At 38.9% G+C, this 239,862-nt stretch overlaps 5 protein-coding genes across 14 annotated transcripts; 2 read left to right on the top strand and 3 right to left on the bottom strand.

Annotated features, from left to right (window-relative positions):
- Positions 1-4,092: 4,092 nt before the first annotated feature.
- On the bottom strand, positions 4,093-42,530 carry QSER1 (glutamine and serine rich 1). 3 transcript variants are annotated; one of them, XM_061999721.1, is made up of 13 exons: positions 42,217-42,530; positions 27,864-27,973; positions 26,499-26,663; positions 19,500-23,186; positions 16,297-16,592; positions 14,802-14,918; positions 14,106-14,239; positions 11,969-12,180; positions 10,362-10,499; positions 8,991-9,088; positions 6,801-6,956; positions 5,580-5,675; positions 4,093-5,001 (listed from the first exon to the last, which is right to left on the bottom strand). In XM_061999721.1, the coding sequence occupies exons 1-13, from the start codon at positions 42,330-42,332 to the stop codon at positions 4,861-4,863; spliced, it is 5,466 nt and encodes a 1,821-aa protein (XP_061855705.1). In that variant the 5' UTR covers positions 42,333-42,530; the 3' UTR covers positions 4,093-4,860. The 3 variants fall into 3 exon arrangements, with proteins under 3 accessions (XP_061855705.1, XP_061855704.1, XP_061855706.1); XM_061999720.1 differs by lacking the exons at positions 26,499-26,663; positions 27,864-27,973; positions 42,217-42,530 and adding an exon at positions 25,249-25,273; XM_061999722.1 differs by lacking the exons at positions 4,093-5,001; positions 5,580-5,675; positions 6,801-6,956; positions 8,991-9,088; positions 10,362-10,499 and adding an exon at positions 11,121-11,360 and having other exon boundaries at positions 42,217-42,420.
- Positions 42,531-55,029: 12,499 nt separating this feature from the next.
- PRRG4 (proline rich and Gla domain 4) lies at positions 55,030-62,322 on the bottom strand. 2 transcript variants are annotated; one of them, XM_062000050.1, is made up of 7 exons: positions 62,283-62,320; positions 61,581-61,744; positions 61,354-61,466; positions 58,274-58,437; positions 57,152-57,200; positions 56,331-56,466; positions 55,030-55,575 (listed from the first exon to the last, which is right to left on the bottom strand). In XM_062000050.1, exons 3-7 carry the CDS (start codon positions 61,457-61,459, stop codon positions 55,365-55,367), a joined length of 666 nt encoding a protein of 221 aa, XP_061856034.1. In that variant the 5' UTR covers positions 61,460-61,466; positions 61,581-61,744; positions 62,283-62,320; the 3' UTR covers positions 55,030-55,364. The 2 variants fall into 2 exon arrangements, with proteins under 2 accessions (XP_061856034.1, XP_061856036.1); XM_062000052.1 differs by lacking the exon at positions 61,581-61,744 and having other exon boundaries at positions 62,283-62,322.
- CCDC73 (coiled-coil domain containing 73) lies at positions 62,016-132,101 on the top strand. Its single transcript, XM_061999633.1, has 20 exons — positions 62,016-62,227; positions 62,474-62,609; positions 79,637-79,783; positions 89,553-89,624; positions 92,574-92,645; positions 93,407-93,442; positions 94,711-94,785; positions 96,792-96,830; positions 103,276-103,411; positions 105,162-105,241; positions 110,906-111,034; positions 111,390-111,449; positions 112,916-113,020; positions 117,172-117,282; positions 119,315-119,446; positions 121,397-121,432; positions 122,731-122,899; positions 124,213-125,730; positions 128,639-128,772; positions 131,681-132,101. Exons 1-20 carry the CDS (start codon positions 62,016-62,018, stop codon positions 131,885-131,887), a joined length of 3,606 nt encoding a protein of 1,201 aa, XP_061855617.1. The 3' UTR covers positions 131,888-132,101.
- A 582-nt stretch (positions 132,102-132,683) lies between these two features.
- EIF3M (eukaryotic translation initiation factor 3 subunit M) lies at positions 132,684-148,590 on the bottom strand. Its single transcript, XM_061999724.1, has 11 exons — positions 148,485-148,590; positions 147,150-147,282; positions 145,413-145,551; positions 144,896-145,019; positions 144,263-144,357; positions 139,119-139,202; positions 137,693-137,792; positions 137,203-137,284; positions 133,992-134,135; positions 133,383-133,443; positions 132,684-132,955 (listed from the first exon to the last, which is right to left on the bottom strand). Exons 1-11 carry the CDS (start codon positions 148,524-148,526, stop codon positions 132,835-132,837), a joined length of 1,125 nt encoding a protein of 374 aa, XP_061855708.1. The 5' UTR covers positions 148,527-148,590; the 3' UTR covers positions 132,684-132,834.
- Positions 148,591-201,214: 52,624 nt separating this feature from the next.
- Positions 201,215-238,162, top strand: WT1 (WT1 transcription factor). Of its 7 annotated transcripts, none has more exons than XM_061999880.1 (9): positions 201,215-201,605; positions 205,793-205,915; positions 206,134-206,236; positions 212,398-212,475; positions 222,123-222,225; positions 223,540-223,690; positions 230,728-230,817; positions 232,411-232,503; positions 238,073-238,162. In XM_061999880.1, exons 1-9 carry the CDS (start codon positions 201,215-201,217, stop codon positions 238,096-238,098), a joined length of 1,158 nt encoding a protein of 385 aa, XP_061855864.1. In that variant the 3' UTR covers positions 238,099-238,162. The 7 variants fall into 7 exon arrangements, with proteins under 7 accessions (XP_061855864.1, XP_061855865.1, XP_061855862.1 ...); XM_061999881.1 differs by having other exon boundaries at positions 232,411-232,494; positions 238,073-238,139; XM_061999878.1 differs by lacking the exon at positions 238,073-238,162 and adding an exon at positions 236,632-236,753 and having other exon boundaries at positions 232,411-232,494.
- Positions 238,163-239,862: the final 1,700 nt, after the last annotated feature.

The raw sequence follows: 239,862 nt of genomic DNA, 5'->3' as shown, positions 1-239,862 counted from the left end.
TTTTGCTTGTCTAAGATACTTACCAACAATTTCCTGATAGCAGGAGGTGCTCTTTTAAAAAGCTGCATACATTTGTCTTTTTTTAAAAAATAAAACTTTCCTAAATTTAACCCTCTAACTGGAACATTAGTATCCAGAGCTTCAGCCTCCACACTGCAATGGGACATTCTCTATGCCTACCTGCTTCCCCAAGTGGTGTTTTTTTGAGAAAACAACCATCAACCCCATGGACAAATGTCTCAGTTTATCTTCATTTTGGTTTGGGAAGCAACTCTTGTACACAGGAACATTAAAAAAAAAAAAATTGCAGCCCTTCACATTCACCTTTTTCTGCAAGCAAGTGGCTCAGAGAAGGCCTAACATGTATCTTATGGCCAATACACACATCATGGGACTTCAGCTCTCTGTCCGTGGGAAAAATATTCTTAAGAATATCCAGAGTAGTTCACTGTAAGTGGGGAGGGGAAAAAAAAAAAATAGAAGATGAAAAATCCCCCTAGAAACCCTCTAAAGCACTATTTCTTCCCATAGGTATATGGAGATGATATTCCAGTTTAGCAAGAAAGAGAACAAGAGAGTATAGCTAAAAAACACCTTCAGTAGTCTCTCTCTTACTCCAGTTGTCTGACTCCTCACTTACCACATCGGTTTAAGACCTGGTAGGTACATTGTGAAAATTAATTCAGAACATTTAGAATGTATCCATAAATGTAAAAAACTAGATCAACCAGACATGCTCAATTCATGCAATATAATGAAAAAAAAAAAAAAGAACAAACCCAAATCCTAGAACTGTATTTCTTTACACTGAGTTCAAAAAGTGTAGTCTAAACTGCCATTTTTTCCCCCAACAATCTAGTTTTTCAAGACTTAGTATTTTAGTAATAAATGACTAAGCATTATAAGGTTTTTGTTTAAAAAGTGTTTTCACTTTAATGGGTTTAGTTAATAACATCATGAATGGTACAAAACTGTCCTTTTTCACATTTCCATAAATTGTATTACGGACCACCTGAAAATCTGGACTAAGAATGCATAAAGTGTCTCTTAATTAGCCCTAGCTTCATTTTTGCCATATGGAGAGGAGATATGCAGAAAAACATGCATTTGTTACCAATGACATGTTAACATTAGGTTAATCAATAAGATGGCAGAATGTGCACTGTGTAAAGCACAGGTATGCAATAGAGTAAGAGAGAACCATATACGAAATGGTTGATGACACACTGACATTTTGTGACCATAGTATTAGCTTTTCTGTTTTAAAATTGTTTTAAATAGTAGTAAATATTTAAATAATATTTAAAATATATTTCCCTATGGAAACCATTTACTTGGAAGACAGCCTGTAAGATCTGACTTTTTCAAAAGTAGTATTTCATTTTGACAATATATGAATACAATACATGCCATAGAATTTCAAAGACCCTAAAGTCCTCAACCATTTTTAGAAACAGTTTCTCCATCCAGTTTTCTCTCTTATTTTTTTTTGCTAGCAGAGCTTTGAAGTAGCACCTCAAAGAAAACTTGCCTTTAAGAGAAATAGTGTATTTCAATAAAAACAAACCCAATATAAATGAGGGTGCCATAATAAAGGAAAAAAATCCTGAAACCCAAATGATTCACCATGCAATTAGTTTAGGTTTTGTTTTGGTAATTCATAGTCTACAGAAGGTTTTGTTCCCTTCTAGTGCATCTTCTCTTGCAGTCTAATGAGTGCTCAAGTTCTACTGCTAGATGTTAAAGGATGATGACCTCACTGTTACTTCAAGGAAACAAAAAAATCGAGGTGAGTGGAGAATTAATTACCTAAAATGCAACAAAACAAAGTAAAATATTTGTGCAAAAAAGTAATTTGTACATTGACTATTTTCAAAGTTTGCTTCAGTATAAAAACCCTCCTCAATCCAACTAACAAAGCTTTGTTTTGATTTATGATCCTTCAACACACTTGAGAGTTCCATGTTTTCACTTGTTCTAATTTGGTAAATTAATACTCCAGCCACCATTTTTGAAGTCCAAGACAAAGATGGAAGCTCATTATATTGATCTTCAATAGCCTGGGTTAGTTACCAGAAAGGTTTTTCCTATATTTACAGGCCCAAGTGTTTAACCGACATCAGAAATAAAACAGCCAAAAATTAGCCAGGTCACCTTCTATGGCAGTGCAGAGCATCCTGGCCACTTTTGCTTGGTTTATTTGTTTTTTAAATGGTGGTTGTTACAATTACTTTCTTAAATACAGACAAGCTACTCCAAAAGCCTCTCATGTCTTTTTTTTTTAAATACGGACACGCTACTCCAAAGCTTCTACAGACAAGTAGGTTGATAAAACTACTCCTAGATTAAAAAACCTAGAGTATGTATACAGTAGCAGTATAGAATCATTTAGAAAGCAGAGACCCCTCTCAATTAGTTGCTTCATAGTCATCTTAGGAAGGGATGTGAGACACACAAAGTCTGGCCACTTCTTTACCATAGCATCATCCAGGAGCCAACTGGATTGTTCCCTCAGTCTGCATCCTGATGATTTTTAAAATACAGATTAGAAACTCTCAAACAATGTTGTGCATGTGACTAACATGACAACAGAACTCCGTCTGGACGAGTAAATAGCTCTCATGAACCTACACATGCTGCCAACCACCCCCACCAATAAGGGAATACACTAAGTAAATTTGGGAACTCCCACTACTGATTAAAGAGTATACCAGGCATGTTTCTACTTATCTCGAGTGTGCATATTTACACTACAATAATTTTAGTTGACAGCTATCAATGTTGGTATCTTTGCTGTTTGGTTTCACCACATACACTCTAGCTCCTATCAGATTCAATGCAGTATGACTGAAACAACAGCAACTCTTCAATCCTGTGGCTACCCTTCTTTTCACCATGAAAATGAATTAGCTTTGTGATTGTTTCAACAACCTGCATATTCCTCCTAAGCCAAAACAGAAACCCATCTTGCCCTCCTTGATTATAGTAGACACAGCAGTAGCACAACACAACTATTAACATGACAGTGCCCTCCCTTTTTAAAGCAAAACCTCGATGAAAAGGCTTTCAAAAAGGCAAGGACACTACCCAGTTCTGTTCATTGTAGTCTGCATATCAATTTTAAAAGAGAATTATTGCTTTTAAAAGATGAAAAGCTTTGGAAATATGGTAAAACATCCTACAAGGTTCTAAAACTAATCAGCTAAAATTCTGTACATACTTTAATAGTCAAACCTCTATTTGATTACTCAAGATCAAATAATTTCCTTTTCACATCTATTTATTAAACTCTTTATAATTCTACGGTCTAATGAATATTTAACAACTAAATACAACCAAAATTGATAATGGGGAAAAAAGGTCACATGGCAATGAATATTATTTCATTTGGCCAATGAATAGTGAACCCTGCTTTCTTGGCTGAAATTAAGGCACTAGGTGGCAATGAAAGGATAAAGGAATGATTTTTTTTTCCTACATTATCTGCAAAAAAACCAACATGACTATTTTTTAGGACGCCAGTAGAGTACAAATCTATTCTGAATGACTGAGTAAGGCATTCTGTTGGCAAATTTAAAGAAAATGTTCTCCTGATTAGAGCCTATTACATTCATTGTCTGAGTGTGACTAGTGGCACTACTGATAACAAAATGGAGGGAGCAAAAAAGCTACAAAGATCTCCAAAGACTTGAAAGGCACCAAAAAGAGAACAGCTCTGCAACTGCCAGTTCTACAAACAATTATGTAAGCTGTGTTTAACACTGCATATACTCTATTCAATCATCAGTTTTTGTTGGCGAAGATAAAGTATGGTAGCTCTTCATTTAAACTCTCAGTTAATCAAGTGCTAGTTTAGTAGGAAATTTATTTTCACATATCAGAAAATAATTGCAGTGTCTAACACAACTACATTTAAATCAAAACTAGTCTAATATGCATTACTCTGGTTAACACTGAAGCAAACCTGTATAAACAAGAGTTACCTCGAGATATATAGTTTACAATATGAAATCAACATATAAATGAATAGGATTTACTGAAAACAATGGAAAATGTATTACAAAGATACATGAAACAATTTTAACCACAATATTTTCTCTGTGAAAAATACAACTATTAGTGAGATAAAATGTACAATTGATTTTTTTTTTTCCAAAAGAAAAAAAACCCCACAGTATAAAGGAAAATATTTTTTTCTTCAAAAGAGGGAAAATAGTTAAGGTCTTTCATTACAATATAATTTGACACAAAAAGCAGTCATAGGATTGCACCAACTCCATGTTCAGTCACCTGAACATGACAATAGTAAAAGGAGTCCGTAAAGCATAATGACATTTCTGGATTTTATGATGGCAATATACGTATGCAGAAACTGATGTCACTCCAGCTCTGTTGACAAAATGTACAAAACTCTAAATTTGGTGGCCAGACACGTAAAAATCAGTTCACCTCAATGCTGAATTTTCTGTTGCTTAGTCCAGGATGAAAAATCTGAAGTATATTAAGTGTTACCTTCTTAGCAATAAAGAAAAAAGTATATGTAGTGCATGCTTTATCACTTGTCAAAAACATTTCTGAAAATAAAACTAAGTTATCCAATAGTTTACAAAATAGAAAATAATTCTTCAGGTTAAAAACATGGTTAGGTTTATGTTTAGTTCCATCTTCAAGGGACTGATTTCCTTGGCAGCATAATTTCTCCTTAGCAAGAGCCAAGGCATGAAGTTCCGTGAAGAGAAATAAAAAGGCTACAAACAAGAAAGCAGTCTGGCATTGTAAAGAAATCAGAGCCTCTCTCTGAGCTTTCTGTTCCATCATGTTAGTGCTGTAGAAGAATGTGAGATTTGGGATATATTTTTGTTATGCACATTTCTGCTGGACATGATTCAAAAGTTCACCAAACTTCTCAAAAAGATCCTCCACCCATTTTATATTTTTCATGCACAGCTGCACAATCTCTTCCTGTCCTAGATCTCCACTCTTCTTCTGAACAGAAGAAATCTATATAAAAGAGAGAGAAGGGAGATGTATACACATGTACCATGTTAGGCTGCCAGCACTTCACAAGTTTTGTTTTTATAATATTTTGCAGTTAAATATGAACCTACTTTGGAAGAAAAGATTAAAGCTTTAAAAACAAGGGAACAAAATGCATTTCTTAACAACTGAGACCTCAACTCTTGTATTTTTGCTACCTGGAATATTACCAGAAAGGATCTGTAGGAAAAAAAAAAATCAAAAGATTGGGCATTCTAAGACAAAAACTAGCTTGTAGATCTGAGACGTTACTGATAGAATTTGTGTTGTTTATTTTGGATAACAGTGAAGACAGCTTACCTGCCCCCGAGGGAAACAGAAACCATGTAAGCCTCATATCTGAATGTTCTGCTCAGCAGTGCCCATTAGGGGCAACATATGTGCTCAGCAGACCCTTTTCTTTGCCAGAAGAACTAATACTAAAATAGGAGGCCTCAATTAGTACTCATTTACCAAGAATAGAACAATTCTTCTAGTTGGACCATTCCCTCAATAATTTCTCTCAATAAAAGTTAAAGTATCTCAAAGAGAACAATACTTACCTCTTCTTTACATGTTAGATATATGTGATATTTGTAATGATGGAGTGAGTGATACAAAGAATACAGCTGTATTTTTTCTGGATCTACGGTAAATTCCTGAGAAAAGAACAGTTATTTTAAATAAATACATGACACAGATATAGTAATTTTCTTCTGTAAACAAACTGGTTTTCAACAATTCAGAAATGAAGTACTTAATTAAAATAATTGCTTGGACATATTTTGGTACACAGTAATTTATATTACATCACAGTTTCCATTTTCCCTACAAAGCCATTTTATCAAAGGCAGGTTTAAGAGTGCTTTCACTCCTGCCAAACTCACTGCAAGTCTACAACAGGCAAGATACTCCTTTTCTTCAGAACTACTGCAAGAATTACCAAAGCTTAACTATTTTTCTACCAGACTTTCTACATTACTTTCTAATTTAAAAGAGAGTTAAAAATCTAAGATACATAGCTTCATTCTGTCATTGGAAATGAGGATAGGAGCAATAAAGAACTACATATTTTAGAAGTGTTATCTAGTCTCAGTTTTTAGAGTATTCATTTTTGATTTATAAGTCACTGTATCATTTACATTTTGCAGCAAGTTTAAGTTATCATTACAAGCTACACAGTGATTTTACCACAATTGCAACAGCAAAGGCAAAATGCTGCTGCTTCAGCAACAGTCCAGGAGGCTGACTGCTACAGAGAAATAGGATCTGAAGTTCAGTCCTTGTTTTGGTGGTGACAGAAGCAGACTCTAGCAGAGCTCTGCTGTTTGGCATGCTACGGCAGGCAAGAAGCACAGCAACAGTGGAGCTCACCTCTCCCTTCCCACCCAACTACACCTACCACCTGCTGCCTGTATCAGGCAATCTGCATATTACTACATTTCAGCATCTTACAGTCTTGAGTAGTTGCTACAGAAGACTTCCTGTTAATTTAAACAGGAAATCCCATTTGGGTCTAAACACAGAATTTAATTATGAATTAGTTTATTATATTTTGTATCCCTACCAAATATAACTGTGTTTCATAGATAAGTTAAAACAATGATTTAACATACTGCTGTAAATGTTAAGTTTTTAACATTCACTTGTTAAAGCACCCCACTAACAAACTATGTTTTGATAAATATTCCCCAAAATCTAATACATGAAGTAGTATTTAAAGTAAATGTGGTTATCATATTAAAAGTCAGATGGTGGCAGCAATAAACCCTCTGAACACTCACCTGTGCTAATTTAGTAGCTGATTTAGAAGCCCTCAGTGTTTTCTTGTTGTAAGCTTTACCATTCATTTTGATCTTAGACACAGATGTTCCTCCTCCACTTTTTGTCTTAGAATCCCGAGTGACCACTGTCAGTTCAGGAAAGTTTTCCAAAGCATTCTTTAAACAGAGCACATAAAAGAAAAAAAAAAAAAAGAAAAAAGAAAAAAAAAGAATTAGGACAAATTCAAGAATGGTTGGCCACCTAGACTGCTGATAAACTGGCCATTTTTCTTGAAAAGTTAGAGTGCAGTCTCTTATAAAACGATTTAATCTTCCCCAAAGACCTGATAAAAGGTCTTCATCAGATCAAGCAACCATATGCACTTTGACCAACTATTCCTAACTACCATAAATTTTCTAGACATGAAGGTCCTTTTATTGTATCTTAGTTTATCACTTTCATTCTTTCATTAGAAACTAGAGGAAAAAAAAGGCTCCACTAGGCATTTTTTACCGTCTAAAATGCTTTCCATTCAATTTCTATCCAAGAATCTCTGAGTTACTTGGAAATGCCCAAGTACTTAATGCCTAGTCAGGCATAGGAAGTCTGTGAATTGTAGTAGACATTGAATGTCTAAATATCTTCATAGGTCTTGTCCCAGCTTTTGTACAATACAAATTATTGCATCTTATCCTATCTGTAAGGTGGAAAAGCACTGTGAAGTAGATGGCTGGTTCAAAAAAGCCCAAGTTTTTAAAGACATCAACTCATGGGAGTGAACTGCATTTCTTCTAGCTTCAGTTCTGTTATTTGCATGAATAAATTTGTACATAATTTTGTTGTACAAATACAGCATTACATTAGCAGTTGTTTTGAAACAGTTATAACTGTTATGTTATACAGTCTGGTTCTGAACAAAATATTTAGAGTTAAATGAATATACATCTTTGCATTATACTCCAGTAGAAGTGAAAAAAAAACAGGCATACAGAAAAATGAATCCATGCTGGAGCTTCAGGATCTAATTTGGACTATTGGGTTAAAATACAGAATTGACTACATTTTCGTATTTTCTTTTAACAAGCCGTACTAGAATTCAACAACCTCCCCTGCCCGTAATTTCTTAGCATCAGTCATTTTTCACTTCATACAAAAGTCCTTTCAGTAAAAAGCTAAAAAATCTACCGCAGAGATAGCTGCACAGTGGCAGCAGTAACCTTGGCCAGCTAACTTGTTCATACACAATATGCACTGCAATGCTTTCAAATTGGAACAACAACTTCAACAATTTTAAATTATCTAGTTTTTCTATTCACTCCAGTAGCTTTCCTGAAAGTTTTGAGTTTCAAGAGGCTTTGGTTAATAGGAATTCTCCAGAGGAAGGCAGAACAGTTTACATGGCCAGAGCACTGACCTAAACCAGACAATTCTGAGTTGGAATGAAGAGAATACTAGTAAACTCCACATCTTAAAAGAGCACATGGTAATTGTTTCCAAATTCAACTTACACATTTCAGATAAGTTGCTTCATTTATCCAGCTTTAATTAAAGCAATGCTAATATTTTATATTTTTGTTTATAAAAAACCCATAATCAAAAGGATGAGATAAACTGTTAGAATGTTACAGGCAAAACTACCAGACACTGACTGCTAATTTCAGTGTATGATTTGGTTTGTAATACAGTGCTAAAATATCCCATATTAACTGTATTCAGTGGGGAAAAGAAAACAAAACTCGTTCAATTCATCCATGGTTTTTGATACAGTTATAAACTATTGGTTTTCAACTACTCTGTCCATGTTCATTACTTTAAAGAAGTTCAGATGTCTGCTCCACAGCATAGCTACTTCATGTAAAAGTTTACTAAGATTTTCAGGCAATACAATCACTTAACCAAAGACGCTATAAGGACAGGAAACAGATTTGCTTTTGGCAAATTTGAGAAAGTGAAAAGAGAAAATGCTTAAGAATGAACCAGAACACATGGGGAGTAAAACTAGAACTTTACCTTTGCAGCATAGACTCCTCCATCACACAATGTTCTCCAAATGCCACATACAAGCACTGAATTTATAGCATCTCTTTCAAATCCATATTCACTTCTGTTACAAATTTGCCTTCTGGGTTTTAAGTTGTGCCTGCATGGTATGCATTCAATGACTTACTCGTAATATTACTTCAAAAATCCCAGAATTTAAAAGAGAATACCTTGAAAGTATGATCCAATCGTAATTTGGAAAGCAGCCTTTTCCTATTGTCATTCAGCATACCATCAATTTTTCTCATGTGGGGCAAAAGTAGCTCATCTGAAAGACATTAAAAAAATCTTAGTAGTTGATTATTAAGAGACACAGAGTAATGTGATTCCCATTCAATCTGTAGTTCAACTTCTTAACACAAAATGTGGAAGTTTGCACAAACTCATCTTAAATGTGACAAAACTCTCTTTTTTGGATCAGTCTGCTAAACTGGTCTAGATATTATGCAGTTTAATTGCCAACTGCAATCCTGCTCCTTCCTTGACTTCTTTGTTGAAAGGAAGAAAAATTAAGGTAGAGCAACACAGCACAAATCTTACAGATAACTTCAAACCATTTCCTAGATAAACCTCTTTCTGTGCAATACAGCTAGCAGTTTTATAAGACAAGTTTGTGTTTATGACATTCACCATTCCATAATACAGGAGATGACCCTGCTGGCATTTATAACAAAAGAAATTCAGAATATTGCTTATGGATAAAAGTTATCTGATAAACCACTGGAAATTGCACAATATGCCTTTGACATAGGCATGTGGCCATGAATGAAAATTTACAGTTTGGTATGAGATCTCTTATTTGTAAAGTCAATTTCTTTGCTTTTGGTGAGACTTACTGACATGCATTGATGCACAATCAGAGCAAACCAGGAAAGGTAGTCTAGAAAATAGTTTTTTTAAACACAGGTGAAAACAATATAGTATAAAGCAACACTTTGCAACTAAATAATATGAGAATTGATTACTCTTTTGGGACCTTTATTTTTACACTTGAGTGTTTTGCCAACTTTTGAAAAATAAAACAGTTTTGACTTTTATCTTGGAGTCCACTATGGTAGATAAGTCTGAACATTTTCTCCTCAAAGAAAAAGTGGAATACAGTTGTCTTTGATTGGAATTTTAGGATTTCAGAGTCTGAAAATTAGAACTTTTAAAAACAGCAAGAATAATGTAGTTATATTTATACAATTACTTCTTCATAAGAAAGTAAGCACATACTTGAGACACTGTAATTTGACGTAAGTGTTTGCTAAGACTTTAAAATACAGCATCAGCAGAAACAAAGCTCAGTTCTGACATTCATAGCACAAGTACATGGTAACAAAGCAGACAAAATACTATTTCCAAATTACTTTGATTATTCAAAAAAGACAGTGAAAAAATACACATATTCAGACACGTAATTTGTGTTCTTCAGATGTGGACACACAGCTACAAGTTTGGCAGTGTGGGGTTTGTTTGTTTGTTTTTAAATACATTTGCTTTACTGATTAACAACCTTAAAATCTAATAGAAATGTACAAATGTTAAACATACTGTACCATTGCTCTTTTCCAAGGCCTGCATTGTGTCTGGATCCAAGGCAATGCTAACAAGCAACTCCATGTAGCTCTTAAAAGTCTCTTTCATAGCTCTTGTGTTCAAAAAACGAGTAACAAGGGGAGCTGGAGGTGCAAGCTCTGAAAATTAATCAGAATATGATTATTTTGTTTCCTTCAATATCCTGTAAATATTTGTGGTTTTCAAAACTGAAGGCTTCTCTCTTAACACACAAGTGACCCCTACTGGTATCCCACAAGATTAAAACTAAATATAAACAAAGAATACTCAAACTACTTGGATGCCAAAACCAGGTACAAAAATTAGGTACAGGTATTGTTGTAGATGAACATCTAGAGACAAGGGATAATGCGTCAGTTAAGTGAAGTGGCCTACATGCAAGTTTAAAGCTATCTAACAGAAAAATGTTGGAATGTACTGATGTCCCTAAGGAGTCTGCATACCATCAGAGTCAAACCCACCTAACCCTCCAACTCAAAAAACATGTAAACCAAATTTTACCAGTAAAGCAATGTAGGCACATTTGTATATATTCCGAGGAAGCTTATTTTTTCCACAGACAGCAACTTTAAACGTGCATATGGAGTAGTCAACTAGTACTAGTAAGCATTCTGGAGCTTTTTAGAGGCTCCATGTAAGATACCGATATTTGGCAGTAATTTAGCTAGCAAGGCTGTTACTTCCTCAGATATCCACATTTCTACGAATGACTGTGATCAGCAGGTTACTTGAGATTTTTAAATGTGAGTAGTTGTATGTATTCATAGTTTGCTTGAAAATAAGTATTTCAAAGGTGCTGCCCTCAGCAGAAGCACTATTCCAGTACACCAACCCTAGCTTTAGCTACAGTTAAAAGTCACCGAGGCCAACATGCTCTGGAAATGCAGCAGTACAAATCATGGGCATTGCACAGCTTAACTTCATACATATATGATATAAACAACTGCAAAATGCATTTGGTATCTGCTACCACAGGTAATCTGTAAAAAAAAAAAAAAAAATGTACACTTCAAAAACTGCTTTCTGTTCTGGAGAATTACTGCAAGCATCACATCTTAATGTTCTAAGACATCAAGAATGTCTTAACAGCAAATCTGCTCAGCAGGCTGCATTTGAACAGCTGGCATTTTAAGAAGCAATGAAGCAGCCAAAACTCAACTGCTTTTTCTCCTTGGGTTTTGAAAAAACAGTAACATCTGAATGCTCCCCCCATTTGCCTGCAGACAGGCACTGCAGGAATGCTGTTTTAGATACAACATGGAGTTGCAATGGAAAATTAATGAAGAATTCTATTCTTGAGATGTATTTGAAAATCAAATCAGTTCCCCCTCCTACAGTTACACCCATCTTATAAAGCAAGTAGTAAAAGCATCTGATAAACTACATGTGAGAATTGAGTTGCCCGTATTTGCTCATACACAAGTAAGTTAATAGTTTGAAGAAATCCATTTTGCGTGGTACTATCAGACTTAAATTTTTTTTCTGAGGCTAGTAAAGAAAATTATGTGAGATGAGCAGTGTATTTTTGTAATATGATTTTCAGTTAAGTTCAAATAGGACTAGATGCTTACAATAGTATCTCACTCACCATCTTCATCACTCTGGGCTTCAGGTGAAGAATCAGACTGGGAAGACGAAAATTCTTCTTTCCACTTTTTCCTTTTCTTTGGCGGTGGTTCAGCCTTTACCTTTGGCTGTTTAGCTTTGGGTTTCACAGAAGAGACTTTAGTTGCTATTGGTTTTGGTGTTGGTGGATCAGGGGTTTTATTGTTGCTACTACTAGGTTTGCAATGAACAGTCCTGCAATAATGTGAAGATGATCTTTATGAAAACAATTACCACAGGAGCTTTGGCACTAATAAAAGTTTTATACTTAACCAGTATATATTCCTCACAGACTATTTTTACTTATTTCATTGTCACATGTAACTAGGAATTAGGTCATATACACTACTATATTTTTCCATATAATGCTTAAGAATTATTCTCAACTACTTATGATTAAATAATATTGCAAATTTGTTACTAGATAAACAGACATAGAAAATTTAATTTGCCCAATATTAGCAAAATTTATGAGCTATAATAGATTGGAGCTAATATTGATATTTTAATGAAAAAATCAGACTTGACCAACTTGAACAAATATTAATAATCAATGAGATTCATTGACAAAGTGAATTTGGGATACTGTATCCATACACAGATGAGAGAGAATATGATCCAGGAACATTGAGAATAATTCTAGTCACCTGTCAGAGATGAAGATTTAAAACCAAAATGTAGACTAGAATGATTAGAGGAATGGATGAGGAAGTTGAAAGATCTTGATTAATCCAGTTTAGTGAAACCAAGACAGAGATGAAATCTGACTGCTCTCCAGAAATACATCATACAGTAAAAACATGAGGGAAAGGCAGCAATAAAGGTCAAAAACGGTACTGAAAGAAGAGCATACAGATACAAGCTAATCATAATCATGTTTTGTTAAAAGACAGGATTGTTTCAGAACACTTAAGGAACAGGTTGTGGAACAGTTTTAAGTAGGTTATGATTATTTTATAAAATCGATTATCTGATGGCATTGGTTTGGGACCAAACTAGACTTAAAAACACAGTCATTTCTAGAATGAGGAGCACTGATTTTTTTCTTTACTATTTACTAATGTCTGATAATTTGCCTAAATTACAGTTCTTGAAGCTCCATAGAGAGAGAAAGCCTTCGGAGGCCATCGAAGTTACAAGAAGGTAAAATAAACTAAGCATTAAAGTGTGACAGTTTGTACAATACAGAATCTGCCATCTTTTCCAAAAGCACCATCAAAGGTCAACACAAAATGCAATAGCAAAACCCTTAAAAAAGTGAATTACAGTGAAAACCTTATCAGAAAGAAGGTGACATGAAATCTCAGAGAAAGCCAAAGTACCTGTGTGAGATAAACTTTTTTTCGTAACATTTTGCAGGATCAATAGGATATTTACTAGAACAATTGAAATCTGAGTACATCTGCCCTATATTCTTTACACAGCTCTCCAGAATGACAGATTTGTTTGGGTTTTAAACCACCATCATAGATAAATAAAAGTAATACTACTGGAATTACTGATTTTAATGCCTGGATAGATGTTACATGATATGACTCAAAGTGATAAGGCTTTTTAGGGTGAGGTGAGAGGGGTTGGGCAGGTGTAATAAGAAATGCAAAATACCCTCAGTGTGCAAGGACATACTAAAGAAGCAAAACCATGCTTGCAACAAACAATTTAAGCAATGAACTTTTGTTTTTAAATTAACTTTCCAGGATTGAGAATAAAGCAGAGTTTCTAGCACACTGAAACAGGATGGTCATTAAAACAGTCCAGTAAAACCTACTTAACCTAAGTCCACAGGACAGGAGAAAACAACACACACACACAAATGAAAAGCATTACATCTGTAAGCTTCTACCCTTATTTTGAGTAACATGGCAGAAGATGACAGAAGGAAATCACATGTGGAGCCCTAACATATCCAAAGTTAATGATTATAGCAATCCACAGATTCAAAGTGGCGAAGTCTTGATATGGCAGTAATTAATATCTCATTTTTTCAAGAAAAACACACAGTTCTCAGTTTCCAAAACAAATTCACATAAGCCCAAGTTATGAGTCTTGTGTATTAAAATAGATGCATTCTTAATGTGAAATCAATATAGCAACATGAAAAGGAAACTGAAATAAAATACCTTGCTGACTGTACAGGCTTGCTTCGTGGTCTTTTTGAACATACTCTGACATATTCCTTTTTGTTTGCATTTTCAATGAACTTCACATACACACGTTTGTATTTTGTTTTTGCATCCCCGAAATACCCAAGGTACTAAAAAAAGATAAATACACAAGTGTTTCTAAGCAAAATTATTCAGTTCAACAACTGAGAATTTAAATACTAAAGAAAAAAAGACAGTTTAAACCCACTTTGTTTACATACAAAGATGAGTCATTCTACAGCATTTGTAATCTCCCAAAAGTTCTCAAATGGATTTCCATGTAATACTTAAAGTATGAAAATATGGTGAGAGGTACTTTGGCCTTAATTTTCTCCCTTAATTTAATCATCCCTATGTGTTGCCTGGCAAATGGCTACCTGTTGAAACTCTATCCTATCTGTATCCTTCCCATTGTGGAAAGCAGTTGGTTTACAAGCCTGATTCCACTTACTTCAGACTGGTTGTGAAAACTTGTTCTGTTATGCAGAGTGAATGATACCAAATAGCCCAAGCTGGAAAGCAACAAATCAACCTGTGAAATTAAGAAATCTTTTTTTTTTGTCCCTCAAGGTTGCTTGCAGAGAACCTATGCAAGAATCACATTTTTGTTTCCTAGACATCCATTAGGAAAATCGTTCCCATAAGACTTCATAAGGAATTTTTAAGACTCACACTGTTAGTAGCAGCAAACTCTCTCTGTCCATCTCGCACTTCAGGAACAAACTTTTGCAATAAAGCCTTCTGTACTTTCCAAATAGCTGGAGGTTCTTTTCCTGTTTGTAATGCAACCTGTAAGAACATAAAATTATCTACTAAAAGTCATGCCTGTTTTTCTCCCAGAAGTGTGTTTGTGCACTGTATTTCTTGAGCAAGTTACAATCATAATGCTAAGTACTAATTTTACTTCTGCAGTGCTGAAGTACTATCCAATAGCTCTGCCGATGGTGTGATGTGGACTGTGCAACTAAGCTACAGAACTTTGGGTTCTAAAACAATATAATATTTTTCCGATCTTTCATTCTTTTGCTCTGTGAAATATTTTCTCAAACAAAAATGCAAGAATCACTACAAGTAGTAAAAAGTCTGCAGGTCCTTAGAGATTGTGTAGCAGAAGTCCAGGCACATTATAGCATGACATTTGCACTAACGTCAAGAGAGAGTTTGGTACAAATCAGTGAAACAGATTTTACACTTTCTGTTTAACTTAATAATTAAAAGAAAAAATAAAGAGTTTGAGTTGATTTTCTTCGTGTAGTTTGAGAAGTAAACTATGTTAAGAACAAATCTGAAATTCTTAGCTGTAATAACAATTCTCTATAACTCTTACATGTAATCTACTAACTCAAAAAGCTCTCTTTTTGGAAAAAAATCAAGAAGTGGTTCCTTTCTCATGTCTGTTTAAATAAATAAAGTAAATAACGTTTAAAGTTGAAAGTATAACATATCTTAATCAGTTTTATAAGTGACAATGGAATATTTAAAAATTGGTAACACATATATGACAAAGCTACGTTAATTCATTTAAAACTTAAGCTCAAGAGGATAAACACATAGATAAGCAATAAAAATATTAAAAATGAATGGTAGAATATTGCTGTCTGTGATAGCAACAAGAGGAAAGGTGGAGAACCGGTAAGACTAAAACAAAACAAGATAACACTCCCATGTGAAGAGCTGCACTGGTTGCTTATGGAAGCCATTTCTTACGGAAGAGCAAGCAGAATCTCTTCCACAAAAGAAGAAAAGACAATCCCAAGTCTTCTGCAAAAGTCCAAAAGTCTTTCCTCAACACTTTACACTTGAAAGTCAACTGCTATTTTAAGGGAGGGGAAAAATAAAAAGGTAGGGGGAGGAGAGTAAAAAGTCTGCCCAAAAATTATGGGCTTTAATATTAAAAAAGGTAATTCTAAGTTGTAACAGAGGTTACAGCACACAGAATTACTTTATTGTGTATGTAGCATAAAATGGGTCATGTACATAGGAACATATTCATAACCAGCACCAGAAAGGCACAGTTAAGACATCTTGGCATCTGCCAGAAAATATTAGAATAGAAAAAGAAACTCATCTGCAGCCTTTCCCTTTTTTGTAGGTTGTTGATACTAAATTCATATGCAGCAGTTCTTGTGATTTTTTTTTCTTTTTTCACAGTAAATATTTGTATTACCTTTAGTGTCTCTATATCTTCAATCTTCACTACAAATTCATCACGTTCTCTGTACATGCCCTCTCCTCCACTGTCCGTATTCTCCTCATCAGTACATCCTTCTATTGCAATAGTTGCCTGTATTTTTGCCAATTGGTCTGAAGTCACAGTGTCCTGTTGAGTTACTTTTAAGGGGTCAGCTGGATTCGTTTTCTCCTGCACGCTGATTACAGGAGCAGTTGTCTGTTGAGATTCTTGCCTTATTACAGCAGTAGCAGCAGTGGCAGCAGCAGTAACAGCTGCCACTTTTTCAGCTTCTGAAGGAAAAAAGTAAATCCAAATTTACGTAAATTATCAAGGATTAGCAAAGTAAAACAGGAACTAGATTTAATTTTTTTTCTACTGCAGTACATATTAAAAACAACTATTCTAGGAAAAAACACCTGTTCTAAGAGTTAAAATAGAAGCATCGTTTTAGCCACAACCTAACCTTGAAGAAAATCAAAGTATTGTAGCTAGCAGACCTCTGTATTAAACTCCTGCATCTGTTAGCATGTAGAAATAACAAAGATGAATGCTTTAGAAAACAATTTGATATGTTACAGGCATGATCAACAGGAAATACTGTTATACTTTGTGTGAATAAGAAAATACAACAGTAAAGGTTACAGCACTGAATCTTGTTTCCAATCTGCTGGTAAGTACATTCTTTTAAAATTGGTTTAAAGAAAGAGAAATATACGTGAAATATGTAAATAGCTGGTATATGACTTTTGGACATTTATTATTTATAACTCGTGATAGCATGACTCAAGTTCCAGGTTAAAACTTTGGCAATATCCTAATGAGTTTTAATATTAACAGAGGTGAGCAGTGAGAACTGATGAAACAAAACAAAGATGGAAAGAACATTCTTCTCCTCTACGCCAAAGAGCCAAAGAGAACTCCCACCTTTCAGAATTATTATTCTTTCCCACCTGAAAAAAATTAGAATCCTTTTTAGACAACATTTTATACTCTTATACATATCACTTTTAACACTGACTTGCTGATGTAAAAGAAAGAAAGTTACCTTAGCAATAGGATAATTACTAATGTCACTTAGGAAACTGGCTTCAAACTTAAGGCAACCATTGTACAGTTTTGTTACAATCACTGTTAATTGTTGACTTTTTCACTTGAAATAGAAAGAGGACAACATGACAGATATTTTTGTAAAAGTGATTAAAAACAAATTATTTAAATGTCAAATTCATGTGTCAATACACAAGCTGTACACCAGATATAGGAATATTTATTAAATTAAATCAGTAACATTGCTATCCAGAAGAATGTATTTCATGGCATATATCATATCATGTTATTGCAAAGACATACTTCTTTGTTCAGTGAAAAGCTTTGACAGCTTTAATTAGACAGAGCATTATTGGTTCCCCATGTACATTTACACATTCTTCAGAACAGCAGATAAAATGCACATATGCTACTTAATACTACGAGCAAAAGACTGTGTTTTAGTATTTGTCTTCCTATACTTATGTACAAAAACAGACAGAAGAGGGCATTACTAGAAAATCTCCAAAATGCTAGCAACCAAAAAAGAAGTTATTAAGCTTCTTGTATAATTTACAGTTTTGTATACAACAAAACAGGAAGGTGAATTCAAGAAATTCGTGGTATAAATACTACATCTTTATGATCAATAAGGACACTACAGTAACATTATAAAGGAAACCACTGCAAACAAAACACTAATGGAAATGCTCACCCAACAAAAAAACCCTTTGAAATATTTCTTTAGGAAGCTGTACACAGAACATGGCTTATTAAAATCAACAAGGTTCATCAAGAGGTTCACACTGTGGCACTGTGCACATTTTGCTTTCTGGGAAAAAAACCCCACTGCTTTCTTGTTTAAAATACATGTATCAACAGCAAGACACGTGAGGAACTTAATCTTCTGTAACAGTCTTTCCAAAAGGCATGAACTTCATTTAATATAAATATCCATATAAGAAAGCAGAAGAGTAAAGATGATGAAGTATTGTTTAGCATATTATTCTGCAACCTTTTCCTGGTTATTTTAGGTCTGAATATTACAATTTAAGTTCAACTGTGCAATGTGTTTTCCAGTAAATTATGTCACTTCCAGAGATAAGAAAAAAAATTCCTCTCTCCTTTAATCTAAAAAGAAAAAAGTCTTCACTCTGCCTGTAGGTTATGGATCCCGAAAGACAGTTTAAGAAATGTTTCATTTTTTCCCTGGGATTATTTTGGAAGTTAATGGTACTTCTCTTGCATTAGTACAGTTATGTAATTTGCTGAATAATTTTAATTGCTTACCAAAGAAAACAAACTTCACTGAAAAGGTTTATCTAGGCCAAAATATGCTGTATGTTGAAAACACTTCAAAACAAACCGGTATCAGTTAAAAGCTATGAATACCAGAGTATGGCAAACATGAACACAAGTAAAACTGACATGTGTGTGGAAAATTAACAACTACTGTGATGAGTTGTTGCTGCCTACTCCTCCCTGCCCAAAGCAACCCTTTCAAGATTTTGTTCTTTTGCTAGCAACGTATCACCACAGAGCTACAACACTCCTGATCAACATGGCTGAAATCCAAGCCAAATGACTCCCATCTTGGGCAAGACTAGCCAAACCGCTGCTCTGTTTGTTGACAAGTGAAAATTCTTATAAACATATTCTGTACAACTGTATCATCACAAAAAGTGCATGTGTACCTCTACCTAGGAAGAACGCAAGGTCTCCTGATGCTAATTATTAGTATGTTCTCACGATACAATTTTTTTAAGAATGGATTTAAATCCTCTAACATCACATTTTTTGAATTTTCAGGATAAAATCATGTTCAGCACTCTAAGCTAGAGAAGAAAAGCATAGACCTGTTATTCCAATTCTGAACTAAAGTAACTTTCTGGGATAAGAAGTGTCCTGTATAAGAAGCATGAAAAAGTTTACCTAAACATTTTCTAATTGGGGAAAACACTAGTTTAGTTCACAGTGAACAAAGGTTTTGAAAGGAATTCTTAAAATTGTCTATGATTAAAATTAAAAAAAAAAAATCAATCTGATTAAAATTTTTAAAAAATCAATCAAAACCTTTACATGAATAGAACTAAAATGATTTTTTTTTCCTCTGTCATGTACAGAAATTTCCGTCAACACGTGCTTGCTGTTACTTGTAGTAACTGTTTTACCTGATTTATTCTTTCTATCAGATGTGTCATCCAGGGCTGACAATGCAGTCGAGATGCTCTTCTGAAGATCAGGGTTACCCCCCACAGAATCATCTTCATCAGAAGAAAATGAAGGCAATGTTTCTAAATTTTTCTTAAGTTCTTCATCTACTTTTTTGGTTGGACTTTCTCCACTAACCTCAGCAGCTATAGGTGGTGGTGGTGGTTGAGGCCTTGCAGTGGGCTGTAGGCAAGGGGTGCGAACTATCTGGGTAACTGGCCTCCTAGTCCTGTTTGGCGTTCGTACAGCTGGAGCTGAAAACTGTTGCCGAGGCCCAGACTTTAGAAAGTCTAAAAAAGATGCGATAAAGCCTGTTTTGACTTCAGGCTGTTTTTCTTCAACTTCTTTAATTTTTTGCCTCATTCTTTCCTGATGCTGGTAAGTATCATAACAACTTTCAGAAACAGATGACAGACATGAATCGTTTCCTCTTGAATTTTGACGCTTACACTGTCCACTTCTTTTTGCCTGTTTCTGAATTGCACTGTCATCTTCTGCAGCATTTTTGTTTAGGCTTTTTCCTTTGCTTTTTTTCTTCTGAAGGTTCCCTTGAGTTAAATCTTGGCATTCCTCTTCAGTTCTACTAATAGTACCATCTCCACTTTGGGGCACAGTTAAAGGCTGCAATGGACCCTTTGACCGGTTACCTGCTACTGTACCATCATCACCACCCATATTAAAATCATTCTCTGAAACAGCACTTTCTTCACTTAGACTCTTACTGCTTGAAACAAATTCTGTGTCTCTTGCAATCAGTGTACCATCAGTAGAAGGATCATTATCTTCTTCACATTCATGACTAATGCTGGATTGTTTCTTAATGAGAACAGACTCTTGCTCTTCTTGACCGGGGCCAAGGGTGGGAGAAGTCATTCTTGTTGATACATTTTGATTAGATGAATCAATATGCTGTTGATCAAGGTTCACAGTTTTTGTCTGTATTGTTGACACCGGTGTAAGATTTATAGTAATTTGGCCTCCATTCAGAGAAATATTACTTACACCTGCTGGCTTTCCAACTACAGTAGGTGAGGCACTGAAACCAGAAGACACATGTCTTACATCCATTGATCTGAAGTGCGGTTTAGACTCTTCGCTATTTTCAACAGACCGGATTTCCTCTTCATTAGAAGCTGATTTGGCAAAGTCAGATGGTGTCACTCCACAGGCTGCTGCTGTTGCTGCTAAAATGTCATCTACATTGGATAACATATTTCTGTCATCACTGAGAAGCATAGATTCTGGGAAACATATTGAACTGAGAGAGACAAACTGATTTTTTGAATCATGTTGATTTGTCTGAGGAAAATGATCTTTTGTTGTCAAATGTTGCTGTAGTGGTTTTGAGGGCTCTGAAATGTCCATTTTCATTACTTCTGAATTCTGAGTATGCAGCTGTTGCTGAGAATGACCTCCATTACTTTGAATAATATGACCATCCATCTGAAGGAATGGATGTGTCACCTGTTGAGGACTCTGTATTCTTTGCACTTGAGGTGATGCCTTTGCTTGCCCTAAACTCGACTGCAGTATTGATTGATGCAGAATCTGCAAGTCACAGGCTGACTCTAGAAGTACCTGTGCACTGGGCAAACACAGCTGGTGACCGTGTCTTAAAGCATGAGGTTGAACCTGTGATGGTGTACTAATGACTTGGCCTTGCTGTTCTTGAGATTTACTGTCATGTACCTTATGCATAAGACAATGTTGCTGGTTTAGTTCTTTAGCACTCACAGTTACTTGTGTAGTTTGCATTAAATTAGTTGTCTTTTTTACATCATGGCTTAGGCTAGTGATGTGTCCAATATGTTGGGAAAGCTGTTCCACAGAATTGACCGTTCTCTCATCTTTTTTTGTTCCTTGAAGAGTAAGTCCAACAACTTGATCTTCAAGACGAGAGTTACTTCGGATTACACTTTGAGAGTATCTGTCATCTGCTTTTGAGACCCTATAGGATGCATCCTGAGCATTGATTTCCTCATCGGTTAGCCTTTGAGCGGAAGATTCAAGAGTAACTTGCTGCTGCAACGCCTGCATATCTTGCATTGATAATTCATCCTCTTGTTTTGACGAGGCATACAAATTAGAGTCAGACTTCCTTTTAACATATGACTTTGTTTCCAAGGAAGGCCTGCTGTTCTGCAGTGTCTGTGAATGAGCTGGGGATGCAAAAGGAGACTGTACAGATGGCAAAAACTTTTGAGACTGAGGAGAGGAGGCTTCTTGTGACTGAGAGTTCTGAGAAGAATGTAGAGAAATATAGCTCTGATTAGGACTTGAGGCTGGAAGAGTTTGTATCCGAGGAGAGGCATTGAAGGAAAGAGAAGGTGATGTTAATGTTAAAGATTGCCCTGAAGAATAGCTTTCTGAAGGACTAACAGCTGATAAAACTTGTGATTGAGATGAAAAACTAACTTGGGATTGGCTAACTGGAGATAAACCCTGAGAGTGACTAGAAGTGTAGCTCTGAGATTGGCTGACTGAAGAAAGTTCCCTTGTTTGCCCAGAGTAGTTCTCGTTAGGAACTGAAGTTAACACCTGTTCCTCTGAGGAGTAACTTAGAGTTTGACTATCAGAAGTAATAGTTTGCGATTGCCCAGAAAAAGTCAACGTTTTATACAATGAGGGCAGCTTTTCAACCTTGCTGGATGAGAAATCCTGTGAGTGACTGACAGGTGGCATGTTCTGAGCCTGCGATGAAACATAGTTTTGAGACTGGCTGACTGACAAGAGGCTTGGAAGCTGTGCTGTAGAATAGATCTGTGCTTGGCCTGTAATGACAGAACTCTGGTTTTGTGCAGTTTTGGCATAGCTTTGTGTCTGCACAGTGGGAGCTACACTTTGAGGTTTGGGGGTCTTCACTGACCTTGGAGGCTGCTTCGTGGTACAGTTTTTCACTTTTGCTGGGGAAGCAGATGGAAAACCAGGTGATGGAATTGCAGATGTGTACGACTGAGCGAGTTCCACTGTGACTTGAGAAGTCTTCTGCTGTAGTCCTCCATTACTCACCTGAGTAACATCTCCAACTGGGCTGCAGGATAATGCCAAGTGCCTAGATGTATCCTGAAAATTAACTCCACTTGTACTCGTTAAATAGCTGTGTAAGGAATGCTGGGAAACAGTCAGTTGAGCCTGAACAGATTGACTACTTGAAGGCCGCTGATGGTGTTTAATAACACTACATTCTCGCTGAAGTGCTCTGTCGATAGAAACAGTGGAACCAGTAAAGACAGATGTGCTATATGCCTGAGAAACCTGCTGAGCTCCTCCAAGGGTTGAAGGCAACAAACTAAATTGAGGTTGCAAAAGATGGGGTGCAGATTCTTGAGCAGAACGATATGTTGATGACTGAGGTGGTATACTGGTACTTAAAACAGAACTGCCCAGGCGCTCAAATGTCAAAGCAGTTGGAACAGTGCCCTGCGATGTTTTAATCTGTAATAACGGATCATGGGTAGTTACAAGACCATTAGATGTAGCACTGAAAGTAGTATCTTGAAGAGTAAGTGAAGGAGTAGTAGCAAAGTTTCTACCGCTGAAAGTGTTGGGATGCTGACATGCTGATAAAGCAGATGTTGGTGGAAATGTTCCAGAGGTTGGCAAAGCTCCAGTAACAAATAGTTCTGTGGCTGTTGAGGAATGCATACCTGGAAAAAAACAAAAACAAAACAAGAAGGGAAAAAGAGCATAAGGGAGCTTTACAAGTTACAACACTGCATTTCTGTAACTCATTTAACTAGTAAGATCTTAGAGCATTTACAAATATAAACTTCTTTAGATTCCCCACCCTTTTCAACAAAAACCTATAAAAGGAGGCACTTATTGGGTGTAATTTTCAAAGTGGAAATGCAGGTTTTGAAGAATTCCAAATTCTATACCTACAGTGAATTGCCGAGGGGAAAAAACTCACATCCTTAAGATGCAAACTGTAGATTAAAAAAAATGTACAAGATTAATTCTGCTTTGAAAATGAAGACTGTTTATTAGTTTTTACTTCAGTTTCAAAAGAAGTTTGTAGTAGAGGACAACTAACCAAAAGCCCTGGACACCTCTAATATAAAGTAAAAAGGCAAAAATACATCTTACCAACCATAATACATATACAGTTAAAGGAGCAATTCCATCTCCCTCATTTACTCTCACCAGTACTTTTATAACTCACTTTCTATTAAACATTTCAGAGCTTACAGTCTAATAGCTAAGGGCCTATACATTCCACAATGTATGTTTCTTAAAGGAGGGCTCTGACTTTCAATACAAGGAATAAACATTATTTTGTATGCTTTCTAAAGTGAGAGTCCAAAATATCCTCAGACAGTAACTATCTGCACAATGCAACAGCTACTATCTGACTGTAAGATATAACATTACTCATTTGCATCCAGACATTGGTATGACATTCTGGCTTAAATATGACTTCTTAACAGAATATTCTACTCCAACTGAAAGAAGAGTGTGAAATTCCCTTGCAAGCTTTGAGGTTTTACAGCAGTGACCCATATCGTTGAGTGCTTTTTCTCTCTGTAGTTGGTGAAATTTGCATATTATTTCCAAATTCCATCAACAAAAGCAAAGGCAGTAAATTTTTTCTCAGAGAGACTTAAACTTCTTGTAAAGGAATTTGTAAAAGAATCAGTCTTCACTGGGAAATTTACAAGGGTATGCAAAGCAGAAAAAAATTAAATCACTGCTGTAATTTGATCTTTTTCAGTTCTTCTTGGATACTTAAAACAGCTTTTAGCTTCAGGTCATTTAAGGATAAATTAAAAATCAGTAAATAAAGTTTGTGTTGAGACAAATACTTCAGTAAAAAACCCATCAATTTTCAGTTTAAAATATATTAAGTCCTTTTAAACTGATTGTAACTTAATCATACAACTGCTTTGGAAGTTTCAGATGAAGCTGCGAAAGAAAGTCTTTGTTTCTCCCTTTCAGTTCAAGACAAACTGATATGAAGAGATGTGATACTGAAAGAATGCCAAGGGATTTTTCATTAGTCAACAATAAGGCCTTTCTGAATAGGAATGCAAAAGCAGTGTTTTTATGTTGTTTTCTATTTTCCTATTCTAAAAAACTGCAACGTCACATACAACAAAAACTTTTACCTATCCCTACCACTGACAGAAAAGTAGGGGCCATCCAGAAGCAACAAAGAAGGGGAAGATTTTACACCTATTTTAACTGCACATGTTAATTTCTCACTTAACCTGTATTTTTCTCTTCTCTTCCATTAATTAAAGCCCTTCTTACAATGCAAGTAGTTTCTTAGACAAGAGCCAGTCACAGAAACACTATAATGGCAGAACTGCTGGGTTTTATTTTTGTTGAGGAGCAGACAAGAGGTATGGCAATGGTAGCAGTTTGTGTGTAAAGACATCCCCCAGTACCTTAAGAAGTCAGAAAACTTATAACACATCCCACATATCAAAGGGAGACTTGGTAGGAAAATATAACAAACACACTGTTCTTCTTTTCTCCCCAAAATCAGCAGTTGCAGAATTTGGAAAAAAAAATGAAGTAAAAAAACCTTTCTAAAGAAAGGTCACCTTCAAGGGCGAAGAGCATTTGTTTTCTCTCATTAAAAAAAAGTCTGTAGGAGACAAAGCTCTCAAAAGACACTTGGGAGGATTGAGGGATACAGAAAAGCAGCAAAAGTATTAAAGGACAACAGAAAGTTCAGAGAACTGGTAATATTGAAAATGGGCTTACTGATGAGTTCTTAGTAATGAGTACTGAGAAGTCTCTCAATCACTGGTACCAACATCAAACCCGACCCACATTCTTCATAATTCACTGTTAGGCAGGCTGCAATGGAGAAAATGCTAGGACGAAGAGAAAAAAAGATTTCTTCCCAGCTGACAATCTGATGTGAGGATGGGTCATCACAACTCTAAACACCACTGATTTATATTAAGACTTTTGGCAAACAGAGCGCATCTTCACTTGTGCTCTCATACATCTGCTTTTGTCCATAATGAACAAAAAGCTATATTCTCTTTTCTCAAGTTTTTGGAGTAGCTCATCATGGAATGCAGCTGCACGTTACACTTAACGGAACAAGTGCAAACTGTCCACAAAACGATTGTTCAACTCTTCCCTCTTCCTACCTTATGTACTCCTCTGTAAATCAGAACCAGTGATCGTACAGCTGCACTGAGACACAGATCAGCTTGCTGATAACAGTGAAAAATCATCCCACCAAAGGAAAAAAAAAAGCACCCAAACGTTTTCTGACACATCAGTGAATAGATCTGATTCATGCACAGCTGCATAATCACTACTTAAGATTAACCAGAACTTGAAGCTACCCACAGATGCAGTAGCAACATTTATCTTGGTGTGGCTGTCTATAGCAAGCTCAAAATATGCAAAGTTTCCTGTTCTGCACAGAAGGCTTGACAGATGGGGGACGTTTATAGAACGCAGTCAGTCTGCCAAAAAAGATGGTTTTTTTTTTTTTTAATTTGTAAATTAGATCACTTCTTTCCATGCAACATGCCCCTCAGACCTTCTTTTTGAGAACACCTTGCTCATTACTTCCATATACAAAAGTGCTAAATTATCCATGGACTTTAAGCAGTCATATCACACAAGAAAAACTATGACAGGAATAGAGTTTGAGAATGAGAGATCTGCTAGGGTGTATAAGTAGTCTATCTGAATATGCTTATGGCATTAGTGAGGCTAATTCCAAACAAAGACAGAACAAATTTGACTTGACAGAATAAAATCCTATACATTTAAATTCCTTCTAAACAACTAAGAGCGTCTGCTTATATAATTCTTCTCCTAATACAGTAGCTCTACTTACATGGTATCATTGATTTTGAGAACTTTAAGTACCGAGATGGAAGAGAGGTAAAAGACCTTTTCAGTTAATCATGACATTTTTGTTTCAAATTCTACGAAACACTCAATATAAACATCACAAAACTTTTATTTCAAGAGAGATTTTTCACCTGTCTGCCAGGAAGGAGCCCTGAATTGTGGTAAAAGGGTAGATCCTGAAGAGACTGCCTGAGCAGTACGAGACTCAATAGTAGAGAGAAAATTCATAACTGAAGAAGTTTCCTTAGTGTTACTTCCAGCACTGTGCACGCTGGTATCAAATATTCCTGAAAGACCTAGATGAGGGTGGAGGAAAGTGAAACAAAACAGACAATTCAGATAAACAAGAAGCTCAATCAAATAACAGAGATATTCAGAGTTCACTAAAAATAACCTATGAAACATTAGCAATATTATTGAAGTACATTGATTTTTCAGTGTTTAACTGTTTTACAGTGTTGAAACTGTAAACTGGATCTTGAGTGTACATTTTAAAATCTATTATAAAATGTATGTTAAATATGATGCTTATAAACAACACTTAGCTACAACGATAAAATTCTACCTTCATCTGAAGATTCACATCCATTGTTTAAACATCCAGAACTACTTTTAAAATGGGTCCAACTTTTTTGTATGAACCTCTTTCCCCTTTGGGCAACTCGTAACAGTTGGACTTCTGTATAGGAGGACTGGCACAAGAAAAGGGGTTGGTTGCATTCCCTATTGCTCACACATTTCAATGGCAGAGGGCTTAATGGAAAGCACCAGAGAGATCCAGAGTTTTGAGAACTAAGATTATGTCTGCACCTGAAACAATCCCTGCAGTTCTGGTCCTCTACTATCCTGACCAAGGACCTGGCCAAGAGACTGCAGATACCAGGTAGCCCATAAGCTCAAATATATTCCCTTAGAAACTGGTTGCAAACAAGTGTGAAGAGGTCTCCCTGACATGGAGATAGGGTATTATCAGGATCACAGACGGGCTGCAATGCAGCTTAACACAGCCTAACCTGATACTTCCTTTAAAGTGTATTTAGCTTTCCCTCAGCACTATGTTTTAGTTTGCACACCTAAATGCTAGCAACAGCGTGTTCCAACTTGCATTAGTTTTGCTATTTGCTTTAGTCTGAAAGAACTTGCATGATTTCTGCAGCTGTCTTTGAGGCATATCTAACGTTCAGTGCTTAAGTGTACCCAGAAAAGCTGTATTTTAAAAAGTAATTGCAGTTCCTTTAAGGATCAACAATAAGTTACTGGGCATAATCCCAATTTTATATTTTCCTTTCTACTTAGGACTTTTTTTGATAAGAGATAATAAATGATTGTTAAGTTTCTACTACAAACTCAGCTGTTCTAATACCACTTGCCACCACCTGCATGACAAATTCCCTCCAATTACAAAATTAATCAGCTTAAATCTAAATTATGTAACAGGTTTGTTTGTTTTTTTTCTTTAGCTATTTAAGCTGTAAACTCATGATGTGGACAATTACCAGTAGGATGGTGTGTAGTAGAGTATCCAGGAAGCTGATGAGAAGCTGTGTACGTCTGTCTGTGGAGATCTGTTTCCGAATGTGATGCATGTCCTCCTCCATAGCTTAAGCTAAGGCAGAAATCAAGCATTAGTAACAGAAATATACAGCTATAGAAGCAAAGTACAACAATGAAATCCCAACCACAAGCCAAAAAGATGCAGAAACAAAAGACAACCATGCCCAAGATCTGACTGATGTGGTTGTGCTAGGACATCACTAAATATGTTAGGCAGATCAAAAAAGTACTACAAAACCAAAGCCACAAAGGGGGAAAAAAATCCTGAACCTTGCAAAAATCAAAGTTGATCACAGGAAAGTCCACAAGGGATTAGGTCAGAAAACAGAGGTATTCCTAGTTCAACTGTAAGAAACACTGAACATTTTTTCTAACGATTTACTGATGTAAAGTCTGCAGAACAGATGACTACAAATACATGCCGACTTCAACATTTCACCTGATTCCATTAAAACTTACAGGACTACACTTAAAACAAAGAATGAAATTACGAAGCAGCTGCTGGAGCAATAGTTTTCTAAAGATTAAGTTAAATTTTATACAAGTCTGACAAAACTGACAGTGAGAACAGTTACAAGTGACAAATCTCAGTCTTCAGATCTCCTAGCATTAAATATAAGTTAATGATCCACAGCTTTTAACATTTTGAAATGAGCCATCTAAATTAACATGATGTTTTAATCAGCCTTATGGAAGCAAGTGGAAAATATACAGTGTCTGGGACCATGCAAAAACAATAATGCAGAGAATAAAGAAATGTGATCTAAACATCAAACAACATTAGAAACCTGCCAAAAGTGTTAATAACTTCCAACTTAAAAGGCAGAAAAGTGAGGGGGAAGCAAAACAAAATCCCAGAGATTTCAAGCTTCCACAGATTCAGCTCTGTATAGCACCTGTCAAATGGAAAAAATTGAAAGCCAGCATGACCGAGGAACCATTTATCTTCTTATTTTCTTGCCTTTTGGACGTTAAGTTTATAGGTAGCTGCTACTTAACCCTGGCAATTGTAAACAGATGCCAAAAAACGCCAAATGGCAAAATCCACAGCTCTTCCTGCTGACTGCTGTAAGGGAGACTTTATCCTCTTTCATCCCCTGGGATGAGGGGGCAGTCACTCTGAATATGGGAAAAACTGAACACTTGATGCCAGGAATCATGACATCATGGGAAACTTTTATAGAAGTCACCAAATAATACAAAAATTGGCAACACTATTGGATTTGCTTCATTCTCATTAAGAAGGCAAAAGGAAGCAGTGGAGATCTGATGAGCCTGCAAGAGCACTATGACGTCCACACATGAAGAACTAGCAAGAACTTGTCTGTAAGGGACACAACATTTTAGACTTCCAGATCAACTTCTGTGTCCAAGATGCACTAATAGGGAATATACTTTCCATTTCAGCTTGTTACAGCAACAGTCCTACAGTCATTGTGCTAGACTAAGCCTAAAAAATGCACTAAAATCCTTCAAAAAAACCCCACAAAACAGTGAATGTCAAATGCCTTTCTCAATCACACTGTCTAGCACCGTAACACCTTTGACAGCGATAATTACCATTTAGAGAAATGCCAAACTTCAGAGTCAGTACATTGATGTACTTATATGGTAGAGGATAAATCTTTGCGCAGTTCAACATTAGGTGTCAGCAACTGATTTCTATTACATGCTGATTGAAATCTAATGACTTGCATCACCACTATGGATAGTTGGCAAGCATGACTGTGTGATACTGTGAGTTATTTTATTTACAGCATTAAAAAATTTTAGTATTTCCAGACAAAAAAAGTACAAGTGTTTTACACATAAAACATTATGCATGTAATAAAGCCAATTTAAATGCAAATATTTTTACAAGACACATTTTAAGGTTAAGATGGTTTGGGCTTTTTGAACTTGCATAGCTAGAAAAGACATGAAACTTGGAACACGTGATGTTTGCTTCAGGTTTTTTTAAAATAAAGATGCATTACAAAAGAAAACAAATTTCTAAACTGAACCATGGTAGTGCACACAGCAAGAATCATCTTCCATAAAGAAGTATGTGATGCTGACTTTCCTTTCATACACATTTAAAAGGCAAAATATGAAGACAAACTACATGTATCGCTCATACAGCAGAACACTTTCCTTTTCCCGTTTCAGGTATTTTCAGGCTAAGAGGCATGTTTAGAGTTGTAGAGCTGCTGTCAAGCAGGCCTTCAACTTTACAGAAAAAAATCCTTCCAGGTGAGGCAAGACCCACAAAAAACTATGCTGAACACATCTAGTAATATTACACAATTCTTTACACTGTGACAGCAAAAGGTGATGAGCAAAAACTGGTTGAACTTGAACTATCTAAAACTGAAAAATGAGTTTGCTGTGATTTTTCTTTAAATTTGAAAATTCTGCTTATTTTGATTATTTGGTGAAGACTGTGATTAATTTCTCCTCTTTACTCCCTTGCAAGAAACACTTTTTTTTTTTGGTAAGGGGTAAGTACGTTATACCCAAAGACTACAAGACAGACTAACACACAAGCTTGTAGAACTCGTGAAGCAGAATGCCCTTGAGTGATAAACGGAACTTGTAAAAAAAACTTGGACAAAGATTTTGTAACAGAGGATGCTGGAATTAACATACAAAATAACCTCTAGATTTAGTATCTCAAAAACCTCGTTAACTAATAAAACCTCAAAATTCTAGTAATTGTAAGTATCATAATAACACTAAAAACATATGATGCCTTGTGTTTTTTTTAATACAAACTCCCACGTCATAATGCAACCACAACCTCAAAAACTAATCTGTCTTTCAGTAAAAAACATGTATTTGTTAGAATGGTTAATTGTTTATTATATAATTAGTAGTTGCTGGAATGTAGATTCTTATCAAAAAACCCTTGCATATATGCCTTGAGTTTACATATGCTAAACATAAGCACAGCAACCTGAAAGAAGACTACTGCCTCAGGGTGTCTTTTCCTGTAGCTTTTAAACAGATGAACTTACACAGTGTATAATTCACCATAAAAAATACATTAAGCATAGTAAATAGTATCATGGATATCTAACCTTTTGTACTCTGGTTTCAAAGTTAAAATTCAAGATGAGTTCTCAGATTCACATTATTTGGTACTCTGCTATTTGTTATCATTACTTGCTATATAGTGTTCCAAATACACTTCCTCCTTAACACTGATACATCACGGTGATTTCTCACTTCTACTAGCATAGTTAACTGCACAATGGAGTGATTACTGCTAGAAAGTAATACAAATTTAACATAAAAATTAGGGAAACAGTTCCTTCTGAAGCATCTTCCATTGAAAAGGTCCACCCAATTTTAGTATAATAGTTAAGTGTTCTTTTAGAGATGTCCCATAAAGAGTCAACATTGTTTGCCATTGCTGCTACTTAGAATAACATGCCAATGTAAAAGCAATGTTACAAGTAGATACAGTTAATACAGAAGTGGTTTTCATCTTCCATTTTAAAAAAGCAATGAGTCTAAAAAGTAGAATAAAGGATGGAGGGATTTGCCTAGAAAGAAAATTGCAACTTAAATGAGTTTCATACTGTTAACAACACCAAATCACTCCTGCCCAACACAGGCCAATGCACTTCTGCAAGTTTAATAGCAAGCCTGTACAGACAACAGAAAATGTTCCAGAAATTAACTCCAATGGAAAAACAAAGGAAATTAAACTTCTGCCCAGCACAGAAATTAACTTCAGTGCAAAATAGTTTTTAAAACAAGATGTGATTTTTCAGATATACTTAAAAAAAAAAAAAAGAAAAGAAAAAAGACAGAACAAAGTTGGTTCAAAGCTTATCAATCTTGACAGGGTTGGGAAAAATAGGAAACTAGGCTACTCCCTGTACCTAATTCCACTGGCCCCCTGATTAGATGTTACAAGACAAGACAATGCTTAACATTTGGAGATTCAACCAGCATTCACACAAAGAATACTGAACAATCTACAATGTTTATGTTATTCACAAGATAAAAGAAAAAACAAAGTCCAGCACTGAAAAATTAGAAGAAAAGCAGCTCTAATATTAATACATCTTTAAAAGTGTGTAAAGCATTCTTTTAGGAACAGCAACTTCAGTACTTGCCTAGTCTGTGGGTACATTATCACACATAAAAGAGATGTTGATTATTTGAAGTATTATGAACTATCTTATAGCACTATTCTATGATGTCTAGAAATATGGAAAATACAGAATCAGATACCAGTCCTACAGTACTTAAATAAGAGTAGTGTTTTATCAACAATCTCAACTGTCTGTTGGTTATGAAGGTTCTTTCCTTCAATGTAATTAGAAAACTACACATTCAAGGTAGAAGATATCAAAATTGTAACATACTAAAGGCAGTCACCCTTCACTATTTGAATTAAAGGTGAAGTTATAATGTTAATTTATCACTTAAATTCATATGCAAAGCCACCAAGAGCACGGCTGAGACAGTCAGGATGTGGACCAAAGACTGCCTGGGGTACTTGCAAGAGGAAACACTCATTACTTCCTTGCTTTCTAGGAGTTGAGATAGGAGCTTCTAAGAAATAGATTTGGAGGTTGAAAATTACATACAGTGAACTGCCTGCATGAGCAAAACATCATGCTGTTGCAGTGATTCTTTACCTGAATCCGTCACCTCTTAAAAAAGATTTTAAGGTAAAAGAAGTCCATCTCCACTTTGTTCCCACGTTAATATGACTGAGCTCTTTATGATTCATTATTTTAAAAAACAAAACCCCCAAAATTGCTTCAGGAGAGCCAAAATAGTCTTACTGGTCCTTCAGTACTTGACTGCAAGTGTTGGCTTGCCTGATTAAGTAACCTGTGGAGTTCTTAATAACAAAGACAATACAATTCTGTTTTCATAAAATCAGTTAAACTATGTCTTGAAACTATATAGGCGAAAACTAATATACAGATAGAAATGAGCTATGTATAAGCTTCAACCTCAGTTACTATGGATGGACTGGACAAACTATTTTATGGGTTTTTTTTAAGGTATACAATCTAAATTATCATTTTGATTAAGTTATCTGTGGTTGAAATGCAGTATATTTAAAGCTGTTTTGTTTTGGTTTTACAATCAGGATTGGCAAATATCATTACTATTTCTCTTCGCTCTGACAAAAATTCTCAGTGACCTACCCAAAGCAACTTTCTAGAAGAAATGTTGTGGCTTACAAAAATCAGATGCATTACAAAAGGCAAAAAAGGGTGAAGGTATTTTAAATTTCAAATTAAAATTGTAAATGTGAACTACTTCAAATTCCATTAATGAGAAAGTCCAAAGCTCCCAGGCCGCCAGCAGGAACCTAGAGGCTGGGGAGTACTCGGGGCTTTCAGGTTTCTCCTCACCTGCCCAGAAGCAAGGCTGCAGGACTGGGAGTGACTGCCTGGCTGCAGCGGCCTCACGCTACTGCAATCTATCCAGCCATTACATACAAACATCTCACAGTAAAAAAAATGCCAATTATACTTGGATCGGAAAATTGCACATAAAACTGACCATAAAGCACTGTATTAGTTAAGGTACAGCTTATCCACTTTGCTCCCCCATCCTTTTCTACCATAACAGGGCTACAGCCTGCCTAAACTATTCTTTAATAATGCCTGTTTCAAGCTCCTGATGCACTTTTTAAGATTTCGAGGTCTGGAGAGGTGCCTTCAGTGCTCCTGCTCTGAATACTGAAGTTAACTTTGCTGTCCTTACTAACTCAGCGTCATCATTCCTCACATCTAAACAGACTCTGATATGCCCACGTTCATAAACCCATTTCTACTATACTAAAGTGTCAAAAATTATTTTAAGCCATTTGTTTGTCAAGAAACATTTTGGGAATTCACATTTTCCCTGACAGCTTCTACTCTACTGCTCCCTGCAGAAAAATGAGTACTCATGATGGTCTGCATAGCTTACATCATGAGGCACTGGATTATTTTGTCACTGAATGCATTTATCCTCTCTCTTACCTCTTCTCTAAGAAAGAATTTTCTCTTTACCCAGCATGCAGATAATAAGTGTGATTGTTTAATTTTGGAGTACTTCTCTCCTACAGAGCTTTACTCACCATTTCAAAAGATTTTTGTAAAAGACAGTAATGGAAATCTCATACTTTTTCTCCAGTATGTGACATTATTCTGTTGTCAAAAGAGTACTTGGAGATATTCAAAATTCTTAAGGTCATCACAGTATTAATGGTTGAGCACACAACATAATCCTCTATTACAGCTGGCTGAGATACACACACAAAGATATCATTACTTTTAATAATAAAATTTTATTTCAAAATATTAAAATCGACAGAGCATTGTCTCAAGATGTGGCTCAGCTACATCAGTGTTTTATTAAAAATACAATTCATTTCCGCTACTGAAATGCGTCTCAACCCTTATCCTCTCACATTTATTACAGCATGGTATTTTGTGGCAAGCTTGAGTTTCACCCTTAGGGTACTATAGGAATGCTTGATATCCTGGTTCTTAATAAGCACTTCATTTTCCAATTATATGAAAAAGATGATGCTGAAGTTAAATATTCATCACAAAAGAGGTAAGAGGTGCAAATACATATGTCCTATCAACTAGTAGAGCCATCTTAGGCAACATCTCTTTCATTACCAAATCTTCAATCACTTTACAGTTTCATAACATGTGAAACATCTTCTCCTTTAATACAGGGAAACTAAGACACAAACACTAACCCGTTGAGATTTACAGCCCTCAAATTGAGTTTCAAAGACTCGGTTCTGAAACTAGTCAGTTTCTCAAGGTTCCCTAAGTTCAAGTTTCTAAGAGCTCAATACACAACACACTGAACCACTGTGAAGATCAGTGGCTTCATGGCTCACAGCTGCAGAACTTGCACAGAATTGAGGCATTTACTGCCTACACCTGAGACCACAAACCTTACAGATCTTGGTCACCTGTACAGCCTACAGTTCCAAGGCTGTTAAATAGGCTTTAAGCCTTCCAGCACACCTTCACATCCTGTACAGTGTTTCCCTGTCCCACAGCACACTGCAAGGGATAAGCAGCTCATATGAGATTCAGCAGATTCAATAAAGAGGCACTCCTATGACTAACACCACGTCTATTCCAACTTAGGAGGTGTGCAGAGGAAAGACCCAACATAACAACAACACACAGTTCATTGTGAAATGCATCAGCAAGAGTCCCTTACATTAAAGGAAATGTCACAGCATGTTACTATCTACTTGTGTAAGGAAAGTGAGCATAGTCCTTGAATTTAGCTCTTACATCTCCTCATCAGTGCTCTCTTCATCTTATAACAGATTTAAATCTACATTTCTAACCTTGCAAAGAGGACCCTGGCTACCATGTCATTAGTTGCTCTTTAGCTGAAAATAAAAAAAACTGAGATGCTTATGAACGCTTCAACTAGAGAACATGCACTGCTCAATACTGTAGAAAAATAGTTACAGGTACATGGCATTTATTTTGAGATGAGAAAATCTTTGCTACATAAAACATATGACCCCAGTATTGGTTTAAAATTTCACAACATTTGGGCAGATGTCTAAACAAAAATAAATATTAATAGAGATGAAAATGGTACACACAACCCAACTCAAACTATTCCTTTAATTGGTGAAAATCCTGTATTTTCTGTTAAAGAGCATGACAAAAGGGAGCTTTTTGGAGAGGAAAAGAAAATCTCAGCACTTTTCCAGAGCACTGAACATCGGTAACCTCCAGTTCCAACAACTGAAGGTGGTTAACAAATGGCTGTTGTTGAGTTAGTTTTCTAAGATTACTTTGTATAGCAAATGTTCACAATCAAGAGAGACTTACTAGAAATCCTATTCTTGGCAGACTCAGTAGAGAATAATGAAATGGGAGGAACATAGGAATTGAAGGATTATTCACTGTCTGGTACTGGAATTTTTTACACTAAGAAGAGAGAAAGTAAACAGGATGTGGTGTGAAACACTAAGTTGCCATATTTCTGAAAGAGATTTCCTGGTCAGAAAAAGGTGCAACATGGAACATGCAGCACACATGGGTACATTCAGCATGGTCACAAAATGCCAGCCTGATTGCGCACACACACGCGCGCAGTGGCCACTTGTGTGGTATCTTCAGAACAAGTTGCCAGGTGTCTTGAAATGTCAGACAAAGGTCTAGAACCCTCAAACTCTTCTCATACAGCACTGCCAGGTGAAATAGAGAACTATTACCAATGAAATCCAGAAGTTTGACAGCCTCAAGTATCATTCACATAGGGTTATTAAGGAATAAATGTAAGATAAGGGTGCATAAGGGTGCCTTCTTCCTGCTGTGTAACTGTCTACTCTTAGACAAGTCCCAAGCAAGCAACAGAGGTAGGCATGTAGAAGGAAGATGAAAAACAAGAAAAGCAATGCAGGCACACAGAAGCTTGTCTAAACATATGTAGGTTCTTGCTGAACTATTTTTTAATAAGAAACTTCAAGTATGCAAGGATTCAGAAATAAAAGCTCCTTGCCCCTATTTATGGTAACCTGTGGTCAGAGTTTCTGATGATGCTCAGATGCTTCTGATGTTCAGATTTATAAAACTAGGATATAATGCAAGAAGAGGTGTCAGAATAGCAGAAGTAAACAAAAAAAACCTTATGAAATCTGCTTGGTGAGACAAGTAAATCTGGTACTTAATAAAGAAAGACGTCCATCCAAATTATTTATTTTATTAAAATTCCTAAGGATCTTCCCATGCCACTTGCATGGTACAGCAAAGAATGCTGGAAAGTCTAAACTCTACATGCCGCTCAAAGTTATTTTTGTCACACTTAAGACTGTGAAGGAAGGTCTGAAGTGAGACTATCAATGTGCTGCCTTTTAACTGTGTTTTTGTTTAGTTTGTAGGGTTTTTTTAATGCATGGAATAGGCACACATCATACAAAATAAGCTTCTGACATGTGAATACTTTGACAAAATAGAAGAAAAATACACTTACACTATAAGAATTCTAGTATTGGTTAAAATTAATACAATCCAGTCATAGGTGGTTTTTCCTGACAGTAACAAAGATTTTATAAAAACAACCTCCTTCCTATGACAGCATGATGCTGGAATCAATTGCATCTCCAAGAAAACAAAAGGTGGGCAAAAGTACAGAAGAAACAAAAGGGAAAGGTCGGTCTCTGGTGGTAAGAGCTAAATGCCTATAATTAAGGTTAACAGGATGAAACCTAAAATAAACGTATGGGACTGAAAGACTTTTTACATAGGTCGAAGAATATAAACCTCCTTCTTTCAGAGCAACATACTCAGCAACCTGTGTTGAAGCTATTGGCTCCATGGGAAAGGGCTCCCATCTAAATATTTTAGGTGTTCTCAAGAGATGTCAAGCACTCAGCTAACACAGTAAGTGCTCCCGATAAAGAAGCAGATAATACAATTTGGCATGGATGCTCATCGAAGACAGCAACAATGCAAAGATGAGCCCATCTAAAAGCTGCCCAAGACCACAAGGCAGAGTCCCTGTAGTGGTCACACAGCTCACTCATTAAGCTCTGGTTCCATCTTTGGATTCCTGTCTGCCAGCATGAGTACACCAGTGCAGCTCTCCAACTCAAGAGAAAGCTATTCACCTTCTTAGTCAGGATAGTTTTCTCATGGATTAACAAATTAGACAGTTCCCTGTGCAGTTGCACAACCACCAGAGCCAATGCAAGGAAGGAGGAAGGGAGCCCCTTTCAGCAGCAGTGAGCCTGAGCAGTGAGTTCAGCCATCTCATATAACTGCATCTTCAGACAAAGTTTCAACTCATTCCTTCTGCACACTCCTCTATGTCACCATTTCTCACTGCAGCAAAGTGGTATAAAATGTTTTAAATGTTTCATTTGAAGTTGTGGTTAAGTCTCAGACAGGTAAGCAGCATGTCACTCCAAACAAGCCTATCTGTCTCATTTTGAAACTCTAGCAAAGATTTTACGAGCTGATCATACATGTGCATCTGTGAAAAGCTATGGGACATACAGCACAAATGTGTCCAGCCTCTGTTCAGTCCATCTTTGACCCTGTCACAGCTGCTGTTTCAGTGTGTACTAAATGTAGGTTAAAAAAAAGAATACAAAAAACAAAAAGAAAGAAAAGACCACCACAAAAAGTTTGCAAGTCCCTGTATAAGGTATCTGTGTCACACCATGGACAGCCTGTTTTTCATTTCTTATGTATAAATGTCTTCAACACAAACTGACAGAAAGTTTAGTAAAATTTCTAAGTGACCTACCTTTTTATATGTTTATTAAGTTTAGTTAATCCATCTGTGCCTTTTCTTTTAATAGCAAATGTTCTAAAAATATTCTGTTTATGAGCTTTACCCTTTTGACTTTTGAAATACCATGCCATAGAGAGCTTTTCATAGGAAATGTATTTAACAACAAATATTAGGTTTATCTCTTTAAACTATTTAATTTGATGATAGAAAGTGTTCCATACTTTTCTAAAACACACCATCTGCACTTCTAGCTAAACAAAAATCCATTACAATATAAAACTGAGCCTTAACTAAATCACAAGTATCTCAGATTTGTCACAATAAGCCTTAGTTTGACAGCTATGCAAAACAAATTAAAAAAATCATCATAACCACTTATCATAAATGTTTATAAATCCCACTTATGTAATTTTGAATATGAACTACCACCTTAACTGACTCAATCTTAGATGAGCTGTTATAAATACAGACTGCATTAATGAAATGTCAGTGTTACCTATTGTGAAGAATCCCCTGAATTAAATTATAGAAACCCCCATGTTTGAGTAAGGTAGAGACAAAGATATCAAGACATAAAGAAACATCAGAGACCATGGCAGTCAATATAAAATTTAAAACAACAACCAAGTAATTGTCATCAGCAGAAGACATCATGTAAAAAACCAAACAAAACCAGGGAAGTCCCTCCCACTAGTAAAAATCCTTGTCTGAATGAAACCCTACAAATACTCCCAAATCAGATAAATAATCAATGACCGCATCCTTTATCACCTATCTCCATTTCTCTTTCCAAGCAACTACAAATTATCACACATTCATTTGTTTTCTTAAGACCACATTTTCCTCAAGCAAGTAATAAATAAGCATAACATAAGCTATTCAGTACAGGACTAGCTTTAGACTGTGACACCAAAAGAGTTTTGGGACAGAAACAGGGTTTTAAAGCAGCTACAGAAAAAGGTCAGAAGTGGCAGCGTGCCCATACAATCATCAGAAATTCCTTCAAGATGCTGACAGCCCTTGTGAGGGGCAGGAATGCAGAGGACAGGAGCCTCCCCTTCGCTACAGGTCTGTTGTGGCTGGAGTCTCCAAGTAGACTCCTCAGCGGGAGTGATCTCTGTTCAGCTAACACAGCAACTCAAATGATTTCTATCAGATTCTATCCCCATTTCACTATCTTCCATGGGAAAAGTTGTGTCACAGCAGGCCTGGTAGTAACGTCCTTATAATACTCCACCACACATTTCCTTTCAGTTGATAAGAGCATTGCCAATACACAGACAAAACAGTGCCTGCAAGAAATAAGAAGCAGGATAAAAAACAGATGGCTAAAGTTAAGTGCAGAAAGACAGGAGCAACACTTGTAGGGAGGAGAAATCATTTTGATGAGCTGAGACTGTAAACATGGCTCTTCACATAAAGGGAGCACAGCTTGCCACAACACAGCCCACAACAGCAGAAATATGAAATGAAATTTGAATGAAATATTGTTACCTACATCACCTATAGGATGAATTATTTTCAAGAAAGTACCAGATGAACACTGCACACATTTTTTAATTTAACGAGCAGCTAATATAGCTTCAGCTATTTGGAGGACTACCTGTCAACCACAGTCAAAAAGAAAAATGTGATCTGCAACACAAGGTGAGGACAATGAGAGCACATTCTCTTACAATACATCTATACCTTCACAATTAGCTTCCAGGCTGGTACAAGCCTTGGTAGTGAAAAGCACAACTCTTGCATCCCACTTCCCCAGCAACTGGTTCCATGCATACAAAGACAAATGTTTTCAGTGACAGAGGAACCACAAACACCTATGCAAGCCCAGACTGTATTTAATATTGTGTCCAACAAGGTTAAAATCTTTTAGTCTTCCTGAAGACAGGGTATTTTAATTCTTACTAAAATCATGCGAACTCTTGCAGTACTTGAAGAACATAACTCTGAGCACAAAATATGATTTACAGTATTTTCCTTGCCCTTGCTAACATTAAAACTTTTTAAATTGTATGGAATTCCCAAAATATACAATTATTGTTGCATTAATATAGCAGATATTAGAAAGAGTAAAGCTATGCTTTGAAAGCAGGGGACTACTTTTACATATAGAAAATAATCATCAACCAGTTGAGTTTCTTCTAAAGTCCCAGAAGGACCCACTCTTGCTCCCACACCGCATATTCTTCAATGACCCGGAAAATCCAAACCTTCCTCATGGAATGGATGGCATGATCTTCAATAGATGGATGATAACTGGTGAAAGCAATGTAAAAAGGCTATGTCATTGACTTCCACTGAAGCCAACATGACGAAAAATAGTTCAACAATTCCAAAGAAAGATTAGAAAGAATGGTAGGAGACCTTACTTTGACATGTAGGCAACTATGCAGAGAACCTAGCAAGGCATAGCTTCATTGGGTCAAGGTTTCGGGCAAAAAAACCCAACATCCTTGCAATTCTCTGTGAAACTGTGAATTTACAGACTTGTACCGAGAGAGGTCCTAACATTAACCTAATTGCTTCTAAAATGCAGTGCCCACAATTCAGGAAGGGTGACAATAAATTGGAGGGGATCCAGGAGAAAATCGAGAGAATAGCTTAAAAAGTGAAACAACAACAAAAAAATCTGGTAAGGAACTTCAAAAGATTACTTATTTTTCTTAATAAAAAGTATATAAATAAATTAATACAAAATCATAAGAACCTGTACCCAGGAAAAGAGGAATTATAATGGCATTTTCAGCGTCAATGAGGCTATAGCAAGAACCAGTGGCTAGTAACTAAAGATAGTCCTCTTCAGATCAGAAACAAGAAATAAAACACAACTCAGCCACTTGTATACCAAGAATTTGCCTCATCAGAAAATCTTAACTGCACCATCTAAAAAATAAACTCTAGTTTCAAACACAGATTTGAGAGAAAAAAAAACTTTAAAAAGTCCTATGGCCTGCACTGTGAAGAGGTCATAGATGATTGCAAAAGTCCTTCTGACTTGATAATCTATTAATCTTATCAGACAGATCAAAATACATACCTGACCACTTTCAGGACCAAATGCAAAGTCATCTATAGGCACACTTATTTTGACGGTATATTTTTAGCCTGAGACTTTTACCTTTAAACGTTGTTGAGATTTGAACTGCAGATATATCAAGTTAGATACATAAAAGGAAAGCGGTAACAAAAATCTCATCACCTAGAAGCTACTCATTTTAGTTGGCAGACTTACACAATCAAAAAGCAACCCGAAGCCGATAAGATATTATCCTGTATTATTTTCGCACTTCCCGGAACTTTACAGAACTCTCCGTGGGACTGACTCGTTCCAGACAAGTTTGGGCTGAGAGGAGGCTCCGCACACCCGAAAGCAGCGCTTCAGAGGAAAGGACTTAACTCGCCTTAGCAGAGCGAAATAAAGGGCAAAAGGAGATGCTCGCAGGGCGCTGGACCCCTCGCCAGCCCAGGGGCCGCCGTCTGCCGGCGCGAGAGGAAGGCGGGCCGGTGCCCTAGCCCCGCCGCCCGGACTGCAGACAGCAGCATTGTTCCAGCGGGCAGTGCCGGTGCCCGCGGCACCGCGCACGAGGAGCGCTTCCCCCACCACTCCTGAGCCCCGCTTCCCTCCTGCAGCCGAGCAGGGACGCGTGAACTCTTGAACCCGCGCCGCAGCCCAACGCGAAGCCTCTGGGGCGGAGAGCAGCGGTGGCGACGCGCCCCGCGCGGGGAGACCGCCCGCCCCGCCGCCACAGAGGGCCGACGGCGCCCGGGGACGCCGGGGAGCTTGCTCCAGCCGCCCCTCCCCCCTCCGGCTCGGGGGCCGTGCCCCCAGACGCAGAGGCCCGGCGGGACGCGGCCCGTCCGCCAGCTCCCCCAGCGCCGCCCGGCCTCACCCGCCTCTCCGCGCCGCGCCGCTGGGCCCCGGTCGCCCCCGGCCGCGCCGCAGGAACGCTTTCCGCCACCTTGCCTCGCCCCGTCGGAGGAGACCCGCCGCCCGCGGGCCAGGCCCCGGCCCATACCCTGGCCTTTCCCGCAACAGCCGCCCCGGCGGACCCTCCTCACCTGGGCTTGAGGCTGCCAGCACCCCGCTCGTAGGCCCAGGAGGCGGCGGGCTGCGCGGCGGCCGGAGCCAGGGGGTCGGCGAAGCTGGGGGTCGTCGGATAGTTTCTGTCCATCATCGGGGCAGGGCGCGGGGCCGGGACGGCGGGGTTCCGCTGGGGCCCTGCACGCAGGGCGGCGGCGGGGACCGAGCGGGGCGGGTGGGAGCGGCCCCCCCTGCCTCATATGGGGCGGGCAGCGCCGCGGCCCCCTCCCCGGAGCGGGGCAGGCCGCCGCGTCCCGTCCCCACTGCCCTGCCTCCGCTCCCTTCCCCACCCGCTCAGCTGCGGGCGGCGGCGGGAGGGCGACTGAGGGGCGCTGCGCGCGGCGGCGGGGGCTGCGCGGCGGCCAGGCGGAGACCCATGTTGGGCTGCTCTTTCCCAGGATGCACCTCCCCCGCCAGCGCGCACTGGGGCTCACGGGCTCCGGCTCTGGCTCCGTGGCCGGGGGGCAGGGAGGCCGCGGCGGAGGGGGCCGCCGCCAGCAGCGCCGGCGGTGGGAGGAGGAAAAGGTCTGTGACTTGGGAACGGGCGGCCGCGGCCTGACAGGGAAGCGCGGTGACGGCTAGAGGGGAGTGTGGCGGGGGGCGGTAGCCGCCACCGGAGTGGGGGGGTGGGGGGGGCTGAAGGCGGGGACGGACGAGTGGTGAGGCGGGGAGGGGAAGGCCGGTTTCTTGGCGAGGCCGCGTCAAGTGAAGCGCTGGCGCTTTGTTGGAAGAGCCGGGGCGGGGCCATCTTGTTCCCGCTGAGGGGAAGCGGCGTCAACGGCGGGCACTGCCGCGGGCCGCGGCCTCCGGGGCGGCCGCTGCCCGACAAGATGGAGGCCGACAGCCGTGGCAGCCGCCCTGAAGCGGTGGGTTGCCTCACGGGGAGCTCATTGTAAAGCTATTCGTAGGGCGGCTCTCCCGCCCTGCCCCGCCGCGGGGGGAGGCGTCCGGGCGGGCACTGGCCGGTGATGCCGCTCCTTCACTCCCGCCCGCCTCCTCCCGCGGCGGGGCGCGCCGGTCCACCGCAGGGGAAAATTACACTGAGGGGAATATAAAATAAACACCCGTAGTGACAGGCGTGGGGGAAGGAGTTCGATAAGGCTGGGGCACCGGAAGAAGCTCATCTCTTGTTTTGTCCTTCCAAGCTCCTGCGGGCTGGTGGTCGGCAGCTTGGGTTGGTCATCGCAATGAGGATGCTTTACAGAGGTTAAATAATATAAAAGCACAGTCTTCTAACTTTCGTTTGTTTGTTTTCCTTTTTACAAGCAATAAGCCTCTTAAATATGTCATAGCTTTCTAAAAGACTTGAGTATTCACTGTCAATGTCATTGGGGGCCTAAAGCCTGAGTAGGTTAAAAGTTAACCAGCAAAAGGAACAGACAAAACTAATATTTTTTAGATCAGTCTAAACCACCTCGGGCTCAGAGACTAAATTCATGTATTTTTTGCTGTATGCTTAGTAAGACAAAGTATAAGGGAAACGGACACTAGGTCTGCAGAAGGTGGGAGCAAAGGGAACATCTGTGTTGTGCAGCAGAATGGTGGGTGAACTTTGTCATGCTTTCCCTCCAGATTGAAGATACACAGGCTGAGATTAACAGGAGGAATGTGCCTCAGAGGTAAAGATGAGGCATATGCAGCTTGAAAAGAGGATGGCTGAACCTGGAAGGCATTATTCAGAAGAGGAAGGTGTATGCTAATAAATAAGTCTTTTGAAGATTCAGCTTGTAGTACTTCGGGCAATATCAAACCACAGAGTAAAATGAATTTGGTACTGAAATGCAGAGTTTACAATCTTGACTGCAGCCAATCAGATTAGAAGCTTAAAAAAAAAAGTCAGTTTTAAAGGAGAAGGCAGGAAGGTGAGACACTTTAGAAGGAAGAGCTGAGGTTCTGCTTTTCCCATGCCCAGTTTCAAGAAGAAGTAAAATCAACTACAGGACAAAATGCAGCTTTGGATCAGGAGGTAAAGGTAACCGTGAAAGTCCTCACCACGGAGGAGGCCGTCTCCTGGCTTTGGCGGGGATAGGGTTAACTTTCCTCACGTGCCGCCAGGGGGCGTGGCCATGTGACGTCATGCTGAGGCTATCAGGGCAGCTGCCCGGGCGCGGCCGAGCGCGCGGGAACTGCAGTCGGAGCGTCGGGCAGTGACACCGGGCATCGCTCGCTCTCTGTACTCTTTGGCTGTCATTATAACTGCTCATTTAAAGTGGTAGTCTATTAAATTGTCTTTATTTCAACCCACAAAACTCTGCAGTTTCCCCTTGATTCTTCTCCCTATCCTGCTGAGATGGAGAGGAGTGAGTGACAGTGTGGTTTGGTTATTGTCAGCTGGGTTTAAACTACCAACACTGAAGGAAGTCACCAAGAGGCCAAGTCAGAGGGAGGAGGGAGAATAAGAGAAGCATACCAAAGCCAGAAACCTGCAGAGTGAGTTTTCTTTGTGTTTGTATAAGTTAGCACCTGTATTGCTTGCAGCTGGAAGGAGAACTTGTTGGGGAGTGGGAGACCTTTTGTCACTGGGAAAGGGGGAGAGGAACATGTACTGTTTTACATATGAAGGAGACCTGATGACAGAAAATTACTCTAGTTTTATGCAAATGTGAAGCACTTAGGCTGCTGATAGTATTTGAAAGTAGCATTTGTAGTGGAGAAAGATGTACAGTCTTTTATTTCCCTTTGGGATCTCTACTAATCTCCATTATAATATTACACTTAGAGTGCATTGTTTCCCTCAAGTGGGCTTGAGGGAAGTGCACTTCATGGACATAAATACACAAAATGTCTTTTCCACCTGGTTGTAGTGTTTGCTTCTCTAGAGCAAGTCAGTTCATGTGGAGCTACCTTAAAAGTTTCTTGCCACAAATGTGGAATGACATATAAATCAATTGTAAAATGACAAATGTTTATTTTTTCTCAAATAATGACAACATTATTTTCCTGTATTTTCATTACAGGATATTACTCTAAAGAGAAGTGTGGAGGGATGTGTGTTAATACTGTTAGATACACATGATACAGTCATCAGAAATCACAAGCAACAATCCAGATTTACAGGCAGGGAAACATACACAATTAATTTAGACCAATAAATTAACTACTTGTCAATATACCACAGACACAATGTTTCCCTGATAATTGTTGGAATAGGTCCTTTCTTGCAATTAAATAGCAAAGCTGATTGAAACAGAAATCATGACAGCTGTTCTCAAATTTATTTTCTATGGAAGTGGTCTAGAGTGAAACCTTAATTGCTAATGTCCACACCCACCAGATGAAGTCAGTTTATGCAGTGGTTTGCTTTTCCTGTATATGAGATAAATCCACTTGTCCTCATGCCAGCTGGTGAGGCTTCCACAGTCTTCTCATTAAACTGATCCCTGCTGGTTGTTGCCATCCTCTTGTCTAGGAAAGGCACGTTGAAATTTGTACATTTTGACTTCTAGTAACCAAAAATTATTTTGTTTCTCTGTTCTCTAAGATAACAAAAGAGTGTTTAGAATAAGTACTCCTACAGTATCCTGCTATCCATAATACTTAAAACTTTTTTTAAAATTGTCAATGATACAAAAAAATTCCTTGATAGATCCTGTTAATTACATATTATTTTAACGTGTAGATTAAAGATTATGTCTTAAGACTTGTATTTAGAAGTCATATTAGACATATTAATGGTTCTGAATATTGACAATATTTTGATTGTTGTGATAGTAAGGAGTTTTTGTTTGAAGTGCAGCTATTACTTGCTGTTTAGGAACTGAGCTTTGATGGGCTTTAACACCTTCCGAACTGTAGTTCATAACTGAGTGCCAGTGATTATATGTGTCTATCTCTCAAGTCAGGAATTTAGTATAATAAATATATTTTGCTGAAATGTATGCTAATATAATTTGTCACTCTGCAGAATATAGCACTGTAACATAATATGTGCAGCATATCAGCCTGGGGCTGTACTGAATTTTTGTGGCTCATTTCTTTCCCTAAATGAACAGTCTTCACTTGGAAAAATAACATAAGAAATTCCTTACAGTCAAAAATGTCATGTTGTGATTAGGAGACAGATTTAAGTGCTTAAGGTAACAATGTAATGGGAAGCCAAAGAGTGATTTTGAAAGCTACAGCGTGCACTGCATGTGTGCTGTGGTGTGGTGTGGCAGCAGGGCTGGGCTGCTTCAGCTGCTTGCCCACATCTGAAGGCAAAGGCCTTGCTCTCCCTTACTCCTTCCCTGTTCCGCTTTTCTGCTCCTAGTGATGTGCCTTGGCCGCAAGGTGAGCAGTGAATTCACTCCCCTGGCAAAAGAACATTTACTTTTTTTGCCAGAGGTAATTTTTCTGTAATTTTGGTATGCTGAATCAGCTTGCTTTGGGTCAAATGAGTGCTGTCTCAGGGAGAGGGGTGTTAATGTGCTGCCAGAAGCAGCTGGGAACGAAAGAAGATAACAGGAAAGAGCTGGGAACATATACTTTTGATGATGAATGTTGACTTGGCTTGTGGTATATTCAGTATAGAATTCTTAAGTCTAGGAGTGCTTGAGGATATACCTCTGCAGACAGTAATGAGCTTCTTTATCTATGCCCCTTCAGCCAGAATCAAGACAGCTCTGTTGCAGAACTATGTTAGCTAATATGCACTGCCCATTAGGAAACTTTCCTGTTTTCTTCCTTGTGTTTAAATAATTCAGTTACACAGTGCTGAATGGCAATATTGCTTTTTGAGGTCTAGTTTTATGTCTAAAGTGACCATATGCCAAATGAAATGCAGGATCAAGCTAACAGGTAGTTGGCATTTTTCTTATTTGATCATAATTAAAACCAATATTATCATCCACAAATCCAGGGCCAGAATGATGCTCCAGTTCATGCTTAGCACTGATTTATTTAGTAACTTCTTTGTTGCTTAGAGTGCTATTATTATTACCTATGTTAACAGAAAAATGTCAGCTAATGTTTGAGTGTGATTGAGTATTTTGTATGTTGTGTATGTACAAGACAAGCCAGGCAGAAGGCAATGTGGTATGTCACAGCTTTAACAGTCCCACAGATGCTAAGCACCAGGGTAGCACCACTAAGGGTCCTTATGCTTGCAGCATTGGGTGTTACTGAATGGGGTGATTCTTCAGAGGGCCAGCAGTTGCTCTGTGCTTTTGGCATCCACTTATGTGCAGGTACCACAAACCTGGCTCTACTCTTTTTCAGGTTCTCTCTACCCTTATATGCCCTCTTCTTCCACAGAGGGCGTTGCTTCTGTCCTTTGGCTTTGCATAACAGATGACGCCTGAGTTTGATCTTGTCTTCACTCTTCCCCCATGTTTAAATACCAAACTAATCTTTTTGTTTTCTTACGTTAAGGGGTTTTCAGCTATGTCTGTAAATTGTTGGTTTTGCAGCAAAATTCTTGATATGCTTCAAGGCAGTTTTTGATGGGCTGAAAAAAATTGTGGAAGAATAGTCAGATGCACATGCTGGATCAGCAGCTTCAGCTGTTGTTGGATGGAATAGAGTAGTTAAAGGCATGGCATGTGGTTAATGCTGCAAATATGAGATTACAGCTTTGCTGATGAAAGTGGACAAAAGGTATCGTATTTCAGTTCATAACAGTACTTTATTTTGGAACTATCATAGTGTTGTAGATAGTTCACCAATGTGCACAAACATCTTAGTGAGTTTTCTGTGGCTAACCATTTGTCAACAAAAGCTCTAGAAATGGTTTACAGTTAACCTTGTGCTGAGAGAATGAAAACTGTTTTGGAGACTTGAGGGCATTGTTTTTTAAAGACTTATGTTTCAAAGATAAAACATTCAAATAACTTGAACATGTCTAATCTGATGAGGCTCTAAGAAGTTCATGCCAAAGCTGAGCTGATTTAATAACAAATGCTGAAAAGAACACAAAATACAATTTCTGCAGTGTTTATCTCTGTCGAGCACTTGGTGGACCATTGACATCCGCTTACAGGTTGGGAATGCAGCATCTTCGTGCAGGCTTTGTACATGTGCCACATAGTTCAGATATTATGAAGTAATAACATGAGTCTTTTATTAATCACTGATATTTGTTGTTGTAATTGCGATTCTAACCAAAGCAGTTGCTTAAGAAATTAGATTTTACATTTATAAAAGAACACACTTGATCTTGGAGCCTTGCAGCAAATACTTTCTTCGCATTTCTTTACATAGACTACTCTGCATTTATTTGATAAAAAAACAGAAGTATATGTACAAAAAAATGAAGCAAAATATTTAGAATTCATTCTTTTGAACTAAAGTTCATCTACAAATCCATGGTAATTCTCCTGATGTTACAGGAGGTGACTGAGCTGGTAGAAAGCTCACTACAGCAATGAGATGGGTTTCGTTCACTTTCCCAGTCCTCCTGGTCACGTGGTTCACACCTTCCAAGGCACCAGTGCTGGCACTTGTGTGGATTCATGTTTTTGCTGGATAATTTACAAAGGGATTTAGTAAGTAACAGAATTGATATAAGGTAAGTAGGAAAAAGAACGCTTAAATGAAAATTTTTGCTTTTGAACAAACTCATAGTTTGAACAGGGAGTATTTTATTTTAACTCTTATTTCATGTTTTCCATAGACATTTCCATACATCCTATCCATGCTGGATATGTGACACTGAATATGTAAACATTCAGTATTTAATATTTAGTAGTTGTTGATGTTTAGAAAATTAACTGAAGCTGCTTAAACAACTTGAGCAATCATAGGTCTTTCTTATTTCCCAATCGAAGCAGGCACTGCATCAGAAATAAAAACCTGTCACAAGGCCTTTCTCAAAACTTTAGACTAAAATATTTTTTCTGATCCTTTGAAATCTGGCTGCTATACCTTTACAGAGTGGCTTCTAGAAGCTCCCAAATGTAAGGAGCAAGATGCCTGCATCTGATGGCCTCTTTTGTTTCAGCGTTTCTGTAGTCTAGGTGCTGCAGGAGGGAAAGGAGGCGCTAAAGAGCTTCTTATGTCTAGGAAGAGAAGTTAAGCTGCTTGAAGAGTGGTTTTGAGAGAGTGTGAGGGGACTAAATGCTTGGGAACCGTGTCCAGGAAAGTATGGGGAAAAAAAAAGCAAACAGGTGAGTGTGTGCAGTAGCAGATTATGAATAGACACAAAAAAAGGAATCAGAGAGGGGAAAAAAAATTCAATAGTGAATTACAGGTAGAACAATAAGACAATAAAGGAACAGAAGGAAGTAAAAAACAAAATGTAAAGCAAAACTAGTTAGTTAAATGTATTTTCAACATGGACAGAATTTACTGTAAAAAATAACCAAAATACATTTGATACTGTGCTGTTATTTTGCACATAAAAAATTAGTGTAGTTGCCATTGTGAAATTATGTAAAAGATAATGTATTTTATGGTAAAACAGAGGAATGGTGCCCACCTGGTGAAAAACTGGGGAGGTTGCTCCCACAGCAAACTGACAGCAAACTGTATTGCAGTTTAAACACTAATGGAATTACTATTGCTTTCCTTGTTAGAACATCGTAAGATCTGCTGTTCCCAGCTGGAGCTAGTCTTTTGCTGACACATTTCAGTATTTTGCCAAATTAGTCAGGGCAGTTTACAGTAAATTGTTTTTGATGTTTCAAAGTGAATGGGCTGGCTATTAAATGCACACAGAGATTAAAAGTTAGATGGGAAGTTTTATTGATCTGTGTTTTGGCTGGCATTTAAAAGTAAGTACTGTCAGAATGCTGTACATTTGCTTGACTTCCACATAATTTTCAGAATTGTTGAAATCCAGTAGATACAAACTCTTCCTTTTTTTTTTGTATCTGGGAACTGTATAGCTAAAGTCACAATATAGTAAACAAATGACATAGAAGACATTTTCCAAAGAACTGAGATCCTGTTTTCCCAGGACTTTTAAAATGAAGCATCTGTACCCCACCAGCCATAGTTCAAGTCTTAGTTCAGTTGACTGATTAAAATTGGGTGTTTGGATATAGGAGGAGATTCTGGTATTCTTTGGAGAGATTTAACATGCTAACTTAGCTCATATTGTGTGGCTGGGGGGAAAAAAAAAGCACAAATCTGACTATTGTTTCCCAGTGGGCAAAACAAAAGTGGCTTACTTTAGTGCTACAAAGAGATTCAACCAATCTAGCTGCCCTCATCTGTCCATCCTTCCTCTCTGCAAACGTCTATTCTTACTGCACAATGCATACGTCCATTTCAGATTAAAATCACCATCACCAAACCCAGAAGTTCTGCTTCACACCTTGTATTTGCATGCCTGTTCTGGCCCTCATTGAAGTGATCTTGCTTACTTCAGTAACCCAAAGAAAGTGGGTATTTTTTGGCCGCATCGTGTTAAATCTTCTGACCAAAAATCTGGTGAAAGTCAAGAAAGATGGAAGGGTAAATACTTGGTTAAGTTGGCTTATTTGTCTTGGCAGTCTTAAATCTTCATTGACTACAGTTCATGGTTCAGAACTTCAAAGGCTTCAGTGAACTAGAGCAGTGAAGTCTGAAGCATCTTTCCAGGGTATGAATTGCTGATGTTAAAACAAACTGTACCCCTTTTTCTCTGTTCATAGGTGCTGTATGGCATGAAGAATCATAAAATGGTTTGGAATGAGCAGAGACATTTTCAGTTAGATTTGGTTGCTCAGAGCCTCGTCTAACCTGACCTTAACTGTTTCCAGAGATGAGTTATCTATCACCTCTGAAAAAATGTTACTCCTTGTCCTGTCAAAACAAGTCTCATCTTTCTTACAAGCTCCCTTTGAATACTTTTAAGAAAGGTGCATGCTATTACCAACTTAATTAAAATACCAAAACCAAAAAAGAGGGTTGTCAAAGGTTTTTTTAATCATATGCTAAAATAGCATTTTCTCTTTTGCTATGATTAACCTGCATAAATGTTTATTTGGAGATTGTTTTACAAAATATTAGAGAATAGCACAGTTTAAAATATTGTTACAGTTCACCTAACAAAACCAGCACTTAACAGCAGAGTTACAATTAAAATATAACCAGTGCCAAGTGCATTCAGAAGACTCTTATCAGATGAGTAGAAGGAAGTATGTTAGTAAGTAACAAGACTTCACACTGTTCAGAAATGACTGGAAACAGTCTGAAGTTATGACCTGAATAAAAAGCAGTGTATTTGGGAAGATGTGCTTAGTATTTTTGAGAGAAAAGTACATCTAGGTTGTTGGCTGTAAAAATGAACATTTTTTATGTGATAGGAATTAACTGAAAGACATTTAGAGTATAGAAAAAGCAAAGTCCCAAGTGTTTGAAAGATGATTTTTAAACCTGAGGTTTCCTTCCTGTTGTCTATACCACATGGCACAACTGAAGATAATAGCAAGAAAACTCTTGTTGGCAGATGAGACTGTGGATAGAAGTTTGTTGTTTTGTTGTTTTCTTTTTTAAAAACCAAACTTTAAATGAAGCTGTATTGTTGATCAAAGTAATCAAACAGTGTTGCTAATAATCTACAGGTAATTAGTGCATCCTATCACAGCTGGTAATCAGTGGAAAGACAAGGAATTTTCCTATGCTTTCCAAATTCCAAATACACTTTATAACGGCATATCAGCCTCAACCAACATAAGTAGGCATGATTAATACAATAGAATACTCTAAATCAGGTTTGGCAACAACACTCTGGTAAATAATGTGGCAGAGCATTATACTTTTTTATTACCTGAATTGATCAGTTATTTCCTTTTTGGGTCCAATCCCAGTTCAGCTGAAGCCAGTAAAAAGCTCGCTATGGACTTTGACAGCAACAGAATCAAATGCTTTGTGGCTCACAAAGTGGTGAGGAAGTGCACTTCCATTTGGTACTTCGGTTTTGCACTTCTAGTGATTTCAGAAAAAAAAAACCCACAAAAAACCCCAAAACCTAAAAATACATAATGCTTATAATACTGTTCACCAGAGGATTTGATAAATAGTGGGCTTGCTTATTTCACTGATGTAAAAAACAGGTTAAGGATTTCTTTTTCTGTTAACAGAGACACGTCTTTCCTGGCTCTCAGTTATTTGCTTTAATAATCTGTCCTGATTTATAAGAAGTTGCATACTGTTACCTTGTGTGATGCTGAAAGGGCCAAGTTTTGGAAGATTGTTCCAGGAACACTCTTACTAGCCCTTGGAAGACAGTCCAGAAGTTGAAACACTGATGGTTAATATCCATAAAGAAATTGAATTAAACTTGTTGCTGCTTGGTTCCTCAAAATCTATTTCTTTCTCCTCTCACCTACGGACACTTTGATTTGCTGTTTTCTATATTCTAATAGCAACTGCATTTTCAAAGGAAACTGCATGTAAAATTTTGCAGCACTTCTGAATTCACAAGTCACCACAGTCTACCTCTTGCTGATTTTTTTTTTTCCCCCCTGCTAACCTAGATGAATAAATTCTAAAAAGAGGCAAGACCAAAGGTAAGAGTGTCTTGGGCCAGGAGACAATCTATAAAAGAAGAAACTCAACAGCTGCCAATCAAAGGATTTTTCTCCCTTTCCAAAGGAAAGATAAGTTTGCATTGTGATCAACAAAATTTTGAATTTTGCTCCTTATTTATATGTAACATGAATCCAATATTTGAATATCAGTCAGTGGACCTTTTGAGTATCAGCAGGGTCTAAAGTGCAGATTCCATAAGTAAATTTGAAGTGTTATACCCTACAGAAGGTGCCGTTTACTGCCCAAAGCACTATAGCAGTTATACCATCTTAAGTTTTTTATACCAGTTATACCATCTTAAGTTTTTTTAATTAATTAATTATGACAACAGCTTTGCATGCATTGCATAGAATAATTTGTAAGTGACTTGTAGGAGAGGTAGAAGAATCAAATTTCAAGTGATTAAATAGGTTTCTGTATCATTTCTGTAGTTTATTTAAAATGTGACTTTGCCAAATGCATTGATAACTATAGTAACATTAAAAAAATATCTGAAGTCTCACAAGCCTTGTGAAATCAGTTTGCTTGAAAGTGCTCCTGTCAGTCCCATTAAATTAGACATTTCTGAGTCCCAGGAAAAATGTAGAGAAAAGTGTGCTCTGTAACTCAGGATAGACATTAACAGATATTAAACTTGTTAGCTAAATGAAAAGGAAATACAGGAGAAAAGTTTTTGCAGACTTGTAATTGCATGGCTTCATTGTAACTGTGTTTTGGTTATCAGTGGTGGTCTTGCACAATCACTTCATTCTTACAGAACAGTAACCTCCAAGAACTTCAAAATGCTTTTACAAGTAGACCAGAAGTGAACTGAAGCTATCCTAACTGAAGCTATCCTAACTGAAGCTATCCTAACTGAAGCTATCCTAACTGAAGCTATCCTAACTGAAGCTATCCTAACTGAAGCTATCCTAACTGAAGCTATCCTAACTGAAGCTATCCTAATTGAAGCTATCCTAATAAGTGGATTCCCTCACCTGTCACTGAGAAAGAAGCTGCGAAGAGGTTTGTGACTTGTCAGAAGCCAAATCTGATGCTGAAGCTTTAGGAAGAACACAGTCCAACATCCACTGCTATCAGCTGGGTTGTATGTATTTTTCAGAATGTAAGACCTTGTGTGGCATTTCCAGTATACACTTTACATTCCAAGATTTGGAGCATGTTTGTCTTTGCAAAAGCATTTACAGGTTAAAAATCTCGTATCAATCCTAGCACTGTAGGTTCTAGCATGTTAAAAACCATAAAAACTCAGTGAAATGTTACATATAAATATGCAATCTTCATATTATAAAATGCATTTTAGGCACCAAATTAAAATACATTTGCTGCTGTTAGCACTGGTCAATCAGAAATGCATTTGTGGAATTAGTTCTTAAAAAATTTCATTGTGTTTTCCACTATAAAGCTACTGTAATAGAAGAAAACACCTGCCAAGTGGAGCCCTGGCGCAGGCTGCCCAGAGAGGGTGTGGAGCCTCCTCTGGAGATTTTCAGACCTGCCTGGACGTGTTCCTGTGTGACCTAATTGAGGTGAACATGTTTTAGCAGGTTGGACTAGATGATGTCCAGAGGTCCGTACTAGCACCCACCATTCTGTGATTCTGTGATGTTGCCTGTGAGACCCTCTAATATGGTTTCCTGTGGCTGTGGGAAGCCTTTTCCACTACAGTGCCATTTGACCAGGAGCTAAAGGGACAGTAGATGTGACTTGCTCAGCAAGATCTATAGACCAAATAAGGGTGGGGGTTGAACATGTAAGATTAAGGGTAATGTAAGAACATGTAAGAAATTGTGTTGGTAGAGCTAACCAGTAACTCCCTAAAGTTCTTGACTATTGCTGTGCTGTGATGTTTCATTCTGCTTTCAAGGTAGTGTAGTGCTACTGTGGGATAGTCTGACCTTTGCCTCCACAAGCTAAGTATCTTTTCAATATCTTTCAAACTGCAAGAGATACGTTATCTGTGAAAACCGGGTACCTTTTTAAACAAGTCTCTTGCGTAACATCCCATGACCCATAGTACTCTATAGTCACTTTAACCTGGTATTTAGTGCTAAACATCAAAAACATTTGATAAAGGTATAGTTGTCTGAATGGGTAATGTACTGTGCAACTAAGGGTTCCTTTTAATCCAACAGTATAATCACAAAAATACAACAAATTGAGAAATGCGTAAACCAAACCAGTGTGATCCAGAAGCAGTAATATATATGCTAGAAGGATCAAATAATGAATAATCTTAATTCAAATATAGAAAATTCACACAGCAATTAAGTGAATATAGCAAACAACAAAGTAGAATTCTTACAGTGGTTTAAAGTATTAAGTCACAAAAAAGTGTAAAAAAAAACCAACTAAAATACTTCTTTATGAAGAAAAAGAAAGATTAAACTATTAATGAGACATCAATAGTATGATGGCATTCCTCAAAGTGCATATAAAAGAGAGTGGCAATACAAGACTTACTCTTCATGCATTCCCTCCTCTTAGAGCAATAACCCTGTGCAAAGAACAGGTCTGCTGCCTTTCCAACAGCTCACGTCTTCCTGGATGTGCTCAAGATCTTTCACGTTTTTGTAAAGTGTCTTGCAATATGCAAGGTAGCATATACTTTTTTTAAAAAAGTATGCTATGTTTCAGTAATTCCTCTATCACCCCAGGAGGTTTTTTGACTAAGGGCAGTGTCACAATGTCACTAAGGAAGTGACATTGATTTTTTAAATGCCCTTGCCACCTCGGGGGGCCCTGGATAAGGAGGTGGTGGCACATGGTGTTGTCCATCTGAAATAACTGCTTGATCATAACTTGGCAGTCCTGAATCATCAGTTCTGAGAGGAAGTGGGTTTAAAGAAAATTCTTCATGCCTTCTGAAGATGCTAGAATGTCTTCTTACGTAGTCCGCATACCTAAACAAAGTGAACAGCATTATAAGTGGCAGCTTCTCTTTTAAAAGAAAGAATATGAAGTCTTAGTTGTGAAAAAAATAAAAAACACCAAACAAAAAGACAAAACAAACCCCCCAACAACAACTAAACAAAAAACTCACCTGAACAGCCAAAAAGCCACCACTTGCCTACAGTGACCAGAAGCCAAGTTTTCTCTCTCAACCCCAGAGTAAGAATAGCTCAGTGTTGTGAAATTTAGAGGGAAGAGGAAGCACAGAATCCTATTGTACTCTTTTCAAGTTTTGGATGAAGGACCAAGCAGGACTAGAGTAAAAGAAACATGTCCTCAAGCCTACTTCATTTCACATCTGAGGTAGATTACGTGCCACGAAGAGCACACACCCTATTTTAAGGAGCAAACAGAACACAGACTTTCCATTGCAGGCCTAAACCTATTAAAATTACTCCATCTTTTGATAGAATATTTAATATATAATATATATTATATTATATATAAAATATAAGAATATTTTAGAAGCAAGAACAAAAAAAACCCCAAAGGTTTGTCAGCAATGCAAGAGGTGTTTTACATTTTTGTGTTCTTAACTTTGGCATAAACTGCCAGTGCTCACCTAACCTCCCAGGATATTAAGAACTAGAACTCCTGCTGCATTCTGTGAGAATAGTTAGACCAAGCCACAGTGATTTTTAATTCCACTCTTAAGCAAGGGTTTGTTTCGATGTTTGTTCCTTTTTAAGCAAGTGAAATTCCTTACCCTGGTGGTTGCCTGGATTTGCACCTACTTTTGCAGCAGTAGAAGATAAGCAGTGCAATTATAACTAAGAGTACTCCAGCAGCAACTAGACTGATGAGAAGTCCTGTAACGTTAATCTTTTGTAGTGCCTCATCACCTGAAGATAAAACATTGGTTATTTTTATTACATGCTCTTTCCAACTACATGGTAGACATTGTAAAATACTAGTTTTGCTGTACTGTAAGGCTGTGCCTTTCCACAAATGTCTAGCTTACTCTGAGAAGCTGTAATATCTGCAACACAACCCAAGAGCATCATTCACATTCAGCTTAAAGCAAAAGTGAGTAGATATTCCCTTTTCCAAACATAAAACTGTTGAGATATCTGTCTTCTAATGCTTTCCAAATATTGCCTCATTGTGACCTTGATCAGGCTGCAGATCATTCCTCAGGTCATACTGAACGTTTTTAAAATAAAACACCTGGCTTAATGCTACTCTGGACCTAAATCAGACTTATAGTACTGCTAAAGAAATGAGTAGAAGTCACAGACAAAACCACAGAGAGCAGCCACAGGATTACTGCAAAGTTTAGAGATTCTGTAATAAACAGACAAGAAAATTACATTGGTTTTACCTACAGATTTATAGTGGATCCTGCTGTGAGAAAGATGCTTCAGTAAGTATGTTTTACTGTATCACATAACACAACATACTTGCACAGTTCACAGCGAATTTTAGTAAAAACATCAATTCCGATTTTGTAAAAAATGGTGTATTTTTAAGAATGTACTGTTATAACAAAATATTACAATATAACAAAAGAATATAAAGCTTACTTACCTATTCCAATTTTAGGGCCTTTAGTTGAATAGTCTTTCCAAAAATCCATCTATAAAAACACAAAGGATGAGATTTGTATGAGATAAATATTTGGCAGGCTTATTGACTTATTTTTTAACATGGTACTGTGGGCAAAGTTTAGTGACATAAATAGAAGCAATTCCTGGTGAAGGATTTGTACTTATCCTACTGTATTTTTCTCATACGTTCAAGTTTGCATAAAATTACAATTTTGCAAAGAAGAAAATGCCAAGTCGTGAAAGAGAAATGTGCATTTAACTGTCCAAATGGCACCTCATATTTCTGCCTGATTATAGTAGAAGTTAGCAAGTAAACAATGTTTACAATAATCTGTAGAAGATTAATCTATGGAAGAGCATTAATGAGGCAAAGTCAGATTCTTAAGTGTCACATTTGCATGAACAGTATCTGAATTCCTATCAGCTAGGAAAAACAATGGAATTAAGATAAAAATTTTTATGTTGCATGGCTGTTAAGCGTTAATGTGTTTAGCTACAGCTTCCACTTTTGCTACCCAGCAAAAGACTCCATCAGGACTCCAACTTAACACTTTTACTTTTTTCATAAGAAAATGCTAGCAATGGCAAACTAGCATTTCCACCTTTGGAATGGGAATGTATTGCTTGCTTGCTGCATGCAGCAAGAGACAGTCTTGAGACAATCATCATATTCCACTATCAGGTTGATATGTTTCTTATGGGGTTTTTTAGTTGGTTTGTTTTTTTAAATACCAGACTTCTTCCAAGCTGTATGTAGGTAATAATTTAGTAGATAATGCTTTAGGGATATTTGGCAATTGGTAAACTGCAGATTTGCTTCATACTCCTCTTCTAAAACACTCTGGCATGACACAAGGACATGACTAGCCAATTAATACACAGAGTACTTCTTAAGTTTCATTTATATGTTCACAGAATTTGATCCCTTATCTAAAGTCTTTAAACAATAGAGTAACAACCCCATCTAATTGGGGCCTCTACTTTCACAGTAAAACAAGCACTCATTGTAAATGCTGTTTTCAGCAGGGCTACAGTATTTAGATACAGTAAAGTTTTAGCCAATAACCTTCTTCAATATATTAAATTCAATTTGAATAGCTACCGTTTCATCAGGGTCTTCAAAAATTTCTCTTGCTTCTTCATAATTGCAGAGCTCCTCAAAACATTCTCTTTCCAAGTTATCTGCTGTGAATGCTTCAAAATCAAGTCTGTTATTTAGAAGATGTCGTCCAATGAATAAATTTGCCTCCTTTTCTGATGTGAACACTAATTAAAAAAATTGAGTTACATTAAAACAAGTTAGAAGAAAGCTAATTTGCTATTTTTTAAACATACAAATTTTAAATGAAAAAATTTGGTATTTTTAAGGAATGATTCATATACTGAACGAGCAAATTGAGACCACTTCTTTCTCTAGCATCTCTCAGTTACACACAGGAAAAAGAAAACATCAAAGTCTCCTGAAATGTGTTCTTCACTGCTAACTTCTCTAAATATGCAGTATAAAAGAAACATATTTTCCATTCTCATTAAGCATTTCAGCTATTCCTTATATGACCAAGAGAACTGGATTCTCATGACAGCTGTTGTTCCAAGTTTTGGTGTTATCCCTTCTGGGATATAGGCATCAGTTTTTAACTGGAGCTCTTAAGAACAAACTAATAGTCACATAAAGCAGAAATTCAGTCAGATCCAAACAGCAAGACACTGGAAGAAGGACACAAGCGAAAAGGGAAGGGAAAAGAAGTAAGAAAAACCCTCATCCTAAAGAATCCACAATATACATATATCAATACTCTGCTGTCTGTGAGTTCCAAAGTTTGTTTATGGAATTTGGATTTTAAATTGTGGCAGCAGAGTCTTATTAACTATACATTTATTCTCTTTTATTCACAGTCATGACACCGAGATTTATGTAAATGTTGGCACATTGCCAAGTTTGTTGTAAATTAGTCCATAATAGGAATTTTACTGACAACAGGCACTTCGAAGGACATTTATTTCATCTTTTGTGTTTATTGCAGGCTCCATGAGGCCTCACAGAGTAAGTTGTGAGGTGCAGTTCCAGAAGAGTTAATGAAATTATAGGTGGCTTTGGAATACAGGAATGCATTTTCTCACCAGGCATTTTCCATAGTCAAGTTTTAGCCTGCTCTTGCTACAGCTTCTTTAAAAAAAAAAAAAAACCAACCAAAAACATCTTTATATGACAGAACTCATTTTCTTCCTTGGTTTTTAGTGAAAGCCTAATTTGTATTCCAAGAAATTCAGACTATTTGATGAAGCAAAGTGACTAGACGATTATTTTTGCAAGTGTAATGCAGATGGCTAAAAAAGGAGATGAGATTCAGTATAAAGTTATTCAGCACAAATTAGCTCTGTGTTCTTCTTAGCTTGTTTGGCTCAATTATCACATCATTCATGAGTTTTTAACCTAATAGTTATTGTTAGGTATCTCAAAATAGTTGCTCTCTGAAAACTAAGAAAACTGCGTATTAGTTGTTTATGTCTTTAGTTTTATAGTAGATTGAGGGAATATTACAGTATATATTGAAGGAGACACTTGTATATGTACGGATTTGTGAAGGAAATACATAATTCTAGATTCTAAAGATTCTTCAATTCTAAAGTAGTTGCTTGAAAATCTAAAGTTAAAATATTTATGCTGTCTCTAAGGGTAACCAGGGAGAAAAAATCGCAACAAACCAAACACTAAGCCCACAAGTGGAAAGGGGAAAGAATTACATGGAAAAAAAAAAATCAATATCTTGGTTCAGTGCAAATCGCAGGAATAACTTCAGTCTTCTGAAACAGAGATCTTCAGTTTTGCTCAATAATTTCATTCCTTACTATGCAAGTAGTATTAGCCATACTTCTGGATTAGATAATGGATACATTTTATTTAATGTGGAATGCACAGGCAAACTGCCTGGAGCCTAGGACCCCTAATCCCGGTGATAGATGCTCCCTTTCTCTTTCAAAAAATCTTTATCCTTTTATCTGCTTTTTTTTTTAAACTTTCAGGACATAGTCAAAGTGCACCCGTCTCCACCTCCAATTTACCTGCAACACGGTAATGAAACAGATGGATTTGAATTTTCTCCTACACATGGAGGAACTAAATGCAGTTTTAGGATGTGTAGCATTTAATCAGAAATGTACCCACACAATGTACTGAATAAAGTTAACTGCTGGTAAAAAATACTGAAGTGGTAACCTCTCAATGCAGGTACCCCATACTCTTGGCAACTGTTCTAGTTGCCAAATTACTGGATAAAGATTTGGGCTTCTCTCATTCCAACTCTGTCTTTAAAGGAGGATCGATCTGGGCCTGTTGTCAGGAGAGGGTTCTATCTCACAGGAAAAAGGCAGCCAGGCAGCCTGACAATTTATGCCTCAAAGCAAGGTGGATTTTAATGAGTAACCTGTCTCAAGCATTTTTCTGCTAGCCATGTTTTCTGCTCAACATACTGCCCTGAAGGATCTTCCTGCTTAACGTGATGACTTTTTAAAGTCTGTTGTAAGGTTTCAGCATTCCTTATTCGCTACAGAGACTGGGCAGTTAAGTTACAAATTCCTTTTGGAAGCCTTGATGCTTAAATGTTAAGCATCACACATGTTAGCGTCCTAGTGCTTGAGACCTTATGGGGAACTTCATTTGTTTTTACCTCAGTTTCTCTTCACTTCCTTCCCTCCAAAGTGAAAAGCTGCAACAGCAGCACTTCTCTAAAAGGATCTGGTACTGAGAAAAAAATATCAATCTCAAAAAAAAAGGCAGATAAACCCTATCAAATACAAAGCAATTTTAGATGTACAAATAAAACTATAGTGCACTCAAATAGTACCAAAGCAGCACTATCTTAATATATAATTTAAACTTCTGAAATTTTGCTATTAGAGAATTCTGCTTATAGTGGTGATAATAATCCTAGAGACCTAGGGAAAGCTCAATCTGCACTTACTACTCGATCTGATAAATATGTCAACACCCAAGTCAATTATCAATCATTTCAGCAAAACACATTGAAATGTTTGAAAATTAAGCATAAAACAGCTCAATTGTTTTAATGAAGTAAAAACCCAACAACAAACCTAGAATTATTTACATACATTTCTAAGCAGAAGCAAAGTTAGATACAATATTATTTTGAAAAGCACAAAATCACATTAAAAGTACGTTACCGTCTTCCCGTTCAGCTTTCTTTAAGTTATTTAGTCTCCCTATGCAGTGAGGAAATGCAAACGTCATCACATGTAGTTGACACAGCAGTACCAAAATCACAGACATGGTGTATCTGTCAGATAGAAACTAAGGTGAGTTAAAAAAAAGTGACAATGCAATCTTCTGAAGCGTCAGTGGTGAACCGTGACTGAATCCTATAATAAAGTCATCCAAAGCAAGCACCTACATGCAGTTAATGGATCCCTAGGAGGTCCAAACTAGTCCTGCGTGTTTCTTGTAAAGTTTTCATTGCGTAACATCCACAGAGGTCACTGGGGCCACTGTCAGCCAGGCAGTACCTTCTCTCCGGGGGCAGCGGCTGAGCAGAGCAGGAGGCTGGTTAGCTGGCGACTTAACGGGGAAAGAACATACACAACGTGCTGCAGGTACGCTCTAAAAATTCAGACAGCCACAATTTTGCTGCAGGTACTACAAGCTCCTCGATGTAAACAGAGATAAACCATTTTGGCGGGAGAAAGCTGTTGCCAGTCTCCTCACGCCCAGCTCTCCAGGGGAGTTAGCGCTCTCCTGTCTAGTACAACTATTGAAAATAACGAGTGAAATAAGGTCATAGCTGTTGCAAGAGACGCGCAACACTTAAGGAAAACACGATCGCCGCCTGATGCGGAGATGCGCGGCCACCACCCGAGGGCACCGACGGTATCGAGGGAATAGCCACTCCGCGGCCCTGCCGAGAGCTCTCCCGGCAGCTGCCCGTGCTCCCACCGAGCCCGCGGCCGCTCGTAACCGAGTTAGACTGCTGCCCCTCGCCCCGGGACCGACCCCTGCTGTCGGAGCTGAGTCCAACCGGGCAGGTTCCAGGGAGACGCTGAGGTGCGTCCCAGGACAGCGGGGAGAAGGGGCGCCGCTTCCCGCCGCCCGGCCTTACCTGCTCGGCGAGGCTCCGGCGGTGACCTGAGGAGGGCGGCTGCTGTGGCGCTTCCTGAGAAGGGTGCGGCTGAGTCACACGGCAGTACCTCAGCGCTGCCCGGGATCCGCGCCCCCGCGGGCCCTGGCACGGGCCGCTTGGAGCCTCCCGGGGGCGGGGGGCGGAAACGTCTCTCGAGCCTGAGGGGAGAGGGGTCAGTTGGCAGCGCCGAGCCGGCCGGAGAGAAAGCTGAGGCAGCGGTGGCGTTGGGGCTCTCACGTGGTGCTGGCCTGGGCTTTGGTTCCAGAAACCTGTCTCCTCAGCTCACCCCCAGGATCTGAGGACAAGGTAGCGGTCCTTTCGCCTTCTGTCTGTGAATGCATTTTACACTTAATAAAAGGACTTCCCCCCCCCCCCCGTATTACTTACGATGCTGAAAACCTGATTTGGCTTTTTGTTCCCCAAAAATAAAACTCTTGGTGTCCACTGAACGGAAGCTGTGGAGCGGACTTGCCTCCCAATTAGTTACTTGTCCAACAGCAGAGTGTTTTCACCAAGCTTTTCTAGCCAGGCAGCTAACCATGGAGGGAAAAGGACCAGCTTAAGTTTTACACATGAGAAAATCTAACTTCAGTAGGTTTGTTGCTTTATTTTATTTTATTTGGGAAGACAAATCTTAATATCCACCTTAACCTTAAAGGCTGGAGAGTGGCAGACATGATTCTCTGAAATGCGTGAGGTCAGTCCACGCTAGTACACACCAGCTCTGGGGGCTTCCCTCACGGATTCCCAGTGCAGGGAAGCAGCCCGATAGGGAGGCCACTTAAGTTCAAGCACATTGATCTGTGGCTGTTTTGGCTTCTCCAAGAGAAAAGCAGTTGAGTGCTTTATGTTTTCTTACGAGTTTTTTTTTCCCAGCCCATGTGTGGTGCTTAGCAAGTGATACTTGATAAAGCCTTTTAAAAGGTGAAGTTGAGAATGCATTTAGTGTGCTGGTAACGTTTCATATGTGAAGAATTTTGAGATGGGTTGGGTTAAAAACTACGCGCTGAAGAAACTTGAGACACGGGACCTAAATGATTTTGCTGCAAGGTAAACCCAGGAACTGAGAGTGATTTTTGTCTGTGCTAGCATTTTTCCTGTAGTAACTGGATTGTATTATTTAAGTGCTGGAGTGACTTGTATTTATGGAAGCAGAAAAGAGTAGAATGAAGGTATTACATAACACTGGTGGAAGTGATCAGAAATTCCCCGGAGAAAAACAGAAACTTGTGATGTGTGAAATAAGAACTGTTGGGAGGAATGATAACTGTAGTTAAATATTTACTTTATGATGTCAACACACTTCAGTTAAGTGCTTAATGAATATGTAACTTATAAGCTGGAGTTGCTCTAATGTTTTTTAGGTGGTGGAGATCTCAATGGAAAATGTTGTGGTGTGTTGTGTACATGTTTATAATACAGTGGAATACTAAGACAACAATATTTCGTAAGAAATGAGTAATACAGATTATTATCTAGATAATACTAATGAGGCAAGTAAACTTTATTGCTACATGTTAGAAAACAGGGAAATCTGTCATTACTTTGTAAAGGATCTTAAAACTTTGTCTTGTGCACCTCTACTCAGCCCGTACACCAGGTTCCTACATTACTTCCTATGAGGGTGGTGTCAAGCAGTGAAATAGCTGCTGAGAACACCAATGCAAGGGTAGGAATGCACTAGAACTCTGGTGCAGTTAAGTAAAATACCTGCATATATATATGGAAACTTTTAATGTGTCTTTTTATGTGTCCTCATACACTGTTGCATGAGAAACCTCTGTTGTACGAGCAACAGGTAAACATCCCTTGTGTTATGCCACCATTGCATATTGTTAGAAAGGGAAAAAAATACAGAATTACTTATATATGCCATCTGGGGAATGGATGTAGATCCATTGTGCTCAGGGCAAGAGTGGCTTTGGGCCCCTTCCTGCCTACATCAGAAGAGGAGGCTCTGGGAGTGGACTGAGAAACAACCACTCCAAACTCTCTACTGGACTTCAGCCCTGTTCTGAAGGTGCAGTAGAACTCTTGGGAAAGGCATTCAGATCTTCAACACTCAACAACAGTTATTCAAATATTTTTTGCCTGTGTAGATCTTAGCAGAAAATTTGTAGGTGTCTTCTGTCTCTGTGTGCATAGATGCTTGTACATGTTTCTGTTTAAAGCAGCATTACAGCAGCAAGTGTAAAGGTAATGGTTTACATGCTTTAGGCTAATTATTACATAAAGGAGAATTAAAATTTTAGGGCTATCCTATAGGTCATGACACAAAATGCACTTGAATTCTAGTTTGTTATACAGATCACAGAAAAACAAATACAATAAATAAAAGGGTACAGCAAGTGTTTAGGATGAATAGAACATTTCCTGCGTATATGCTGTTTTCAGCATGGCAGAATATTGAGTAGCTTTTGAATGTTACTTTCATACTTGTGAAGTGATTTTTTTCAGGTAAAATAGCCTTGATTAGCAACCTTTGTGATGAAGAAGCTCAAAACCATCAGTAAAGATGGCTAATGGTGTCTCATTCAGGTTGTGTTATCAAGGATTTTCTTTTGATTGTTTGATACAGAGTCATGAAAAGTAACACCCTTTATCTCATCCAATATGCAAACATTTCCTGCCACAATTTGAGCATTAAATGTCTTGCAGTTACTGTTCATTTTCTCACATAGTATTTTTCATTTGCTATGATAAACTGTGGATAGAACTTTAAGCATTTGAATAATGAAAATTATACAAATGTATAATTAAGAATGACCCCTCTCATCTTGTGCTTTGGAACTATATGCATCTGGTTCTTTGTAATGGTTTATTTGATGTCCTGACTCATATACATTTGTCCTATATACAACATCATTCACAGTTCTCATGTTTGTTAGCAGAATTTCAGTCCAGGTATCTTGATTTAAAGGTAATGCTTTTTAATAACAGTAATCTAACATAATTTTGATTTTAATTACTGGGTGTTTTTTTTACAGTTAACATCAAAGGGCTATGACTATCACATTCAGCAATAAACACTTCAGTAAACAAATAAACCATATCAGAATCTTGGATTAACCTGTCCTGTTCCTCATAATATGTGCTGTAGGGAAGGGTTATTTTAGACCAGGTTAAGTATATTTGGAAAAGACAGTTACTTTTTTGGGTACCCTTTAGTGTCTTTTATGCTTTCCTATAGAAATGCCTGTTTTTTTAGCTGTATTACTAATAAAAAACCATGAGAAATTATATGACATTGTTTGCTAAACCATTGTCAATTAAATCTTTACTTGGAATAGATTGCTAGCGCAATAATCCTATAATAGAATTTTAAGTTTACTTTAAATGTGCTTAGGCTTCTGATACATGGATCCCTAGTTTTGGTTAAGGCTATCATTTTATCCCCTCAGGACATGATGGAGTATTTTAAGTCTTGATCATGAGATTCTTTGCAATTTAAGAGGTTTAATTTATATCTGATAGATGAACCTCTGGTGAGGTTATTGCTTGTCTCCTTCAGACAAGTGGCAGCATTTTTTTTTTTTCTCATTGAAAATAGAAGTAATACTGGCACAAATATCCTATAGCAGTATGGGGATGAAAAGCAAGAAACACATGTGGAAAAAGAATTGTGTTTTTAATAGCAAAATAACTAGAATTTAAGGACAGATTAATAGATCAATGTCAGTTTTAAAGTTTCAGAATGAAGTGGGATTTATTTTCCTAAAGATTTCTCTTAAAAAAACCCTACACCTAATTTAATATTTAGTTATTAACCACTAAGCTGTTAATGTTGAGATAATTTTTACTGCTGTTGAGATAATTTTTACTGCTCAGAAATAATGGTTGACACTTGTAATAGTACATAAATAACAAATGTAATTATACATCCAATTAACAAAGTTTGTTATTGTCAGCGTACTAATCTTCATGGGAAAGTTACTCAACTAAAAATGTGTACAGAGGGTCAGTAAAAGCTTTGCAGGGCTCAATGTCACATATAGTTGCCTCTTGGTATTTGAAAGGGAATGGAAATGTTACCTATGTTGATAGGGAAGCAAACACCCACTCAGACCTCAGGAGTGGGCCTGGTGCTCCCAGCTGGCAAATGTTGTCAGCTCCCACTGAAGGCACCGAGATAGCTGCTCGGCTAATAGGATTAAATTCTGCATTGTCACTTGCTCAAAATACTTTTAGATGGCAGCAAGTTTAAGAAGTCTGAACTTCTTTGTCATTGGCAAGACTAGTATGTTGTCAAACTTGTAGATACACGTCCTGACGTGACAATTCCAGGAAATGGCCTGTTGAAAACTGTCAGCATAAATTGGCTCATGTATAACAAAGTGCTCCTAAACATACATAAGGTAAAAAACAATGTCAAAACCTTGTAGCAGTATGATAAAAATCTGCTACTGGAGTTTCTTGATACAGTTTTATCTTGTTTTGGTGAACTACTTTATGACTAGTAAAATCATCCTGCTTTTGGTATTTAAGGTCACTAGACCTCAAGCTGTGGGGGAATCTCATCAATATGTATTTGAAGGGAGAATGTAAAGAAGAGGAAGCCAGACTTTATTCAGTGGTGCTCAGTGACAGGACAAGAGGCAACAGGTACAAACTAAAACACAGGAGGTTCCTCCTGGATGTAAGGAAACCAGTTTTTACAGAGGAACTGACTGACCACTGGCACAGGTTACCCAGAGAGCTTGTAAAGTCTCTATCCTCGATGATTTTCAACAGCCATCTGGACATAGTCCTGGACAATTGGCTGTAGATGGCCCAACCTAGGGGTTGAGTGGGAGTGGTAGACCAGATGACCAACCTCCAGAAGTTCCTTCCAACTTCAACCATCTTGAGATTCTGTGATACTGTCTGCTTCTAGCAGAGCAATAGCCCTAACGTTTCAACCTCATCTCAATGTTGAGATCTGGGATTAATATTTAGCTTCTTACTTATTTCTATTGCTTTATCTTTTTTTTTGTCTCAGGAACACATTTCTCTGTACAGTTGATACCTTGCTCACACTAGAGGGAGCTCTGTGGTGGCCTTTCAGTACACTGCAACAGCTCTGGTTTCATTTTTAATTCTGAATGTTTCTGCTGAGAATGTGTTATGAAAGTACAGAAGACAAAGCTATACAAATTGTGTCTTGAAAATGTTTCATTTTCGAACAAAATTGAGCTTTCTTTTATAGGTGAAGTAATGCAGCACCAAATTGACAGCTTTGGCTGTTTTAATTTTGCTCAGTTGCAGCAGGCTTCTGACATGTATAAATGCAATAGATATTGATGTTCTTGTTATGCTTGGCATTTATTTGGGTAGCTGTGAAGATATATTTTTAAACTATTTATTTGTTGCAGTGTTACAGTCAGTTTCTGTTCAATATCCATTTGGTTTACCCCCAGGGAACTTGTTTATGATAGTGGGATGGTAGCTTGAAGACCTAAGGTGAGAAAGAGATTTTAAAGTTTTCTTCAGTCATTTAATCGCTATTTAATGTATTTTCATTGGTGGGAGCTACTAAGGATCTCTGCTCAGTGCCATTTTAATTATGGGATGGATCACAGGTTTTCTTCCCTAAGGAAGAGGGCGATGGTTTCTTTGAGTATCTCACCACTTACTCACTTCCTCAGGTAGCTGAGATCTTGTCTGATATTTAATTTTTATCCAGACTTCCTTTTGTTCTGCTTCTTTAAGTTATTCTAATAGGAAGAGAACTGAAGTTTGGTTTTACTTCTCTATGCATTGCTGTTGAATTGTTTCTCAGTGCAAAATATGCAAGACATTTTCTTTAGTAGTCAAGACAGTTACAGATCTTACTAAATAGAGAATTTGGTGACTTTCACTTGGGAATTAGTGGTAAAAGTTTGAGTATCTGCATTGCATTTCAGAGATAATTGTGCTCTGATTTATTATATTTTTCTTTAAGAAAAATATAGTAACTCGTGAAAGGTGGTAGAAGTTGGCCATTTAAGTTTAAAAAATCTAGGAGATGAAAATAAAGAAAGTATTGATATTTTAGACATTTTAAAATAAAGTGTATATTGATAAAGTTTTGGTCATAATCACTTACTTGTGAAGGAGAGAAAGGACCTGTAAAATTGCATGAACTTTTAATTTCTCATCCATCTTTCAAAGACAATTATTTGTTTAATGCATTTGAGACACATGAGGAAAATTAAGTTGTAGGAGGCCCTGTTACGAATTTTCTTACTCTCTTGAACCTCTAGGCCAAAGTGCATGAAGGACTTGATATTTCTAAAGGACTGACAAATCTAATTTATACTATAAGCTCTTGGATTCCACAGTGATAATCCAGAGCTATGTCTGGCCAAAATGTGCTGTTTGCTAAGACATCAAGTCTTCATTTGAAGATACCAGGAGACGGAAAAGTAAAAATTGTCATTTCTAGATTATTTTTCAATGCTGAAAATACAAGTTCTCTAGAAAAACTGATATATTTTTTTAGTAAGAAAATTATTTTTAAAAGGTTATTACACTGTTTATGCAATAGAAGCCTAAATAAAAATACTTTTGGCATAAACTCACTTTGAGGTGGTTCAGTTTTCTTGAAAGAGTACTAAATAATGTAAACAAAAGAATGTAATGTTGCAGTGGTGGAAGTAAACCATATTAAAGAAATTTACAATACAGATATTGGCTGGAGGTTGACCTGCTGGAGAGCAACTCTGCAGAGAGGGACCTGGGAGTTCTGGTTGACAGCAAACTAAACATGAGTCAGCAACATGCCCTTGTGGCCAAGAAGGTCGATATCCTGAGGTGTATCAAGCAGAGTGTAGCCAGAAGGTCGAGGGAGGTTCTGCACCCCCTCTTCTCTGCCCTGGTGAGGCCTCATCTGAAGTCCTGTGTCCAGTTCTGGGCTCCCCAGTTCAAGAGGGAGAGGTAACTTCTGGAGAGAGTCCAGTGCAGGGCACCAGGATGATCAGGGGACTGAAGCATCTTCCTTATGAGGAAAGGCTGCGGGAACTGGGGCTGATCAGTCTGGAGGAGATTGAGGAGGGATCTCATTAATATTTACAAATGTCTAAATGGTGGATGTCAGGAGGTCGGAGCATCAGGTTTTTTTTGTTGTATCTAGTGACAGGACAGGGGGTAATGGGATCAAGCTGGAACACAGAAAGTTCAGTTTAAACATAAGAAAAAACTATTTCACTGTTCAGGTGAGGGAGCCCTGGCACAGACTGCCTGGGGAGGGTGTGAAGGATCCTTCTCTGGAGGTTTTCAAAATCTGCCTGGACGAGTTCCTGTGCAATCTGATCTAAGTGGATGTGCTTTAGCAGGGGGGTTGGACTAGATGTTCTCTAAAGGGCCCTACCATTCTGTGATTCTGTGATGTAAAAGCACTGAATGCCTAGGAAGTGAGTAAATTTGAGATTTGTAAATTCCTCTAAGTACCTATACACACACGAAGATACCTAGACACCTCAAGGTACTTTCAGTCATTCTTCAAATGAAGTGGATGATGATTTTAAAAACTATGGTTACTTGACAGAGAAATCAAAAAATGCTTTTTTGATGCATATACTTGTATGTATGAAAACACAGACACTTAGGTACATATTACAAGCTGCAAAAACATACAAAGTAGGAAGAAATGAAGACTAAGCAATATGCTGTTTAATACTAGAAAAATTATTTTATAAAAACTTTTCAGGTACTTTTCTATAGACAGCTTTATTACACTGGGTTTATATGATCCATTTTTTCAATATTTTCATAACATCAAAAAATGAAACACCCTCTCCCCCCACCATATGCTACCAAACTGCTTTGAAAATGTCTGTTTAGGATTAATTTAGGGAATTCTTTCAACCAAAAATATGTGTGTATATTTATCACTTTAATAAAGATATATTCAATTAATTTTGAAAACTAGAGTAGAAAATTAATTTCCCTCCCACAGTCTTAATGAAGAAATAAAGAAACTAATTTCCCATTGCTATTAGAGTGATAATCCACTCCTTTACATTTCAAGAACTTAATGTAACACATCCAGTCAGCAAAGAGTCTCTGATTCATCCCCTCCCTTCAATCTCTTACACCACCTTATTTTGTATAATACAATTCTGAAGAACAAAATTACAAGAGATTTAAGTATTTTTATGTCTTTCAGATGTAGTATTTGCTAATTTTAGGTATCATACTTTTGCAAATAAAAGAATCCATTGAATTTCATAGGACTTGCTGAAAATATTACTTTATAGAAACAGAATTTGATATGTTTTATCACTATGCCAGGTAATTATTGTCTTCTAATGCATCTTTACAGAAACATGCTTTTGTCTGCTGTCCTGCAAAAATCTGATACCTATTGATCATGTGTTAGACTGGATACCCAAAGAGAGGGAAGCACAGTCTGTCTGGTTTCTGCAGTCTCTGCTGTTCTGGAGTTTTGGGGATGCTGTGACATGGGGAGGAGACAGTGTCCTGGCACAAGGCTCCTTGTGGTCTCCTGCGGTTCCTGACCTCCTATGGGAGCTGTTCCAAACCCGGTGCTGCAGAGACATTCTTACACTAACCTACAGTAGGATGCACATATGTAGGATTAGGAAATTGTTCTACTGACAAGACAGGAACTGCTGTTTGCTAGTATTGACACTCTAATATGATGCTCTGGAAAAAAAGAAACTATTTTCTTATATTGTGCATCACTGAGTTATTTTCTTTGGTTTTGAAGCTTTAGCATAGGCATCTCAAAATATTTAATAGTAATGTTAGTGTCAATTGTGTTGAGGAATGGTTTGTAGAGGAAAAAATAGTACTTCTTGTAGGACATATTTGAAAGAGAGAAGGGGGAGGGGAAGGCAATCCAGCCTTTAGGCAAATGAGTTCCTTCTGGATGTAAAATAGATATTTCCAAGATGTTGGAAAGAAGTCAAATATCAGTAGTGTCAGAACTTGCTGACACAAGAAATTGTGTTTGCTCCTCCTGCTGCCGTGCCCCTAATCTTTTGGATTAGGTTTAGCTAAGAGAGCAATTTATTCTCCCTAATGAGACTGTCATATAAGAAACACTCCACAGCTCGACATGGTTCTGAATTATGCTTCCCTAGCAGATAGCCTTCTTTCATTGATAAAACTAAATTTCACAAATCTTTAGGTTTCTCACATGTGAATATGGTTTTCTAGAATACATTTCTCAGCGTGAATCTACTCAATGTTAATATTATATTATTTTGGATTTATCCCTTACTTGATAGTACCAAGGCTAATTATTTTCTTCTTTTACACTCGGTGTACTTATTTCACAACTATAATTACAAACAAGTAGCAACTACTGCATTGGAATGCTCCTGGCATACATCTGCTTTTTGCAGCAAGGGAGTGACACATTGCAAATGAGTACTGAAAACTACAGTTGCTGCTTGCTTTGTGCTGCCAGAGTACTTCTGCTGACAAGGAGGTTGATTGGAGTTCTCACGGCTTCTGATACCTTACTGCTTGCACAAACGTGTTTTTTGGAAACGATTTAATTTTTATTCCATGACTTTAGCTGTTATTGCAGTGCATCAAGTACGAGGACAGCATAGTTCATTAGGTTGTCGACTAGGTGGCAGCATGGGGTTTGAAACGAAGGTCAGCTGCTCGACTCAGTAACACCTAGATTTTTTCTGCACCTGTAAAATTTGGATAAACCTGATTCTATTAATCCCTTGAACAGTTAATGTCTCTATACTAGTAGGTAAAAGGACGCTGACTAAATCTTGAAAAATATTAGGACTGAAAGATTATGGAGAATTTAATCCCATAAAATACACTATATAATTAGTTTTGGTTACAGAAGGTTAAGTATCATGAAAATGTATTTCTGTGTCTGTTAGACCTACTATAACAATCTTAGATGATATGGAAATTTTAAATCCTCTGGTTTGGGAAAATGTCTAGGCTGACTAGTTTGTGAAAGATTATACATTTTCATCAAAAGAACTCAAATTACTGAAGGGAGACCTCTTGTAATGGGGGAAAATGGAGATCCCAAGCAATGTAGTACTTGGACAAGTAGCTCCAATCTCTTAAATGTCATCCAGAATTCAGCAGGTAGCTAATACAGCCTTTTGAGTTACTGACAAAACACACTTAAAAACTCCACTCTTCAAGTTATGTTTAGTAATGATGAGATTAATCTTTACTGGATTATAATCTAAAGATTTAATTGAAGCCATGCTGTGATAATTTCTGGGAACAGCTATTACCACATCAAAATCAAGTTTTTCAGATTGAATGAGGGGCTTTCATGTATGTTTGCTGGGTCATCAGTTTAGTCTTCTTAGGAATGTGATGTTCATCTTTCCTTCATTTTTTTGTTGTTATATGGTGAGGATATATATAGAACACTTAGTCACTACATTTAGATGGATTTGAATCAGCGATAAAGATGTGAACTATATCACCGTACTTTATAATGATTCACTTACCTGTACATCTTAACAGTAGTTTCATTAACATGTTGAATCAGAGTTGTAAATGTGGGGGAAAAAACCCAAAACAAATTAGGCAAATGAGAAGACCAAATAACCCAGACTCAATGCTTCTTGACCAAGAAAACCTTGAAATTCTAATAGCTGAGAGTTCTTTGTCATATGCTTTCCCCACATTTTATTAAAACCTGAAACTTTGAAAACCAACTATATGTCTCAGATTACTAGTATCTAATGACAATTTTGTCAGCAAAGATTCTAAGATGTGTTTTAAAGGCAATTGTTGTGCTTTATTATGGATTTATTATTTATTATTGGTATCCCTCCCGCAAAGGACATGATACTGTCCTGGGTTTTGACAAACTCTAGAACAACGGTACAACTTCCAGAATGAAAATCTTTACATTTATCTTGAGTTTAAACAAATTCCATCAAGTTTAGACCAGAAGCTTCTGACACCGTAGATAAGGGCAACTTGATGTGACTGGGACTATTTTGTCTTTGGAAAATAAGAAATAATAGCAGATTCACAAATCAGTTCCTCAGATAAAATGTGCTAAATTGTAGGACATCTATTATATGGATTAAATCAGTTATTTTAAGTCTTCAGCTCTTATAGCGGCAAAGAACAGTATTTGTTCTTTCTTTAGCAACAGGGTTTATATTATATTCATTGTCTCTTTCAGAATTTCTATTATCAGCTCTCTCGATAATTCTGTCCTGTTTTGTTAAAGTAAACTAGTAAAAGTTTAACATCTGACTTTAGGAAACAGCATGAAAAAGGGTAGATAGAGCTGCTTAATGAGAGAGTAGATACAGCAAAGTATTATTAATCTATCAGTAAAGGGACAAAAGAAAAAGTATTTTCCAGAAAAGTCTTGAAGAAGCAGCATGATTCCATCAGTTTCAAAGGTGTAATGTCACAACAGAGATTGCATGGTGATGGAAATGCTGTGATTGACTCTTGCATTATAAAAAGTGACATATAGTTCAAATATAATTTTAAAATCTTGTAATAGCAACATCAAGGAAAATTACTGTTCACTTTAATTTAGTAGAGGAAATTTATAACTGGATTTTTGTTTGTTATTGGTGAAACAATGACATAGAAGGACCCTTTGTCTGACTTGAAGCAGCCATTCTTACATTAAGTGTATGCTTATCAAACATTTTTAGGTAATGTATCGATATAAGAAGAGTCAGTGGAATTTTAGTATAAGTCAATATTTATTTAGAAAGAAATATAGTGTAAAATAGTCCTTTAAGTATTTTACATTGAGGATACTTCCTGATTTACTGTAGAATTCCAGTAAATCATAGTCTTTTGCATTCAAGAAACCACAAGTCAGCCTAGCCCCTCCTCTAAATGCTTTTTCATTTAAGATTATATGATTACAAAAAATATCAATACTCAATTTTTATTATCTTCTAGTTTTGAGCCTTTTTAATGAGTCCAGGTCTTGATACTATATTTTGAAGAAGAACATAATTATTTGTAAATGAAAACCACTACACTTATATATTAATCTTAGCTTTTAGAAAGAAATTGTCTTATAAGGTTGGCAGTACACTTTTGAAAACTGAAGTTTGTCATTTTCTAAAAATTTAGTAACTTCTAAAGTTTTATAAGACTCTGAAGGAAATACTTTTTTTTCAGTATGATGCTGTAATGATTTGTAGATCATCATGAGAACTGATGGCAATGAGTAGATAAAGTAATAATTTTAGCAAAACTGTGAAGGAGAATGAGTTGCATGGTGGATTCCCTTCTAGGAAAGAAATCGTTTGCTAGAGCATAGTATTTCATTCCCAGAACCTGCATTTATGAAGTGTGTTATTTGCTTTGTTTGATTTGTATATGTGAATGGAGCCATTCTCTACTAAAAATCAAAGCGATTTCCAGAAGATACACAACCGAGAAGTAGATAAAACAGAAAAATGAAACCAACACAACTCATTCAAGAGAATGTGTTACATCCTGTTATCCCCTGCATATTCCACTGTTGGCACTCTGAAAGGAGCTCTGTCACCTGAAATCATTATGGTAACTGCCAGCATAGCTTTTTCAAAGCTCAAGGAAGTTGCACCTTCTGGACCTGAGCAAATGAATTGTGGATGAGTAAAACTTGGGTGTGGATGAAATCTGATATACATGAAGGTAGCTTGTTTCTTAAAAGAATGGTATATATTCTTGTTGGAAAACATGGGGTGGAGGAGAAGGATTACAACTTCTATTGAAAATTAAAAATAACTTTTCTATCAATTGAAAAATGAACTGAGGCAAGATCAAGTGTAACTGCATGCAATATTTTTCAGCTTTTAAAAGTTTAAAAATAAATAACCCTACATACAGAAAATCTCAGAATCTTAAACTCAAAGAAGAAAAGACAAAAGGCAATTGTGACAGGGAGATTGCTGTCTTCAATTTTTTTTTTAAAATAAAAGTCACCCAAAGAACTTTAAGATGCTGTAACTTTTTTGATCCAGTAAAAGAGGTATTAAGCCACAAAAGCCTTTACATATGGATTCTTAACAAGGAGCTTATTGTAGATTTCTTGTCTTTTGTCTCTAATTAGGCAATGTACCAAGTTGACTTATAGTCCAGATTTTATGGCAATGTATGCCAGTAGGTTATCTGATCACAGAGGAATCCCACCTGGTTTATACAACCAAGGTGTGAGACAGACGTGATGGTTGGAATCTAGAAAATTATGAATACCAGCTTTTTTTTCCTATTGCGTTCTAGTGCTCTTCTGAGCATAATCGTGGAGTCTGGACTCTTAGGCTCGTTTGGTACAGCTGATTGCTTGTTTTCAAGTTCATAAACTTACATATAAGTTATAACTTTATAAACTTATAATAGAACTTTTTTTTTTTTTAAGATGTGGAGGGATTGGGCAGGTAAAGTTTCTCCACTAACATTTTCATTCCTGTATTTCACCAAGCACAGAACTTGATGCTGACACTTCAGTGTAATTTTTCTGGAAGTAGAATTTGCAAACACTTCAGATTATCTTAAGGGAGATACTTTGTCTGTTTCTTGTGTGTCTGTAAGTAGCTGTAAACAAACAAATGGCAATCAATAATTATTTATCAATTTATTATTTATCTGATTTGACTTACCTCGAAATGCCATAAGTTACCCTGTTCCTAAAAAGACACTCAGAATGCTGTGAAAATGTACCCAAAGGGGATTTTGTACAAAAATATTGTATAATTCTGCACACATGAAATATTCAGATGTGTTAGGCCAAATAGTAGGGCGAGTCTATTGTAAAATAATTTTTGAAAGATATTGCTATGAGTTGCAATTCTAGTGTTTGAATGTTTTAGTTAATATCAAAACCTACAGTTGTTATTGTGGTAAAAGGATAGTGTGAAATTGATGCTGTTATACTATAACAATAAGGACGTGACTCGTATTTTATGTACACATGCATTCAACTGTAGTGACAAATGGCTTCATGCTGTGTGATTAAATGCATATTAGCGTTTGCCCTAGGCATTTGATTATTACCATCTTTACTTCATTACATTACCACACTGTATGGCCATATAATTTATAAGATAATACCGACATCACTTTGTTGCTGATAGGAATTATTCTGTTTTATGGATGGTGTCCTTTAATTTTGCCTTTCATGGATTATAAAATTGGTTAATATCTGCTGAAGTGAATCACTGGAGAAGCAAATAAAGATGTTGGCCTCAGGTCACAGTGTCATTTGTGATACTGGCAAAATCTTACAGCCTCATTTATCCCTGTACATGATTGATAACACCATGGGTTAAATGGAGAAAGCTTTGCTTCCATTAAAGGATCATCATGAATGAAGACCTCCCACTTAAAAGTCAGGCATGATGAGAAGACAAGAGACTATCTACAGGTCAAATTAAATAACTTAAATAATTTAAGTGGAATGACAGTGTAATTTGTTCATTCTGTGTTATTACCCTGACCCCTATCAGGCTTATAGGCTAACTTACTTTCTAGTGTAGGGTATTTAAGATGTAATTTTTAATAAGTGCTTTTCAAAGATACAAAGCTCTTTATGACACTTAAAATTGTTTTAAAATGGATTTTTTAAATATGCTTTTTAAAAAGTAATTTTTGCCCTTATGTTTTTAAACATAAAGCAAGTAATAGGAAAACAAATGTGCTTCAAAACAGGAACTTCAATCATTTTAACTTTAACTTTTAGAATGTTATGTATGCTCTAGATTATTTTATTATTATTATTATTTTACAGATATTCTAACAAATACCAGTTGTTAAAGTAAAAATGCGTCTATTTGGGAATATCTTTGATTAGACAAGTTTATTTTTGTATTTTCTGTGTAAAAAATCATTTATTAGTTTCCATCTTTCCAGTACCTCTACAGTTGTATTAGTGTGTGATATCAAAAGTAGGCATTTTATCAGTATGGTGGATGTCTCAAAGTATTTTGTAACTTTATATTTTGTAGAGTTTTGTTTTAGTCAAGTGTAGTATGAGCTGTGTGGTAGATAATTAAGTTCTTTGATCTCTCTGTGGTTGCAGAGACCACAGAGGTGTCTTGCAATCAACATAAAGGAGGACGAGAGGGAGCATGTATAACATGTACTGTACCTCGCAGTTTTCAACAGCAGGCTGTGGAGCATTTTGTGTCAGTCTTGGAAAAAGCAGTCTGAGTACAAATTGCCCGTGAGAAAACAGTACTTTCACAATGAAGGGATGGGTGAAGACTCAATGAGCTTCACTCAGAAAAGCCTTTATCCTTACTCACTGCATTAGGGAGGCAAAGTCTTATTTGTCAAGTGCTCCTGCTGAGACCAGTGAGCTGAGAGAAAGCCCATGGATGCCTGAGGTCCATTTTCTTCCATCCCTTAGAGTATAGCATTGGTTTGAAAATATCCCCCTGAGAAAATAATTCTCAGATTGCTTCTGTGATGGTGAGGAAAATCTCAAGTGCCAGTATGTGTCAGTTAATACACATTCTTCTACTGGTTGACTTAAATAGAAATTATTTCATAACTGAAATGCACTTCTTCAAGTGCACCTACCTTTACAGGAGTTAGATCATGCTCTTTCTGTGTCAGTTTTTTCATAAGAACTCTTTATTTTTTTCCCTTAACACAAGCTATCGGGATTCTCCATTTGGTAACAGTACTATCTTGTAGAAATTGGTCACTATAGAACCTCCCAACTCTGAACCTGTAAAGTCAACCGACAACAATAGAATTAGAGCATTGTGTCTTAACATTATAGTTGCAAAATCTAACTCTTCAGATTAGAATGTAGCATTAATAAAAGTGAAATGAAATTACTCTGTGTATAATCTATTGTGCACAATATAATCATTTTATTAGTTGTTATTTTTATTGTTTTTTATTAGAAACTAATTTTTAATGTGCTTTTGTGAGGGTCTGACTTCATTGATTCTAAATTCTTTGGCTAAAAAAAGTAGAGTTTTTTTAGTCTTAATGCTTTACTTTAAAAATAAATACCCCCTGCAAAGAAAAAAAAATCCAAAGAAGACACCCCCCAACAAAAAAAACCCACAAAAATCCCAAACCCAAGCAAATCATGAACAATCTAGGCCTAAACTATGTCTAAAATGTGTAGAGATTATCTGCATGATACCTGACTCATATTGACTTGTTGACACAGATTCGTTGCCTGAAGTATTACGTGTTTGTAGGAGGTTCTTATTCAGTTTTATTTACCACCTCTTCAGAAGTCCTACAAACATACACATTCTGACACTGACAAAAGAACTTATATAAGTATTTCATATTGAACAATTCAGTATTAGTCATATATTTTAAAAATGGAAGATAAAAATGAGGTTGACTTTTCTGATTTTAGAAAAAACATTGTTTCGCTAACTTGGGGAACTTGTAGTGGGGCAACTAAGCTGGGAATAAATCTGTATCCATCACCAAGCAGCTTAAATTTGATTTATGTGAGAGTTTTATTTGGACAACAGCAGAAAAAGTGGTGAGCCCTGATTTGTAGTTGTTATGGCCCCATGACACAGACCAGGTCTCTGTTCTTAATGCAGAAATGGCCAGGTCAGTCGTAATTCCTGTGTTCTACTCCTATCTCTTTAATTCTTAGTCCAGAAACACAGATGAACTCTCTCTGGGAAGGGATAGCATTGTGTGTTCTAGTGGACTGGTAGAAATTCACTTGCAAGTATTAAAAAAAATATAACCTTGGAAGTACAGCTTAAATATATACAGTTGTTATCTTTTTGTAAGTCCAGTAGTCATAATTGTCTTTGATGTCACTAGCATATTTTGTTTATACAGAGACACGTTGAGTCTTTCCTTAGCATGACTTCTTGCTTGACAGTATTTGATGTAGCTACCCTACAGTGAATGTTTTGATACTTGATTATGTGGGAACAGAACCAGAAAATTTTTATGTTAAAATTCAGAAGCAGAAATGGTGGATATTACCTTGAGTTCATAATTTCAAGCCAGTCTGAGAGTCTGCTTTAAAATTGAGCCCGTCTTGTGATTTTTGAAATCTTGAAGATAAGTAGTTACTTTTTCATAGCCTGATGTGTTAGTTGTGGTACCTTTATGCCAGTGCAGTCAGTACCTCTGGAAAAAAGCCCAACCCTGTACTAGTATGTTTTTCATGCTTATCACAAGCTTTGCTTAAAGTTAAAAATAAGCCAAAAAAAAAAAAGGAAAACCAAATTAATATGGTGTGTTAATGATAAACCTGTTTGTTTTCTTTTAGAATATTACACAATAGTTTGAAATAAATTTTGTTAATTGCATAATGGCTATAAGTAGTAGTTCTACTCTTTGCAAAAATCGTTTTCTATATTTGCATATTTTACAGTTTGAATATTCTTGTCAAGAATAATAAATAAACTGGAGAGGAAATACACATTTTTATTTTGCAGAAGCAAGTTCAAAGGATGGATGAAGACTTTAAAACACCGGCACTTGACTCAACTCTTCAAAGTCCATCAGAGACATTACTTTCCATTCGACTGTTAGACTTTAAAACAAGTTTATTGGAGGCAATAGAAGAATTGCGTATAAGAAGGGTAAATGCATTTATCCTGTTTCTTACTGTTTCTGTGTTGTATTTCTGTACCCTTATATGCAGTTAGAAAATGCTGCATAAATGTGGTTAAACTTCATGATGTATTAGGTAATTCACCAATCAGAATTTTGTTTAAAAATATTTAGGCAGTGTTTGTATTTGTGCTGTCTACAGAGACATTTATACAAAAAACAGGGTTGCAAGGAAATGAATTTGGTTTTCCTGTAATAACGTACTAGATGATCGCTTGAGGTCCCTTCCAACTCTTAAGCTTCTGTGATTCTGCAGTTGATCACCAGGCTATTGGCAAAAACGATCTGCATTAAATTTTTGTGTTTTGTGGTAGTTTTTCTTTTTAAGAGCAGACTTTCATATGAAAGGGTAAGAAAGAGAATCCAAGTCATTGGTAAGTCCCTAAGTCTTTCTCACTTCATAGATTGATTTAGCCTTTGCCAGAAGAGCAGTGATTATTACTTATTTTTGCCTGATTCATTGTGCTTTTCAGAATTACCTAAGTGGGCAAAGAGCTTCTGTGATAACCAAATCTGCTTTATTTCACCATTTTAAAATTGCTAACCTATTAAGCTAGATCTCTGCAATAATAGCATATTGAGTTAGTGGGGTTGGAGATGTTTTGGTCTTTGAAATACGAGTTGAATTGCCTTGTGGTACGAAGGTAAAAGTGTTTCTGTGATGTTGAAGGCAGCTGTATTTTTCTGTGGTCACTTTTTCAGTTGTATGTATGTAAACATTTGTTTCTATTTCTCCTCTTTGTGTTTCTCAACCATTATATTTTGAAAGATATAAAGTATTCTCTTTCTGCATTTGATGAATTTGACCTGTTTAAAAGATGTGCATTATTACTTTTAAAATATTAGTATTCATTACATGTTTGATTTATACTCATTTTGATCTAAGTTAAATGCTATAATCCTCTCTCTAAAAAACATAAACAAAATAATGACTGCCATAAAAAAAAAAAAGCCCTGCATAATCCTACTTTCTTGGTGCAATATTGTTGAAATTCTCCAGGGTCTGATCTCTAGGGCTTTGTTGCAATGGTAGTGTTTAATCCAGTCTAGCTATTTTGTATTAAAAAGTAAAGACTAAAGAATTTAATTTTTACAGTAATAATTCGGGCATGCTTTTCCTTATGAGATCTGTTAGCTGGAGTCCATTTACATGTTTAAATTAACTTTACATTTTTAATGAGCTTGGTCAGAGCCTAAAATGTTTGTAGAATGCCATCAACTTTCATCTTTTGGGATTTTTTCAGATTGTCTGTTTCATGTCTGCTATACTATAAGAGTGACTGGGATTTTATAAAGGGTTGCCTCAAGAGGGTGAGCAATTGATGCTGATGTTAAGAGCCAATTCCATAGTTAAGATGTGACTCAGTTTCTGAAACATCTATTCCTTCCTTCACCCCAAAAAAAAAATCTATTTACCTGTTTGCAATTGGAAATTCAAATTTTAAAAAGTTAAGCTTTTTACACCTTAAAGCATCCCTGAATGTGTTTTTGATATTTGCTTTGCTTCAACAATTGATTCAAGTCTGCTTGCTTAGTGTGATTGAAATTTGGAGTATACAATATTAATATTTTGAACAAGCAAGGATTATAGAATAATATAGCTGTGCCTAGTGCCATTCATTTTTGACTTTTAAATAAACTCTCAATGGATGTTTTTGCTTGAAGAAAAAAAGCTAAACCAAAACAACAATATCCTGTCACAATTTTAGTTGTCAATCTCTTACAAATTCAAATAACATGAAGTTATTTTGTAAAATTATAATGAGCGATGAGAAAAAGATAGACCAAAATTCTGAGTTCTAACTCAGAATTGCAAAGCTTATCTTCACTATGGTAGTTTTTCCATGGACAGGACTGAAACACATTGGCTTAAACTGTATCAGCTGCTGCATAGGAAAGTGAAGTTAAAGTTCTGCTAGTTTCTTAGTACTTTTACTGCTTCCTTTCCAAGTTGCTTTTGAGGCTCACAGTAGACCGATAGCCTCACGGAGGTCGTATAGCCACTAAAGTGGATGTTACTCTCAATTCAGTCTTTGACCTGTGGCTTGACCTTAGACAAGATATTTTACCTCTGTTTGCTTCTGTTTTTCTTCCCATTGTTGGTCTTGCATATCACTTAGACAGGAGTTTTTTCAGGTCAGGAACTATCACGTGTTTTCAGTTTTTATTAAATCGCCTTGAGTGATTGTTGGTACTGCAGCATAAACTCAAATTAATATAAACAAATGTGCAGATGAAATTATCTGTGTGTTGCTAGACAGGGGAAAATTTAATGCAAGCAATATTAAAATATTTAGACAAAATCCATACTTGGTACCATAAGATACTATTTTAAAGTTAAAATTTTGTTTTTCTAAGTATGCATTGAGTTCCTTCAAAGCATCTGTTTCTCACTTTTCTTGGTTAAACATATAGCTGTAGTTAAACTCTCAAAATAACAATAATTTAGAGGAGTTGCTCATAATAAGTGATAGTTCTGCTATTTTACAAATGAAATCCCAATTAATGGTAGCTGTGCATATTTACTCTGGAGAATACATTGCTTAAATCATGATATTTGATACAGCTTCTCAGTTTCTTTTGCTCTTAATATGAATTGATTTAATATGAACACATATGTAATTAAAAGTTAAAAAAAATATTACTCTTTCTTCTCCCTTCAGAGGTTACTTCACGTTCCAATAGTTTGATTTTTTTTCCCAGGTTAGCTTTCCGACTCAAGCACCAAACAACCCAGTGATTCTTTTGTTGTGGATATCCCATTCACTTTATTCCAATGTCTATCAGGCTTGTTCTGCAATCAGATGAGTTCTTTTTGTTTAGCAGTAAGAGATGTTCCTTTTCTTAAGGGATAAATATAATCAATTTTGACAGTGTAAACTTGCAGCATAGTAGGTCAAATTGGAAGTCTGTAATACTTTCTGAAGTACAATGCATATAGGACAGCTGACATTAGGTTTAAGGATAATGTTTACAAGAAAGCAGATATATTGTGTGTTGAAATATTTTCTTTCTTGTCCTAGGTAGAAAAAAAGGTGCTTAGCCAGAATAGCATGTACCATGAGAAATAAAGGAAATTGTTTATTACTTCCATAGAAATGTATTCTAATATTCTAGGTATATGGATATTTTTAGTAGCAGATGAAGCAGTGTAGGTGTTGGTTAGCTTAACACAAAAAAGATAAATCTTAGTAATGATTTTTAAAACTTCACTAATGTTTTTTCTTTGGTGCAAAGGGTAGGTTTCAGTGACCTGTTTCCATATCTGAAAACAAGTACCTGTTAGGCTCTTTCTGCTGTCCACTGGAATGTCACAAAGTCTGCCTAGTACCAGAGATTCTGTCATTTGAGTCTTGAGTTTATCAGATTTCATACCTATCTGTTTTGTAAAAGCTGAAAAGATACGTTTTCCTCTTTTCTCCTTGGGCATTTATGATCCAGATATAACTTGGCAGTGCTAATCTTTTAACTAAAATATTTTTTAAAAAACATTTTATCCAGCTCTCAAATTTTGTTACATTTTTCACATTTTTTTGCCATATTTTTTGGTAATGTTTTTGTCAAATTATTGGTAAAATTTACCATTTTTACCGTAAAATACCCACCATGTTTTATTAAAGAACATCAGAGTTGCAAACAACATGGAGTTTACCCATGAAAGTATTTTCTGTGTTAAATATTTTATTATAGGATTCTTTAAATATTTCCTTCTAGAATCCTGGAACACCACATCCACTCCCACCCCCCAGATTTTTAAAATTGGGTCCATATTGACTTGTTGCTATTGATAGTTATCCTACTGTTTACTGACAAGCACAATATAAAACTTTTCCTTTACTCAAGCCAAAGGAGTATGTTGTCATAGCAGGTAGTATTAGAACTGGCAACCAGAAGCAAGAATGTCTGATTTGCCAAGGAATTTCCTACCTGTCCTGACAGCACAGGAATGTGGCATCTCAACACTTCTGGAATCCCTTCCATGTTGTGGATAGGAATATTCTTTAAAAACAAGTTGGCCCTACCATTCTGCCATTATTGACCTTAGCCTCCTTCCCTGCCCTTAAAGCTTTTTCCCCCTCTTTCTTTTCCCTGTTTTTCCTAGCATCTGTCCCTTTCTGTCTTCTGTCTTTTTTGATATTAATTAGACCATCTTTTTGTGCTTACCCACTTTCATGCAGGTGCCCAGTGAGCAGTCATTGAGAAAGCAGATAAGTAAATACCCTTGTAATTTCTAAAAGCGACAAATTCGGACTCATGTTTGTTGTCATGGTGCTGACATTATGACTCTGAACAGCTCACCTTGTGGTTTTTTTTCTGATTGCTGTTCTCAGAAACTGTAGCTCACCCTAGTGCTGCAGGAGCTGTACATACTCTTCGTTTCGTATAGATTTGAACAAGTTTATCTCAATTCCTCTTAGTTTGCCTTTGCTACGGCTTTGGGTTCTCTAATCCAGATTCTTCAGCACAGTGAACTATTTCCCTGTTTTCTTAGAGGAAGGACATTAAGTATCTTTACTCACCCTTAAGTACTTTCTCCCATTCCTAAAATGTACTTCTGCTTTCTGGCAACTCTCAAGGGGTTTGCATTGCACAGCATAGCACTGTATAGCACTGTTCCAGAATGGAAGGGTTGTACATAACTGTGCAGAGCTAACTCATCTATTAGTAGTGTTTCCCTGATAAAATGGGCAAGTGGAGTTCAGTATTGAGATGACAATTGAAAGCTGAGTATAAGGTTACTATTTGGAAATGTCATTTGAGTCCAAAAGGCAAACTGCTTTCTGAGATATTAAGTGAAGGAAGTTGTTGAAACTTTTTTGTGTGTTACCTAGAAGTCAGCAATCAGGACACTAATAGCACAGTATGTAGAGAAACAGAACAAAAAATCCTAAGAGATTTATGGCTAGATTTTTTGCATAAGTGTAAATTTTAGAGTACTTTTTAGCAAAGTGATGGAGACAAGGAAAGCTGAATATTTTAAAAAGAAAAAATATGTAAGCATGTGGATATAAAAGAATAAACAGTAATAAAGTTTATGGATCTTATGGCTGTGACATACACAATGTTGTTATTCAGTAAGTGTGTTAGCTTATTACTTCTGTGTTAACACATAATATGGCTTTTGATTAGAAACTGATTATTTGAACCTGGAAGAAGAGCATTTTAAGTATCAATGCAAACATTTAAATTAATAGATTTTGATGGAATTTATTTAAGTACAGAGCAATTGCAGGCTATGCAATGGAATCAAGGACAGAGCAACAAAGGATTTCCAAAGGAAAAAAAGGTGGTTGGTATACATTTCTGTTTCTTTGCTTCTGGAAAAGGAACTTTTAAAGTATAAATTCTGATTATGTGGTTACTAAAAGTTTTGTTTAATTGTGGTAACTATTAAGATCCAAAAATGTTATATCGGGAACTAAAGTTAGAATAAAGCTGTTATTTTCACTGCATTTAACATTTATCCTGGGAACAGAACATCAGAAGAATATCCATGTGGTCAACTAAAAGTTGTACTGGACTGTTTAGTTCATAAAGGGTATTCTAATGATGGTATGAAAGAATCAGAAACTGTAGTTTCTGTGAGTACTGTTTGATTGACCTGCCTGAGGAATTGGATGTGCAATTTTGTAGGAGGTATATTATGAGTTTGAAAAAGATAATAAAAGTACCTAGCAGCAGTTTTGTCTGCTTGGACATGAGCCAGCTGTACTCTCTTCCTAAATCTGTTCAGGGTCAAGAATCAAGGGGGCTTGACCAATGAACAGCCCATCTTGTAAAACTACAGCCTGAAGCAAACACTTTAAAGAAGGCTTGACACTTTCTAAAGGTTATAACGAGTAAATAAACCATCAAATTACTTCTCTTTTATTGTTATGGTAGTCTTTTTTATAAAAACACTTAAATCCATGTAGTCCTAAGGCATATAATAAAAAATGAACACTTTTAAGGTTTTGTGTTTGTTGGTACCTCATCAAAGTTATATACAATATTATTCTTCTAAGTATAACAAAAATGTTTTTGTCTTATAAAACATGTGGTGGAACTTAAAAAAAACCCACTCCACACAAGTTTTTAAAGCTTTCAATTCAAAATGGACGAACTATAAATATCCTTTGATAGAAGTAATGATGGATAAGGCTTGTAATTGTTAGCAATTTCACATGAGAACATTTTTATCGTGTAATTGTCATTCTCAGTTTAAGTATTTATGGTGCTTATTTTTTTTCAGCATTAGTTACATATATACACATTTTTGATAGCTTCCAGATTTTCCTTTATAATTTGGGAGCGAGTTGGAGGAGTGTTCTTCACTTAGAGCTTGGGATCTTGTCTTCTTTAGTATCTCAAGTAAAGGGCTCCCTTAAAATGGAATTTAATACTGTTTTTAAGCTTGTGTTATTTTGTTGATTTAGTTAAATGTAAAGTGTTTGATATGGATGTGGGAGTTAACAATTATGAATGTCTTTAAAATTTAACTTGTTTTTTAGAACAGCTGTAATATCTAAAACTAAGTATCTGCACAAAAATGAGTTTCTGTGAAAATTTTCAGTGTTCTCCTTAGGTTTTAAAATACGTGCACATTTTAATTGAAATGTGTATATATTAAAGTAGAGGTAGTCTGCCAGTTCCATTATTTATATAAAATTCCATCTTTTTTTATATACACCAATGCTTGGATTCATTTAGGTAGCAGTTGTGTTTCAGTAAATCCAGTCTATTTGAATTGAAGATTTCTTTGTCAAGAATTTCTGACACTAGTATCTGCTACATTGCTCCCTTGTAAAATACTGCGTTGTTTTCTCTGTATTTTGTGGTAAGTTTAATATGGATATATACTTGTTGGTCTCTAACTACCATTGAATTAGTGATACATTTGCCTTAGTGAGGTCAGAATCACAATGCATATGTTAAGCTTTTTGTATCTCTTCCTATTTTACCTTCATAGCTGTATTTCTTTTTTGATGCTGGTTCTAGTTTGAAGTTTGTCTTCTAAATGCTCTGAACTTGAGCTTTTGGCTTAGAACAAATACATCAAACTAGATGAGTTTACAAAGAAAAGGAGAGACAGTTATATGCCTAGAAGGTGAAGAAATGCAGTAATAACTGCAATTAGTTTCCATATTTTCAAAATTAGCAAGCATTTTATTAGAAAGCAGGCACTTCAGATATTCTGGGGGCAGTTTTACTGTCCATTATGTTGATCTAAGTCCATGCCACATCTCCTGTGGCAACATGTTATTGTTGCTTCTTTTCCACTGGTACAAATTCTTGGGTTCCCAAGGTCTCATCTATGGGTTAACAGGTCACCTCCTTCTCCCTACTTGTGCACTGAATCAAAATTTTGATTTTGTCTCTGAAATACTCTACTGTCAATGCCTACACAGGGGAGTGTTAGAAGTATGTAGTCAGCAGTTAGGGAAAAATATGACTTCTTTTACTTAAAAACACGACATCAAGAAAGGAATAATTTTGAGGCCTGCTTTAATTTTTTTATTAGAGATTTGTAAGTGACACTCTTTTGAGTTCTTACTGTTTCCCTGAACATCCTAGCCACTTTTGCAGTAGTCTAGGCTGTTGAGGTGTGAGTTTTCTCAGCCTTTTCTGGTGGGGTTACAACCTTGGTGGCTAAGTCAGGAGCAATATAGACATCATCCATCTGGATTTGTGGGGAGTATTTGACACTGTCTGGCATGACATCCTTGTCTCTAAACTGGAGAGAGGGCCAAGCATTGGAACATGTTGCCCAGAGAGGTTGTGGATGCCCTGTCCCTGGAAGTGTTCAAGGTCAGGTTGGATGGGACTTAGAGCAACTCAGTAGTGTTTAATTTCCCCCTGATATGGGGAAGTTGAACTCAAAAAAGCATAAAGGTGTACATAATATATCAAAATACAGCACTTCAGAGAACACAGTTCCAGTATTGGAAGTATTCTTTTACCCTCACACAATCAGTTTGGCCTGTATTAGAGCGTGTCCAATGCAAGACCTCAATAAATGTTATTAGTGCACCAGTTAAAGAGAAGTAAATTTTAATGTGGTCACTTTTTCAAGGTAATCATCAATGTGCAGAGACAGGGCAAGAAATGGTCCTTCTGAAGCTCAAAGCAGCAAACTAGTGTAGCTCTCTAGGTCTTTAAAGAATATTCATTGTTAGCTGTATGCAATTACACAACAGCAGTTTAATTGCTTATGATATGCATCAAAAGCTTAAATAGTTCTTGCAAGAAGTCATGGCTGATAGGGGAACTTGTTCTTCCTTTTTTTTAACATTGGATTACTAAAGGAAGGCCAGTGCTCATAAAGGTTTGACTCAAAAAGGAAGTTCCAGTTGATTCCAGTTAGGAAAATTTGACTTTAATACCAAATATTTCAGGAAAATTCCTGTACATTTTTAGCAACTGTAATTATCAGCAATTAAGTCTCATTATCACACTAGCAGTTTGATTCTTTACTATGTGCTTCTGTAAGAACATGAGATGTGACATACCTTCCTTTTACTAGTACGTCTTCTGGATTCTGAAGGAAACTTCAGACTTCAGTAGTGTTCTTCCCACTTTCTGATAGCTCATCAAAAATATGTGTTGATTATCCATGACTCCTGTTTAACCTCTTGCTTTCATCTGGTAAGTCAGGAGGCTTTTTGGCACAGAAGGGTATGATAAATATTTATTTATTTTTCTGTAATAACAGAGGTAGTTACTGAAACAAACAGTTCAGTTGTTCTGAGAGGTGTCAAGAAGAATAAAGATTCAAGTGCTTTGAGTTCAATAATTAAGATGTCTCAAAGGTCATTAACCATGATTGTCTGTGTCATAGAATCATTAAGGTTGGAAAAGACCTTTAAGATCATCAAGTCCAACCACTAGCCTAACACTGCCAGGCCCATCACTAAATTAAACCTTATCCCTCAACAACTCATCTATGCATCTTTTGAATATCTCCAGGGATGTGACTCCAGCACCTCCCTGGGCAGCCTGTTCCAATGCTTGATAACCCTCTTGTTGAAAAAGTTCTTCCTAATGTCTAATCTAGACCTCCCCTGGCGCAACTTGAACCCATTTCCTCATGTCCTATCATTCATTACTGGAGAGAAGAAACTGACCCTCACCTGACTACAACTCCCCTTCAGGTAGTTGTGAAAACTGATCATATCTCCTCTCAGCCTCCTCTTCTCTAGGCTAAACATTGCCAGCTCCCTCAACCACTCCTCATAAGACTTATTCTCCAGACCCTTCACCAGCATTGTTGACTGTGTCTGAACACACTTCAGTGCCTCAGTGTCATTTGCTAACTGTTCATTCATGAAACACTTGCTGCACCTCGTTGAATTTCGCTTCATGTCAATATTTTGACTCAATTTATTAGAACATTTAGTCATTTTTCAAGTGTGAAGTCAAGTCTGGTTTATTCCTTTTGAGTTTGATTTTGTTGTAAGATGCAGAATAGAATATGTATGAAGAGGGAACTGTTCCTGCTAATGTAGAAAGCTAAAATCCTAGCTCCTAATTCTGCTATGCATTTCCATATAAGTTATCTATTCTGAAAATTTTCTAACCAAAACAGCTGACTTCATCTGATATTTTAATGTAGCCAAAGAGCTTTTGTTTCCTTGTTTGTTGTGCAGTGTATAGGCATATATGGTTCTATATACTCGACTGTAAAGGAAGAGACAACTTATGTTGGTGTTTGTTTTGCAGGTACTGCCTTCTGTAAATTTGTTTGTTTTCTTTAACTAGGAAACAGAGATTAATTATGAAGATCAAATAAGTAAAATTGTTGTGGAGAAACAGGAACTTGAATGGCAGAAGGTAACTCTCATGGTTTTAATGTTTTAACTGCTGGGGTTTAATTTTTATGTAATAGCAATATAGATTGTGATTTGGTACAATTTCCCTTTTTAAGTCTATTGTAATTTTTCATAGTAGAGCATGATAGCCAATAGTCCAGTTATGAACTCCTGTAGCTTTTATATTATTTTGGATTGTACCTAACCTAGAAAACTGATTAACAAAAGGATACCATCATAAAATTTGGCATGGGTGTAAATCTTCAGTCAAAAGGGATGTAAATATTGAAGCAATAAGACACGTAACTTAACATGAGGCATGTTGACACATGACTGTGGGGGAAGCTACACGACAGCTTCTCTGTATTATGCTTGGCTTTGACAAGTGCAAGTACCAGTACAGTTGTACTGGTAAAACTTGACTTGCAATGTTTTGGAGGTGACAGTTTTTCCCAAAAAATATTTTAAACAGAAACTTACATTAGATATACCGTATGTGGTGGTTTGTCAGCTTTTAAACACTCAAAATGAAGTTTTTAGTAAAGTAAGTTGAACATTCTTCTTAGGATTAGGGCTCCTGAGGTTATGCTTTCATAGGAAATCCATTCCCTCTCTAATACAATCAAACCTATGACCCCTGTCACTAGGTCACAAGATAAAAGGCTTTACTCTGCATATTTTACGATCACAGAAAAACAATAATTTTAGCTCTATCCTTGATCTTGGGATATTTAACATCTTAGTAGTAAAGGAAGAGTATTTTATCTTGGAGTTCATCCTAACCATCTTAAATTAATAATCCTAACTATGTGCTTTCTTTTCCCCTGAAAGATATATATGTACACAAGGAAACAGGAAATATTTGATATCTGTAAAAGCAATAATACTTTCAGTTTGTAACCTTTCTTTGCTTTTCATAACCTAGCGTTATAGTTCTTAATAATCTAGGTTCAAAAGAGATTATTTCCATTCACTCTGAGACCTTAACAGCAGTTTAATTTACTGTTAATAAAAAGATGGGACATACAGGCAGCTAGGTAAACTCTTCTTTTCCCCTCACTTTGCATTTAACACTGAGAAACAGCAAACCTGATGTAAACAAGGAGCTGTAGATTTTAGAAACATCATTTGGGCACATATATAGAGCTCTGGAACTTCAAAGGAACAAGCTACTATGAATTTCCAATGCTGGAGATTCCAGTAAGATAAAAATGCTAAGTATGACATTTAAATTGAATTTGTGACCTGCTGGTTTCTGAATGCAGAATCATACTGACCTCAAGAGTAGTTCAGTAAGCAAGACAGCTTGCCCTGCCTTATCAAAGCTTCTATTAGACTTGTTTTTTTCTTTCAGAGATATCACTTTCAGTCAACATTTCTACTATTTGATATAGATTTTATTTTACCTTAAATTTAGCAAACCGGTTTAAAATAAAGACGTGACTTGAGCTCAGTTTCAGATTTAATATCACATTTTCAAATAAATCTTTTTCTACATTGTATTAATACTGTTGGTGCTCTTTGAAAAGCAGTAGGGAAAACAGAATAACTGAGAAATAACTGAGAAAATATGCTGTTAAATCTAATGAGTATACTCATTATACTTACTACAATATCAGTGACTTGCGATCACTGCAGTATTGTTACTGGTTCTCTAGTGTAATTGCTGTGCCCTTTGCCCACCAGAGAACTTGTGTCTTTGAACACAGTTCTAAGAGACAGCTTGAGGAAAACATCCCTCAAGACTTTTGTTTTCACGTTTTTCAGTATACCTTCATGTAGGAAGTATTGTTTTTTAGATGCAAATCAAAACTTTCTTTACCCATCTTAAAAAGAGCTAATAAGTATGTAAATGAATATAAAACACCTTACCTCCACAGATTCTTGTGTTTTATCAAAAGGCAACAGCTCTCACTCGTGGAACTTGAAAACAACACTCATTTGCTGCAGAAAGTACAATTTTGGAATCAGCTTTATCTGAAAAACTTGATTTCTTAGCTAGGGCAGGAGAGGAAATCTGACTTCTCGTTTGAAACAAATGATCAATTTATTTTCTCCAGTAATTCTTTTTAATAGTCTCAATTTATATTTATTTTTTGTGCAGTTGTTACTTAATCATTTCCTACTTCACATTGATATTTCTTAGCTGAACACTCATCTGTATTTTGAGATAACTGTTCAAAGACAGAGCCCCTTGATTACCTTTATCTAGTATTTTTTAGTCTCTAGAGCTTAAAACAATCTGATCTTACAAACATATCTTCTACATTACTTTGCCCTAATAAGGGGTGTGAGGAGTGCCCTGTTGTGTATAGGAACACAGTGCTTAAAGGTATTAAAGATTTCCAGCTTGCAGAGTGTATTTTAGTCTGTGAGATTATGATATGAAATAAGAACAAAATAAAAGTAAAAGTACATCTTTAACCCATTTTCTTGTTTTTACAGATGAGAGAAAAATCAGGCAAAAAGATGATAAAAATCTTAGACTATCACCTCATGCTTAGTGTTTTCAGCACACCTTCAGCTCTTTCTTGTAGTTTAATGACTAAAGTTAACTAAAAACAACAGATTATTATTTTTAGAGGGATTATATTTTTTAATTAAAAATTCTATTATAACCACCTGGAACTGTGTCAAGATGCTGTCTTAAGATGGCAGTGAGTGTTAGATCACTTCTACAAGTTGATAGCATGGGTAAGAGTTGCTTATAGAAGTCCTAGCAATCACAGATCTGAATTCTAGAGGTAAGAGTTTTTACCTGTTATGAATTAGAGATACTACTACCAAGAATGTGATTATCAGTTAACAGAAGTCCATTTTTAGTCTTCAGGTTTTGTTTTTAATCAGTCGTGTCTTTCTAAAAGTATTTAATAAGGATTATTTTTTTTTTGTCTTGAAATACTGTATGTATGTGTTACATACAGTAACAGTATAATCTTTAACACACAGTATTGATTCTTTGTGTGAGCAGGAAACTCTACAGCATCAGATGGATACATTGAACCAACAAAACAAAGAAGCTTTGTCAGCTTTTAAAAAACAGGTAGCAAAATAAGGTCTTTTAGCTCTGCCAATGAGGTTTTACAATGTGATGGCATAATAGCAAGTTATCAGTTGGTATAAAAGTAATTTTTTGTTGTGTATAAAATGAGAAAATATACAGCTCAATGACATTAGATCTTTTTTTTCTCAGACCAAGTATAATGCCTCAATTCAATGTTTTTTTTCCAGTAAGCTCCTCTTCCTGGGATTTTTGACCTTTTCTTTTTTTTTACCCAAATATTCCTAGAGAAGATGATGCTTCTTTTAATCTGTTTCTTACTGTGTTGGGTTTTTGTTTTCCCCTCCTCTCTAAGATGCCAGGTCCTCTGCAAGGTTAGATTCATAAACGTGCTAAAAGTTCTGCTACATTATTGATTTTGTTCATCTTTTAAAAGTGTTTTTCAGCCTTTCAAATTAGAGTTGATTTTTTCCCTCCATAATATATAATCAACAACGAATGCTTGAAGAAAACAGTCACAGGAACTGAAACTGTTATGCATGGTGGTGAAGAATTTATCACTAGTGCTGCTTCACAATCCTGTCACACTCTAAAGAAATTGACAACCAATTAGGTTTTTTCTTTCTTGAAAAGATAATTTGTGATTGACTCTATAGTTACTATAGTTAAAGAAAAAAAACCACCAGGCAGTATACTATGCAGGGTAATATAACTATATTGTTTTGTCAAGTTGCAAAATAAAGTTAATCCCATGTACTATATTGATCTATTCTTTCTTTTTTTTTGTGCCACTGACAATCAAGTTACAGGCAAAGATATTTGCCATAGAAGAAGAAAAGGTACTCTATTACAGTTATTTGTTGTTTGCCATCCAGTGAAACACATAAGCAAATGATAATGCCATATAACTTACCAAACATATTCTAGACATAAACTAAGTGTATTACAGTTAAATTATTATTCTTGCTACTACCTTTGCAGAGGAAATTTCTTTATAACAATTGTTACTTTGGGGTTTTTTTTATAGCCTATGGGACTTCATTTACTTGCAAAATGTCACTTCAAAATCTGTTTATACTAAAAATCAGTTGGGGAAAAAGTGTTCTTCGATAGTTCTATACTGAAGCTATACAAAATTTATTTTATTTTGGGAGTGATGAATTGTCATAAGCTTTTTCCATGTACTGGTAAAACGTATCAATTCTAACTAGTTTAGTAAAACCAAATTTTAATAGGACTTTTACTGATTTGCCTGAGCTGATTTCCTGAGGAACTTGACCTAAACTGAAATAAGACATACATAAGCCTGAATGGATGGGATTTCTCTTAAGTACATGAGCTTTTATACAAAGCTGAGTGCCTGCTTCCCCTGCTGAATAAAGGATTTGCATTTGGTACTTGAAGCCTGTTTCAAAAAGTGAAGTCAATGAACATTTGCATGTGAACTCTATTTGTTTCACTTCATTTTTTGCTGCAATTTGCATGATATGTACTTTTATTCATCAAGGGGATTTCAGGAAGTTGCAGAGCCAGCACATTTGATAAACAGCTAGAACAGGCAGGGGTGGCTGAATGGATATGTTCATTTTAGTTGATTTAATTCCACTGAAATTCTCTGTCTTTATTCACATGCATAAGTGTGTGTGTGTGTGAGAAATTCTCTGACTTTTCTCACATGCATAAGTGTGTGTGTGTGTATGTGGTGTGTGTGTGTCTGTGTGTCTCTGTGTCTGTTTGTGTAATTGCTAATAAGAAAAAAGATTTACCTGATAACTTTCTTTGTTATTTAGTATCTCTGTTCTAAACAAAAGAAACATATTAATTCTGCCTTTGTCAGATTTTTCTCTCCTAGAAGAGAAAATTTTAAAACTTAGTGACTAGTCATAAGTAGTGAAAATATACTATCATGTTTTACTTTTCTTTTTATAGCAGTATATGTATTTTAGTTTTATTTAATATTATTTGGCTGCTTTTTCACCTGTGTTCACCAATGATTTGCTCTGTTCTAATGGAGTAATGCATTCTTTTTTAACATTCTTGTTGATAAATTCATGTTGTAAATGCATTTATTATACTCAAATACTGAAATACACCTTTTGTTTGAAAGGGAAGATATCAGCTTGCTGTAGAAACAAAGGGAAAAGAAATTGATGGGCTGAAAGAAACATTAAAAGCATTACAGGTAATGCTTTTTTTTAAAAACTTTCCTTGGTATGCAAGTGGTTTGGTTTTAGTTTTTTTCACCAATAAGAAAATAGTTGTTTTTAAGAGCATCTTTAAGACCTTCTCATATAATCTTTCTAGTACATGTACACCTCAATGCTGATTTTTTTTCCTAGTCTTTTGTGTCAAGATGACTTTAAAATAGTCTTCCAGGTGAAGTTCTTTTCTTTCAGAAGAACTACAAACTCAATAAGAGTCTAAATAGTGTATGAAATGTGCTTTATTTTCATTTCATAGTCTTCCTCTTTCTGTTCTTGTCCTCTTACTTCTTACTTATCTGGAAACTCTGGTTTTGCACTCCTGAACAGAAGAAGGTATTCACACCATGCCTCCAACTAGTAGTGTGCTACCTGTGCTTTTTACTATTTTCCTTTGTTTGATTAGTTTTCACTCCTAGTCTAATTTTCACTCTAATTTACCACTTAATCCACGGCTTTCCCATACCTGTCAGTAAAGTGCCTCTCAGTGTTATTTCTGTATTGTATTTTATTTATATTGTTACATGATGTTGGAGCAGTTGTAGCTGTCATCCATACTTACTTGAAATAGAAGAAGACATAGAAACTTAGCTAATATTTGGGGTTTTTTGAAGACCAGGGTAGATATGTCGAAAATGTATTAAAAGAATGGAATTTAACACAGAAGTAGCATTGTAATGCCTTGCCAGATCTCACGCATTTTCAGGAGCTCGTTATTTTTCTACCCAAAACTGAGTGGGATAATAATTAATTCTACTGCAAACAAGATGTTTATAATGGATTGTTACCCATACTTTTGCAATGTATTTTGTTCTTATTAACATTCTCTTATAATGGGATGCATTTACTTGGTATCAGACTGTTTATTATTTAGTTAACACTGAAGGTATTATAGGAGCAAAGGAGATTTTTCCCATGGCTGGCATTCTGTGCAGTGGCTATAGGAGTTTTGGTGCCTTGTTCAAATGTTGGCCTAACACAGATGATACAGAATATTCCTCCATGGTCTGCTGAACACAATATGCGGGAAGCAAGGGTAACGTAAGATTCCACTGGCCTTTCTCGTGTAAGATAAAACAAATTTCAAAAAACAAAGCTTAACATTAATTGTTTGATGTTCAAGGATCAAACCTTTATGTAACAGTATAATACAGATCTAGGAAATTCTGCTGTGGTTGGAGAAAGCAGGAGGTCACAATGAACCCATGGACTCAGAAAAAATGGTTTGCAAATCAGCTCAAAATAATAGTGAGGAATTTCTAATTCAGTTCTGTAGCCCTCTCTATCCAGAGAGTCAGAATTCTGTCTTAAAATTATTGTTCCCTAGGCTTAGTTTTTGTCTATAAATTATATTTTCTGTGTAAAGTTTACACACACTGCATTCTTTGACACTTCTCTCTATTTTTTTTCTAGACATTGTCAATGTTCTAGAAGGTAGAAACTAAAGCTCTTGCAATCTGAAGTATTATGAATAAAAATTCTCTGATGTCAATGGTGTGAGAATGCTAGTATTAATGACTTCAAATGTCAGTCTTATTAAAGTGTGCAAGATTAATACAATATGTCTTTATATGCTACCATTCAGAGTATCTACCTAGATTTATTTTTTTCCAACAGGAAACACACTTGTATTTCTCTAGGACTTGAGGGAGTACTTTAATTTCTATCTCTGTTTTCTTGTCTGTTTATATTTACAAACAGTGGTTCACGTACACATTACTTGTGTGATACACGTTAGAAAACATGAGAGTTTGTGCATTTTTCAAGCCTTCTGTAATAACAAATCAGTATAAAGTGTTTTTAAGTAATTTAAATATTGACGTGAAATGGTGTAAAGTGAAAATAATAATAAAAAATAGTGTAATCATTAATTCAAAACCATTATTACTGTATTGGATTGACAATAAATGCAATTAAATCTTAAGTATGAGAATACTTAAATATCCGGGTTGCTGTCAAAAAAATTAATACCTCTCTGATTTTACAGGTTTCAAAATACACTTTACAGAAGAAATTGAATGAAATGGTAAGAAGTAAAAAAATAAGGAATAGCTCTTATGAAAACAAAATGTCTGTTTAGAGTATAATGCAAATACTAACAAATTCTAATACTTAAATGGTGTGTGATAATTATTACAAATAACCAAAAGACGTGATATTGGCTTTGAGTGTCAAAAGCTTTCAAATACAATGTTTTTAGGTGTGATAGCTGCTATTTAGCATGTGTATTTTTTTCATCCTTAATTAAAGTATAGTTGGTACGTTTGTTGTCTTTATTAAAGGGAAGATTTTCTTTAATATTAATTTGAATAATGTAATTATATTACCCTTATACTTACAGGATCTAGCATATTCATCTCAAAGAAGCAAGAGTTCTTTTATCAGTTTGTCGTAAAAACAAAACTATGTTTTTCCTCTTACCCTTTTTCACTCCTCTTCAGAATTACTTCAGGGGAACATTGGTTCCCTTGATCAGTTTAGATTTCATCCAATCCACTTTACTCCCTTTGACACAGGGAATAAATTTATATAGAGAGACAGCATAGTTGCTCTGAACCCTGTTGTCTGTTTTAGGAAGTGAAAGAATGAGCTACAGAATCATTGCTAAGCTTGATTGAATAAATGCTGTGAAAATTCTGCTGCTGCTCAACTGGAAAGAATAAAGATAATATTGTCAGACCATTACAAACTGTGATTTTAATTAAGAAGCTCAAAAAACTAGGGTCCAGTTTAGCTTTAAGTACCATGACATTTGTACTGAAAGTCATCTTCAACGCTACAGTGGTTTTACACAAAATATGGTGAAATTGAATAATGTGCCCTCTGACCTGGGTGTTAAGGCTACAAGTTAAAGATCAAAGGCAACATAAAATGTGTTTTGTCTTACTTCACTTTTAACTTGTGTTTATTCTTAAAATATGTCTGATCTAAAAATATGTTTAAAATACACAAAATTATTGAACTTATATTTAGGTCATTTCACATATTACTTTTCTTTCATAACTTGGAAGCTCAGTCTTCCATATGAATGAGAATATTTAAATCACAAGAGCATTCTGTAAGCTAGAAATGCCTCTGTGCTTCTTAAATAAATCTCTTCCTTTCTTTTGTTTCTAAACTTTTTGGTAATTGATGATTTGAAAATTTTGACATCATTGTTGTACTGTGACTTTGATACTGAATATGGTTATTAAAAATGTTATTAGCTGGAGGACAAGACACTAGAAATCCTTTTTTGCAAGCATAACATATATGGCTTGGCCACATTTATAGAGGATGCTTTCGTATGAAATGATGAAAACAAACATAAGGCAAACAGAAGTGAATTCTTTCCTCCAACCTTACGCACTAGTGGGCTAATACAGTTTTAGGTCATGTAAAATCCTACCAACTTTACGCCCTGAGTCGTTGAACTGAAATAAATGGTATGTTCTAGGGAAGTAGTAGTAGCCCATGTCTTAGTTATCACAAATGGCAAAATGTTTAAAAGTAAAATGAATGAAACTCCAAACCATTCATTTATCTGAGACTCATTTCTATTTCAATTTTTAGTTTGTTAAAAGATTAATTAGATCATGCCTTGACTAGTGTTCTGAAAGTAAACAGATGTGGTATTTAGTTTATATCTGGCACCTTGGAAACCCTGCCAGTCAGTAAAAACCAGTAGCTTTTGTATGTGCTAGGAATTGAGCAAGCCTTACTGATTTAGCATTTTATTCTGATTTTGTTCCTTTAAATCCATTTTTTTAGTCTCGTGTATTCAGTATTAATATTTTAGTTCTTACAATAGACACTAGAATTTTGAAGTAGTGGAAGGGTTTTTTTAGTATTGAAAGACTATATAGAGACAAAGAAATAAAGGATTTGGGTTTTCTTCCATCTTTCCTTTGTTTCCACAATAAAGGTGCTGATTATTGTGTCACGTGGCACCTTACTTATGCCGTCGGAAGCCTAGAGAATGATTACCACAAAGCTACTTGATAGAATACGCGCAAGCATGGGTTCTGTATTGTGTTCTTTTTCTTGCTGCTGAAGTAACGAAATAACTAGAGGAAAAGGACATTAGTCAGGTTTTCATTTCCTCCTTTATTGGTTTTCTGGTAGGTGATACAATGTAGAACGCTAGAACTCTGGAGAGTAGCATCCATTCATGTGTTCTCCTGTTGCGTTGCCTGATCCTAGGCATATCAGAGTAGTATTTAGAGATTTTTTTTGTGCATGTTCTGCAGTACCTAAATCTTAAAGATATATCATATTGCTAAAATATGAAAAAACAAGAATGAGATTATGGCTAGTGTTGGCTGGTTTAGAGACCAAATCTTGTGTGCAGTTCAGAAGAGCAAATTTGAAGTGCAAGATCTCTCTGTAATCAGTGGGGAGACATCACTGTCTACAAGACAGTTATTCAGTGCATCAGTATTAATGAATAAAGTAGATGGGGTGACAGCCTCTGTGAATGATTGGTAATTAGTCTAGTTTCACTTGCTGACTGTGTTTTTATTGGTAAGCTAAATGTTTGTGAGATCATTTAATGAAGCTGCAGTCAAGTGATATGAAATTGTCTAGGTTCATTAAACTCTACTGCTCTTCAAAAAAGAGGGAAGCTGCATCCAAATAAACCACATTTTTCCCAGCAGACAGTCTCTTGAATTGTGCCCAAGAATTGCTCACATGAGTGCTACTTGGCATAGGCCAAAATGTGTCAGGGATATTTTAACAACAGTTTCCTAAGAGCTTCCCTGCCACAGTTTAGTTTTCCAATACAGATGTAATTGCCAAAAGAACAAAAAGTTAATTCTTGTAAAATGTTAATAAGTGTAAATTTAAAAGTTGATTTGTTCTTTATCTAAGATAGCAATGTTATTTTTATTTACTTGCATCAATTTTTAGGAATTTGCCTGTAATTATACTATATTGTTTGTTTAAAAATACAGTGAGAAGGCTATGATGTAGTATAAATTAAAAATAATTACTGTTAAGTAGAAAAATGGTGTGAACCTACTGTGGAAAAATATCCTGTTTTGAAGACCTACAGTTGGTAACCCTTTGCATAATTTTCACATAATCTTGACTTAGGTCTCCGTGCCCTTACATCTCCTTTGTTTTTCTGACACTTTCACCTCCTGATTATCACCTTCTGCTTCACTGAGTAACTCTGACTGGTGACTCAATTTCCAGAACATCTTTGAGATATGAGCAATTCCCTCTTTGTCTTTCTCCAGTCACCTACCTGACCCTGAGCTATTTCTCTGGTCTAGTTCCACCAAGAAGTCATTGTGTCTCAACAAACCATATGGCCACAATCAGTTCCACTCCCCATCCCAGCTTATCTTTATTACTGGTGGAGGGCAGGGCAATAATTTCTGTTCTTGCAGTATCAGACGTTAGGAAGAAGAACCAAGATTCTATGGGTCTTCCTGCAGCTCTAGGGTCATACCCTCCCTATCCTGCAGTGTCTTCTGGTGTTTCTTGATTGTTTTCTGTAGTAGAGTGTTTTAGGACCTTTTCACTGTGAGCAGAAGAATCACAAGCTCATGCTTGTATTTCACTGTGCGCTAAGTCTGGAGAGCAGATTGCCATCGAAAATCATACTAGTCAAGTGGTAAGCTCTTAATAAAACTCTGGAGTATATAGCAGGCAGTTCCTTTTCTCACTGGAAAGAGCCCTGGGAAATAACAAAGCATATTTCTGCTTTTCTAGTGTGGAGGAGGGACTGACACTGTCTTGCTGACTCAAAGAGCTTGTGGCAAGAACTGAAGTTTTTTGCACTTTCTTTTATATTATTTTTTTTTTCAGTGTTCTCCCAGTTGATTTTTTGAATCTCAAATTAGCAATGCCTCTGTTCATTTATCTCTTACAATAAATACACTTGAATGACTACCAGGAAAAACAAATGTTATTTTTCCTTTTTATTTTCTTGTTAGAAAATCTACATCCTAGCATTAGTTAGGCACTATTCTTCAACAGTTTGCTTATGATTAGGAAAAAGAGAATGTATATTGAACATTCACAGCCTACATTCCTTGGAGTGATTCTGTAAGTAGTGCTGTTTCTTTACCAGTGCGTCCATTATGACTTTTTATTTGCTGTAGTGTGTTTAATTTCATACCTTATAAAACATGAGAAATTTGTATTGTATATCCTATCTTGGTGGCCTTGTATTGGTCATTTCTCTTCATTACTCTCAGCTTTTATTATTCTCTGATGCTTGGACATGTATTGCATTTGTTACTGTATGGAAATGGAGCCTTACAGAAGCCAAACAGACTGGGCCAAATTCATCTTTGTGTAACTTGAATTTACACACAGGAATTAATTTGGCCCAACTCATTTTAATTAGTGTTGCTCTGCTGTAGGTTAGAAATAGATTAGATGTCTAACTGAAATCTTTTCTGAGGACTTAATTTAATGCACTGTCTTCAGAGGAAAATTAACTTTAAAATTGACCAAATAATACCTAGAAAACTATTAACAAGAATACAGTGTAAAGAGAAAAGCAAAAAACTAAGTGTATATGAAGCAGAGGATAACAAATACATTTAAAAAAACCAGTGGCATGTGTCACTGAATATAGTTTTCTGTGAATATTTGTTTTCAATCACCCCTTCACAGAACAAGAGTGAAATTAAATAAATATATTTTACTTAATTACTTAATTAATTTTACTTAAATATATTTTACTTAATTACTGTGTGGAATTCTTTGGGATAAGATATTACTTAGGCCAAGATGCTAATAGAAGTAAAAATAAGTGTTTGATGGTGACAAACGTGATTAGAACCACCCTTCCCTACAGACACATAACCTTCAAATAGAAGTGTATTTCATTGTATTTCAAGATACAACTGCTAATTGACACTGAAGATTTAATAATTGCTCATTAAAAGATTACTTAAATCTTTCTGGGAAAGAAACTAACATTATTAGTTTCACAAATTAAATCAAAATCACTACTACTCTTTAGAAGTAGTTGTGTTTTTTAGCAAGTGTGTAGAAATTCTTTTATTTAGGTGTGTCAAATAGACACGCTTTCTCCTCATTGTTCTTGCATGAGGCTGTCGGACATCTTTGGAGATAGCTTCGTCTAACCCTGCTGAAAGCAGGATCAGTTAGAACCCGTTGCAGAGAGCCATGTCCTGTTGGGATTTTGTCTCCATAGATGAAGACTGTAGCATGTCTGTGCAACCTGTTCCAACATTTGACCACCCATACAGTAATTTTCCCCTCCTCAAGTTTAAGTGAAGTTTACTGTGTTTCACTTTGTGTCAATGGGCACAACTAAGAGGAATCTGGCTGTCTCTTCTGTAATTATACACATTGAAGAAATCTCACTGAGTGTCCTCCAAGCTGAACTATTACAGCCTCTCATGTCAGGTCTTCAGATCCCTTTATTGTCATAGTGGCTCTATTATTTGAACAATGTTGTGTTAGAAAAGAAATGCATTTTTGTTTTGCATTGCAAAACAACTTGAACAGTTTTCCTTGTTGATTAAAACCATGCTGGAAAGTGTTTAAGGCCATAAAAGGAAGACAGTACTTTTATTAGTACCTTTACAAAGAAGATTGAACACTATTTGCATAATAGATTATGTTGCAGGAGACAGTAAATGCCTATAGGCTTTTTTTCATGAGCCTTACACTAGCACTGTTGCCAAAGTTTAAGGAACCCTTACCTGCCTCCAGCCACTTACTGGTTTCTCTCCATGCACCTCTGTGAGGGTACTGCAATGATAGGTAGTGGGGGCTGTGATATAAGCTGTCTAGAATTTTTAAATGAATCCTATATTTTATTGCATTGCTGTGACCTGGATATGTGGTATGTTTGGTTTAATACTACAGTAGAGACAAATGAGCAGCCGGGACAATGAGGTGCAAACGTATAGTTACTGAAGCCACTGTATTGTTTTGAAACTGTGGCCAAAGACATAGGCAGGTACAGCCTCAGTCTGAACAGGAGAGGTAGGTGGGGATTCCATTAAACCGCATGGACATCCAACATCAAAGGAATGTGGCAATGCAGTACTGTACTGAGTGATACTACAGGAAGGCAAGTATAAACCTCAGGAAGCATTAGCATGTTAAGCTATGGTCACATAATGTCAGGCTAAGTAATGTATTTAACCCACATAACAAAGGAAAATCTGCATTTGGGATTTAAAAGCAGTTACTACAGTTCTGCTGGTAATTACATGAAAGTTTTCCTTAACAGAAGAGGCAACATATTAAAATATGTTAAAGTGCAGTTTTGATAACCTAACATGCAGGTGAATGTCTTTGGATTGAGGTGCTGTCTGGAAATGGGAACTAATCATTAGGTATGAAACCAACAACTCAGATATTCTGGGTAGGATTTTGTATTTATGCTGTTACGTTACGTTACGTTACGTTACGTTACGTTACGTTACGTTACGTTACGTTACGTTACGTTTGGAGAGTTGCTAGTTACTGTCCTTCCTTCATGTTTCTAACAGGATCAAAAATTACAGATGCACTTAACAGCAAAAGAGGAGCATCACAAGAAGCTGAATGAAGTTGAGAAGTGTTATGCTACTATTGCATGTCAGTTTGGAATCATAAAAGGTGTTCATGGGAAACTAGAGCACAGTGGTATGTATGTCTTAAATGTCCTTCAGCATTTGTCTTTCAGTGTTTTGACAATATTGATTGGGGACACCTGACACCTCAGGAAAAATAGCATCTACCCTGTGCCAAGCATCAAATGTAACAACGGACAACTACTGTATCTCAGTAGCTTCCTCAGGGTTTCTTTTTGTGATGAGGCTCTTCTGTTATGTCAGATGCAGAGAAGTCTTTTTGCAATTTCATGGAAAAACAACATTAACTCTCAGTATTTACACTATTTGAATAATATTTAAATGTTTTTTCTCATGTTTCTACTTATAGTTACCAGTAATTGCAAAATGAACCTCTAGAAAAGATTAAATATGTTGGCTTCTGTTCAAGATACCATTCTGTTTGCCAGTTTGACTCTCGTGTGTCTTTTGCTGCAGGGAGAATTCAGTTTGCATTGCAGTATAAAAGATGTACAATAGGCCTGTAGATAACCTGTAAATTCTGAGCAAGAAACTGCCATCAGTGAAAAAGTCAGGCCGAAAGTGTGCCAGCCATTTTTAATGCAAATTGTTTAAATTTATAAACCATTGTTCCTTATCTGCTGGATTAAAGCAATATGTAGAGAAATAAGAAAGTGGAAATGGATATGTTATACTGCTGTGTAGGGAAAATTCCACAATTCATAATAAATCTAAAACTTTATTGTCTAACCGATGTCCCACAGTTAGTATTTTAAAGCTGGAGAGTGAACACATGACTCTTGTTGAAATACAGAGTTTTACCAGTTTTTGCATGTTTGGTGGGTTTTTTCCCAACTTGGATCAGATAGTATTTGTTACATTCATAAGTAATTTCATTTGTTAAGCACACATTCTCATATAAAACTTCACAATTGCTTATTGTGTTATAAGACTGTTGTCCGTCACTCACCATGATGCTTACCAGCTTTAACAGAAAAGGAAAGGGCTTTTTGGATGTGATGGAGTTTCTAGAGTTCTTGTATTCAAGTTTTATGCCAGAAGCTGTTTGAGAAAATGAAAAAAAAATTAGGAGTGAATGAAGAGCAATCAGGAAATAGAAAAGCCTGAAGAGAGACCTCAGAGGATCTAAATACTAAGATTGAATAGAGGTCACTGAAAAAGTACAGGGATTAGTGAATATCCTCAGCTTTTCATTGTCAAAAATCAAGCAATTTCGCAGTGATATCTTGGCTTTTGTAAAGGCTAAGAGAAAATTCCCTTCCCTTTCAAAAGGGAGATAAGTTATTCTCAAAGAGTTTTCCTTTTTGGGATCCTCTGCTATTTATTGTCTTCCATGTCCTATATGCATATAACTCAGTACATCTGTTAATTATTTGAAGGTTCTGTGGTCCATTGTGTTCTGTGTTCCTCTAAAAATAATAAAGCTTATCAGAAAGTTACAAGCAAAGCCTTAGTTAAAAAACAAAACTAGAATTAAAAGTTCATGGAGAACTGATCCTAATAAAGTGTCATCAAATGACACAAACAATTAAATTACTTTTTTTTAAAAAAAACAAACCTATATATAGAAAAGTCTTCACTCATTTGAGGTACAGAACAACTGGTACCATGTGGTGTAACCCTCCAGTGTAGGATCACATTATACAGAAAAAGTAGTTGAGTCATATTTTCAATCTTAATCTTCTTTCCACAAAGATATTTCGATTAATTTATAAATTAAATGTACATACATTACAGTTATAAATCAAATATACCTTCAAATATGAATGTATTTATTAGCATGGTTTAACTTTTCTTTAAAGTACAGGAAGCAATACAGCTCAATAAGAAACTAACATCAGTGAATAAAAGACAAGAGACCAAAATAAGTAATCTGAAGGAAGTAAGTATATTACACACTTCTGAATGTATAAGTGAGATTCTATGGGACTTCTACAAGCTCCTGTAGTACTAATAGAAACAGTGGACAAGCAGCAGAACTGTTCTTCATTTTATGACTAATGGCTGGATTAGTCTTGTGCTCCCTTGTTGATATATCAGATACTTCAGATGAATGGCAAAATTGGAGCAGTTTCTTATTTACCTATACAGCGTCCTACTGCTTTCTTGTTTATTATTAGCAAAGTCTCTTCTTCCCATGCTGTGTTGTTACTGCTTCTTCCATCAGATACAGAAATGGAATGATGTTTTCAGTTTAGTCAAAGAGAGATAAAACATGAAGAGTAGTTGCCATAGAAGCAAGCTGGTAGCTTGAACATAGGATAAAAAGGATTAACTGAATCTCCATCAGAAATGGGAGACTTCTGTGTCAGGGGACTTCTGGGACATTAGGTAATAGTGACACTGTGGACAAAGAAGTTATCTGGTTATTTTTTTCTACCCTCTTCTGTTCAGAAACGACCATTTGCCAGGTACATCTCTGAGTTGCACTCTTAAACATATGTAGTAGTGGGAAGAAAAAGGTCTCTTTTGTCTTTGAGCTGTTTAAGAGCTTGCGGGAGAAGATCCTCTGAAGTCAAAATTGTCCTATAAACTCAGGATTTCTCCATATCACATCTTTTTCATTTCTCCTTATATTTTTTAATTCCACTTTTTCCCCTGCTTCTTTGATTCCCTGGGGTTTTTAGGTACAGAAAAAATGCATGATTATTTGTGGCTACTTGGCCTAACATTGATCCCCAGCTTCCAGGTGAAGGCTTTGGACTATCACAGAATCTGCAAAATTTGTGCATGTCTTGCAAAACAAAAAGGGGTGGAAGATAATCTGTAGACGAGAAGGGACTATGACCATTTTATATTTGGGTTAAATTGATAAAAAACTGGATGTTTACCTGCCTTAACATCTTTGTTTACCTGAAAAATGACATTTGAAGGTACAGAAGAACTTAAACTACTAGTATTTAAATTACTGATATGGTGCCTCTAGAAGTCTGACTTAAAATTGAATTTTATCATGAAAGAGAGACTGGTTTTTGTTTGTTACATTCTTACCTTCTCTATGCTCTACCATGAAGATACTCTAGCCACAGTAAAGATTAATCAGGAATTCAATCTACATTTGTTTAGTTACATATTAGAATATAATGTGGCAAACAGCTGTGTCAAAAAAATAAAGTTTTGAAGTACTGGTTTGATCTCAAATATTTCAGAACTCCTGCCATCATAAAAGCAAACTGAGAAATAGGATAAAAGTAAAGCAGAACACTGGAAAAAGAATTCAAATTAATTTCTAAATAATAAGTAGATTTTGTGGCATTTAAAAATGTTTATTTAGCCACATAATTCAAATGGCAGATTATATATGTATTTACATATTATCTAGAAAACCTATATATATTTATCTGAAATATTTGGGATGGAAGAGCAACAGAAGAATGTTGGAAGGTGTCACTGGTTTTCTATAGAAAAATCCTATTTGCTTAAAATGCCAGAATTATCACAGCCATGAAGGTCTGAAGACAACTTTGTCTTGTGTCCATTAGGTGCACTTCAAATATACAGTTCCTTTAAAAGGATAAATAGTTTGTAAGTAAAGAAAAAGAGAGACATTCATCTAAATTGTAACATATCTTTATTGTAATATATTACAAATGTAAGAATTGAGGAGTTTTAGAAATTTTAAACATCACGGTAAATCAGATTTGTTGCTTAAAAACCTGTTTAAAAATCAGGAATAATTTGTTACTTACAATTCTTTGAGGGTAAGAAATTTGACAGGTAAGCAAAGAAAAATGTTAAGGAAAATTTTGCATAGCAAAATTTGTAACTGAGGTGTGTGAGAGAAACTGATAGTGATTTATGTACTCCAGCAATCAAACATATTGTTTATTCATTTTTTTTTCAGCTGTACTCCTGATTCTTAAGGTCATGGGTAATGAATTTTAAATAAAATACTGTTAGATAAGCAGAAGAAGGGGCCAACTGAAACTTAATCTAGCTTACTCAGTTTGTCAGGAAAAGGTTTTTATCATACTAATTTATGAATTTCCTATTGGTTGTTCAGCATTTGCCCATCCTATTCTGAATGATGGTGAAAAAACTGAAGTGGAATTTAATTTCTTAGCACTTTAATATTCATGTAGTGCTGCAGCACTTTGCTGTGGCAATGCCCTATTTTGAAAAATAAAGTGAGGGTTTGTTTATTTGTAAATACAAATAATAGTTGTAAATAATAGACATGCCTTTCTCCTCAAAATACAGAATTTCTATGAAAATAGAGTAAAATATGGAAAATGTAGTAAAAAATACAGATTTTTTCAATATTCTCTATTTCAACAGTTTATAAAACATTTCTGGAAATTATGTAGTGAGAGAGTGTGTTTTTGAATTCTGTCAGTGATGATGCTGGTTAGTTCAGCACAACCTGTGTTTGTTAAATCCAGTAAGAAGTGCCCTGGGCTAGTTTTAGAGCTGAAGGGACTTACAGGAGACATAAAGCAGTGAGAAAACTTTGATATTTAAAGGAGTTTGGAAGAGGGATTACCCTGCTTTTTTCACTTGCCCTATACCTGAAAGAACTCTTGATATCTGCAGCACAAGTTGGGGCAACTTATAAACCTGTTTTATCTGCCTCGAAGACTTGACTGACCTCTAACAGTTCTGACAACTTGGGGTTTCAAACTTCTTTCCTCTATAGCCTCAATGCTGGAGTGGAAATGACTATCCATAGTACTAAAGTCTTCATTTGGCTGTCAGCTCTTATCACAGCCATTACTTTGATTCAGACCAGGGTGATCTCACACATTTGTTCTTAATGGGAATTTGAATGTAGTGAATACTATTCAACATTTATGGATAAAAATAATCTGATCTCAAATTTTAATCTAAGTTCAAATATATGATGAGGGTGTTAAATGTGTACAATAGTAAAACTTGGGTTAAATTGAGGTCCTTTCTGCACAGGTTTAGTCTTCTGGAATTTGTGGAAGTAAATATTTAGAGAGGTGATAGTTTCTGCTTAGTATTGCCTGCCTCTAAGTCTATTGCCTAAATCTCAGCTTAACAGACTGTGGCATAATTTCCTTTTCAGTGACTTCTTTTTTAGCCTTTGAATGTTTTGATATTCAATGTGGTAGGATTCTTTTCCACTATGAAACCACTGTGAAAGGCCTGAATACAAGAGAGTAGCACCCATCTAAGAAGAAAACAAAAATATATCAGTTGTAAGAGTTGCCTGTGCTGGCTGCTTTTCCGGTCCCATACCACCTCTTTATTCTGGAATGTGAGAGAAAGTAGAATGAAAACTTTGTATTGATCAAAACTTTATTTTACCAAAAAAAGGGAGGAAGATTTAGCTGATATCAACTGGCAAAACGAAAATACATTGAAGAAGCAGGACTGTTTCTTTTCTGACACTCTTAACTAAGGCTGACTTAAAAAATGTTTCTGAAACCATGTCTCTAAGTGTTGATTGCTAGCAACATATCAAAGGAATGGCTTTAAAGCCTTATCATTTTTTACCAGCATTCTCCAAAAACTGATACAATTATTTTCCAGATTTGACTTAATTTATAGGAATTTTAATATTACTAGTGATCTTATTAATGACAGAAGGCTACCAGAAAAAGAACCAAAAACTCAGGGGATGAAAACATTTTCATTTCAGAGTGCAAGAAAATATGCATAGATATGTATAAAATTGTTTTATATCGTTTCTACAGCTACATAGATGCTTTCACTTGCAATGGAAAACTTCGCTATTATTGGTGATGATCTGGTTTGTGTTGGGTTTTAGGTGTATGTTGTTGGGTTTTTTGGTTTTTTTGCCTACAGCTTTATTAGACCAGCAGGTGTGGATTTGGTTCCAAGTGGATTAAGCACATCCATCTGCTGTATATAAAGAAAATTCAGTTATCCTTTCTGCTTCATGATTTACTTAGTACAACAACGTCTTTCTGTGTGACTAAGTATTAAGATTTTTCTCCAATAAACTCTTGAGTTCTTGAAAATTTATAGTATTGGATCCATAGCAGGCTTTTGCATCTGCTTGTGTAGCACACAACCTGTTAACTGTGTTCTCTATACCATTAATCTAGTTCTCTGTGAAAATCAGCACACTGCATCTTTCCACTTCTACAAAGTCAAAACTGCTTGCAGCTCCTGCCACTTAAATGTAGAAACTCTTTGCATATGTTATTGCAGAGCCTTATAGTAAATACAGTACAACTAATACATGTGTTTATTGCAAAAGATGGAAAAAGCCTGAGGTGTGAGGGATATGGTATAATGATGGGCTTGGCAGTGTTGGGTTAATGGTTGGACTTGATGATCTTAAAGGTCTTCTCCAATCATTATGATTCTATGACTTACAGAATATCACAATTCTAAAGCATTACTGTCTGGCTTCTATAATTGGTTCTGCAGTTACACTTAGTACTTAATAGATAATTTTAGATTTAGTTGTGACTAAAATCCATGAGAAATGAAGTGCCTACAAAAAAAAAAAAGATTAAAAGTACTACCTGTACTTGTATTTTCAGTAAAACTTTGTATTTGTGAATTTCTGCTACAGTGTAATCTTCTTTTTTCCTTTTGTACTGTTATATGATTTTGTCCAGAACAGTTAAACCATTGCTCTGTGATAAGATGGAATTCCAGTTTTGAGACGAAAAGTTAAACAGACCAAACTTAGTTGTTAGATAAAACTACTACCATTCTGAATGCTTGATTCACCACTATGGCATCATGAAGAATTCTTGATACTATCTGTGAGCAGCATTCATAACCTCTGCTATTTGTCTGAGTAAACGTCAGAGTGCTCAAGGAGAGAGCGATACTAAACAGACTACCTTGTACCAGAATGGGAGGGGTGGGGGAGCACAGGGCACAATATTTATGACTCCAGGAACTATAAGTTGTAATTTAATGAGATGAAAGCATTTGCTGTTTATTTGCTGCACTAGGAGCTTGGAATAAACTGGTTAGAAAACAGATAGCAAAAAAAACCCCAGGATATTTAAAAGATTATAAAGACTATAAAATCAAAGGCATATTTGATGATGGAAAATCATGTTGTAGAAACCTCTAATATAAAATTAATTTAGCATTCTCCTGAGATTAAGCAATTAATGTTTCAGGAAAAGTAAAGATCCTCCAAATTTATAGCCAATTCCTGTTTTTACCAGATAGTCGCTGTTCTTCCTTTCTTCCTCCAGATTCCCAGGAACTTACACAATAGTTATAATAGGTACTTCATTGTTATTGTATATCGTGGAATAGGAGGTTTTACTAATGCCAACTCAGTGTGTTCTAATATACTTCTTGTAGGAGAAAATAATGACATGCATAAGTATCATATGTACTTCAAGTACAGTGAAATTAGCACAATAACATTTTACCTCTGAAAATAACCTTTTAGCCACATGTGACTAATTTAAAGTTTAGCAAGTCAATCTTATGAATTTCCAGTTCCTCTAATTTGTTCTGTTGTTTCCATGCATTATTTAAAAGTAGAGCACAAATCAGGAGAGTTTAAAAGACGTGTCGTTGGTTTGAATTGTAATGCCTTATACTGGATGAACTATTTATACATGTTTCCTGTGTGAAGGAACTGAAGAAAGTAACAGCAGACTTGATAAGGTCCAAGGTCACATCTCAGTACAGGGTGGGAGAAGAAAACATCAATCTTGTAGCAAAGGAAAAACAGTTTCAAGAACTGCAACAAAAAATCAGAATGGTATTGTGAAATTTAAACAAATTAATCTTTTTAAAGAATATTTTCTGTTCTTCATTCAGCAGACATCATGGCAATGATCTCTCTGATTGATACAGATTAGGGATTCCTTTCTGCTAACTGAATATAAAATATAACTGAACTATTTCTAGAACAACCTTCTCTAGGGAAGTAAATATGCTGTGAATATAAATATAATTTTATAGTAAAAAAAATAAGGATAAGAAGACATTTTGCAATAATTCAATTTATTTAAATCATTTGATGAGGGTTCACAATATCATGCTAATTCAATATTACTAAAGAAAATAGACAATAATTTTACATGCTTTTACTGTTCTTCATGCTCTTTCTTAAGGAGATGGCCAGTAGTAAAAAACTTCAAGAAGAAAACCTTCACATGAAAGAAGAAAAGCTGGTGAGTTGTATTAACAACTTTGCTATTTAAAAAAATCACTTAAGAATATATATGCTGTATTTCACATTTCAGTTTCTTAAATTATTATATAAAGCTATTAACACATAATTAAATTCACATGTTTACTTTTCAGAAATATTTAATTGCTAACATAATACTCCTCAATTTTTAGAAAGTATTACCAGAGCAAAGTCCATTGTTTGACACTGAACTATATGAGATTTAAATGGCATGGCTGACTCTGCTGCTGACTTGTCAGATGACACTGGGCAAGCCAGTCCACATCTCTGTAGTCCAGTTTTCTAGATGTAAAATTGACCTAAAATTAAATTCAGCTTTGGTGCAAAAATATTATTTATCTCTGCATAAGAGTATGCATTCATGAAAAGAATGAGAGTACACCCAAAATTATTATTTTTTTAGTAGAAAACTGTATCTATGTCTACAATAGAATAAAAAATAGATACATTTGAAAGCTCTTTGCAAGTATATGAAAGTACTTTGTTTTAATAATATGTTCCTCTCTCAATATATTTTGAATTAACTGAGTACATTGAAGCACATCTTTTGCCTGAAACTCCATGTGTTTTCTCCCGTGCAGATCTTCTTTTAGTAACTGCTGTTCTGATCTTTAAGGAGTAGAGATTGACTTAGCTAGATGATTGTCTTTAAGTCTTTGGAAATGTTCAATACTGTTTAATGTAACATTTCTTTCTGTCTCCATTCCATTCATGTTTTCAGCTAACTGTAAGAGACTTAATGGCAGCACCCATGGGTTGATAAATCTATAGCACTTTAATCAATTAATTTTGGGTGGCTCTTTTTTTAGAACTTACTCTTTTTCAAGTAACAACATCGTCTTGATGAAGATATTGCAAAAATTCAGATAGTGACAGCAAAATCTGATGTACTTGCACCATACAATACAACGTTAATGTGCGGTAGTTCACATCTACTGGAATTTAATTCAGGAGATACAGAATAATGTCACTTAAAGGTGGTCAATTAATGGATAATGATTACTTGCCTGTCATATAACTTCTCATGGATTTTCCATGTTTTCTGGAACTGTAATATGGTACCGTAAATTTTTTCTGGTAAATGAATTAACCTTATAGTGGGGTTGGACTTAATATATTTTATTCTGGTTTGCATTTACTTATGTTTAAAGTATCAAAGGATCATTCATTTTAAGAACGTTATCTGAAAAAGAATTTTTAAAAGAATAAATGTAATAATGATGTTATCTTTTCCAAAGCAAAAGGGCAGAAAACCCTGGAGTTGTTCTGATTTTTCACTACAAACCCTTTCCCTATGTTGATACTAGAGTACATTTTTATATACATGATTTTGTAAACACTAGCAGAATAAAAAATAAGTTAACCTGAAAGACATAAATTAGCTAATGTTCAGATTTCAGAAACAAAACGTTATTCATTTTATTCTAATTTGTTTGTGTTAATAAGGAAATTCTCAGTTCTCTACAATGTGTACAGGAGCTTCTTCAGCGAATAACCCAAGCAAACGTTAGAATGGAAAGTGAATTAAATGCACTGAAAGAAGAATATCAGGTCAGATTTTTTGTGATCAGACAAGCTACTACTAACTGTTATGTATTTCTTAAGTCCAGGGCTGTTAAAGACATCTGTATGCTTTTCAGAACTTTTGACCTCACTTCCATTGCTCCCTCAGCTCCTTAAATGTCAGCATGAACCTTGAAGTGCAGTCTACAATTTCCCTCTTTTAGTTCTCCCTCTAAAGTAAATCATGGTTCCCATTCTTATCGGTCATTTCTGGAGGGTAAAGCCAGAACATATTGGGGGTTGCTTTCAATTATTTTGAAATCAAATTATTGTATTACATTTGTTTCTTATAATTTTCATGTAGGTATAAATTTTGTATTCTGAAAATACTTCAAATTTTGGTTTTATTAGAACAGAGGGCCTGTGAAAGAGCAAATGTGTAGCCATTTCTTGTTGTGTGGTCTGGTCTCATATTTATGCTAGAGGTCGTAAGTAGTCATGCTGGAGAGTGATTTCAACTTTCCTCAGTTCTGCTTTGAGCATGTAAAGGCAGCTCAGAACAGTTTAGATTCTGAATTACACTAGCATTCAGATTGGCCCACAGGGCACTAAAGATTAAGGTCATAACTGTTCAGTCAGATGTTCAGATGCAACCATTAATCAGACTATTAATAATTATTATCTACAGTTATTAATAACTATTATCTACTCTTTGTCGATACATAACTGTTTGAATCTTTGCTTGGCATGTGAGGTCAAGGTTTGGATCCAGGATCTCAGTAATTTCGAATTAAACTTCATGCGTGCATGTATACTCTTGTTTCTAAGTGCTTCCATGCTAAATTGAAATGAGATCACTTCACCAAAGCGTTTGTTTTTTCATAGATGTAAGCAGATGGCCTTCTGTCACTACTTAAATATAAGGTTAAAGAAGAATTCCTTTATCAGGAAGTCACTGATTTCAGATATCTAGGTTACTCTATTTATATTAGAGTGTTGGATTTTAATGACTCAATTCTTTGATCTCAGAGTACTCTAGAACCAAGAAGAGATGCTTCTCAGCCTGGAGAAGCATTGGTTTGTTATGAATCTTGAGAGTTCTCCAGTTCCTCTTTTGTATATTGATTCTTGTGGGAAAAAAAATAGAAAAAGTTACAAAGCACAGTCTAATGGGAAAAGGTTTGTGTTTTTCTTAGAACATTTGAAACATTTTACAAAGGTTAATTTAACAGTGCTTTGGCTTTAGGATTGCCTGAAGTGGCATGATTTTTGTAGCCTCTTTTTATTTATGTGAGTCCAGTGAAACAGCTGGATTACTTGCTATTCGTACAATACAATTTTTGTTAAAGAAAGAAGGTAACATGCATTTTATTTTTTAAGATGAATGAAATTATTTTGTAAATTAAACCTGAAGCTTGAGATAATTTACTTGGTGTATAGCCTTACTGATGATGACTTCCACAATACAGAGCTATTTTTTCCCAGATAAAGTTTATAGTATGCCCTGTAGCTCCAGCTAAAACTCTGAATGGTATATGTGAATTTTATCTTTGAAGACTGCATAAATGTCTGCAAGTGTAGGAAAAGTATAGCTTATTTTCTTCCTAAAGTATGTGTTGTAAAAGTCTCTGTTTTGCAGCCTGTAAAGACCGACAATTGAATTCTGATTGCAGTCATACTAATTCTGATTAGAGAGTCTGCTTTTATTTGGGTCCTGTTTATATTAGACATTGGGAAAGTATTAATGTTCTCTATTTTTATAACTATGGGACAAAAGCCTTCAGAGGTGATTTCTTGCAGGCATAAGTACTTTAGTTGAAATTGGTTTTACATGACATGGATAACTAATAAGAGGCTGTTGATCCAAATTTTGAAAGCTCTGTTGTCTATAGGAGGACTCCTCAATACTTAGTTTGCTGCAAATATTCCTTTTTAATCTTCACTGTGGCTCAACTAAGATTTGATCTCAATAGAGTTTTGTAACAGCACTGTGTACATTCTCAAAAAACAAGATGTTCTCACTTGAGAATGGGAATAAAAGGGTTCGTAATATTTATATAACCACATATGAGTGGTAAGCTTTCAAGACATCACACCTAGAAACATAAAAGTGGATAGATACATGAATAGGTGTACTTTTTGTAAACCCAGTATGTGCATAAAGTGCAGTGATTCCTTGAAACAGCATGATGTAGATACAATGCTGTATTAAAAGTGAATGTCACATGGTCTTGTTCTTTCCATCTGAACTCACAGGGTTACTTTGATTTGTCAGAAATGTCTGTCTTTCTGTTCAAACAACAGTCATAAAATATTGTTGCTTTTTGTAGCTATTCATTTGGCTGATAGGATTACCAGGATATTCCAGGGAACGAGACAATGTTAACTGCTTATTTTGCAGCATCATGTTTTTTTAAAGCAACAAATGGAACTTATAAAATAGAGAGCTGAACATACAGCTTGAAGGCTCTACCCACTTTCCTGTCAATTTGAGAGCTATTGTTTTGATCTTAGTTCATTTTTGAACAGCAATATGATGAATGGGGCCTGAAGGTTATGTATTATTCCTGTGTTCTATCCTACATCCCCGATGAACTTCTGGACCTTGATCACCAAGAAAAATAGTTTCTTCAGAATAATAGAGAAATGGAAGGAGTGATTGTACAGTCCCATGCAAACATTTTTATTCTTATACTCACCAAAAATTGCTGCTTATTTGGGGGCCTCAGATGACAATGTAATTACACTTGCAAGGATTCAGTAAGGATCATATCCTTTCTCATTCTATCTAGTGCTAGGATACAAATGAGTTCAGAAAAATAAGTTACAGTTCTTTAACAGATGACAGAATACTGGAGAATGAAAGGAATTCAGGTATTCTCTTCTCTGTACAACTGGCTTGAACGTATGATCAGTTATTCATCTGCTACGCCTGGTATTTTGCCCTAAAAGCTATGCTGTGACTATTGTATTCTATCTCAGAGGAGGTTGCATGTGAGACCCAAGTAAAAGCATCCTTGCAGTTAGCACAGGTTTGTCAAAAGCAGGAGGTTTTGGTTTATAGAACTGGATGAAAGGTACTACATCACAGTGTGATTATTCAGACAATATATTGTTGAATTGCCTCATCTTTTTAGTTATATAGTCTGTCACAGAAGATTCATTGTACTCTTAACAACTTTTTCTGTGTGTACAGAAATGCAAGGTAGCCTGAATTTTCCTAGTGTTAATAACCTGTGAAATATAATTGTATGCATAGTGTAGGTAAATTAACATAAGCATTTAAAATATAAGTGAATGAAGAAGTCAACTCATTTTTAGTTAAAAGATTAAGTAAATAGGAGTTGCTTTGGAGTATTGCCTCCATAACATAACATTTTTCAAATGGACTTTCAAAGCAGCTCAGCAGAGTCATGGCTGCTAATACAGCTACATGCATTAAAGTTATGTTTACATTATCAAATATATTTCTCTTGTCTATATAGTTTATAATAGATGCAGTCAGTCCTTTATCTTGCATATTGTTTGCTATAAAAATGTGATAGGGTAAAAATCCCAACAGTACCCGATATGTGTGAAATTACTCTTGATTTTCTTAAGATTGATCTAATTTAGCACAGTAAAGCTGAAAGAGTTAACTCAAAGATGTTGCAACTATAATTATGATAGTATAAAACAATATTACTGTTATTTTAATGCACTTCTATTTCAGCAATCTAATAAAATAAATTGAAGGATTATCAGACATATACTTCATGTTCCAATAGATTGGAAGTTTATACATTTTATAAGATAGGTTAATAAACAATTGAGTCTAGAAAGCAAAAAGATTTTCTTTGAGTATACAATATTTTTGTCTTTAAGTACAATGGATCTAGATTGTGCTAGAGATATTTCTTATCTCTGGTCTTTATATTACTTTTTCAGCACATTAAAACTTATGCAGTGAAACTGAATAATGGCAAGTGTTTTTATACCCTTTTATAGCCATTTCTTTTTTCATAACCTCCCCCTGTTTCCTGTTAGCTAAACTATAAGCACCTTTCTGTTAATTTATGAAAATTATTGTTGAGATAGCACATTATCACTGTGCTATGGCACTTCCAGGATGTTAGAAGCAAAGGTCCAAGCAACATAAAACACATCAAAATTCATTAATGTGGTATTGATTATTTTTTGGATAATTAATTTTATTGCAGACCCTTGAAAGAGATAATGAGCTGCAAAGGGAGAAGGCAAAGGAAAATGAAGAAAAGTTCCTTAATCTTCAGAATGAGCATGAGAAAGCACTAAGAACTTGGAAAAAAGATGTAGGTTTATTAAATTAAACGTTAGAGTATTAAAAGGTTTTTGAAATAGTCATCAAGAATTTCAGGTAATTCCTAAAAGCCAGGAAAATACTGGAGAAATAATACAATAAAACCAATCCGTTTCTTTTCCAATAATTCAGACTCTTCTAGAAATTAGTATTTTTTTAAAGGTAGATTTAGAAGAAATATTGACTTCTGTGCTCTAAAAGGTCAGTGCATTTCCTGCAGTTCTATAAAGCAAGAGCCAGTGTATTAGGTGTTTCCTTGAATCTAGCACTTGAATATTCCAGAATTACACACTTGCCATTACCTAGACATGGAACTGATGTAGTGTTCCATTTTCATTGAATTTTATGTATTTTTCAGGAAATTTGCAATTTTTCACACAACTTATTGAGAGAATACCAGCATTTCTTGTACACTGAAACAACTATCAGTAAACTGTTTTATAGTAAAAAACGAATGTAAACTCATATAGACAAAAGTGACACCAGCTAAAGGTACTCCTGAAGGGCCATATGCCGTGAGGAAAATGAAAGCAACATCAAATGGAATCAAGTATATATACTAAAGGCTTGCATTAAAGCAGAGGCCCTGATTTGACAGGAATTATTCAATGTGGACTGTGGGGTGAAAGGAGATAACAGAAGGTGTAAACCTCTATGTCCTTTCAGTGAATTCATCTCTGTCTACAGCTAAATAATTTGTCTTCAGTATTTGCAGTACTTTTAAAGAATACTTCAGTATCTAAATGATGGGTGTCAGGAGGTTGGGACATCCCTTTTTTCTATGGTATCTAGCAACAGGATAAGGGGTAATGGGATGAAGCTGGAACACAAAAAGTTCCATTTAAATATAAGAAAAATCTATTTTTACTGGGAGGGTGATGGAGCAGTGGCACAGGCTGCCCAGAGGGGTTGTGGAGGCTCCTTCCTTGGAGGTCTTCAAGACCCGCCTGGACATGTTCCTATGCAACCTGATCTGGGTTGACCTGCGTCTGCAGGGAGGTTGGACTAGGTGATCTCTAAAGGTCCCTTCCAACTCTACCATTCTATGATTCTATGATTTAATAAAAAATAATTAGCAAAATACTGTAGCTGTGACTAAAATGATCTGCAATAACAAATGCATGTTTATGAGCCAGAAAGATTCTAAGGACGAGTACTACTTCTTCAATAAGACAAGATCTGTTCAGTGGTGGAAACTGGACTTTAAGCAGCATTTGTTTAATAGTCTGTCTCTTTTATTTCTGGAACCTACTGCCAGAAAATTTTTGAATTTGGCAGACAAATTCTTGGGGAGGCAGTGGGGAGGTAATCTTATAGCATGGGGTCCTGTATAGACATGGGAATTGGCCCTGCATATTTCTCAGGAACTCTTTTTTCCTCTGTTCATATTTCTGCTATGGCCAACTAGAAATTTGGTCTCTTAATATCTTCAAGTACAGCACCATCATGGATAATATTAACATTATACACTGCTCTGGAAAGATTTGTAAATTAAATTAAGGTATTTTTGTAAAATTGCCCATCTTTGTTTTTACACTTTGCATTTTTTACCATCCTTTTTGTTCTAAATAGAAAAATTTAATTGTTATATATTCACTGAAGAAGCATTGATTACTTGAGACTAGTTACAGAAGTGGCAAGCAAATTATTTGCTGTTGTAGTTTCTTGACAATGTCGGTAGAGAATGAATGTTGACTAGCATGTTTATCTTTGAGCCAAAACCAAGGAAGAATGATACAAATACAAATCTCACTTTTTTTGAACATTGCTACTTGAAGTAAATGGTGAAAAAACCCAATTAATAAAAGGTGTAGTCTGTAATGGCAATGGGATTAAAATTTTGGTTCAAATGAAAGAGTTCAAAAATTGCTTACTTTGTACAAAGAAATTCCTTAGTAGCTATACCTTCTTTCAGCATTTACTTAACTTTGCTAAGCTGTTGATACCTCTGTAAAATACCAGTTTATGTATTTGAATGTGCAGTAAAGATCTGTGTTTGTGCTGTGTACCTTGGATTATTACAGGAGGAAAACATGAGAAGAGAAATAGATACTATTAAAAATGAGCTGAATTCCCTTAAAGGAGTCCACAGACATCTTGGAGATGATCATCCTCCTCAGGGAAATCATCATTCCGAACAAGGAGAAAATCTGCAGGTAAGTGTCTCTTAATAGCTGCAGTGCTTTATATTTCTTGTAAAAAATTTAGAGAATGAGAGACATTTCAGTTTTTCTAATCTGACATCTGTCATGACATTGCTAAACCTAAAACTCTATCTGATGTAATTGATGATATAAGATCCCATTAAAACTTACTGTACTCAGAGAATGTTCTCCTTTCATCCAGAGAGGTGCTTATATCACAGAAACTTGAGATATCACCTAATTAATAAATTTAGACATAGCAGATAGTTATCTTAAATAATCTATTTTTACTAGATCCTATTTCACAAACATATTTTAAATGAGAATTTCTCAAATACTGTGGTAGACCCATTGGCTTCACATGTATACAAGTTCCCTGGAAGCACTGAAGTCCACTTCTACTCACAGCCGGTCATTTCAGCCTCTGTAGCATAGAATCATAGAATGGTAGGGTTGGAAGGGACCTTTAGAGATCATCTAGTCCAACCCCCAACATGGGACAGGCCAGAAGATTTGTTTGACCAACATAAAGCTTATGTATGTTCTTCAATTTTAGTTTAAAAAAACCCCTCAACCTTAATTTCATTTAGCATCTTTAAGAATCATCAAAGGCATAGCAGGCTCCACAAGTAATGAATGCAGGCGGTAAAAGACTGTGTTACGTAGTGTGGGTTGAACTATAATTGAGCTTGCATTGCTGGGTGAACCAAATCCACCTTCAGCTCTATATCCAGAGCACATATGAGAAGTCAGCAAATAGTTAAGCACTTAAAGATGGTCTTTTTGAACAAAGAAAGAACATTTACTTGTTATCCCTTACTTAAACTGGATTGCAAATTTATATTTCAGTCTTCTATCAGATTGGAAAAAAAATCAGAAAGGTCATAAGCCATAAAGAAAACTTTTCCCGTGCCTTGAGTGTATTCTGTTGTTCAGTCGAGTCTTGGTTACATCATCCTTTCTGTTATTTTTTACATCCAAATAATAAATTATCCTTCAAAGAAGGGAAAACTCATTTTGCATGTACATGATTTTGCTTTCAGTTTTAGGAAGATAGGAAGACACTAGAGCTGGAAAGACAGATTATTTTTTTAAAACTAGTTGATGAATTGTCAGTAAACTCACAAACCATAACAATCATTCAGAATTTGGAGGAACTTACATGCATTGTGAATAAATGGATTGTATGTATGCTTACAGCTCACACACTGTATGGGTTCTACAAGTTATAATGTTATAATTGTGCAGCAGAAAAATCATGGATTCTTTGAGTGAAAATGAAATATTAATTATGTTTATGATGCAGTATCAATGCACACAATCAGTTGTTCCTGATAAACAGTACTTGTTTGAAAGCAGATAAGCTTAAATCATATGCTCATAAATGCAAAAAATCAGTGTGTGATGTCTTCTAAATCTTGCACTATTTTATGGCAAATTGCCATATTACTTTGTGTTTTATGATCATAAGATTTCAAAAGTGAGGCAAGATAGACTGAATCAAATCTCCTGTGTAACACTGCCAAAAAAATTACAGGAGCTGCAATTTGTGGAAATTCCAATTTGTGGAATTTCACCTTGTATCAGTAATGAGTCACTGTCTAGTAAAACATAAAGGGGCAAGGTGTTGGCTATGATTTAGATCTTGACTATAACTCCAAGTGTTGGTTTTGAGAAGGTTTTGAATTTCATAGTATGAAATACTCTGTTGAAGGAAAGGTCATCTTAGGTATACATGTGCTGCTTGTTTAGATTCTACTAAATCACAAGGGGAAAAATAAAATCTGGGTTTAACAGTTTTGATATGTAGGTATTTTAAGTTTATGCATCTTGGACTTACTTTTTAAGGGCTGAAGAGCCATTTGAAGTTAATGGAAATTAGTTTTATTCAATCCATCAGAAAATCTGGAAAGGAATCATAGAACTTTTCTTTCTAAGAACACTTTATCATGTTTTTTTCAGATGCATTCAGCAGTTCAGCTCATACCAATGAATTTGGTAAGTTCCGCTGTAGCAGCTCTTTTATACCTATGCAAAACAGTAACATGCACAGTTAAGACTGTGGTCTTTGGTCTTTCTGTCTGAAGAAAAACACAAGGAAATTTCAATTAAAACTGAAGGTGTAGTACTTGGCAGACTATTTTTGGGACCCTTCTCCATTCACTATAACTTCTTCCAAATCATCAAAACTCGAGGCATCAGGATATTTCTGTTGCCTGTAGAAAATTGTTTCCTGCAGATTTGTATTCTGCCTCGCCTACTGTGCCACAATATGATAATCTTTCTTTTTTGTCAGTGTTGTCTACATGCCTCCCTCCATTTTGCAATATATTTTTCTCTCCCCACACATCCGATGCCCAAGCACAGCGCTTTTAACTCCCTCCCACATCCTAGTCTTCCTTTGGAAACACCTCCAGTCACCCAAGTATCCAGCTTCTGCTCACATCTGTTATGATTTAAGCAATACTCCTGCTCCCTCCCTCCCACATCTACCTACTTTTATATCTATCTTTAGGGTAAGAGTTAGCATGTACTCCTGCCTTCAGCTGCCAAACAGCTGATAATGATAAAAGACGCATCTTCTTTCTTTTTTTTTTTTTGGTGGGGCTTTATTTGGGTGTTTCTTCACTATTCAGCTCTGAGTTTTCACAGAACTCTATGGAATGCAGCTTTCAAAAACAAAGACAAATCAAGTTGCAGTGGTAGAGAGTTAAACTTCAAGTAGACGTATATTTTGGGCTTCTACTGTTGAATTTTAATCAAATTCAGGTTAAAAAGCCTTTTGGGAGAAAGTGAGGAAATGACTGACAGGAATTACAAATTCATAGACTTTATATGAACTACAATATGAAGTTAAAAAGCCTAAGTGGTTTGTTGGGGAAAAATAGTGTGCGTATGCACATGTGTTTGAGTGCAAATAGCAATCATGCAGGGTTGTTTTCCATATGTAATTACTGAGCAGGACACCAATTCAGGCAGCAGACCAAAGAAGTGATCCAGTCAGCACATGTACAACACATATTCCTTCCTCTGACAAATTCTGTCAAACTGTATCATTTTTCTCTGTCGTTTGTAATAGAACAGGATCTAATTTCTTCCCTACTCTTCTAGGGTATTCTTCTGCTTTTTTTCTCCATTTACATTAACTTTGTATACTTCAGGTGCATGGCCTTTGATTTCCATCAGAATTGTAAAAATAATATAAAATCTCTGTCCTGAAATTTAACTCCAATCAATGATTGGATTTAATATGCATTATTAAAATATGCATAATATTTTGTTTCTTCTTATGCTAGAGTAGCCAAGAATGTTCAAAAGACAGTGAAATTCAAGCTATTCAGAAAGAAAGTGAGTGTATGCAATCTATAATAAGAAAAGAAAATAATTTTGGACGTGAAGAAGAAACTGAAGTAAAAACCACAACGGACTACTCTTTAAGCACTGAGGAATTGCAGATAGAACAAAGTAATAACATTACTTGGATAACAGAGATAAGTAATACTGATGAAGAAAGGATATTTACAGATACAGTATAGGACAATAGAATGCTTGAATCCTGAATTAAATGTTTTTGTACTAACAACACTAAAATTCTTGGTGTCAGTAGTGCTAATCTATGATAAATTCACAAAGCTCTGAATGAAAGTAGAGTCATTCCAGTGGCTGCCCTGGGACGTTAAGTGAGATCTGTGTGCCATAACCCTTCAATTGGTTCAGTACACTTTCTGCATGCAAGTTCAAGAGTAGGGGTTAGGTAGACTGTAAAATGTATGGAAGTGTTTGGAAGCAAAACTAAGGGTTTTCCTTTTCCATAAAACAATTAAGGCAGGAAGAGACAATGCAAATCTGTTGGTGTGGGTAATCGTAATACTTCCCTATAAAAACACTTTGCAATTCCAGTAATTTATTTTTTTCAAACCATCTAAATGAAATATACTTAGTCTCTAGTGCTTGGTCTCTAAAATGTAGCAATGATACATGAAAATTTAAAAACGTATTAAGTGCAAAGTGACTCCTTCAAAGGATGACTGCTCACAGCCTTCAGTGTATCTTTCATAAATGACCTTTTTGATATTAAAATGCTTGTTACTTGTCACTGGCCCAGTACCATCAAGTCATAGCCTTTTGGTATGAAAATAGTCCCTTAAACAGATGATGGTTTGTTTTCCCTTAAACAGATTTTGGTTTGTTTTCCATTTAGATAAAAATACTACTTCTTAAAAATAAAGATAAATAGTAAGCAGTGTCTTAAACTTTTATGTAGACATACAATCACAGAATCACAGAATCTTAAGGATTGGAAGGGACCTCAACAGATCATCCAGTCCAACCCCTGTGCCAGAGCAGGACCACATTGGTCACACAGGAACTTGTCCAGGTGGGTTTTGAACGTCTTCAGAGAAGGAGACTCCACAACCCATCTGGACAGCCCATTCCAGTGCTCCCTCACCCTCACAGTGAAGAAAATGTTACAACTTCATAATGAAGACATCTTTCAATAATCAGGCTGACAGATCTCAGTGGGAAATACCATAAGCCATATCTAATCTCTCCAGAATGTTAATATTTTTTCTGTTTGAACAGTTCATAAATATTTTGTAAGTTACTGTAATGCAATACTTCAGTAACTTTTTCATAGACTTCAGTGTGTAATGTAAGATGAGAAAAATCAGTATTGATGCTTATCCTGAGTCCGTCTCTTTAGAGCTGTAAAAATAAAGCATTAGTTAACCTCTAGGTGATCTGTCACTAACTGGAGAATACACTTATTCTAACAGATTTACAAGTTCATGAAAACAGTTTTAAGGATGAAATTCATCTTGCTAGCCCTTATGAAGAAAAACAAAGGGAGGATTCTCCCAGAAGTACCCTCTGCACAGATACTGATTTAATTACTGAAGGACAGACCACAGAAACACATGTCACTGAGTGTAAAGAAGCAGAAAATCTAGGAGCAACACCTAGAATGTTACTGGATGAAAACAACGCAAATTTGGAACAAGAGGCACAGGGCAGCACTGAGCCATTGGCAGCATGCCACACAGAAACAAGAAAGGTCTCTTCAGACAGTACTGGCACTGTAGGTGCCTACAAGAAAAATGGAAGCCAGGAGACCGACTCTAGCAAGCAGGAATTTTGTGATACTATAGCTGAATCAGTTTGTATTGAGGCAGAAAAACAATCAAATGCCATCCAACACAACAGAGGTGTTCTTACACCTGAAGCAGCCAAACCCAAGCCTGAGGCAGTTCTTTGCACTGAGAAGAATGCTGCATGTGACAGATGTACAGATAGTAATCAAACTAAGGAATTAAGTTTTGGCATCTTACCTTATGTTAAAGAACATTCTCAAACAGAATACCAAAAATGTAGCTTGCTGGACAATGACAGTTATGGAGGCAATGGTTTACAGAGAGATAAACTTCCTTTTAAACAGACACAGATAGATGCTGAAGACAGAAATCAAAATGATAATGCCAAAAACATAACCAGAAATGTTGCACTGAGAAGTACTGGTGTTCCAGCAACTGATGCACAACATCTACCAAATGATTATTTTGATAATGTAAGCAGTGATGATGCCACAAAAGATCACAATGATAGTATGTCTGTCCTAGGTACTTTCAATTTATGCCCCCCCAAAATAGAAAGAAGAATAAATGTGAATATGTGCAGCAAGCAAGTTGAGCAAGACAGTACTGAACAAACAGGGAATGCTACACATACATGTACTTTGAATACTAAAGCTGTATCACCAGTAAAGTCTGATGGTCTTGAAATAATTGCTCATAAAAAAAGCCCAACAGGTAGGATTAGTACAGATAAACTAAGTCCATGTAAAAAAGTTAACAATGATATTCAGATACACTCCATCAAAAATGGACATCCCATGGAGATTAATAATTCAACAAATAACACATTGTTGAAAGAGAAAAAAGACTCGCTGAATAGTACAGTTCCAGGAAGGAAGTTTACTGAGGGTCACCTGAAAGAATCATGCTCTTTACCCATGAGAACATCTGGAAATTTAGTAAACACAAGTGGAAGGTCATCCTTTGATCTTTCAACCTCAGATAAAAAAGCTGAGAAAACTCCAGTATACCTAAATTTTTTAGACTTCAGTTCTTGTTTAAGAGTACATAAAATGAGAAGTCAAGCTATGTGTACTTCAGCTTCTAAGGAACCTCTTCTTTTGAAAGAAAAACCACCATGCTTACTGGAAAACAAAATGGTTACTTCAAAAACGCAGTGCCAAAATCTCAATAAGAACGTTGATGGAAGAGAAATAGCACTAGGTAAGAAAAAGAAACATTTATGTTTTGAAGCATGTACTGACCATACTTAGAAAAATTACCAAGTGTGGAATTTCTGCATCTAAGTTTAGTGTAGCATTAGAAAAATTTAAACTTTCTGACATTTCAGTTCTATGGTAAAAAGTACTGTGAGTTTTCTCTGTTAATTTATAGTATAAGCGCAAATACACAGCTTTTGTTTGTGCAGCTGATTCCATCAACTTTTTCTCATATTTCCTTCTGTGAAAGAAAAGCAGTGCAGTGATAAACTGAGTTTTCAAAGGCATTTCTAACCCTAATGTAGAACATACTCTGTCAGGGCTCTGCATGTATCTGAAAAGCACTGAGTAGTTTTTTGCAGATATTCAGTGCCCTCATTTTGAATGCTTCTTTGACTGGGACTTAGAGATGGTTACTTTCAGGCAGACATTTAAAACCATCTGAATGTGTTAAATGTGTGAAAGAAGTTTATATTCATTGAAGCTCTGGAAAACATACCTAGCTGTTAAGAGTGCCCAAGGAGGCTTTTCATCTTCTACTGTTGGCACTTAAGTATTTGCTGAACAATAGTTTGCATATGCAAAACAATAAATATGAGCTTTCTTCCATGTTTCTAAATCATTACTGAAATGTGGCAAAACTGTTTTAGGTTTGTTTCACAATAAAACTAGCTTCTAGTAGTACCTCTGTATTTATTATTAAAAGTGCCATTTCTAAAAATCTTTTGCAAAAGTAATAAAAGTATCATCTTTATTTCCACAGTAAACTGACTCCAGAACATTTACAGATGTTCCTCTATGTCAGTAACTGGACAGAGTAAAAGACTGTATGAGTGGTGCTTTATTTCTCAAAATAAAGCTTGCATGCAGATGTTATTCTTAGCACATGCTGTAAGCTTAGAAAAGCAGATGATCCTTTAGGCTCTGAAATAAAAGAAATTCCTGCTTTTGTAGAAAAATAATGCTTGGATGTTTTTCAAAACAGGTAGATCCACAGTCTAGGATGTTTGTGTCTATGTTTGGAGGTTTTGTTGATAGAGCATTTTGCGCTTTGAACAAAGAGCAAAATGGATTCCGATCCTTTAGTTTTGTGGCCAGTGGCAGTGAGACAGAAAACCATCAGTCTGGTTTACTGATTTTGTTCTGGTGTTAGAAATTTAGGTTTATAGGTAACCTTGGTTCTGTAGTTGGTCTCTTGCCTATGTATATTTGTATACAGGTGCACAAATTTTTGAAGCTAAGTTTCAAAACAGTCTTTGTCCCTGCAACTATAGTGGTGGTAGCAAGGTGGCAGAATCCTGATCTCAGATGGTACATTATTTCTTGTAGTAATGTCAATTTTGATACCTGTTTCCAGAAAATGAATGCATAGTTATGTAAAGTTCTGTATGTATGTTCTCTGTAAGAACAGACAGCACTATCTGAATTTCTTCCATGTGTTCCTCTTCCTTTTGTCAGAAGCCTTTCAATATACAAGTACTGTAATTCCAAACAGTGCCTCTGAGAGGCATAGTTCCCCAAATGAGTCACCTAGTGACCAGAGCAGTCACTAGATTTCCAGAATTCCAACAAAACTTGACAGGAATGATCTTGGTCTGGGTTTCAGATGAGCCTCTTGCCTAATTTAAATAGGTCCCTACTTCAGCTTGCTGAGTTCTGAATCCTGCACCTCTTTGGGAGACTAGAGAACTTGTCAGGGCACCTTAGTCATTGGTGGTACTCAGCACTGCAACTTCCAAGATTTATCGTGGTTGTGTTTTGTTTTGTTTTCAGATATTTTCCCAAATGTCAAACCTGAAGTTGTATTCACATGGACAGTGTCCCTCAATTTTTGGTGTTTTATATTATTTTACTTTTTACTGACTGAAGCACACATTTTAGCCATACATGAGACCCAGAGGGGAAGAGCATTGGTGAAAGAGTTTAGTGAGCCTATCTGAGGGAATTCCTTTTACTGCCTAACCACAATGCGATTTGCTATTTATACCACTTTGGTTCCCAGAGAGCAGCTACTCCACAACAGTAAACGGAGGAATGAATAAGGAATGGGCAAGTTCTTCCTAGTGAACTCTTAAAAAAAACAAACACAAACTCATGTTTTCCTGTTCCACGCAAGAGAAAATGACAGTATTCTTAATTAACTATTACCTTACCATTAGGTACTATGTATTTTCATAGCACGATGAAGATTTTACTACTGTGGCAGTGATTAATAGGCATCTGTGCAGTGACAGAAGAGCTACTGTTTGCATTATGAGTACTTGTGAAAATATGCTTATGTTTTGATCTTACAAGGCTCTTCATATTGGTTTCAACAGTCTACTAGCTGTGCATAAAGCCATTGCAGGATTGGAGCCTTATGCTCGTCTATGACTAACCTACTTATTTGCATTTCCTACTTTTGGTGCATAGCTATAGCCTGATTTCCTGAAATACCACGTATAACCATTTACAGAAAGACTCAAGTACAATTTTCGTTGAATAAATGCCTCTGTATTTAGAATGTGTTTTGTATTACAAGTCACTCTGGAATATGATGTGAGCATGGCAGTAATTGTGTATTTTATTATCAGATGGTAGGTCTTAAAGTATTAGTGTTGGGAAAAAAATATATTTAGTCAGAGTATCCAGAATACGTAATTTTTCTATAAATCACAAATTTGATTTGTCATTAATTAATATGTGAAAATGATAGAAACATTTGTAATCAGATTAGAAGTGTACCTCATCTTTAAACAAAACAGATGCAGAAGTATGTGAAAGAAATTATGAGGAATAAAGCCTACACCAGATTCAGTGACTTAAAATGAAAACATTGTTTAAGATCAGAGGTAAAGCAGAAATTTAGTTACTTTACAATTAGTGCCTAGAGACTAAATTGCAGTTGTTACCATTTCCGTTTTGTCAATCAGGTTCCACCAGTTTTAACAGAGTTGCCAACACTTTGAATACCTCTAGCATCCACGGAGACCCCCAGGGAGACTCTAGTGAAGAATGGAATGCTACAGCAAAGACTTTTTATGATTCTTCTTTTCCCACAGAACATGTAAGTCAATTAAAAATATTGCAGACCAGACCTCAGTGAGCTAATTCCACAGATATTTGTACAACTGTACACATCTGGATACTTTAAGACTGAGTCAATCTCCAAAATAATATCAAAAGGGCAACAAGGCACCATTTTTCACAATTAAGGTTGATAGAAAGCAGCAGGAAAAAGTCACAGCATATGAATCAAACAGATGCTAAGCAGTCTGCTTGGGAGGGGAGGAAAAGGGTAGTTCATTCTGTACCCTAATAAAAATCATCACCTACAGTAAAAGTTCCTCGATAGGAAAATGTTATGTAAAAGATTCCAAAAGAGTAAAAATTCAGCGTATCTATGAATTAAGAGCTTATTTCTTTATCTATGCTGCACTTGTGGGATGCCATATTTAGAGTTATCCTGTTAAGTAGGATGACATGACACAAATGTGTACAAGCAGAGAATTTAAAAGTCTTACCGTTTCCCTGTAAAACAACTTAATTCGGGATGGCATTAGCAGTGGCTCATACTGCATGCTTAGATCCACATTAGACTGTGCAGCTTGAACAGCTCTAACTGCTGTATTAGAATTTGGCCTAATGCTAAACATATTATTCAAAAGTCATAAAATAATTACTCTAAAGAGGTCCTAGAGTATGTCTCAGGTAGTTAAAGCTTGTCTTCTTTGGATGAAGTTTGAGGTCAAGGTGTATAGTGGTTTCAAGTGCTAAAGTTGGCTGACTTCAGCCCACTTCATCAGTGGGCTTTAACATTCACACTGTCTGAAATTCAGAAGCAAAGATTGATATTTTAAATTACTCAGTTTTCCTAACATGAATGTACTTGAGAATGAAGTGAGGTGAATATTTTACTAAACATAGTGGTGTTATTTACTTGCTTTTTCTCACTGAGGTGGGGCCAGGAATTAAGTGACCTAACATACCTAATCTACATCTAGAAGTTGTATTTCATTATCTGATTGCAGTTACAGCTACTTTGCCACCTGCAAATTAAAGCTCTTTATGTGCTGGTTAAGTACAAGCTGAGATGGACAAGAGCAGAGTGCCTTGGTAGTCTGACCTTGGTCTACTTTCCAGATACTTATTCTATGAAATCTCAGCCTCAGACATTGCACTCCCTCTTTTCTGTGTTGGTATCATTCAAATACCTTCTGTCCTTAAACTTGTCATTGCTATGACCAATATGAAAATGATGTTGGGAGATTAAAAGTAAACTCAGAAGTCTTCCTTGCTCAGTTTATTTGTTCTGACTAATGTGTATGATTATAACTAGATCAGATTTATGCATTCTATAATTTGGATAATCTCATTAAACCCAAGCACAGTGCTCTAAAAAGTGATAAAAAGAACTGCTACAGGTGTACTTAAAATTCCAGTAAAAATATGAAGAACTCTTTTAAACATTAGTCTGTACATGCCCGAGTACCAGGGAAGGATGATTAAACATCCTCTGCGTAGTTTCAACACAAGGCTCTAACTGTGCAGTCATGCTATTCAGCAAGGAATTATTTTACACATTTCTCATAGGTGTCTCATAGGTTGCTGTATTATTCAGTGCTGGCAGTAAGACACAAAATTGTATTAAAAATGTTATATAACCCAACTGCACCTACTTCTCCAAGACGTCTGAACCCTTTCTTATCTTCAGTAAAATCCAAATAATGTGTCATGGCTCTGTTTCACTTCCACATCTAAAAGACCTAAATGAAGGTTCTTCTCTTGGATTATTAGTACAGGACAGATGCAGCCCCACATGTTACTCCAAAGATTCTCACTAGGGCTTGCAGTGGAGTATGTTTCTTTCTGAGGCCTTGGGAAAGAGCATGGGAGAGTGTATGTACATTGCTACTAGAATTCACAGGTTCAGAATTTTATTGCTCAAATGAAGTTACTTCCTCATTGAAATGGAGATTACAGTCCTTGTTGACCTGACGTATCTTCAGCTGCATTGCTGGAATGACGTTGCAGATGCAGTAGGCTTAAATGAACATTTTGCGTCAAGTTTATTGTTCCTATTTCAACCCTCAAGAAATACTTGTGCACTGGGAAAGGGAAGTTTTAGCACAAAGTTAATATGCTAAAATAAAAGCAGGCCTGATAAAGACATTGTGGCTTACAATTGGTAGGGGCACATTTGCCCAATGCTTAAAAATAACTGAGAAGGAGGAGGCCTTATCTTGTGATCCCTGTAATAGAACTCCCCTAGTATGCATCTAAAGCATTAGAGACCTCCAAGAACCAGTGCACTGAGAGCTCAGAGTACGATGGTTTGCTGTGCACGCAGTGTCTGAGTCTGCCTGCCAGCCTCTTAAAGAGCCTCACACCACTGGAAAACCCATTATTCAAGCAAAAAAGGGTTCCCCTGCTGCACTGCTGGATGTGTTTGATTTGGAGAGACAGGAGGTAGCTATCAAACAGCAATTAAAACTACTCGGAGAGCAAAAACCTTTAACATAAGAAACCAACCCATTACAGACCTTGCATTAATTAATGATGTTTGCTTTCTAATCTTTATAGCAAAGCAGAGAGGGAGTCAACACTATAAACCTCAGGATTTTGGGTTTTGTTAATCAAATGCTTGGAGAGCAATAGAAATGTCAATTGCAACATTAAACTGTTTAATTAAACTATTTATTTTGCTAATCTGCATCCTAGTATGAGTGCCATTTTTTTAATCATACTCTTCTGTACTGAGTCTTTTGTTAAACTTTCGTTTCTTAAAGTATACTTCTTGTTACTAAGTTTTTAAAATTAAAGCTGAAGCAAGCACTTCAAATTAAATGTATTTTTCCAATTGACTTATATTTCCATTCACATTTCCTTGCTTGCTTAATACTCAGCAAAACACAACAATTTGAACCTTTTTACTCGATTTCACTGGATTAATAACTAAGTTTGTATTTTGTCAGGTGAAAGAAGGAGTTACTACTTTACAGCACAAGCAGAAATCTTCTCACATGACTGTAACTCCCACACAAAGTGCAAGTGCCCTCAGAGATGAGGAAAGTTGTTCTGTTCATAACTCTACTATACAAAACCAAGAAGAAATTGAGAATTTCCTGAATTTGGAAAGACTTCATTCAGCAAGAAAAAGAAAATACGAAGAAAGCCAGTGAAGATCAGTGGCAGGAGATGAAAAGCATGTCTTTTAGGCACTTTTAGATCAGTCACTTACAAAAACAGATTTGTAAGATATTCCTATAGAATATGGTACATATACACCGTGCTTTCATATTTAATATGTTGTATAGACCGTCTTCTATGTTCAAAAATAGATTAAATCCCTACTAATAACATTAGTTGTTATGGGTTTTGTCCTAAGTTAAAAAGTTCACAAGTTAATATTTGAATGTCCGTTAAGTACAATTAAACAATTTAAAGAAAAACGATTAAACGAAGAGTACTCTTCTCTTGTTTCTCAGTTTTGGCTGAAATACTTTAATTTGGTTTTTCCTCAGAGCACCCACTCAGTTTTGAAGCCAAATCAGCTGCAACTGTTTCAGAATCCAATGGTTGTTACAAACATTTACAACTTAAAGCACTTCTAAGTGGCAGAAGAGGAAAATCTGCTTGTCTTCACTGCCAAATTATTTAAATATGTCTGTTGTAGTTGATTCTGTATCAATGAGTTAATTCTGTCATTTTCAGCACTAAAGCATTAGGTTTGATTTAGAGATAAGGCAGCATATCTTGCATCATAAAGCTTCACCTCTAAGTGGTTCACCTTTATTCTCTGTTAAGAGTATAAGGGAAATTTTCTTAGTTTACAATTACTTGCACTACCTTTTTTTTCTTTAAATCTTTCTCCCTTCTTCTCCATACCTCTTTCAAAGTCTGTCAACCTAAACAAGAAGCGTAACCAATATTGCTACCATCTGTTGTCGCTAATTCTGTGAGAAAATCAACAGAAGCTATTTTCCCATGTTAGTTTTATTGCTCTTTTTGTTTTGCAATTTAGAATATTCAGCTTCTTTAAACTAATTGCATACATTTTGGAAACATTTCACAAATGGCCAAAGTTTTGAATAAATTTAATCTGACATTATCAGGTCAAAAAAATGTTTTAGGTGTCCGAGAGACTGAGGAGACTGTTTTTCACTTGATTCAAATTTTGTTTCCAGGTGTTTAGAGTGTCATACAACTGCTGCCACTGCTGCTTTCCAAAAGTCCGATGTGTGCTGTGACTAGAGAAGTAAAACAAAATTGGGAGATGATTACTAGATGTCATGTTCACCTATTTATTTATTTATAGCATTACTTCACTCTCACAAGTGACTAGGAAAATGTTTATTTTTTCTATGTAAAGAGCTGCACTTAACCAGTTCAGAAAATTCTGTAGCCTTCACAAATATTTAAAGCAACAACAGTCATTAGTATTCTTGTCACTATTAGGTCATTAAATGAAATGTGCTGGAAAATAGGACTATTTCATTAAATAAGCTAATCACATTCAGTGTGAGCTTTAATAAAATTATGATAAATAGCAACTATTTAAGTACCAGCAGCCAACAGGAACAATACCTCGCTTCTAGTTAAAATATTCTACAACTCTAAGTGCAATAATTAGAACACAGCGGGTCCTGCAAAATGCTATGAAGAATTAAGTCTTACCTGACAACTACTTTCCTCTGTGTCTGATCTATTTTGCAGTATACCATCTTTGTCTTTACAGCTGCAAAAAAGAAATGCTGTTTTGAGCAATGTTTTCAAGATAGTGCATAGGTATTAAACTGCCTGAAAATGGTTCCAAGTTACATCAATACAAACATAAAACCACAGCAGTTCACTTAATGCTATTTTGCTGTTTGTTTTAACAGTCTAGTAGACAGAGAAGCAAAATTATGTAAGAAGATAAAGGTGATGCATGAATGCTATTGTTTCATACCAATTGATTAAAGCAATATCCTCTACAGTTTTTATGAAGTTCTCTGCCCTACAAACACATCACATCCTGTTTTAATGACAGCAAACAAAAACAGATGAAAAATTAAACCTGAAAACAATGTGTTAGTTCTGTAAAGAAATAGATTAAATAGTTCCCATCATTGAAAAGAAAAACACTGTTTAGGGCAACAGGCATGTGTTTCAACAGGACGTTTTGCAGCTCTAACAAACACGGAAGTAGAAGATGGATTCTTTTTTTCAGAGTATCTCACATTAGAAGACCATAAAGACTTTTGTTTATTAGCATTGTGTAAAGCGTGGCACTGCAGTTCTTACCATCAATAACAAATGCTTCTACATCATCAGCTCCAATCTGAAGTTCCTGTTGCATTGTGTCAAATGATATTTCTTTATTCTCTACAGCCATTCCCATGAAGGTAAGTAGCCTCATTTTTGCCATATTATGTTCGTGCAACAAGCCTGTGTAAAAGTGTTGACAGTTTATGGATATGAACTGTAATACAGTAATTCATGAATTTGTCTTTCATGTTCTTTACTATGTATGCTTCCAACAATTTAAAATTTCTTTCACATCAAGAAAATATTCCACCTGTCCTTATCAACATTTTCTTGAGGTAAAATATTAATTCCTGCATCTTCCTTTCTAAAATAGCTGTTTTAGTTGTGAGTTCATCAAGACTCACCCATTGTCAGAAAAAGGTGATAAATATCTACAAAAGTGAAGCACAAATACCTTTTGAAATGGTAAAAACATCACCTCAACAGAATTTTTCTTCATCTGGAAGAACAGCAATGCAACAACAAATGGAAAATATACAACTGATAATGTCAAAACCTTCTTACAGCCTTACCTCTCATTCTCGTGTACCTGAAACTAAACCTCTTTCAGTAATGGTTTAATAATGTAACATTTTTGTGACAAAACAAGGTGTTTTGGCTCTGCATTAACTTTGCAACACAGCAAGAACACATCACAAGTCACATGTATGCTTACAGCATCCAGCGTGGCAAAAAAAAAGTGCTCTCCAAGAACAGAGGTATTACAAGTTAGGTTGGATCTTTTATATGACTATATGAATGGCAATTTGAGTAACTGAGCCGAGGGCTTTGCATATCTAAACCACAGACTGTTTGCTGACCTAGACTTTTTCCAGGAAAAGTTAAGACAGGTGAACCAAGGCATTTCTTAACCTGAGTTCTGTGAAATACCAACTAAGATTCACCATAAGTTTCTTTAAAATGCATATCAGTCATTTTGTTTTGGAATTACATTGCAAATATTCATAGTGCTTCAGTAAATATTTCAGTTTGGAATTTATAACATCCATACAGTAATAGGAAAGCACATTAGTGCAGGACATCGTGTTGTGTTAATTAACTATAATTATGATGCAGGTTCTCTATTTGGCACTGATTCAACAAAAATGTGATCACCATAATTCATATGAATGAGGAGCACCAGCAACTATACCTAACTGGGTTTAATGGAACTCTACAAGCATCAAAAAATCAATTAGCACACATTAACCCTAATTAGCAAATGCAAATGAGATGCTGATTAACTTTCTGAAAAAGACTGCTGATAATACCAGATTAAATGTGGACATGTTAGGGCGAGTCAGTTGACACAGATAATGCTACTGCTGGCCTAAGTTGTCAGCATTAATAACACAACAAATTGTAACAAACGGATGCCACCTGTGGCAGCCCCCACTGCAGCTTCCACACACTAGTTTAATGGGTCCTGGTCCAGGAAAGGTTAGAACTACAGCTGATGCTGTACTGTCACGGAAAGCCCATTAGTAACAGCCTTTATCTTAAAGCCTGTGAACTTGGCAAGTTATTAAAATAAACCTTTCAAGCACAGTTAAATAACTGTTTGTTTTGGGGAACAGATCATAGATGTTCTGAAGAATTTCTGAATGCCTCATCTAATAATTTTGTTTTCTCTACCAAACTGCCCTTGTTTTTCAAAGGGAAGGCTGAAATGTTCAGTCCAAGCTCCTTGTGTTCCAGTCTGTGCTGCCTCACAATCTCTACCTTGTGTGCAGAATTTCCCAAGTACACTGTACTGCAGGTGAGAAATCAAGGTAACTGCAAGCAAGGCTGTCTTTCAAAACAGTTACACAGATATTTTAGAATTATATTAACATTACGCAAATCCTAGATATACTGAAAGTGTACACACCGTGTGTGCACAGAGGTGACAGAGATACAGGGAGGCAAAGCAACAGAAGTCATTCCTATTGACTGTTATACAGTTAATACGATGTATATGTGTACTTAATCTTCTGTAAATTTATTCAAATGTTAACAGCATTTTCAGCAAATACTTCTGTGGACAAATAACTAACAGAAAAAAACATTTCAAGATGTAAAAATAATGACATTACAAAACCCACTTTCCCCCAAGAAAGAAAAGTGTAAGATATCTACACAGTTAATGTGCAAATAAGACAAAATATATGCTTTTACTATATACACATTTGCAGACTACCAAAAAACTTACTCCTAATTTTATCCACAAAAAACCCCATATCATTTTAATACCTGAAGTACCAGCATTTTAAAGCTTTGATGGTAATTATTCTCAGAATTATACCATACTCCATTAAACAAAATAACAGGTGTGTTGAAAGGGTGCACTAAACTCTGTTTTAGCAAAACTATGCCTTTCCTTAAATACATTCAGCTGGTGCTCAAGTGTCATTTCAAAATCAAAGTTATAAAAAAAAAAAACCCAACCCTGGTCTTTATGGAAACATTTATTCATTACCAATATGTCAAAACCTTAATGCAGTAATAAAAAAATCTGCATCATTGAGCAATTTCTGCATTGTCACTGACCCCTGTCCTAAAAAGCTGGAATATAAAAAACGTAATTTTAATGCATGCAATAGCTTATGAACCAGTGCTCCTTTGAAACAGTCAATTACACATCAACGGGGGAGTGTCAAAGTGTTAATTACTACTCCTTTTTTCCACAGTGTGTAAATAAAGAGGGTGCTGACATTAACATTCCATCACATTGCTTCATGTGATGAAACAAATTAAGTGGGACAGACTGTGGCTTGCTAGGTCTAATGCATCAGCACACGCAGACAGACACACACACTATTTGCATGTTTTATCTTACTATTGTGGAAAAGTATTTGCTGTTATGAAGTTATAAATCATTTAAAAATTTGTAACAGATATATACAAGCTGCTGGCTTACTCAATAAAGTTGGGATTTCTGGCCTAGCCTGGAGTAGCAATGACTTACTTCCCTCCCAAACAGTTTAAGAGAAAAGAAGTGGAGAAAACACTATTCTCCTTCAAACCAACAAACCAGCTTGTCCTAGTAGAACAAATCACAATTCATTTATGATCTAGTAGAGGTTTGAGTCTACAAGCTCTAATCCCTTCTTAAAAATATCTGTTACATTTCCTTGGCTAAAATATATGGGTTCAAACTGATGCATGTTGCAGCTTCTGTATCTTAAGCCACATCAACGGTCACAAATGTAATGATCTGAAAACTTACCCAGGGAGTCAATGAAGTCTTTGTTGTTCTGATAAAACTTGACATAGGATGCTAGTTTAGCACTTACAAAAATTGTCAAAAGCTAGAAGATGGAAAACAAATATAAGAATGGTTTAAATATTGTTTCTCTCCCTGCGAACTGCACAGATAGATATAAACCATTGGTATTGAACAGAAAAATAAAGCATTAAAAGTTCTGTCTTCTGTCAATAGCTGAGGGTAATCTGTGCTGAGCTTGCTTCCTTTCCTCAGACATGAAAGGTAGTTGTGCTACAGAACTCATGTGAGAGTTCTGAAACTTCTAAAAAGAAACATTTCACATATAATATCTTGATTTTTTTTTTTTCATTCTAAAAGCATTAAAAGAAATAGTACATTGTAGCTCAATACTACTGACATAGATAACTAATCTAATGAATGTCAGAAGACACTAATAAAACTAGGCACTCAACAGATACCAAACCATCCAGCTAAAAACAAAGTTACTTACATCATGAATAAGTTCTCCTTCCAAAAATTTAACTGGTTTTAAGGCTAGAAGATGATCAAAGAGAAAGGTATTTGGGTCCTTCAATGCTCGTACAATACATCTAATTAGAAAAGGAAAATGCTTATTTTTACAGCAATACACATTTTTATAAGTAAGTGCAATTAAATTTGTTGTTTCTTACTGTCTAGGAAAACACCCATGGGTTTTCAACTGTTCCTAAAGGTAAGACATATCACATTACAACTTTAACCTTCATTTTATAGATGCAAAGAATGAAATTTGCCAGGTGATAAGACTACAGATCACCCTACTGTTTCCATCCATGCATTTATTAGCAGCCCTGCCTTCATTCCTGGAGGTATCTTTACCATCCTCCTAAAATTGCATAGAGTAAGTTGTTTAGGAAGATTAATTACACTTGAATATGTGACACAAAATGGAGAAAACCCCAACCCCAAACACTACAAGGCCTATGATTTATCAGTTGCAGCTCCAGACTATAAACAGGCCTGAAGTGTTTCTAGATCTCTAGATGAAAGCTTTTGTTCAGCGGCACATTAGAAGATTTAGTGCACCACTGCCTGTGCCGGCCTAGCCTGTGGTCCTGCCAAGCCAGCACCCACCCAGGACAGCCCAAGGTCTGCAGAGATGCAGCAGGCTGCGAAACCCCAGACAGACGTGTTCCTCCGGTGGAAGAAGCCTTCGACTGCTGTAGGGGAGTCAATGGACTTTTCATTGATGCACTGACACTTTTAATTTTCAAAATGAGTCATCCTGGTTTTCCTCCATGCTTAAATATAAACAACTCCACTGAGAACTATTGGTCATACACACCTGGCAGAATTACACAACTTATTCAAAGTGTAACTCCAAAGAAAAATCGTGATAGGTAGGATATCAAAATACAAGCTTGTACTCATTTTGGCCAGTGGGGAAAAGACACTGTTAAGAATCAATTTTCTCCCAGCTTGTCCAAAAGTAAGTTTATCTCTGTGCAGTTTACATCCTTAGTACTTGCACATGGAAAAGAAAGTAAAAATTTATTTTCAACCAAAGTGCTATATGAAATGAACAGTCAGAAACCCAAACAAGCAATAAGTGAAAACCTGAAGTAAAGGATGCCAACTGAAATTTTGACTGTGCGGTTGATGTAACAGAAGTCCTTCCCCAAGGCTGATCTCTCTCCCAGCAGTGAGCAGAAACACACTCGTGCTCTTGTACAATGGAGTAAACTTGACTCTGGCTAGAAACAACCACACCCACTTGCACAGATGAACTCTTAATCTAGGCAGCAAGGCTAGAGAAAAGAGGCTGCAGCAGGGCCCTTGCCTGCCAGGCCTTTCGATAGTCTTAACAGTAAGACAATCAACATAATTTAGCAATTGAGAAAAAGCTACTTTTAAGGAAAGCAGAAGATGGCTATTACCTGTGAGCATCTACTCTAGCCTGGGAAGCATTGTCCTCTGTGTAACTTCCCAGTAGCTCCACCATTACTTTTGCTGCAGTGTCACTATAGAAGAAAAATAAAGTTACTTCAGGATTGCTGAAAAAATAGTTCCAGCAAGACACTCAAATATTTCAATAATTCCATTATGATGTTATAGGTCAAATTAAATTACACTTGAAAAAGATGTAGAAGATCCATTTTAATTCTAGGGGAGAGAACAAATTAACTAGATGTATTCTTTCAGTTCTTGTTCTGCAAAATGTTTATCTTCACCCTTCATTTCATTCTCTTAAATTGATAAATTACCTGCTAGTTATGGAAAAAGCTTTCTGAGCTAGGAGCAGCTTTATATGGTTCACTAGAATGTTCCTCTTATGCACATCTGGATTTAATCATTGCAGAATAAGTAGCACCGCAAAGTTTATTTCAAATATAAATGGCATATCTTAAAGAATATTTATGGTCATGAAAGTGACTGTGTAAAAGCTGCCTTTTCTTCTTTTACAGATTCCCTGCTCAAGTATTCACAGCAAGAGCTGCTCATTTTGCTGAGGAAGTTAAGCAGCCAGCAATTAGATTGGCTTAGACTGCTGGGAAGCAAACACTTTACAATACTGCTTTGACAGACAGCTTGTAGAAAACGAATTCAGTCCAAGAAAACTGAGTAAACCTACAGCCTTGTCTACCCAGATTATTTTGTAAACAAGTACTCATCAATGTTACTGCAAACCAGCTCTGAGAGTGTTACATTGTAAGATTTTATTTTCCTGTAACAGTTCTTGCCACTAGTGAGGCCAGCAACCCCTGATGCATCATACAAAACTGTCAGTGAAAAATACACGTTGAATATGCTGTGTGCATACACACAAAAAGCTAGTTCCTATTTCTCATTAAATTCTTGTTAGTTATTAAAATAGAAGGCTGTGACAATTCTTTACAGCGCAAATAGATTTTGCTGATGCTATCTTACCACTTCCTTTGAACAAGAGAGGGTATGGATGTGGGTACCACCAAAACTCAATACCAAGAGCACAACCAAAGCTTACTGATGCGAGCAGGAGCTTTGCAGAACTGCTTTACTAAGAAGCACTTTCTCAGCAGACAGGAGAATGGCTGGATACTACTCTCCAGAGTAGTACTCCAGTGAGTTCTGGTGTAAACCTAACCTCTTCCTTCAAAGTAGCTCATTTCCAGATATAATATATTTCCTCACATGATCAAATGGGCCTACAAAATTTTCCTTAAAAGAAAAAACTGCAAGAATAAAGCTTCAATTTCTAAAGTTAACAGTATAAATTGCATGGGGGAGGAACAAGCACTGTGATACAGGTTTAATCCATATGGCAGCACAGGTCTGAATGGTTTTTATAGTACAGTGACACTATAGGGGTATTTATTTTAAATCTCACAATATTATTGTTTGAAAACTTCTCTACAGGATGACACTTTGTGCTCCTAGAGAATTTACCAGATCTCTCATAGATGTGCAGTGCAAATATTAGGACACCATGGAAAACAAAACAGTATCATGCACAATCTGGAAGTACACTGAGTGAGGCAGTGGCCTCAGCCATTATTCCAGAACTGTGATCAGGGATCTAAACTTGAATGAAACATTTATATAAAGAGTCTGGCATCAAAGGGGTCAGTTTATGTTTTGTGGCAACATGATACTGGATGACTAGAGAAACTATAGTTCTGTATCAGTGAAATAAAATTAGACAGCTTTATATATGAGAGAAACATTTTTATGTGAATCAGTCTGTGACAGACTATGAGTTTTGCGCTGGTGAAATCAGCACTAGATGTTTTAGTGAAGACAAAGAACCAGTTTAATATGGGACTGATATGATACAGACATTCAAACGAAAAGGCTCAGCTCATGTGCTATTCAACCTAACAATACAAAACTCCTATTTATGGTAAACTTTCAGTAGTTGCTCTTATACACTTCAGAACCATTTTACAGATTTCTAGAATTTTTCTTCTTCTTCCCACTTTCCTCAGGAGCAAAAATTGAAAACTATGCATTTAACTAATTTCAAATACTATTTGCAATCTACCCACATTGCTTTTTCTTTTTCCACGTGGGGAAGGAGTAGACACTTTCACTTGTATTTCTAGGAAACATCAGAATGTTACAAGACAATTACTCACAAACTTTCTGTGCTAAATTCTTGTGAGCCTCGGCAAATATGGCAGGCTTTTAAATCTTATTCATTTTCTACAGTGTTGGATTACTACTGTAAATTAGGATGTTTACATCAGTAATACACATCCCTATTTTACCAAAGCTCACTGCTAAATGTGTATCTCACCTAAGATGAAAATGTGAACATTTTTTCTAGCAAGACAGCTTGCACAAGTGCTGTTGGCTCCACTTGCCAGTCTGGATGCATAACTTGACAAAAAGCAGTGAGAATTAAAAGAGTGACAGCAGATAAAAGGAAGAAAATAATACAGGGTATTCAGAGACTTAGTAAGGTGTTGGAATCAAATCCCTCTACATTACGTGATACTAAACAGAATTAAAATTAAATGAAACAATTATTTTGCAGATGCCTGACATGCTGAGCTTTTTGCTACAGGTATTAGACTTGCCAGACCTGTTTAAATGTAAATTTGAGTAGGACTAATGGCACTCTGAATCCTGCCAGGTTAATGTCAGAGGGAAGCTGTAAGCTGCATCAGGCTGGTGCCTGGCAGTGACTCACAGCAGAACTCAACTCTTGCCAGATGCAAGCCACACATGCCTGTTAAAGTCCACCAAGAACTGGAAAAGAAAACAGGTTGTATTACCTTGCAAAATTCTACTGCAGCACCTTTATGGAAAGGAGCATAATCAGCAGATGAAGTACCTAATATCTTGCAAAGTTCAGCTACCAAGTGCAGATCTCAGAAGCAACCCACACCAGCCATCTCTTTGCCAGCCACCACTACCACCTTTTTTTTTTCACTTTATCACAGGAAAGATAAAAATGCCTTTTTTGAAGATATGAAGATGATTTTGATCATCAGAAACTTCAACCAGAAAGTGACTGGAAAATACTTGACAAAAGAAGCTTTCATTTATCACTTCAAGATAAGGAACACCACATCTAACTGGGGATCTACTTTTCATAAGCTACCAACTTATCCTTTGGGGTAAAGCCTATTAGCTATGGAAAACCAGCTCTTCTGCCACACTGAGTGAAGTTGAAACATAAAAGAAAGGAGAAGAAAATTGTTTTCAACAGTGTATTCTTCTCCCTTGATTATAAATCAACATGGTAACAGGTATGATTTTTAGTACTTACTTTTCAGTTCCCACTTATCTTTCCTTACTGCTAGAGCAACATTCCTGAGCACTAAAGCTGGAATGCTGCTGTGAGTTTCCCATACTACTGCAAACACTGCCCACTGATCCAGGAGAGTGAATCAGGTCAAAGGTGCTAGGGTCATTTAATGTTTTCTTTTCTGGAAAGAAGTCTTAAGTGCTCTGAAAAATTGCTCCATTCAGTGCAAAGCTTGCTGCCACAGATGGTAAGGACACTGAGTACACAAGTAATATATTACAGGGTTTGTTAAAGTTTCTGATGCCCAACCTAAAAATATCATCAATTGTTAGTAAGCAAAAAGTATTTGTAGCAAAGTTACTGTAACACTGGAAACAAAAATTAGAAGTTTAATCCACAGATTTGATAACAAGACTAGTTAAAAAAATTTAGCTATTAAGTATGGGAATGAGGCTAGTTAAAACTTCTCAATAAATCAGTAAGATGAGAAGTGTTTAAAAGAGTAGGAGCATCATAGAGTACCAGTGTAATATTTCTGAAAAAATGTGTAAGATTTCTGATCAACATTTCTGAAATTATTGTGACCATCTGAAATCTGTGACTCAGTACTATCAATGCAAAACCATTTTAATGTTAGCAACAGGGATAGGAATTCACAATAATGTTGCAGCTCACAGTGTAACTACTCCATGAGGATTAATCATCCCTAAATTGAGGTTAGTTAAAAGTGATCCTGCTGTGCTGAGACAGCATTTCTAGGCTACAGTTTCACTAGGCCAGAATAAGCTAACTCTACTGCCAGAAGAAACTTTCCTCCTCCTATGATAGCTCCGGACTTTTTTAGAAGCCTAGCAAGATGACCTCCCCAGCCCAGCCCACCAGGCAGCTGCACAAATGCCAACAGCAGGATAGGAATTCACTCCTTTCCATAACCAGTACAAGGTCATGCAAATGTAGAAAATGCAAATGCAGATCTGCTACCAGTGAAGTCAGCAGTGCAGAGGCCCTGATGCTGCCTCACTAACTCAGAAAACAAAGTGGAAGGGAAGGGTGAGGGGAAGCAACACCCTCCCCCACACACACACACACATCCCAAACCACAGCAGGGACAGTTTAGACAGGCTGAAACTTTGTGGAACTACATGCTGAAACTACTCCTGGATACTAGCCCATTTCTGTTGCCCTGGCCAATGCAGTCAACACACTGTATCACAGCTCTAAGATAAACTGATGACAGCTCTCAGTTAAGATTTACATTAATTTACAAGCATGATAGACACAGGATTACTTTGCATGCCAGAAGACACTGGTCTGCCAAGTTTGTTGGATCAAAGATGCTTCTTATGATCCAGGATAAGAATTTTAAATGGCCAAGCAGGTACTCTGTGGACATTAATTTCCATGACTAGTGAAAAGCTATGTCCTAAAGGTAATGTTTACATAAAAAGACTGATTCTGTTAACTGTGATGGATAAGCCTCCCAACATCATTAAGAGATAGCACTACCATGCACTACAATGTCAAAAGTGCAACTAAATAATAAATTTGGCACAATGCTACAATGCTCAAAGATTAGTATTCATAGAAAGAATAGTCTCATTTTGGGAGTCTGTGGCTTGCAGGGAATTCACTACTAACTGTCTGTCATGATCTTGGAAATACTAGTTATATAAGAGTGCTTAAAATTTACATAAAAAGAAAAGACCCCAGGCATGTTTGGATTCAGTCAGTACAAATCCATTTTTAAAATGCTGTAAGAAATACTTTTTCCTATATATCACTTAAAATTCATAGAATCATAAAATGGTAAAATACAGTTACTTAGTACATATTACTTATCTTTTATACCTTTTTTTGCAGTCTACTAGGACATCATACAGCAGTCTCAGAAGAGTATGCTTTTTCTCTGTGCCAAGATTCCAGTCAGAAATCCATTTTCGGACCTAGGCAGAATACAAGTGAGAAAAGAACTGGGGAAAAGACTAAAATAAAACTGAATATTTCTCATCTTCTCTCAAGCAGAAAAGGATTGACAAGATCTTGCACAGCAATTTCTCCTTCGGCTCCTGTGACTCTCAGGCTCCACATGCAGAATGTGGAAGCCTTCTTGTGAGAAGTCCGATGTCTATGCTCTCTATATTACTTCCTAAATAAGGATGAGTGAGTCTAATACACTCTGATTACAGAGCAAGGGACAGGAGCTTGATGCCTCACTGATGATCAAAGCTTCTCACTTTCATTACTATCACAGGAATCATACACATTTAACTACATTCAGCATCAGAAACAAAAAATAAACTGCAACTTGATTTAGATTCTGTAGACAGATGCTTAAATATAAGAAATCCCGTCTTCTACATTTCTTATTACACTAGGCTCTGGCAATTTATAACAGATATGGTCTGTATCAACTCTTGACTAATAGTGATATGCCACATGGTTAATAACAAAGGCCATAACTTGAAGTACCACATGAATTACCTGATCTAGTTCAGTTGGAATGTACTGGATGGCACCACATGATGAAGCCACTTTAAGAAGGCTGCAGTAGACTGTGTATCTCACAGGAGTGTTCTTATCCATACCATGGAAGAGATTGCTCAGTCTAAACCACAAACAGCGAACAACTGAGTTTAACAGGTTTCAAAAAACAGTACTGGCGTGCACATAAATGTTTCTATTAACACATGTGCTGGTGCACAGAGAGCACTTGGGGGCATCTTACATCTTCTAGTCTGGTAATTGTTTTCAGCAAAGAAGCTGAAAACTATGCATTTTAATTCTGTAATACCCAAGCAAAGAAAGTACATTGGTACCTCTATTTTATGATAGGGAAAAAGAAGATTAAAAAATAAGAGTGCTTCCTGCAACAGAGAGATATATCTTGACAGACACCCCACACTTTGATTTAAAACATAGAAGATAATCCTTCCACTTTAGAGGAAAGATTATTTTGTAAAGGATTACTTTACAACACTTTCCCCTGTACAATACTTACAGCTGCAATCTAAGAGACGGGCGCTCTCCTTCCCGAAATTTTACTAACTTCTCACACAGGTTTTCAATCAGTGCTTCTTGTTTTTCAGGTTCCAGGATAAGAAGCAAAGAGACTACACTGTTCATCACACTCTCGACATCTGCACAAAACAAAACATGCAGCTGTTTAAAACTGCAAGCAGCAATCATCAGTAGCTGTTTGGGACTGGAGAGTTACTTCTGCTATGAGTGATTATTTTGCATTGTCAAGCACTGTAAAAGAGAGAAAATGCCAAGATAACCAATCTGGATATTCATCAGAATATACCAGAGATTTGGTTCATGTGGTCTGTCAGCAGCACATCTCCAGGTAAAGAAAGAATCCCTACTGTGAAGTCAAAACAGAATTTGGTATTTGATATCATACTTGCTCTGAATTCTCTGTTCACACAAAAGAGAAGTCAGAGGAACTTTAGGTTTTGGTCTTATAAAAGAGTGCCTTCCTCTTGCACATCCAGAAAACTGCCCCATGGTTCCACAGAGAGAATACTAACACCTGATGCTCAAGTACATATCACCAGAAGCACAACGGATACCCAGACCACTTGCAGGAAAATGCCCGCAAAAACAACATTCAAGAGCCTTCCCAGCTCCTGGTTTAAGCATTGTGTCCACAGTATCCCAAGGGTTGGAAGACACTTCAAAAGATCATCTAGTTCAACCCCCCTGCCAGAGCAGGACCACCTAGAGTAAGTCACACAGGAACTCGTCCATGTGGGTTTGAATGTCTCTGGAGAAGGAGACTCCACATCCCATTTGGGCAGCCTGTTCCAGTGCTCCCTCAACCTCACAGTGAAGTTTTTCCTTGTGTTTCTTTGGAACCTCTTTCCCAACAGGAGTGGGCAGGCTTTGTGTTTTATTTTCACAGGCTGCCCAAATATCGGTTACACAAAGGATAAGAACAAAAGTCATTATATAGAGAAAATACTATTTATTCCCTGAAATGACACCTGAACATCAAACTGCAGAGCAATAAACTTCTCCACTATTTCATACTCATTTGCCTACATTAAAAAAGGCAATACGAAAAATGATCTTCAGTGCTCCTTCTGAGATTAACCACACATTATTTCAAACACCACATATTATTCATATTAGCAATTGACTTTTTAGATGTAAAGGTTCTAAACAGAATCTGTATATTGATACAGAGCACAGCAGGAACAGCAAGATCATTTAAAGCTACTCCAGCATTATCAGCAGGATTAGAATATATTAATGCAGTTCCTAAGGCTCTACAAAGGTAATGCCAAGAGAGTTACCAACTACTGAAAATCCTAGTGTTTTCAGACAATAATAATCAATATTTATGCCTTAAACCTTCTACTTACAGATGTCTAGTCCTAATTTTTGTTGTTCCTTCAATTTTTCTTGACCTGCAGCACCACAGCCATTAGTTAACAGTAAGTCTTACCTTTACCATACCTTTTTTTTCCCAAGAGAAACTCTGTTTTACATATAACTCACCATGCCCTCATAACAAGACTTATTCAAAGGGTGCTGGGTGTTTGCAAAAGGGAGGGGTAGAGTACATGCAAATTTTACATGGCAATGATGGAAATAAGCCCTTCCAGTTTTATAAAAGATGCACATGTTAACAGGCAAGATCTGCAACACACCTCCCAGTTCTGACAACTGTTACTGTTTGAAGGCACTGACAGCAATATGTTTAGTAAAACCCAGACTTAAAGGTGCAAACCTTTGTCATCCTCTTTCAGGCACACATCACAAACTTCAATAATCTGTGCCAAGTCCACATGAAGTCCACCTTCAGCATTCTCTTCAGAGATTTCTGCTCCTTTGGATTTCAGGTAAGCTCGAAGTTCTGCAGCCTTAAAAAAAAGATAACATGGGGAACAAAACAGTTGTTTTGTGATCAGGAGAGTCCAAATAATGAAGTTTCGTACAGATTTTTGTTTTACAACCACTGTTCTGCTCCCACTGCTAAGTCACACATCCTCTCACTTCTCCCTACCACCCTGTATCCTACAACACTCCCTCTCCTCCTCCTCCAAGATACATTTGGTATATCTCCCAAATACTGACTCGGTGGAAGATGTCACATGTACTATGGCTGGTTTGCCATTCATTGATCACACAACTGTTGAGTTTCTCATAGTATGACTGTATCACAACTGGTTAGGAGAGCAAGCCTTGAAAGTTTTTGTAATAAAGATGCTTGCTTCTTATATTATTATCTTTTCCTCTCTTTGAAAACATTTGGCAAAACAATAAAGCCATTTGATCGCTCTTCACCAGAAAAGGATATAAAACCACTTTAGAGAAGGTAGAACCTGATATCTTCATACAAGTTGAAGATAGTTCCCAGTATAATGCCTTACCTTGTTTGGATTTTGACCTACACTAAGAAAATACCCTTCCCTGAACAAGAGGCCTATATGTTAGCTTCACAGTCTGTGGTTTCAGCCACAGAACCACAACCCCCCCAACACCAACCTGTACAATGCCATACAACTTTTGGCACAAGGGAACTCTGGCCAGGATGCTGCTGTGATGGCACGTGTAATTAACATCAAATTCTCTGTCAACTCATTACAGCACTGAAAGACACAGCTAGGTGTTACAGGACCCTGAAAATGTCTCAGACTAACTAGACAAGAAAACTGGACTGAAGGGCTTGTAGTTGTGTATGCTTTTTTTTGTGTAGGTTTCCAACCGCATGCATGTATGCCTCTTAAAACACGCTGGGAACAGCAAACCTTACAATTCAAAGGCAAAGAAGTAGCTCAAACACAAATGTCACACTCCCCATGCCGGCAGTGTCGAGAATGAGTTTCCAGACGGCTACGTGGGGTCCGCAGCCGCAAATACGCGGTCCTGGGCCCTCACCGAGGCGGCCTGCGCGGGGGAAAACGGGGGGTGGCGGGGCAGGCGGACGCCGCCCCCTCCCCCGCCGCGCAGGCCGCCACAGCCCGGCCCCGCTTCCCCTGAGGGCCGGCGCCCGGATCCACCCCCCGCGGCTCTCCCTCCGACACCCACGCGATCCGCTCCCCGCCGAACTCCAGTCGCTGACCTGATCCTCCTCCGTGATGTCGATAAAAGCCGGGACGCTCATGGCGCCAGAAGCTCCCGTGGCCGGACGGAGCACGTCGCCCGTAGCGGAAAGGCAGAGCGGCTTCCGGAGCTGCGCACCGTCTGCTTCCGCTGCCCCGCCGCTGACGGAGGTGGGGTCTCGGCTGAGGGAGGCCGGCCGGGCGTCCCCGCCGGCTGCGGCTGTCGCTACCGGCCACCTCGGTTCCCCTCGGAGCTCCGCTGCGGGGCGGAGGAGCCTCCGCTGTGGCCAGGTGGCTCGTCGGCAGCCAACACGCGAGTTGTGTCCGGCAGTGTGGCGGGCGGCAGCGGGCAGGACGCCTCAGCGCTCGGCTGTGCGGCAGAGATAGGAGCAGCCAGACACGTGTAGAGTCAGGCATTGCAGATGTGCTTGTGCCCGTGTGCGCCTGGTGTGATACCAGGAAGATCACCATGTGGAAAAACAGATGTCTTTCTGTCTAAAATAAGTATTTCCTACACCTCTCCCCCCAACCCACCAACCAACCAAAACCTAATACTTTTTCCTGGAAGAGTTGAAAGTACAGACTTCATTTACGTACCTCGTGGATGAAACATGGTCAGAGAAAGGCCAAAAGCTCCTAAACTGTTGGTATGCACAGAATCTTAAGGGTTGGAAGTGATCTCAAAAGATCATCTAGTCCACTCGACCTGCCAGAGCAGGACCACCTAGAGTAGGTCACACAGGAACTTGTCCAGGTGGGTTTTGAATGTCTCCAGAGAAGGAGACTCCACAACCCCTCTGGGCAGCCTGTTCCAATGCTCCTTCACCTGAATAGGTAAGAAATTTTTCCTTGTGTATTAACCATGATTTGGTTGTGTCAATGTATTTGCACTTATTTTCAACTACAAAGTAAGAAATTGCCTATTCAACAGCTCTGACAGATCAACAGTAACATGACTTGACTCCCTAATGTTTCAAAAGATAAATTGAAAGCCAAGGAAGAGAAGAAAGCAGAAAACCACAAGCAAACTTCTCTTTCACCGTGGCTTATGTTAAGTGTTCACTGGATACAGACATTTTGAAGACACTTAGACAGGTTCACAAGTATTTTGGTTAAGTATTTTCTAAAGACTCGTTTTAATAAGAGCTGGAGGATTTTGAAAGAAGGCTTCATGAATGGATCTTACCACTATGTAACAGTACTGGCTATAAAGTAATTAAGAGCTTTTCATTTTAAAAGTTGTTGAGTAATTCAAGATCAATATTTCTTTGGAAAAATAGTCTGACAACCAGTAATGGAGTTTCGAAGTGCCAGGAAAAAAAAGCCAAGGTGATTATACTGCTAATGAGAAAAATGAGGGCTAGAACTACAGCACTGCATTTCGTATTGCTTACGTTAGAACATGAGAATCATCTTGATGGTACACTGTTTTGTAAAGTCTTGTCCCTGATGAGATAAAGACTCATTAAACTAAATGAGATATAGTTCACTGGGATTGGAGGTAGTGTATTATGCTTCAAGTGTTTAAATAAATGATCTGCAGTATGAAAAAAGTGATATTGATTTATTGACCATACCACCAAGTGCCTTCCAGCTAGTGACACTGTTTAGCAAAAAGAGCTGTTGCTCTGCTTTCACTGAAACACTCATTTACAAATGAGATTTCACCAATAAATCTGGTAAGGCAAGTGAAAAGGAGCCTAATCATCAATATTTGATATTCTCACTGATTTGTATATAGAAATCGTTTACGCATACTTTGGAGACATTGAATAATAATGGCAGCCTTGAAATTTTCAAAGAGATTTTCCAGTATGTTGGAAGATAATTAGGAAAAATTAGCAATTGGTAAGGAACTCCAGAGATGTACACACTGAAGGATGCCACTGCAGATAACTGCTGTGCTTAAAAAACAGTGGATGCTATTTTTGTTGTCCTGTGAATTCCCTATGAAAATTTGTATTCCTCACTAAAACCGATCTTGATAAACTCAGCTTCATTGGCTGGGGAGTGAAAGTTCCACCCCTGCAAAAACTGAAAAAACTTATTTCTGCTCTGGAATTCCTGGGCAATTTGCAAGAATCAAAGTCACAGTCCAATATTTGGGGAAATGTTGTGCCTTTTCAGGAGAGCCTTTGCATCTCCTGGCTCTATGCTCTGAGTTTTAAGACTTTTGTATGACAGCTAACACACCCAGCATGATTCTGTCTGTAACATCTTTTTGTTTTGTATTACCAAATGTTATGTTAAATGTTTCTAATATTGTTTCTATGTAAAATATGTAGAAGATCTTGAAGACACCACCAGTTTCAACCTTTTATCAATAATAGTTGAATTAGTTACCAGTTGCATCACCTTACTATCATGACACCCAAAACAGTTGGCAGAAATAAACTTTCCTACATTACCTGACTCAGTAAAACTGCTATACACAAACCACCTTTCTTTTTTTTCTCCTTTTTCACTTACAAACCTGACCAAATAATGATTAGACTTACTTATTGAATGGAGTAACCAGACCAGAGGTAGCACGCGGTTCTGGCTTTCCATAGAACTGAGTACAACGGACCTGATAAAGGCCCACACTGCCTGGAGTAAAATTCATGACTCAAATTAGTTTTTATAATCTACATGCTTGTATTATTTTTGAATAGTGTTTCAACTCTTAATTTTTCTATCACCCAAATCCCAACTAATTAATTTACTCTAATTTGAGCGGTGTTTTTAAAATAAAATCCCTACTTTAGCTGTTGAATTATCTTTATTAAAAGTGGGTTTAATCAGAATATTTTCATACTGTGTCATTGAGAGACAGTATTATATTTTACAGATTGGCATTCTGGAAGAGACAGATATAGACATAGGTCTCTCCTTTTTGTGCCTAATCTGGAATGGGGTCTGATGTTCACAGAATGAATGTTTAAGCATTTTTTTACTTGCAGATGACTTTAATCTAGTATTGCATAATACAGTCCTGTGAGAATAAAGGTAACTTGTCCTCCAGCAGACTGGCAGAATAGAGATACATCATATGTTTGGTTTGCACAAAGTTTTAGGAGATTTCAGTTGCCAAAGTACATGTGTAGTGCCAGTTTGCGTTCTGTCTAGTGCCAGTTTGAGTCTGGGATATCTAGTGTCGCTACAAGCTGACACAAGTCACCTATATATCTCATGCTGTGTTTGATGCCTCAGATACCTCAGGGTTTATAAATGGCCCAAGTCACAGGAATTGACTCCCAACCTCAGTGTCTAATTTTGTTTAGGTAGTGCACCCAAATGGAGCTTTGTAATGTATTATTCTGAGTATACAAAAATAAAATAACCATTGATCACACTGGGACAGGACATGACTCTAAAGAACTCTGCTGAAATATCCACATATGGTATGTTGCATGATACTTTATTCATCCCAGAGGAATTAAGATGATAGATGGTAGCTGGGGTTTGAACTTGTGCATCAGGAAGTCCACTTTGAATATAAAGGGTGCAGTATGTGATTTGTGAAACTACCAATGTGAAGAGGATGTAGTGGAAGAATGGGTTTCAGTTTTATTAGAATAATGACATTTCTGTGGAAACGAGAGAGTGTGTGCAGTTTGTGAAGCCAGTTCAGCAACAGGGCGTGGGTAGGGTGACAGCTCAGCCAAGGGAGCCAGAGGTGCCCTCCAGGACTGGTGCTCCAGGGCTGGGGAGCCTCAGCCCGGCAGCTCCCTGGGGCAGGCAGGTCTGCAGGCTGGGGATAGGCCAGAGCAGGAGCCCAAAGGAGGTCACTGCAAGTTCAGAACTGGCTGGTGCACGTGTTTCTGGGGATATGTGTGTATATACACATTGTCAAGGAAGAATTGTCAAAGTAGGCTTGGCTGCTGAAGGGAAAAGATTCATTTTGAGTGGCACTCAGTGTATATCTTGAAAGTAGAGACTGCAGAAAACACAGTCCTTCAGGTGACACATTTTAAAAAGAAGTCTCTGTGGAGATAATAGCACTTTTAAATCAACAGACAGCTGTTGGAAATAAAGGGTTTAGGGCTGACTCTAGAAACAGATTCTCTTTGGTTAACTCACTTTTTTCTGTTGTGTCTAGTAACAGGACAAGGGGTAATGGAAAGAAACTGGAACACACACTGATCCATTTAAACAGAAGGAAAAACTATTTCAGGGTGAGGGAGCCCTGGCACAGGCTGCCCAGGGAGTCTGTGGAGTCCCTTTCTCTGGAGGTCTTCAAAACCCACCTGGGCACATTCCTGTGCAACCTAATCCAGATGGACCTGTTTTGGCTGGGGGTTGGAATAGATGATCTCTAGAGGTCCCTTCCAACCCCTACCATTCTGTGATTCTGTAAAAGCACTGATGAAATGGATCTTCAATACAGAAGTACAGACTCTATGATGACATATTTTTTACTCTTCAGAATTTCTTTTTCTTCTGTTTTTTTACAGTTCTGCAGCTGAAGTGATGAGATGATAGTTGAAGTGACTCTCTCGAAAACTGGGTAAGGATAACTGCCTTGAAAACTGGCCAGTTCATCCCTGTAACACAGTACATTTTGTGCTGAGTGCCCTCTTGAGGTCTTTGGCACACAGCGGCCTTGACGAATCCCAGGCAGTGTCATTGTACCTGAGCTGTTCCTGGGTCCATCTTTTGAACGTTATCCCTCTTTTTTCACCTTTGGGAGAGGTGTTCTAACAAACCTTGACTAGGGGAACAGAGTTAGGTTGACTGCTACTTTAAGTCAGAATTGTAGACAGTAAGTTACTCAGAAAGAGTGAAAAATAATTCAAAACTGAATCAAAAATCCCAATCAACAAAACTAAAGCTGTTTCATGTTCAGGAGCTTTGATTAGCTTTATTGATGCATAGAAACTTGCCTCCCACTTCTGTTTCCCTTTTTTCTTTTCCACTGGTTCTGGCTGGGACTAAAGGGAAAGGGCTAAAATACCCCGTGAGCCTCTTCTTGCAAGACATATCAGAGATCTCACAGAGAAACCTGTTGTCCTTACTCTTCCAGCCAACTTATGTAGTAAGAGGAGCTCTAGACAACTTCAGTAAGTATAGTAGCTTTCAGTTGCTTATATGCTTTTCATATAAACTATAAATTCTCCACATTTGCCCACTTATATCAATTTCCCCAACAATGTAAGTTTTTAAAAAATACCTGCAGTTATCTTGGCCAGCATGCTATTTTAATTCAAAAGACTTACTGAATACTCTTATAGAAGTAAAATTCAATATAGCCTTATTATTAATTATATTGGATTCTGATGTGGAGCATTTTGCCTTTGAAAAGCCTTTAGAAATGTATTTTGTTTGGACTCTGGATACACTTATTTTGCTGCTAGTGTAGCAGGTGTTTTTCTTAACTACTTTTTTAGGAGAAATCCTAAGTTTAGAGGAAATGAGCACTCGATTATTTAAATTTCCTGAGATTAGAGGAAGAACACTTTGCCAAACAATGACTCTTCACTTCAAAACCTCTCCCCATAAATTATGTTAGGAGATCTTATTAAAAGTCTGTAAAAATTTCCTATTAAAAATGGTTGATTGCAGTCCAGACCATCACAGCTTTTGTGCTTTCAGTGAAATACCACAGCTGTCGCAAAGAAATATATTGTGAGACAAAAGGTTTTGTTTCCTTAGTCATAAATTATTTTTGTGATATCTGAAGTAAGATAAAACTTTCACTTATGTTTGAGTGAAGGAAGATTCCAGTGATAACTTGTTCAAAAATCTATAAAAAGAATATGAGAATGTAGATCTAGATAGAAAATTAGAATCAGACTTCCTTTTTGTTTAAGGAAAGCAATTACTTCTGAAGTTCATTGAAGATTGTAACCAGGGATAATGGCATAGCTTTGCAAAGCACAGTGCCTTTATCTCAGTAGAACCTGAAGCTTAAGCTTTCAAGTCTGACTGAGAACTATACAGTAGAAACCTTTAGCATGGACTAGTTTTTAAACCAATTTTAAACTATACTAAGTAGTCCATTTACTAATTTTAATTACAAACAGAAATAGACTTTATTTTTTTTAGATTTTAAAGAAGTATTAAACAAGATGGCTTTGACCATATTTATCTTTCTATTGGCAAATGAGTTTTCTGCTAAGGAATTCTGTAGAATCAGCAGCTTTGTGGAGGACAAAGGGCCGTATGTACACTGAAGTGTCATAACTGTATTCTACATCCACATAATCAGAGTGGAAGTATATTCCACATATGACCTGTCTATATAGTGAAAATACAAAAGTACAGCATATATACTAAAGATTATTTCCCTAAATCAGTTGCTAAATAATTTTGAATTAAAGATAAAGTCACCATTTGCTCGTACATCATTGCTTTATGTATAAAGGCCAAATTTCTCAGCCTCCTCCCCTGCTTGCTGTAGAGTTTACTGAATAAAAAAAGGATAGTACTGGTGCTAGAGCTCAGAGAGTGAGAGATATTTCGGGTTATGTGTGGAAAAATCAGTATGCTTCTCCTTTTAACAGTATTTATGACTGATCCAGTTCTCTTTACCCAGTGCCATCACAAGTGTTTACTGGGATTTGTTGCTATGTGTATTTAAATCAAGGATGTGCAAAAAGCAAATCACAAGATGGACTTCTGCTGTCTAGTTTAGAGAAAGAGAGTATACAGCCTTGATCTTTTAATAAGATCCATCACTGTAGCTCCTTATTGTTTTTTCTTCTGAGTGATTTTTCTTATAAATCAAAATCATCTTCACAGAGCCTTTTTATGGCAACATGTGCAATGCATTCTTTAGGTCAAACTTGCTCAAACTGGAAGAACTATGAAGACAGTTACCTTTAGCATACGGTCCAAAGCAAAATAATCAACCTTTGGGAATGACGTCCTTTGTGAGGATGAAGATGAATATTTCATATCCCATATACCTGAGGCAGGGACAAGATGAGTCACGTGTCTGTGTTGGTGAGACCCAGGAGTTGATGTACACCATGTGGATTAAGTACCTGAGCATACAATTACATGCCACTTGAGCCATTGCTGAAGGGTGTGTGGGGCACTTTTGGGGTCAGGAAAGAGTACCTAAAACCTCTGCAGTCCTCTGTACCCTGTTAGGATCCAGCTCTGTGTTCTCACTCATTCTGAATGGTCTTTTACAAGTAATCCCACTGATGTCAGTGAGACTTTTCTGTAATAAAATGCTGTCTGACAAGAATATGGATAGCAGAATCTGGCCCTGCTTGTACTAATTCCATTTTAATGAATACTTAAATGGAGTTGTTATTAAAAAAGTCTATTTCCTAATATTCAATAAATCAAAACTATAAAATCAGTTTGCGAGTTGCTGCCACTCTAGTCAAAGCCAGTTTCTCTTGTATTGAAAAGAGCAGTACATACTGTCTTCATTCAGGAGGGATTAATTGTTATACTTTTATCTGCTTCATAAGATTTATTTCTAATAATGAAGAGTAAAGTAGAGGAGCTTTAAACATTTTTTATTTTTATTACAGCACCATATATTCACGTGATGTTTCACAAACACAGAATTGGCTTGACCTAAGAAGCTTGTTTCATGAATGAGTAACTTCAAAACAGAATTAAAACAGCATTATTCATTTCTCAGATCATAGCATTGTAGTGTTATAAGATGGAGCATTGGGCACTATGTGATAATGAAGAGGTACATATTAAAGCCTGCTAAAATTCTGTGGACCAGTCATCTAATTAAGATTATTTGAGCAGTAGTGTTGTTTGCTACTGGGGAAACTACCTGTCATGAGTCCCCACTATTGTGAAACAAAGTTGGACTCTATGGAAAATGTTCTGATTTGAGATGATTTCTCCCTACACATGGAAGAGGATTGATCTACTTGACTTCCATGGTAACATTCATACCAAGGTGTAGGAAGTGTGCTTATGATGCTGTTTGACTTTGTGGCACATTAACAAAATAAAAATAAAAAGCAGTGAAGGGAAAGAAAAAAAAGAAACTGAATTTAAGTCAAATATAAAGCTGCTGTTATATTGACAGCCTGGCAGTAAAATTCTAGCAAAGTATTATTTCCTTGGACTTTGCTAAATCTTTGAAATCCAAATGTTTCACAAGGCTGGTAAATGTTCAGTTCCCTCAAGATGTACTTCTAGGCAATGGGCAAGTTTCCTGATTTTATACCTTTGCACATGCCATGTTTCCAGGGTCTCTAGCTTTTATGCAGTCCACTAGACAGCCTGATGTGGGGACAAGGATGCCAGCTCCATTGGTGTGTTTACAAATGATGTTTTTTTCCAACCATAAATATTGCTCCTAAAAGAGATACTGAAATGAAGATAATATGACTTTTCAGTAATTGATCTTCTAATGTTGGCCATTCTGTTTAAATTGTTCGATTTGCAACAGAATTAAAGATCTACACAGTATATTCTATCTCCTGTAGACTGCAGTTGTTAAAAGAAAATAAATCACTTAAACAGGGTCATGAACAACAAAGGCCAGAGTTTACAGGTCTCTGCATTTATCAGGTAGAAATATGCTACATTTCACTATTTCATAAAATAGCCTTTTATGAAAAAGTCATCAATCTTTGTATGGCCTACTAAAACTGATTTCTCAAATGAAAGAAATGAATGATGACACCAAATCAAGAAATCGTTTATGAGTTTATGTTTTTGCAAGACCACCATGACTTTCACATACGTTTTCAATTTTGGTAAGGATGTGATTATCGTGTGGATATGTTTTACTCCCACCATCTGTACTAAGGGATCTGTCAGAACTGTGTATCCTTTCTTGGACAGTTCAGGATCTGTTCATATTCTTTCATTAATCTATAGTGTTTTTTATCCAGTGATAGTTATCATTTATGTACATTATCTATGGATTTTCTGGGTTATACACACATATATGTATATAAAATCATATCTTTCATATGCAAGTTCACTTTTAAACTAAAACTGTATCTAAATGGCTTCATTATATCTCAAAGTGTTTTAACATTTCTGTGGAATGATATTTGTGATTTCTCTGCAAAACATGATCTTAATTACAAATTTTCTGTTATCCTTCTGGTCTTTCCTTACCATTGTCACACTTCCTCCAGGAATCACCAAGCTTTTTGACCAACTGGACAATGTAGGTACTTAAAAGCAGTAAAGCAATTTCATGCTTCAAGTACTGTAGAACTACAATACAGTGGGTTTGGATGGGAAGAACGTAAGAACTTACTTTAGTAATGGCAACCAATAGAACAACCAGCATGCTGCACTGTAATAAGGAAAAGTGATTTCTGTTCTGGGAAATGGTGTGATCTCCCTTTGTGTCTACACAGAGCAAATGAGCTTGGCCTTTCTAGATCTCCAGTGAAATACGGTTTATTAAATTCCCGTCTCATAAGAAGAAGAAGAAGATATGAGGAAGTTAATCTGAATTTCTGAGAAACAACTTGATTCTTGGGTTTTTAAGAGGAGCATTTTGCTCCTTTTGCTATGGAGTTAATTTTGAAAAAAAAAAAAGGTTATTCTGGCATTGTTTTTTAGGAAATTCACATTTTTCAGTTGATCCAGGAATTACCCTTTTTAACTATCTTTGATCCAGCCAGGAAAACACAAAATTGAAGAACGTTCTCTGCTTCCTTTGTAAGTGAGAAATTACACTTTTAGGCAAAGAACATGTGCCATCTAAACATATATTTTTTATCCTATCAACTTTCTGTTTTCCTTCCTAGGGGGAAAAAAAAAAAAAAAGAGAAAAAAGAAAGAAAAAAAGCATTAAAGAATGGAGTTCCATTGTAATTTTGGGGAAGAGCAGCATTGCTTTCCCGCTAGCAGCTTTTATTGTAGTTACAAGGTCTTGCATAGTGATTTAAACAGCCTACTCTTGTATGAGCATACTATGAAATACATCTTATGACACCACCAAAGACTCTGGAAAACCTCACATATGAAGAAAACATAAATATCTTTCAACAATCACTTTACATTACAAACCAAACATCTTCCCAAAACAAAATCTATCTTGTCTGAGTAGACTGAAAAGTAAACAAAACTTTCTATTCATCTGGGGATAACCTTAGAGAAAATGTTATTAGAGCAGGCAAGATAGGAAGTTCTGGATTTTAATTCTTTTTTTTTTTTTTTAATGGATCTCAGAAGAATGGTACTTACCTGAAATTTGAGGGCTTTTGTTACACATGCTCCTCAAAATAATTCACAGAATTCTGTATCAACTCCCTCAGGTGCCAGAATAATGCCTGCAAATCCACAAACTAAGTCATGAGAGATGAGTGTGTTTTGCCTTTACCTCTCGGTTCTGTATTCTGTGGTTCTTGCAGTCAAGGGCCCATGGCTGATTTACACATCAAAAACATTCAGAGGAGTGGGAAGAATCTGAAGCCATGTGTATAAAGCGTAAAGAGCGAGTAACCCTGTTTCAGAAGTTGTTCATCACTTAATGGATTCTCTACCTAACGAAAGCAGATCAAGAACTCAGCAGCTTTAGGTGTCAAAAAGGCAGTTTCCATTCTAAGTGGAATGGAAGTGTTATCTTAAAAGTATCTTAGAAGCACTTTCCCTCCCTTTGACCCATATAAAATCTGTGGAAATCTTGTTAAATGTCCAAGATATGGCTAAGATAGTTGAATTCCATTCTGGTGACCATCTCCACTGTAAACAGTGTGTGTAATCTTAAATTTGAAGAGGAAATCTCTAAAGAAAATTTTATTAATGTGCTCTGGAAATGCATACAGTTGTGCAAGTGCTTTAGCACGTTCACATAGGAGGGTGTCATCATATGTCATGTAGTTTGACATGCCACATCTGGTCATGGCTGTTGGGGGATGATTTGGAGGAGGATGGATGGAGTTCCAACAAGCTGTCAGAACAAGTTGTTCAGGGAAGGCAAGGAAAAGGAGTGGAAAAGTCCTTTCTTCTCTCTTCTGAACCACTGTTTGACATGCCATGAAATGTAAATATAATTTCCTTCTCTGATAAAACATTGAATGTTTTTCTAGTCTGTCATTGATTACCAAATCACCATGGTAAGAGATCTGTACCTGATCTATGGAATCACACAATTTTTATCACAGCGTTTTCAATTATAATATTATTAAAGAGTGGAAGATATTCCGTGAGAAGTATTAAGAAATATCTGTTCCAAAACAAATGGGAAGCTTGTCTTTGCAATGCTTTAAATTCTTTCCAAGCTCAGTAAATCCAGGGGTTCCACTAGTTAATTATGTGCTGTTACACTTTAGTTTCACTAAAAGTCAGTTATAATCCAGACTAAATACAGAATGCCTGTCTTCTCTGTGTGTTTCTTTCTTTAATATGCATCTGCTAGATACATACTTGCTCAATAATTCTTTAATCTGTACAATCCTCTTCATGATTGTCTTCATCAAGAAATCTTTCCATGCATCTAATAATTTGCCTGTGGCTCTGACCCTCTTTGTGAGAAAAGGTCTCATAAGAAGGTCTTGAAGAACAAGGTTTTGAAGGATACATCCCTCGCTGATGTACCAGAAGCACAGCATGCTACTGTTGTATGAAACTCCTACAAGAGAGGAGAGATATCTCTCCTCCTTTCTGTTTCTGAAGAGTCTCTCTCACTAGGAGTTAAGACTACCATTGGTGTTCTCTCTTGCTGTTTAATTCTAAGAGCACAGTGATACATGATAGGTATTTGTCTTGCTCTGTCCTCAAGGACATACTAGTGTGCTTCTCGTTTGGAAATACTTTCTTTAAAAGTACTCAAATGCTGGAAAGCTGGGAGTTTTTCTAGGTAGCTGCCACCTAAGAACATCTTTTCTTAGGGAAGAGAACAGTTCAGAAACTTAACTATTTAAGTGCACTGCTGTAACTTTTAAAAATTATAGTATATAATTATATATGAACTAAGTCTTTCAAATAAATAATATATAATTATAGGGGCTTTTCTGTAGAGTCAACTTTTATGGTAAATCATGGGGTTTTTTAAGAGCTATGTTGTTCTTCCATAACTTAGCCATAGGTACTACTCTTCATATTGTTCTTGTGTTGTTTTTAAGTTTAGTATAACCTCTTGTCTTTCTTGCTCAAGAAGTGTCTTCAGGGAACCCTGTGAACTTGACACCATCAGAAGGTCTGTGCCTTCACATTTGCCTCTGAGCACAAGCTTCTGTCTTACTGCCATGTTGTCACAACAAGGTCTAAATGTATTGAAAAAGCAAGTGTTTTAGGTAATGATTTGAGTGCAATACCTCTAATCAGATGGTATTTTATAGTTATTTCTTTCATTAACATCTCCCTTCACATTACTCCTTCCTGCTGCAAGTTTGCAAGAACAGAAGCTGATCAGAACTTACAGCCTTGTAATGCTTCAAAGCTCTTGCTGAATTTTACAGTATTTCATTTCTTGAATCCCTTGTGAAGGATTCCAAATGACAGAGCTCCCAGCAGCTTCAAAATAGAGAAACTGACTGCTTTTCTAAAACATTTCTAAAAAGCACTTCTATAAAGACTATAACAGCCTTGTAGCCAAACCTTAATAAGGCTACACAATGAATCTGTATGAGTACGCAATGAATCTGTATGAATAGAAGTATGAACTTGGATCCTAGAGTCATCATTTTTAGAGAAATAAATTCATGTTCATATACCGAGGATGAGATTCATCTTGTCTGTTTAGTGTAGATGTCTGCATGTGAAATAGCCATGGGAATAGCTGATGAAGAGAAATGGATGTTATAGTCAACTCATTTGACTTGTGTTAATTGTCCACCTAATGCCTGCCTTGCTTTCATCTCAGTGAAGGGGCAGGTTGAATAACATTCAGTGAAGAGTGATTTATGCCATTAAAAATGTGCAGGTTAGTTGTTAGTGTTGGATAATACAACACTGATACAGTCTCACATGCATCCCTGATATCACGTCTCACACTAGATGTGAATTTTAGCTTACTCTGATTTAAGCAGATTTGTTTGCTGGTTACTGTATGCAATTCTGAAAATTAGCATATTATATAAACACATCTGAAAAATTATGATGGGACAGGAAGCAGTGTAGAAAAATGGGAAGAAGTGTTTGGATTTTTGCTACATGGCAGGTTTTATAAATGTGTTGCTTAATACAGCAGACCTGACATTTGAATCTTAAGGCTCCATATTTAAAAGGAGACCAAGCAGGCATTTAAATGAAAGGTCTGACATCTTTAGTGAGCATAAATAGCATAGATGCCTCTGCAGTCAGTTGTCCAATGTACAACAAATGCAAAGTGACAAAGAGAGCAAACAGAAATTTCTCACTCTACTGAGGCATTGCAATACTAAAATGATTACATGTAGCATTAGCCATCCACCTTCCAGGAGAGCTTTGCTTACTTGTTTCTACTACAGAGCCTGATATTGTTCGTGGCTAGGCCAGATACTGAGGAGCAGGTTCAGAAGGTTATTTTCTTTTTGAATTTTGTATTGGTGTTATTAACCTACCAGTCAGGAAAGTGGCCATTTTTCACTGGCAAACCACTGGTCAGAGGTAATTTGTATTGGTAATGAGCTTTAAATGGAATCAACATAGGAAGACGTGCTCTTGCCAACTAAGAATTCTGCACTCAAAGAGAGTTTTAATGGGAATAGTTGGTTTTATTGGTTCAACTCCTGTTAGCATTTGGCTGGATCTTGTGTCAGTTGCCAAGTGTGTATTGGTGGAGTTTTACTTTTGACCTCCCACGTTTCCAAATCACCAAGAAAACTATCTGCTTGAAGAGTAATTATATGGGCATACACGTTGAGTCACGTGATGGTTTTGAACAAAAGTAGTCAGTTATGTTGCAGTGTGTGTTAGTTTTCTAAGTGTCATGTGAAGGCTGACAGAGATCACATTTCTGCATTTTGTTGCATGGTCCAGACCATGGCCTCTAGAGGTAATGGATCTCTGCAGAACCTCACTGGAGCAGATCACCAAACAGTGCAGGATTTCAAGAGCTGATGGACTTTTATTGCTACAATATTCTTGTCATGAAGGTGATGGGTTTTGTATTGTGGTTTCATATTTCAGTATGGTTTTATGTCTAAAAGCTGAGCCCTGCTGGTAAGCTGGATGCCTTTTTTGTTTTAAAAAAGCCTTTTCTTTTGTTCTTAGAGGTGAGTTGTTTCTAAGTAACAGGCTTCTGAGCAGATAGGTTCACACACACTATAGTGAAAGGACTGCCTGTATGTGTGGAAGAACAGCTGGAGTCCAATGCTGTGGAGGGCATTTTTGTGTGGCAGGAGACTTTGCTATTACTGAGGACTCCAGATTTGAGAAACTCCTGTGAAAAGCATCATAACATTTGCCAGAGCATGTCTCAATCACAAATTAGATGAGTTTATCCAAGAGAGTGACACCTACAACCAGCTACAACCTGCTGTTGGTCCTGCTGCTGGCAAAGTTATGCTTTGCTCTGAGGCTAGATTATAAACACCATGTTTGCTGTTGCATCTCTGCCTTTGGGACTGCAAGTTCTTGCTACATGGACTGTGTCTCAGACCACTGTAGCCCCAGTATAGCATTATAAAAACAGAATAATCCAGCCAACTGGATGAAATCACATAGGATGTCTGTTTATTACTCTAAAAAAAATCACATTATTCTTTTCTCCCCTTTTTTTAAAGGAACATGATAGAAGACTGGAATTTTATATCTCATCTTCATCAAAGCAGATGTTTATAGGCAAGTTATAAAGTCCTGGAATGTGGTTTACATTAGATATATATGTGCTACAGTCATTTAGGTATGCATGTATGTATTCATTCTTTAATGAAGCAGAGGACATCTCTAACTCTACTGTTAGAGTTACAGAGGTTCAATTCCATAGTCACCAGTGAGGAGTCAGGTTTCCTCCTAGATCCTTTCTGCCAGCTGTGGGACTTACATTTGTGTGAATGTTCCAGCATGATTTGGGAGTGACACAGGGGGTCACAGCATGGCGCTGTGCTAAGGAATCACAGCCTCCTGTGGCTGATTTACAGGAGGAGCTGAGTAGTTTGAAATTCCAGTGTTGCCCTGGAAAGTCATTGCCTTGGAAAGTCAGGCCACAAGTGCCAGAGGCAAGTGCCAGGTTTTCAATAGCACACAGCAGGCAGAAGTCATGGCTATCTGAGAGAGGCATCTGTGACAGCTCTTGGTTTGTAGTTCCTTGATCTCACCGAGGTCCAAGCTTAGCTGCCAATATCAGAAGTCCTGGTCTTGTGTGCAGGTGACATACATCCCATCAGCTGACTGGAAGCATCTTGCCTTTGAAGGAGGCAGCATCTTGTGGCTCCTGTGATATTCCTAGCAGGAGAATCACCCTTGAATTAAATCCAGCATTTCAACAATGACTTCTGATTTGGAAGGCTTCCTCTTTGTCATCTTTAGCTTGGATTTCCAGACGCAGTAGCCACTCATGCCTCTACATCATCCTGGCAGGTGCTGCTATTTTAATTGTCATATCTGTGCTCCATTTGTGGAAAACTGGAGGAACAGAGCCCTCATGGACTGTGCTCTTGAGGCGCCAGTCTCCAGGCTCCTCAGCAGGAACTTGGGAGGGATGCATAGTTCTTTCGCTGAGCATAAACATTACTGGTAGCACCGAAACATCTGGCTCGACAGTTTTAAGCAAAGTATGGCAGATTTCAAAGGGATAGAATTTGGACTTAAATACTTGGAAGGTTAATTTCTCTTTAGATTTTTTTTTTAAAGAAGTTTTAGTGAAGCGTTTTCTTTCACTGCAATATAGTAAGATGGGGTCTATAAAACTTGCTTCTCTATTTTCTGTGTTAAATGTATATGTGCATGTTAAAGGCTTTTAGTGGTACTGAGTCTGTTTTATGTTGTGTTCTTTAGAAAATAAGACATGAGGACTTTTAAAAGCTGTTGTTTTTCTTGACTTCACCTTCATTAATCTGGTTTAGTTTCTGTAAGGGGCTATTTTGTGAGCTCCACCGATGGGTAATATTTTCTTTTCCAAAGTTCATGATTCTTCTATTCAAATCACTAGTTTTTACTGTTACACTCCAATGGTTTAGTGCTTCTCAGGCCTCAAGGAATGAGTTTAATTAGCAATGCTGGATAAATTCTGAGACATGATTCATCTTTCTTGTCACTTGGATCTAAGTAACAAAAATACAATTTTAAGATGTGCTTAAAAGCCTTGTGAGAATGGCTGCTTCTGCACAACTGGGAAAAGATTCAGAGGTACATTTGGAAAAAAGGATTTCACCTGTTTGTAATTTTGATTTAGCTGAAAGGTACAGGATCAGTCCTATGTCCTGGTAATGTTGTTTTCTACATACTGAGCTATGAGCAATACTTGGCACGTGCATTCCAAAGTAAAACTGTTCATTAGGCTTTTTTTGGTTTAAGTAATTGACTTGGCAAATTTCAAAACTATCCCAGCTATATTGTGATTTAATTTGTTTCTGGCTTTTTATGTCTTGCACGGAACATACAGAAACCTGTTGAAGGGCAACTGCCATTGTCCAGTGATTGCAGTTGTAGCACAGAGGTCCAAATTTTGCTGTGTCCTTTTTCCTGAACCACAAGAAGGTGTATTTCTAAGACATAGTGTCATGAAGGGAAGATAGGGAATGCAGAAATGGAAAGAAGGTGTGAGATTAGTAAAATGAGGTTTAAATTTAAGCTTTGTTTCAGCATGCCCCAGTAGGCACTGCTAGCAGTATAGAGAACAATAGCACTTTGCCATGGTATATCACCTTCCGTGCAGAAGGTTCAGAGCATTTTACACCATCAAGGTATGGCAACTCTGCCTCACTACAGCTGTGGGAAAAAATTAAATATAGTTTTCCAAAATTTACCAAAAATGATCAAAATAATTAGTAATTTTTCCAAGGAGAACTGTAAGCCAAAGGAAGCTGAACTGAGAATCCCGAGTTTAATTCTAAGACCACTTCCTCTGCTTTAGCACACGGAGCACTGTGAATAAAATATATGGATGGTTTAGCACCTTTCTCATCTAGGCATAAAGAAATCAAGGATAAATTGTGTCTGCAGCCAGTTACATGGATTTTGTCAGATTCAGACAGATGCCAAATGTTATTTTAATGTAACTTTAAAAGAACTCCTTTGCTATTAATTTTGTATTTATTGCAGTTACGCTGACCTTAATGATTTTTTTTAATGAATTTGACAGATGTCACAAATATTTTCAATGCAGTTTAACATCAATAAGTATAACCTATCCTAGAAAAAACGTTCTATGAATTGAATGTAAGATAACTGCAAATGCTGGATCCTGGAAAGTCAAGAGTGTTGTATATTGCTTAGCACACAAAATAGATGTTAGGGAATCATGTTTATGGAGCAACATTACAAGGTTCTCCCTCCCATGTCTCATCAGTGCATCTCACTTAGAAAGACAAACTCCTTTAGAAGGGAACTTGTTTATTAATCTAGCACTTAGGTATTGTGTGTGATTGGTGATGCCTTCAGAAAAAAAATTTAGTGGCCTTAGGAACTCTTTTTACAGATTCCTTTTTTATTACTTTGCTCACATGATAGCCAAGAGGGCTAAATAAAGCCTCTGAGAAGGAAGAGTTGTTCACTTCCTTGGAGACATGATCTTGTTTGATGTTAAGTTTGCAGAGTTTTTTGCACCTGGTGGCCCTAGTTCTGCTTGGAAGAAGGGTAAGGAATAAATCATAGATCTTTATATTGTATGTGAGCTTGTGAAGCAGTTCAAATACATAGTTACAATCCTGGCCATCAGAAATATAAAATTAATCATTTGAGGATTGGACTCTACTGGATTCCAATACTTTTATAAACTTTAGAGCATTGGTAGGGTCCCCAACTGGAATATAAATAAAGCAAACCCTTGCAAAGGTTTATAGGACTATACTTGGTCCTCTCTTACTGTCCTAATTTATGATTGTTGCAAATTCACAAGCTGTGAAATGTGTTGGTCACAGAGCTGATGGCAATAACTTCAGAATATGAATGAGAGCATCTGGGTTGCTATTTACCTTTGTTTCACAAAGTCAGCTTTTTATCTTTGCATCATTTAACCTCAGAAATATGGCTGGGTTAGACAGGCATATGGAGCCTTCTGTGGAACAGAACGTTTGCTTTCTGTAACTTCATTAGTCTCTTCTGTGAAAAATGTAATGTTTGCTTTCCAACCACTGTGCTGCTCCTCTGCAAGAATGCAAACCAAATTAATGTAAATAAAAATAATCAGCAGCTCCCCTTTGTAAAAGAAACCAGGGTGCTGGGACTCAGAAATTCTTTATTTTATGATGACTCTATAGTGACTTGGGTAAAATGAAGGCCCAGGCAGCAAGGCTGCGTAGCACTGGAATCTCATTTAAACTCTATTCTGCAGACCTCCTTTAGTGCACATAAATTTTCCTTGCGTTTAGTTACAGGTTAGTTTCTCTGTGCGTAACTTTGATGCCTTTGAGTTTCAGTTTCCGTATTTATAAAATGGTAGAGAGATGCTGGAGCTTTCTCCAAGATTTGTCAATTGCCATGAGTTTTCGCTGGGCTGAAAGTTATGGTACTGAGTCTTGCTATTGTTCACCAAAAATGGGAATCCATTGTAGGCCGTTACTGTGTGCTCACACTTTTTTTTGTCCTTGACTTCCAGAATATTTGAGGCTAATTCAGGGATAGCTTGGTGTAATTTAATGGTCTGTGTTATGTGGGAGTTCAGATTAGGTAATGACAGTGGCTGCTTCAAGTCAATGCCCCAGTAAATTTTTTTAGCAGGAAAAAAAAATAACCTGAACTTGTATTGCTGAGTGTGAATTGAGGCACTGCCACTTTGTGATAGCCAAAGCAGGATCCTTCTTTTATTGTGATGGGACTGGATATAACCCCCCAGGCTGCATTTGTTTGAGAAGCCTCTTGAGACTTTTTTGAATTGATGGGTTGGGATAAACAAAACTTAGAGACTATTGACACCATATGTTGTTCTCTCTTTTCACTTGACTTGTGTCAGCTCTGCTGAGTTTACAGTAAATGTTATTTGTGATGGATCATCTTGCTTGACTTCTAATGTATTTTTAGAGAGAATTTCAACTGCCTGACTACTACTTTTACTGCCCAGTGCTTCCAGGACTCGTGGTACAACTCATGTTATCTAACCAGGGTACATTTATTTTCTTGTATTTCATTTTTCAAGAAGTATAAATAGAATATTTTACCCAGCTGGTGGGTGGGTGATTCTAACTTAGTGTTTCATTAGTGTGTTACGTTTTTATTTCCTCTGCTGAATGCTAGAAATGGAGTTGCAGAGAAGTTCATCCAAGATTCTCTGTCTGTCTGGACGATTAAGCTTCTAATAAACTTAGGTAATGTGTTTCTAATTTGGATCCAGTTCATTTATTTTACCATTGAGAGGAAGAATTCACAAGAGAGGCTCAGGTTCACGTCAGTGTACTCTTCTACAGTTTCCTCAGCCAACGAGTCTCTGACCACCACATATGGCTCAAGAGTTTTTCCAAACCTAGTGACCTCAGCTGATTCAAAAAAAGTCTATCCTAGGGCCTGGAATTCCGTTGGGCCTCCACTGGTCCTCCATGATACCACACTGAGCCCCACCTTTCTCTCTAGTGCAGTATCTGTAAAAACAAATATAGTCTAACACCAGATAAGATTAATCTTGATCCCACTGCCAACTTTATTCCACCTATTTTGACTGTGTCTCCTTGAAAGAGTGGAGAAGGCTGGCTAATAATCTTGCAAATGCTATGTTCTGGAAACTTTCTGTTTCCTCCTTTTTTTGATTATATGATACCAAATGGGCAAGCAAAGGTGATTGATTGTACACAACTCTAATGCAAGCCTTTCCCCAAGGCTATTTCAAAAAATCCTGATGTTACTGGTCATGTAGTCAGTTTCCATTTTAAGAAGATACAATATTTTTTAATTACATTAATGATGACATTGATTTGGCAAGGTTAAATTTTTGAATAAGAATTTCAAAGCTTTAAATTCTTTCCCAGTCAAATCCAAAATGCGGCTCTGGGTTTCTTACAGTGAGAACTGAAAAAACAGAAAGGTTCTAGTGAAAACAATAACCATGGTGTGATGCAGTATTTCTTGCTATTTTGCATAGTGGCTTTTGTAAATATGTACAGATTTTGTCTACAGTTTATAAATAACTTTTGTACAACAGCTGCAGTGGAGCAGCTCAGATTATGCAACTGCTTTAAAAGAGTCTGCACTAAACTAGCCCAGTTGTAATCAGGTTGAAAATTTGTTACCTGGGAGTTGAGAAATGAGCCTGAAAGAATCAGGAAATTGCTTCATAGGGGTAGCTGAGATCCAAATAGTCAGGAAGAGAGTTGCAATGGGCGAGAGTTCTGCCTGAGAGAGGCCTGTGGTGTCGAACATTGCATTGGCAGTGATGGGAGCTAAACCCCACAGCAGCAGGGGCTGCAGGGTCACCTCCAACATCCAGCTGTGTTATTGCAGCCAGTGAGGATTGTCAGTCGTGAAAGACAAGGATGGGCCATCAGGGTACAGAAGAGAGAGATTACAGTCAAAGTACATGATACAAGCACTTTTGGAAAAAGATGCCTTGACATACATTTAGATTTCTCCAAATGTGAAAACTCTGATTTCTCATCATCAGCCTCCTTCTTTTGGAGATGTCTATGTTTAGTTTGCTGCAGATTTTAAAAAGAAGACACAAAGAAATAAAATTTTCAGTCCCTCCCTGTGAATTTGGTTAGATTAAAAATGAGCATACTTTGTGTGTAAAGGAAATATGCAGTCTACCTAAGTTAGAGCTTTGATGAATTATTATCAGAAAGGTTATATTAATCGCTAGCAATTGATCTACAAATGGCAAATACTGCCTTGGAGAAAGTAGTTTATCATGGGCCTTAAAGCTAGAATGGTTGTGCTGCTTTCTGAGTCACAGTTTTATCTTAAAGGGACTTTTTCTTATGATTTGGCTTCCTATCTAAGCCAATAAGACTACTCACAGATTTAAGAATAACACATAATTTGGCAACTGCAAGAGTTAACCGTGTCTTCATATATGATGCTGGTGACAATGATGTAGAATAGTATTTACAGAGAAATATTTGAGAGTTTAGGCTGCAGAGTGATGCATTGCAAAGAATTATTTCTGGATGCTATATTTTTGTTTCTTGTGACAACTTCTGAGCTCACAAGGTGATATTTGTGGGATTTCCAAGTTAATCACAGTAGCAGTTGTTATATTATGTGTAAGGATTTGGCCTGTTCCTTTACAAAGTTCCTCAAAAGTCTTGAGAAGTACTTTTAATTGAAAACCTTGAAGCAATTCATAGGTACATCTTCAACGTCTTTGAAAATCCAATTTATTCTTAGATAGACAATCTTTATCTGTTCAGGACTTACCTGAATTAGGTTCCAAGGATCAACTTCTTTACATGTTATTCAAATGATTGTATGATAAAGGCTCAAGTTAAATGTTTGGGAGTGCAATGTAGTGCACACACACACCACCCCCACCACCCCCAGTGTATATGAGCTAAAAATAAAGGATGTGGGTTCTCTGAAAGCACATTTTGAAGTGTTTTCCACAACACTTACACAGCTCTAGACTGTAAACTGTTTAGACGGCCTTTCACAGTTTATTTACAAAGAGAGCACAGAAGAAGAAGCCATACCTGATCATTGCAAATGAGGTTTTTCATGTTAATATTTACTAAGCAATGCTACCTAAAACAGAGAGATTATGAGCTTAATTTAGAAAGATATTTGGCCTGTAGCACACTATGTCCCATCCCTCAGCAGAAGCACAGTAACATGGCATGGCAGATAACAGCTTCCTTTAGTGTCCCTAGAAAATGCCAGGACTACACAAGCAACTAGTGCTATTTCTGTGGAAACAAAAGATGTACCCTGAAAGAAAATTCCTGTGAAATAAAAATAACAAAAATAGCATAAAATATACTTAGGAAGTATTGAGCCAGTGCCCCAGAGACATAAGTGAACACAACTTTAAAAACAAGTGGAGCTGTTTATCAATGGAGAGATGTTCAAAATGGCATAAATACAGTCAACCCTTGCTATGAGCATACAAAATCCTTTCTCTGCAATAATATACTCTTCAAATGAGTTCAGACTGTGGTCAGACTGATTTGAAAATACATCTTTTTAATGAAGTGCTCCATTACATTTTCTTAGAATGGGCACTTCCTCTGGTTGCTTTCCATCTATTAATTGCAAGCAGATACTTCTATATAAAAGAATTAAACACATATACTGATGATTTCTCACTTGCAAATTAATTTGACTTGGATCCAAGAGAGAATACTGTTCGTGTCTGAATCTTTCTGTTTAGTTTTGTTTCAGATTCCCTTTTCCAAGCCCTGAATAATGTTTTTGAGATGGCTAGTTTGTTAGTGTTTTATCACGGTAGCTAAAACAAATTCTGATCTCTACCTGTCATAGGAAAAGTGTACACATTTCTTTAAAATCATCTTTTTGCATATACCTTGTATATAATTTTTATTCAGTGGACAATTTGATTAAATGTTCAAATAGATCCTCTTGACTGAAATAACACTTTGTTGTCTTATTGGTTGGACTGGAAATCTTTCATGTGGTGCTTACTCAGAGCAGCTTGATCAATAGTCCATCTCTTAAAACTGAAATACTGGTCTGATAACTGTAATCTTGCCTTTTAACTTTGGTAACTCTTTTAAGCTCAAGAGATAAAGACACTGGAAAATCTCTTGTACACTGCAAAGATTATTTGAAAGATTAAGTTCACCCTGTACGTCTTGTCTTAAAAAATTTTGTGTTCTCCTGGATAAATGTCAAGGAGGTATTAAAGGAGTTGTTCTAACATATATTTTTTGAATAATGGATGTTAGGAGATAGAATTACAGGCAGTGACAAAAAGTTTGCGTAAAGATACCTAATTTTTAATGTTTAAAAATATTTTAAACCTATAGCCAAGGAGGATGTGTGCTCTGGATTTCACAGATCTTTAAGTAGCAGGTTGGAGTACGAAGTTGTTAAAATCTACAACTTTGAAAACATAACCAAGTTAGAAATCCCTTCAGATCTGTATGTCCTTTTTTGTCTTTTCTCTCCTTGTATGCTACCAATATGAAATAGTATTTAGGAGCAAATAAATAATCCAAAATCTGATATAATCCAGAAGGAAAATCTGACAGAGATCACTGATAGAAATGAAAGCTTTCCTGATATGTGTGGCTGCTTAGTACTTCTGAAAAGCTGTACAAAGCAGATACAAAGAAATCAGCGTAAAAAACATCTTTCTATAGTTCTGGGAAAGCTGAGATTACAAACAAAAATGCCTGCAAAAGTCTCTCCTGAGGGGCTGTAATTGCTTTCAAGTTGTGTCAGCCCAGATATAAGAAGACAGTCAGTCCTGGCTAACAGCTCTAGATCAACCTGCTTGAGTGCAGGGAGTGAAGCAGATAACCTCCAGGTAAGACTTTCAACCTGAAACCTCCTGTGATTCTGTGAATCAGAATATTACTGGGGTGTGAATTAAAATGTTCTGTATATAAAACCAGCCACTCAGATGACTTTTCCTCAGATTAACTTGTTCATTTTTTTACTATTGTTGCATTCACCTGCCCAACAAACCTGTGCTATCATTTTATAGTTGATTATGTAGTGGAAACTTACCCAAAATAACAGCATTAGTTCAGCCTTCTAAAACAAAGAGATGGGTGTGTTTGTTTTTAAAAAATCCATTTATAAATGTCTGTAAAGCATAAAGAAGTCATTGGCCCAGAGTGTTCTGTGTGAAAGTCACAGAGTGCTGTGTCTTTGCCTCTCTAGCACTGAGCTGTAGACCAAACACTTGTGTGCTGAGCAGTTGGAGTATTTAGCAAATACTGGTCAAAAAACAAAGGGGGAAAACAACATAAAAATACTTCTATATTTATTCTTGAGGAAATTGTCTGACCTTGTTTGTGCTAATTATTAGTTCCAGAAGAAAAACATTTCATTCTTTGATTCTAGTCCTCCACTTTCAAGCTCATTGTTATTTGCACACTTCAGTTCTTGTTCTTTCATTTACATATACCTGTGTTATAGTTATGTTATTTCCTTAGTATTTTTAAATCCAAATTGTCTAATACGATGCACATCATCAATAATTGTTGTTTTAACTTTCCACATTCTCATGAAAACACTTGTATGATTTTTGCTGTGGAAGTTCCAACTTGGACTGGGTAGCTCTTTAAGGCAGGCACTTACTATGATTTTGAAGGGTAAAATTTAACAAGCCCATTTTAATTTAGTTAACTGTTTTTAAAGAGATCCAAATTTTTTAATTGCAAGTGTTCCTGATATCACTGCTGATATTAGCTGAAATGAAATAATTTCAGAGATACAAACAAAGCTCAGAGAAAGGCCTTTGGTTGCAGACATTGGGTGAAAGACCAGAATTCAGCCTTTTAATAGAGGAAAGGAGCATTTAAAACATACCTGCACTAGGACGGCAACATGGATAGTATGATAAGCAGAGCCTGTAAAGCAGCATCTGCATAAGCTGTAAATCTGGTGGTAGAAGACAGCGAAGACTGCAAATTTGAACACTTCTCTGAATTAACTGGAGCAGGGGAGGAATCCGATCGGTCATGAACCTGTTTCTGTTTCTCCTTGCCGCCCCAGAGCCTCTTAGAGTAAGTATGATGGGACAAGCTCTCCCATTGTCTGGGTTTTCATTTGTTGGGGAATAAAGGTGAAATTCTATTTAACTTTTTCGTCTTTTGGGGGGGCTTTTTTATTTAAGAAAGGCCTTTGTTCCTCTCCTAAAATTCCGAATGCTTTTCGGTGATGAAGATGAAAAAAGAATTGTTCCTACTGCACTGAAGGGGTTTTCCCCCTGAGTATCCTAAAGACAGGAGACAAAATACAGTAATTCTTTCTGAAAAAACAAATGCTGACTCTCAGCAGATCACGAACTGGACTTCATTAATCAGGAGACTGCAAGCAACAGCATGAGGCTTACACAACCAACCACACACGCCTGCATACATACCCTGTGCTTATCTCTCCACACCAAAAATTTACTGCAAAACTATTGTACAATTCAAATATCTGCTTTCTTTTTTAGAGGACATTTCTGTACAGCCTGTACAACTTGTGTAAAAGAGATTTAATTTTGTAGACTGTGAGTGCTTAGGTTCCTGCAAAATTAAACAGGAAAAGGGTTGTTGTTTTTTTTTTTTATATAGTGGTGTAGCTTCACTCTGGTGTTGCTCAACAAAGTGAGGACTTAGTCTCTGTAGTGATATATAGTGTTTGCTTTAGTGTCATGTGGAGGTGTGGCTATCAGGAAAAAAAAAGGAAAATCATTGCAACATCTTTTTCCTTTTACAAAGTGCAATTGAGAGTGATGTTATTTGTCATTATTTAAGACTGAGATTTTTCAAAGCTGCTCAACATTAGCTTTATATTTATCCTGCAGCAGCTTTTTCTTCCCCCGAGAAATGCAGTTAAATCTAATTTCAGTGCCATGGCAGTATAAAGTGATTAGAAAATCCCTGCAGCTGGTAGAGAAGGGAGCAGACACTCCCTAAAAATCTCCCTTCTGTGGTTTTATTAATGGTCATGCTCAATAAATGACCTCATCACACAGTGCATATTGGAATTAAAGGGATGTGCTAGGAACTAGAGGTGTTCCTAGTAGCCTATAGACAGTTTGGGGAGACAGTAGTGATTTAAGCCCTTAGGATTCCTAAAACTGCGTCAAATGCTGCTCTTAGTGACAGAACAGCCCACAGTCCAGGAGTAGAAAAGTAAGTTAAAACTCTTATTTCTGTGGGCGAGTACTGGACTTTCAAGAAATATTGTAGAAGCAGAGTTATACTGGTACTAAATCCCGAAACTCCTGTCCATACAGAAGAGGGTCTCAGCTGTGTCACCCTGGGATAGGAACCAGGCCTTGTCCGCACAAGGAGACCCGATTGGGATCTGCAGGGTGAGATCTAGTTGTAGATAAAACAACACTGCTATTTGTGTTTTAAATGAACAGTCTTTTGATACCTCATTGTAATGAAGAAAGAAACAGCAACAAAAGAGCAGCTATAGCTGGTTCCTTGTAGTTTTGGTTTTCAAAATGCTTGTATCATTTCTTTGGCAAAAAGTAGGGGAGTGGTAGCAGTATTGAAGGAGAGGGAGAACTGAGCTTGAGGTATAGTTTCCTTTTGCCAAGAGCAAGGAAATTATAAAAACAAATTCTTGGCTGAAAACTTAAAAGGATAGGTTTGGAATGTTATCTTAAAGGACATTATAATCTTGGAGCTTCCAGTCATACCCCAGATAAAGCACTTTGTTTATATATTACCCCGTTTCACATACAGTGGCTTCTATGGTAGATGAACTATTAAGTATTCATCCTGGGTTTGGATGACATATAATTTAATTAGAGGTTTGCTTTTTTTTCTTCTTCCTATAATCTGCTGTTTTTATATGTCACACATTTGAACTACATTTTTGCAGCAAGCACTAATTAAACTGTTGAGACAAATTTCATATTGTAGTTTTAGGAATTGTTCCCCTTCAGGTGTAAATGCTGAGGAAACTGTGAGAAGCAGTAGAAATATATAGTATTTACATCAGTGTGACCTGGAGCAAAATCCAGAAGACAGTGTTTGGTAACACCTTTTACCATTCACTTTAGACTTTAACTTTAGATTTTACCTTTGTGTTTTATTTCAAAGAAAATGAGGTTTTTAGTGCTGCCAGGATTAAATTAGTGTTATCATTCTTATGCTGATGAATTATGTGAAATGTGGCATTTCCAGAAACATGCATACCTTCATAGCTGAGAGAGATCACAGTTTGAGTACTATTTAGTGTAACCAGTGGTTAGTTGAAAAACTCACCACCATACAGCTCTTTATTGTTGAAAACAAATCACAAAAGGATAAATTTGGTGCTTGTTGACTTAGTAATAAGAGGATACGATCCTGAGCTTGATATCAAACCTATTGACCACAATGGCAGCATGATTTCAGTCTGTACAGCAAAGTGTGGGAGAGTTGCAGAAAATCTGTAAATGTTTTTGAAACTCACTACTAACGTTGGTTCTTCTTGGTGCTAAGGAAATAATTAGATTTCTCCCCTGAATGCTTGATGTTCTCATTCCTTTTCATTCTGCTTTGAAATTTGCTGTTACTTGTTCCTGTGTTGAGAGACAACAGAGCAGAAGGTGTGGTCTTTTAAAATAAACTTTTATTGTTTTTGTGGGATCCACTTGATGCTTCACACTTTTGCTTTAGCAGTAAAAGTGACTTGTGCTGACAGCTGGACAAAGTGCTGTGCATGAAATAAAACTGACTTTGTTTTCTCGCGCCAGTTCTAAAATGTAAGTGGATTCTTGCAGATCTAAGCTGAAATACATAGATAAATTTTTTGCTGTAAGCAATAAAAATGGTTTATATGTTTTTCTGATGCTTAAATGTGCAGAAGACACATCTACCATTATTGAAAGGTAAAAAAAAAGAATGGGGGGGATTTGGAGGCAGTAAATTTTATTTTTATATCCTATTCTTTCTTATTGTTTGTTATTTCTAAAGCTCTTCTAGTGCTTTTTCCAGCTCCCCTTGAAATTAATGAGAGCCAGACCAAGTCCCAAGAGACTTTTGTAGACATCAAAAAAGATGAAACACTCCTTCCTTCAAGAAGTAACAGATCTCTAACTTTAAAATATGTTGCTGAAGGGAGCTCAAAGCTGGTGCAACTGGTGCAACAAGTAGGTACTCCCTCTGAGTAGAGGCAGAGCTTTAAGAAAGTGTCAATAAGTGACAGTCCTGTCATGACAAATGTCACCATTTCTGATCATTGTTAGCAAATATGTCAGAGAGGTGAAGCTGGCCAGGTTTGTACTGAGTGCCACTGGTGACTAGTAATGGATTGGACATTTTCATAATGGTCGACTTACTTTTGAAATCAGCAAACCACACATGGTGAAGATCAGATAGAGGAAGGGATGACAGCACATTGTCTTGTGAGTCTTCTTATCTCATGGGTCTTTTCTGTCATGTCATAACAAACTGGCTACTACAAAAGTTCTTTTTTTGTTTTTTGGCTTCTTTTTCTACAATGCTCTCTCAGAAGTTAATGGAAGGATCTGTTTTTAATGCAGCATACTTGAGGAAGATAAAGATGCTATTTAATCTTTGCACTCCTTGGCAATAAGAATGAGTTTCAACAATGTTTTGCACTGGTTTGTTTATTAACTATAGGAGTAGTTGTATCTCTAACAATCACAGTGGGTAGCAGCTCAGGGGAGTTTTGCTCAGAAGTTCCTGTAGCATCTCTTTGTTCACATTGACGTTGGTACAAGCAGGTTTTGGCAGAAGGTGGGAGCACTAGAAATAACAACACTTTGTGAGTCTTTGGAGAGACAGAAAAACACACAGTAATATATCAATTTAAGGAGGCTTTTTGGGTGATCATTACTGATGATATTAAATTGGTATAAAGAACTATAAGAAACACAACAGCATGTGGTAATTTCTATCACTTGACAAAATTACTGGATTCTGTTACAGCTGGCTATGCTAGGAGTTGAAGACAACCTGAGATGGGATCAAGCTGTGTGTCAGCTGTGCCCAGTATATTCAGGCTTGTGCAGACAGAAAAAGAAATGTGTATTCCTAACAGTGACCTGTTTAATTTTTCTGCCCTATGATGCTGACTGTCATTAGAAGACTTTTAAAGAATATTTATTTGATTTCCATTCTTTTGTAAAACACTGTGTCATTTTGGACTAGATGATCTCTAAAGGTCCCTTCCAACCCCTACCATTCTATGATTCTATTTTGTGAAACAGTATCTAGTTGAGCCATATACATGGATGGATGCTTTTGCCCAGAATGTAGCAAAGCTTGTGATCAGCATAAATGGAAAACCCCACATTCTTGCTGCCTGCTGGAATGCACAGCTGCATTCCTGGAAGAACCAGCCAGTCCAAAAACTTTCTCCTGTCTTTTCTTCTTTTGTTTGGCCTTGAGTGAGGTGACTGTGTTTGGTTGGTTTATTTCATTTGCAAGATATACCTGTTGTCATGCGTGTGTATGCTGATATTTGGTCAGAGGAAGTGGTTCCTTTCTGGCACTTACTGAGAACCAAGAAAACAGTGTTTGCTCTGTACATTAGATCCCTCAGCAGAAGCATGCAGCTCATTGCTGAATAAAATACATGTTAGGAGAGGTGTCCACCATCTGCACAGTCCATGCAGGTTATGTTCTGCAAAGTCTGATATAAATGTTGTTTTCTTGGGCCAACAGAATAGCTTTGATTCAAGATTAATTCCTCAGGCTGTTTGTCAAGTTTACAACTACAAGAACAATCTGTCTTTCAAAGGAATGAGTAGCTGATGTGAGTAGCTGGTATTCCCTGACTGATGTTAGTGTGAAGGTTCACTTGTAGCAGGGGATCAGCAAGGTATAGCAGACTAAAGGGACAAAGAAACTCAATGCTTGTCAAGGAGGATTTAGAGCATGACTATGCCACACAGTGACTGAAGGTTACAGCCAGCTGATGATATCTGGCACAGAATAAGGACCCCAAATTCCAGAGAAATTTTCCACCTTAGGGTTGCACCCAGATACTCTCTCAGCTCGTGTTCAAGTGGATGGTACTGTTTGCACAAGTCAGTGTTGTCAATGAAGCTGTAGAATTTTGTATCTGCTGTCAGTACTTTTTTTCCAAAATTATTCATAAAACTAGATTTAGAGTATGTAAAAATAGTTTGTTGTAGCTGTCATATTTTCACCTTTAAGCAGGTAAAATTGTCATTCTTTCCAAATTAAAAGAGCAAATTCAAACAGAGGAAGAAATCTGTGTTCTAGTACACTGCACTCTCAGCCACAGAACTTAGTTTTCAGTTACATTGTTTAAGTTGCAGGGAAACACTTATTTATCTGAAGTAAGTTAATTTTATGGCTCTATAAAACCTGCATTTTCTCTCATGTTCCTCCACCCCCGATTTTAGACATCCAGAGAAAACCTAAATCTGTAAAATAATTCTTCAAATGCTGCAGAAGGCTGAGCACAGCTTTTACTACATACTTTTGCAATTAGGACTAATTTACTGCCCTGTAAGATGTGGGAAAATGTGCAAGGTACTTCTTGGATAAATACACCTCAGTGAGAAAAGCATAGCTACTCTGTAGAAGTTATCGGCTTGCATTCAACAAATATCAAGGTCGTTCTTCCAGCTACATACCACAGAGCGTTAATTAATGGGGCTGCAGCTGGTGGTACCACTTTGGCTGCTTCAGCACAGCCTCTTATTCCATATTTCTCAGGTTTGTATGACCAGTCTTGGATCATATCCCATCATTTCCCCCCCCCCCCCAAAGTACAAAAAGTACTTAAGACTATATTGGAAAACTGCCAGGCTTTCATAAAAAGAACAGAGCTGTTGTTCCTCTGCTATTTTTATCATCTCTGCCAAAAAAGACACCATGTTGCCACTGGCAGTTGGCTATTTTAAATTGCCTTCCAGGTTGAGCTTCTCAGGTCAAACCCCAGTCTTTGTACAGCTATTGGATGTTCAGTGTGTTGCTGACTGTAGCTCCACTGTAAATCTTGGGGGACTGAATTACTTTATTCAGTGATTCCTACACACAGGAGAACTGTGTGCATTTCTCAGTTTCCTAAATGTCAGGAGGCACACGAGTTTGAAAAGGAGCTGATGGGGCAGGTGTATCCTTACTGGAACAAGAATCCCATGGTCTGAGAGGCTGTAGTGGTTACAGAGTGGTCCTGTCCTTCCATGGTCTGTGAGAGAGAATATCCTTCCATGAAAGCCAAGTAACTTCAGCAAAACTGTGTAGGGTTTTATCCCTCGGGAGTATTTTAAACTGAAAGAGAAAGGAGAAAATCTGTTCTCATTGCTTTAAGTCTCTTCAGCATATAAGCCCATTTCACAGAAATGTAACGGAATCATTGAAATGAAGGAGTTAACTGCCAAAAGCATTTAGAAATAAATTTGTGAGCAAACAACAAAACCTCAAAATACTTTGCCAATGCTTTTCATCTTAAATGGTCATTTAAGATAATGCTTTGTACTGTGAGAGGTAAGATTTCATTTCAAAAATACAGTCCCTTAAGGGCTGACTGTTACATTTACATTTGAATTAATAATATGACTGGCCTCTTCTGCAATTCCTAAATTGGGATGTGCAAAGAGCTTGCAAGATTGAGACATTTTGCACATTTTTATTAATGCAGTTAGAGTCTTTAGCTCCCAACTGCCTTGGAAATATCTGCATTGAACTCTCCAGCATATCAATGGGGGTTTTTATTTTTTTCTGCTTGCAAAGAAAACTACATTGTTGCCATTCAAAAATTAAAACAGAATGAAATTTAGTGTTGCCAGGCATTTGCTAACTGCTTGTTCCTTCTATGACAATCATTTCAGAAGTCATTTTCTTCCCCTAAAATCATTAAAGTGTGTCATTGAGGCATTGCTTTAACGTACCGAACCTTACTGGAACAACACACTACAGATGTGCCTTCTTGATTCAAACACCTGAACTTTGGCTCTGCCAATCAGCCCCTACTCACAATAGAGCAGTGGCCTTAGCTGTTATGAGTTCTCAGACAGTTGCCAGGATTTCTGATGAAGGCATGACAGAACCACACTCTTCAGCTGAACTTTTGGTAGGGAGGTGCAAGACTGGCAGATTAGGAAGTGCACAAGTGAACAATGAATTTCTGCTCTGACACATGCTTTTACAGTTATTTATAATTATTTTGCTTAGTGTCATTTAAATTTATATATATACAAAAATGTACAAATGTTTGAAAAAGAAGTATGTTGTCACTGCAGGTCAAATATGTCACTGTATGTCAAGTATGTCACTGAAACAGAGAAGTGGTAGAAAGCTTCATGAAAGATGTCATTCCACAAGAAATGCAGTTTGCTGTGAAGTGGTGAAAAAAGTGACCACACTATTTGTTTACTGCAACTATCTGCTTTATTTACATAATTGAAAATTAACTATCCTACTTAAAAGGCAACTTTGTCATACTTGGTACGTATGCTAAATAGGGTATAGCTTGTGATTCTTCTGCTTCTGAATAGGGAATAGATTTTCTGGGAATTTGCAACAATATTTGGTAAACAGCACGTGGCTTAGGCATTCTTTACAAAGTGTAGTGACTGAGAGGTGGCTTGCAATGCCCTAAAGAGGATTACCAACAAGAGGTTTAGCTTTAACTCATTCCAGGGGACCTGGCTGTAGGGAAGCAGACCTTTCAGCACTTAACCCACATGCAAAGCACACACTCTGCCTTTTTTTTTCCCCCATTCACAAGCTCCATGCTAGCTTCTGTTAGTGCAAAATTTGGTGCTCAGAATTGAGAGCCCTTTTGTCTTTCTCCATGTAAATCAGCTAATCCCAAATCCTGGGCAGCCTGCCTTCCCTGTTCACAAGTGCTGAGAGAAGTGATGCTTGAAGGCACTTGCAGGCTTGGTTCTGCAGCAGTGATTTATGGCTTCTGACTGAGGTCACCACTTGGCACATAGTGATGACCAATTTGATGGATTAAGGACTCAAACAACTCAAGGGCCCTTAACATTTGTAACCAATCATAATCTGGCTGGCAATGACCACAAAACCCCCCATGTATTCTTGTTTGGATCTATTTTAAACTAGTTTGTCTTTGTTTTCTTCTTAGAGACCTCCTGCTGCCATTAGATACTCTTTGATTTGGTTCCAAGGATGGGTCAAAGCCCCTTTTTTATTTGATAAACCTGTTTCAGTTCCCTCATTGATGTACACTGCTGAGAGCTGCACATTTCTTTTTGGTCTACTGTTACATTACCACACCAAGGAGAACTTGAGGGACCATTTCTAAAGAGCGGGAAAGAAGGGATTTTGTAGTGTCAGTGAAAGCACAGGCATGATTTCATATGCACTGAAGCAGCACATCCTGATTAACAGTACCTCAGATATCATGGGTTCATCTACACCTGCTCAATGTGTGTAAGGCAGAATGCTTCAAAACTGACATTAGTAAGATCTTCTTTGCTGCAGAAGCTGCAAGGGGGAGTGGAGAGTTCTTAGAGAAAGTATTTGTTTCCTAGATGGACATGCAGTTGAGAGATATGTTGTCACCCTTGTGCTGCCCAGCAGTTGGCAGCTCAGGTTTGTGAAATGTGGAACTTGCCTATGCAGGCAGATCCTCCTCACTTCTGTAAACATTCCTTTGTGACAGACATTGTCTGGTTTAGCCATTAGTATATCTTGGAGATGCCATGTTATTGCCTCTCAATAACAAGTCTTTATTCTGTTTCACTATTTTATTTGGACTATACAATATATTGTAATGTTTGTATTGTTGCATATTGCAGTGCGAACTGCAGAAGATCTCCCCAGGCAGTGGTGAGAGAAAGGCTCTGAGTATGGGAAACTCTGTGAAAATCTATTGTTTACATATCTTAAAAGGGAGTGTAGCTCGGGAAAGAAATGGTCATATTGACTGCAATGCTGTACAAGGCTGATACTAATGTCAGTGACAGTATAATGCTCTGAGACTTTGATATTGAACTTCTCCCTGTAACATTGTGTTTTGAAAGCTGGCTTTTCTGTCTCTTGCTGTACTGCATGGCTGGGAAGGAGCTATTTTTTCAATGTGTAGTGTAGGCAGCTCAAACAACAACAGTAAGAATTAAAACTCATCAACACTTAAATTGCACTTTTCACCCACTGCAGTGAAATAGCATCTCTTGCACAGAAAATCCCATTTTATTAAGACGGCCTTGTTTTCAAAGTGGTGTTTCACAGTCCCAGGAATTTAATTAGAGGTTATTGATATGTCTTATGTGTTCTACTTTGTTACATTTTTTTAAGTGACTAAAATATAGGTTAAGAATAAATTCCCCAGAGAATTATTGGTTTTGTTATTGGTGGAATCCGTGACAGTGCCTTGGAGCCACAGTGCTGTCTCCTTCACTAGTGATAGGTGCTGTATAAATGTAGGAAAAGGCAAACCTTGCTTCAGAGAGAATATATTTCTGTCACATACAGATGCAAATAGATAGCAGGAAGGCTATTCTTTTGCTCAAAGTAGTTCCTTCAGAGTGACTTGCATGATGAACACCATCTTTCCTAAGAAGATCTCTAACTCAGAGTTGTGTATGCAATGCTACTGAGCTAAAATCCACACTGGGAACATCAACACATGCCTTAAGCACTTTGGGGCTCAAATATGCCTGTTTCAAAGAATTAAGAACTCTCCTCCCAAGCTGTACCAGATCTTGATGCTCATTTTAGAAAGTGCACCTCTTCTGTTGTACAGGGGGATGTAGGAACCAAGCTCTGTTTGACTATGGTCATGTGATATGTCACCAAAAGATCTGGTACTAAGATCTGCTGCCTTGTAACCTCATCACCTCTGCCTTATTCACTAAAGGGTGGGGATGAAATGAGTTTTCTTCAGATAGCCAAAAATGTCAGCAGACTCCAGAGATCTCCAAACTTAAAGAGTCTCCAACGCCTTCTCATGAGTCCAGGGCCTCACCTCTTCCCCTTTGTGCAGCTGCCAAAACCTCTAGCTTCCTCTCACTGACAGCTTCGCCAGTGCAGCTGTGTATTTTCAATGAGTAGCACTAAGAAAATTTGGGGATGGAATATAATTAAATTTTTAAAACCCCCAGGAAAGTTTCAGGTTTGACCATATTAGTCACTCAAGTCCAATTAAAGCTTAATTTCTAAAGAAGTTACCATATTCTACCACAGATGATCCAGAGAGCTGCAAGATGACCTGTGCTGTGGATGACACTGGCCCCAGTGCTGTCACTCACATTCTAATTTGAATTGGTAGAAAAATCAAGGTACTGAAGGCCAGTGGCAAACTCGCAGAAGGATTTGTGTTGGAACCAGGCTAGGTCTGGGGAACCTGTGATTGCTGTTGCTCTGCAGAGAGACGTGGCAACATTCCTTTTGTGAAGCACAGCAAAATTCAGGCTCTTTGTCATCTGCTGAAAAGCAGGTAAACTTTAAATGCACCTCAGTACTGAGCAATTAGAATTCATGCAAGCCTTGTCCAGCAAAAATAGGTAATGTTTCAAATGACTGTGTGCTTGGCCTGTAATCTCCCCTTTTTCTTTTATGCAGCCCTATGTGCTGCTGAATGGAGGTAGGTCTGCTGCTGAAGCACACACCTGTGTAATCCTCCTTACTTTCTAAGCAAGGGATTCTTTAGCTTATGTGGGCCATTCTTGTTGCTGGTGTCTTTTCTTGGATCTGTTTTGAAAGTAGAGAAGTCAAGGGTGCATTATACGAGACACTGACATAGGAGACACTGCCATGCTCTGGATGTATTTGCTGGCTGTGGAGTTTTTAGCCATGTCAGAATCCTTCTCTGGACAACAGGAAATCTAAGAATATAAATGTCAGGTGAAAGGAGCCAGCAGAAAATGATCTGGGCTTTCTTGTGCATACAGCTCTCACAGGTACAAGTTACAGCTCTGTGAATGTGTCTGTCTGGGTGAAAGGCCAGTGATGGGAAAGAATTGCATTGAGCTTTGACTACCAAAATAGCAACTGTGGATTCTCTGGTGTGAAAGCTCACTCTTCACCACCATGTCCACCTTATTTTAAATCTTTATTTTCCTTACACAACCCGTTAGGTGGCATGTAGAAGATAGAGAAGAGATATATATGTCTGAAATACCCTAGACAGGAGATGGTGGCAGAAGAGTAAGTGCAGCTGTCTTCCACAAACTCTGCCTCCCTCCACAGTCCTGAAACAACTCTACTGTTTCTTCAGCAAAGACTTTTGGCTGTACTGTGAGATACACAGGTCTGCTCCGCCAGTGCATTTTCATGTTCCTTTCAGACTCCTGCATCTTACTTTTACTCTTATCTATGCAGAATGCTGCAACCAAAATTATGAAATCACCTACTAAAACTGCTCTGTAGGCAAAGCCTACTGCTTTTTTTTCTACAAGATGGCACATACTACATCTGAACTGAATCACCAAGACCTTTTTCCTCTCTGCAGTGTGCTTTGGCCATTTGTCAGAGACCTGGGCACATACCAGTTTTTTGTGTCTTCTTCTGCTACCACATCTCAATTGCAATGAGCAGGAAACCCATAGAGACCCAGTGGAAGAGGCCTATGTGGGTAACTCAGGGCCAGGTTTTCAGGATAAGCTGTAGCAGATAACTTCAGACAGTTTAGATTAAGCCACTGGGATGGGAAGTTTTTGTCAAGGTTTATTCTCAAGTGCTACTAGTCCCACCTCATAGCTAGCAAGACACCGAAAAGTAGTCCAAACTTCTCCTTCCCATGGATATTGAACTTACTTTCTGGGAACCTCAACTGCTACTGGTATTGAGACCAAACCACGGAGGAGTTAAATCACTGCACTTAAACAAAATTGGAACTAGAAAGGGCTTTCTAAGGGCTTGTACCACTCCTTTGGAGGTGTTTTTGTTAGAAATAATAACTGGAGTCTTAAGTGCTAACTACTGATCTGATAGACACTAGAACTCATACCTTTGGTGATAATTCTGCTTCTTGCACTTGTCAATCACTGTTAAAAATTGACTCTGTGCTCTACCTAGAGCCAAACCGAAGCTGATTTTGGATGTCACTATACACCTAATGACATTCAGGACTCAAGAATACCGTAGCAGTGGTGTCAGGGGTCTTTGTCACATGGGAAAAACTTAAAACGGAGGATGAGAAGACTGAAATTTTTCTTGTAAGACTATGTATTCTAGCGTGACCTGGGCACTTTTATATCATCTAGTCACTTTTTGACAGAGCAAAGAATTGATATGTAACTCACAAATATATCTGTCTGGAGTGGGTTTTGTCAGATGGGCTTTTTCTTCTGGTCTCCTTTTGTGTATGTCACAGGACAGCTTTTATTGGGTCCTTTATAGAAATCAAAGAGAATCAGTTTACATCCTGCTTAGAAGAAACAGCATCAAACAACTTCTTCAAAGTTCAGCACATATCCCTAAGCACAAGTAAAGTCCTAAATGGTTAAATCAGTCCCAACTAATTCAACATTTAGTAAACTCTCCTTCCTCACACGTTCTACTATTCCCAAGCAGAATAAAGAGGTTGGTTTATAGGGGACAATGGTGCAGATGAAAAGAAGCAGAAAATACCCTCCTTTGGAAGGATACAAGCTCTTCTCTGGAATTTTTAAAACAACTTGACGTTTGTTGCACCTCTAGATCAATGTCATTATGCATCTTTTCCTTCATCAATGTAAAAGTTCAGTTCAACTTGCTGATCATAGATCAAATCTTCTACCTGCACAAGCCTCCATGGTTGGAAGCAGGTTCTGAAATGCCAGCAAGTAAAGATTTCTTTCAAGACCAATATCAACTGAGCTGTGCAAATAACTCCTTTTGCTAGTTTCTTAGCTGAACTCAAAAAATGAGAAGCAAGTTGGAACTAATAGATTCTGTCTGCCTGGATTTGAATCCCCTTGCCTTGGAGCTCTTTGCCCACCCTTCATCCCCTGCTCCTTGCACATCTCCCAGGACTCTCTCTGCTCCCACTGCCTTCACTTCCCTTACATCTGGGCAGTGGTAGCAAGTATTGTAGTTAGTACTGATGAGTAGCTGGCCAGGAGGAAGCCAAACTGTGCAAGTAACTGCTGAGCTCACACAGCAGTGCTTCTTTAGTGGGAGCTCTAGGTTAGATCTCTTTGTTTCTATTGAGCTGCCAGTTTCTTGAAGTTTATGCACACTTAGCATTGCTGAGAATGTCAAGTCTCTACAGAACTTGGCTGAAACAGGTCTGAGGTTGAAAAGTTATCTGAGAGAGAGATGCACTGGCAGTGCAATCACATAAGCTTTGTTTCCTAAGGGAAACCTTCAAATGCTTTGCCTGAACCAAGATAAAATATTTTTTATTTGTTTCCCAAGACTTATTAACTGCTTGTATTCAACTAACTATGTGTATGAAATGATACTTTAAGCATGTTAGCACATTTCACTGAGTTTATGTATATCTGGTTTTCAAAAAATAGCAGTGGGTTTATTTCTTAATGTATTTTTCAAGCAAAGCATGGCACAGCTAGTCTTCTCTATGTTGGCTTCACAGTTGTTGACATCATGATGCTATTCCTTTGATATCCTTCTTTCTCTCTCCATTTGATGCATCACCCAAATGTTGATGTCTTCATGGGAGAAATACACAGTATCTTTGAGGCTTTGATGACTTGTTAAAAGGTGTGGTATTAGTCCCAAAGTGGTTTTCTCTTCACCTTAACATGGTTTCACATGGTGTTTTTAGGTAGTTTTACGTAATATAGAAGATCAAAAGTGATAAAGAAATGGATAAGAACGCCTTAAGTATTATTGCCCTTTGAAGTGACAAGTCCTAGTTTGTCATTTCCTTGAACAGATATCATGCTTCTGTTTGGGCTTTTTGCTGACAGAAATGAATACCAGGATGGAGTCTTCTGCACCTATTGTCATGTCATATTTAACAATAAAGGTATTTAGTTCTCCTCTTTGTGAACATAGCAGCCATCAATGTTAATTGATTGTCCAGCCTTGTGAAAAAGACACGACTCTTAAATTCATAAATATGTCATTCGGTATATCCAGTTTCTCTCAAATTATCTTCCTTTTCCTAACTCATCCTCCAGTTATGACCAGCATTTTGTAATGCAATGCAGTTCATTGTGTTTGCAGAGACACAATGTGATTAGGGTTCCTTTTCTGACCAAGGAGCTTGGTACTATTACTATACTGTTATACAGAAAGAACAATAATTAAAAAGAAGGAAGCCGTGAACACTATCATCAGCTTTAGGACAAGAAGAGTTGTATGAACTGTAAAAATGATGCAGCTGGCAAAAGCAATCTATAACTCCAACAGGAGTTGTATGGAAAACCAGGACCTAGTTTTTTAGTACCAGATGTTAAGTTAAGCTGCTAAGAATTAAGATTTTCTAATAACCAGCTTTCATCTACTGCTACTCTTTGTTTGTACTGCTGAAGCACTTGGGAACCCCAGTGGCAGACCAGTGCCAAACCGGTCTGAGCACTGTATAAACACAGGATGAAGGGGAGATTCCTGTGTTTAAGAGCTGTGTTTAAGAGTTGTGAATTCTCATGAAAAGTAAATTAGTGCTTTGAAAAACATCAGCAATGCAATGACATTATCAACTATTAATCTATTCAGTAACTTATATGTTGTCTTTTCATCTGTCTTTATTTCCAGATCTTATTCAGAAACATCCTCCTGCATAGCGCTATTAATTTTTGCCCTATAATTAATTTAACACATTTTGTGAAATGTAGCAGGGGCAGTTGTACTTCCATTGAGCTGTATGATCACTTTGTGCTACAAGTGAGCTTTAGTGCATTAGTCTTTGCAATGTGAGAGCAGAAAGATGATTGTTAAGGCAGGAAAGAGAGATACTAGCTAAATCTTAAGAGAAAATACAAATCTCTCAAAACATGAGAGAGAGAAAGAGGTGGGTTGGTAGGATGCAGTATCTGTTATTATTGTACTCAAATCTAGTCTTGACAGTATGCAATGCATCACAGAATTAAGTGCATCATTATCACTCTGCTGGCTGCATGGTGTCTGGTAAATTCCTCTTCATAGGAGTAGCCAAACTTGATGCTAATTGCCAACTTTGTTGCCATAGTTATGCCGAACAAACATATCCCTAACTCCCTGGGCAGGAATCACAAAGGTAGCTAATTTACTGCTCTGAATAGAAACAGGTTGAATAGAAAGCTTTGGTCAGCAAGGATACTAATTCAGTTCCAGTCGCTGCAGAGAAGGGATGCTATGGCCTCTGACCAGATGCACAGTTTTATCTGTACTTTCTCTGTTACAAACATCAAGCTCATTCCAACTTTCTGTTCAGAAATTTAGCAAAAGAGAGATAAGGTTGGCTGACCACAGCAAATGAGAAGAACCATTCCTACATATCCATTGTCTGCCTTTGTTAATATACAGAAGGTGTCTGTTTGGGGAAAATGTGTTGCATTTTTATCCACATGTTCAGCTTTACCAGTACTCCCAGTGGTGGTGAACTTCCATTGCAAAAACATAAGGGAGAGGTTTAGTATGACAAGGTCTAGCCCAGCTAAATGGCTAAATACTTTTGTCTGCCTGATGCCATTCAAGATACAAATGTGCAGCAGGGGTGCGAGAGTGGGATTGCTTCTTCTAAAGGAATGGGGCAGGGAGGGAGACTGGGGTACCCATGGAAAGCCAGAACAACTGGTGAGGGGCTGGGGAGCTGCCTGGTGAGTTAAGTGGAAAGGACAGAGGATCATAGTCCTTTAGGGAGGTTGTCCCCTTCTCCCAGCTATACCTACAGTCCCTACTTCTCCAGTTCTTCCACTAGCTGCAGGAGTATGTTGGGAGACACAAAGGAGATGGAACTGTGATCAGTTTCATGCACTTGATGCACTTGCTTTGGCAACATCCTTCTAGGAGGAAGTGCTGTGCACAACCACTGGTGCTCACAGCAGTGAAATGCATGACAAAACATTGTGCCTCAAGTTCACAAGTGCAAAGCTCTCTCTGTCAACTGGCAGTAGTGAATGTTCTGCCAGCAAACTACACAAAAATATATTCTCAATTAACTTCTTCAGTTATAAAGGCCATTTAAATGACATATGACTTTCAAAACAAGGTATTCTGTCGGGCCTATATTTCTCTCCCCACTCCTATGTTTGCTTTTCCTGCTTTGTCATCTGACATTAATGTCTGTCACTGAACATCTCAACCTTTGTATTTTTCTCATGGGAGACACAGATCAGAGTGTTTAAGCTTTGTAATTTGGCATTACCAACATTTTTTGTTTACCACAGACATTTCTGATGATTCTAATGACATTTAGCAAGTTTTGAAAGAAAAATCATTAAGAAAAGAAGAAAAAAATACCCTTCATGATCTGAAGTGCTCTCTGAGTGAACTCTGGGAAGTTTAAATTCAGACACAGCATCCAACCTTTCAGTTTGTACTAGAAGTGTGGCTATTTGCAGTTACTGTTTGAGAGAAAAAAAAACTGAGTCGAAACTTCAGACAAAATGTTTTAGGTTTGTGTGGAGAAGGTATGACTATTGCTCAAAAATACTTTCTCTGTGTTTCCAGCTTATTGAGGCACACTCATTTCCAAGACCAAAACTGCTGTCTTTTTATTTTTACAGTCTTTGTTTGAACCGAGATCTGTGTTCATTGTTACTATGCTTTAATAATCTAAGGGTCACTTGAAGGGCTTTTGTTTGAGACCTTTCAAGCCAAGCCAAGGCAGCAGTTTAGAGAACGTTTCTTGTTTGTAGACAAAAATATATTAAAACAACCAAGGGAGCTATTACTCTTCCACATAATTATTTTTAATGTCTCATTGGACATGTATGAAATGCCTTTTAGTTCCTGTGGGAGAATTACTTTTTTACATTTTGCAGCATGGCTTTTGTTAAATTTCTATGCTGCTTTTCCATTGAGCAATGTTCACCCCAGAAGACTTTATAAACACTAACAATGTCTCTAGGAATATGCTTCCAACATAATCCACATAAGCACCTTGAGATTTGTCAGTGGTCACAGAGCCTGATACTTTGCCTGCCTTGTGCCACCTATTTTTTTCTGGCCGTAACCAAGAAAGAACACCCCAGTTCACAGCAGGAAAAGTGAGAGAACAGCAGAGAGTCCCAGACTGTGTGAGGTGAGGAAGAGCCATACACTGCAGCAGCCAGTGTTAAAGGCGGGGGAAAGGGGAGACTAAGACTCTCTGCACTCCCTTTCCCTTGGTAAATGCATGCCAGGTGATCAGAGCACTTTTGTGTCTTTGGCATGAAGATTGTCTGCACATATTCTGTGTTGTGTAGCTCCTTTCAGTTACCCAGGGAAGACTGAAATGGAGTGCATCCTTCTCTTTTATAACAAGAACAAATTCAGGGGGAGAAGAACAAGCAGAGAAGTCAGAGGGGAGAGGGAAAGAGTTATGGAAAGATGGAAACCATCCTGTAAGAATGTAGTTCTAGTACAGATATTTGGGCTTGGCCTGAGACTTGCACATTATGTGCCATTTCAGCTCCATAGAAGTGTAGGCTTAACAGGTAGATGCAGATGCGTCACTGAGGTATCTCCTTTCTATTGCATATTCATGATCCTTTCAGTCTGCCAGCTACCCTTTCCATTTTGAAAGATGCCCAGATGTTTCTTCCTCAAGCACCGAGGTCACACAGTAGTTATCTTGATTCTGTGGTCCCAGGCATGGTGAAAGTTTCAGTGACCCCAAAGGGTCTGTTCTGTTAGAGGGATCCTAGCACCACTTTGGGTAAGGGCCCACTCTAAACCTGAAACCTTCCACGCACTAAACAAGAAGCTACTGCTCACCTGTGTGCTGCACACAGCCCATTTAACATGCTGTATTGCTTGTCACACTACCTGTACCTGTCTCTCTTTCCTCAGGGCTGATGTGTGTACAACTGAAATTCCAATGACTCTACCTGCCTCTCCTACTGGAAATGGAAAATCGGACTCTGAGTTCAGGGAGTGATAATGTAACTCTGTGCCAGTTTTGGCATCTGCACAGACATACACTGTTATCAATGTATAGTTATACAGTTTATGCTTAGCAAAAACGTGTGTCTAGGTAACTGTCTTTTTGAACTGGATGTAAATCTGATCTCAAATACACAGTGCTTCCAGGCTTTTAAGTAAACCTGGAATGTTGACCATCTGCAACTAAGTAAACTTGAAGTCTTTCAAGCTGAGCTTTTGAAGTTGTAAGTTATGTAGATGAAGTATAGTTTATAGTATGCTCTGGTTTGTGGAATGACCTTGCCTTCTTTATGGATAAGGACCACGTGTTTCCAGCAGTGGAAGGCTGTGGAAGCTGTTTCTTTGAAGCAGGATATTATGATAGAAGCAAGCTATTGTAACTGTGTAACACACTGATGTTCTAGTGTTTTAAGCATGACTTGTTCAACAGCAGTGATTTAGTTGGGTAAAAATTTGCCTGTATGTGAACTTCAGTATCTTGGAACAATAATTAAGTTGTGTCTCAAGAATACATAGTAAGACTGTGAGGATAGTATGCACTTACTGGTACCTTCCTAATGTCACACTGGCTGAATGCTTATAAAATATTTTGTACATAAAAATCACTGCAAATATGTACAAAATGACACATTCCTTGAGACAAGAGCTGTAAAGCAGACCAGGGAATTTTCTGAAGACATCGTTACTTGAAGGCTTCCTGTGAAGTCTATCTTGCAATGTCATCCAAAGTTCCCTATCCTGATTTGACGATTTTATGGCTTTGAACTCTCACTCAGTCGTTCAAGGTGATTTAGTCATTGGCTTGTGTGTCCTTAGATTTAGAGACTGCCCAATGTAATTGTTTGCAGACTATTTAGTTCAACTGAAAGTGCTTCTATTCTGGAGAGACACTGTTGGAGGAAGCTCAGAGGACAGCAAGAAAAGTGACAAGGACTAAGTACGTTCAGCCTGACTAAGGGGTAGGAAAAGCTGGAATGAAAGGATATAAGGGTCTACATGTAAGTGAAACATGTAAGCATGAGAGAGAAGAATTATGTTGAGTTTGGCAGGAGGATGTAATGAGTAATAGATGGAATGATGAAGGGGAAATAAAATTGGCTGGATGAAGAAAAGCTTCCTGACCACGAGATCTTGTTTGATTACTGAAGTTTCTCAGGGGACTTCTGTGATTTGGGAAAAGTTGTACAAGACTATTCAGAGCCTCACAATGCTTCACAAAGCATAGCTCTCTAGTCACCTAATAACTTGGCATCCAGGACTGGATAGTGCTTGCCACCTTTTGACTGTGTTGGAGGTTCTTTTGGACTCCTTGCATTTGCTGGGCAGCCCAGAGCGTCCCTTGTGTGCTGGCTGGCCTCTGCCTTCCCTTTTGATTAGGATTACTAAATAATATTAGAGCTCTTAAAGAAAACCTACCTCTTCTGAGTTTGTGCATGCAAATGTGTTTACTGTGGTTATGGGATTGATCCTGATTATTTGACTGCAAAGTTGGATTCAGCTATCCAAAGGGACATGATCTCTGAAGATGTATTAGGTAGCGATTGCATATGCCTTGGCATAAGTCCTCCTAAATCTGGTCCCAGACCTCTACAATAACTGGATGGATGTTATTGATAGATGATGTGGGAGTAGAGTATATTGTAAGTGTGAAATACTCTGAAATCCTTATTTGGCCACAGAGGTTTTTTATGCTTAAACAGAGAGTAGTAAAATAAGGAAAAATAATCAAGGACTTATTCAAGGACTTTCATTTCATGACAAAGCATACAGAGCTATTACAAGGTGTTCATGTTTCCTATACATAGAATTATTTCATTATAGATATGATGTCTGGCTAAAGCTGACTCCAGTAGTTCCTCTGAGAGAAGTTAATCTGATGAAAAAATGTGGGTTTAGGTGATACACAGACAATTTGCTAAACTTATTTTCAGTTCTGCCTGGAGGTTCTGTGAGTAAATTGATAACTAGGAATTAATTTGGATTTTAACAATTAGGAGGAGAGAAACATGCAAAAATACAGAAACCCAGAAGTAGTGAAGACCACAATGCTTCTACAAACTGTGAAGCTCTGATTATGGAGTTAAGAAAATGGTCTGACAGACTCTCTTCCTAGTGGGTCTCCTCTGCTTGGCCTTTCAGTATATTCCTGATTTTCTAGTGGCTGTTCAAAGCAGTTGAAACCATTTCCTCAAATGTACATAGAAATGGCAAAAGCTGCTGCTGCTCAGGGTGAGGCAGTGAGATGAATGTTGCTCAGAACTCTTTTGAAACTGCACACAGTCTGCTCCCAAGAGCTAGCTTGGTTGGAACTGGGGAAGCCTGGATTTTGAAACAAATCACCAGAAATCTGAGTTTGTTCATGTAAGTTAATCCACTCATAAATAATAATAAAAAAATCATCTTTGAAAGATACTTCTTCTTTGAAAGAATTACTCTTTGAAGAATTAGCTTCTTATTTGAATTTACTATTTATTATCTCATGGAGGCATGATTAACTCTGTATCAATAGGTATGTAACTTGTACATTCTGAGATATGTCTAACGTCTACCAAAGGAAAAATATAAATCATTTAGATCTGGAACAGTGATCACAATGGAAGTTTCATTTACAAAGGATTTATGGAGACTTGAAGTCAGTATTATGTTTTGAATAAATGCACCATTGACCAGTATCAGATTTCCATAGGCTTTATCTTGTTTTCTCTAAGCAACTGCTCATAAACTTTTAAAATATCTTGATTAGCATGATGGTGCTACTTGCAAATCTGTTCATAGAGCTATTAATCCATGACAGTGCAATCTAGAGAAAGGAATCACACTTACTTAGTTGTTCCTTCCATTGTTTCTTTAAAAAGAACATCAATAACAAGTTGACAGGGTTTTTTTGTGCTTCTTTCTTTTCAACTAAACATGTTAAGTATTTCAAGAAAGGTTTGTCAAGACATCACAAAAGTAGGTCATAGTTCCAACCTGAACTTTATTGAGCCCTGCTTTCACGTAATAGGAAGGAAAAACAAGTGGTAGATTTGATCAGTCTGAGTCCATGACTCCATGGCTACGGCAAACACTTGGTGCCCTTAGTTCCTGCAGTGCTCAGCACTGGAGCAGAACTCAGATGAATTTAGCGGAATCAAAGATGCATAAGCTCTGAAGCGAAAGGAATCTCCTATGTCTCATGAAGAAGAAATTTGACTTCTAAGGCAAGTTCAACACATGGTGTCCCTCCCTGCTCTCTCCCCATACGTCTGCTTTACAAGCTTCATCTCTGACTGTCACAGCATAGCTCACTCTCAGCACGAGTTCTATGAGACAAGTCTGCTGGTAGCAGTAGGGTTAGCAGAGGCTACTGCTCAACAGTGACAGTCACAAATGTGAGCACAGCAAGTCCTGCACTGGCATGCGGATGAGAATTGTACAGGCAGCTGCACAGCCCAGTTAGGTTGTACTCAATTCTGTGGAGGGCACCAGGTCTCCTGTCCCTGCTTGCAGCAGACCTTTCTTGGGCTGAAGCTCTGAAGTCATGGAGTTTTCAGATGACCATTCACCCCTGTGGCCAGATCAGAGATCCCACGCAGCAGCATGTGATACGTACACAAGGGAGAGACTGGCTCTAAAGCTTTGGTTTTGAGGAAAAAAATACATTGAGCAGGAAGTCTCAGGATGAAGAACTGGGAAAGCTCTTGTTCTGGTTACAGCTACATTTTTGCTGCTTGTTGCTTCCAGACAACTAGAGGAGAAAAAATGAGCTTGTTTGCCTTTTGTGTATTGCTGCAATCCACGTATATCTGTACCTATAGTCTAGAGGGAGAGGAGAGACACGTACTTTCATGTAGCTACAGTTAAAGGAGAGACTGGGTATGCTCAATTGCTAACACTGGGAGGGCCCAGGGCACTGGAATCTCTCCCCAGGCTGTGAGGGAGCTATTTGCATATGCTGCACTAGCGGCGCTGGGAGCAGGGACTCGCTATGTTGCAATAGCTCTCCAGCTCCAGCCCTGCCAGCCCCTCACCAGTCACATCACTGGAGGATCACATGGATCTGTGCTGCATAACACAACAGCCATCTGCATTTCTTGGCCTATCCAAGCACTCCACGAGTACAGCGGGAGTCCCCCAGTGTTCTGGCAAAACTACCATCACCTCTTCCATTTCTCCAGAGTGTGCACAAAGCATTGGACAGAACTCTGAAGCTTTTGTTCCTCATCTGCTTTAGGCACCAGGCACATTGTCTGCACTGCTTGTCTTCTGCACTTGAACATCTGTGGGCAAAGAGGACATGCTTGGATTCTAATCATTCAGGCATTAGACCTGGTGACCTGAAATCCTTAAGCACTGATTCAGTGGGACCACTCTTGCTCTAAAGCACTCTTAGTCAGGTGCTTACAGGGGTGAATTCCTCTGAAGTGTGTAGGATGAGAATAAAATCCTGTGAAGAGGGGTTTAGATCTTCAGGTGAGGTAAGACAGACCAGCCCCATTAGTTTCCCTCTGAGGAGGACTGGTCAAGTGAGTGTCTGCACACAGAGCCATAAAAGGGCTTTGCAAGAATACAGTGAGATTTGGACTTTGCTTGCATTGTTAAAGCGTCTTTGTTCAAGAATGAAGTTGAAGGGCAAAGGCATGGATGGTTGGTGTTTAGGCACACACGTCCATGGCTAATCTACTAGAGAAACTGATAAAGGACAATTTGTCTTCTGTCCCTGTCCTGTGTCCCCATGGTTAGTGAGACTTGAGACTGATGGTGACATCAGTGACAAACTGGCTTTTGTTAGCTGTGGGGTATCAGAAACACTGCAGTGTGTGCCTGGAAACAGCAGGGCTGCTTCAGATGGAGCTTTCCTGGCACTTTGGAATGTGGAAGTGATTGGATTTCGGATGTGCACCCGTGTTCAAAGATGGCATTCTAGGTGGCTCGTGGATTTATGTCCAGGACAGTTACTGATTTGTTTCTCTGTTATGACATTTAGGGTTTGGTATGCCTTTTTAGTGAGATCTGTGTTCTACAACCAGGGGGAAATTAATTCCTTAGCTCTCAGTTACCATACACCTATTTGTGATGTATTGCTTCAGATATTGGTTTGTAATGTATTGATTTGGGATTTTTTATTCCATTAGAAGGAATCCCAAGAGCTGAGCATATTACCTAAGAGCTTTTTTTCTTTCCTCCAATTTCGTTCATATGTAAGTACCAAATACCTATTAAAATTCTGTATAATAGTTTTAGCTGCTCTATAAGTATATCCCATGGTACATCTAAGACTTTAAAAAAGTCTCATCCCCCAGATCTGAAAGATGTTACTGATAGCCGGCTCCCTGATGAACTCCGATTTACCAGAGCCCCGGCAGGGCAGGATGCACAGCGATGCTTTATGGCCCTAAACAGCTCCGTGATTTACACTGCGTCTCGTCTTGGCAGTACGCTAATAAATTTAGCAGAGCCCCCCTCCCCCCAGTACGGCGTACTCGGCTTGGGCCGCACCTCGCACCCTGCGACGGGCACGGCCGGCGGAGGGGGGCAGTGAGCGGCCCGGGAGGGGACAGCGCGACGCGCCCGCAGGTGCGGGAGGCGGAGCTGCCGCCCCCTCGGGCCGCTCGCCGGGTTGAACGCGGGGTCAGGGCCGCGCCGCGGCTCGGGCCGCAGTCCCGGCGGGGCGCCGCGGGGCCGGGCCGGGCTCATCAATTTCCCGTGCTCAGTGCCTGCGTCCCGGCGCGGCACTAATGCGGAACAAATTGAGACATATCCTCTCCGTAATTAGTTCCAGCGTTTCAAAGATTTACGGTCAAATAATGGTCCGAGCCGCACCGGCCGGGCCCGGCCCTCCGCGGTCCGCCGCCGGACAGCGGTCAAGGCGCTGGGGAGGCGGCCCGCGGGCCATGAGCCCGTCCCGCGGCTGCCACTCCCCGCGCCGGGGCAGCGACCGGGACGGCGGGTTTTACAGCGGCGAGCACGGCCCGCGAGGGGCGGCCGGGGCGCGGGGAGCGTTCAGCTGGCGGAGCCCCGCTGTGTGCTCCCCCGAAGGAAGGAACGGGGGCGACGTGTCCCCCGACGCTGAGGGGCTGTCGGCCGCACAGCCCCGGTGCGATTGTTCCCGAGCCTCGCCGCTGCCCGCCCGCACCCGCCCCGCGCTGACCAGACAGTAGTCTCAGAGTTGGAGTCCTTGGCCTCGGAGGGACCTTAAGGCCCACCTCACCGATGCTCTTGTCCGCTCAGCGGAGAGCCAGCGAGAGGGCACGGACTTCTCCTTCCCTGTGCCACCAAAAACAGCCTTCGTTTTCCCCTCAAAGGATAAACAAAATGCCCTTTCCCCACTTCGAGAGCGTGCCAGTGCCCCACTCAGCCCAAGAAGGGAAGTCCCGCTTTGCCGGGCTTTGCCTCACGGCTCCCGTGGTACCCGCCGCGCTCGGGGGGGCGCGGGGAGTTAGAGAGGAATGCAGGATCGGGCCTCCCCTGCCCTTTCACGCTCCTGGACATGCTTCGCAGCTTTGTTTCTGCTCCTCTTGGCACTTAAATAATCAAACTCTGATCAACGCCCTGACTGAAAGGAGACAGATCCCCTGCGTGCCGTGAGCGGGATTGGAAGGACTAGGGATTTATATCTGTTTAAGTCGATCTCCCCCGCCTCCGACCTGCGAGGGTATCATTTATGAGTTTAGTAAAGTGTAGTAAGAATTGCTGGTCCCGCAATTGGTTAGTATGGCAGGGAAGAGAACGGAACGGGAATAGGCCGACTGGGGAGGTGTTTCAGCACTGCTTAGGTTTGGAGCAGGTTCCCAGTCTGATTTGCCGAGGATTGAGTGGGACTGTCAGTAAAATAATCCTCGACCAGGAAAATTCCGTTGTTTCTTGTGCCTTCGAGCACAGTCGAAGATAGAGCATTATCAGGAATTGCCATAGCTACGGGATAGCGGGCAAACCAATTAAGACTGATTGCTGCCTGTCAGAGACTTGGATTAGGCCGTGCTTGGAGGGGAGAGGAGAAAATTCTCCAGACCTGCTGGGCCTGAACAACGGCAAAGGAGATGCTGTCCTCAGCTGCCACCTCTACGGCCCTTGCTTTCAGATAGATGGGCACCGAGGCCCGGATGCGGCCGCCCGGTTTGCAGGACGTGTGATGACTTAACGCAGGAGTGCGACTGGAACCGGGGTCGGGATCTCGCGGGAAGAGGCGAGCAAATGTGCCCTGCACAGAGAGAGCAGCTGCTCTCGGCATGCCGGGGCGCTCCTGGTCTGGGCTAGCGCAGTGCCGCCGCTCTGCAGTGGGGCGGCAGATGTTCCTCTCTCCCTGGTGCTGGCTGGAAGGGAACGGCCGCGTGAAGTGGCGCTGGCTCTTTCCCAAAAGCCCCCAGCCCGTCCGCGGGGTGGAAGGGTCCGCGCTTTCCCTCTCCTTTGCTCCTCGGGCTGAGCGGTTTCTCCCAGTTCGTGCCCGAGACGCGCTCGCCCGGTTTGCGGCGGGCCCGCTCCCTGCCCCGCACGGCCGCGGCGGCCCGGGAAGGCGCAGGTGCCGGGGCACAGTGCTGCAGGCGCGGAACTGAGCCGATAGCCTACCGGCAGAGCGCTGCCTTCTCCGTCCTCGCTGCCGGCGCCGCGGGGGAGGGAGGATGCGCTGACGGGCGAGGGCTCGTCATGTTTCACCGCTGGGAAGTGCGGAAGATGAGAAGGTTTGGAAGGACTGCGGCAGTTCTTCCTCCCAGGTGGAATAATGCAGACCTAAGCGGTCAAGAAAACATACTTCCCTTTCAAGATGATTTATCAAGCTAGGTTATTTCAAGAAAATAATAAAATTCAAAATAAACAGTCCAGAACCTACACTAGTTCGAAAAACGATCGCTGCAGGAAAGGCTTTTTCTGGTTGTGCTAAGTGGGGTCTAGTTTTCTGAGGAAATGAAATACCTCGCTTCGGCTGGACAGGGACTTCTGTTTCCCGTGCGCGCTGTCGATTGTAGACGCGGGAGTGAAAAGGATCAACTTAAGAAGTCGATCCCTCACAGAGATGAGCCAATCCGGCATCAGCCTCGCTGCCGATTCAGCACCTGCCCGTAGCCCCGCAAGGGCCCCGCGGGTCCGGAGAGGGGGGTGCGGGGATCCCCGGTACGGCGGGAAGGGCTGAGCGGGCCGGCGGGGCAGTGCGCTCCTCCATGGGCATGGACTGCGTTGCCCAGTACCACCCGAAAGGAATTTAGTTTTGCGTGTACTCACAAGAAGCGGCAGATCCTGTAAACTGAAGCGATCTTTAACGGCGGCAAAGATAATAAAACCTTTCACTCTTATATTACACGTAGATTTGCGTAATAAATAAAATTGTGCATCAAAAGAGAAATTTTAAAATGGGATTCTCTAAAGATAGTTTGTGAAAATTAAACTAACTTAATTGATAACAAAACTCGTTTGTTTTGGTTAAAGAATTTAAAGAGAAGATTAAATTGTACTTGGCTGTTTTTATAACGACTTATTTTAATTTCTTTTGTTGTAGTATCTATCATTTGAATTTTAAAACGCCGTCTCAAGATTGGCGGTGCTCACGATAACCTTCAATGCCGCCGCGGGCAGGAGATACCCAGGTCTAAATTGTCACCGAGAAAACAACGGGCTCGGTCTCTCCAGCTGCAGGTAAATGTTCATGGCGGTTCCGTTACTATTTTAACTGCGAGGGAAGGTGAGTAGGCTGGTGGGGGAGGAGGGGCGAGCGCTGTCGACTGTGCTCCGAGCCATGCACTCAGCCCGGTTTGGGTGGCGCGGTTCTAACAGCGGCGGGTGCAGATTTGCAAAGGACGGAGCCTGCGAGGCTCTGCCAGTACGCTTCACCGGGACCAGTTCCCGGGAGCTCTACCACGCGTGCTCCTAGAACGTAATCATCCCTCCTGGTGATTATTAATGATTGAAGGAAGCCGGCAGGATCGCTCTTCTCGCATTTGAGAGAGTGTCTCCGCGGGGGAGGCTGCGGGGTCCTGGCAGGCGCCTGTCCGCCGTGGGTAGCGCCCTGGGGCTTCGCCGCCCGCCCTGGGGCTTCCTGCCAGTCACACACCGCCAAAATCATGGTATCGCTAGCTGCCAGGGCCAACCCCAAACCCACCGTGTCTCTTTGGAGGACCGTCCGGGGATAACGTATAAGATGCCATCGGGGTCTCTGCCGATGCCGCCCTCAGGCTGCGCGCTGAAAAGCTACCGTCCGGGAGATGGGCTCCCCTCGAGCATCTCTCAAAGACAGGTTACTCACAGCGCTGCCATCCTCTGCCGCCCACCCAGACGCTTCTTTTCCCCCTACATACGGGCGGGTTGGAGGAATGGGGCTGCGACCAGGCCAACGCCGGCCACAGTCCCGTACAAAGGAGCGCGCGGCCCCCCCACCGCCCGTCCCCGGGGAGAGGACGGTGTGCAGGGGCGGGGGCCCGGGCAGGCAGCCGGCACCCCGCAAGGAGCCTGGAGAGAGGCGGGGTCTTCCCATAGCGGGAGAGGCACCTGGAAAGACACTTTTCCCTCTCAGGGACGGGATCCGCCCGTCGGGTCACTTTCCCTGGCTCCTGCGAGGGCGGAGGCTCCTGCGCTATCCCCAGGGCCTGCGACCCCGCCGCCCTCAGGGGTCCCCACGGACATACCGGGAGCTGGCGGGGGAAGTCATCGAGCACGTACTTGCTGACCACCTTTAGCGTCTCCTAAAGCGAAAGGAAGTTAGGGTGAGATTTAGTGGCACTTGCCCCAGCAGAAGGGTGGGAGTGATGTGTAGGGGAGAGATATTCTCCCACAGTAACCTCTCCCCCTCCATCCTCGGCTCTCCCTGTCTCCCCCATCCCCCCCGCGCGTCTGGTCCGGCTGGGTTCAGCAGAGCGGGCTGTGGGCAGCCCCTCGGCAGAGGTTGTGTGAATGGAGGATCGGCGTGGCTGACTCCTCCTCCCCTGCAAGCGCCTCTATTTGAGCTTTGCAAAGTTGAGGGTGATCAGGCATCCGAGGTGAGGCGTGCGAGGCGGCTGTGCCCCCCGAGCACGGACAGACGGACACCCGCGCAGACAGACAGATAGACCCACGGGCGGACACGCAAACCCACGCACACGCGGCCCTGCCCTGCGCTGCGAGCGGGTGCGACCCCGGAGGCGATCCTGGAGAACAACCTTTCCCTGTCGCTGTTGTCGGCTCCCGCAGGGCTGGACCCGGGGAGCTGCATAGCGGAGCAAACCTCCCCCAAAGGGCTGAGTTCGCCGGCCTGGTGCCTGCAGCCGGAGCCGGCCTCCGGCTTGGCGGGCAGGGGCCAGGTGTCCTGGAACAAGTGCGGCCCTGGGGGAGACTGGCTGCCCGGCGGCAGGCAGAAGGTCTGCGAGCAGATGGGCTCCGATGTCCGAGACCTCAACGCGCTGCTGCCCTCCGTGCCCTCCCTGCCGGGCAACAGCAACTGCACCATGCCGGTGAGCAGCGCGGCGCAGTGGGCCCCCGTCCTGGACTTCCCCCCGGGGGCTTCCTATGGCTCGCTGGGGCCGCACTCCTTCATCAAGCAGGAGCCGAGCTGGAACGGGTCGGATCCGCACGAGGAGCAATATCTGAGCGCCTTCACCGTGCACTTCTCCGGCCAATTCACCGGCACAGCCGGGGCTTGCCGCTACGGGCCCTTCGGCGCCCCACCGCCCAGCCAGCCGCCCTCCGGCCAGGCTCGGATGTTCCCCAACGGGCCCTACCTGCCCAACTGCCTGGAGAGCCAGCAAGCGATCCGCAACCAGGGTAAGGGCCGCGCTGCCGGGCGCCCCGGGCTTGGGGTCGGTCCCCGGGGGCGTCCGCTCAGGATCGCCGAGTCGCGCTCGGTGTAAACACCCAGCCCAGCCTTTCTCCCTGCAGCAGCCGGGCAGGCTTAGGCGAGCAAGCTCTTCCATGCTTCCTTTCCCTCCCTGCGCGGCGGCCACGTCGCTCCGGGAAGCTTTAGGAACCACGAGCTGCTTGCTCCCACTGCTCCTGTGGGGCAGTGGGCTGCAGCAAACGGTTCTGCCAGATGGGCCGGGCCCCTCCAACCCCACTCCCCAGGCTGCAGCCTCTCGCCTTGCAAAGTTTTGTTCTGGCCAGGGACGGCGCAGATCCTGGAGTAGAGATAGAGACGGTGCCCCGAGCCAGTTGCCTCCACAAATCTCGAGGTGTGAGGAATGTGTTACCTCCAGACATCCTCCTGAACGCGAAAACCGCTGTCCGCACATCAGTATTTTCAAGCCCCTTGTCGAATTAACCTCGGGAGGGCTGTGTGCCCTCAGGCCAAGCTACACAAACAGGGCCGCCTCGTAGTTTCTTTTCAGTATCTCCGTGGTCGGATCAGGCTGTTTGCACCGCCCCGAGAAATTCCCGCGGGCTGCACGGCCAGGCAGTGTGTCATCCCCCGCGTATGGCACCGGGATCGTCGTCTAATCGTTTTTCTTCCAGTGGCTGAGGTATAAACATCTGCTGGTGCAAACGTGAGGAAGAAGTGAAAGGGGGCGACCGTGCAGAGAGCTTGACCAAGACCTTTCGGGTCTTGTTCAGCTGGCCCCAGAGGAGAGGGTTGTCGAGTGTCTGCCTCACAGTGCCGGGGGAGTCTTGCAGAGGGGCAATCGGGCCGTCGCGGCCCATCCCGGAGGCTCGAGGGAGCGGGACCGGCGGAGGCTGTGCGGCCCGGCCGGAGCGGGACAACCCGCCGGGATCCTGTCGCTTTTGGCTCGCGGTCGGCCGTGCCCAGCCCGCAGCAACCAACCGTGAGGGCAACCACGGACCTGCGGAGAGGAGGGCTGGGGGCGACTGTCCCGGGAGGACTAGGGCGATTCAGGCTGTCCCCGGCTTTCTGGTGGCTGGCGAAGGGAGGCGAAGGTGGAGTGGGCGCAGAGCAGGGTCCGAGGCCGGGCGGGTGCACTCTGTGCCAGCCGCCGAGGGGCAACCCGGGACCGGGGACGCGGCCCGGCGCGGCATTTGCAGTAGGGAGAGGCGGTGGCTGCGGAGGGAAAGTGGTTGTTCAGCACCGATGCCTCGCTCGGGTAGCGCCGAGTGGCACTCCCGGTGCTAGGGCTCCTCTGCCCTCGCACCCCAGGCCCTTCTGTCCGCCCAGCGCCGGGCTTCAGCGTCAGGGCCACGCTGCCGAGCCTGGCTGGGAATAATGGGCAGCACCCCTGCAAAGATCAGGCCCGGCCGGCGGCGAGGCCTCCGGGCTGCGGGCGACAGGACTGGCAGGGAGCTGCCTGCGATGGCCCCAGCACAGCGCACGCCTAGCCAGATAGCTCTGCTGGGGATTTGGTTTTTAGATATTTGAAAGGATTTTATACCTTGAAATCGCTGGGCCGAAACAGCGACGAGAAAGTGGAGAGGAGGGTGAGAGAATTAAACTCCCCCCCGGGGTGGGTGGGTGAGCGGGTGGGTGAGGGACAATTAGAGCTATGACCCCGCGCCTGACTGAGTGTAACCGCCTCGGAGATGAACGGAGCGTTTAACACCCCGAACGCGGAGCCCGTGTTGGGCTTTGCTTGGTCTCCAGCACCGCCAGCCCTGCGCACCCGCTGTGTGTGCCTGAGGCCCCGCAGCCTTGCGCCTCTGCTCCTCCCCAGGCCTGGGGTGTATCGAGGCCCTGAAAGGGCCCGGAGGAAGGCACCGGCCGAGGAGCAGGGGCCGTGGCCCAGCTCCTTCCCGTGCCGGGCTCTCCGTGCCCATGGGCTGGGGGTCCCTGCAGCTGCCTCCCCCCACAGGCAGAACCGGTGAGGCATCTCCACAGCTGTTTTCGGCGATATGCAGCGAGCTCCTTTGGCGAAGAGGAATTCGGCAAAGGCTGTTTGCTTTCTTTTTTGTTGTTGTTTTTGTTTTACAGGGGTTTTTTTTGTTTATTTTTTTTTAATGTGGATGGATAACACGTTCTTGCTTTGGCTCTCTTCAAGGTTGAGCTTTTTCTGGTTTTTTTTTTTTTTTTTTTTTTTTTTTTTTTCTCAGCCAGTTCCTCTGACCGTGGGAAAGACGTTACCTTGGCTCTGTGATGACATTTCTGCCAAGTCCGGGATGGGGTGGGGGTTAGGGAACTAAGACTTTGAAACTTCTGCCCAATTTCTCTTTTCTCATTCGCCTGTCTCTCCCATCCAGCTGGCTTCCTCCAACAACTGGATGCCTCCAGCAGGCCTCGTTCTCCAACAGATGTACAACTTTCAATTATTTTCAGCACATTTTAATCGGACCTGGCTCTGATAACGCCCTAATTAAAGAGACCTCACTATCGGCAGCTTGGTTCAGAACTCGACTTTCTTATCACATTCCTGAAGCTTTGGGTCAGGCAACACCGGAAAATGTGGCCAAAACCTCATTCTGCTCCTAGCAGAGTTTTCAAGGTCACCGAAAGTGTGTGCCGGGCCAAAAGTAATGTAGAAAGTGTCAGTGTTTTCTGAAAGTTAAAAAAGAGGCATAGGAAAATGGGGAAAAGGGAGTTGAAGGTTGAGGCTCTACCCTGAGGGCTGAGAGGAGATAAGGTACCGGCCTGTCAGCACCGCTAACATCACCCGCATGGAGCTCTGCTCCTTAGGCGAGGCCTGGCAGGGACACTTGGCTGAAGACAAGACAGTCCTGCATCTATCCCAGCCCTGCAGTCTCAGGGCTGGCTTAAAATCATTGCAAAGGTGAAGGTTTCAAAGTCTTCTGGATTTGGGTTTTTTTTTCCTCCTCATTGTCCGCTTCATTTTTCTGGTGCAGTCCCACAGATTAATGAAGTCCTCTAATGTCACTGGATCCAGGCCATCTGCAGAAAGAATAAAATGGAGAAGAAACAACGGGATCCCTTTGTTGCCTCTCCATTTTATTTTCTCCAAACTTCCCTGTGATTATCAGCCAGTCAAAGTGGTGGCAAAGCAGAGACCTGCGCAGCACCGAGCACTCAGCAATGAAGGGAACAGAGAGAGAAGCCTGAAAACAGGCGTGAGTACTCCCTCCTGACTAACAAAATCACCCTCCGACCATATGCCACATCAGAGGGGCTGTGGAGGATGCCCGGGTTGGAATTAACGGGTCAAGAGAGAGTGGGCGAGGGAAGGAGAGTTTGCCTTCGGCTTGGTTTCTCTTCCAAGCCCGCGTCAGACTTTCTGTTTTGTTTTGGTTTTTTGGACAAGTGGCTTTTGGAGGAGCTTGGTTCTCGAGGTAAATGCTGATGAGCCGAGAAGCCTCTGAGATAATATTACTTTGTAATTACTTTTTTAGCTGAAGTTGTTTAGCTAGCTCCAAGTCATTAATGAAAGTTGGTGTCCGAGCACCTGATTTACGATTCCATGCCGACCCGGGGTCAGCAGAGGTGGTCTCTTTCCATCTGAATCTGCTCGGTGCAGGAAACAAAATAGGCTGTTTATTATTTTGGAGAGCAATTTTCACTGAAAGGAGGAGTTTTATTTTTGCATATAACATTCCACCTCTTTATTGCAGACTCTCCAGAAAGCTGCTCTTAAAAAAAGAAAGAAAGATTAAAGGGTAACTTCTAAATTGGAAACGGCAGAGGAGTACACTGAGCAGATGGGAATCTTCCTCTTTAGTATGAGCCACAATTAATGAAAACATCCTTTTTATTACCGAAGCTGATCCGTTCTCTTAAACACGAACGAGACTTCCGACTTGCCGCCCGTCGGAGCTGGTGCCCGGCTCGCCTCTCTCCGGGGCGTGGGGGCCCCACGGGAGTCCCTTGCGAAGTGCCTCTGCAGGGGGTGGGATGGTACAGTGGGAGAGTGAACACAGCCTCGCTGTGTCTTTTTCCCCACCGTGGGCAGCATCATGGGGAAGATCGGCACGGTGCAATAAACATGAAGCGTTTCGGCAGCCCGCGGAGGTGCCGTGGGTGCGTGGCTCTTCTCGCCCGACGCCTGCTCGGAGCGGCTTCGCGGGAAGCCAGTGGCCGAACGGGCTCAAGGCTTCTCCTAACCCCACTGTCGTCTCTTCGGCAGGTTACAGCACCGTGGCATTTGACGGGACCCCGAGCTATGGTCACACGCCGTCGCATCACGCCGCGCAGTTTACAAACCACTCTTTCAAACACGAGGACCCCATGGGTCAACAGCCCTCACTAGGTAATTGCAGCCTCCGCGGGTGCGGGCCGCGCTCCCGACCGCGGGTCTGCCTCAAAGGGTCCGGAGTCCCGTCGCTGCCCCTTTCTCCCCGGCCTGGCTCAGAGCGAGAGCTGCCCGACCGCTGGAGGACGGGGCCGTGCGGCCCCCGGGGGGAGGCGGGGGGGCGACGACGACGGCCGGTCGCCGCAGGAGCTAACTCTTTGCCGCTTTCTCCGCAGGGGACCAGCAGTACTCGGTGCCTCCCCCGGTGTACGGCTGTCACACCCCCACCGACAGCTGTACGGGCAGCCAGGCCCTGCTCCTCCGGACCCCCTACAACAGGTACCACCGCCGCAGGGAACTTTGCTTTGTGTCCTGTTGCGCGGGTTTGTTGCTCGGACGTGGTCTCCCCCCCCCCCCCCCCCCGCCCCCTTGCCGCTCAAATGGCTCTCTCTGCAGGGAAACTGATCTAATTTGCCCTTTCTTAAAAGAAAAAAAAGATTTACACGTAACAAAACAAAACAAAACAACCAAAAGAAGAGAACACACCCCAAACAAACAAAACTTAGCAAAACAAAACAAGATGCCGCGCCGTCCGCCCCGGGCCCTGCCTTGTCTCAGAGCTTTCCCGAGACGCCTCGCCTCGCCCTCCGTGGCCAGGGGCTGGGGGGGGGCAGGCAGCGATGCCGCTCGGCGCTGGTCAAGCATCCTCTGCGGGACTCGGGCCCGGTGCTGCCGGCTGGGAAGGGCCGTGCTCCGGGGGCAAGTGTCGGCCGCTGCTGAGCAGGGGAAGCCGAGCTGCCTGGCTGCCTGAAGCGCATCTGTCCTGGAGCCCGCAGTGTGAAGGCTTTGTGAGCTGCGCGGCTGCACTCATCCACTTTGTGGTGAGGTGCCCCGCACAGGCGCAGACTGCAGAGCTCCCAATCTCTGCTCCAGATGCAAGCACCATCTCCACTGCCCCTTCCCTGCACACCTGCCCTATGGATGGGCACCCTCCCCACCTCTGTGCGTTCTCCCTTTGCCAGGTGCTGCAGTCTCCACAACCGCTCTTCCCCAAGGCTGGGAAGATGTGCTTGTGATAGCTGGTGCACAGCAGCGATGGGCAGAGTATGGCACAGGCCATTACAACTCAGCTCCATCCAGGAGCTTCATCTTACAGAGCAAGAGCCCTTCCAGTGGCTCCCAGGAGCAATAGGGACTGGCATGCAGGGAGGTTGTTTATTGAAAATAAGGCAATAAACCTCTCATGTTTTCTTGCTGGGAGAGAGGCACATCTGGACCTTTGCTACAAGTGCGACCTCTCTTTGCCAGCAGATGGGTCAGTTGTGAACACAGCTTCCTGTTTTCTTTAGTTTTGCACGGGGATTGGGCATGTTTTACAACGTATTTAGTGAACGAAGAAGTTCCCCAAAATTTATTCTTCAACTTTTTGTGAACTTGAATCCAGTCCCGTGTCTTGGAGTTGCTAAGTAACTCCTGCACACAAAACAATGTGCCTCTGCGAAGGAAGCGGCCAGCGGCATCTCATGTAGGCCGGTTATATCATCCCAGATTAATCAACACTGGGCGTGAGACAACAAAATTCTGTCACTTCCAGAAGCCACTTCACTAACAAACGTGAGTTGACGTCAAGGGAAGGAGGGAATGAGGTAATGAAGGAAGGAAAGAAGCCCATCCAGAGAGATTAGCTCGCAGAATAATTGGCAGGGTGAGCTTCTGTGCTAAAGTGACAGAGATTGCTCACCTCACAGGGAAATCTATAAATATGAGAGGCTTGAGGAGGGCAGCCAAAGGCAGCCACTGCTTCCCCTAGCCCTCCTACCAAGCCTAGGCCTGGAGGTGTGATTCCAAGAGGAACCTACTGCTCATGCCCAGAGCTCTCTTCTCCATGTGTCTCTGCTGAGGAAGCATGGGGGAAAGGGTGAGCACAGCCTGGCATGGCCCCAATGCTGCCACCTCCTGCCCAGAAACCTGGGACCTGAAGCCTAGTGGGGCTGGGCAGTGCTGTGCTGACTTCTTCCTGAACTCGATCCTACTCTGCTTCCTGAGAGGTTTACTGCTTAGGATAGGGATTTAAGCCCTTAAACCTCACCCGAGCTGCTGCTAATATGTGGGGGTGGGTCAGGGCAGAAGCTGTGCCATGTAGGGGGCAGCTCCAGCTGTATGCAGCCATATATGTAGCCTCCCTTGTCCCCTACTGCACATGGTCAAAAACATCTGGAAACAACGATTTTCCTATTACACATGTGTTACCCTAGAAAGTGTTGTCAAGAAAGAGTGTGGGTAATTACCATGCAAAAACAGGTGTGACACATTAGCCACATTTCCAACAGCCTGAAAACCCACTGAGCTGTCTCAGTCAATTCTGACAGAATCTTTATTACTGTTTTTTTTAAAAGACCATATTAATCTGTACCTCCTTCACGAAGATTTGCTTTGCTTTATGTGGTTCAAGTGAAGTTTGCCAGCTCTGCTTTGGCAGCTAAAGACTCGGTTACCACCTCTGAGCTCTGGGGCCGGCAGAAACGGGCAGTGAGATTGCCCGCGGCCATGACCGTGCCCGCTGCGCGCCTTCGTGCGTCAGTGTACACTGTTGCGCGGAGCGCGCAGCGAGTGCGCAGGGATGCTCCTCATCCCTGGCATGGCGGGGTTGGTCGCGTCCATCGCTTCTCGCCCGGGCTGAGGGCAGGAGCAGAGAGAGGGTAATGTAGCGGGAGGTGTTGCCTTTTCCAGAGAGAGGGTAATGTAGCGGGAGGTCGGGAACGGGAGGTATTGCCTCTCCCCGACGGGATGGGGCAGTCTTCGCGCCTCTTCGGGACGTTTGAGAAACGGACGGGCGCCGTTTCTAGTCGCTTCCCAGCTGTGGCTTCGGGTCTGCCCGGCCTCGTACCCACCTGCCGAGCCCCTTTTCCCCCGATCTCTCTTGCACCGAACCGAGGGCCAAGGGTTGAATCTTCTGCGAGCAGAGGTGCAGCCAAAAAGCAGCCGCAGGAGCGAACCCCTCCTCCTGATGCTGTCTCTCCCCTCCCCATCATCTCCCCATCTGAGTGCAAGAGGCCGTCATGCAGCCACTCCCGCCTGTCCCGCTCGCAGCACGGCAGCGAGGGGCCTTCCGTCCCGCGGAAAGCCGCGTCGAGGGGAACGGTGTGGGCAGGGGGTCCCTGTGGGCATAGAACCCCCGGACTCGGGTGCCAGACCTGCTGCAGAGCGGGGGGAACTCGGGCGGGCCCGAGGCTGGAGAGTGCTCCCTTCTCTCTCACACCACGCCAAAGCAGTCGGGAGGGTGACAGCTTGCAAGACATGGTTAAAAGATCGTAATTCTTATACTGGAAGCAAAAGTATCTCTGAACTCTTTCGCCTCGGCAACTGCTTGCTCTCTGTATATAGCGCAGCCGGCCCCGCTGCCAAGGAATGCCGTGCCCGTTGTTGATAGCTGGGGGACAGACCCGCGTGGATTCCGAGTGCGCGTTGGAAGACTGTCGTTTGTAGGGCCGTTAAAATGGTGCTGTGAACTTTTCTACCTCGCGCTGTTTAATGTAGTAAACATGCTTGATGTTGAAAATTTACTGTGAGTCACACTTACAAAGACTTTAAAAGTGGAGGAGTCTCAGTTCAGATTATAGCTGTTTCTGTGCAGAGGTCAAGTACTCGGTAATGCTGTGATGCAGGCCAAAACAAACTCTATATGATCTACTACTGGTTTCCTTTTAAGTTTCCTTTCTGCTCAGCGTTGACTTCCTTTTATTCCACTCCAATTTACATTAATCCCCGTTGTAGAAATGTTCCCCCTTCCTCCCCTTCCCTCTCGTTTCTCTTTAAAAGCATCTCTGTAATGAAAATAAGTTATTTTTAGTGTCTTCTTCGTGGCCATTTGGAGGGCCAAGGATTCAGGCTGGAATCAGTGCAGGCACATCTCTGGAGACCTTCTCATCTTTTAAACCTCATCCAAAGCCGAGATGTTGAGAGGAGCTAGTACTCCCGTGAGATCATCTCACGGTACTGTCAATAATAAACCATGGTGAGACTTAACTGGAGTTAGGGATGCCCTGTTCACTGTCACATATCAGATGTGGTATCCTGGGTTGGTGCCCGGTGGCCCCCGGGCAAACGGTCCACCTGCTTCCCGGCCTGGGGCCGCTTTCACACAGTTCAGTCAAAGCTGGGGCAATCCCGTTTTTTTTCCCCGATATGTGAAACTCGCAGGGTCGTGAGCTCAGCGTCTTCACAGAAACGAGATTTCTCCCTTGATTACTGCCGGCAGCAGAAGTCACACAGACGCCCTCTGAAGCCCCCTTGAGGGCAGGGGTGGGTGCTCCGTGGGCACCCCGGTGCCGGGGCATAGCCCACCCCGGGTGTGCCGAGAGACTGCAGCGCATCCCGCGGGAATCCACTCTCAAGCCCTCGAGTGAAATGTCCCCTTCGCGCAGCTGAAACACGGTCCCACTCGGCTTCGACGCCGGGGAGCGCCCAGGGCTGCCACAGGGTCCGAGCCGCGCTGCCCTGGGGTGACGAGCCCGGGCTCCTGCTGCCTCGTTACTCCCGCCCCGCTGCAATGCAGCAGGAGGGCAAGGGACCGGCGAGGGCCACGGGTCCCGGCCGGGGCCGGCCTGAGGGACCGGCTGCGGCCGAACCGGGGTTTAGCAGGAGGCTCGGAGTTTCGCTTGCCCTTTCTCCCAGGTCTCTACGGGTCGCTCCGCCTGGCCGAACACCGCTCTGGGCTCCCTTCGGGGGCTGAGGCCGGCTCGGGCACTGTCATTAAGCTGTGGTCGGGAAACCCGGGGGCGAAGCAGTAAATGGGGGCGGGAGGGGAACGGAGGGAGCTTTGGTCTGAGAGCTGCGGCTTCCCCCCGCGCTGGACACCGCAGCGGTGTCAGAGCGGTTTGTTTCAGACACTGTCACCCAAAGGCGGCACGCGGTACGGTGGCTGCGAGCGAGTGACAAGATGAATAAGTGTATTGCTTTATGAAAAAGCAAAGGAGGGGAAAAAGTGGATATTGTGGGGGAGGCTCTTATAAATGAACTGTCAAGTGAAAGAAAGTTAAAGGGAAATCTCCTGCTGCAAATGCATCGGGCGGGCACTTCTAATAAAAAAATCAGAGTCCTGGAGGAATTAATTACAGCAGCATTACAGGAAGAATTCGTGGAATTGCAAAATGTAGTTGGCACAGACTAGCACGGACTGCTATTGCGAATGGGGAAACTGCAGGAGAGTTTAACAATTCCTGAGCTGATATGTGGGACATTGTAGTAGCATAATAGCACTTCAGACACACTAATGAATAATAGTGTCCAGTGATACTGACAAATGATATTACGCATTCTTCAAGATTGAAGTCACTTAATTTGTTTTTATATGCAAAAGCTTCCCACTGGAATCTGACTTTTTTAGGTCGTTTCTACCTGCCACGAAGGGGGGAAAAAAAAGAAAATACCCTCTTCTAATAACAGAATTATATAAATGCACCGCCTAAGTCCAGCGCACTTAGGTGTCATTAATCAAGAGGGAGACTTGGGTTTATTGTGCGCGGCTGTTCCCCGGCATCAATTACAGAGCCCGGCTGAAAGGGCCGGAGGCTCCCACCTCGCTCCCTCCGGCTGCCCACTCGGGGGGAGCCCCGCGGGGAGCCCGCCGGCGGTGGCTGCACCTCTTCGATACCGCCGGGAGCCCTTCGCCTCCGGGCGAACGATCCGGGCCGGGCGAACCGTTCGACGGGGCTCGGCGGGTCAGTGCCCCGGGCCGCCGCATCCTGCCGTCGCTGTCGCGCTGCGCCCCGCGTTTGCCACTGCTGGGGGGCGGCGGTGGTCGGGCAGCCGCGGCTGCAGCAGCCCCGCGAGGGCTCTGCCGTGCTCTCGGTGCGCGTGTGCCAGCGGGCAGCTTCGCTTATCGCACGGCCACTCCATTTGTCTCCTGCTTGTCAAGCCCCTCTGTGCAGTGACATCCATCACTAGTCGCGATAGCCGCTTCGCCCCGTTCACCACGTGGTCTCTCACACTCCTGGTGAAAACAGCTTTTAAGAACCATCTACTCCGTTGGCTCGCAGCGTGCCTACAGGAGTTTCAGTAATTTCGATGTGTCAATACCGGATATTACTCTTCTGTAAGGAAAAGGTTTTACGTTTCCACTTCCACTAAAGGTTTTTAGTTTGTCAGGCTTGCAGATTCAAAGAGACTTTTCAGTCCTAGCCATTTTCCCTTTCCTTTCCTTTCCTTTCCTTTCCTTTCCTTTCCTTTCCTTTCCTTTCCTTTCCTTTCCTTTCCTTTCCTTTCCTTTCCTTTCCTTTCCTTTCCTTTCCTTTCCTTTCCTTTCCTTTCCTTTCCTTTCCTTTCCTTTCCTTTCCCCTTCCTTTCCATCGTTATACATCGAGAAAAGAGATTATATATAATAAATTAACTTTCTGCTGGTATATATTTAAAAACAATAACAACAAATGTTGCTGCTGGACGTATTGTTTTTTATTTGATCGCTGTAATTTTAGTTCTAATTCCACCTATTTTCACAACAGTGACAATTTATACCAAATGACCTCACAGCTTGAATGCATGACATGGAATCAAATGAACTTGGGATCTACGCTGAAGGGGTAAGGTGCTTTTTTCTTCTCTGATCTCTTGTCCTGGCGCAGCTCTATTACTGAACGAACACTTATCTTGTATTTTGCAACTTCAGTCCGGTCGCTAGCACTAAAAAATACCCACCGATTCCGAGAGTGGCTCCTTATCGGGCTACAGCTGACCCTGGTCTTAAAAACAGCGGCGATGATCCCAGTGAGGCGCTGCTGGCCCAGGGCTGCCGTGTGCCGCAGTAGCTCAGGGCCGCGGGGTTCGGGCGGGCCGGGAAGCCGGGCCGGGCCCGGCGGAGCAGCGGCGGCCCCTCCGCGCCTCGAGCCGTCGCCCTTTCCTACCATCCATCCCTCTTCCCTTTCCCTCCCTTCGCCTGGCGCTGAGTCCTGTGTCCCGGCCCTGCCGCCTCCCGGCTTCCTTCCTCCCGGCCATTGTCGCCCTCCCACCTGCCGGGAAGAGGCTCCGGCCCGCCTCCCCCGCGGGGCTTCCTGCCGCCGGGCGGGCAGGAAGGCCCAGAGGCGCCGCGGGGCCCCGTCGGGGTGGCGGCCGCGGAGGGAGCAGCTGCCGGCCTGGCGGGCATCTCCGCAGCCAAGCAACCTCCTGCCGCCCTCCCGCTCGGCCCCGGGCGGCAGCGGGGCGGTGCCAAGCGCTCCGTGCCAGGGCTGCCGTCTCCAGGAGCCCTGGTCCTGCTCAGCGCTGCTCGGACGCACTGGGCAGCGCGAGGCGGCACCCGGGCACGCCAGGCTGCTGCACTGCCGCAGCTTCACCTTGTTCATCCACCATCACGAACACGAGAAAATTGCCACTCCTTGATCTTAGCCAAGATAAAGCCAAAGATTGCCTGCTCTGCTCCAAGTAGATAATGGGCTATGAAAAGTCCCCTATGGAAGGCTGGTATTGCTGGCTTGCTTTGAGATGTTCTCAGTGGCCGAGTGCATGGTCTCAGGTGGACAAGAGGAGTTTAAAAAAGCCTACCTGGATCTTGTCCGTAGAATCATAGAATCATTATGGCTGGAAAAGGTCACCAAGTCCAACCACTAACCTCACACTGTCAAGCCCATCACTAAATGAAACTGTATCCGTCAGCACCTCATCTATGCGTTTGTGTAGTGCTGTAGAGTCATAAAGGAAAAAAAATGTTACACGTCTGCCTCTAGCTCACAAACACAACTGGTGTTTGAAGGTTAGAAGAAGATAGTAACATAGTAAACTATCTGTGTGGAAATGAAGAGAATTGAGCCTGAAGAGATCTACCAAGGAGTTCTGCTGAGGTTAGAGAAGATCCCCAGATCCTACAGTTGTGTACAGTTGGGTGTCTCTGCTGCCAGTTCTCTCATTTTAAAGGTTATTTCCTCTTTTTTTTTCCCCCCATAAGTATATTTTATTTTCTCTTTAAACTGTACCCTTTAAAGATCAGTTGTTGCAATATTAGACACTGTTTTGTCTCTTCTGCAAAATGGAGAAACACATCAACCTTGACCGAGGTCCAAGTTATTAGAGCAAGGAAGAAGTTATTCATTGGGGAACTCAGTGAAAAAAAAAAAAGACACAATAGAAATACTGAAGGAGTACTGAACAAAATAAATGGCTTCTTACTTGTCCAGGAGTCAGACTGTTAGCAGTGTAAAGTATGTGACCTAGGATGTATGAAAGGACAGGGAAAAAAAGAAATCAAGATGAATGATCTATGGTAAAATAAAGCTGAAAGTTTTGGTATAGGCCAAGATTGTAGAATCTGTGGAAAATCAGTGCTAGACATATCCTCATCACTGGTAATATGAGCCAAAATAGTTATCTGTCTTTTCTGGCTGAGAGTTACAATACACAGTACCTCCAATCTCAGTTGCCATGAACATAAGGTAGTCTTCCCAAGATTTACATCTTTAAAATATATGAACTGTTCATAAGTGATTCCCAGGCGTTTAGTATTTCAGATGCTTTTCTCAGTCTTGTAGTTGTAATTTAAGATTTTTGGATTCAATCTTTCTGTTGAAATATAGAGCTTCTAGATTCTGTCCAATGATGACAGTCCTTGTTTAGCTCCTTGCCTTGAGTTCTTCACAGCAGTTCTTCCTGGTAAGACTTTGGCACGTTATAAAAAGGAAGAAAACATTACCAGCGAGTTTTGCAAATAGTTGGAGAACTATTTATTTACAATTTTATAAAACTTAGGGATCATACACTTTATACTTGACAATAGAACAGTTCAGTAGCTTGCTTTCTGGGTTCATATTCAGCATAAGTTTAATATACTGAAATGAAGCTGTTGCTATGCATTTCAGGCAGAGTCATAGAGCCGTTTATCTGACAGCATTCTGGTTGTAGCTGTTTACATTCTTGCCAATGTTGGACTGATGAGCTCCAAAATCTCCTTATTCCAGATTACAAGTTTGAAATGTGGCAAGGAATATTGTTGGGTGTCCAAAGCTGTGTCCTTTTCAGTTCTTGTGAAGATCATTCCCATCAAATGATTTAATCTTCTCAGAGCCTGCTTCAGACCATAGCTTTGAGGCCTTAGAAGACTTTTTTTCCCGAGGGATATTTTTTTCCTACCAGGATATTTTAATGTTGGATATTGGAACTGAGGTTGAGAAGTTTCATAATCTCAATCGATTTTAGTCTTTGAGTGCTTCTAGTAGGTGTGAGCACTAGGGAACTGCAGAAGGCATGGCCTGAGTGACAGGCAGAGGTGGGGTGAAAGGTATGGAATAGAGCTCCTGGCCAGCCATTGCTGAGTGGTGGAGAGAGAGACATCAGATGAACAACGATGTTGTCTTCTGGCAGAGTACAACAACGTGACAGACAGTCCCAGGAAGAGGAGAGAGGTGGAAATGAGGAAGAGTGACTGCAGTCATGAATTCCAAATGTTTCTACTTGTTTTCAAACCAAAGGGAGATCTGATAGCCCAAATCAAGCTTCTTTCTTCAAGGAGTTGTCCCTGGAGAAGAAGACATGCCACTACTGCTACCATATAGTCCAAGTGACGTGAATCTGTGTTGCAGATTTTCACTTAGGTTCTGAGTGCCAAAGATTGAGTTTGAGTTGTGCTTAACTTGCTTGAGGGAAGAGGAGTGCCTTGTGAGCTAGCACACTGATTATGTGTTGCCTGTTCGTCCAGAAACTTCTTTGTCACCTTCTGAACTTCTGGTACACAAAAGGGTGGGCTGGCTGCTTATTCGCCAGAGCTGTCACACCAACTAGCAGCTTCAAGGATCTGAGACAAAGGCTTCATGGTTAAGGCAGTGAGTACTGCAGTGGACTGGATTTTATCTCTTCAGACTGCTGATCATTTGTTCCTCATTTTGTGGTGTTTTGTTTAGAGCAACTGAGATCAGATTAATACTCTTGCAGGAAAGTCAGTGAGTCCTTTGCTTATTACCCAGAGAACTCAGATCTCAGACATTTCAAAACAAATGTCTCACATAGTTGACACCTTTCCCTTCAGTTTCTGTCCTTAATATTTTTGTGTTGCTTTATTATTTGTCCAAGCTGGAAAATGTCCCTCCCTTTCATGGTGTTGTTGTAGAGATAGAGCTCATGACTGTAAACCCCTCCTTGATATTTGAATGAGTTCTGTGTAAAAGTCACATGAAAATAAATTAACCCAAGCAGGAAATACTACAAGAAGAAGTGTAACCACACACGCAGCAGCAAGTCTTGGAGGAGAAATATTGTATAGCTGACTCTTCAGCTGCTTGAGTAAAAAGTTTTGATTTGTATTTCCAGCAGTCATCTGAAATTGAGTATATAACCTGAGAAAATGTGGTGATTTTCCCCTTCTGACTTTGCTGAGGTGTTAGATAGTCAATGTGTTCCATGGAAATGTGTACTTATTGTTGGTTGCTCAGGCTCACTGGAAGGAAAATTAGGCATGCTGTCTGTAGAATCCTATTGAACCTGCATCTAAAACAAGACAGCCAAAATTCATTTTGCTTAGCAGTGAATTGTAAAATTTTTCTGTTCAGCTTTGGTGGTATTATTAGTAAAATCTGGAGGTACAAAACTTCCTACTTGGGTTCAGTTCTACAATCAAGAAGAATTGGAAATGGACAATGACCATTGTCTCTAATACTGAATTTCCCCTTTCCCACTGAAGGCTGAGAGGGTCATTTTGTAGGGAAGTGTTGGGTGAAATCCTGACTCCACTCAGATCAATGGTAAAAAAATTCAAACCAAACAAAGACTACTGAAGTCAGAGAGACTAGGGTCTCCTGAAAATCCAGTGCCTTCCTTTCATCAACCAGCTGGTTTTCTCATTGAAAATGGCAGTAGGCCTGTGATCTGTGAAATCATGTTTTTCAGTATTCCTTTGCCTTGGAAAGTGCAGATAAAAATGCGGCTTTATACTCCATCCTCTGTAATAGTATTAGACAAAAAGCAGGCAGAAACTTGATCTTCTGTATAGCTAATCAGAATCTTTTTGCTATCTCCATACATATTTTTCCCAGGGTGCTAGGATGGTAAATATTTTAGTAGAGGGAATTAGCTCTACTTTTCTTTCTTTATGTTCTGTTATCAACAGGACTAACCCACACCCTCACTTTGCCTCATTTTTGGCTCTGTTTCTAAACCCTAAAATTCCTGTTCCTGCATTGAAACACAATTAAATTGAGGCTTAATGTGGTGCCTGTTTTATGTAATCTTGCTTTCTGGCTTTTTTATTCTTCCAAGACTGAATCTCATGAATCAATGTGTATTCACGCTTCATCTGAAATTTTCTATCTCTCCTCAGTATGCCCTAAAGCTTCCCTTTTTTGGTTTATGAAATAATAGTAAAAAACTTAACTCTTCAGATTAAGTTGTAACTGCTTTATACATTAGACAGACAATTTCAGTTTAACAAAGTAAAAATGGTGTGAGAGAGAAATTGCAGCTTGATTATTTTTTAAAATATTCAGATTAGAATGTCATCTTTTATGAGGTTTTTTTATAACCACTTAGATTGATACAACTCTCTAAAGCTGCTCTGTTTTTCATCACACATGCTCATCTGTAAAACCTTCATTTTTATTAATCTTTGTACAATCTGTACAACTGTGAGATTAATCATTTTAAAAGAGCTACTCTCCGAGTGTTTAGGATTTGCTGGTAAAGACAAGTGCTTTGAAATGCTCCACAGCGCAGCGCTCACTTAGCTTAGTTTTATGTTGCAGGAGTATAAAGTCTTTGTTTCCCAGTTATCTAGAGCTACATTTTATGGCTACGTTTCCAGCTCTGTTTCTGGCTGCTTAGAACCAGAGAACAAAATATACAGAGTCCTTTTTTTCACCAACCAACTCAAATTCTAAACACTTACAGTCCCATTCTGCCTTTGTGTGGTTCCCATTGAAGTTAAAGGGAATTGTGTATTTACAAATAAAGGCAGAACTAGATGATGAGGCCAAATCCCTCTGTCCTTGCTCAGACAAAAATTTTAGTTGGATCCTGGCAGGCCAGTTTTGCTGCATCTGGCCTTACTTAGCTTTGACTTGTTTTAGGACTTGTAGAAGGATTGGTCTACTGTATCTCCTGACTATCATTCTGGGCCTTAGTGGGGAGGTTGGCTTTTTTTTTCCTTCTTTGGTTAATTCAACTGTTCACCCCATGATTATCTGCCCTGACTTTAGCTGAATCTCTCCTTGGGGCATGAGCTTTGGCCATGCTCTTGGGCCATGCTCTGAGTGCACTTGCAGCATGGCAGCGAGCAGCTGCTTTGGCAGCTCTCCAGGTTGCCATGGCGTTGCTTGAGGAGCCCATCCTCCTGGGAGAGAACATGTGGGTCCTGGTCGCAAAAGCCTGTCTCTCCCAAAGTATCAGTGTTTGCCTGGCCTGGATTATCACTGTTCATCTGAAAGGCATGGTATAATTCCTAATGTGTCTTCTCTTTAATTTATAATGCATACCTTAGTGGATCTGGGGTGCACGTATTGCAGTGCTTTGGTGGAAATCTGGGCTGTTAGTCCTGAGAGTCTATCAGGGTAATTTTTCATTATCATACTGGTAGATGTGGTGGCTTAAGTGTGTAAGGTGTTGTCTCTTTGCCTAGTTAAACACAGAGCGCCTGACTAGAAAAGATGAAAGTCAAGGAATCTCCTTCCCTCTTAAGATTTCCATTTAGTTAATGTACTGCAGGTATAAATTCATCAGTTACTTATATTGCTCATGTATGTGTCATTCCATCTGATCATTATCTCTTGCATGCAATAAAGCAGGTGTTTGAGTTTCAGTAATGTATTTAGGAGATTTGTATCAGTTCTTCTATCAGTCCTTTTAGTTTAGTATATAAATTGCAGCAATATGAAACAAGCCAACTGTGCAAACTGTAGCATACATTTTGTGACATACATCATGGATACACTGAGTAAAGAGGCTGGAAGATAAACCCCTGTATTTCACAGTGAGGTTCCTATTGATGCAGAGTAAAGGTTGAAGTCAGGAGAGCAGTGGTGTAGAGATGGTTTGTGAAAACTTTAGTGTTCCAGTTTCTCTGCTAACCAGAAGGAACATTTGTCTGTTAATATCCATCTCCCTGAAGGTCAGATGATCCCATAGGACTTCATAGTGAATCAATAGTATTTTAACCAAGAAACCTCCTGTGATCCGTTTTGCTCTCATGACATGTATGGGCACGCTGGGTATCAGCCATTGCTGATGGAAGTATGCCCAGTGTAAAATGGTTCTTAAAGAATCTCTCCTAGGGGGCTGGTTAAGTAGATAGCTATTCATTGCTGAGTATATTATCAGTCAGGAGGCTCAGAAAATGGGTTTTAATTTTCAAGGCTTTGCACTTGTATGAACAGTTTTAATGAAGTACAACCAGAAGTAATGGGAGGAAATGTGAAAAAGATTGAATGTGTAGGAAGACTTCCCAACTGTGCAATAAAAATTGAGATGGAGATCATCTGGAGGATACCTCCCATTCACAGAGTCATTCCTTAGGGCACAAGCAAGGGTCTTCATGCTGCTTTTCATTCCTGGGAGGGATTATTTCAGAATGGACTGTTTTTTACAAAAATGGTTATCACTGAAAGATGAAAACCATGTGAATTTGGAGGGAAAGTTAGGCTGTGTTTTATGGTACAAGCTTTTACTGCATATTCCTGTTCCTCCTTTTAAAGTTTCTGTCCTGGGAATTCTTATCTAACTCTGTGTCTCATGTTTATTGTGATGTGTAAGGTTGTAATGTGTACAGGCATGAGAGCTCACACGGTTACTTGGGATGTCTAATGCTGGAGTTCCTATTTACCCTTGAGTTGCTGCCATGCTACAAATCAGCAATAGCTTCTACTGCCAAACTTCCTCCTTGTAAATGGTAGTTCTTACTATTCTTGGTTTAAAATGCACTGTTTAATTTATGACCAACATGAGTCTCACCATGGATTGGGTGCTTTTCAACCTGTTTTTTTAAAAATATCTATAGACTTGCTGCCTTTAATTAGACAGAAAAATTTGATGCTGGTGGGGAACCTGAATTCAGCAAATAGTAATAGCAAATGGTCATTTGTTACTTGTGTTAGGGAACAAGAGGCCACATCTGGACCCTGAGCAGAGAGGACACCTTATTTAGTTGGACATGGTACATATCTAGAGAAGAGTTTTAATCCATTTAAATCAGAAAATTATATCTTCCTTTATTATTACAGATATTACTACAGATCAGGGATACTTTCTTGCTTCCACACTGTAACTTATTTCATTGTGATCACCTGTTTGCCACTTAAAATTGAAACAAACAGAGCATGCCTTCCAAAAAGGTGTAGCCTTTGATTGGAATAGCCAGGCAGAGCCAGGATTTGAAACTGGTCTTTTAAGCAGCAAAGGAATTGACCTAAAGGAGCATATCTGAGGTTGCACCTTGAATACTGTGCTCAGTTTTGAGCCTCTCACTACAAGAGGGACGTTGAGGTTCTGGAGCATGTCCAGAGATGGGCAATGGAGCTGGTGAAGGGTTCAGAGAACAAGTGTGATGACGAGCGGCTGAGGGAGCTGGGGGCGTTTAGTCTGGAGAAGAGGAAGCTGAGGGGAAATGTGATCACTCTACAACTACTTGAAAGGAGGCTATGGTGAGGTGGGGGATCGATCTCTTCTCCCAGGTAGCAAGTAACAGGACAAGAGCCAAGTTGTGCCAGGGGAAGTTTAGATTAGAGATTAAGGAGAACTTCTTCACTGAAAGGGTTGTTAAACACTGGCATAGTCTGCCCAGGGAGGTGGTGGAGTCCCATCCCTTGAAGCATTCAAAAGTCACGCTGCTGTGGTGCTGAGGGACATGGTTAAGTGGTGGACATGGCAGTGCTGAGTTTATGGTTGGACTTGATGATCTTAAGGGTCTTTCCCAACTGAAGTGATTCTGTGATCCTACGGTCTGCCAGGTGGGAGCCTGCAACTGCTGTGTGACTGAATGCTGGGGAACACAAAGCACACTGCAGTAAGAGCCGTTCACAAGTACTGCTCCCCTCCAGTTCAGCAAGGTTCAGAATCCATACAGACACTACCCTCATTCCAGTTCCATTGGCTGTTCTGCAAATCACTTAAGAGGTTTAAAACTTCCTTGTAATTCTACTCTGCACATGAACTTTGAGTGGAGAGAAAGGGAGGACCAGTGAAATGAGAGTCTGGGCCTCAGGGACCCCTTCAAATTGCTATTGCAAGCATTTGGCAAAGACTGGGATAACATCCTATGTATCCATCTTTGTCCCTAGCTGTGTGCCTTTGGGCTTTGTTCTGGGCTTTCTAATTTCTAGTGCAGTGTAAAACATGAGCAATTAGCATTGCCAATGTATATTCATGCATGGACAATGTACACACTGATGTTAGCATTTAAAAATAAACCCTAAAATAGATTTACATAGTCTTGACATTGAGAAGGTTGCAAACAGGAAACACAGCAATGTTCCTGACATTCTGGACAGGAGAACACAGGGTTTTGAACAATACAATTAGATAAAAAATATGGTTGTAACACTTTCAAAACACAACAAAGGTTACATATTGTTAAAGGTATTGTGATGATACTGCATGAGGAGTCTTGAAAATTGATACCTAGTAGGGATAGGTTGCTTTAGGGTTTTTTTAGTTTTTATAAAGGGTTAATTTTTAGTGCATCCTGCGAGTTGATATGTCGGATAAATAGTTTGGGCACTGGTTTGTAATCTCTGTTTATGAGTACACGACTGCTATTCTTATAAATGTCATCACTTTCTTGGTAGTATCTGGTAATATCTGAGTCATGAGGTGCTGACAAAAATCCACTGCACTTAATGTGAAACTTGAGGCATTTTGCTCATTCCAAAAGATATTAGCAATGGCCAGCCCCACATTTAACTGATAAATAACGTGTACATGTGCACATGACACAGTTATGCTGCTATGTGGACTTTTTCCTCTTACCTAAAATCATTGTTGGATATACATCAGAGTTCAAATTGTGATTGTTTTTTTTCCTTTAGCTTTTTTCCTAGCTATATTAATGGCTACCAATAGCTGTATGGATGGAGTCAGTGCCTTGTGATAGCAGGAGTAGGTCCACACAAAGGCAGAGCAGGCTGCCTTTGGTGAATTTCATTTGAGCTTGGATATCTTGGCTCTAAAACAAAACTCTGTATCACTGACTTAAGAAATGAAACATCTCACACAGACCTGAGTACTGAAAAATATTTCATTTTTCCATTATTCCTCTCTTTATTTACAGCCATACAGCAGGATATGAAAACGAGAACCACAGTGCTCCCATGTTATACAGCTGTGGGGCCCAGTACAGAATACACACCCATGGAGTTTTTAGAGGCATTCAAGTGAGTATGGTAGGGCATTCTATATAGGGAAGCTGCTGCCTGTTTCTAATGTTCATTTACTACTTCACTGCTATTTGTAAATCCATCCTTGGTTTGTGGTTTCTTTGTTATTACGAAGTGCTTTACAGAAGTGTCCTGAATTCACCGAAGCCACTGGAGTGTAATGGAACACAGCCATTTAAGATTGTTTATTTCTTTTTCTAAAGTCTATCTGTGAGGCAGTATTCCTTTCCAGCCTCTCAGGATGGTCCAAAGTATACCATCCAGTTTCCAACTTCTAGCTCCTCACAAGGTTGCTTTGGCCTTGTGAAGCTCCTGTGGCAACACTGGCCTATGTCTGATGACAAAGTGTTAGTCCAGATTTTGCTTTTATCGATTTCTGAAACTTAACTAATTTAAACACATTTCCTTAAAACAGAATGTAATAAGTGATTGTTTCCTAATGACTAAGTAATTAGGGAATATTTGGAAGGAACTTACATTCATGTGAGTTAATTTCCTCCCTTTCTGAAACAGTCATGTCATCAGTAAACACCACTGTGAAAGATATGACCTTCTTAAAACTGATGGCAAAGTTGTTGCGTGATATCTGTCTCTTCTGTGTCTCTCTGTGTTGTCAGCATACCTCAAAGTTTTCAGATAGCATCTTTTCTCCTTTTCCTTTTCTATATAGCTAACAAGTCATTATTCAGTGGCGAGCTCTCAGAAATAGTCTTGTGAGTCAGCTTTTGTTGAGTGAATAAAAGTAAGCAGTTGACATTGTTGAGGGAAGTTCATTAGCCCCGAAGGAGGAGATCGTCTTTGATGGAACATTGTGACAATGGCCAAAATACATTAAGGCTGAACTATTCATCAGCTCCACCTAGACAGTCCTTGTTTTGTTTTTTACCGATTTGTATTAACCCAATACATAATTTTCCACGTCCTTTAACTTCATATGAGTATTTAAAATAAAAAGAATGCTACTCTGGCTCATGCTCTTGTCTCTTACACTGCTGTAAGCCTAAAACTACTTTGTATGCCAATTGTGTGATTGTATGTGAGGTCAGAATGTGACCCATTTAGTCCTGCCTGTAAATCTTGGTGAGACAATAGTAAGTACAGTTCACTTCAAGCAGTTTTAATACTCAGCAGAGAACAGGCGAGCACATACTAAGCCTGTGCTTTGTTCATACAGAATAAAGTAAAATTGCCTGTTTGCAGTCCAGTATTTTTCACTATGTCTTTGTCCTGGAGAAGTGCCTCTGTGTGTTTTTGTGTTAAGTAAAAGCCTGAGAACATACACGTCTCATTAGGAAGTCTCTGTCCTTGTAGGATGTCCGACGGGTGCCAGGAGTTGCTCCCACCATTGTGCGGTCAGCAAGTGAGACGAGCGAGAAGCGCCCGTTCATGTGTGCATACCCTGGCTGCAACAAGCGCTACTTCAAGCTCTCCCATCTACAGATGCACAGCAGAAAGCACACAGGTAAGGGGTGGCTCAGCTCAGCAGAAATCACCCACTGGCAAAGTGGGGAGGGGGATTTTCAAATAGCATAAAGTGCAAGGACTGATCTGCTGGGTCAGGGGCAGCGGGAATCTGTCAGATGAGTATGAATGTGCTCCATCATCTGAACAATCGCTCTTTTGAATGCCCCAGACTCTCTGAATCTAGGGAAGAAAAACACAGAGCAGTGCAAGTAGATCACTTCCCTTCCTCTTTTGCTGTCAGAGGGTATCATTCAGGGCTGTGAATCGGCATCTTTTTTTCCCCCTTCATTTGAGACCATCAAAACTTGCTTCAAATCTTAGATGTTGTTAACAGCTAAGAACTTTCCTCTGCAAGGAGAACTCAGGCATTGAACACCCTCTTGTCCTCCTTTGTAAGCCTTTTCTGTTTGGGGATGGAGACAGGAATTGGCAAATGAGCTTCCTTGCTGTTGGATCTTTCCATGAAGACCTGAGCCTGAAGCCAGCCATTTGCAGGCTAAGATCTGGATTCTGTCTGAGTTCAGGCAACATAAGTTACATCTCAAAATGTGGAAATCAAATGGCCTGCTGTGCCTTTCCAAAGAGTAAACAGAAGACATACTGCTGGAAATGTATAATTGTGATATACCTTTAGATACCCTCCTTATGCATTTTTTGATTGCTTTTTGTATTTTTATTTCTGTGCTAATTTAGAAATCTGTGGATAAATCAGTTAACCATGAATATGATAAAGGTCAAAGGGATGATGTGGACAAGAGGGAGGTGACCCACACTGCTGTGACCTAGCAGGTTGCCCAACATCTTATAAAACATTGTTGCAAACTTTTCCTTTTGGAAACCATGTAGTGACATTAGTTAATTCCCTGAAATACTTCTAGGTGAGAAATGAACATTACAAAGCATTTTTAATTTCTGAGTGGGCAAGTCTCAAAACATCCAGAATATCCACAAAATATCTTCAGTGTTGCTTAGATTACACGTTCAAGATTGTAAGCCAAACTTAGTCTTTAGAGCTGAAGGTCTACAGAAATGCTATTCTATTTTCTGTTAATAAACTGGAAACAAAAGAAAATTTGAAGATCTTTTGGGATTCATTAACTGTGGTATTTTACTTGAGTGCACCTAAACAGTTCTGAATTTTTCTTATAATCACTGTTTCTCTCATTCCTAAAGTGACTTACTCTGCATTTTAACAGTCACATTTTGTTGTGGTCCTATATTTTATTCTGTTTAGTTGCTTGGCTTTCACAATATTATTTCTGGATACATCACAGGGGACTTCAGTTTACATCTTTTGTTTTTTCCTTAACTGGAGAGTTCCAGCATTATACCACATATAATCTAGGAGACACAGAAGCCCCAGAAGATATAGAGGATAGGACTATGACTGTCTTGCATCCCTAGAGAGACTTCTCCCATTATTCCCCTTCCTCGTCCTTTGTTTTACGTGATAGTGAAAAATCATGTTTCTTTTTCCCCAAAAAAACCTCTTTTGGGCCTAGATTTCCTGCCATTATATTTTGCTGTATTGACAGCAAAGCTTATTTATTTCTCAAACCTTTGCAAATTGTTTTCCATGAGAGCTCAATTTGATTCCCAAACCTTGTTTTTGCTGATACCAACATTGCTATTGATAAGGCCATGTAAGCTCTTGAGGCTGATTGCAGCTAAAGAGAGGAAGCAAGGAGTAGTGCAGTGCTGGTATGAGAATTGCTTGGGTAACCTGCCTGGCCAATGGATCCAGCTTTAGGATCAGAAAGGAGTTCTTCCCTTTATCAGGCTGGCAGGTTTTTGTCCTCAGCCAGCTGTATGGGTACTACCCATTTGTCTGGAAATTTTCCTTACCAAATTACCATCTGCTGCACAGACTTACAGTATGATGCCCTTCATTTCTTGTCTCCTTCTGTGATCTCTGCTTGTTTTGGGGAGTGCTTGCTGAATTACACTGTATGGGAGCTTCTGGGGTGGATAGTCTACGAATGCTTGTGACGGTGTATTTTCTTGGCTGCTTGGTGTGGTGCAGACTCTGCACTTGCTGACCGTGATGGTCTTTTCCAGTCCTGTGCTCTTCAGAGGTTCTGAGCTGTTGAGCTGACTTTTGTGATGCAAATCTGCTTCCAGTCTCCTCTGTAACTTCATATCTTTCTCTGCCTAACCCTGATTTGCGTCTCCTGCTCATGAAGAACTGATTGTCAGAAGCAAAATTTGGAAAGCAGTTTTCTCCAAGGACAGATCAGCCATTGCTATGAAGAATGTGTGTGTCCTGTTGATAAGTTACTGTAGCTACAGTTCACGCTTCTCTGCACCTTCTTTCTTCTCTCCACCTGCTTGGTTTTATCTTAGGGCATATCATAAGGGGCCAGTATGACTCAAGTGGTTGTTTTATGTTGATAATTATGTGGCTGTCTGTTAGGCTCTCTGATCACCTTTCTGTTTGTAACTCAGTGAACTCCAGAACCCAATTCTAGAGTTCTCTACTCAGTACAGAAATGAGACTTGGGGGAATTAGCATGTTAGATAGAAAGCAGTTGGCGGAAATAATAGCTAATATTTCTACTCATCAAAGGGATACATCTCTTCTACTGCTGCTTCAATGTTTTGATGAGGAGGAATCCTGATGAGCCAGTATACAGTCAGGAGACCTGTCAGATGTCAGCTCAAGTGGAGGGTAATTTAATTGTGTTTGGTCTCCCTCTCTATAGCAACATAAGATTTTACTAATCCCCACATAAGGTGGTTCTGGATTCACTCATGGGTTCAAAGCTCTTCCACTTTCCTTAGTGTACTGGTAGGTCAGTTTTTTAAATGATGAACACATGATTTGCAAACAAGCTGTAACACATATCTAACATTAACTAGCAGATAGCATCTTGGCAGAATAATGTTGGCTCTTGCTTATCTTTTTTCTTTCAATAATAGATACTTGCAGGGGACTGGCTCATCAGGTCTTTCATTCTTCACCAGTTGCAGTATTGCAAAATCAAGGAGGGCCCTGAAATCCAAAGTTAGATTCTGTAATCATTTTTTATCAATGTTTCAGCATAGCTTTAGTTGAAAATATGTTGACATTTTGTGCCCTTCAAGACTGCTTATCCATTGCTAACAATGCCTCTATTGAACCATGTACAGACAAAAAAGCTTTTTTTCTTATCTTGGTGTATTTTGCTGCAGCAGAGGCCTCTGAAAGGAAATGCAAAAAATACATACAACTTTTCACCAGTACAGCAATTAATGTGAGTTGTCATCCCGTGGCAGAGATCACAGACTTCTTTCAGAAACAAATTGATGTCTAGACCTCCATAAATTTCATTTATGGTGGAAACATCAACATTCCTGCCAGTGCCACACATTGGAAAGACTTGATTTATCCTAACAGAAAGCTGAGCATCTTTGCAGAGGAAATATCTTCTGCCTATTTGCCAGGGATATTCTTCAGCCTAAATACGCTCAACTTGCACTTATGACTTTGTATGACCGAGTATGAGAATCTGTAAATCAGGAAGGTTATTGTGTATGTGGTAGGGTGAATGTGTTCTCAGTGGTGAATTTCTGAGTCTCTATGTGGTTTAAGTAGTTCAGTCTAATTTTAGTTCAGTCTGATAACAGTTTTTATGCTGATCATCTAATGATGATTTCTTTGCTTTAACAAAAGCAAATACCCTTTTACTATGGCATGTGTCACCTGCTGCGAGATGCCTCACAGTCATTACTGCAGTTTATCATTATAACATCTTTGAAAGACAGAATGGTGTCCTCTTTATACAGAGATGAGAAACTGATGGGTAAGTGTAGCTGTGCCTGAGCTGGGGGCTGCACAGCTCTCCTCCCAAGGGTCTGGGGTGATTGCTTCCAGGATAGTATTCTTTTTCTCAATGTTGCTTTGAGATGCTGACTTTCATACTTAGGCTGTGGCATACCATTCTGCAGAACACTGTGGAAGCTGACAGCTCATGGGGGTCCCAGAAACCACTGGGAGGGGTTCTTCCCACAAATGAGTGGAAGAAACTCCATTAATGAGTGTTTAAAACAAAGCCACCTTTGGCTCAGAAAGCTACTACCTTGTGAACTGCTGATTACAAGGAGAATGTCTGGGGAAAGTACTGCTGCATCCTTGTGCTCTCCTGCGGGCGCCTTCAGTGAGCCATGGTGAGAAACTGCTGGGCTGGATGGACCTTTGGCTTCCCCCAGCATAAGCTGCTTATAGGCTTTCATTTCTATGGCATAAAGTAAGAACACTTATGTATGTAAAATATGAGTTTCAAAACAGTCATGACATCTCACACCTGAACTATGATATGAAGATGACAGAAAACATTGCTTACAAAGACTCTCTACTAAATATAGAAACATCAACTTTGCGTAAGTTTGCTAAAGCAAATTATAATGAATAGAAAATATTACTTCAGGAAGGTAAAGTTGTGGTTATGGGGTTGTACTCATGTGATTAAGTGGATATAGAAGAAAAAGAAGTTAAATTAGTGAAGATAATGTAGACAGACCTTCAAATTTTCATTCAGACTTGCAGTCTGGTTTCAAAATCAGCCTCCTCTCCTCAGGTTTGCATGTCAGCAGCATCATGCAGCACCCCTTTTGCTCATGCAGCACCCCTCCATTAACTGCAATGGTTGTGAATATTTTGTGGAACTGCTATAGCAGTAGAAATTTCAGTTTTCCATGCACCTGAGCAAATTAATTTGCTCCAGAGAAAATGTGCAAGCTTCTCTAGTTGAAGTTGACTTTTTTTGAGCAACAGGATTATTTTGTTAGAAGCACTTCTTCTTATAATTTTTCAATACATGCAAAGGCTGATTCATACTTGTTCTGTGATTGCTGAGCTTTATTTATTTTGTAGATATTTTCATAAATATTAAAGAACTGCTGTTCCCTCCATCCTCCCTCATCTTGACCAATTCATTACACACTAAGTTTAGCCTTTCTTTCATAGGCCTCCTTTCAGTAACGACATGTTAATAATCATGGAAGCCTCTCAGTTGCAGAGAGAAGACCATTTTGAGATTCTGTGACTGGCGAAACTTCATCTTCACCTCCTGTTTTGTATATGGTCACAGAGGAAGGTGACAGCATTATGTGATATTTTGCATCTATTGAGAGACTTTAGCCTTTTACTGGAGAGGCTTTAATAGACTTGGGGAAACTGGACACTGCTCCAACCCCTGTAGGTGCAGAGATTTAATGAAGTACTGACAGAATTTTTCTAATCTGAGACATTTCTGTTGTCCTGTTCTGGTAAAATTTATGGGATTTAACTGGTGTGTGACAGTCAGCTTTGGCAGGTATTTTGCTTGGCACTAGCTGATGTGGAAGATGTAGAAGGAAAGGGAAATTAAGAGTTCTGTCTAAATATTGTGCCTCTTTTTGTTTGTTTGCTTTCCATGCAGTGTCACTATATCTCTGTGTAAGCATATTGGATTTAATGTCTGTATTGGTTACATTTGTCCATAATTTAGTCAAGATTATATTTCAAAGTATGTAAAGACACACTTCCATGTACATGCCATCAGACCCTCTGTACTGTTTTATTCAAATACTTCCTTAACCATCTTCTGCATTTATATTGCAATTAGCAGACAATCACCCTGTCACTGCATTCTGCTCTGCTGACATCCCCCCTCTTAAATCTGCCGAACGGCTGAATTCCTTGGAAGTAAGTGGTTTCTGAAAAGCAGGCACCCCCCTAGGGAGTCCTTGTGGTCAAAGTGTATGAAACTTTTTCAAACACCTGTGGCAACTTTAATCCCTTATGCTAATAAATTAACCACAGCAGACATGGAAATTGTCCACATCTAGGTTTGAGATTCAGTGAACTCCTTTGGGTGACTGTCACAGGAAGTTAGCTTGTTCTTACAGGCTTAGTTGCTTTTGTAAAATTTTGATCTTAGCTACATGGGTCTGAATTAGGAAAGTTCTCCTCAACATGCTGCTTAAGTGATGTCACCTGCATCAGAAAGCTGCTGCTTTAAACTAAACTAGTTTGCATTGGAACCTCAGAATTATCAGTGCAACCAGAATACATCTCCTCATTATCATAAAATCAGAAATGTAGACACTTGCAATGAGGATCTATGAAGATGATATATGTGTTAAAAACATACCCAAAGAAGTTAAACCCCCTATCCACTTCAGCTGATGTTTTTCTTTAGGTCATTCCTACTGGACTTTTATTCTACATCCCTGCTTTCCATTGTAGGCAAAGCAGGTCCCAGCTGGTCTCTTCCAGATAAAAACCAGGATCCTCCCAGCTTTGCAGTGAGAGATGTTTCATTGCTTCTTGTACCAAGGCCATGTGCAGGCTATAGAGCTGTAACCAGACTTTATGTAGATATAAATGTAATTATAGCCAAAGCTTTTGCTGGATCCCAGTATTGTGAAAAGGGCCCTTAGACTGGATACGAATCAGTTCTGGAAGCTCATATTGCTCCTCCTGTAGCAGCATAAGGATTGTTTTTTTTCTTTTGTGCTGGCCAAATTCACTGACTGTGTTTTGGGGAAGAATATGTAGTTTTCTGTGTTGGTGTTTTGTTGGATTTTTTCCTCATTTTCTTTAATTCACTTAATGTGGTTAAAATTGCCAGCCATGTGGATGTCATTTGTTTAGTTTTTGCTTTAAATCCAGTTTAGAGCAAACTGCAGGTTATTCCTTTGTACAAATTATGTGTTACCGAAACAAGTGTAAAAGGCTTCGTATTTTTTTCAGAGAAATACAAACCAAGAGATTTCCATTCTTTTCCAGGAGAAAAAATAATTAAAAAAGCAACACTTTGGGTTTTTTTATAGCTTTAAACTAATGGGCTGTTTTTTCTTAGAACGATCAGTTTCAATATCAATGTCAATGTAGTAGAACTATTCCAACCCAATTGTACAATTTTCCAGCCAATGACCCCTTGTGTACCACTAAGATGCTTTAAACAGGAGAGAGGTCAAAGTCTTTCAGCCTAACACTTTTCATCTTCTGATTCTAGTTGACGTGTTCTCTCATTTAGCCACATTGTCTGATAAACTGTTTGTCCTTTACAGGTGAAAAACCTTATCAGTGTGATTTCAAAGACTGTGAACGAAGGTTTTCTCGTTCAGACCAACTGAAACGGCACCAAAGACGACACACAGGTTTGTTGACACATCTCTACTCCCTGCTGTTCATCTCTATATGTGAATTGCAAGCCAAAAAGTATCCTTCTAAACTGATGTTTTTCTGATGCCTTTCTGCTCATACATGACCCCCTTGTAGTGCCAAATCCTTGCAGTTAGCTTTAGGAGAGGACTGTAGCTGGGCGTTTTCATTGGCATTTCAGCACTGTGTGGTTGCATAGGTGACACTTTCATCCTGCCACTGTCTTTTTGAGACAGCTTTCTTAGCTGAACTGCTGCTCTATACCATATCCCTAATATAGGGAATACATTACATTTAAAACCCAACAGTTCCACAAGAAGTTGCCAACGAGTAAGCTGGCAAACACTGCTGTTGGTATTCTTACATTGGTGTGGCAAAGCTAGTAGGTGACTGCTGTGTGTGTGTGTGGACTGTCAGGCAGGTGGGATTCCACACTTGTATGTGGAAAGCAGAAGTGGAGAAGGAAAAGCCACGCCAGCTATAATGACTGAGATCCTAATTCAACAAGCCACTTAGGCTTATATTTGAGACTTTCTTGAGTTCTGCTAACTCAGGAAGGATTCTGGGAACAGCAAGGAGAGAAAGATCTGTCTGGTTGGATTGCACAAACAGCCTGGAAAGTGTATAGCAGTACACACAGAGCAGGGAGGGCGGCTGCAGCCAGCTGGTCTGGGACCTAGCTAGTCTTGCGTATCTTTCTCAGGGAATCATTTACTAGGTTCAAGTGTTCCACGACAGCCAAAATGACTTGCAAGTTCAGTCCAAACTCAGTGTGTTGGTTTTTGTGCATACACCATTTCTGGAAGTGTCAAGAACCACCTGTTTCAGTGTTTTAGGAGATCTTGAAGGTCTAGGTTAGACTGACAGGAGGGGCAGCTGCCCTTCTCAAAGTGACAAAAGGAGATGGTGATGACTCCTGACTGAGTCACAAGAAAAATTGCTTTGGGTCTTCTCTCTCTCTGGGGAGTGGTCTGACAATTGGTTTGCTTACTGTTCTCTGGTGTATTTCTACCTACTACTTTTCTTGCTAAAGATGTTCTATCCTACTTAAATGGTGCTTTTGAGAGATGTAGGAAGTGTCTCTGAAAGCTGGTGGTAAAAGTACTCTCTTGGGATGATACATTTTTAGCACTCGCATGCTAGAACATACCTGTGTTGAGCAGTCCCCAAGCCTTATGTGTGGTGTGTAAAGTAAGTAGAAGTGTAAAGTAAGTTAAGCCTACTGGGACCATATAAAAGTACAGCTCTGCATTTCTGTGTTTCGTATGTCATATTTGCTCATACATCGTGCCAGTAGTGCCAAGCCACAGGATCAGCATTAATGTTTGCAGATCCTCCTTAGGCCAACAGTGTGAGTGGGTGATGTTTGGATGCTTCAGACCCAGACATTGGAGAGGAGGTTACAAAGGGATGGTAGCCTGATTAATGACTTTTGTAATGTGTAGGCATGAAACTGGGAGGAGCAGTTACAGTAACTAGTACAGAAAAATCCAGGCTTTTGAAAATTCAGAAATAGATGATTTCATTAACCCTTACTAAAGGTGCTGGGATATGAGAATTAGGCATTTATTTTTCTTCTTTCTCTTCAGGTGTGAAGCCTTTCCAGTGTAAAACCTGTCAGAGAAAGTTCTCCAGATCTGATCATCTGAAGACTCATACCAGGACTCATACAGGTAAAACAAGTGCGTAAACTTTTATTCACATTTATATTTAATTAATTTTTTTTATTGTTTAAATCAATGTTGCTGTAAATTACATGATTCAAAAGGCTCTTAACCGGGAGTTAAATATTCAAAATTACAAAAGTCATTTCAGAGTGTGCTGGTTTTTCAGTGTGGCTACATTCATCGAGTGTCATAGTCACTTTTCACAAAGGGATTTAGGTGATTTTGGAAACTACACTTTCTTCCTTTGTATTTAAAGAAATTTCAGCTTGGCAAAATACATTTTGTCAGCTATTGTGAAATGAACATCATGGTCTCAGCCTACAAATGTCAAGTTGATCTACAGCCTTTACTGAAAAAACCCCATGAGACAGAAATTTGAATTCTGGCTTCACCCAAAGGTCTGTAATCTAAAGTATTCGTGCCTATTCGTGCTTCTCCTAAGTGTCAGCTGAGCCTAATGCAGGATAGCACAGCAAAGCTCTTGCTGTTTCTGCTTGTACTGTAATCTCTCCAGAAGATAGGAGTGCCTTTTGCAAACTCACACTGACAGACACTTACTCAAGCTTACTCAAAAATTCAAGGACCTTTTTGTAGAAACCGTAGTATTCTGTACAAATACAGGTTAAAAAATAGGCCATTTTAGTCTACTCTGCCTTCACAGAAATGTAAACATCATTAAGGAGCAATTGCAGCAACCTCTATATTTTCCTTCAAAGTTTTAGAGTTATTCCTATGAACCGACATTTTCTGTTCCCTTTCACTATGTATGTGGTATTTTTACCAGGTAACTGTTTAGAGCACTCAACATGTTATTAGATGTCACGATGTTTTCTATACTGGCCTTAACCTTTTAAATTCAGTCTCTGTACAGATGGACAAGGAACCTGAAAATCTTTTTCTCCTTGCTAAGGATTATTTTTTCTTCTTTGGACCATAAAAACACATATTTAAGACTTCCAAAAAGGAAACAGAGATTTTAAATAAAGGGATAAAGATGCATGGGGTTGTTCCTCCCCAGGTGTGGGACAAAGACAAGTGCAGAGTCCTGTACTTGGGGAGGAACAACCCCACCGGTACAGGCTGGGGGGTGACAGGCTGGAGAACAGCTCTGCAGAGAGATACCTGGGAGTCCTGGTTGACAATAAACTAAATGTGAGCCAGCAATGTACCCTCTTGGCCAAGAAGGCCTATGGCATCCTGGGGTGCATCAAGAAGAGTGTGGCCAGCAAGTCAAGGAAGGCTCTCCTACCCCTCTACTCTGCCCTGGTGAGACCTCATCTGGAGTCCTGTGTCCAGTTCTGGGCTTCCCAGCTCAAGAGGGACAGAGAATTTCTTGAGAGAGTCCAGTGCAGAGACACAAAGATGATCAGGGGACTGAAGCATCTTCCTTATGAGGAAAGGCTGCAGGAACTGAGGCTGTTTAGTCTGGAGGAGACTGAGGGAGGATCTCATTAATATTTAGAAATGTCTAAATAGTGGGTGTCAGGAGGTTTGGGGTATCTAGTGACAGGAGGAGGAGTAATGGAAAGAAACTGGAACACAATAAGTTCCATTTAAAAATAAGGAAAACCTATTTTACTGTCCAGGTGAGGGAGCCCTGGCACAGGCTGCCCAAGGAGGGTATGGAGTCTTCTTCTCTGGAGGTCTTCAAAACCCACCTGGACACGTCCCTGTGTGACCTGATCTAGGTGAACCTGCTTTGGCAGGGGGATTGGACTAGATGATCTCTACAGGTCCCTTACAAACCCTACCATTCTGTGATTCTGTGATTCTAAGAGTTGAGAATAATGGCATTTTCTGTGACCATCCAAATAAATGCTTCAAGTAATGGCCACATCTACAGGTGCAATCTGCAATGGTGAAGGGCAGGGTTGAGTCCCTGAGTGTTCCCCACAGCCCCATGCTGAGCTGCAGGGCCTGGCTCTATGGGCATTTGCATGAAGAAAGGGATTTTCTTAATCAACAGCAGGTGACATTCTGGAAGAGGCAAAATGGCGAGTGGTTGTCAGATGCCAGCAAGCCAGGATAAACACCATTCCTCAGCACATCTCATTGCCAATGGAGGTGCCAATTCAAGGTTTGCCCAACTCCAGTATTTTTTTACCTCAGATTAGCTAAATCGGTGAAGAACTTGCTCTCTTTTTCTAGTGAAACTCACCTCTCTGTTCTAGTTCTCCCTTGCTCCCCATGATCCAGGCCCACGCTATGCCTGCTGCCCAAAGCTTTGGTCCTCTCAGAGTCCAGCCCTGCGTGGGCCTGGGCCCACCCTGCAGCTCACTGCCAGCTGCTCTGTGGTGGGTTGGGATGTGTCATGTTCCTGTAACTGTAAAACACGCACGTCCTGAGGGGAATGAGCACGACTGGTAGGTGGGGATTTTTCATCTCCATCTTGCCCTGTAGCCTCATTCCTCTTTCTTTCTTGTACCCCCTAAATTTTGCAACAAAACACATAGCTCAGCTTCGCTTGCTCCATGTTACATCTTGATGAAGCAGACCACCATTTCATCCATCCGATTCCATCCTAATTTTAAGTCAACCAACAAACTGTTAAGCTACAAATTCAGAGAGATTTGTCTCCACAAGCAGTTTTACTGTGACAGCAATCTTTGCTGTGGAAAGCAAAAAGATGTAGCAAAGGGAAACTCCAGACATCTATATACATTTTTAGCAAAGGAAATGTGATTTCTCATATTGGTACAGCAGAGCTGTACAAAGTAATCTGTGCCCAACATGGAACTACTGAGTGTTTGCTGTGCCCTGTTGCAAGGGGATATTGCAGGATTGCAGAGCTGTACTACCTTTGCTGTGGTAGCTCAGGGGAAAACTGGCCAGTAATAAGACAACTTACATCAGTTCACAGGGTGGTTTTGCTAGTGCTGTTGAGATTAAAGACCACTTTATACAACCTATGATTTTTATCAGTAGGTCTGACCAGATCAATTTTGTCCCATACTGTTTTATGCACTCATAGTTGGTGCTTTTACCAGCATGTATGTTAAGTGGGTAAAGTAGATTTTAAACACACACAGCCCTTAAATATATTGCACAGGATTTTTTAAACAGAAATACACATATTTATGCCAATCCCAGATCTCGTTTTGCATGAATTTGGATGATTGTGAAAGATACAAAGTGTGAGACAGAAAAGGTGCCTGAGTGAGTTTGTACCACAGCAGTATGTCTTGAGTTGGAGAGTACGAGGTGTGTAGATAGCACTGAAGAATCCAGCCCCAGAGCTGAACATACTTTAAAATACTGCATCTATTTTTGGGAAAAGAAAAAGAAAAAAGAAAATGCAATTCTAAAAGAAACATGAGTCACTGGGCAGAGCTCTGAGCTAATGAAAGCATTCCATCAGCATTCCTGTGGCATCAGAAACATGGCCTGAAATTCCTCTTTAAACATTGTGGAAAATTGAGAGAGCAGATTAAACTATGAAAAGGTGATGGCATTGCTTGTTAAAACTGAATGCACTCTTCTTGGGGTCATTGTTAGTGAATATTGTGCTCATGGGAACATTAGAAAAACACTGAATATTTTGAGCCTTTAACACCCTCCTAGATGTGAATGTACTTTATTTAGACAGTAGTGGGAAACATTCAGTCTGTCTCTCGGCAGACTCCATGCTGAACTCTGTCACTTCTACCATATTCACTTACACTCATCAGTTTCCAAGAACTTCAGCTAAAATTCACTGAACTAGCTGGAAAAAACTCTCCTTGACTTGAGGTCAAGCTCTAAATAGTCACTGACAATTTCACAGTGTCTTCACTATAGCCCAAGCTGTGACTTGTGTGAATGCCAGCATGACTTTGACACTAGTTCATTGGAGAACTGAGAGTAGCCCAGACATGGCAGCATGGTGTTCAATAAGGGCCTGTCCTCAGGAATGAACTACTGCAAGATGTTCTACGTCATCTGAAGAGGCTGTTGTTAAAGATCAGCTGAGGGAGACATAGGAAAGCACTGAGCGCTGACGTGAGCGGGAACTGAGGGCACTCCTACACCTATCAGGACAAGCTGGGGTGCTCTTCCTGCTGACAGAGGCTGTGCCTACCTCCTCACAGCCCTCAGGGAGAAAACAAATAGCAGTGTCTGAGGCAAGCTGTGTACCCAGTTAATAACAGGGTGTTTTGTTAACAGGTGAAAAGCCTTTCAGCTGCCGGTGGCCCAGCTGTCAAAAAAAATTTGCCAGGTCTGATGAATTAGTTCGTCACCACAACATGCACCAGAGGAACATGACTAAACTGCAGTTGGCCCTTTAGACAGTTCAAACAAGTCAATAAACCAGATGGGACATTATGAGCTACCGCAAACTTTATCAGCCATCTTCGATCACCTCTGTCAGAAAGCTGCAGCTGTCTTCGCATCTCAGTTGACACACTAACTGTAGGATTCTACTCAGCATTGTCTTCCACTTGGACTTACACAAGTTCCCATTCAATACACTCCAGAGGTTTTTACTTGTAAATTTGCTAAAGAGCAAGCAAAATCATCACAGCTTCAAGATCACTGTAAACTATGCTCACCTTTCACACCTATCTCCAAATTAATTCTCACTGGAGCTTTTCTAGGTACAAACTGTTGTACCCTCCTAAGCCCAGCAGCGGGCAGGGAGATTCCTCCCTGGACGCTGTGAGCTTCCTGTTTGCTTCACCTGTGCACGTGCTGAGGTTTCCAGATGCTGTACAGCTGTCCTCACAAAGTGAGGTTGAACAAGCACCTCAGATACTTTTGGTAAACTTTGTACTTTTGCCAAAGGGTAAACTTTTAAAGCTGGAAGCTCTGCTTTTGAATTTCACAAATAAAACCTTTTTTAAAGAGCAGCTAGAGCTAGATGAACCAGAGCCTCCTCTGTACAGAAAGTAAGAATCTTACCATTAAGTTAACTTGTTTTTTAAATAATCACATAATTGTTCCCACCCAAACTGTTTTGTTTGTGGATTAACTCTCTCCTTTTCTCTTTCTCTTTTTAATGTATTGGTTTAAATTTATTCTATCATGAGATGCATAGATCTCCTTTACACAAAACTAATTCCAATCATTGTAGACATTTGGGATTTGTTTACAATGTAAAGCCACACTGGTTATGTGGCTAGCAAGCTGTATAAACTTAAAACTGAACTTTTAATGGGGCTGGTCCAGGATCTCCATTAACAGATTACTCTTAAGATAAGTAACTTAAAAGACTCTTTGTCAAGTATATGTGAAAAAGACATTATTAGTGTAAGGAAATATATTGTTTCAGGGTTTGGGGAGGAGGGGTTTATTATTTACTTTTAATTGCCTGAAATTGTGTGTATATATATATCGGATAATGTATTGCTCTTAGACATCTAAAATTAGAAAATGTATAAATATTAGATGCATCACTGTTCTGATGTTGTTGCTGTTAACAAACTATTGATAACACTAAGAATGTAACCTGCATTTTTCACTGAGCTTTCAATTAAAGCCCATTCAAAGAGAAACAAATGAGAGTCCAACAGATGTCTTGTTTCATGTCTGGTATTAAATTTCAAATGCCCTGTCCAATAGTATCCTTTTTTTTTCTTTCTTTCTTTTTTTTTTGTTGTATATAAAGGTACCACCAGCACTGATGACCACTAGTTAACCTGTCCAGGTCTTGACCACAATTTATCCATCTCACTTGGGAGTCATACTGGCATCAGCAAAGTGTCAAGTTTCATATTGTGCTGTAAAGCAGTTGCTTCAATTGTCCATCTTCTTATCAAACTATTCCTTTTCTTTCCACCCGCAAGAGTTGTGTAAGAACTTTATAGAACAGGAACCTCCCCATTTATAATTAGCAGGACTGGCATTCGGTAGGACTGTGCTGAACCAAAAGCACAGATAACTCCTCAGATTAGGATGTCATAGGCTGACTTTTAAGTAAAAGTTAACTTAAGACTTGGGGTGGCTTAAATCAGTTCAGCAGGTTGAAAAAGACAGTCTTTCTTAGATGATGAAGTGTGAAAATGGAGATTAAAAAATATTACTGTTTCTTTGTCATACTGCCTACTTTTCTTTGGAAGTAAGTGCAGCCTGCCTCAATGCCCTGTGACCTTGCAAAATATTTGTATCTCTTTAGCAAAAATCTTTAATGTATCTTGCCAAGCTTTTCTCTCTAATGTACACAATGGAGTTCTGTGATGGGTTGAGCTTTCTCTCTTAAAGTGCAGCTGCATCGTCAAGAAAACTCAACAGTTAATTCTTCAAGTCCTCTTTTTCGCATGGGTATTGCATCACTGTTAATTACTGTTGGGGTACTGCGGCTCATTTGTATCAGTCAACTTTATCTTTTGCTGGCAAAAGACAGCATCTCTCTGGAGAAACTCATAACAACTGTGGCAAACATTAAATATTTGGAGTGAATGGTGTAAGTAAAACTGCACAGAATTAAAAAATAAAGGAATTCCTCCTGCTTTCTTGAGAGAAAAAGATCAGTTGCAACAACAATGTCCTCTGCTTTAGCCAGCAGACTTCCTCAACCACAAAACAACCTGTTTTTCAGTCTACACCCAAAACAGAAAGCTGCCACGAGTGGTTGTACTAAAAGCCAGAAAAAGCAAGAAAAATAATCAGCCTCCAGTTGTCCCTGCGTTAGGCAAACATAAATAAAGCTATCTTTTGTGGAATACAACCAAAACTCCGCTGCAGCAGAGGCCAGATGTCCAGTGACCTGTAAATAACTACAGCCAGGGCTTTGCTTCTAAGTGAATTGCATGCCAAGCAGTGATGGTAGATGGCTACAAAAAAACGAAGCGTGGGTTGATGAGTGACAGAGCACGTCCTTTTGTTTTTGCTGTCACCACTTTTTCAGTGAAAGTGCTTATTGCTGCTCTGCTGTTTGATGGTCTCTGTGTCCCCCCACCCACCCAGGACGGTGAGGACAATGGTAAATGTTTACAAGATTCTACAGATTTTTATTCCTACTTATTTTACAGTCTTTGTCTTGAGAGGCATTTTATATTTCTCCCTTTCATTGCCCTGCTTTCAGGATTCTATTAGCAAGGTAAGCTGCCTTCAGAGAGGTACTTTGCTGCATGAATTTCTCAGAAGCAGCTCCCAGACACTGGTTCTTGCAGCATGCAATTCCTCATTTTGTGGCAAGCCAAAACTGCTGGGCAGGCAGGGTTTCTGTGAGCTTGACCTCTGTATGAAAGATGAGGGGACTGCACTCTATTATATCTTACAAGTATCCTTAGTGCTCTGGAAAATTTTCAATCCCATGATTAATTGAGCAAATCTCTTATGCCTCTGCCCTCTGTTCTTAAACTGAGAATAGTGACCAACGTCATTTTGGCTGATGGTTAGTGTCTTCCTGTGATGGGCACGCTCTTCCTGCCCTGTACCTTCCGTAGCCCCCAGAAT

Source organism: Colius striatus, chromosome 7, assembly GCF_028858725.1.
Source record: "Colius striatus isolate bColStr4 chromosome 7, bColStr4.1.hap1, whole genome shotgun sequence".
NCBI classification, from domain to species: Eukaryota; Metazoa; Chordata; class Aves; order Coliiformes; family Coliidae; genus Colius; species Colius striatus.
The sequence above is the reverse complement of the archived record's forward strand: the minus strand, read 5'-3'. Positions and strand labels throughout refer to the sequence as shown.

Bases quoted from the DNA above. Each gene is read 5' to 3' on its own strand.
- EIF3M (XM_061999724.1), bottom strand. From the start codon at position 148,526: ATGAGCGTCCCGGCTTTTATCGACATCACGGAGGAGGATCAG. The intron at 133,444-133,991 runs GTAAGAACTGCA...TCTTTTTTGCAG, and splicing joins AGAAGCATTTGTTATTGATG to CTGTAAAGACAAAGATGGTA. The intron at 132,956-133,382 runs GTAAGACTTAAT...TTACTTCTCTAG, and splicing joins CAGAGGAAAGTAGTTGTCAG to TCACAGCACACATCGGACTT.
- WT1 (XM_061999879.1), top strand. From the start codon at position 201,215: ATGGGCTCCGATGTCCGAGACCTCAACGCGCTGCTGCCCTCCGTGCCC. The intron at 201,606-205,792 runs GTAAGGGCCGCG...TCTCTTCGGCAG, and splicing joins GCAAGCGATCCGCAACCAGG to GTTACAGCACCGTGGCATTT. The intron at 205,916-206,133 runs GTAATTGCAGCC...CTTTCTCCGCAG, and splicing joins GGGTCAACAGCCCTCACTAG to GGGACCAGCAGTACTCGGTG.
- PRRG4 (XM_062000052.1), bottom strand. From the start codon at position 61,459: ATGTCTGTGATTTTGGTACTGCTGTGTCAACTACATGTGATGACGTTT. The intron at 58,438-61,353 runs GTAACGTACTTT...TTTTTTAATTAG, and splicing joins GAAAGCTGAACGGGAAGACG to TGTTCACATCAGAAAAGGAG. The intron at 56,467-57,151 runs GTAAGTAAGCTT...TTTTATCTTCAG, and splicing joins AGGCCCTAAAATTGGAATAG to GTGATGAGGCACTACAAAAG.
- QSER1 (XM_061999721.1), bottom strand. From the start codon at position 42,332: ATGATGGACAGAAACTATCCGACGACCCCCAGCTTCGCCGACCCCCTG. The intron at 5,676-6,800 runs GTGAGTGTTCAG...TTCTTTTCTCAG, and splicing joins CAGCTACTAAATTAGCACAG to GAATTTACCGTAGATCCAGA. The intron at 5,002-5,579 runs GTAAGTATTGTT...TCTTTTATATAG, and splicing joins ATCTAACATGTAAAGAAGAG to ATTTCTTCTGTTCAGAAGAA.
- CCDC73 (XM_061999633.1), top strand. From the start codon at position 62,016: ATGCGGAGATGCGCGGCCACCACCCGAGGGCACCGACGGTATCGAGGG. The intron at 89,625-92,573 runs GTAACTCTCATG...TTGTGTGAGCAG, and splicing joins AGGAACTTGAATGGCAGAAG to GAAACTCTACAGCATCAGAT. The intron at 111,035-111,389 runs GTATTGTGAAAT...CTCTTTCTTAAG, and splicing joins TGCAACAAAAAATCAGAATG to GAGATGGCCAGTAGTAAAAA.